General features: G+C 44.5%; 2 protein-coding genes across 2 annotated transcripts in view; one reads left to right on the top strand and one right to left on the bottom strand.

The window, feature by feature from the left end:
* Positions 1-19,824, top strand: part of MKLN1 (muskelin 1) — a 120,679-nt gene extending 100,855 nt beyond the window's left edge. The window contains exons 14-18 of the mRNA XM_075345345.1: positions 2,671-2,785; positions 4,155-4,294; positions 5,795-5,897; positions 13,595-13,649; positions 14,420-19,824. Of these exons, the coding sequence (XP_075201460.1) occupies positions 2,671-2,785; positions 4,155-4,294; positions 5,795-5,897; positions 13,595-13,649; positions 14,420-14,541 (535 nt within the window). The 3' untranslated portion in view covers positions 14,542-19,824. The remainder of the gene's footprint in view (positions 1-2,670; positions 2,786-4,154; positions 4,295-5,794; positions 5,898-13,594; positions 13,650-14,419) is intronic.
* A 31,468-nt stretch (positions 19,825-51,292) lies between these two features.
* On the bottom strand, positions 51,293-196,440 carry PODXL (podocalyxin like). The gene is made up of 8 exons (XM_075342605.1): positions 196,184-196,440; positions 93,261-93,743; positions 82,164-82,438; positions 65,254-65,319; positions 58,852-59,008; positions 57,728-57,777; positions 55,240-55,401; positions 51,293-53,676 (listed from the first exon to the last, which is right to left on the bottom strand). The coding sequence occupies exons 1-8, from the start codon at positions 196,224-196,226 to the stop codon at positions 53,485-53,487; spliced, it is 1,428 nt and encodes a 475-aa protein (XP_075198720.1). The 5' UTR covers positions 196,227-196,440; the 3' UTR covers positions 51,293-53,484.
* Between the last annotated feature and the right edge of the window lie 91,918 nt (positions 196,441-288,358).

The following is a 288,358-nucleotide window of genomic DNA, read 5'->3' on the forward strand; positions in this document are numbered from 1 at the left end:
AACTTCAACCCCCAAGACACATTTCAACATCATTGCATTCCTGCCTTAAAAGGAGCAGCTAACATTGTTTGTGATTGTTCCATTAACACAGGTGTGGGTGTTGATGAGGACAGGGCTGGCGATCAGTCATGATTAAGTAAGAATGACACCACTGGACACTTTAAAAGGAGGCTGGTGCTTGGTATCATTGTTTCTCTTCAGTTAACCATGGTTATCTCTAAAGAAACACGTGCAGCCATCATTGCTCTGCACAAAAATGGCCTAACAGGGAAGAGTATCGCAGCTACAAAGATTGCACCTCAGTCAACAAATCTATCGCATCATCAAGAACTTCAAGGAGAGAGCTTCCATTGTTGCCAAAAAGGCTCCTGGGCGCCTAAGAAGGGCCAGCAAACGCCAGGACCTTATCTTAAAACTGTTTCAGCTGTGGGATCGGACTACCAGCAGCGCCGAGCTAGCTCAGTAATGGCAGCAGGCTGGTGTGAGTGCGTCTGCACGCACTGTGAGGCGGAGACTCTTTGAGCAAGGCCTGGTTTCAAGGTGAGCAGCAAAGAAGCCACTTCTCTCCAGAAAGAACATCAGGGACCGACTGATATTCTGCAAAAGGTAGAGGCAGTGGACTGCTGAGGGCTGGGGTAAAGTCATTTTCTCAGATGAATCCCCTTTTCGATTGTTTGGGACATCTGGAAAACAGCTTATTAGGAGAAGAAGAGGTGAGCGCTACCACTAGTCTTGTTGCATGCCAACTGTTAAGCATCCTGAAACGATTCATGTGTGGGGTTGCTTCTCAGCCAAGGGAATCGGCTCACTCACAGTCTTGCCTAAAAACACAGCCATGAATAAAGAATGGTACCAGAATGTCCTCCAAGAGCAACTTCTCCCAACTGTCTAAGAGCAGTTTGGCGCCCAACAATGCCTTTTCCAGCATGATGGAGCACCTTGCCATAAAGCAAAGGTGATCACTAAATGGCTCATGGAACAAAACATAGAGATTTTGGGTCCATGGCCTGGAAACTCCCCAGATCTTAATCCCATTGAGAACTTGTGGGCAATCGTCAAGAGACGGGTGGACAAACAAAAACCAACAAATTCTGGCAAAATGCAAGCATTGCTTATGCAAGAATGGACAACTATCAGTCAGGATTTGATCCAGAAGTTGATTGAGAGCATGCCAGGGAGAATTGCAGAGGTCCTGAAGAAGGGTCAACATTGCAAATATTGACTTGCTGCATTAACTCATTCTAACTGTCAATATAACCTTTTGGTACTCATAATATGATTGCAATTATATTTCTGTATGTGATGTAAACATCAGACAAACACAATTAAAAACCAGAGGGCAACAGATCATGTGAAAATATAATTTGTCATTCTCAAAACTTTTTGTCCATGACTATACATGCATACATACATGCATACATACATGCATGCATACATGCATACATACATACATACATGCATACATACATACATGCATGCATACATACATACATACATACATACATACATACATACATACATACATACATACACTGAGCGATATAGATATATATATATTATACTGAGCACCTGCAACTATCTGATACTAGTTCTGACTATATTCCGTTAAAAAATACGGTAATAAGACGCCAATTACTATAGTATGTTTTCACTGTCCCTAATCTAGCCCTATCAATTAACACTAAATGATTTTTGATTCTTATTTTACCGCTATTTAAAAAAAACAACCGGATGCCGCTGAGTGATATGCGACACTTATCAGCGGCTGCAGGTTGCATTTATTTATTTTTTACATGGGCAAAAAAAAAACGAAAAAAAATTCCTGGCCAAAAGCGAGCAAAGAGGCTGATCAGCGATCGAACGCATCCTCTCCTGATCTATCTGGCACTTATTTACATTGCAGTAATAGTTTTGGATCCACACTGTTCTAAAAGTGGAAAACCCCTTTAAATGCGTTTCCAGTGTTATACATAACTGACTAATGCCATTCTAGTAGCATAACGCTACCAGCTTTTTCAATGTTTCTCCAGCCAGCTCCACACCATAAGAAATCTATTCTCAGCACTTTATCGCTCTGTGTAAGGCAGGGCTGCAAAACCTTCGACCCGGGTGCTACGTGCGGCATGTGATGCCATTCTGTGTGGCCACAACCTATGTCTCGACTGCTCTGTGTTCAGTAATGCTCATAAGCTATTTGGCAAAAAGGAGTCAGGATGACCATGCAATGAGTGCTGGTATCAATAGTGCTTAATAAGATCGCAGAGGACACTCTTTCTACAATGATGGAAGTTCCAGGATGAACCCCCACCCTGATAGAATGTATCATGTATAGTGGCTCAGTATTTAGCACTGTTGCTTTGCAGCGCTGGGGTCCCACCAAGGAAAACATCTGCAAGGAGTTTGTTCTCCCTATATTTCCCCCCCCCCCCCCCCCCCCCCCCCCCCTCCTGGTTCTCTAGTTTTCTGACTCCAAAGACATACTGATACAGAATCTAGATTGTGAGCCCAATGGGGACAGTGACAATCACGTCTGTAAAGTGCTGTGGAATTAATGGTGCTATGTGAGCAAGTGAACAAGAAATCATTTCACCAAGAACGTGTGTAAAATATATTTTAATGAAAATAAATGGACTTTTTTTTTTTAACCATTAAAAGGACTTCTTTTTATAGGTCTTGTGTCTATAAGAATGATCAGGCATCAAAAGAAAATCCAAACAAAAGCTTGCAGGAGGAAGAACCGTGTCCAAGATTTGCACACCAACTGGTTTATGATGAGCTACACAAGGTAGCCTTCTTTATGGTAAACTGTATAAACTACATTTCTTGTCATCCAGTTTCTTTGATATAGCTGTGTTGTTGGTAGTTAATATTGTCGACACTGCATGTTTCGGCCGGGGCCACACTGGGATTACTGCGATCCCCTCGCATGACACTCTGCTCACAGTACAGCAGAGCCAAGTGTCATGCTAGTGTCCCTGCAACTGAGGTCCGATAATGCGAGCGGACCTCATCTGCAGGGGTCGGGCCGGCACTGAGGAGGGGCGGGCCGGCTCTGCAGAGGGGCGATGGCCGACGCTGAGGAGGAGAGGGAGGGATTTATCTCCCTCTCATCCATTGCTGGCTATTGCCATTCTCGCACTGCACTCACGGTAAATCAGTGTACCACGAGTGCAGTGCAATTTTTTTCCTTCTCTTGCCCCATAGACTTGAATGGGTGCGAGAGAAACAAAGATCGCACTGCACCCGTAGCATGCTGCAACTGTTTTCTCGGTCTGATTAGGGCTGAGAAAATAATAGCTCAAGGGTGCTGGCACAGACTAATATTGGCACGAGTGGAATGCAACTTTTTTTTTTAATCGCACTTTACTCGCACAGATTTTCATGCCGTGTGGCTTAGGCCTTATAAGTATTCACATCCTGAGCGGCAGGCAGTAGCCCTGATCATTCTCCTGCTGACTTTGTGTGTAACAGCTAATGTGCCCATGCCGTCAGCAGCAGGGTAACGGATTCATTTCACAGCCCTCACCTAGCACGGGTTGTCCACCTTTGAGGATGTTGTCTTTTTTTTTTTGCATATAGTTTTGATGCTAAAAATCATTTTCAGTTGGATTTCATGAAGTAATCCTCTACTACTGCTGATTAATAACTAATTTTATCAAAACTACACTAAGTAACCTAGTAAGTGACATTGCTGGAATCTGGGTTTCTGCCCCTACGTTATGCCCCTACGTTATGCCCCTACGTTATGCCCCTACGTTATGCCCCTACGTTATGCCCCTACGTTATGCCCCTACGTTATGCCCCTCTCAGATAAGGTGATAAAAACCTGTTGACCATTCCCTTTTAACTGCACCTTCCCAACTGCTTGTTTTCCATTAGTCTTCCTCCTTCTCTGGCTCTCTGAAGCCAGAGCTGTCAAAGTAGAATAGGAGGGTGGAAATTGAGGGGGGAAGGGAGGAGGTGGGAAGGAGTATATGCATGATTCTTCCCACCATAATGCCCTGAGCACCTGCACTTGGAACGAACAGTCATTCTGTGCTTAGAGTCCCTACAGTACGTTCTACCACGAGGCAATCTCTCCTCTAGGCTTGTTCAGTACTCTATCAAACAGCCTTGACACATTTTGTTTGTACTGTTTTTATTTGCTATCACAGGTTCATTATCTTTTTGGAGGAAATCCAGGAAAATCCTGTTCACCGAAAATGCGATTAGATGACTTCTGGTCCTTGAAGTTATGTCGACCTTCCAAAGAGTACCTGCTAAGGCACTGTAAATACCTCATTAGAAAACACAGGTACTGAAAATCCACTCTTTAAAAGTTTTTTTTTTTTCATTTTTTTTTTTAATCGTTTCAATTGATGTATTTGGGGCTACAAATCATTTTTGTAGTTATGTTTCACTAAATATTTTGCACTGTGTGCATTCTGTTGGTGTTGCACTGTTGCTGGATACAGCATTAGTTGGGGGGGTTGGGTTAGAGACTCTCTGATTCATCCATTTGTTTTCACCAAAATTCTGGCATTGTTCTGACAAGTTGCAATATTTTTATACAACGCAGAGTTGTTAAACAAAAAATAAATGGCGACTTTTGGCATTTTTACTTTACTTTTGTCTTTTTTTTTCAAAAATAAGGGGTAAGACATAAATAGCTGTGGTATTTGTTTCACTAGAGCACGTATTCCAGTCAATGACTGGAATAAGATGTGGCACATCACTCTACTGATCTGTTAAGAGGTGTGTACCTTTTTATGAATCAAGGGCATCTGACTCAGTCACACACCCTCATCAGAACCCTGCTGGGGTTCATGTCGGTATTGTTGAATAGCGTCCTTTATCTTTAACACACAGTGTTGGGGACATGACTTTGTGCACACCTACTATGTCAATATTCGTTTCTCCTCCTACTCTTGTTAGTGCAGTTTTCCTCAGACTGCACAGCTCTCCAGTCCATAAAATGGCAGCTGGCGGAGGAGCATGTAACCTAATCAGTCCGTCAGCCTCCTCCAGTAGAAAAAAAACCCCTTCATATGAGAGCTGATTTTCTAGTGGTGGAGGTGGTGGATTGATCTGGTCAGATGCTCCTCCACCAGCAGCCATTGTATGGGCTGGATAGCTATGCAGTGTGTGATGAAAGCTTAACAATCACAGGAGTAGATATGTAAAACTGTATATAATGACAAAATCATGTCCACAACACCTCTGTTGAAGACCGTAGTCAACACCTTTAGGGCGAAGTACACACTGTCTCTGCACGCAGCGTACAGGACATGTTAGGAGTTTTTCCAACCTACACTGTAACGTTCCAATAGGCCCCCGTTCACTAGATGGAGGCCAAAAGTCTGTTCTTTCAGACTCCATCTGACTGTTCTAACACTTTAACTGTATAGGAAAGTGGGGCAGACTGTGCTTTCCTATACAGAGGGCCACTACAAAGAAACTTATACTGTGCGGCATACAGTGGGTCCCTATAGCAAACTGAAGCCTGTGTATCCATCCTGACACTGCTCATCGTCAACTTCCATGCTTCATTCATATTCCCACTGTCAGTCGGTTGCATTAGAGTTGTTGACCCATGTGTGGTGTGGCACGGCACTGCTGAGCATCTGTGTGAATGGAGGCTAGTGGCATAATTGCAGGAACGGTAGGGACCACCTTAGTGTTGGCTTTAGCCATGTGAGTGGGGAAGGTTCATAGGTAAGTGGGTTTTTTTTCCTAACTTTTTTCTTCTTGAACAAATGTTAGAACATCACACAATTTTATTCAGTTGAATGTTCTAATGAAATAACTGTTATAGGTTTGAAGAACGTGCTCAGACAGAGCCGCTTAGTGCATTAAAATACCTGCAGAATGACCTATTTGTCACTGTGGATCATTCAGACCCTGAAGAGACAAAAGAGGTGAGGAAAACTGATTTTTCTACTTGTTCTCATGTGAAAGCAATATGTCTTCTCTGCACTACGGGTTTCTTTTATGATTTGTTTCTGCCATATGGATGTGTATAATAAGTTTTTTCCACTGTGAAATGTAAAAGGATATTGGCAAAATGTCCACTTCTGTAAAATGCCTTCAATTTTGAGGGTTATCTGATCCATTAGACCAGCAGTCCCCAACCTTTCTTACCTTGAGAGCCACATTGGCTATCCACTTCCAGCTCCCACTCTTTCCTCACAGTAGTGACTCCGAACCCACCATTACAGGTGTGGTAATAGCCAAAGCTTCCCCATAGGAGGCACACTGATGCCTTCTTCCCTTGTCTCATATAGGCAGCATATTTTCATCCTAGGGTTCACATTTTCCATCTGTTCTTCCCATATCGGGCACACTCGCCATACTATTACATCTATTGGTAGCTTCAAGCAATAATGTCCTCTTATCTCTATCTTACAATATTTATTTCCTCTGTTGGCCCTGTATTTGCCCATATGTCTGGAGACCTCTTCATTAGCTTGTAACCCATATGTCTGGAGACCTCTTCATAGCTTGTAAGCATTGGACGCTAGCAATGGAACAGTAGGGTTAGTACCATTTCCAGTCAAACTTGAACTTGCTTTGTAAACTGCACAGTGGCAGTGACCCGGTGAGGAATAAGTGGCCTCATGGAATTTATGTAGGTGGCCTCCTCATGAGCCCCGTGCTCTTGTACTAGGCTGCTGGTAGCCTGAAAGCATTAAGTGCGCGTGAGAGATGGTCACAGATTCTCCTGTGGCACGGAACAGTGGACACCCAGTAGGCCTCCAGCATCATGAAAACCGTGGACTTGATCACTGGCACCATATGCTGTTAACCAATTTAAAGGCATCTAGGACTTACCTCACGAGGGGTTATTTTTTTTCTGCATATTTGATAGAAACTGTGAAGGAGTCTCCAATGCAAGTGTGAGAGAAGGTTAAAGGGATTCTGTCACCAGGTTTTTGCCACCTAATCTGAGAGCAGCATAATGTAGGGTGATCCTGATTCCAGCGATTTATCACTTACCGGGCTGCTTAGTGTAGTTTTGATATAATTACTGATTAATCAACAGTAGATTATCATTAGAGGACTACTTGGTGTGCTGTCAGGTAGTCCAGCATATTCATGAGCTCTGTATAACTGCTTGATTTGCAGCAGAGAAAACCTTGATTTTATCGAAATGACAGCAAACAGCTCAGTAAGTGACACATCGCTGGAATCGGGGTCCCTGTCTCTAATTATGCTGCTCTCAGATGGGGGACCAAAAACCTGGTGACAGATTCCCTTTAAAGTCAATATACATTGTTATTTCTTTTTCGCTCTATTGGGAGACCCAGACAATTGGGTGTATAGGCTATGCCTCCGGAGGCCGCACAAAGTACTACACTTAAAAGTGTTAGGCCCCTCCCCTTCTGCCAATACACCCCCCGTGCTCCCACGGGCTGCTCAGTTTTTGCTTTGTGCGAAGGAGGTCAGACACGCACAGCACAGCTCCACAGATTAGTCAGCAGCAGCTGCTGACTATGTCGGATGGAAGAAAAGTGGGCCCATATAGGGCCCCCAGCATGCTCCCTTCTCACCCCACTTTTGTCGGCGGTGTTGTTAAGGTTGAGGTATCCATTGCGGGTACGGCGGCTGGAGCCCACATGCCTGTTTTTCCTTCCCCATCCCCCTTAGGGCTCTGGGTGAAGTGGGATCTTATCGGTCTCCAGGCACTGAGACCGGGCTTCATCCACAACTCCTGTGGAGCCTGATGGATAGGAGCCGATACCGTTCAGGGACATGGCCCTGCATCTTAAAGGTACTCTGTATCCCTATGGGGACCGCGCACGGCATCACCTCAGCTTTGCTGGGTGTGCTAGTGCACCGGGGACCGCGGCGCTGACCGGGTCTATATGTGCCATTACACACTCAGCGTCGCTGAGTGTGTTTATATGTAAGGGCTACCGCACTGACCGCCGTTGCCACGGGACACTGCGGCGCGGCTGGGACTTGTAGTTCGCCGGGGACTTTCACGCGACCGCACTTTTACGGCGGCCGCGTTTATTACTACAGTCCCCGGCTTCATTGCGGCCTAGTTTCCCTTTTTTTCTCCCGCCCTCAGCCCTGACAGGCAGGGGAAGGGCGGGACGCTGCACGGAGCGAGCAGCAATGAGGGCTGGAGTATGATTTACATGCTCCACTCCCCTCACTGTACAAAGTATGAGCGCCCGTTTCGCGCTCTTTCTAGGCCACGCCCACAGCTTCCTCAGCTCGTCAGGACGCCGCAGCCATTCCTGTCAGCTCCACCGACGCTGCAGAGAGGGACATATTCATGGGAGACCCAGTCACGGTCTCTGGTGGCCTCACAACCGCTTAGGCGGCTGGTAAACAGCACATGTGGTGCTAGCCCCATGGTGCTGTATTGTATGGGTACATTATTTGTGTACTGTATATAATTTACACTGTATGAGCACAGTTCTTTCTGGCTATATACCCTATTGTGTTACTCAGGGAAAACTATAGCATGGCGCCCATAAAAGGCAGGGGTGCCAAAACACAGGCTTATTATGTTGCCTGCGCCGCATGTAAGACCCAGCTACAGGCAGGTTCCACTGACCCTCATTGTGTACAGTGTTCGACCCCTGTGACACTTCCTCAGCCGGATCCTCTGCTAAGAGGGGCCCAGGGGGAGCCACCTGTTGACACTGTCCAGGTGACGGGGACTGAGTTTGCAGCCTTTAAGGATCAACTCTCTGAGACTATGGCTAAGATACTAGAAGCCTTGCAGTCCAGACCGGTATCTCAGCAAAGGGACTCTGTTGAATCATTGTTCCCTGACCCCCCTCAGTTGGACCAACAATGTCCTCACGGGGTATCTCATACATCCCAGACGGAGGGTTCGGACTTAGAACCTAGCCCCAGATCGTCTAAGCGAGCCCGCTTAGAATTTCCCTCGACATCATATTGTTTAGGGTCTCAGCGGGGGGATTCTCTGGTTGATGATGCGGAAACAGCTGATCAGGATTCTGATCCTGGGAGCGCTCTCAATCTTAATTCTCCAGACGGGGACGCCATAGTGAATGATCTTATTGCATCCATTCATCAGTTGCTGGATATTCTTCCCTCAGCCCCTCCGGCGGAGGAGTCTGATTCTCAGCAGGAGAAATTTCGCTTCAGGTTCCCCAAGCGTACACAGAGTATGTTTCTAGACCACTCTGATTTCAGAGAGGCAATCCAGAATCACCATGCTTGTCCGGATAAGCGTTTCTCTAAGCGCCTTAAGGATACACGTTATCCTTTTTCCCCGGAAGTGGTTAAAGGTTGGATTCAATGTCCCAAAGTGGATCCTCCAATCTCCAGACTGGCGGCTAGATCCATACTTGCAGTGGAAGATGGGGCCTCGCTTAAAGATGCCACTGACAGGCAGATGGAGCTCTGGATGAAATCCATCTATGAAGCTATCGGAGCTTCTTTTGCCCCAGCATTCGCAGCCGTATGGGCGCTACAAGCTATATCAGCAGGTCAAGCGAAAATTGAAGCGGCCGCGCCACAAGTGGCTTCCATTACCTCCCAGACCTCGGCAATTGCGTCTTACGCTATGAATGCTGTCCTGGACTCTGTGAGCCGTACGGCAGTTGCGACCGCCAATTCGGTAGTAGTCCGCAGGGCCTTGTGGCTACGGGAGTGGAAGGCAGATTCCGCTTCCAAAAAAGCGTTTAACCGGTTTGCCAATTTCTGGCGACAGGCTCTTTGGCGAGCGCCTGGATGAAATCATCAAACAATCCAAGGGAAAGGATACATCCTTACCCCAGCCCAAGCAGAACCTCTCCCAACAGAGGTGAGGGCAGTCGAGGTTCGGTCCTTTCGGGGCGCGGGCAGGTCCCAATTCTCCTCGTCCAAAAGGTCTCAGAAAGAACAAAGGAACTCTGATGCATGGCTGTCTAAGTCACGTCCTAAAAAGGCCATTGGGAGCACCGCTAACAAAGCGGCTGCCTCATGACTTCTACCTCCTCTAGTAGCATCCTCGGTCGGTGGCAGGCTCTCCCGCTTTTGCGACACCTGGCTGCCACAAATAAAAGACCGCTGGGTGAGAGACATTCTGTCTCACGGTTACAAGATAGAGTTCATCTCTCGTCCCCCGACTCGATTCTTCAGGTCTTCTCCGCCTCCCGAGAGAGCCGAGGCTCTTCTGCAGGCGCTGGGCACTCTGAAGGCAGAAGGAGTGGTGGTCCCTGTTCCTCTTCATCAACAGGGCCAGGGTTTTTACTCCAACTTGTTTGTGGTCCCAAAGAAGGACGGGTCTTTCCGTCCTGTCCTAGACCTGAAACTTCTCAACAAACACGTAAAGACCAGGCGGTTCCGGATGGAATCCCTTCGCTCCGTCATCGCCTCAATGTCCCAAGGAGATTTCCTTGCATCGATCGATATCAAAGATGCTTATCTCCACGTTCCGATTGCCCCAGAGCACCAGCGCTTCTTGCGCTTCGCCATAGGAAACGAACACCTGCAGTTCGTGGCACTGCCATTCGGCCTGGCAACAGCCCCACGGGTTTTCACCAAGGTTATGGCTACTGTAGTAGCGGTCCTCCATTCTCAGGGTCACTCGGTGATCCCGTACTTGGACGATCTGTTGATCAAGGCACCCTCTCTAGAGGCATGCCAACACAACCTCGACGCTACCCTGGAGACTCTCCAGAGTTTCGGGTGGATCATCAATTTTCCAAAGTCAAATCTGACACCGGCCCAATCGCTCACATACCTTGGCATGGAGTTTCATACCCTCTCAGCGATAGTGAAGCTTCCGCTGATCAAGCAGCGGTCACTACAGACAGGGGTACAATCTCTCCTTCAAGGCCAGTCACACCCCTTGAGGCGCCTCATGCACTTCCTGGGGAAGATGGTGGCAGCAATGGAAGCAGTCCCTTTCGCGCAGTTTCACCTGCGTCCTCTTCAATGGGACATCCTACGCAAATGGGACAGGAAGCCGACGTCCCTCGACAGGACCGTCTCCCTCTCTCAGGCGACCAAAGCTTCCCTTCGGTGGTGGCTTCTTCCCACTTCATTGTCGAAGGGGAAATCCTTCCTACCCCCATCCTGGGAAGTAGTCACGACGGACGCAAGTCTGTCAGGGTGGGGAGCGGTTTTTTTCTCCACCACAGGACTCAGGGTACGTGGACCCGGCATGAGTCCTCGCTTCAGATCAATGTTCTGGAAATTCGGGCAGTGTATCTTGCCCTGAAAGCGTTCCAGCAGTGGCTGGAAGGCAAGCAGATCCGAATTCAGTCGGACAATTCTACAGCGGTGGCATACATCAACCACCAAGGCGGCACACGCAGTCGACAAGCCTTCCAGGAAGTCCGGCGGATTTTGATGTGGGTGGAAGCCACGGCCTCCACCATATCCGCAGTTCACATCCCAGGCGTGGAAAACTGGGAAGCAGATTATCTCAGTCGCCAGGGCATGGACGCAGGGGAATGGTCCCTTCACCCGGACGTGTTTCAGGAGATCTGTTGCCGCTGGGGGGTGCCGGACGTCGACCTCATGGCGTCCCGGCACAACAACAAGGTACCAACGTTCATGGCACGGTCTCAAGATCCCAGAGCTCTGGCGGCAGACGCCTTAGTTCAGGATTGGTCGCAGTTTCAGCTCCCTTATGTGTTTCCTCCGCTGGCACTGTTGCCCAGAGTGTTACGCAAGATCAGGGCCGACTGCCGCCGCGCCATCCTCGTCGCTCCAGACTGGCCGAGGAGGTCGTGGTACCCGGATCTGTGGCATCTCACGGTCGGCCAACCGTGGGCACTACCAGACCGACCAGACTTGCTGTCTCAAGGGCCGTTTTTCCATCTGAATTCTGCGGCCCTCAACCTGACTAAGTGGCCATTGAGTCCTGGATCCTAGCGTCTTCAGGGTTATCTCAAGAAGTCATTGCCACTATGAGACAGGCTAGGAAACCAACGTCCGCCAAGATTTATCACAGGACGTGGAAAATTTTCCTGTCGTGGTGCTCTGCTCAGGGTTTTTCTCCCTGGCCATTTGCATTACCTACTTTTCTGTCCTTCCTTCAATCTGGACGGGAAAAGGGTTTGTCGCTCGGTTCCCTTAAGGGACAATTTTCAGCGCTCTGTGTTTTCCCAGAAGCGCCTAGCTAGACTTCCACAGGTACGCACGTTCCTGCAGGGTGTTTGTCACATCGTTCCGCCTTACAAGCGGCCGTTAGAACCCTGGGATCTAAACAGGGTGCTGATGGTTCTTCAGAAACCACCATTCGAGCCAATGAGAGATATTTCTCTCTCACGCCTTTCGCAGAAAGTGGTTTTTCTAGTAGCAGTCACTTCACTTCGGAGAGTGTCTGAGCTAGCAGCGTTGTCGTGCAAAGCCCCTTTTCTGGTTTTTTCACCAGGACAAGGTGGTTCTACGTCCGGTTCCGGAGTTTCTCCCTAAGGTGGTACCCCCCTTTCATCTCAATCAGGATATTTCCTTACCCTCTATTTATCCTCATCCACTTCACCAATGTGAAAAGGATTTGCACTTGTTAGATCTGGTGAAAGCACTCAGACTCTACATTTCTCGTACGGCGCCCCTGCGCCGCTCGGATGCACTCTTTGTCCTTGTCGCTGGCCAGCGTAAAGGGTCACAGGCTTCCAAATCAACCCTGGCTCGGTGGATCAAGGAGCCAATTATCGAAGCTTACCGTTCGGCTGGGCTTCCGGTTCCCTCAGGGCTGAAGGCCCATTCTACCAGAGCCGTGGGAGCGTCCTGGGCTTTGAGGCACCAGGCTGCGGCTCAACAGGTGTGTCAGGCGGCTACCTGGTCGAGCCTGCACACTTTCACGAAGCACTATCAGGTGCATACCTATGCTGCGGCGGATGCCAGCCTAGGTGGACGAGTCCTTCAGGCGGCGGTTGCCCACCTGTAGGAAAGGGCCGTTTTACGGCTCTTACGAGGTATTATTTTACCCACCCAGGGACTGCTTTTGGACGTCCCAATTGTCTGGGTCTCCCAATAGAGCGAAAAAGAAGGGAATTTTGTTTACTTACCGTAAATTCCTTTTCTTCTAGCTCTAATTGGGAGACCCAGCACCCGCCCCTGTTTTTTTGTGTACACATGTTGTTCATGTTGAATGGTTTCAGTTCTCAGAGTTTCCTTCGGATTGAAGTTAAACCAGTTTATAATTATTTTTTTCCTCCTTCTTGCTTTTGCACCAAAACTGAGCAGCCCGTGGGAGCACGGGGGGTGTATTGGCAGAAGGGGAGGGGCCTAACACTTTTAAGTGTAGTACTTTGTGCGGCCTCCGGAGGCATAGCCTATACACCCAATTGTCTGGGTCTCCCAATTAGAGCTAGAAGAAAAGGAATTTACGGTAAGTAAACAAAATTCCCTTCTTATCGGCTTCTTTCATTGAATCTGTATGCACGGATGTTTATTTGCCAATAGCTTATCGCTGTGAATTAGTTGTCAATCTCCTACCGCTGTCCTAAAACCAGCAAGTTTCTTATGATTGTCTGAACACCTTGGCATCAAATTCTGCAAACTTTGGAAAAAATGTTTAATGATTTACATAGATTTAAGCTGTAATGTGAAATTGTTTTACCTGATCACATGCCAGTGAATAACCAATAACCTTTTTTTTTTTTTTTTTTTTTTTTTTTTTTTTTGTATGCAGTTTCAACTTCTTCCATCTGCACTTTTTAGATCCAACAAGGACTTCACCCCATTGGGTAAGTTTTGTTTTTGGGGGCTTGTCTGCTTTTTTTTTTGGGGGATATCTGCTTTCTTTTGTTGGGGGAACCGTCTGCTTTCTTTTGTTTGGGGGGGGGCGTCTGCTTTCTTTTGGGGGGGGGGCGTCTGCTTTCTTTTGTTTTGGGGGGGCGTCTGCTTTATTTTGTTTGGGGGGGGCGTCTGCTTTATTTTGTTTGGGGGGGGCCGTCTGCTTTCTTTTGTTTGGGGGGGGCCGTCTGCTTTCTTTTGTTTGGGGGGGCCGTCTGCTTTCTTTTGTTTGGGGGGGGGGGCGTCTGCTTTCTTTTGTTTGGGGGGGGGCGTCTGCTTTCTTTTGTTTGGGGGGGGCCGTCTGCTTTCTTTTGTTTGGGGGGGGCCGTCTGCTTTCTTTTGTTTGGGGGGGGGCGTCTGCTTTCTTTTGTTGGGGGGCTGTCTGCTTTCTTTTGTTTGGGGGGGGCCGTCTGCTTTCTTTTGGGGGGGCCGTCTGCTTTCTTAACTACTTGGACACTTCCTTCTAGGCCTTATTTTCAGGGTATGTCTTATTTTTTTTCAAGGAAACTGGGTACAAAATATTTTTAAGTCCCTTTAGAGGACTTAAACCTACGATACTTGATCACTTGTCGCTACATACTGTCTTGTATTAGATTGCAGTAACTAATGAAACTGGTGGGATAGACATTGTTGTGTAGTGATTTTTCAGTTTTTTGTTTTTTCTTGGAGTGTGCTGAAATCTTGCCTTCTTTTTTTTTTTTTTTTTTTTTTTTATGCACAGGGTTTTCGGATGTGGATCACACATACGCTCAAAGGACACAACTGTTTGATACACTTGTCAACTTCTTCCCGGACAGCATGACGCCGCCTAAAGGCAATTTGGTTGATCTGATTACACTGTGAAGAACTCTCTAAAGTGGAGATGGACAAATACTGTTATTTGTTATAGAGTTAATTGGAACTGAAGTTGAAAAGCAACATGTGCACATTATGTAATAGCGAATGCTGGTTTCTCTAGGCTTAGGGTCTTCTCGCTGCTTAAGGTTTAATTTGCAGCAATTGGTTTAAATTTTATTTCTCCCCCCTGTTTTTGAGATACCGAAATATAAGGTAGTCTATTTTCCCTCTTTTTATTTAACTACTAAGTTTTTCTCTCCCCAAAAGTTTTCCTCTAATTAGGGGTAAAATGTTAGCCTTTGTTATTTTTGTTAACAATAAGAGGATAGCCCCCAGTGCTATAATTTTCCTGCATTTACTACAGTAAATAAGGGGGCTTTGGTGTATGTTACAGTAACATATGGGAATGAAGCATAAACACAAAAGGATTACAAGGACGACCTCCTGTACAGCTACTGTATTTTCTGTATAAAGAATGTGAATATAAATATACCTTTTTTTTTTTTTTTTTTAAGGTTTCACAGCCTTTACTTTGAATATAAAATTGTAGGTTGTAAGAAACTTGCGTTATATGCCAAATTTAACAATAGTCATTGTGTAATAATTTGAGTTGCAGAACATAGTGCTTATTTATTCATAAAATATGTATATTGAGCACATAACCTTCCGGTACTTGACTTGGCGCAAAAAGTGGAAGGGCAAGCTGTTGTAATTGCCAGTACAGGGCTTGTAGTCTGCACCTTTTACCCAGAATTCACAAAACTCTGAAGTGCATGAAAAGTATTAAATGCGAAAGCTGCAGTGACAGGTTGCGTGTCAAGGATTTGGCCTCTGGATGTGTAATGGTACCGGACTGGTGAGTTGGGTGTGTACAATCGCTGAGGGAAAGGCACTGTTCAAAGAGGCACTCTTCAGGATACAATGCGGAAATGCGAGAGCCCTCTACAACTTCAGGGTGCTCGATCACTGTGACCTCCTTAGTTACGTTGGGTTTAACCTCCATTCACAGATCTACTTTTCTTATTAGCGTGTTGCTCATTTTTAGAGCTGTCAGCACACAGACCCATGGACTCTAATTCATCAAGCAGTTTCCACCACAATTTTGGTGTAAAGTCATGTAAAAGTGTTGGAACTTTTTTTTTTTTTGCGGCAATCCAGTCAACTTTTTGAAAAGTTGGTGGTGCTATGATGGGGCATTGCCAAGCTTATCATAATTTACTTACACACACACACACACACACACACACACACACACACACACACACACACACACACACACACACACACACTGCAAAGGCCATGAAGTTTCATCTTTTACAATCTGTTGCCCCTACTCATCAAGACCCAATTTTCTTCTTGCTGAGGGTGCGAGTTGGCGTCAGATGCTCTGGTGCACCTCTTAACCAATCAGAAACATCTGTCGTATGCACCTCAACACATCTGCGCCACACCAGATATCTTACTCCAGTTCCAAGATCATGTACATTTCAAGCCCAATGTATCAGACATCTTGCACAAATCCTGTACTCCTGGACACCAGTTGTCTGAAGTTTTTGTTTTTGTTTTTTTAAACGGAGGGTCTGGATTTCTTTTTTTTTTTTTTTTTTTTTTTTATCGACTCTTAGAGGTGGTTCAGGCTTGGGTATCAAGTCTGCAGTCACTATGGATGCAGACTTGTGAATCCTTAGTGTGTACTTTCAGGACTCTCTAGTGTCCAGAGTGGGCGGTCATGTGAATGCCAGTATGCGATTTGCATGTTTCCAGATCAATTCCAACTAGACTTGTCCAAACTCAAACAATTCACTGGTATTGATCAAGGCTGTGCACGCCTAGTTGGCACTTGACCGCATGTATACAGATCACATAATTAGTTATACACCCGGCATCGGAAAATGCACACCGCTCGCACGATGTGAAGGTTCCCAAGTGTGCAGTCATATGGGGTTAGTGGCCTTAGTATGTCCAAATTCTGTTTCTTGGCAGTAGTGGGCCATATCAGTTAGGAGCTGGGGCATCTTATTTTTCACTATTCTTAATACATCATTTTCACCTCCTATGCAGATCATTACTAAGCTTTCGTATATTGTTATGCACACCAATGCAAATATCCAAGTTGAATACAATGTAAATATTTCCACAAATTGGCTATGTAATTAGTTCTAAGAAAAGTATGTGAATTACCTTTGGAATAAATAACACTTACAAAGCAGGCTTGATTTTAGAAAAGTGTAAATGCATAAATCTGAAGTGCTGCTGTTCCTGTTGTCCACTTTACCTTTTATTAGGCTGGTGGTGTACGCAGAAGGATTCTCCACAAAGGCACAAAACATTGATAAATATGACACTGCTCATATGATTCTAGAACATTATGCATTTTATATAATATCTATTGTTTAACAAAAATTCTAAAAGTTCAAAGCTATAAGTATATAGATTAAACAGGTCTACAACTGACCCACTAAGATGTATCAGAGCTGTATTCTTCTATTCTGACTTTCCATGAGAATATTCATATAACGTTTGTTGAAATGGTAAAATCTGATGTTAACGCAAAATCCACATCAGAAATCCATGCTTTTTTTTTTTTTCTTGGCAGTTTCTCTGAACAAAGAAATAACATTACTTTTTTTTTTTTCTTTTTTATTCATGCAACATGTTTGAAAACACTTGCATATGAATAGCAGTGGGGATTTCCAATTATAAGGCTACATGCGCACACTGCTTTTTTTTTTTTTTGCTGCGTTTTTGGTGCGTTTTTGGCTGCAGTTTATTTGTCAGAACTTTGACATCTTACTTCCCAGCAAAGTCTATGAGAAGTCAGATTTTCTATGTGCACATTGCAGTTTGTCAACGTTTTATTTATCAAAAGTTTGTGACAAAAAAAATGCAGCATGTTCATTCTTCCTGCGTTTTTGTCAACATTTGTCACAAAAACGCAGGTTGTGAAAAACGCAGCAAAAACGCACCTATAATTAGAAGCATTTTTTGTGACATTTCCAGGCTCTCTGACAAGGTGCAGTTTTGGCTGCAGTTTGTGAACACAAAAAGACGCAGCGTGCGCTTGTAGCCTAAGTATTCAGATTGTGCACATCCCTATAGAAAATGACGATGTAGAGTATTCCAATGTCATAACTGCACAGAGTAGACATGTAATAAGTGCTGTAAACAGCAAACAAACTAAAGAACAATCACACTTAACTATTTGTGTATATTAGAAAACATTCATAGATTGTGGGTGCACACTTTCTCATTTTATGTTGTAAAATTGGGGTATGAACTACAACTACTGATGGAGAGCAAATCATCTTGAGTTTGCTTCATTTTAATGGCCCAAGATGTCTTGACTGTTTTTAATAAAAAGACGCAAATAAAAGTGCCCAGCATTGCATATAAGGCACGCTTAGATGTATTTTGTTGCTGCATTGTAGCTTTCTATCTGCTACTAAAGCCGTTTTCTTTTGGAATTTTGCTCTGCCTTGAACAGGTATGGAATGCAGCACTGACGTACACTTGTGTTAACTACCATGGAAGTGTGCTTTTCTAAATATCTCCATCGTTTCAGAATGCTTCCAGGGTTTAGGCAATGTTCAGTCCAAAACAAATTTTGCCTGGGCGTACAAAACCTGCGTCATTACAAGAGTTCGGGTACCTTCACACTTAGCGATGCAGCAGCGATCCGACCAGCGATCTGACCTGGTCAGGATCGCTGCTGCATCGCTACATGGTCGCTGGTGAGCTGTCAAACAGGCAGATCTCACCAGCGACCAGTGAACAGCCCCCAGCCAGCTGCTGTACACATCGGGTTAATTAACCCGATGTGTACAGCAGCTACATGTGCAGAGAGCCGGAGCCGGCACTGGCAGCGTGAGAGCTGCAGAGGCTGGTAACTAAGGTAAATATCGGGTAACCACCTTGGTTACCCGATGTTTATCTTGGATACAGCTTACCTCAGCTGTCAGACGCCGGCTCCTGCTCCCTGCTCGCTTCATTTGTCGCTCTCTTGCTGTCACACACAGCGATCTGTGTGTCACAGCAGGAGAGCGGCTTTGAAGAAAACGAACCAGGGCTATGTGTAACGAGCAGCGATCTCGCAGCAGGGGCCAGATCGCTGCTCATTGTCACACACAGCGAGATCGCTAATGAGGTCACTGCTGCGTCACAAAAAGCGTGACTCAGCAGCGATCTCGGCAGCGAGCTCGCTGTGTGTGAAGCACCCCTTCCCCCCGATGGGTATGTTTACTGCACTTGTATGCAGGCCTGAGTTGGTGCATTACTGTCCTTATGACTAGAGGTTCAGCATTGATTGTGCTCAAATTAACCATATCCAAAAATGTTCCTTTGAACCACCATTTCAATTCCATATCGAATTACCGTAACCTACATGTAAGGTTGATTGTAACTGATCTTGGACACATCCAGAGTTAAATTTGATATTTAGGCTATAAGCTTGTCAACTTCCCAATCACTATGAATTGTGAATACTGTACAGGTAAAGAGACTATAATGCACTGATAATTACAATGAAGTGTAACTATATAGTAAATCTATAAGCTGTAATATGGTGCTCACAATGAACGCAAACTTTCCAAGAACACCTGTCATCAGGTCCAAAAGGGCCAGTTTTTAGTGGCTTTAAAGATGAACACACAAAAAAAGGAATACTCAGGGCAACAGCAGGAATAAAATAAGTGTTGGCCACTTCTGATTTGGTGACAGGTCGTCTTTAAGTGATATATGGAAACCATTTCATACGCCATGTAGAAGCACATAAGCGTTTTACATGCCTGGAGTGTATGAATTAGTCTGTTCATGTGTTTGTATGCTGATTGAATAGAAACCATCCACCTTATTTAGTGCCACATTTTTTCAGTGATGAAGATGGTTTCTGCAAGTGATATATAATTAGTGTTCATTTTTACTCAGACTGGCTGTTTTGAGGACAGGATATTTTATAGAAGTATAGATTACTTGAAATTTATACAGATGGAGCAGCATGTAAGAAAGTTGAGCACCGGTTCAAGCTGTCCCTGGCCGTGTTGTAGGATGGGCTGGTGCTGATTGCCGATTATGTAAACCATGCTGTTCCATCTTCTATCAATTGTGATGATTTTACATGTAACTCATGAATCTTGTGTGTTTCACCACTTTGTTAAACTGCTTGGCATTGTACCCTGAACAAATTTATAAATCACCAGATTTCCTTCCAGCTTGTACCAAACCTGTGTTCAAAATAAATGTACATAATTTCCAGAATTTCTCAGTGTATTTCTGTTAATAAAGAAATTGGTTCCTCTCATTGATCATGATTTTCCAAATCTGTCAATAACTATATAGTGAGAATACTATTATTCAGCTATGGATGGTCCACAATGTTAAAGGCGGGTCATAAATTTGGTCTTGTGGTATAGAGTAATGCTAAGTGAGCACTAACGTGCTTGAGTGCTCTTTAGGGTATGTGCGCACGTTGCTTTTTACCTGCTTTTTTGCTGCTTTTTCTTCTGCGCTGTTTAATGCCAAAATGGATGTGTTCTTCTATTCAAGCAAAGTCTATGGGAATTTGGGTTTCTAGTTCACACTATGTTGTTCAAAATGCTGCCTTTTTGTGGCAGAACTTTGGTCAAAAACTCAGCTTTTCAAAGAAGCAACATGTCAATTGTTTTTGCCATTTGGGTTTTGCACTGCAAAGCGGAGTTTTTGACCAAAGTTCTGCCACAAAAAGGCAGCATTTTGAACAACATAGTGTGAACAAGAAACCCAAATTCCCATAGACTTTGCTTGAATAAAAGAACACATCCATTTTGGCATTAAACAGCGCAGAAGAAAAAGCAGCAAAAAAGCAGGTAAAAAGCAACGTGCGCACATACCCTTACTCAAGTTGAGCAGGTTGGACGGGCACGAGTAATGGGTATGATGGAAGTTGGGCAGTTCGGCTCTTCAGCCACATACAGCCACACATAAATAGAGCATTTCCGGGGTAGTTTTGGGTAGGGTTTTTTTTTTTTTTTAATTATTATTGTTACAGAAAGAAACCGGACAAGTTGTGAGGAAAATGCTCAAGTTTCCCACTTCCACTATGCTTGTTACTCAAGATGAGCATCAAAGCATTTCAAATTGCTCGACTCAAGTAACGAGCATCTTAGTATTCACCTATTACTAGTTAATAAATCAAACTTCTCAACTCTGAAATTGCAACACCAAGAAGGAAAAGACGTAATGTTACACAAATCGAGTAAGTAGCAGGTGTCACTAAGATTTGCAAATTAACCCATTTTAACCACCTAGCTCCAATCTGTAGCATGTAGGAGGGATATAAATAGTAGTTGGAAGGCAAATTATTTGTTTTTTGTAACATTAGGGCTTTTTGAGAGATCCTGTGCAGATTAGACATCTATGTATGGAATGGCTATGGCTCTTCTGATTCAAGTGTCTAGTCCTCATAGATATATGAAAACGAGTCTGACAGTTGGGTCAGAAAACCTGCAGCCAGTCTGCTTCGTGCTCTGATGAACATGAATGTTTAAATTACACCTCATTCTGAATAAATCTTGGGGAATGATTGTACGATGCTTCCAATTAATCAACATGCCAATTATCACTACTTGCCATCAGATACATAACTAGCGTCAAACATCTGGAAGGCTGGCCTCAAACTTCTTGCTCAAAGCTTCGGATCTCCTGCGACCACTGAAATTAACCCGTGTCAGCATCAACATGATGCCAAAACCGTTCAGTCACGTAATACGGCACGAAGCAAAAGCTACGTGCTATATCGCTGTTTCCTAAGCTGCCAAGATGTTAGAGTGCCCAAGCAGGCAGTGCGATGATGTCATTGCATCACGCCGCGTTTTAAGGTCTGCCGGAGAAGTAAGGGGAGATGGAGGCTGCAGTGCTGTGAATCAAGATTAGGTGATTATAATCTATACTAGAAGGTGGCCCGATTCTACGCATCGGGTATTCTAGAATTTACGTATTGTGTAGTTCATGTATGATTTTTGTTATATATATATATATATATATAGATGTTGTTGTGTGTAGTTACCAAGTGTTTGTGTAGGGCGCTGTACATGTTCTGGATGTTGTCTGGGTGTGATGGGGGGTGAGAGCGGTGTTGTTTGTGTGTTGCGTTGTTTGTGGAGCGCTGTGTGTCTGTAGCGTTGTGTGTGTGTGGTGTGTTTTGGGGGGAGGTATGTTTTGTACAATGTGCGTGTTGTGCGGTATGTGCGTATATTTGTGTGTGCAGCGTTGTCTGTGTGTGTGGGTGTCTGTGTAGGGCAGTTGTTTGTGGTTCCCAGTGTGTGTGTGGTGTGTTGTGCAGTGCGCGCGCGCATGTGTGTGTGTGTGTTGGGGGGAGGTGTGCACTTCCCATCGTGCTCCATCCCCCATGCAGCGCACTCCCCATCGTGCTCCATCCCGTATGCTGCGCACCCCCCATCGTGCTCCATCTCCCATCCTGCGCACTCCCAAACGTGCTCCATCCGCTATGCTGCGCACTCCCCATCGTGCTCCATCTCCCATGCTGCGCACTCCCAAACGTGCTCCATCCGCCATGCTGCGCACTCCCTATCGTGCTCCATCCCCCATGCTGCGCACTCCCAAACGTGCTCCATCCGCCATGCTGCGCACTCCCTATCGTGCTCCATCTCCCATGCTGCGCACTCCCAAACGTGCTCCATCCGCCATGCTGCGCACTCCCAAACGTGGTCCATCCGCCATGCTGCGCACTCCCAAACGTGCTCCATCCGCCATACTCCGCACTCCCCATTGTGCTGCATCCCCCATGCTGCGCACTCCCAATCGTGCTCCATCCGCCATGCTGCGCACTCCCAAACGTGCTCCATCCCCTATGCTGCGCACCCCCCATCGTGCTCCATCTCCCATCCTGCGCACTCCCAAACGTGCTCCATTCGCCATGCTGCGCACTCCCAAACGTGCTCCATCCGCCATGCTGCGCACTCCCAAATGTGCTCCATCCGCCATGCTGCGCACTCCCCATCGTGCTCCATCCCCCATGCTGCGCACTCCCAAACGTGCTCCATCCGCCATGCTGCGCACTCCCCATCGTGCTCCATCTCCCATGCTGCGCACTCCCAAACGTGCTCCATCCGCCATGCTGCGCATTTCCAAACGTGCTCCATCCGCCATGCTGCGCACTCCCAAACGTGCTCCATCCGCCATGCTGCGCACTCCCAAACGTGCTCCATCCGCCATGCTGCGCACTGCCAAACGTGCTCCATCCGCCATGCTGCGCACTGCCAAACGTGCTCCATCCGCCATGCTGCGCACTCCCAAAGGTGCTCCATCCGCCATGCTGCGCCAGCATCAGCCTCTCTACCTGCAGCATCAGCCTCTCTCCTCCCAGCATCAGCCTCTCTCCTCCCAGCATCAGCCTCTCTCCTCCCAGCATCAGCCTCTCTCCTCCCAGCATCAGCCTCTCTCCTCCCAGCATCAGCCTCTCTCCTCCCAGCATCAGCCTCTCTCCTCCCAGCATCAGCCTCTCTCCTCCCAGCATCAGCCTCTCTGTCCCCAGCATCAGCCTCTCTGTCCCCAGCATCAGCCTCTCTGTCCCCAGCATCAGCCTCTCTGTCCCCAGCATCAGCCTCTCTGTCCCCAGCATCAGCCTCTCTGTCCCCAGCATCAGCCTCTCTGTCCCCAGCATCAGCCTCTCTGTCCCCAGCATCAGCCTCTCTGTCCCCAGCATCAGCCTCCCTGTCCCCAGCATCAGCCTCTCTGTCCCCAGCATCAGCCTCTCTGTCCCCAGCATCAGCCTCTCTGTCCCCAGCATCAGCCTCCCTGTCCCCAGCATCAGCCTCTCTGTCCTCAGCATCAGCTTCTGTCCCCAGCATCAGCCTCTCCGTCTCCAGCATCAGCCTCTCTCCTCTCAGCCTCCTCCAGCACGCCGTGCTCCTCTGCCGACACTCACAGATCCGATCGCATACACTCACACACACCCGATCGCATACACTCACACACACCCGATCGCATACACTCACACACACCCGATCGCATACACCCACCCGATCGCATACACTCACACACACACCCACACACACACACACACCCGATCGCATACACTCACACACACCCGATCGCATACACTCACACACAAAGACACACACACTGACGATATTGCACATACGCGCTGATACTCACAACATCCGGGGATATCACATGCTTCTGGCCATGTGATCCCCCGGCAGGTCCTGGAAGCTCACAACAGCACAGTATCGCCGCCGAGAAGCAAGCGATATCCCAGGATGTTGTGAGTATGTGGATGCGATGTGATGTGTGAGGTGTGTGTGAGTGTGATCTGATTTGTGTGTGTGTGTGTGCTGTTATGTGTGTGTATGTTCCGCAGCTGCAGGACCTTGATGTGTGGATGTGATGTGATGTGTGTGTGAGGTGTGTGTGAGAGTGAGTGTGAGCCGGTGTACACTGGTAACTATGATACACATCGGGTAACTAAGGGACCTTAGTTACCCGATGTTTATAATGGTTACCAGCTTTCACGGCCTCCGTCAATATCCCAGCATCGCAAAGTTATGTCTGGCGCTGCTGGGATCCTGACGGAGCCGGTGTAGAAGCAAGCGATATCCCAGGATGTTGTGAGGTGTGTGTGAGAGTGAGAGTGAGTGTGAGTGTGAGAGTGAGTGTGATCTGATGTGTGTACTCACCTGGGAATCGGAGCTCCGTGTCAGTTGGGCCAGAGCGAGCGTGCATTGCGTGAGGGGGGCGGGGCCTGCAGAGAGTCGGGGCGAGAGGGCAATCCGTGTGGGGGGGCGGGGCCATGGCGAGCCCAGCGGCCAATCAGCTTTGTGTCACCGTAAGGACACAATTTCGGAGCAAGACAGACAGACAGACAGACAGACGCAATTATATATATAGATTGCTCTATAAAGTCGTCTCTAAACTACAGAAAATATTCAAAATGATTCTACTTAATGCAAAATTATTGAAGTCACAAATACATTATTAATATATAACATATCAATAACAAAGGAATATAGGACTTAGCACCAGCTATGGCCCAAACACCCATTGCCCAGAATAGACGCTTTTCACTGATATAAAATCGTAAAGTATAAGATCAGCCGCTCAGCACTGATCAGTGAGGCTTGTAGAATGACAACATGATGATAGGAAAACTGCAGCTGCCATGTAAACCCCAACACACAAAACAGGGCACATATGGGACGCGCACAGGGCACGCACAGGGCTCGCACAGGGCACGCACTCTCCTCTCAGCCTCCTCCAGCACGCCGTGCTCCTCTGCCGACACTCACAGATCCGATCGCATACACTCACACACCCACACACACCCACCCGATCGCATACACTCACACACACCCACACACACACACCCGATCGCATACACTCACACACAAAGACACACACACTGACGATATCGCACATACGCGCTGATACTCACAACATCCGGGGATATCACATGCTTCTGGCCATGTGATCCCCCGGCAGGTCCTGGAAGCTCACAACAGCACAGTATCGCCGCCGAGAAGCAAGCGATATCCCAGGATGTTGTGAGTATGTGGATGCGATGTGATGTGTGAGGTGTGTGTGAGTGTGATCTGATTTGTGTGTGTATGTGTGTGTTTGTGTGTGTGCTGTTATGTGTGTGTATGTTCCGCAGCTGCAGGACCTTGATGTGTGGATGCGATGCGATGTGATGTGTGTGTGAGGTGTGTGTGAGAGTGAGTGTGAGCCGGTGTACACTGGTAACTATGATACACATCGGGTAACTAAGGGACCTTAGTTACCCGATGTGTATAATGGTTACCAGCTTTCACGGCCTCCGTCAAGATCCCAGCATCGCAAGGTTATGTCTGGCGCTGCTGGGATCCTGACGGAGCCGGTGTAGAAGCAAGCGATATCCCAGGATGTTGTGATGTGTGAGGTGTGTGTGAGAGTGAGTGTGATGTGTGAGGTGTGTGTGTGTACTCACCTGGGAATCGGGGCTCCGTGTCAGTTGGGCCAGAGCGAGCGTGCATTGCGTGAGGGGGGCGGGGCTTGCAGAGAGCCGGGGCGAGAGGCCAATCCGTGTGGGGGGGCGGGGCCATGGCGAGCCCAGCGGCCAATCAGCTTTGTGTCACCGTAAGGACACAATTTCGGAGCATGACAGACAGACAGAATAAGGCAATTATATATATATAGATTGTGTTATATATACACATACAATTTACACATTACACACACTTTTTTGTGACGGCCATCATACTATATGGAGAGGAATAGAGGCCATAATGAAGTATGTGGGAGCCATCACTCTAGAAATTAGGGGAAGTGGAAGCCATAAAATGTGAGGTTGTGGGGGGCCATCATACCATATATTGGGATAAATGGTGGCCATATTGAAGTATATAAGAGGCTGTAGGACCCATCATAGTGTATACATAGGGAGCTGTGCGTGACATTTACCCCTTTATGACATTTGACATATACTAGGTCAAAAAAAAAAATCACACCCCTGCTTTTGATGCAAGATTGCACTTGGAATCCACATCAATGACAGCTGATTGAATTAGCCATCATGTGCCTTTAACAGCCACAGGTGGATCGGCATTCTGCCTATAGCAGTTAACTGGTTGAATTCGGCTGTCAATCTGACAGTAGCGTTTGACAAGTGCCAGTAGAGGGGGTCAGGCATTGGTGTTCCCATGACGTGATCCCTGATAGGTTGCCATGTTAGTCAAGGGTCTATCGATGATCCCCGTGTCTGTCATTACAAGTCATTCATAGGTGATCGTGATTTCTCCTTTAGGCTGTTTTCACACATCCGGTTTTTGCAGTGCGTCTCAATCTGGCTCAAAAATCTATGATACGGGAAAAACCGGATCCGTTGCATAAGTTTTTTTCCATGCGGCCCGTCCGTTTTTTGACGGATGCGGCTTGATACTGAGCATGCGCAGTGCAAAAAACTGCATCCGGCATCCATAGGCTTGCATTGTAAATTGCGCCAGATCCGGCGCAATGCGTTTTTTTCGCCGCACAAAAAAAATGTGCCAGGCAACGTTTCATCCGACCGCCGCATGGGCTAAATATGCCGCGTACAGCAAAAACCGGACGCAACGCAAGGCCATGCGGCACTATACGGCGCTAATGCAAGTCTATGCGGTAAAAAAATGCAACCGGCGGCAATAAAAAAGGTTGTGTTTTTTCTGCAAAGCGCCGTATTGTGCCGCTCAGCAAAAAAACGGATGTGTGAAAGCAGCCTTACAGGGAAATGCCCATGCACTGCTGTCTATAGTAATTAGATGATCGCAGCTTCTAGATCCTTAGGGGAACTATTAAATACAATAAAATTGGAAACGTTCATATCTCCCCCCTGCCCCTTTTTTTTACACCAATAGAAATAAAGCAATTAAGAAACAACTTAAAAATACGCATTTGGTATTGCTGTTCATAAAAGTCCGATCTATCAAAAAATTTAAAAAATCTAATCTGTAAACTGTGTAGTGAGGGGAAAAAAAAATCAAACCGTTAAATACAAAAAATACAATTTTTTTTTTTTGAGTGCCGCAACATTCCAATAAGAGGTGATCATAACCGCGTATCCACCCAAAAATTATATTGGTAAAAATTTCTGCTCTGGGCACAAAAAATAAGTCCTCGCATAGCTCCATATCCCTAAAAATGTAAATGGTTCAGGTCACAGAAAATGGTGACACAAGCCAAAAACAATTTCAGCACTTAATAGAAACAAAAAAAACCCCCACACCTAAAAACTGTTTGGTGTTTGTATAATTGTACTGACCTGGTGAATTATTTCAACCCACATGGAATATTGTTTCCCTCTTTCCAGTGTATCACATGATAAAATGAATCGTGTCATTCCAAATTACAACTTGTCCTGTAAAAAAAAAAACAAGCTGTCATATATCTGTTGACAGAACACTAAAAAAACAATTTGGCTCTTGGAAGAAGGGGAGGAAAAAACAAAAACTGAAAATCACAAGGTTGAGAAGGGGTTAAAACTATATTAGAAGTGTGGGTAATAAAGTATTAGGGTATGGGGGTAGCATATAGTATATAGTCATAGTATATAGGGAGAAGGAGCTCATAATAAAAGTATATAACAGGCTTTGAGGGCCATCATACTATTTGTAAGAAGTGGGGACATAATACAGTATATGAGAAGTTGTGGGGGACCATATATAATTTATGAAATTTAGGGCTCCTGATAAGTCTTTGGCTTTATGATATTTTTTTTTTTGTTTCTATGGTAGCAAATGTTACATCACATGGAAGCTTTGTGTCAAATATATGATTTAACATTTTGTGTTTGCTTATGGCAATGGTGTTCTATGCACGCGGGAAAACAAAATGGCGGAGTCTAATGCGATATTCACAACAATTGAGCAGAGGAGTAATAAAATTCTTGTTTTTGAAAGGAAAGTCTGCAAAGGATATTCACGATGATATGTCGCAGACATTGGGGGAATCGATGCCCTTCATATTCTGCTGTATAGAACTGGGTTGCCAAATTTTATAACTGGCCACTTCAGCACCAATGATGAACGCCCTGGACGACCAAGAATGGTTGTTGTTCCGGAGATGATCTATACTGTGCACAACCTCATACTGGAGAATTGATGAATTTCATCTAAAGCAATAGCAGACATAATGGTGATTTTCCAGTCGCCACGACAGTGCCACCAGAGAAAGATAGGTCCGCCCCTCATTCTGAAACCCACTAAAATGAAAGGGCGGCACCTCTCCCATGCATCAGTTCGGTTTCCTGTCCCAGGATGGGAGACCCAGAAGTGCTGTGGCGGCGCCACAGTGAAGGGCGGCATTAGGTTGGGGATCCTTTGTGTTTAAATCCGGGGCCTCAGCTTCCTTTTTTTTTTTCTTTTAACTATTATTTTGTTTTTTGGGACCAGGTCTGTGTCCTGCTGGGTGTATAGCCTTAGTGGTTGTATACGCCAGTCATAAGCCAGGTCTGTATCCTGCTCGAGCTATGACTCGGCAGTTGTATACGCTGGCCTCCGGGTCTGTGTCCTTCCGGGGTGGAGGTTCCAGCAGTTGCATGCGCCGGAATCTTGTGCTGGATCTGTGTCCTGTGGGGCTGAGCACCCCTACAGTGGTATACGTCGTCACATGCCAGGTCTGTGTCCTGCTCGGGCGTTTGCCCCTGCAGTTGTATACGCTGGCCTCAGAGTCTGTGTCCTGCCAGGGTGGAGATCCCGGCAGCTGTATACGCTGGTACTGTTTGGTATACACTGGTTGGGTATTCAGTGACATGCTAGGCTGTGTCCTGCTTAAGGCGTATCCCCCTGCAGTTGTATTCACTGGCCTCCAGGTCTGTGTCCTGTAGGGACCATCAGGATTCCGGCTGTTGACCCGCCGGTTTTGCTTTTTTGACTGTCCCGTAGCCGGAGCAGCTGCGGTTGTTTCACTAGCGCCTCTGACGCCAGTAGCTTACCGAGTCAGGGATTCCAAGTATGGAAGCGGCGATCTCTGGCCACGCCGCGGACTTCTGGGTCCTGACAGGAGATGTCGTCGGACCGGAAGCCGCCTCTGCACATGTGCAGGAACGCGCAAGATGGCACTGCCCATTGCCCACCGCTTCTGCATGGTGGTAGCATTCCTTCCCTGTACCAACTCAGGCCTTACCTGGTGGAAAAACTCAGAGCAGCGAATTCATGCAGGTGCTCTCGGCCCATACCTCCCGCCTCAACCTGATGCGGTCTGTCATGGTGGTGAGTGGCGGTTTACTTCCCGGCTTTCTCTCGGTTTGTCCCAAGCATTGCTGGGCCTCTGGGCGGACTCTCACTCAGCGCCTCTGTTGCCTGCACGCCCTTCTACTGATCAGGGGCCTCCTGGCTATCTGGTTTCAGTTCTGGTAGCCAGCCCTTGTAAAGATACGGGTGAATTTCTGCCGCAGGCAACGATGGCTCCTCCAGCTTCAGTTAATGGCGGCATCCCAGACTCTGGCTGGCTGTCTGCCTGCTTCTGGCGTGGGGCAGATATTCGGGATATTTCCATTCTTTGAAAATGGAAGCTGTCCTTCAGTAAGAACCTCCTCAGGGGCCTATTCTGTTTTTCAGTAGTGGATTCTTCGGAGCCCACGGTTGCCCGGCTCTTTGGCAGTCTGAGGCTTCTTCACTTCAGCCTCACGGCCCTCAGAATAGGGCGACTGCTCGCCTCCCGGCTCTGTCCACTTGGCTCTGCTCCCCCGCACCGCTTGCCTCTGGTGGTTCAGTTAAGCCATACCATAAGGGATACGAGGAATGCAGACTCCTTTTTTTTGCCCTTGGGGCTGTGGGGCTTCCTATTCAGGGTGGATTGGTCTTATTGCTTCTCGGCTTTGGCCTCCCTACTCGCCCCCAGCTTCGAAACCTCTGGACCAACTGGTGCTTCTAAGCTTGGGCCTAGTGCCGCAGTTAGATACCTTGTGGCTATAATGTGCCTGATACCTATGATGTTCCTACTGCCTCTGCTGTGCCTCTGCGTGGCCTACTGCGTCTGCTGTGCCTAGTGCTATTACTCTGGCTGGAGCCTCTGCTGTACCTAGTGCCTAGGCTGTGCCTAGAGCACATGAGGTGACTAGTGCCTATGATGAGCCTGGTGCTTATGGTCGGCCTAGTACCAATACGGGGCCTGGTGCTTCTGTAAGGGCCTGTGCCTTTGCTGTACCTAGGTGCCTATGTGGTGCCTAGTGCCTATGGTGTGCCTAGTGCCTGTGATGCACCTTGTGCCTCTGATGTGCCTATCTCCTCTTGTGCTGTGACTAGCCTCAGTTTTGTACCAGTGCCTGTTTCTGAGCTTGTGCCTCGTACTTCAGGCCTATGCCTAGCGCCTCTGTGCCTGGTGCCCCTGTGCCTAGGGCCTCTGTGCCGGTGCCTAGGGTCTCTGTGCCTGTGGCCTTTTGAGTCAGTGCTTGTGGCCTTTTGAGCCTGTGCCTAGCGCCCCTGAGCTGGGGCCTCAAGCCTCTGGACTTGGGCTAGCGCCTTGAGGAGGCCTGATGTCTTAAGCTGAGCCTGTCGCCTTGGGCTGTGGCCTAGGCGGCTCTGGGTTTGTGCTTGACTGCTCTTTGCTGGTGCTTGGTGACTCTGAGATGCCTGGCACATCTGAGGTCTATTCCTAGTGCCTTCTGGGCGTGTTGCCTGACGCCTTCTGGGCGTGTTGCCTGACGCCTTCTGGCCGTGTTGCCTGGCGCCTTCTGGGCTGGTTGCCTGGCGCCTCCTGTGGTTGTTGTCAGGCGCTTCCTGGCCTTGTGCCTGGCACCTTTTGTGATTGTACTCAGCGCCTCTATGTTGGGGCTTAGCGTCACTAATCTTACTTGACGCCTCCCGGCCGGCGCCTTTGGCATTCCTTGCACTGTTGGTAGCCTTATGCCTTACCCATTGGTGGCTTCACGTGTCCAGGCAAAATTTTTACAGACATGTCTTGCAATAAAAAATAAATTTTTTTTGGCCAGAGTTTTGGTTGGTATTTTTGGGGGAGGGATTTTTGGCTCTTCTTGCAACCACTGCCAGCACACTCGCCTGTGGGCCATGTAGATTGGGGGACTGGAGTCCCTTGTACCCGGGGGTTGTTTCACATTCGTGGTACTGTGCCCAAGGGGATCAGCTCTTTTCGCTTTTCCTCGGTTAGCAGGCCCCATGTTGGTTGGATCCATTGGGTGCCGAAGTAGGGTTTCCCCTTCTTTTTCTGGGGGTGTGTGCAGTCATTCACCCTAATGAAGGTCACGGCCATCCACATCAGGGGCACGTCCGAGGGAATGATTCGGGCTATCCTGGTCGCAAGCCCCCCCGACCCGGGCAACCTTGCTTCCCTTTTCGGGGGTCTGTCGGGGCAGCTTCGGGAACACAGTTTCTTCTCTCCAGAAGGCTCTCCTCTGGGTTCAGGCCTCCATCTGATGGCCGGGTATGGTGGAGGGACGGTTGGACATCAAGGTTTTTCCTCACCATGTTCCACTCTTTCGGTGGTGAACATCCTTCTACTCCTGGGTTCTCAGAGTATGGGGAATCTTCTGTCTTCTACGGGTAGGGCCGGTTTCAGGCAGTTCTGGTCTACCTCAGCACAGTCTGCCCTCGGGGTTGTTGGCAGTTCAAGAGGGCAAATCAGCATTGGCAGCACTGTGCAGTGGCTGGTTGGTAGTATTGGATGGGTTTGCAGTGTCCTTCCTGTGGTCACCTCACCAGCTTCCACTTACTCTTTTTTTTTTTTTTTTTTTTTCCCCCTCTTGGGGGTTGGTTTGTGCATTGACTGCTCTTAATGCTCCTTCTGCCCTCTCCTCAGTTCCCTACCCCTCAAGGTGGCTCCTGCTTGTGCTGTCCTGGGGCCCGGGTGTTAGTGTCCTGCGGCTCTCTCTCACCGCCAGGCTCTCGGATTGCTAGGACCAGCCTCATATGGCCATTGTCCCTTGCCGCATGTAGCATGGGACTTCCATGTTGGAGGAATTGTCTTCCCTCCTTCTGTCCCTATCCCCCAGTCCCTGTGGAGGACTCGTTCTTCCTTGGGTTTTAGGAGGGCTCTTTTTTTGCGTCTCTGGTTCTGGATTCCAGGGGATCATGTGTGGCCTTGTTGTTTCCACGTTCTACGGTTGGGCTTTCAGCATCCAGAGGGTCTGTTCCTAGTTGGTTCTGGTGTGGCCCATGGTACATTGGTGTTTCGGGCTTTTATGGGATGCTCTACTGGTTCTGGCACCCTCCTTGGCTGCCCTTGCAGATATGCTTTGGCTCACTTGCGTGGGACCTGGTCTCTTTGACCTCGTTGTTTTACGTTCTACCGGCTGGCTCTTCTGCCACGTCTCCTATGTTCACTAGCAGGGTTCTGCAGGCTCTGGTCCCTCCCTAAAGGTCTTTTCTTTCGACTCTCTGGTGGTGCTGTCGTGGCGATGGGAAAAAAATCTAGATTACTTACTGGTAATTGTTTTTTCCAGAGCCACGACAGCGCCACTGCTTCCCACCCTTTTTTGCCTTGCGCTCTCAGTTTTTGCCTTCACGAGTGGGTGTGACCGTGGGGTTTGGATTAATCTTGCCTTGTCTAGTACTCCCCTCTGTGCTCTGTAACTTAAGTGATGCATGGGAGATGTCACCCTATTATATTAGTGGGTTTCCTGTCCAGAATGAGGAGCGGACCGATCTCTCTCTGGTGGCGCTAGAAAAAACAATTACCAGTAAATAATCCTAGATTTTTCCTTGAATGTGTTTGTGTCAATATCCATGAAAATTTGAAATGAGGAAGCGATCTGGAAAGTGGGTCCCCAAATGTTTGACAAACAGATCAGAGAAACATGCGAGTGAAAACTTCCCGGGCCATTTGTCAGCGTTTCCGGACTGTAAAAAATTTCCTGGATCGACTGGTCACTATAGATGAGACATGGATTTATCTGTATGACCCTGTAAACAAGGAACAGTCAAAAGAGAGGAAGCACAGTGGTTCTCGTCCAAATAAGTTCAGTTTGGAAAAATCTGCCACCAAGGTGATGGTGTCTGTGTTCTGGGATAAGGAGGGATTGCTGCTAGTGGACTACCTTCAAAAGGGTTTCACCATCAATGCAAGTTATTACATTAAACTTTTGGACAAATTGAAGGCAGCTCTAAAGGCCAAAAGGTGCGGCAAGCTGTCCAAAGGAATCTTGTTCCTGCAAGACAACGCCTCTGCTCACACTGCACAAGCGACCTGCAAAATTGGCAGAGGTGGGTTTCTAGCTGGTTGACCACACACCTTATTCACCAGATCTACAGTAGCTCCCGCCAACTATCATCTGTTTCCTTTCCAAACCTGAAGAAACCCCTTAAGGGTACCAAATTTCACACCATTTCTGATGCCATGGCTTCTACAGATGCCTGGTTTGAGGCACAACCGAAATCCTTTTTGCTAGGCTTACAGATCTTTGAATACCAATGTAAGAAGTGTTTGCATCAGTGCAGAGTATGTGGAATAAATGTAAAGTTTCATCATCCTCTCTCGTTTCTTTCTGGGTAAAGCCAAAAACTTATCAGCAGCCCCTCGTGTGTGTGTGTGTGTGTGTGTATGTATGTATGTATGTATGTATGTATGTATGTATAATGAGCGAGGGAGATGGGAGCGTTGAATATAGTATGAAATTGTGTGAGACAGTGTATTGGGAGCTGTGGGGGACATAATACTGTATATAGGAAGTGTAAGGACTATAAAACTGTATATAGACAGCTGTAGGGCTCATTCAGTGTATAGAGAGCTTTGGGGACTTTCAAACAGTGTATAAGGAGCTGTGGGGACCATTATACAGTAAATAGGGAGCTGTAGGGACAATCATACTATACAGTATGTAGGGATCTGTGAGGTCATTATACAGTATATAGAGGTACTCAAGTCATTATATTAAATGGGTGCATTATTAGTTTTGATTCAAAAAAAGGAGGGGAGCCAGCACTGCTTATGAGTGGCATGCAACAATGAGAGAAAAGTGTAATATTCACAAATGCATTCCTACTGTAACAATTCAATGAGATTTTTTTTTTACAAATAATTGATCAATGATTTGAGCCCCCCTGCCCCGTCACGGCAAATCTCTATAGGGGGGTCCCTACACTATATTTATAATTTATATACGTACCATAAGGTCTCGTGTAATGCGCAGGACCATATAAGAACACCACCTACCTGAGAAATGTCAGAACCGCTCCCATGCTGCAAGGACTGACAACTGCGAGTAAAAGGGCAGCTCAGGTGCCAGTGTGTGGAGCAGAACACACACACCAGCACAATGTCAGGACTGGCCCCCACAGTGCCAGACCAGCAAACATGGATGAAGGGCGGAACAGCCCCAGGCAGGTGGTGCTTAAGTAATAAAGCCTATGGAACAGGGGGTTGAGGCTGTATGTGAACAGGCACCAACGTAAATTTTGATGGCAACAGAAGGAATTTGCAAACCACATTGGGCGTGCACGGCAAGGTGGCGGTCAAGCACCGACCAGCTAAACGCAAAAAAGGAGGGGAGCCAGCACTGCTTATGAGTGGCATGCAACAATGAGAAAATAAAAGTGTAATATTCACAAATTCATTCCTACTGTAACAAGTCAATGAGATTTTTTGCAAATAATTGATCAATAACTTGAGCCCCCCTGCCCCGTCACGGCAAATCTCTATAGGGGGGTCCCTGCACTATATTTATAATTTATATACGTACCATAAGGTCTCGTGTAATGCGCAACACCATATCTAGAGATGGACGAATCAGTCGCGGTTCGGCTCGAGGTCGGTTCGCCGAACGGAGCTCCCGTTCGAGTTCGGTTCGTCGAACGTTCGACGAACCGAACTCGAACCAATAGGCTATAATGGGAGGCAATCACAAACACATAAAAATGCATTATAAATGTACACATACAGTTGATAAACATTGCCATAACACTTACCGGTCCCCGCGATCCCTCCTGCACTCTGTCTCCTGCCGCTATTCCAACCAATGATCGCTGAATCCTCCCGGTGACCGGAACTGCCAGCAGAGATGCAGGACCTATCGTGACGTCAAAATAGCCATGTGACCATTCACGTGGCTATTATCTCATTGGCTACAGACTGGTCACATGACTATGACGCGTCATGTAGGACCTGCGAGTGCATCTCTCCGGTACACGGTGCACATTTGTGTATCGCCGTGTACCGGCGACATGCTCTAGCACACGGTCGACTCCCCGTTCCGTTAGGGACCGGCTGACACAGCCGGTCATTAACGGAGATCACCGTTGCCATAGCAACGCAGTTAGCGGTGACGTCACCGCTAACCGCGGCTCCGGGAGCACCGTTGCTATGGTAACGCGTCTGTCAGCGTTACCGCTAGCAGCACTGATCATTCACGGAGTGAAGGCTGCACGCTGCTTCTCGTGCAGCTTTCACGGAGTGAATGCTCCACGGGAGGCAGCGTCTTCCCCCATGCAGCAGTGATGTAGCAGAGCTGCATTTGTTGAATGAGAAAGACAGAAGAGCAGGATCGTGGAGGGCTGACAGGGGGTAATAAAGATGGAGTCTCTAATGTGTCTGTGTATTTATTTCTATTAAAGTATTTTTTCTCTGTGTGGTGTCTTTTTTTTTTTTTTTTAATCCTTTATTGCAGATTCTTAATGGCCGGGTCAAACGTGCCTGACATTAAGAATCTCTGGCTAGTAAAACAAAGCCAGTATTAACTCATGATTACCCAACAAGCCACCCGGCTCCAGGGCTGTTGGAAGAGTTGGATACAGCGCCAGATGATGGCGCTTCTATGAGAGCGCCATTTTCTGGGACGGCTGCGGACTGAAATTCGCAGCAGAGGCGCCCAGAAACCTCGGGCTAACCTGTGCTGCGGATTCCAATCCCCAGCTGCCTAGTTGTACCTGGCTGGACGCAAAAATGGGGCGAAGCCCACGTCATTTGTTTTTTAATTATTTCATGAAATAATTAAAAAAAACGGGCTTCCCTATATTTTTGGTTCCCAGCCGGGTACAAATAGGCAACTGGGGGTTGGAGGCAGCCCGTGGCTGCCTGCTGTACCTGGCTAGCATACAAAAATATGGCGAAGCCCACGTCATTTTTTTGGTGGGCAAAAAACTTCTGCATACAGTTCTGGATGGAGTATGCTGAGCCTTGTAGTTCTGCAGCTGCTGTCTGCTCTTCTCCATACAGACAGACAGCAGCTGCAGAACTACAAGGCTCAGCATACTCCATCCAGGACTGTATGCAGAAGTTTTTTGCACCCTGAAAAAATTATGTGGGCTTCGCCATATTTTTGTATGCTAGCCAGGTACAGCAGGCAGGTACGGCTGCCCCCAACCCCCCGTTGCCTATTTGTACCCGGCTGGGAACCAAAAATAAAGGGAAGCCCTTTTTTTATTATTTCATGAATTTCATGAAATAATTAGAAAACAAATGACGTAGGCTTCGCCCCATTTTTGTGTCCAGCCAGGTACAACTAGGCAGCTGGGGATTGGAATTTGCAGCACAGGTTGGCCTGAGCTTTCTGGGCCCCACTGCTGCGAATTGCAGTCTGCAGCCGCCTCAGAAAATGGCATTTTCATAGAAGCGCCATCTTCTGGCGCTGTATCCAACTCTTCCAGCACCTGCCTGCTATACCTGGCTAGCATACAAAAATATGGCGAAGCTCACGGCCTTTCTTTGTAGTTTTTTGGCAAAAAAAATAAAAAAATACTTCCCTGGATTTTCCATTGCCAGTGAAGGTAACACCAAGCAGTGGGGGTTAGCAGCCAGTAGCTGCTTGGATTACCCTTAGCTAGCAATACAAAAAATGCAGCGGGAGCCCATATATATTTTTTTTAATTATTTATTTAAATAACTAAAAACAAAATGGGCTTCCCTGTATTTTGATTGCTGGACATCACAGTGCTGTAAAAATAAATCTTTAAAAAAATGACGTAGCGCTCCGCGGTATTTTTGATTCTCAGCGCAGATAAAGCAGACAGCTATGGGTTGCCACCCCCATCTGCCTGCCGTTACCTTGGTTGGCAATCAAAATACAGGGAAGCCCATTAATTTTTTCTATTTAAAAAATAGTTAAAAAAACAAATGACGTTGGGTCCCCCCATTTTTGATAGCCAGCTAGGGTAAAGCAGACGGCTGTAGCCTGAAAACCACAGCTGGCAGCTTTACCATGGTTGGGGATCCAATGTGGAGGTCCCCTCAGGCTCTTTTTTATAATTATTTTATAAATATTAATAATTACACAATAAAAGTAGGGTCCCCCCCAAATTGGATCACCAGCCAAGGTAAAGCGGACAGCTGTGGTCTGGTATTCTCAGGGTGGGAAGGTCCATAGTTATTGGGCCTTCACAGCCTAAAAATAGCAGGCCGCAGGCACCCCAGACGTGGCGCATCCACTATATGCGCCAATCCTGGCGCTTCACCCCAGCTCATCCCGTGCCCTGGTGCAGTGGCAAACTGGGTAATAAATCGGGTTGATACTAGCTGTAAAGTCACCTGAGATCAAGCCCAGCAGTTTGTGATATCATGGCGTCTATTAAATACCCAACATCATAAACTGTCAGTACTAACAAAAAAAAAAATCGACAAAAGAAATTTATTTGAAAAAACAGTCCCCAAAACATTTCCTCTTTCACCAATTTATTGTAAGAAAATAAATAAAGGGGTCCCACGACGACTCTGGACTGTCTAGAATATGGGGGGGGGGAGACACTCAGGGAACGTATCCCCCATTTTCTAGGAGTGCGGACCCTTCATGTGAGGAGTGTGGGTGCAATGAATTTGCACTCACTCTCCCCGGGTCCACAGCAGCAGAGTCCATGTCGTAATGGTTGCTACCAAAGCTGCAATGCCCTGCTCATGAGGTAAGGGCATGCCTAATCAGGAGAACTACTGTAGAGGAAGCTCTGCTCACTGGTATATAGGTGCTCAGAGGTAATAATAGATAAAATTAGTGAGTAACCTCGGCACTCTAAATCTCCCAGACTAAGTCAGTAAGTCACAACGGATAGTTATGCAAAATCACTCTTTATTGGTCCGTATTAAGAAAAAAAAATTTTTCATAAGCATATATGTTTTTGTCCAAAACAAGTTACAAATGATGTTTCGGCCTGAGCCTTCGTCAGATTGGACTAATCTGCATGTAATCATGAAAAATGACAATAATCAGTATCACATAAGAGTGAGAGAACAATAACATAAACTCGAACAATGTAGAGGTACAATTGGGATGCAGCAAAAAAATTGCAACACAGCAAGAAATGAAACACATGATACAAATGTCATAATACAGTACAAGGACAATATAGTAATGACAAATATGGGGTCAGAGTAGGCTTAGACAGCTCTGGTACGAAAGAGATGTCAATCATAAAGTAACATGTGCAGTAGGTGTAGAGCTAATGGGTAGACCGACCATAGAAAAAGTGGAGAAAAGGTGGAGAAAAAGTGTTTGTTCATGCCAGATGGGAGATAAATAATTTTTTACCGGCGCTGTCATTTACTGTAACGTCATCATCGGTGTACGGTGTATACCTGTGATCACGTGAGCGGGGACCGGAAAAACCGTCCTGAATCATGATCTCCAGGGTCTCAGCTAGCCCTGAAACCCCGGAGATTTTCTGACGCTGGGGGGCGTTATTCACTTATTTCTGCCTGCTGTTTATAAACGGCAGATCAGAATAAGGCTACATTAACACGACCGATCCATTTTTGCGGTCTGCAAAAAACAGTCCGTTGTTTTTCACAGGTGCATCCGTGTGGCATCCGTTTCCGTTCCGTAGACGGTCCGTATGTAATCTGTTTGTCATCCGTGTGCCTTCCGTTTTTTTTGTGTACTGCAAAAAAACTGAAAGGGGGTAAATGCATAAATTTACCCAGGATCCATAGCTTCATCCTACATGAGGCGGTCACATGTTCACTCCAGTGCCATTTTCTACTGCTTTTCACAGCGTAGAGCGCTCTGGTGATTTTCTTGTGCTTGTGCACTTCATATCAGTCTTTTCTGTCATTATAATGGCAGAAAGACACATAATGTCCCACTCTCCTGCATTTTGTAATTTTGCACCCTTTGGTGCCTTTCATGTGGCACTAAGGGGTGCTTAGCTTTGTATTTAGCCAACAAAATGAAAAAAAAAAATGACGTAGGGTTCCTCCTAGTTTTGTAGCCATCTAGGGTAAAGCAGACGGCTGCAGCTTGCAGACCACAGCTGGCAACCTCACCTTGGCTGGTAATCCAAAACTGAGGACACCCCACGCTGTTATTTTAAATTAAATAAATAATTAAAAAAAAAAACACGTAGGGGTCCCCCCAAAATTGGATCACCAGCCAAGGTAAAGCAGACAGCTGGGGTCTGATATTCTCAGACTAGGGAGGTCCATGGTTATTGGACTCTCCCCAGCCTAAAAATAGCAGGCCGCAGCCGCCCCAGAAGTGGCGCATCCATTAGATGCGCCAATCCTGGTGCTTCGCCCCAGCTCATCCCGCGCCCTGGTGCGGTGGCAAACTGGGTAATATATGGGGTTAATACCAGATGTGTAATGTCACCTGGCACCAAGCCCTGGGGTTGGTGAGGTCAGGCGTCTATCAGATATCCGACATCACCAACCCAGTCAGTAATAAAAAAAAATAGACAACAAACACATTTTTATTTGAAAAAACACTCCCCAAAACATTCCCTCTTTAACCAATTTATTAGAAAGAAAAACAAATCCAGGTCTGGTGTAATCCAAGGGGTTGCCATGACGATCCACACTGTCCCAGTCAATGAAGAGCAGAATGTTCCCCATTGGCTGGGAGAGCAATGCAGTGACCTGAGCTAACATCAATAGGTCAGCCCAGGTCACTGCAGGGCATGACAAGTGCTGCTGTCAGTGAGGTACATTACCTGCGCTGATCTCCTGCACTGCTGACAGCCCCTGTCACTGAGTTCAATGACCGCCGCCTTCACAGCCAAGTATCGCGAGAGGCCCGTGACGTCACCGCTAGTCAGTCTCGGGTCGGAAGCGAGAGAAGGTGATGTGACAAGCGGCGGCCATGGAGGACAGTGACAGCGCTGAGGTCGGGACTTCATCACCGCAGGTAATGTGTGCAGAGTGTGTGTGTGTGTGTGTGTGTGTACGTGTGTACATGCCGCGGGCAGGAGGGGGCGGAGCGAGCTGAGCGGGGAAGTGTGGGCTTCCTGCACGTAACTAGGATAAACATCGGGTTACTAACCAAAGCGCTTTGGTTGGATACCCGATGTTTTTCTTGGTTACCAGCTTGTGTCAGGCTGCAACGATGGCTCCTGCACACTGTAGCTGTAAAAAGCCCTGCTTTTTGCTGCTAGAACCGTTCTCGAACGAATCTAGAACTATCGAGCTGTAGCAAAAAAGTTCTAGTTCGATCTAGAACAGCCCCCAAAATCACTCGAGCTGCGAATTGGACAACCTCGAACTGCGAACCGCGCTCAACTCTAACCATATCATTGCCGTGACTGGGCAGGGGGGCTCAAATCATTGATCAATTATTTGCAAAAAATCTCATTGAAGTGTTACAGTAGGAATGAATTTGTGAATAATACACTTTTTATTTTCTCATTATTGCATGCCGCTCATAAGCAGTGCTGGCCCCCCTCCTTTTTTGCATTAGCTTTGATTGGACCTTTCAGGGAGAATTATTACTTATTTGAGGGGGGTATTGTTACTTAAAGGGGTATTTGTTTCTTGAAGGGGGCATTTGGGAAATTATTACATTCAAAGGAACATATTGGGCATTATTACTTGCTAAGTAGCATAGTTGGGGCTTTACTACTTTCTATGGGACATGATTATTTTTAGAGACCCCCTCTATCTGGCGCACTGTCTGTGTAACATTAATTAGTGGAGGACTAATCATAGTAACAACATAATTTTTGAAGTATTGGGGTTACTATTCCATGCAGGAATAGCAGGCAGGATGGGGAGTTTGCAGGTTGGGAATAGATGAGAAAGGTGCTGAAAATGTGAGAAGTTAGATGTGAGGGTTTTTTGTTTTTCTTTTGTAATCTTTGCAGATGAGTCCTGGCTGGAAGAGGTTGTTGTGTCAATATGAGCAAGATGGAAAAGATGGGAAAAGTGAACTACTCCATCAGAAAAATCGTTAGCTGTAAATCACTATTGTGAGGCAGTGACAGGGGTAATATTTGAAGACCGCTATGTGTCCCCCAGAATGTGTCTGGAAACCCTCTGAGTTTGCTATAGCTATTACTGGGAGTATAGCACAAAGGGTAACAGGGAGACAGATCCCTCCTCCCAGTCCAGGTTTTGTAGCAATCCTCATGTCCGGCATTTTCATTTAAAATCATGCAGAGCACAGCAGGGTGTGTCTCAGTTGAGAGCCAGGCTTGGTGAAGCTAACACATGCGGTGTGAGCTGGGCTGGCTCTGTGTGGAGTGAACACAGGCCAAGAGTGTCAGCCTAGGAGAACCTTATACAGATCCCTGCGGTTATCGGGGTCCTAAGGTAACAAGACTTTTTGATGCAAAGAATTTGTCTATATGCACCGGCTATGATCCGGAAGAGACTTTGACTGTGGGAAATTGGATCTATTTATGCTGCAACAATAAATAGACTGTTGGTGTGAACACGCTGCTGCCTCACTGCCTCACATTTTTGCCCAAACGACGCTGCTACCTCACACTATACTGTATATATCTGTACTGTAATCTCTGTACTGTGGTATCAACCACTATATGGTCACCAAGTGGTGGTAATATCAGTCTTTTTAATATCACTTTTATTTTTCTCACCCTGATTGCTGCAAAGTCAGAGTGACAGAATCCTTGAATTGAGGGATCTTGGTTTATCACTTTTCCAGATTGCTATGTGTTTAGGACAAGATGTCAACACTGTTTAACATTGTGTGACCCTCTGGTTGGAAGAACAGCGGCAAACTGGAAAGACAGCAAGAGGTGAACCTCTGCATGGACGATTTGCCACATTAGAAGAATGGCACATAATGATCCATTCAGTACTGTAAATGAAATGGAACAACACCTTGAAAAGGTTTTCACGAGGGAACGTCACACTGGTCCTGCTGCATTTATGTTTTAGAGGGGAAGATTGTATTGTAGCTAGACCCCTGTAGTCTTCATTCCAGGTATACTTACAGCCCAGCGTTATGGTCTGATAGGGTAATTGTCTACTGATCAGTAGTTGTTCGATAGCCTGAAACAATGTGCACTGAGTGATATGTAACATTGCTTAGTGCTAATACAGTGCAGGAGCAATTCAAAAGTTTTTCGGGTGGTATACAGGGGGATAAGGGATAATATACAACTTTGTGGAATGCAGCACAGGCACTGTTGAAAGCGGTGGTATTTGTTCATACATAGTGATGGATGAACCCAGACTCTTCACGCTTGATGCCTAATATCCATGCACCGACCCCTTGCCCAGAGTCCTCAGGGAACTCCGGATAACTATCCAGATCTGGACACCTGGGTAATTTAAAAAAAAAAAAAAAAAAAGCGTTAATCTTACAGAGTTTGGTGCATGGCTGTAACACTACTTCAGGGGGCTGCTCATTACCCTTCACACACATTTACTGTGCTTCCTCCGCCCACCGCCAGTCCCGGCGTCTGGTTACAGTCAGATCATGCTGTCACCCTGTGTCTTACCACATGTCTGACTGCTTGAAATCACACACAGTCTGTGTCCTTATAGTGGTGTAAAAATATTTTAAAAAATTGGCGTAGTGCTCCCTCCATATTATGATACCCAACACAGATAAAGAATATGGGTACAGGCTCCAGCCCCCAGCCATTTGGTTATCCTGAGTATCAAAATAAGAGGTACCACATGTGGCTTTTTTTTTTTAATTATTTAATTTAAAAAAAAAACGGCGTACAGTCCCCCTCAGTTTTGATACCCAGCCATGATAAAGCTTACACCTGGAGGCTGGTATTCTCAGGCTGGGGAGACCCATGGTTATTGGCCCCCCCAGCCTAATTATAGCAGCCGCTCAGAATTGTCGCATTCATTAAATGCGACAATCCCTGCACCTGGTCCACCCTGATTGCCCTGGTGCGGTTGCAATCTGGGTAATATAAGAGGTTAATCACAGCTCACAGCTGCCACTAAACCCTAGATTAGTAATGGCAGGTGTCTATGAGAACCTACTATTACTAATCTGCAAGGGAAAGAAATAAACACAAACCCCGTAAAAATCCTTTATTTAAATTAAAATACAACCCCCCCCTCTTTCTCCAATTTATTAACCCCCAAAACACTCTTGCAGGTCTGACATAGTCCACATGAGGTCCCACGATGATCCCAGCTCTGTTTCATACTGAAGTCACAGAGCACGTGGGCACATTAGAAAACATGACCGCACGTGCTGTGGCTTCAGGCAGAGACTGACTGAGCCACAGCTGTGACATCACACAGTTCATCAGCACATCAGTTTATGTGCGGTCACGGCTGGAAGTTCCCATGGTACTCCACCTGTGACTGCAGGTAAACTGACCTCAGGTGACCTCATTGAACTTAGTGACCTCACCTTAGGTGAACTGAGTTTACAGATCTGCATCTTCTGCTTGAAAACCGTGTTTTTTTTACAAAGAGATGCAGATTTGGTGCTGAAATTTATATACCATATTCCTGCACCAAATCTGCATCTCGTGGGAAAAAAAATACAGTGTATAAATTTCAGCATCAAATCTGTGGTTTTCTGCCAAGAGATGCAAATTTGGTTTTGGAATGTCTGCACCTAATTTGAATCTCCTGACAGAAAACATAGTTTTCTGCCAGGAGATGCTGGTCTTTGAACTCAATTCATCTGAGGTGAGGTCACTAAGTTCAATGAGATCACTTGAAGTCAGTTTACCTGTGGCCACAGGTGGTGCAACATGGGATCCGTGCCTGGTGTGACCACAGATAAACTGAGTGATGACACCACTCATAGCTGCGGCTCAGTCAGCCTCTGCCTCCCTGTTTTGTTTTTAAATGTGCACTGTGACTTCAGTGTGAAACAGTACCAGGATCGTCGTGGGACCTCGTGTGGATTACTTCGGACCTGCAGGGGTTTCTTGGGGGTTAACAAATTGGAGAAAATATTTTTTTTGTATTTTATTTTAAATAAAGGATTATTTTGGTGTTTTGTGTTTATATTCACTTACAGTATTAGTAATACTATTGTGTTAAATATAATCATAGACCTTTTCCAATACTAATCTAGGGCTTAGTAGCAGCTGTGAGCTGTTACTAACCCCTTATATTACTCCGATTGCTACTCCACCAGGGCAATTGGGATGAGTCAGGTAAAATGCAGGGATCGTCACATCTAATGGATGCGACAATTCTGGGTGGCTACAGGCTACTAGTTTTTATGTGAAAAAGTTCACGGGATATGAATACTTTTAGAAGACATTGTATATAATGGAATGCTTTTATAATCCTTTCTTTTTAACCAGAAGATAAAAGTATCACACAACATAACCTTGTGGAACAAAATTTTATTATACATATTCATAGCTTTCAATATATAAATTTAGAGGAAACTAATATAACATTCCAGTTCAATCATGTCCAGTGTGTAACAGACCCCTGTTCCTATTATAAAACATTCATTATCTAAAAGTAAAAAAAAAAAAAAAAAATTACATAAGACAAAATTGTCATCAATATTTTAAACATGGATAATTTTTTCCCTTTGACCAAATACCTTTCTAGTAATACTGACAATGCAAAGTGAATTTCTCTCACACAGATATTAACAAACCCATGCTATAGATACGGTTTTCAGCATTTAAATACTTGGCAACAGTTTTATACATAAAAAAAAAAAATGTGCGGCGAGTAAGATTCAGTCATTTCTCATTTACATATAAAATCAATTCTTCCCCTGATGAGTCTTGCCCACAGTTTTAAGCAAACCTAAAATGCATATCACTGTACTATAAAGTATTTCCAAAACCTATCCTTTATCCTTTTTTTTTTTTTTGTCAGAGAAAAAGAAAATCAGTGCATTTTTTTTTTAAATGTTTCAGCAAAATACACTATCCTTTGTTTCTAAAAATGTGTTCTTGTATGACCTTTTGGGAGTATGAAAGGGTGTGCAATGATTTCCAAATATATTTTCACTAGCAGAATTGCCCCTTTTAGAAATAAGGATTACTGGGAAGCCATAGAACTCCAGTGAGGTAAGCAAATTCCCTATGGTTGTCCTTGGCACTGTAGCCTGATACAAGGCTGCACTCCTCTAGCTTCCCAACACTCCTGCTTGCAGCAAAAGCAATTCTGTTAGTAGTTTCCCAAATTCCAGTCCTCGAGGCCCCCTAAGAGATCATGTTTTCAGGTTTTCCTTAGAATTGCACATGTGATGGAACTATTATCACAGTATTAGAAATTGTGAGAGGTTCTCCCCTGTACAATACTAAGAAAACCCTGAAAACATGATCTGTTGGGGGGCTGTGAGGACTGGAGCTTAGGAAAAACTTGATATCGAGCATACACAGAATATTACATCTTCTGCAAGAAATGGCTTACATTTTTAAATATGAGATCAAAATATAAAAAATAATTATTATTTACAGTGAAGATTTAACCACTTGCATATTTTAAAGCTCCACTCCAGTGTTTTTGGGGTTTGGGGGCGGGGGGTTCACAGTGGAGTGTTGCTTCTAATCTAAGGTCCCTGCACTTAATCTTATACTCACCCTCTGATAGTTTCACCTTTTTTATTTTTTAATAATTGTAATTAAGATTTATAAATGAATAACAAGCATCACATAATGAAAACATTCACAGATTTGGCAAGGCAGATTAGAGAGTAATACAGAAGTATACAAATCAGACAAAATTTAGTATCCACAAGGCTCATCATTGATATTCATACTATAAAACAAAGGGATGATAGACCCAATAACAGCCAGAGTAGTATACATATGAAAATTACAATTAAAATGATGTCATTCTTGACGTAGATCTCCTTACCAAATTAAGACAAAACAGAAACCAGACTATAGACAAAGTAGTAAGACACATAGGGAAGGAAGTGAGGAGAATGGGTAATAGAGGGACTAACTACTATATTGAGCCCAAAAATAATGCCAGGGGTCCAAATAGTCTAAAATAACTCCACACCAAGTTTTAAGATAGCCATCATGTATTCTATCCTGTGAACATCAGAAATGCTACTAAGCAATTCTTGAAAAGACGGAGATTTGACTTTCCTCCAATGAAGAGCTATGAGACATCTGGCAGCAGTTAACAAATGTGGGAGCAATTTGGAAGAGTTTATTCCCATCTTTTTTGGGGTAACATAATAGATCAAGTTTGTGAGCGGTGAGAATTTGTTTTGAGATTCTATGGACCCGATCATTCCAGATGAATCTCATTATACTAGCTTCGAGGGATTTAAGCCTCACTCATACGGACCTAAACAGGAAGGGTCTCAACGTAGTACATTACTTTAGGGAGGAGGGGCATGTTTACTGCTGCAATGTGACCAAATAGTGAGATCGAAGTAGATTTCAATTTCGCCAGTAAATTCTGATCCTCGATGAAAGAACAAAGTTTTATAGGAAGAGGTTCAGTTTACAATTAATTTGTAATTTTTTTTAAAGATACTCCAAAATATCAAGAGGAATATTTAGTGGAAGCTTCTCAGTCTTTGAGGCATTATTCTTCTACCCGACAATTGCCCAGATTTCCTCAAGTCTACCTTAAGATTGGGTAGTGTGAAATGAAGTTTGGATAGGTTTAAAAGAACATTATCTGCAAATAGGATTTTTAAAATTTCTCTATCTTTTTATTTCCACCCCTGAGATATTGGAGTTTTGATGATTTACAGTTGCCATGGGCTCAGTAAATAAAGCGAATAGCAATGGTGATACTGGGCACCCCTGTCTTGTCCCATTTGATACTTTAAAACTAATTGAAATGTGGAAGGGAAGTTTAATGGAAGCCGAAGAGAATTTATTTAAAGGCTGTAAGAAGAGAGCGCGCTATTCCAAATGTCTTGACTGTCTCAATCATAAAGGACCAGTTGAATTATCAAAAGCCATCACTGAATCCAGACTCAAGGAAACGGCCTGGTTTATATTTCTATTTACCTCATCTATCAGGTCCACAACCCTTCTTGTATTGTCCCCACACTGACGGAAAAGGACAAAGCCCACTGCCTCCTTATGAAATAATTGTTGTAGTCAAGCATTAATAACAGAATAGGCAGTAGGAAAGTGGTTGACTACAAACAAACGTTCCTGTCTTGTCACAGTAGGTCTCTTGTAAAAATTCCAATATCAGACTTTTAAGCCCTCAGCTCCAGGAAAGTAATTCTTCGCTTTCTAGGGAAGTTAAGGCTCCTAGCATTAAGAGATATTTAACGTATCATGGGGACATAGTAGTGAGATATAATTAATAAAGTTTCTATTTATGCTCACACGTTCAATGCGGCACATTTATGTATACCAACAGTTACCCCTGAAAAACGGCTAATCTCCCATCTGTACAAAGGACTCCTCTTTTTTGCTGAGAGGAGTTGATCTGAAGAAGAGTGTACGGAAGGGAACAGGAAAACAATAGGAAGACGAAAACAACAATAAACATGAAATAGAAACATATATATCTTTATATGTTTAACAATATACCAAGGAATAACGGCTGAAATGAGGTTTCTACTGTGGCATCAAGTGAGCCCACCTGATAATTGTAAAGTAATGTGCTAGCAAAATAGCACAAAAAACAAATCACAAGGAAACCCAAAAAATATCTTATATGTGAGAGGAGTCCAGGAAAAGACCTCCTAATGGGAGGAACTACAAAATAATCAGCAGAGCACCCAACAAGCATTGAAAGCAAATGAGTTGAAGAACGGTCAAGTGCTAATTGGGAAAAACTGTGTTAGTACCAGTCTGTACTATTTAGTCAGTCCATATGAGACCCATGCGAGACCTATAGATCCCAATTTCAGTCAGGATTGGGCCTGCAAGCTTTATGATAAGTAGTGTTAACCAAAAGACCAAGATCCCCATGACCTCGCCTTCCTACTATTCTAATCTGGAGCCTCCAAAGGTGAAAATAAGTCCTAAAAGTTTAGGTAATGCTAGACTGAGTGTTAGAGAATGAAGGCAGATCCTCCAAAGATTATAGTGTTGACGATATCCCATCTCGATGAACAATCAAGGTAAAGGGACCCCCCCCCCCATAAGGGATCCTCTGGTCCATCAAGATATTCAGTAATGTTTGAGATATCTTCTCTTCTGAAGGGCAATGTGAGAAAAATCAGGGAATAGTTGTATTTCAGTATTCATGCACATTATGACCTGAGATCTAGTCTTCATCATTATTCTTTCTTTAGTTTCATATTCATACAAGCAACAGATGATGTCTCGGGAATGTGGACCTCTTAGGTTTAAAGACCAAATGGGCTCTATCAAATTTGATAGCTGAGTTCAGAGGATCTCTCAGAATTGAGTTAAAGATCATTTAGAGCATTGCTTTAGGGTCTTCTTGACCATTTGATTCCAGTATACCCTGTACTCTGTTACACCTCCTACCCCTATTGTCCAGGTCCTCAATTTTTATGCAAATCATTCACAGCTCTCTTTTTGGTGTATTATAAACTTCTGAATATCTGCTACATGTGATCTAGTAACATCATGGTCCCCGTCCAGAGTGTCCAAATACAATCTCCAAGTTGTTGTAAATCTTGTCTCACACAGGCAATTTCAGATCTGCATGCATCGTTCACTCCAGTAATTAAAGTCCTTAGATGGCAAGTGGCTTAAATATTTTTTTTACAAACATAAGGAGATGAGGGATGTTCATGGTCCATGCAATCAGCAGTTGATGGTACTGAGGATGAATTATATTCCCCTGTGCACACATTGAGGTCTACATTCAGGGCTTTTTCATACAAGACTGCATCCCCATCCACACCCCAGTCTACATATACCCTCTTAGTGGAAGATCTCCCTGTTCCGGGGAGTAATTGAGTCCTATGTCAACATACTGCTGGGTAAACTCACAGGTTTTCTACTTCAAGGGAAGCAGGAGCCATCTCTGATGTGAGCCAAGAAAGTGCCGAGATGCAGCTCTTTGATGTTGAAGGCATCAAATGTTACCGTGATAATGCTCTTAGGAGCGTGGTGTCATAACACTAAGGAACCCATTTAGAGAGATCAGCTAGCTGGTGCTTTAGTAGAAAAGTTGCTGATTAAGCTGCACCTGCAGGAGCGCCTCTCACATGCGTCCTCTCGAGTCTGCATCCTGGTCACCACATTTTCACCTTTTATCGGTACTGCTCTGATCTGGCGGCGCCATCTTGTGACCTCAACTTCTGACTATTCAGAAGTAAGAAGTTACGTTACAAGCTCTCAATACAAGTCTATAAGAGCCAGAAAGAGGCTCTCATAGGCTTGCATTAAAGAATTACCTCTGGCTCACTACATGAAACACTGGAGCAGCTGGCAGGTCACAAGCTGCAGAAGACTGACCAGAGCAGCGGTGATAGAAGGTGAAGACATCAAAGGATGAGTATAAAAGTAGGGTCAGGGAACTCAGATTAGAAGCCCCACTCCAGCATTGAAAAAATAAATGCTGAAGTGCTGCTTTTAAACCATGAAACCACCCCTGCTATCCAGAATAAAGGTAAATATCGGTGACTAATAAGTTACCACAAAATGGTCATTTAATTAAGTATTAAGGTATGTAATTCTGTATGAAATGAGCTGTGAGGCTGTACTTGTGAGTTTTTTCTTCATTAGCTGATATAGTCTACATATATCATTGTCATCCCGTCAAGTGTTAAAGATATAAGGAGTACAGTAGTAGCTTCAGCTGAGCCTGTAAGAAATCTCTTATTTTACATAAATATCTCACTATATTCAAAGTAAAGCTCCTTTTAATGCTATGAATGTCTAACGGATTTGAACTGTACAAGCAAAAATGCGTTAGCAACTGTTCAGCAGAATTGTCCCTTTGACAAATATTATTTTAGTAGTGAAGAGAAAACAAAGATGGTTGGTCCATGGTAGGGAAACGTCACTGCTGTATACTGTGCTCACTCGAAGGCTTAGCCAATGCTCATAGAAGAGTAAAATATGAAGAAGTATGGAAATGTAACCTTGAAAACTAATTTGAATCATCATCATCCTGCATTAGTTGTGTTGCCAGTGGGGCTTGCAACAAATTCTGTTTTGGATGTTCGTAAAGTAGATTTAATATGGCGGTATTTCTATATGATAGAAAATTTCATGAGCTTACTGAAATGGCTGAATATCTGCAACTATAATGTAGATTAGATCCAGGTAAGAAAATAATTTTCTTAATTTAGAATAAATAGATATAAAGTGAATTGTAATTTACAAGAACAACAGATACCAGGAATCTTAAAGGGAACCTGTCATCAGAAATTTCGCCCAAAAGCTAAAAGATTCCCCCTCTGCAGCTCCTGGGCTGCATTCTAGGAAGGTCCCTGTTATTATTGTGCCCCATGTGAGACCAAAATAAAGCCTTTATAAAGTTCTACCTTTTTGTATGCAGCTTCTGTAAATCCGTCACGGGGGCGGGCTCTCTGCCGTCCGTTATTCTGCCTCCTGGTCCTGTATGCCGCCCCCATCGCTCCTTTCCATATCTGATGCACCGCCCACTGCTCCAGCCATCCCCGCGCATGCCCAGTGCCAGTCTCACAGGACTGAGCAGTGTGACCGCTGGTGACGTGTGCGCAGGCAAGTGATTATGAACAGGACTGTGACTGTTATCAGCAAGTACCCGGCCATAATCTCTTGAGCGCGCAAACCTCTCCAGCATTCACACTGAGCTCAGTGTAGATGCTAGACTGTATGGGCTGCTTCCAGGGATGACGTCCCTTTGTCATGTGATAGTATTTCGAACACGCCCCTATCACATGACAAAGGGACATCATCCCTGGAAGCAGCCCATACAGTCTAGCATCTACACTGAGCTCAGTGTGAATGCTGGAGAGGTTTGCGCGCTCAAGAGATTATGGCCGGGTACTTGCTGATAACAGTCACAGTCCCGTCCATAATCACTTGCCTGCGCACACGTCACCAGCAGTCACAGTGCTCAGTCCTGTGAGACTGGCACTGGGCATGCGCGGGGATGGCTGGAGCAGTGGGCGGTGCATCAGATATGGAAAGGAGCGATGGGGGCGGCATACAGGACCAGGAGGCAGAATAACGGACGGCAGAGAGCCCGCCCCCGTGACGGATTTACAGAAGCTGCATACAAAAAGGTAGAACTTTATAAAGGCTTTATTTTGGTCTCACATGGGGCACAATAATAACAGGGACCTTCCTAGAATGCAGCCCAGGAGCTGCAGAGGGGGAATCTTTTAGCTTTTGGGCGAAATTTCTGATGACAGGTTCCCTTTAACCTATTGGACTGGACAGCTTTAATAAGGCTTATAGATGCATATTCTTTCTACTCTGCTCTGATAAAGCGCTTCCCTGGAGAATTCCACTGTATCCCAAATATTAGGGATGCTTCTACACTGTTTCCTACGTTGCTTTCTCCCCCTGGACTGGGATAAGTGCTGGTTGCAGGAATGGACTATACAGGTACATCTTTGATGATGCGGCCCCCTACATACACAGATTGTCGCTATGCAAGGCAAAACTGTCACTTCACGGCTAGCGCATCACTGCCAATTCTAAAATTGTTCTGCCCCTAACACACAGCCTTGTTTTCGCTACTTGATGTCTCAACATTGCTGCATTATTTTATTGAGGCTGGGTCCTGTTTTGGCTGCTTAATCCACTTTTACTATTCTCAAAGCTAAGGATAATCCTGAATATCCTCTAGTTATAGGCGTAGTAAAAAAAATAAAAAAATTCAAGTTTGGTCAAGATTTGGTCCATCATACAGGAAGCTATGAGGCACAGTATTGAATATAAGATTCTAGTTAAACATAGTCGTTTTTAAAGACGTTGTCCAAGGATTAGAAGTAGGTGACTGCTTCTTTTCAAAAACAGGGCCACTCACACCCACAGGTTATGTGTGGTATTGCAATACCGCTCCACTGAAGTAAACCAACTAAAATACAATACCAAACGGAACCTTTGGACAAGTGCAACACCACTGTTTGTATAAGAAAGTAGTTAATTCTGGATAACCCATTTAAGGCAGATCCTACTACCGTTTTAAGCCTTCTAAAAATCTTCACTCATTATGAAAGAAATAGTTTTCTGTATACAACTATCAATTTAATTCATGTAATAAAATACTTGACCGATGAGAGAAGTATCTAGTTTGTTAATGACTTATTTACTAATATGTGCAGTTAGTAATGTATTGGTGGTTATTGGCTTGAGACATGTTATGAGTTGTGAACCCTTCTAGCTAATGTTTTTCTATTACCATTCTGGTGGATAATGTGTATACATGAAAACAGAGTAAGAAAATGGTTTTATAAAGTTATATGTACATCCATATTCACATTCTATTGGCTTATCCCTTTAAAAGTAACACTTTAGTACAGTATACCCTAATGAAAAAAATCTGCAAATTCATTGAGATAAATCCAGTAACACACTAACTTCGGTTAATAAATGCATCAAATAAATGTCACCTATTGCTTAAAGCAGTGCATCTCAAACTTGTTGGTTGGGTACAGCTGGAGACGCAGTTTTTACCAAAGTGGCAAAATGCTGCAGTTTTTCAGCGGCTGCAGTAAACCCCAGTTTAGCAACATATTTAGTTAAATGGAATCTGTCAGCGGATTTTTGCTATGTAATCTGAAGCCAACATGCTGCAAGGGTTAAAACAGAGAATTCAGGGACACCTAACTTGTCAAAGTACAATCTGTTGTTTTAAGCTGAAGGACACTTATTGCTGGACTACAATGTTATGTGCATGCTAGTCCAACACACCCCTTCCTCTGATTGACACCTCACTGTCAATGTACAATCTCTATGGAGAGCCTGGTGTGGGCAGAGAAGCTCACTCAGCACTGCTAGATGGCTAAAATTAAAAATTCTGATTGTGTCAGAATGGCTGCACCCAGTAATCTAAGTGATACATTGTTTCATTAAAGATCTCTCAGATGAGGTAGCAAAAACCTGCTGACAAGAGTCCCTTTAATTTTCTGCTAAATTTAACGTTCTAAAGAATTTAGGAGACAAGTAAATTGAGCATTATTTTTAATTTTTGTCTAGACTTCAACAGATAGAACAAAGCGATACTAGGGCTTTTCTAAAATGCTTAATCCCCAAAAAGTTTGAGAAGTCCTGGCTTATAGAATACTGTGCTAAAGCCAAAACTATAGCTGGTGAAAACCTTGTGACAAAAATCTTCTAGTTGTGCTGCCAGCAGTAATTCTGAAGATCTGTTCTCTTCGGTAGTCGGAGATCAAGCATCAAATTTATTTCATTGATTGACATTTACCAAACCTTTGGTTATGTATGTGACATGGCTGGAGGCAAGACGTGCCTCTCCTGCGTGGCACCGTCACTGAATGTATAGCTCAAAGTACAGCTTCTTTTGTTGACTAATGCACTTTGTTTTGATGATTTTTCTTTTTAGTTTTATAGGCTTTCACTTGTTTTATAAGTGGGTGTCCTCCTCATCATCTAAATCTTCCCTAGTCAAGTTGTCAAGTGGAACAATCCAGCTATCTCCAAGCTCTCCATTAGGGCCACCCTTTTTCTCCTGCATCTCAGGGGAGGTCTCCATCACTTCAAGGGTTGGATTGTCATGATAACCATTTTCCATAGTCTGCAGCTCTTCAGTGAGTCTCTATGAAAAAAATCATAATGAGAATGAATAAACATAATATTTTTCACACTTAATACTTTAATTTTTTTTTATTAATACGTCAAGCTTTTGTGCGTATCTTTTAAATATTAAAAGCCACAAGTAACAACGAGGTCCTAAAATAAAAAAAAAATCTGTGCAAAATAATAGCAGTGAGTTTAAAACAACTAAGAAAAAGATTAATCTTCATAACATTTATTTCCATATATACAAAGGCACTGAGAGCAATGCACATTTTATTCTAAATTAAAATAGAACCAAAAATCAATTTGAAACTGAAGATAAAAAAAAGAATTATAGTCTGTTCAAAAGAAAATCGCAGTGTCGGCATTTTCATTTACAAAACTCGAATACTTACAGTATAAACTGAAATTTATTTCCCAATTTAGTTTTTCTGTTAGTCACTGAACTAATGTTTAGTTGTATAACCTTTTATTTCTCATAACTGCTTTACATACAGTATGTGAAGTCAATCAACATCTCACATGTGCAATTAGATATTCCAGCCCAAGCTGGCTGGACTACATTCCACATTTCTTTTGCATTCTTAGGTTTTGCATCAAAAATATTCACAAATTCTCAATTGGATTGAGATCTGGAGATTGGGCTGGCCACTCCATAACATCAATCTTGTTGGTGAGGAATAAGGATGTTGGCCGTTTTCTGGTGTGTTTTGGTTCGTTGTCCTGCTGAAACACCCATTTAAAGGGCATTTCTTTAGCATAAACGCAGCATGACCTCTTCCATTATTTTGATATATTCAAACTTCTATTATTTTGCACATATCTATACTCGCCTTCCAAAACCCACTGTTCCTTGGAACTGCTGCACTTTCTCCTCACTTCCTCTTCGACTGGATGACATAATTTGACCGCTGCAGCCAATCAGCAGCCACTGATACAATGCAAGTGACTGCAGCAGCCAGTGTTAGAAGGGGAAAGGAGAAGGAGGGGATGAAGGTAGATGAATATTTGATTTTGTTAGACCATCATTGTCCCATTTTCAAAATAATAAAAAGAAGTGGACAACCCCTTTATGTCATAGTGAGGTCAACTTTTTATTGATTGTAGCTTTGAATTTGTATAGTGAGGTGGAGTATGTCCATTTATTTCCATTTTGTAGATCTGAGCCTGAAATACTTATGTTGGGAACATGATTTTGTGTCAAAATATATATTTGTTAAAATAAAGATACCGTGGGAAAACTGAAATACTGCCATTACCTATTAGGCCTCATTCACACTGCATATCCGTAGTCCGTTTATGGAATTCCACCTTAATCTAAAAGTGTTGACTAAGTTTCTGTGCCTTCCTGGAAAAACAAACCCCCATTTCCTTTCAAAAACCCCCCATACACTTGAACTCCATTTATATCATTGCAGATCATGACCCTTTCTGGGGTTCATCTGAACTCCATTCAGTGCTCGGACAGAAATCTCCAACACACTCTAGAAACAATTGCCACAGAACCCAGTTGGGCATGCAGCTGGCTTAAACCTCATTCCGTACATCTTAACTACACGATTTGTGATTCAGCCACACTTACCTGTTCTCTTTTGCGGATTTGCCTTTGATGCCAACACCCATAAATAGCTGCAATGATCAGTAGTGCCACTGCCAAGGAGACTATGGCACTGATCAGAGGAATGCTCACTACATCTTCTTCTTCAAATTTTGATTCATCAAATTGAAACAAACTGAAACTATCCTGAACATTCAGAAAAAAAAATACTATTAATAATTACCAAAGATGAAGACATAAAGCATCAAGTATGTTAATTATGTGCCGTACATGGAAGTACATAGTGATAATGCATATGATGCTATTTATTTCTCGTTGTTTAGTCCAACATATTCTATCATTTCAGAAATTGTCATCATTCATATCCCGAGTCTAATTTCTCCACTTCAAACACACAAATGGCAAATATTAATGGGGATCCAATTACCCAGTGTGCTCTTGGAGTGCGAGAGAAATCGCAATGAACTTGGAGGAAATCCACACAAATGTAAGGTGAATACACAGGTCCTGATCCATCATTGCTTTTTATCCCTGTCTTTTTTTTGTCTAGGTTTGTGTTTTACGCATTTTTTTTGTTTGCACTAAATTCATTATTCTATTTGCATCTTCTTAAAAGGGAATCTGTCAGGTGCAATCTGCACCCAGAACCACTAGCAGTTCTGGGTGCATATTGCTAATCCCTGCCTAGCAGTCCCAGCCTATAGTAACATACATAAAGGGATCTTTAGAAAAAGTATTTCTAAAGATCACCAAAAAGAAAAACGTTTCAGCTTACCAGGGTGGAAACCTCAGGAATGACATGCAGTGCACGGAACCTCCAGGTCAGCCAACTTGGTACGTAAAGGTAGCAATAAAAGGGGAGGAGAAAGAGGAAAAAGTGGATCCAGCACCCGCAAAAATGTTATATGTATAAAAACAAAATAATTTATTGGTTACATTAAAAACTGAAGCAGGAAGCCACACACGACACAAAAAAATACATGTTACATCCTTACGCGTTTCGGACAGCAAAATAAAAATATATCCTTAGTCATATAACATTTTTGCGGGTGCTGGATCCACTTTTTCCACTTCCTCCTCCCCTTTCATTGCTACCATTTCTAAAGATCACATATGATATGCTAATGAGTGCAGGGACTAGTCACCTGGGCGTTAGTTCCCTTGGCTAGTTGGCCCCCTTAGCATGTAAGTATGCCCCTGTGGGCATACTAACATGCTAATAAATGCACAGTGTTAGAGGATGGTCTCGCTCACCTCTCTGCTGCCATCGTGTCCAAGTTCTGAATTTCGGCTCAGTGCACAAGATCCCAGACTTTCAGTCATGTGCACTATGAAACTGGGTGTACGTGTCCTAGCTTCAAACTCATGTAGTGCGCATGACTGAACATTCGTAATCATTCGCACTGAGCTGATGCCAGCATCGGATATGATGGCAGCAGAGGTGAGAGTGACCATCCTCTGATGCTGCAAATGTATTAGCATGTTAGTACACCCAAAGGGGCATACTTACTTAAAGGGGCCGACTAGCCAGGGGAAGTAACTTCCTTGCGACTAGTCACTGTATTCATTAGCATATTATATGGGATCTTTAGAAATACTTTTTCTAAAGATCTCTTTATCTATGCTACTAGATGCTGAAACAGGCAATATGTACCCAGAACTGCTTATGCATATTGCACCTGACAGGTTCACTTTAATTCTGTTTTATATGTGCTCACCTGCATTTTTTTCATGCTTTGTGGGCAGAGTTAAGCAATTCTAGATGTTATTGACGGAACCACCAATTGTGAATCAAGTATGATGTGGTTCTTATGTGCTGCCGTGAAAAAACAGGCGTGATGAGTCTAAAGGGATTATTAGAATAATTTTTGGCTTTTATCTATCATAAACCATACAGTATTCTAATAATCCCTTTGGACTCATCAAGCCTGGTTTTTCATGGTAGTGCGGAGGAACCACATCATACTTCATGCAGCATTTTTCCCATTTTAACACCCGTGGACCTGCAGCAGCTGTTTCTCTGCTTGTCAGTAGGTGTATCTCATAGCACTTCAGGGCAGGAGATTCCCTCTTTTTTGTCATTTTCATTAACCAGCTAAGACCCTATTGCACTATTTTTTGCCCTAGTTATCTTCTGACTCATACATTGTGACTTCTTAAAAATATCGCCAATTCTATTGCGCTTTCTTTCCAGTTTTCCCCTGGAGTACTTTTGAGTATGCCTTATTTTTGGTTAATTATTTTTACGAATTTGGTCCTAAATTGCAAATTTTGGGGCCAAGAGTCACAAAAAGTAGTTGAAGACAGAAAAAAATGGCTATTTTGATTTTGCACCACTTTCATTTGCATGCGCCATTTTGATTAATTTGGCGTTAAGACGTAAAGGGGGATATAACTGAAGCAACCAATGCGATTTCAGCCACCTTCCCTCGTGTATGTTCTGATGAAGCTCTCACACTACACTCTCATTCACATTTATACTGTAAACTGGAAAAGTTTAGAAACAATTTACCTTTTTTATGTGCTTTAGCGATGCATACAAGTCATCTGGTTGTAAGAAACCTTAAAAAACACAGTTTGGTTATATGTTATTTTATGTGCTAAGATCCATCACATGGCATACATTTATAGACACTATCAAACACAATATTTCCAGTAATGTCCCAGAAATATTAAACATAGAAACATTGTTCTATAAAATAGCAATGTACTGGCATATATTTTTCGGCACATTTTAGTCCCCCGTCTGACATATTTATTGAACAATTTGTATCAACACTTAAAGAGAACCAACCACCAAAATTTTGCAATATGAAGTAAAGGCAGTGCAATACTGGCACTAAGATGCTGAATCCATGTATACTTGTTGTAGAAAGATCTGAAATTTAGTAGCAGAAATATCTTTAAACAAAACTACAGAGAAGCACTGCACTTTGATTGACAGATGTAACGTGGGTGGTGCTTTGTGGGTCGGGTCCTTGCTGTAAAGTCCTCCTCCAGCATCCTCTACGATGTGCCCTCTGTTCTTTATTTGAATTTCACAACGCTATTGCTTTTGGCATTCACATTGACTCAGTGATCTGTCTTCATGAAAATGGCGCCAGAATCTGTGCATACGCGAACCACGGTCCCCGGTGCTATTTTATTGAAGACCCTACTATGACTATGAGACTGTCCATGACTATGAGACTATGATCTACGTACATGCACACATATGAAAAATAAAAAAATCTGCACATGTGCCAATACCTCTCATAGTCTTCACCATAGTGTCTTCAATAAAATGGCGCTGGAGACCGTGGTTCACGCATGCGTGAACTCCAGCACCAGTTTCATGAACACAGAATCTATGTGTCTATGGACAGTCATGAACTGCCAAGTTGGCAATGACTTTCATCAGAGCATCTAAAATAAGTAAAGATAGTAACACACCGACTACTGTATTTTTTTTTCTCTAGTCACAGATTTGGTGGTTACTGGTCCTTTCTTTTTCAAGAGGACTGGACAGTTCCCATTTTTAATCTTATCTAGTTTATCTTTTATAATCTAAAAATATAGAGTCAAATAACTTGGAACTGTATAAATATTACAATACACGTAGACCGCTCCGAACTTTATTACATTTGTCATACTCACTTTGCACATAGGCGTCTACAATCACAAGCTTATCAGAAGCTTCACCCAGATCAATATGGCATTTATCTTTGCTCGGCTGGTATCCAGGTTTTAAAGCTGTGCAGATATGCTTCAATATTTCCTTTGCATCCTCTTCATCTTTATTCGCATTCTCCCCCTGCAAAAACACAGAGGCAGATTTACTAAGGTCATTGGGGCTGTTTTCCATAAGTATTTGCTTGTAATTCATCTGAAAATGGCTAGCTTGCTTAAGTGCTTGTTCAGACAAGAGTATTATATAGACGTGTGCTGTCCGAATAAACATTGGATGGCACACTGACCAATGTAATTCAATAGGGCTGTTCAGACAACAGTTTGGAGTAGCCCCTAATTAAGTTATCTATGTAGCAACTGATTTTTGTGGACATATGGCCATTGTTATCCTACGAAATTGTATTTGATCATGTATATTATAAAATGATGTATAAAAAGATGTCACACACATGTCACATGGATGTATAAAATAGACACACTGAAAGTTCCAGAAGTCGATTCTTCATATGCCTGTCTGACCGTAGCCTACATTTTAGACACATTTACGATCGTTTAAATTCTGTTTTTGCAAATAATGCAAATTCCAATTTTTAAATTTCAATTATAGTTAAAGTAATATAATTTGGTTCAGAAAGTTCAAAACTTTCCTCATATTCTTCTGTAATTAATTGATGACATTTTCTTTACTATATTTTAATCTTAAAACCAAGAAATCTACATTTTTTGTTCCTTTTTTTTCTGGGGACATAAATAGTGCTGTTTAGTGATTCATTTTTGTCAAACAGCCACTAGAGGGCATTGCTGTTGTTTTTGTGTGTTTTTATACTGTGCTTTTTATATAACCACAACTGAGTTCATTTCTACATTGTCTACTGCTTTGATCAAGATAAGGAAGCTACACATGCACATTAGGTTATCCTGTGCTGGATAATTAAAATTGCACAGGAGTATGATGTATATTGCTCTACCTTCCAACATTCAAAATGTATGATCTTGAATGCGCTACAATCACAAAATGTTTCATCTGTGGTATTCACTGATAGAACATATACCCATTATAATCTACAGAGCTATTCACGTGTGCATTTTTTTTTGCAGAACGTGTGTCTGCAATGAAATCATGGAGAGGTCCATTTTTTTTTATCGGAGTCATGGATCAAAATTACACATGTCTAATAGATGGTACAATATTACAAAACGATCTGGATAAGATGTCAGAATGGGCAGATACTTGGCAAATGAGATTGAATGTTGATAAATGTAAAGTAATGCACCTAGGACGGAGTAATCCTATAGCTGCGTATACATTAAATGGAAGTAAACTCGGGACTACAGAACAGGAGAAGGACTTGGGCATTATCATTACAAATAAGCTGAGCAGCAGCACTCAATGTCAGGCAGCAGCTGCAAAAGCAAACAAGATTTTAGGGTGTAGAAAAAGAGAGATTAGATCCCGTGATCCCAACGTATTGTTACCCCTCTATAAATCACTTGTGAAGCCACATCTGGAATATGGGATCCAATTTTGGGCTCCATATTTTACAAAGGACATTCAGAAGTTAAGGCCCTGTCACACACAGATAAATCTGCAGCAGATCTGTGGTTGCAGTGAAATTGTGGACAATCAGTGCCAGGTTTGTGGCTGTGTACAAATGGAACAATATGTCCATGATTTCACTGCAACCACAGATCTGCCAAAGATTTATCTCTGTGTGTGACGGGGCCTTTAGAGTCAGTTCAAAGGTGGGTAACTAGACTAGTACAAGGAATGAAAGGCCTCACATATGATGAAAGGTTGAGAAAGTTAGACTTGTTTAGCTTAGTAAAAAGACATCTCAGGAGATCTCATTTAAATGTATAAATACATGTGTGGTCAATATAAAGGACTGGCACATGACTTATTCATTCGAAAGACAATACTAAAGACCAGGGGGCACTCACTGCGAGTGGAAAAAAGGTCATTTTGGCAGCTAAATAGGAAAGGGTTCTTTACAGTTAGAGCAGTCAGGCTGTGGAATGCCCTACCACAAGAGGTAGTAATGGCAGATACTATAACAGCTTTTAAAAAAGGCTGGATGATTTCCTCAGTACACAAAACATTGTTGGTTATAAGTGACTTAATGAAAAAAAGTATAATTGGTGGAGGAAGGTTGAATTAGATGGACCCATTTCTTTTTATGTAACTCTTTGACTAAAAAACAATGACAGCACACATTGAAATGTATATGCGGTTCATTTATAAGCGGGTTGTCCACTACATAACAATGTTCCCCAAAGATCCCCTTGAGAATCAGTGCAGAGATTGCAAGAACTGCACCGGGGATGAGTATAGGTTATAATTTTACTTGGGGGGGGGGGGACATAGTCATTAAGAAGGTGTCTGAGTAATGGACAACCTTTAAAATTGTCGTGTAAAGTAAAAAATTTGCAATATTATTTTTCAGCTTTTTTTTTCCAATTAGAAAATCACTCCTGGTAAAAACTGATACACTTATGAAAATTGGACTGGAAAAGTCTCTGACGCTCAGACATCATTGATTTTCCTTATCTGTCATAAATGGACCAATTTTCATCAGTGCTTTGGATCAGGTTTTCATCAGTGTTTGGTCAGTGTGATAATTGTTAAAACCATTGTTTTATTATTAATTTTCTCTTGTTTGAAAAAAATTGTAAATCTTCTTCTACCAATTACAATATTAAAAATCGACAGCGTATGGATTGCACATGGACTTGCATTGGCGAGTTTAATCCAAGTCCAGATCAATAACAGATATGGTTTTTTTTCAGGAACACTCAGTTTACAGAAAAACACAAGACCTGTAAACCCCATAGACTATTGGTTAAAACATGGATAGAAAATGTATGTAAAAAATGAATGTCTTATTGATGGAAGAATAGGGGTTGATTCTGCGCTGCTGTCAGATCAATGAGAAGATGAAATATAAAACACTGGTTTATTGGTTGAAATCATTGATTGTTGATTTGATCCAATACACTGTTTTCTATTTAATCTTCTCATTGATGTGACAGCAGCGCAGAATTAGGTACTATTCTTCCATCCATACTGTATGTTACCTGGCTCCTGAGCCCGTGGATCTGCATCAGCTGATATATACGTGCTTTTCTTCAACCCCGGAGGTGAGTATATACAGTATAATTATATTTTTATTCTTTATCCTAGATAAGACCCATTGCGCTGTTTCAATTTAGCTATTCGAAATGGATGTCTGAATGAGGCTTTAGTGTATGTTCACACATTTTTTTTTATGCCAATTTTTCAAAATGATGGTAAAAAGGCAGCAAAATCACATAATTTAAACCCTAAGAGTATTTTCAGATACTCAAAAACGATGAGTTTATTTAATGGAAACCACTCTTTTTGTTTGTTTGTTTTTTGCTTTTTTTTAAGAGTTTTTTTGTTTCCTGAAACCGTTTTGAAGAGTTTTTTTTTCCTGAATTATGTTTTGCAGCCTTTTGGTTAGTTTGAAACATTTTCCTTCAGGAGACGTCTCAAAGAAAAAAATTCGGGCACACAGTCAAGAAAAAAAGGTATACCAGTCAATGGATTGCTTGTGTATGCTTCAGATTTTATTCAAAAGTAAAGGAGTGACAACCAAAATGTGTAACAGTTCTCATAAAGAAATTCTGTCCGACGCTTTGGCTCTATAGAGAGCCTTCATCTGGGACACAATTTTTACCGGTGAAGGGGTATACAAATTTGTTAGAGGTCCTGTATACACGTGTGTGGGTGAAAAATGGTGTGTCACGTTATCTCTAAATAATTATGGATTTAAGAATAATTACACAGATATTAATTCCTCAAAAGAGGGGAAATGCATAAAATACTTTCACAGTATATACCATGCCGTAATAAATGGACAAAATTTATTCTCCAATATGATGGGATGAAGTGACACTGGTATTAACAGACAGTAAAATTGGCGGGAGGACTTTACTGTATAAAGGGTCCGACCTCAATAGTAGCATTAATGTATCCAGGTACATGCAGGAAGTGGATAATCGGATTGATATGAGAGGTATATTTGGATGACGAACTAATGGCTGAGGATAAGGTAGGGAGAATCCCAAGGGGAAGCCTATCGCCTGGGGGATTGTGGATAAAAAACTCTTTCCAAAATAAAATCCAGAAAATCACATTGTATAAACTATAAAAAATTATTTGCATTTTGCAGTGAGAAATAAGTATTTGATCCCTCTGGCACACAAGACAATACTTGGTAGCAAAACCTTTGTTGGCAAGCACAGCACTCAGACATTTTTTGTAGTTGATTTATTTTTACTGTACGATATAGACCCGCAGACAGGGTCTGTGATTGGAAGCATCAGACATGCTGTCACACAGGCTGGGGGAGCGTCTGACTGCAAACAATCAGACACTGACATCGCACCTGTGCTGCCACACTTCACCTCATCACACTGTGGCGTATCTCATCCTTTACGAGTCTCTTTTTACCATCTTAGGCACGCTCCACCAGGAAGATTATACAGAGTCCTCACCCATCCCATCCTCATACAGGGTGTCTCCCATTTGTTGCTTGTTGTTTCTCAGTTTTGTGTCCTTAACAATGTTCTAAATTAGACAATATTTTTATGATATACAATTGTTGTCTTGTTGTTTTTTGTTATATTATTACAGCACACTGTAATGGTCTGTTATGACCGAAAAGTCTGTGCTGGTCCTTCAGTTTTTTCAATAAATCAACCACTTTATTGCCATATCTGAGTGCCAAGTACCGTATTTTCCGGACTATAAGACGCACTGGACCATAAGACGCACCCTGGTTTTAGAGGAGGAAAATAGGAAAATAAAATTTTAAGCAAAAAAATGTGGTCATGACACACTGTTATGGGGCGAGGATCTGCTGCCTACACTGTTATGGGGGTAATGTCACCAAATTCTCTGCTAAGGTACCCCATCCTGGTAATGATCCTCCTGCCTTGTATATGTACCCCATCCTGGTATATGCCCTTATCCTGATATATACTGCCATCCTGCTATATGCCCCCCATCTTGCTATATACTGCCAACCTGGTATATGCCCTTATCCTGCTATATACCCCCATCAATCCTGCTATATACCCCCATCCATCCTGCTATATGGCCCCATCTATCCTGCTATATGGCCCCATCCATCCTGCTATATGCCCTCATCCTACTATATACCCCCATCCTGCTATATACTCCCATCCTGCTATATGGCCCCATCCTGCTATACAGCATGTATCCTGTATCACACAAAAAAAATAAACGTTTATACTCACCTTTCCTCGCTACATGCAGCATCGCTCCTCCCCCTGTCTGTGGCGGCAGCAGCGCCGCTGGAGTGTGAAGCTGTCCCCGTTCCCCAGCAGCATCGCAATCTCCTCCTGTCTGCCTGTCAGCTGACCTGCATGACTAGCAGCGCGCACAGGGATGACGTCATCGCTGTGCTCACCGCTCACTACATAGATCAGCTGGCCAGCAGACAGGAGGAGATCGCGGTGGCAGAGGAACGGTGACGGGTGAGTGTACCGTACTTATTCACTGCCCCCCGCGCTGATGATGATGCGCGGAGGGCAGTGAATACAGCCTCAGATGATCACTCCAGGCTGTAGTTGCCAGGGGTGATCACGGCCGGCTGTTTAATATGCGTGTATTCCCCGCCCACCTGTCAGCGCCGACTTCAGCGCTGAGAGATGATGGGCGGGATGATGGGCGTGCATATGTAATGAGCGGGCCCACGTGGTCACGGCAGGCGCTGCCACAGCCTGCTCGTGCCGCCGATGACCCGCTCCACAGCAGCACCCTCATTCCCGGCCGCAGCCCTATATTCAGACCATAAGACTCACCCCCCACTTTCCCCCAACATTTGGGGGAAAAAAGTGCATCTTATGGTCAGAAAAATACGGTATTATACTCATCTAAGACAGGTCAGGAACCTACTTGTGCACCACCTATAGAAGTCCAGTGATTATCTACTCTAGTAATCTCCACAGGGCTCCACTTACTTGAGAGCTACCAGAGGCCAAGACATGGCAGATATAAATCAGCAGAACTTTTTATTCCTTCATATATTTTTTGCTATTCTATACAGAGGCATCTTAGGAAAATAAAGTATACCATGAAAAATAGATTTTGTTTTAACATAGGAATCTATGGTCGATACCACTGTATCTCTGTACTGTGACAAAACGTAGAAAAATCTTCCACATATGCCAACAGTAGAAGGCCCAATATAATGCAAACAGAGCTTAACCATTGTGATAATTTAATAAAAAGAAAATTATTTCATAGCGATGTCTGTAGTGGAAAAGATAAATGTTATAGAGAATCGTGTGATTTCTTTCCAGTTTTAGTATAGTACTTACACAAATTCTTGAGGATTTTATATTAATCTTCACCAAAGATCCTTTATGCTCTTTTTTGCAACTGACCTACGAAATAAAAAAAAAAGAGAATAAAAATACTAACATATGTTTCATTGGTAATAATTTTCTGAAATGAGCCCAAACAGAAAACCCATCATTTAGTTAATAAACCACGCATTTAATTTACACTAGGAAATACAAAAATACCATAGACCTTTATGTGGTGTAATAAGAATGAGATTGTGGTGAACATGGAATCAAGTGCAGTGGTATAAAAAACTGTCTGCCCCCCTGCCTGATTCCACACTTAAATGTTTCAGATCACCAAACACATTTAAATAGTAGACCAATAACACAAAATGCAGTTTATAAATGAAGTTCTTTATTATTAATCCAAAAAGAAATCCAAACCTAGAGGGTCCTGTGTGGAAAAGAGATTGCCCCCTAAACCTACTAACTGGTTAGGCCACCCTTAGCAGCAACAGCTGTAATCAAACATTTCCAATAACTGGCAATCGATTTTTTACAATGCTCTTGAGAAATTGTGGCCCACTCATCTTTACAGAATTGTTGTAATTCAGCCACTTTGGAGGGTTTCCTAGCATGAACCATCTTTTTAAGGTCATGCCACAGCATCTCAGTCGGATGAAGGTCAGGACTTTGACTAGGCCACTTCAAAGTCTTAATTTAGTTTTTTCTTAAGCATTCAGAGGTGGGCTTATAGGTGTGTTTTGGATCATTGTCCTGCTGCATAACTCAAGTACACTTCAGCTTGAGGTCACAAACAGATGGCCGAACATTCTCCTTCAAGATTTTTGGTAGACTGCAGAAATCATGGTTCCATTAATCACAGCAAGTCGTTCAGGTCCTAAAGCAGCAAAACAGCCCCAGACCATTGCACTAACACCACCATATTTTACTGTTGTATATGCTATATTACGTCTACGCCAGATGTAATGGGACATATACCTTCCAAAAAGGTCAACTTTTGTCTCATCAGTCCACAGAGTATTCTCCAAAAAGTCTTGGGGATCATCAAGATATTTTCTGGTAAAACTGAGACAAGCTTTTATGTTCTTTTTGCTCAGTGTGGTTTTCGTCTTGGAACTCTGCCATGCAGGCCATTTTTACCCAGTCTCTTTCTTGGGGTACACTCACACAAGCATATGAATAGGACGAGTGCAATGAGAGAAAAACTTGCATTGCACTCTGACTAATGTAAGTCAATGAGTTGGAGCAGATGGTCAGTTTTTTTTCTCATCCAGATTCTAGATGAGAAAAAAGTTGCAGCATGCTGCAAGTGGATGCCAAAATTGTGCGAGGCTCTACAATACAAGTCAATGGGTGCAAGGAAAAATCGGACGCCACACGGACAGCACACGAACCATGCTAGTGACATTCATTTTTATGTATACAAAACTATTCTGTAGCACAGAACATTGTAAATGGTTCTGTAAATGAAAAATAGTTGCTGAGAAAAAAAATGGATTACACATGGATGACAAGTGAGAAAAAAGTCGTTTTACTCTCCTGGATGAGAATGGGACCATTTTTTTCATACGCTCGTGTGACTCCAGCCTCATGGTGGAATCATGATCCTTACATGACCTTAACTGAGGCAAGTGAGGTCTGCAGTAATTTGGATGTTGTTGTGATGTATTTTGTGTCCTCTTTGATGAGTTGTTGCTGCGCTTTTGGGGTAACTTTGGTCAGTCGGCCATTCCTGGGAAGGTTCACCACTGTTCCATGTTTTTGCTATTTGTGGATAATAGCTTTCACTGTGGTTTGCTGGAGTCCCTAAACTTTAGAAAAGTAGATTTTGGGTACTCACCGTAAAATCTCTTTCTCGGAGCCTTCATTGGTAGACACAGGAAACCATGGGTGTATGCTGCTGGGACTAGGAGGTGACACTATGCAAATAAGAAAGTTGACTCCTCCCACGCAGTATACACCCACTGACCGGAGCTGAGGAGATCAGTTTGTGTAAAAGCAGTACAAGGAGAAGCTTGAAAACTATAACATTCCGGATCCATTGGAGTCTTAGAAAAGGGCGGGTGCTGTGTCACCCAATGAAGGCTCAGAGAAAGAGATTTTACGGTGAGTACCCAAAATCTACATTTCTCTATCGCTTCATTGGGGGACACAGGAAACCATGGGAGGTCCTAAAGCAGTCCCCAAGGGTGGGAAGAGAAGGACCCAAAAACAGGGTTAGCAAAGACAAGATTCTAAGACCGGAACCTGGTCCTAGACCCCGTAAGGAAACCCTTACCCGGCCAGGGGCCAAAGTACAGGATAAGAGTTAGAGTACTAGGGAGTACTAAGAGCTAGTGTAAAAAGCGTGTGCTGGGGAATAGGATGATCAGGGGGAAGCTGCATCCTCTGAGGTCTGTACCTAAGAAGCTAAGGATCTAAGGCGACTGACAGCAATAGGTCGGGCTAAGAGAGAAAGAACCCGACAGGCCCTGGTACTATGTTTGAGAGTGGAAGAATGAGCGAAGAACTAGGGCACCTGGTAGAGGTAGGTGCCAGGTAAGCAGAGGCCAAAGGAGCCTTGGCCCCTTATTGCCGCAGGAAGACTAAAAGGGAAACCGACTGCCTAAAAGGTTGCAAGGGAGTCGAGATACTTGAGAAGAGTTAAAGGGAATCCCGCCATGGGGGAACTTGACCTGTTGATTCCACAGCACCTGAGGAAGTGATCTGACCCTAGTGGACGAACAGCCTGCAGGCGGGGAAAATAGTACGGGAGATAATTCTCCTGTGCATTGAGGGGGTCCAGAGAACCTGTGAGGTTCGGAGAAAAATGACAAGGTTAAGGAAGCAAGGGAATTCCCAGGACCAATTTCCATTATGACGTGACAGACAGGAGAAGGGAATCCGAGCATCTACAATGACGTGACTGGGAAAAACTCGAACTCTGGAGTCGGGTACTGGGTGACCATTGCGGTGAATTATGGGAAGGAGAACCCCCATGGTGGAGGGCTCCTGAGAATGACAAAAAGGCACAAGACCTGGGAAGTATGACCTGAAGTGGGAGAAGGAAGACCCTTTCGAGGGGGACTTCGAGAAAGGGCTCGGACTATGTCGTCGGCTTAAGCTCTAGCCGACCAGGGGAGGGACGCCTATCCCTGGAAGGTGGCAAGGAAGATTGACGGAAGGATGAATAAAATCTTCTCATTATTATTATAAAACGCGTCATCACGTCACAACTAGAAAGAAATGACGACGAAGGGAAGGGGATGAGCGAGAATATGTGAGTTTTAAGTGGTCTGGCAGGAACTCTGCTTGAAAAGTGCAGGGATGCACAAGCGACTGAGACCGAGCTGTGGAGAGCAGACGTGGAATTTGAGACTACGGAGAGATCTAGCATATCTCCAAGAGCCATCTAGAATGGCTACGAGGGAAGTGAGGCAGACCCGGGACAGGGGAAATGAAGACCCCTCTTAGCCTGAAACTGAAGCAGGTCATGTCTAGGTGTTGGTGAAGACTGGTAGATCAGACGGGGACCACTCGCTGTAGTGTGGAGTGTTCGGGTGGTAACACCCAGTGGCCTGAGTAATCAGGGCTCCCTGGAGGATTCTGTTGCGGAAAGAGGACAGAAGACAATCATTGGAACCTACAACCTGTCCGGAAGAGTGGGCCCAATGACCGGGCCATCAGGATACTAGAAGTCCCTTGGGGAAACTGGTCCTCCGTGGAATCGATGATTGGACGATCCTGTGTCTGGTTCTTAACTTCATCTGTTGACTGAGAAGGGACTGAGGAATCTGAACCCTATCTGAAAGAGAGAGAATGTAAGAAACGACCTATGGTTTTAAACATATACAGTACCTGGCCGGAACCCTAGTGAAGGGCGCAGCCAAGGCTGGTCTAAGCCAAATAATAGGCGGATACCAGAAGTGTTATGAACCACCCGAGAAAGGTGGCAGGAAGTAAAACGGGCAACATACTGGTTAGCAGACAGAGCTGTACCCTGCTTACCTCATTTGGGAACCAAAATGACTGCTGCTTCAAGAAACGACGGAGCCAACGTACGGTCAAGAGAGAAGAAGCCTTACCTCATGGTTAGCCTACATGCATGGTGCGAGGTAGGAGAAGGTCTCGAGTCACTGGGAAGCGACCAAAAGAGAGCTGCTGCTGTGCCGCGTCATTGAGTCCGTGCTAGCTGCCGGGAGTGAAGCACACGACCCTCCAGTTAAACGGTCGCGTGTAGCCTTACCTCAAGGTTACTCCAGACGTATGGATGCAGATCACTGAGAAGTGAGGAAATAGTTGGTGGAGGAAGGAAAGACAATGAACTGGTCCAAAGGACCGTGGCTTACCTCCTGGTCACCTGAATGGGTGGTTTGAAGTAGGAGAGAGTCCTGGGTTACTGGTAAGCAACCTATTGACAGTTGCAACCGTGCCGCATCATGGGGTCCATGCAGAACACAGTCCTCGCCTCAGTCAAAGATGAGGGAGATACATGACCCACTAGGTGACCCAGTCTGTTCGACTCACTGGGTTGTGAGTACCTGTTACGGTATCCAGTCCCTGGTGTGGAGAAACGCTAGCTCATTGGATAGCGGGCAGGATCATTGATCTGGAATACTGGCACTGAATGTGACAGCTGCTGCCGTGCCGCCTCATGGGGCAGTGATGGATGGAGCTCTCGCCTCGGTCAGAGATGAGCGGAAAAGCTGAACAAAGCACTTAAGCCAGTTGCTGTATCTGGCTTCTGGTTGAGATAAGTGCTGGCCCATAGGATAGTGGGCAGGCTCATCAAATCACTGTCACCCTGTAGTATACAGGTGCGTATAGCATACAGGCACACGAGATAGAGGGCCCATTCAAGAAACACTGGCACACCGGATGGGTGGGTAGGTACACAGAGACACTCTGGATAGTGGATACTGGCACCCTGGAAGATGGACTGACATATAGAGACATTGGCACACAAGCAGTGGGCAGGTCTGTGGAACTGTCAATCTGGGTGCTGGACATGATGGTCTATATACAAAAAATTCTTTTGTCCGCAGAAACAGACAGGTGCGAGTAAAGACCTGACACCCCAAACAGTGGGTAGGTTAACGCAACACTGGTACGGTGGTGTAAACATGTGCGTAAAGAAAACACTGGCGCCCTGAATAGTAAGCCAGCTCGAGAAGACATTGGTACACCAGAGTAAACAAATGTGCGTAGTAACGCCGACCCACTGAATAACGGGCAGGGTCCCAAAGGCACCTGGGAATTGGGGCACACTGGCATGGCACAGACACTGGCACACTGGACAGTGGACAGAGACAGGGAAGCGCTCGCACGGAGGTGTAAGAGGCAAACGCTGGCACATTGGATAGTGGACAAGTAAGAGGCAAACGCTGGCACACTGGATAGTGAGCAAGTACATAAAGACACTGGCACACAGGTGAAGACCACGGGCACACTGGTGTATACCGTTGCAAGCGAAACACTGGCACACTGGGTAGTGAACAGGTATATGGGGACACTGGCACACTGTATAGTAGACAGGTAAATGGGCACCCAGGCGCGCTGGTGTAAAGCGGTGCATAGAGAAACACTGTTACACTGGAAAGAGGACAGGTACATGGAGACATTGGCACACTGGATAAGTGGACAGGTCAATGACCCTGTAGCAGATAGGACACGAGGAACATTAACCCACAGATAGTGACCCTACGGTAGATAGGGACATGAGGAACACTGACACACTAGATAGTGGGTACAGGAGAGTAGGCAGGAGCACGAGACACACTGACAGTGGAAGAGGATAGGACCACAGAACACTGGAATACCCCTAGAAATGGAAAAAGGTGACATGCCAGGGAACCGGTGGCCCCTAGCATAGAGTGCGTGTGGGAGAGTGTCATGTCGCACCTGCAGAAGGGGGGAGGTTGTTAATACTCCTGGGCTGAAGTAGCTCTATAGACATGCACTATGTGTTAGAGGGGGGACAGCTCACTAAGTGAACTGCACTCCAGAATCCGGGGTAGGTGCCCATGGAAGTAAAAATAATATGCGAGCCGGTTTTGAGGTATGCTTAAGGCTTTCTTCTTTTTTTTTTTTTTCTACATATCAGTCTAGAAGAGACTGGGAGTGGTGTCTGGGCAGCCCGGGGTGACTGCGGGGGAGCTTGGCTTCAGGTAGTGCAGAGATCTGTCTGCCTGCGGGGGCGCGCTGGGCCCTGAGTCGCACTGGCTGCCTGCGGGGGGGGCGCTGAAGCTACGGCGGCAGAGCTACTTACCAGGCCGGGAGGCTGGAAGTGCGGGCAGAGAAGACGGTCCCCGGGAGTCTCGGCGCCGGGAAGAGTAGGGGGGGCGGCGCTTGCAGCAAATGGGCCAGAGTTTAAAAAGCCCGCGCGGGCAGAAACCCCAGCTGGGGGCGTGGCCAGGAGAACGCGCGGCCCCTGAGAGGGCCGCAATGAAGCCGGGGGCTAAATTTTAAGGTAGGCCGCCGGAGGGGACGCCGGGCCGCAATGGAGCCGGGGCCTAAATTTTAAGGGCAGGCCGCCGGAGGGGCCGCCGGGCTGCAACGGAGTAGGCCACCGGAGGGGACGCCGGGCCGCAACAGAGTCGGGGCCTAAATTTTAAGGGCAGGCCGCCGGAGGGGACGCCGGGCCGCAAAGGAGCCGGGGGCTAAATTTTAAGGGAAGGCCGCCGGAGAGGGTGCCGGGCCGCAATGGAGCCGGGGGCTAAGTTTTTGAGGGTAGGCCGCCGGAGGGGACGTCGGATAGAGGACGCCACGGCAGGGGGGCTGGTTGGGGGAGTGCAGGGAGGTCACGGAACCGGGGAAAAAAGCTACCGAGGGGCCTATGGTGGGGGGTTCTAGGGGAGATATAGGACCCCCTGACCCAGGTGGAAAAGACCGTGGGGATTCTATACCCGGGATCCCTCCCCATGACCCGGGACGGGGAAGAAGGAGGGGGGAGTACTTATCTGAGGTCCCGGGCTTGTCTTGATCCTGGATCCATCCTGGAAGGCGAGCAAAGACATCTCGACGGTCGTCCCGGGCATAGTCGAGGGGAGACCGGAAGGGTACCTCTCCATCCTGGGTACGGTCTTCGTCCTCCTACCGCACAATCAGGCTCGGGAGCGAGAGAGTTTGGGGAGGGGGGCAAGGACCATCCGCCTGTCCCTCTGTGCGGATGCCCCCCAAACAGTCTTGAGAGTGTTAGGGGTGTAGGGTCCTGCCAGACAGACACGGAGGACAACGGAAGTGGCGGACGGACCCCACTTCTGTGCGACCGGTCTCTAGGGGGGAGAGCAGGGTGAGCGATTACACCCTGTCGCCCGACGAGCTGTGTCTGAAAAACAAAGGGAAAACATTAATAAAACACAACAATACAAACCTGAGGGGCTGAGAGCAGCCCCTGCGTGTCCAACCTCCTCGAACACTAAGCAAAAACTGATCTCCTCAGCTCCGGTCAGTGGGTGTATACTGTGTGGGAGGAGTCAACTTTCTTATTTGCATAGTGTCACCTCCTAGTCCCAGCAGCATACACCCATGGTTTCCTGTGTCCCCCAATGAAGCGATAGAGAAATTACTTTATAACCTATTCCAGACTGATACAAATCAATTACCTTGTTTCTGATTTGGAGTAAATAAAATAAATTCCTTTCGGTGCTTCCAGAGGATAAATAGGAGATCAGTGCAAGTTTGCAAAAACTTCAAGAGCAAAGGTTTATTATTAGGTTCGATTAAAAAACGGACAATGCATGCATGAAGGATACAAATTATGAATGAAAATAAAAATAAAAAATGTAATTATTAATAAAGAAATTGTTGGTGTTTAAAATATGTGGTGATGTAAAACACAATAAATTATTCATATTATATCACCGCATATTTTAAACACCAACATTTTCTTTATTAATAATTACAGTTTTTATTTTCATTCATAATTTGTATCCTTCATGCATAGCAGTAATATTATTTGCTTGCCCCTACACACGATCCATATAAGGATTTCAGCACAAGAACCACCATTTACCTCTTGAGGTGGAGTGATAATCTAATTAGAAGCAGACACCCATGTTTCTAATACATGCCTACATGATACACATAGACAGATCAGTCTATAACTAAATACCAGCAATGTAGACTGTACCTGATGAAGGCTTTTGTTAGCTGAAACGCGTTGTCCGTAATTGTCCGTTTTTTAATCGAACCTAATAATAAACCTTTGCTCTTGAAGTTTTTGCAAACTTGCACTGATATCCCATTTATCCCCTGGAAGCGCCGAAAGGGATTTATTTTATTTACTCCATTACCCATGTGGGAGCACCTTTTCAGGACTCCCATTGTTTTTCCCGAGGATTCGTGCTGCATACTGGAGGATTAATAAAAGAGTTGATCCACTACACGGATCACACAAGCGAAAACAGAAGAAATCTGCACGGTGAGTGTAAAATTCGTACGATCATTGCAATCTATGTTTACATACATCTACACTTAGATTCGGCGCCCCGTTGTCTTCCTCTTTTTTTCTTTTCTTTTATTCTTGTTTCTCATTTGTTTCTAAATTTCTTTGAAATAGAAAAAAGATCCTCAAAAGCTAGACATCATGCCGCTATCCACTTTGTCAGGTAGGTCCTATTTAAGTGCTTTCTTCATTGAGAACAAATGTGTCAGTAATCAGGCCTGGGTGTGGCTAGGGAAATTGAAGTCTAGCAAAAAATAGTAAAATTAAAAACGCCAGCTCAGGACACAAAAAACAAGCCATCACAGAGCCCCAGCTCCCGAAAAATGAGAACACTACAGGTCTCGGAAAATGGCAACAAAAGTGCAATTATTTTTTCACAAATTTCTGGAAATAAAAATAAAACTATAGATGTTTGGCAGCTACGTACTCATTCTGACACGGGGAATCATAATGCCAGGTGAGTTTTATCATATAGTGAACATGATAAATAAAAATAAAAACAAAACAATTGTGGAATTTCACTTTTTTGCAATTTCACCGCACTTGGAATTTTTTTCCTGCTTTCCAGTATAATATGTAGCAGAATGAATAGCGTGAATAAAAAGTACAACTCATCCCGTAAAAACAAGTCCTCATATGGCTATCTAATATATAAAGTTGAGTGTATGTGTGTGTGTGTGTGTGTGTGTGTATGTATGTGTGTATGTATGTCCGCTAAAGGAATCTGCATCATTGTATTTACAATCAAGAAATTTTGCACATATACCTCATTTGACTCAGGGAACATCATAAACTATGTTTTGGGGGGATACACAGAGACAAAGACACACAGAGACAGAGACACACACAGAGAGAGACACATATACAGACACAGATGTGCCGCCTCGGCGTCAGCAGCCAGAACTGCTCGGATCCGGATCCGCGGTGGCTCGAGGGGCTCCGGACCCAGGAGGGGTTGTGCGGCCATTCGAAATAAAAAGGGGGGTATTTACAGAGGGATGTGTGTTTAAAGTTTGTGATGCCACTCAAGGTGTGTGGTAAGGTGGAGTACCACCGCTGCTGTTGGGAGCGCCCAGTGGCGATGGGATGGCAGCCAGGTGTTTAACCCCTCCGTGGGTAGGGGGAAATGCCCCGGGGCTCAGTGATGGTAGTAAGGGGATACCGTTGGGGAGGAAAGGGTCACTGCGTACTCACTCAGTCCAATGACGCTGACACCGACAACTTGTAAACCAAAGTTCTGAGCACCGCTGTAGCAGGGAGGAAGCACGCCAGGCATCCAGATACCGTGCCCGTTGGTGTTGCTTGTTAGCCTGTGGCCTTTCCCTTGGCACCTTCTTTACTGGTTAGCCCCTGTAGTATAGAACTAGTCGGGTCCCGCTCACCCGTATGGCTAACGGAGTGACCTTGCTCTCAGGGTTCACGCTTGTGATTTTCTGGACTGTGTATTGGGAAAGTGCTATCCCCCTCATTGTGCTAGTACCCCGATTTTGGAGCAGGTGGAGATTGATTCCTGAAGACTTCGTCCTCGTCGGGTGAATTACCAGGATGCGTGAAGCTACTTCCCGGCCTAGGGTCCACGTACCCCGTCGTGCCCTGGCCCCTGCCCAGAGATGGCACAAGGCCGCCGGCTGCCCTCCTCGGCAGTTCCATGCCCCTTGTCACAATCCCCTGCGACCGGGGTTCCAGCTCCTACCAGGCCCTGACCAACGTCTGCCACGTAGTAGTAACAAGGAGCCCAGCTCCTGACCTCCTCCAACTGACTTGTGACCTCTCCTCACGAGAGTCACCACACAACTGACTGCTCCTGACCCTCCCTAACCAATCCCCCAAGTGGGCGGCCCTATACTCTTCAAGCTACCCATTGGTGTGTCTGGTGGGTGTGGTGCAGAGTGTTTCTAGGATTTTGATTAGCTCGTTCTTAGCAACACCAATGGCCAGGGACCCGTAACCAAGGAGGCAAGGAGGATATGGATACCGTGCAGAAGGGCAGATTGCACAATACCCTGTGACGACCTGATAGGCCAGGGCGTCACAAAGACATATAGAGACTGACACACAGAGACAGAGATACACACACAAAGATACACACACAGAGACAGAGGCACACAGAAACAAACACACACACACAGAGACATACACAGAAAATGATACAGAGACACACCACACACACACACACAAAGACAGAGACACACAGAGACTGATACAGAGACAGAGTTACACCGAGACAGAGACACACAAACAGACACACACGGAATCTAATATAGTGACAGAGACACAGACACACAGAGATACACAAAGACACAGAAGCAGAGACACAAGCAGAGAGACACAGAGAAACATAGAGACAGACACAGAGACAGACACACACAAAGAGACACACACACAGAGACAGAGGGGGAGACAGACAGAGAGAGGGAGACAGACAAAGGAAAGCAGACCGAGAGAGGCAGACTGACAGAGAGGGAGAGTGAGAGAGACAGACACTTAGTTACTATGCCAGGCAACGCCGGGTACTACAGCTAGTATTTATATATAAACGGATACAAAAAAAGGTATGGCTCTTAGAAGAAAAGGAGAAAAAAAACAAAAACGAAAAAGTAGAATATCGGGTGATGAAGAGGTTAAAATTAAATTCCTTTTCCCTGTCATTTTGGATCAGAGCAGGAACTGTACTTGGTTTCGACGCATAGACACCTACACATATGGTCAAAATTGTTGGTACCCCTCGTTTAATGAAAGAAAACCCACAATTGTCACAGAAATAACTTGAATCTGACAAAAGTAATAATAAATAAAAACAAATGAAAGTCAGACATTGCTTTTCAACCAACAATTTTGACGACGTGTGTAGATTCCATTAGAAGAGCAATTGTTTCAATAATTCCATTAAAATCCTTTAATTCAGTGATAATGAAGTGAGCACTGGAGTAAAGGATGCTTTACACGCTGCGACATCGCTAGCGATTGCTAGCGATGTCGCGAGCGATAGCACCCACCCCCGTCGTTGGTGCGATATGTGGTGATCGCTGCCGTAGCGAACATTATCGCTACGGCAGCGTCACACGCACATACCTGTTCTGCGACGTCGCTGTTGCTGCCAAACAATCCCTCCTTCAAGGGGGAGGTGCGTTCAGCGTCACAGCGACGTCACAAAATGGTCGTCCAATAGAAGAGAAGGAGAGGAGATGAGCGGCCGGAACATGCCGCCCACCTCCTTCCTTCCTCATTGCCGGTGGACACAGGTAAGGAGATGTTCGTCGTTCCTGCGGTGTCATACATAGCGATGTGTGATACCGCAGGAACGACCAACAACCAGCAGCATGCACCACCAAATATTATGAAAAGGAGCGACGTGTCAACGATCAACGATTTTTGCCGTTTTGGTGATCATTGATCGTCGCTCCTAGCTGTCACACGCTGCGATGTCGCTAACGACGCCGGATGTGCATCACTAATGACATGACCCCGACGATATATCATTAGCGATGTCGCAGCGTGTAAAGCACCCTTTAGATGCATCAAGTTCATTACAAGACATGCAAATCTAGCATATATTTTTTAAATGCCATGGGTAAGCGTACATTTCTATCTTAAATTATGGCACTTTTGTGGTGTAAATTTTGATGAATTTGTTGGTCCCATTTGATCACATTATTCCCCACCAAAGCTCCACCAAATTTTCAGGACATTATTTGAGCGGTGTGTGCCAAAAGTCACAAAATGTTTGCACAACCAATTTAGGCAAATGTTTTGCTGTTTTTTACGCAGTGTTGCACAATAATTCTGAATTCCAGAAAGTACAATATAACTATTTATTATCTTAAAAATAACCTCTCCTCGCTGATTTTTTGACATTGTAATACACCACTGTATGTACATATACTGGACAAACCATCAAGACATGCATTTCTGATAATAATTAGGTTAGGGTCCTATCAAAGAAAGTGGCTGGAGGGATCACATGAATTTGCCAATTTGTGTGCTAAGTATCTTCATTTTATAAGTATATTCTAAATAACAGTAATGCAGTTTAAACTTTATATATTTATTGTTTGCATATATTTCAGCGAATACAGTGTGCTGCTGCACAATTTGGTTCGTGTTTAAAGGGAACCTGTCACCATGATTGTCCCTTATAAACTGCAGCCACCACCAGTTAGCCCTTGTATACAGCATTTTAGAATACTGTATATAAGAGCTCAGGCCGCACTGTACATCGTGTTCAGAATTATTAGGCAAATGAGTATTTTGATCACATGATAATTTTTATACATGTTGTCCTACTCCAAGCTGTATAGACTTGAGAGCCAACTACCAATTAAGTAAATCAGGTAATATGTATCTCTGTAATGAGGAGGGGTGTGGTGTAATGACATCAACACCCTATATAAGGTGTGCTTAATTATTAGGCAACTTCCTTTCGTTTGGCAAAATGGGTCAGAAGAGAGATTTGACAGGCTCTGAAAAGTCCAAAATTGTAAGATGTCTTGCAGAGGGATGCAGCAGTCTTGAAATTGCCAAACTTTTGAAGCGTCATCACTCAACAATCAAGCGTTTCATGGCAAATAGCCAACAGGGTCGCAAGAAGCGTGTTGGGTAAAAAAAGGCGCAAAATAACTGCCCATGAATTGAGGAAAATCAAGCGTGAAGATGCCATTTGCCACCAGTTTAGCCACATTTCAGAGCTGCAACGTTACTGGAGTATCAAAAAGCACAAGGTGTGCCATACTCAGGGACATGGCCAAGGTAAGGAAGGCTGAAAAACGACCAACTTTGAACAAGAAATATAAGATAAAATGTCAAGACTGGGTCAAGAAATATCTTAAGACTGATTTTTCAAAGGTTTTATGGACTGATGAAATGAGAGTGACTCTTGATGGGCCAGATGGATGGGCCAGAGGCTGGATCAGTAAAGGACAGAGAGCTCCACTCTGACTCAGACGCCAGCAAGGTGGAGGTGGGGTATTGGTATCATCAAAGATGAACTTGTGGGACCTTTTCGGGTGGCGATGGAGTGAAGCTCAACTCCGAGACCTACTGCCAGTTTCTGGAAAACAACTTCTTCAAGCAGTGGTACAGGAAGAAGTCGGTATCGTTCAAGAAAAACTTGATTTTCATGCAGGACAATGCTCCATTACATGCATCCAACTACTCCACAGCGTGGCTGGCCAGTAAAGGTCTAAAGGATGAAAAAATTATAACATGGCCCCCTTATTCACCTGATCTGAACCCCATAGAGAACCCGTGGTCCCTCATAAAATGTGAGATCTACAGGGAGGGAAAAGAGTACACCTCTCGGAACAGTGTCTGGGAGGCTGTGGTGGCTGCTGCACGCAATGTTGATCGTAAACAGATAAAGCAACTAACAGAATCTATGGATGGTAGGCTGTTGAGTGTTATCATAAAGAAAGTTGGCTATATTGGTCACTAATTTTTTGGGTTATGTTTTTGCATGTCAGAAATGTTTATTTCTAAATTTTGTGCAGTTATATTGGTTTACCTGGTGAAAGTAAACAAGTGAGATGGGAATATATTTGGTTTTTATTAAGTTGCCTAATAATTCTGCGCAGTAATAGTTACCTGCACAAACAGATATCCTCCTAAGATAGCCAAATCTAAAAAACCCCACTCCAACTTCCAAAAATATTAAACTTTGATATTTATGAATCTTTTGGGTTGATTGAGAACATAGTTGTTGATCAATAATAACAAAATACAACTTGCCTAATAATTCTGCACACAGTGTATAATGTAAAAAAGACCTTTATTATACTCCCTTAGGGGGCGGTAGGGTCCGATGGGCATCGCTGCTCTTGGGTGCACTGCCTCCTTTGTTCTGTCCATCGCTGTCCTCCTTCTCAGCTCTGCATCCTACGTCATCCACACAGAGGCCTCAATGGCGCTACTGCACAAGCGTACTTTGATCTGCCTTGTTGATGACAGATCCAAGTATTCTAGTGCACAAGCGAGAACAGTCGACCTTTTATTGCTCTTGCATATTATAGTACTTTGCTCTGCCCTCAGCATGGCAGATCAAAGTGCGCCTGCGCAGGAGAGCCATCAAGGCATCTGTGTGGCTGACGTAGAACGCGTCATCCACGCAAGCTGGGAAGGAAGACTGTGATGGATGGAAGAGAGGAGGCGCCAGACCCATTGGACCGCACCCTAGGTGAGTATAATAAAGTTCTTTTTTACATTATACAGCGTGGCCTGGGCACCTATGTACAGTATTCTAGAATGCTGTATATAAGGGTTTAGTGGTGCTGACAACAGCTTATAAGGGAAGATCCTGGTAACAGGTTCCTTTTAATCAAGTCACAGCAGCTTTCACCTGTTTACACTTGCTTCATGTGTTGAATGTGCTGTTCAGTTTTTTATTTCTTTAGTTTTTGACATTGTAATATACCAAATGATATGTACTTACACTGGACAAACCAAATGAAGAGTCAGATTTGCTAAAAATAAGGTTCGGGTCCCATCCAAGAAAGGTATGCGTTTTTGTGGCTGATAGGCACACAGTGATTGGCTATTTTTTTGCGCTAAGTACCTCAGTTTTATAAGTATAGTCTTTTTGGCATTATTATAATTTAAAATAATTTAATATTTTCATATGTCTTGGCACACACAGAGTGCTACATAACGCAGTCACAACAGCTTGTGCCTGCTTTTCTTTTTTCTAGTGTAGAAATTATATACACACATCATAGAATCATAGAGTGGTAGAGTTGGAAAGGACCTCAAGGGCCATCGAGTCCAACCCCCTGCGAGTGCAGGCTTTCCTAAATCATCCCAGCTCTATGTTTATCCAGTTTCCCTTTGAAGATTTCTATTGATGGAGAGCTCACCACCTCCCGTGGCAGCCTGTTCCACTCCCTGACTGCCCTCACTGTCAGAAATTTTTTCTTAATGTCTAATCTGAATCTCCTTCCATTAAGTTTCATCCGACTGCTTCTTGTACTTCCTTGTGCTAATGAGAATAAGATAGTTCCCTCTGTACTGTGACTACCTTTCAGATATTTGTAGACCGCTATTAAGTCTCCTCTCAGCCTTCTCTTTTACAAACTAAACATAGTTCTTTTAGCCGTTCTTCATATGACATGGTTTGCAGCCCTTCTACCATCTTGGTTGTTCTTCTCTGGACTTGGTCCAATATATCGATGTCTTCCTTGAATTGGGGCACCCAGAACTGTACACAGTATTCCAGGTGGGGTCTGACCAGGGAAGAGTATAGGGGAATAATTACCTCTCTTGATCTAGATTCAATGCTTGTTTTGAAACATCCCAGAATTTTGTTGGCCTTTTTAGCTGCAGCTCCGCATTGTTGGCTCATGTTGAATCTGGGATCCACTATTATGCCCAAGTCTTTTTGCCTGGTGCTATATATATGTGTGTATATGTATATATACATATACACAGTCATTGCTGAAAGTGTTGGCACTCTTGACATTGTTTTAGCAAATTATGTATTTCTCCTAGAAAATTATAGCAGTTACACTTAGTTTGCCATACACATGTTTATTTCCATTGTGTGTATTGGAGCAAAATAAAAAAATCTGAGAAAAAAAGGCAAATTGGACAATGACACAAACACGTTCAAGGGAAATCCCCATGATATCTGCTATTGCTTTAGCTGAAATTCGTCGATTCTCCAGTATGAGGTTGTGCACAGCATCGACGATCTCTGGAACAACAACCACTCTCAGTGCTCCAGGATGTTCCTCATCATTGGTGCTGAAGTGGCCCATTTTAAATTTGGTAACCCAGTTCTTAACTGTGGAATATGAAGGGCATTGATCCACCAATGTCTGCGACATATCGCCATGAATATCCTTCGCAGACTTTCCTTGTAGAAACAAGAATTTTATCCCTCCTCTGCTCTCGGTTGCTCTGAATATCACATTAGACTCCGCCATTTTGTTTTCCCGCATGCGTAGAACACTGCTGCCATAAGCAACAAACACAAAATTTTGAAAACATATATAAGACACACATCACATATATAAGACACACATGTGATGTAACATTCGTTACCATAGAAACAAAAAAAGATCACAAAGCCAAAGACTTATCAGCAGCACCTTGTAAATATTAGTAGAATAGAAACCGTAGCAAATATGAAAAAACATAAAGCTCAAAGTGCGCACCCTATTTACGAGTGAAGGATAAAGGGGCCCTCTAATCTGGACAGTTAGTAGAAGTTTAGGACCTTCTGTAATTGAGAATGAAACGGCCACAATGCAGTTTTAGTTCTGCAGTGTTCATCTTCACGCAGCCCATTTAAATTAAATCCCACAACAATTTCTTCAATGGAAAAAAAATACATGTTGCAATATTTATACCCTATTTAGCTCCAAAACTATGGCTGCAGCCCCCGTACATTGTATCAAAGTGTCATATCTTGACAAAAATGTGAGGAGTGTATTCACTGTTGAGATTTACTGCGTATACATACCGTATATAAATTAATATAAAAAAATTCTAAGACACAACTTACCTCAATATTTTCCTGAGTATAGTTCACAGATGGTGTCCTGTTTGGTGATGCATCTTTTATCACTGTGGAAGAATCTGTGGAATCTGCGGTAGAATCTGAAATGATGCCTGCTGTAGTCTTAGACAATGTCATTGGAGATGGCGACACCTCAGAGGATGATGCTTTTGTTGTACTGTAATTTGTAACATTTTTATCAATGGCTGGTCCTGGCGTGAAGGGATGAGATGTTGCAACTGGTTGCATTGCACTTTCCGTAATGTTGGATTGTGATTTCCCTGAAAAAGCCCAAAAAAACCACCAAACAAATGATATGTAATGTAGCTCCGAAGTTTAGTTCTCCTCATTTCATATTATTAGACATATTCATCCTTAAAGGGGTGGTTCACCCATTTTTTTTATTTTCTGTAGGAGTTCTACTTACCTTTCTAGGCGTTTTCTCCATTGGCTTCTGTTTCCAGTTCTGGCACTGAGCGGCGCTATCCTGCACGCTCAGTGCCGGTCACATGACCCCCTGGAGCTGTGGCCGCCAGCATCCTCTGACGTTCCGGCATTTCCGGGCTCTCAAACAAGACGAGTACGTCAGAGGAGGCTGGCACCACTCACACTGAGTGACAGGGCTGTGGGCGGTGACTACCGCACATCACAGCCCAGTATCGAGGGGAGGATCCGGAGGACGTCAGTGTGGAGCCGGCGTCCTGCAGATGGTGAGGCACGGGGCGCCAGTGTGCAGTACGGGGGGGGGGGGGTTCTTCAGCTGAATCCCCCCCTGCACGTAAGTATGTGCTCACACTTCCACCCGCCCGGTCTGCTGCGATGTCAGGAGAGCGGCTGGTGTCGGGCAGTGTGATCATCTGCTCCTCCCAGCAGCAAGACACTGACAGGCATGTCACCGCTGTGCTCTGCCACCTGTCCTGCTGCATGGGACCAACTGTCTGCACTCTGTCACCTGCACCACAAGTCACAAGAGTGGAGACAGTTGGTGACATGTAGCATCCGGTCACCTGCACAACAAGTCCCAGAGTGGAGACAGTGACATGCTCTGCTCTGACACATAGTGTGCTATATGTCACTAACTGTCTCCACTCTGGGACTTGTTGTGCAGGTGACCGGATGATACATGTCACTGTCTCCACTCTGGGACTTGTTGTGCAGGTGACCGGATGATACATGTCACTAACTGTCCCACTCTGTGACTTCTGCTGCATAGTACCAACTGTATACACTCTCACCTGCACAACAAGTCCCAGAGTGGAGACAGTTAGTGACATGTAGCATCCGGTCACCTGCACAACAAGTCCCAGAGTGGAGACAGTGACATGCTCTGCTCTGACACATAGTGTGCTGCATGTCACTATCTGTCTCCACTCTGGGACTTGTTGTGCAGGTGACCGGATGATACATGTCACTAACTGCCCCACTCTGAGACTTGTTCAGGTGAGAGTGTATACAGTTGGAACAATGCAGCAGAAGTCAAAGAGTGGAGCAAGTTAGTGACATCTATCATCCGGTCACCTGCACAACAAGTCCCAGAGTGGATACAGTGACATGCAGCACACTATGTGTCAGAGCAGAGCATGTCACCAACTTGCTCTGCTCTGTCATCTGCGGTGCTGCATGTCATGTTTTTGCCGCGATTTGGTGCGTTTTTTGCTGCGTTTTTGCTCACTGCGTTTTTAATCAGTGCACAATGCCATTAAAGATTGTTGATGAAAAAAAAAAAAAGTCTGATGTCATTTCCTTATTCAAAATGTTCATTGTATGCAGGAGAGCAGACAGCAGCTGCAGAACTACAAGGCTCAGCATCCTCCATTCACTAGTGTATGCAGGAGAGCAGACAGCAGCTGCAGAACTACAAGGCTCAGCATCCTCCATTCACTAGTGTATGCAGGAGAGCAGACAGCAGCTGCAGAACTACAAGGCTCAGAATCCTCCATTCACTAGTGTATGCAGGAGAGCAGACAGAAGCTGCAGAACTACAAGGCTCAGCATCCTCCATCCAGGACTGTATGCAGTTTTTTACCCAAAAAGAAAAAAAAATGACATGGGCTTCGCCATATTTTTGTATGCTAGCCGGGTACAGCAGGCAGGTACGGGCTGCCCCCAACCCCCAGCTGCCTATTTGTACCCGGCTGGGAACCAAAAATATAGAGAAGCCCTTTTTTTTTTTAATTATTTCATGAATTTCCTGAAATAATTTAAAAAAAAAAATGACGTGAGCTTCGCCTTATTTTGGTGTCCAGCCGGGTACAACTAGGCAGCTGGGGATTGGAATCCACAGTGAAGGGTGCCCAAGCTTTCTGGGCACCCCCACTGCGAATTGCAGTCCGCAGCCACCCCAGAAAATGGCGCTTTCATAGAAGCGCCATCTTCTGGCGCTGTATCCAACTCTTCCAGCTGCCCTGATGCTGGGTGGCTAGCTGGGTAATAATGGAGTTAGGGCTAGCTGTATATTATCAGCTAGCCCTAAGCCCGAAATTCATGGTGTCACGCCAATATTAGACATGGCCACCATGAATTTCTAGTAATGATAAAAAAAAAAAACACAACACACAGAAAAATATTTTTATTAGAAATAAAACACAACACAATTAGTGACTCCATCTTTATTGAAATAAACCCCCCTCCGCAGTAATCCTGGGTTAGGGTCCCGCGCCGTCCAATCCGGATCCAATATCATCTGATCGGTTTGCTGGAAGGCAAAGCGATCAGATGATGTGTCAGGTTAAAGGATGTGAATCACAGCATACATCAGCTGATTGTATAAAAGCCGATTATACAATCAGCTGATGCATCAGTAGAAAAAAAAAAAATAAATAAATACATACTCACTTATGTGCTGATTACCGGCAGCTCCTGCAGCGGAGTCTGATCCTGGCCCATCACTGCAGGAGCTGCCGGTAATCAGCTGATGAAGTCCCCTGACGGCAGGATCAGCTGATAGCCGGCCGCCGGCACCACGAGAATCGATCAGCTGATGCGTCAGGTGACTGCATCAGGTGATCCACCGCCAGGTCCTGCAAGCTTCGTACATGCCCCGGGGAGACTGCACACAGCTGAAGTGGCGGTACCGAGACAGGGGCTGGAAGCAGGCATGGCACCGGGACCCTGCAGACAGGTGAGTATGACATACACACACACATACACACTCACTGTATATACGCACACACACTGTATATACGCACACACACTGTATATACACACACACACACACACACACTGTATATACGCGCACACATACACATACACTGTATATACAGTTAGGTCCAGAAATATTTGGACAGTGACACAAGTTTTGTTATTTTAGCTGTTTACAAAAACATGTTCAGAAATACAATTATATATATAATATGGGCTGAAAGTGCACACTCCCAGCTGCAATATGAGAGTTTTCACATCCAAATTGGAGAAAGGGTTTAGGAATCATAGCTCTGTAATGCACAGCCTCCTCTTTTTCAAGGGACCAAAAGTAATTGGACAAGGGACTCTAAGGGCTGCAATTAACTCTGAAGGCGTCTCCCTCATTAACCTGTAATCAATGAAGTAGTTAAAAGGTCTGGGGTTGATTACAGGTGTGTGGTTTTGCATTTGGAAGCTGTTGCTGTGACCAGACAACATGCGGTCTAAGGAACTCTCAATTGAGGTGAAGCAGAACATCCTGAGGCTGAAAAAAAAAGAAAAAATCCATCAGAGAGATAGCAGACATGCTTGGAGTAGCAAAATCAACAGTCGGGTACATTCTGAGAAAAAAGGAATTGACTGGTGAGCTTGGGAACTCAAAAAGGCCTGGGCATCCACGGATGACAACAGTGGTGGATGATCGCCGCATACTTTCTTTGGTGAAGAAGAACCTGTTCACAACATCAACTGAAGTCCAGAACACTCTCAGTGAAGTAGGTGTATCTGTCTCTAAGTCAACAGTAAAGAGAAGACTCCATGAAAGTAAATACAAAGGGTTCACATCTAGATGCAAACCATTCATCAATTCCAAAAATAGACAGGCCAGAGTTAAATTTGCTGAAAAACACCTCATGAAGCCAGCTCAGTTCTGGAAAAGTTATCTATGGACAGATGAGACAAAGATCAACCTGTACCAGAATGATGGGAAGAAAAAAGTTTGGAGAAGAAAGGGAATGGCACATGATCCAAGGCACACCACATCCTCTGTAAAACATGGTGGAGGCAACGTGATGGCATGGGCATGCATGGTTTCAATGGCACTGGGTCACTTGTGTTTATTGATGACATAACAGCAGACAAGAGTAGCCGGATGAATTCTGTAGCCGGATGAATTCTGAAGTGTACCGGGATATACTTTCAGCCCAGATTCAGCCAAATGCCGCAAAGTTGATCAGACGGCGCTTCATAGTATAGATGGACAATGACCCCAAGCATACAGCCAAAGCTACCCAGGAGTTCATGAGTGCAAAAAAGTGGAACATTCTGCACTGGCCAAGTCAATCACCAGATCTTAACCCAATTGAGCATGCATTTCCCTTGCTCAAATCCAGACTTAAGACGGAAAGACCCACAAACAAGTAAGACCTGAAGGCTGCGGCTGTAAAGGCCTGGCAAAGCATTAAGAAGGAGGAAACCCAGCGTTTGGTGATGTCCATGGGTTCCAGACTTAAGGCAGTGATTGCCTCCAAAGGATTCGCAACAAAATATTGAAAATAAAAATATTTTGTTTGGGTTTGGTTTATTTGTCCAATTACTTTTGTTAAACCAATTTCAATTTATAATTTAGAGGATCAATTGAAAACCATTTAACTACTCTCTAAAACATAACATTTATTATATTCATATTAAAATACTATAGCAATCAATACAAGATTGGAAAAATCATAAATTAATGGGTCTAATCAGAATGATGGACTTATGGTCCCGGTACTTATCCTGCCAGGACTAGCTTGACCGCAGCTTGATCCCGACGCGTTTCCCCCCAACGTCTTGGGGTTCATCAGGGGATATCAGTATATCAAATTATTTTTAATAAATTTGGGCCATCAATCTCCTCATCATATCAATCCACGTATTAGGAATTCTGTATAGTCCTCATGTGGTTCAGTTAGAGTTCAATTGGAGTTCTGTAACCCCCCATCATCCGATATTCAATATAGATAGTGTAAGAGCCCCCAGCAGCAATACTCTGGAAGACTCTGCAGCTAGTGAGTGCCTGCAATGGCAGCGTTTCACTGCTGCATCCGATCCATATGCTGCGGTCAAGCTAGTCCTGGCAGGATAAGTACCGGGACCATAAGTCCATCATTCTGATTAGACCCATTAATTTATGTATGTTCTCAGTTATACAGCCTTACAGGTTAATCTCTAGACTGAGAATTGAAATTTCAAGTATTTACATGAAATTTGGATATAACCCTGTGCATTGAATTTTATTATGACATATGACTGAATCTGCACTCCAGCACATTAATTTCTGGTGGTGGGATAAGATTATCATTATAGTGACAGGGGCAATTAGGGCTAGCCGCCGAGGAACGGGGGGCACCCAAAAAATTAAGGTGTTTTTGACCTCCGTTGCCAGGTAGGGTTAACATTAGGGAGTATTTAGACCCCCTTAGTTTATCATAACTATATACCTAACTAAATACAACTGGTGGTGTACACCCTTTGCCCACTGACCTATATTAGGACTTCACTGAACTATCACTAATCACGACTTTGATGTCTCTTGATATATCTGGAAATTTTTCCAATCTTGTATTGATTGCTATAGTATTTTAATATGAATATAATAAATGTTATGTTTTAGAGAGTAGTTAAATGGTTTCCAATTACTTTTGACCTCCTAAAATGTGGAGTGTTTGTAAAGAAATGTGTACAATTCCTACAATTTCTATCAGATATTTTTGTTCAAACCTTCAAATTAAACGTTACAATCTGCACTTGAATTCTGTTGTAGAGGTTTCATTTCAAATCCAATGTGGTGGCATGCAGAGCCCAACTCGCAAAAATTGTGTCACTGTCCAAATATTTCTGGACCTAACTGTACGCGCACACACACTTTCTTCCCCTGGCTGTGTAGAGCTGCTGCTGTCTCTGTGTGATTGCTCTCAGTGCACATCCACTGGGAAGAGGCAGGGAGGAGGGTTTGGGTGGGAGCAGAGTGGGTGTATTAGACACAATTGGTGTGTTAAATAAGCTAGACACCGCCCTAGAGCCACAAAGAATTCTGGGACTTGTAGGAACTGAACACAGGAAGTCAGAGGAGAGATTAACCCCATCAGAGCTGGAGCCAGCAATGAGCATGTGCTGCTAGTGCACAATAAAAGGTAATTTTGCTGAAAAAACATAATAGATGTGTTGAGGGGCACATATTAGCAAGATTTATCAGAAAAAAAAAAATCAGTTTTGGTAACTGGACAACTTCTTTAACCTCTTCCAGACATCCGCCGTACATGTACGGTGCAAGATGGGAACAAGTGTGTGGAACGGGCTCCCTGGCTGAGTGTGCACCTTATCTGGCAGGTAATGTCTATGTGTTAGGCCTGTTTCACACGTCAGTGAAAAACACAGACTTTTTCACTGAAGTGTTAAAAACGCATATGTCCCTCCGGCACACGTGGGTTGTCTATGTGCAATCCGTGATTGCACATGAGATAAACTCACCTGTCCTCACTCCTGCTGTCCGTGGTGCTGAACTCTTCTGCACAGCTGTGTTTCCGCAGCTACTTCCAGGTCGGCTGTGCCTGCATTCATAAATATGCATGCAGTAATTACCCAGCTCTGAAGCAGCAGCCAGCAAAGGCGGGAGACAGCTTCGCTGGAGAAGGTGAGTTAAAATTGCTTTTTATTTTCAATGTCCATGATTTCCTGATATGTGTTTCACGGATTACACCACTGTATGGTCCGTGGGACATCAGTGATGCCAGAAAAAAATGGACATGTCTCCGTGTGGAGCACACGGACACGCATGTATGCCGCACAAAGACACGATCAATGAAAAATCACTGATGTGTGTGTAGCACCCAGGGGGTCGGGGGAAAATACTCGTCAGCAGGCCGGTGAGGATCAGGGGATGTCACGGGAGGCCTTGCCCGGTTTCGTGACCCCGAGGTGTTCACGGAGGGAGATGGGTGGATAAGGGTGATGGTGGAGGTTGATTTTGTGACGCCACCTGCGGTATGCGGCCAGGGAGTTAGCCACCGCTCCTGTCGCTGTCCTCCTTGGCGGAGGATAGTAGCAGCCAAAGTGTTTCTGCTCGCTACTGGTGGAGCGGGCCCCAGGGAGGATGATGAGGGGAGTAGACACAGTCTCTGCATGTTCCAGGTGTTTTACTCACAGTTCTTTAAGTAACCCGGTTGCCGCTCCAGAAGTACTGGCCACCGCTGTGTTGGGCCACAGCCGATCCCGAGCAATTCGAGGTCACCACCGGTGTTCCCACTGTGAGTCCTTTCTGGTCGGGGTTCTTCCTATCCTAGTGTAGGTGGAATATGGAACGGGTCGCGGGTGTTTCCTGCACTCGCCACAGACCCTGGAATCCCGTGTAGCTGTAGAGAACCCGGGTTGAGCTGTATGCTCCCAAGCCACGGGCCCTATGGCGCTCCCAGAAGTGTGAGGTAGAAGAGTGGACTGAGGTCTTCAAATGCGTCTCACCACAAGCTGTGCCCGGGGCTAACTAAATCTGTATGAAGATGCTCCTTCCCTGTTCCCCAAGTGGTGCCCGCCCCCCAAGTGGCTGGCTCCAGTGACCGGGAAAGTCCCATGCTTCGTGATGGCCAACCTCTCTGCCTACCCTAGGCATTCCCCCCAGTGGGAAGGCACCTACCTGTTTGTGGTGTGTGAATGTGAGAATCACCAGCGATTAACCTCTCCTTACCCGGAATGAGTACTACATCTTAAAAGAGATGCAGTACCCTGTGGCGACTGAAGCCTCAGGGGTGCCAAATGTCCATTGATTTTAATGGGTCTGCATATGTCCATGATTATGGTACGTATTAAAACTGTCACTTACGTACCAGAATCACTGACATGTAACATGTTAGAGAATCTGCCTCTAACAACTGTGGGTGGGGCGTAGCTCCACTAGCGACTGTTAATCTGTTAAAAGCTGCTGTCAATATCTGACAGCAGCATTAACAGCGTCCTGGCATGGGGAGCGTCATTCTATGTGGTCATCGATGTCCTGTGATGTGATTGTGGAGAGCCGATGGGCTGCAATGGCGTCAGGGGGTCTGCTAAAGAACTCCATGCCTGCTATCACAAAGCTCCACTGAAACCCAGCCTGTGGTTGGGTTTCAAAAGAGAGTGATTTTTACTACATGACGCAATACGGTGGTATTGCTGCATATAATACAAGCAATCAGAAGATCACAGATTCTAGTCCTCTAAGGTGATTAACAAATACAGTAAAAAGTAAAAGAAATAGCAGTGAAAGGCAAAAGGGTAACTTGTGTGAACTTTTGACTTTAGAGCCTGCTTTACACGCTGCAATGTATCTTACAATGTGTCGGCGGGGTCACGTCGTAAGTGACGCACATCCGGCATTGTAAGGTACACTGCAGTGTGTGACAGGTACGTGCGAATGCGATTGAACATTAAAACGTTCATCGCATACACATCGTACCTTTCTCTAGAATTGCACTTCAGATTGTTCATCGTACCCGGGGTAGCACACATTGCAGTGTGTGACACCCCGGGAACGATGAACAGATCTTACCTGCGTCCTGCGGCTCCCGGCCCACAATGCGGAAGGAAGGAGGTGGGCGGGATGTTTACATCCCGCTCAGCTCCGCCCCTCCGCTTGTATTGGCCGGCTGCCAAGTGACGTCGATGTGACGCCGAACGTCCCTCCCACTCCAGGAAGTGGACGTTCGCCGCCCACATCGAGGTCGTATGGAAGGTAAGTATGTGTGATGGGGGTTAATCGTTTGTGCGGCACGTTCAACAAATTGAACGTGCCACACATACGATGGGGGCGTTACAATTGCAACGTGTAAAGCAACGTGTAAAGCAGCCCTAAGGCTCTATATCTCACCAAAATAACAAATTTTATTCAGGTGTGTGTGTGTTTGGTATAAACTTTTATTTATTAGAATAGAAGAAGAAAAAAAAGATTAGAAGAAAATAATATAGAAAGAAAAAGATAAAATAAAATAAAAAGAATACAAAAAATTTGGTAAAATAAAAACTAAGACAAGTAAAAACAATTACTGAGTGACTGCAGCTAAACTACACTAACCGTAATTCTATGCAGTAGTCAAAACTCTAGAAATACTACAAGATTTTTCCCCTACAAATCTGAACCTACAAGTACTAAACGGACGGCAATAAAAAAAAATGACTGACCTCCCGTAACTGACTCTAATCCTGACTATATTCAGTAAAAACTACTGTAGTAGACGGTGATTACTACAGTATATTTTTACTGTCCCTAATGTAGCTTATTAAATAAAAATATATATTTTTTTATATTTGACCTTTTTTTTTAACATTTGTTGAAAAAAAACCCCAAAAACCCCGACAACTGGATGCCGATTAGTGATGTGCGTCAAAGATCAGCGCTCAACGACTAAAGAACGCAAGCACTGATGTGGTGCAAAATAGAGGGTGAGAATGAACAAGGAAAAAAAAAAAGAAAAAAAGGCGAAAGTCCTGGCGAAAAGCAAACACGGATGCTGATCAGTGATGTGCATCATTGATCCAGTGCTCGGCAGCTTCAGGAAGACCGCACGGAGGTGGTGGAAAAAGAGGGGAGAAAATGGACAAGAAAAAAAAAGTCCTGGCCAAAAGCTGATCAATGATGTGCGTTACTGATCATTGGCTTGGCGGCTGCAGGATGCAGGTATGGAGGTGGTGCAAAAAAGACAAAAAAAAACAAAACTGCCCCAAAAAAATAAGCGATCAAGTACTGATCTATGCTCAGCGGCAGAAGGGGGCGAAGGGGTTGGGAAGAGTGAGGACAGGGGGAAGGGGGAATAGAGAGAGATCAGAGTTAAGAAAAAAGGAAGTGACAGGAACAGGTCAAGAAGAGATCTTCTTTCTTCTTCAAGTCTTCAGACAGTCAGCAGCAGCACAGGCAGTAATGACACAGGCTAAAATAGCTTGTGGTACCACAAATCCCAGGAGATCCATCAGCAAAACGACACAGTGATTGCTCTCCTCATGTCCCCAAGCAGGAATGAGGCGGAGCAGAGCGGTCACTGTGAGGTCAGACTGCGCCTCTGCTCACTGTTGTGATTGTGTGTCATCGTCCGATTGCTCCAGTTAGTGCTGGGGCTGGTGATGCCACTGTTGCTAGGCTCCAGCCTATGATCGGTGTTGTTCTTACACCGATCATAGCTGGGCTTCAACATTTCAGGTAATCTGACTACCTGAAACATTAAATTAGCCAATCACAGTGATTGTCGTTGCGGGGGGCCCGCAAACCCCACCTTGACGATGAGAGCAGGTGCCCTGCTGTCATAAGAAGCCGGAACCTTCATGTGCTTCCTGTCACTGCAGTCTTGATGACTGTATGAAAGCCATGACATACCCTGTACATCCTTGTTCGGTAATGCATTCCCGATCAGGACGTACAGGGTGCGCCCAATGCTGAAAAGGGGTTAATACAGACTTTTGGCTATACAGAAACATTTTAGCATGCCATGTTGCATTAAAATCAGCGTCCATAAGATTACAATGAGTAATTGACATAGCCAAGTGAACTCTTCATAGTTTGATGCTTGATGGAATTGTGCACTAATCAGACATTGTTACTTCAAAGACCAATACGTGTAAAATTGAATCACTAGTGTCATTTATGTTCTTGTCACATGGAGAAAAATGTTATGTGGCTTAAAGGGAATCTGTCTCTAGGATTTAGCCACCTAATTTGAGAGCAGCATAATGTAGAGACAAAGACCCTGATTCCAGCGATGTGTCACTTACTGGGCTGCTTGTTGTAGACCTGATAAAATCAGTGTCTCATGAAACATGAATATGACATAATTCACACACGTACTTTGACCATGAACCTGTTTGACCTTGGGTTGTTTTTTTTTTATATTTCTTTCTTTTGTGATTTCATGTTTGTTAGTACACAGATATCAATAGGTAAAGGAAATACAGCAATAAATGAACACTTAATATATAGCTTACCTTCTGCTTCAGAGCTGCTTTTTAAAACTGGTGTAGAAGCTTTCGGCAGGGTTTCCGGTTGTGTCGGCTTAACAGTAGGATTTACAGATGTTGGCTTATTATTTGTGGTTCTGACAATTGCGGATGTGCTTCTTGCTGCCCCAGCTGTTGTTGGAGCCATCTTGGCAGTTGGCTGTGTGGCATCTTGTGAACCACTTACTGCTGTGGTACTTGGTTTAGGAGTTCCTACAGGTATTTTGGCTAATGTAGGTGTTATCTGGGTTGTTGGTGCTGGAGGGGCAGCGGCAGTACTGGGGACTGCTAATGTGGATTGGGCCACGGTACTGATCTTATTCGTAGTTGTAGTCACTTGAGTAGTTAAAGGAAGCGGAGCTTCAGATGTAGCCACAGTTGTTGGCTTACTTGTTGGCTTACTTGTTGGCGTGCTTGCTGGCATGCTTGCTGGCGTACTTGATGGAGTAGTCGCTGATTGTGCTCTGATTCCTGAAAAAGAAAACCAAAGTGAAATGTACTTTTCATGTGCAGTCTCTTATGATTAAAATTATTTCATTAACAAAAGAAAGTTGTTGGAAACTAGTTAGATGGCAGATAATCTGTTCAGACGCCTTCAGGAAAGTTCTGCCATCTCCATGTTTACTCTCCAAGTGCTATCATAACAGCATGATCCCAAACATGCAAATGTGCTCACAATGGTAGGAAAGCTTGACGGTAAAATTTGGGAAAGACCTTGTTTGCACTTATGTAGCCATGTGGCTGCAATGCTAGAGGGGAAAGGATCCTGTTGTTTTCTCTGGGATTTTTTATCTATAAAATCACTTATTTGCTGGACTGTTAGGGGTACTTCTCACATAGCAAGATCGCTGCTGAGTCACGGTTTTTGTGACGCAGCAGTGACCTCATTAGCGATCTCGCTGTGTGTGACACGGAACAGCGATCTGGCCCCTGCTGTGAAATCGCTGCTCGTTACACACAGTGCTGGGTCATTTTTTGGACGTTGCTCTCCCGCTGTGAAGCACACATCGCTGTGTTTGACAGCGAGAGAGCAACGATCTGAATGTGCAGGAAGCAGGGAACCGGCGTCTGGCAGCCTGCGGTAAGCTGTAACCAAGGTAAATATCGGGTAACCAAGCAAAGTGCTTTGCTTGGTTACCCGATATTTACCTTGGTTACTAGCGTACGCCGCTCTCAGGCTGCCAGTGCCGGCTCCCTGCACACGTAGCCAGAGTACACATTGGGTAAATAAGCAAAGCGGTTTGCTTATTAACCCGATGTGTACTTTGGCTAGTAGTGCAGGGAGCCAGAGCTAAGCGGTGTGCGCTGGTAACCAAGGTAAATATCGGGTAACCAAGCGAAGTGCTTTGCTTGGTTACCTGATATTTACCTTAGTTACCAAGCGCAGCATCGCTTCCACGTGATTGACAGCTCACCAGCGACCATGTAGCGACACACCAGCGATTCTGACCAGGTCAGATCGCTGGTGTGATCGCTGGAGCGTCGCTAAAGTGTGACGGTACCCTTAGGCAATGTTCACACAGTGGACATTTACTGTTTTTTCCTGCAGCAAAACCTGATCTCTTCACAGTAAAAAAGCTGTGTTTTTTGCTGCTTTTTTACTGTCTTTTTCTGTGTTTTTTTGTGTGTGTCATTTGTCTACAGTACGTTTAAATAAAGGGAGTTCCATTCACCAAAAAAACAACAAAAATTTAGCTGAGTTTTTTCACTCATTGCTTTCAATGGTGAAAAAAAGCAGCAAAATCGCTGAAAGAATAGACTTTCTGCTTCTTTTAAAAACAGCAGTTTTAAATTTCAGAGACGAAAAAAAGCAGGTGTGTGCGCATGAGATTTCTGGAATCCCATTGGTTTCTGCTGCTACTGTAAAAAGCAGCTTTTTTATTAGCATGGATTTGCATAAACCTAAACCAATGTAAAAAACTATGCAAATAAACGCAGCAAAAATGCACTGTGTGCACGTTGCGTTTTTCATGCGTTTCCGCAGCGTTTTGACCTGCAGCGTTTTGATGCAAAATTGCATGCGTTTTAATTTCCAGACAAAGTCTATGGAAAATAGGGCTTTCTTGTGCACACGATGCTTTTAAAAACGCAGCGTTTTTGGTGTCAAAAATTGGTCAAAATCTCTGCGTTTGAAGAAGCAACATGTCAATTGTTTTTGCCATTTTGTCAGCGTTTTGCTAACATTGAAGTCTTTGAGAATTATCTAAACGCATCCTAAAAGAAATTTCTAGCGTTTTATATGCTTTTTTGTCATAATCAAAGCATGCGTTTTTGCCATTATAGTGAGGTCAAGAGGTTTCCATTTGCCCTCACATCCAGCCCGACTTTAAAAAAATGAGTCAAACAATAATTTTAGTTTATTTTGAACATAATTATTAAAACTCATTAATCATTTTCGGTAAATTATCATTATAGGGTATGATTTAAAGGTTATTATTATTATTATTATTTATTTATTTTTTTTCAATTTTTTCATACTGTTTAAATGTTCAAACTTTATTTAGTTGTGTATTTGTATTGAAAACACATCTCAATTTAAGCACAGAAAATGCATGTAAAACGTGGTCAAAACACTATAAAAACGCATGCGTATTTCCAGCGTTTTTTTGTTCAAAACCATATTTGACAATGACAATTTCTGCCAGAGGATGCTTTCATTTCTGCAAGTTACTGAACGTAACGTGCGCATAAAGCCTAAAGGGAACCTGTGAGATGCAATATGCATCCAGAGCCATGAGCAGTTCTGGGTGCATATTGTTAATCCCTGCCTAACCGTCCCTGTATACACTAGCATAGATAAAGAGATCTTTAGAAAAAGTATTTCTAAAGATCTTATATCGTATGCTAATGAGTGAGGGCACTAGTCTCAAGGGCGCTATATCTCTGGCCAGTCGCCCCTCATTATCATGTTGCTATTCAATGCAGTGTCACCAGCAGTGACGCATGTACCTGTGTCTACGGTGCACACTGAGCTGAATACTGGGCACTTCCGGTCATGCGCAGTATTAAGCTGGGTGTACGCGTCCCAGCATGAGAGCGGTCTACTGCACATGACTGGAAGTGCCCGGCATTCAGAAGAGCGATCACAGTGGACACAGGTACGCGCGGCACCGCTGGTGATGCTGCATTGAATAACATGTTAGTACACCCCTGTGGGTTTGTTAACATGCTAAGAGAGCTGCTAGTCAGGGGATATAATGTCCTTGGGACTAGTCCCCTCGCTCATTATCATAAGATAAAAGATCTTTAGAAATACTTTTTCTAAAGATCTCTTTATCTATATTACTGTATACAGGGACAATTAGGCAGGAATTAGCAATATGTACCCAGAACTGCTCATGGTTCTGGGTGCATATTGGACTTGACAGGTCCCTTTAACCCCTTCACCCCCGGCCACTAAAACACCCTAATGACCAGGCCATTTTTTGCAATTCTGACCAGTGTCACTTTGACAGGTTATAACTCTGGAACGCTTCAACGGATCCTGGCGATTCTGAGATTGTTTTTTCGTGACATATTGTACTTCATGTCAGTGGTAAATTTAGGCCGATATTTTTTGCATTTATTTGTGAAAATTTAGGAAATTTTGCGAAAATTTTGAAAATTTCGCAATTTTCAAACTTTGAAAATTTATGCCCATAAATCTGAGAGATATGTCACACAAAATAGTTACTAAATAACATTTCCCACTTGTCTACTTCACATCAGCGCAATTTTCGAAACAAATTTTTTTTTTCGTTAGGAAGTTAGAACGGGTCAAAGGTCATCAGCAATTTCTCATTTTTCCAACAAAATTTACAAAATAATTTTTTTTAGGGACCACATCACATTTGAAGTGACTTTGAGAGACCTAGGTGACAGAAAATACCCAAAAGTGACCCAATTCTAAAAACTGCACCCCTCACACTGCTCAAAACCACATCCAATAAGTTTATTAACCCTTTAGGTGCTTCACAGGAACCAAAGCAATGTGGAAGGAAAAAATGAAAATTTTACTTTTTAACACAAAAATGTTACTTTAGCCATAAAATTTTCATTTTTACAAGGGAGAAAAGAGAAAGTGCACAATACAATTTATTGTGCATGTTCTCCTGAGTACGCTAATACCCCATATGTGGTAAAAATCAATTGTTTGGGCGCACGGCAGAGCTCGGAAGGGAAGGAGCGCCATTTGAATTTTTGAACGCAAAATTAGCTGCACTCATTAGCGGACGCCATGTCGGGTTTGAAGACCCCCTGAGGTGCCTAAACAGTGGAGCTCCCCCACAAGTGACCCCATTTTGGAAACTAGAGCCCTCAAATAATTTTTCTAGATGTTTGGTGAGCACTTTGAACACCTGGGGGCTTCACAGAAGTTTATAGCGTTGAGCCGTGAAAAGAAAAAATTGTTTTTTTACCACAAAACGGTTGCTTCAACTAGGTAGCTTTTTTTCACAAGGCTATCAGGAAAAAATGCACCATAAAATGTATTGTGCATTTTCTCCTGGGTACGCAGATACCTCATATGTGGTGGAAAGTAATTGTTTGGGCGCATGGCGGGGCTCAGAAGAGAAGGAGCGCCATTTGACAGCAAAATTGGTTGGAATCATTAGCGGACACCATGTCACGTTTGGAGACCCCCTGTGGTGCCTAAACAGTAGAGCTCCCCCACAAGTGACCCCATTTTGGAAACTAGAGCCCTCAAATAATTTTTCTAGATGTTTGGTGAGCACTTTGAATACCTGGGGGCTTCACAGAAGTTTATAGCGTTGAGCCGTGAAAAGAAAAAATTGTTTTTTACCACAAAACGGTTGCTTCAACTAGGTAGCTTTTTTTTTCACAAGGCTATCAGGAAAAAATGCACCATAAAACGTATTGTGCAATTTTTCCTGAGTACGTAGATACCTCACATGTGGTGGAAAGTAATTGTTTGGGCAAATGGCGGGGCTCAGAAGAGAAGGAGCGCCATTTGACTTTTCAAATGCACAGACGCAGTGCACTGATCGGCCGCTGCAGGACGCACGGTCGGATGCGATACAAAAAGCGTCGGGGATACGTAAAAAAAAAAGTCACGCCAAAAATTGACCATGGATGCAGATCCGTTATGTGCATCCCTGATCAGCGCTTGGCGGGATGCACGGACGGATGCGATACAAAAAGCGTCACAGATACGGAAAAAAGTCACGCCAAAAATTGAGCAGGGATGCCGATCCGTTATGTGCATCCCTGATTAGCGCTCGGCGGGACGCACGGACGGATGGGATACAAAAAGCGTTGCAGATACGGAAAAAAGTCACGCCAAAAATTGAGCAGGGATGCAGATACGTTATCTGCATCCCTGATCAGCGCTTAGCGGGACACACGGACAGATGAGGTGTAAAAATGGACAGGGGATACGGAGAAAAAAAAAAAAGTTATACTCACAGTACCCAGAGGATCACTGACCAGAAGAGCTGCACCGGAACAGATGGCAGAGAGATGGACAGCTTTACATGAGCAGCAGGCAGATCAGCAGAATGCCCAGGAAGGACCCAGCGATGGAGGCAGATGTGATCAGGCCAGTGAAGACAGGTAAGAGGACGTCGGGGGCAGAGCAGAGGGGGGGAGAGCAGAGGGGGAGAGGGGGGGTGAGAGCAGGGGGGGAGAGCAGAGGGGGAGGGGGGAGAGCAGAGGGGGAGACCGGAGAGGGAGCTGCAGAAGCAGAATAGAGATAATGGGGGAGGCAGTCAGATCGCGGGGGGAGCAGATCGGGATGTCGGGGAAAGGGTGGGGGGGGGAGCAGATCGGGATGTCGGGGGGGCAGATCGCACGGGGCACAGGCAGGGGCTAACACGGGAGCGCGCAGGGGCACCACGGGAGCACGCACGGGCTGCAAGGTGAGCACAGTACTCACGTGCAGCAGGAGCGGTGACCTCAGCTACAGCGGCGGCAGCAGCAGCGGTGGCGTGGTACCACAAGTACCAGCCACTGCACGCTGCAGACATGTTGGGGGAGGGCTCGCAGGCCAGCACAGGCCTGGGGAGGGCGGCCACCGGCAGATCAGACCACCCCACTGCACACTGATTGGAGCGATTGCGCGTCATAGCACAATCGCTCCAATCAGTGCTGCAGGGGCTGGGGGCGACATGTTTGAGGTCCACCTATGATATGCTGCAGCAGCTGCGGCATCTCATAGCTGGATCTCACAGTATCGCACTATTTCCGGCATTATTTTTGCCGAAATTAGTGCGAACGATGTGGTTGGCGGTTCAGATTTGAACAGCCAATCACATCGATCGTCGATAGGGGGTGGCGATGCCGCCCCCCCTGGGGTCAAGCAAAGGTCCCCTGCTGTAAGAAACAGCAGGGGACATCATTTGAAAGCCGTTGCTATGGCCACGGCAATCAAATGAAGTTTAGGCAGTAAAATTACGTCCCTGGTCGTTAAGTCACGTTAAAATAGGACGTAATTTTACTGCCCGCGGTCGTGAATTAAAATTAATCTGTCACCAGGATTTTACCACCCCATCTTAGAGCAGTATAATGTAGAGACAGAGACCCGGAATCCACCGATGTGTCATTTACTGAGCTGCTTGCTGCAGTTTTGATAAAATTAATGTTTTCTCTGCTGTATATCTAGCAGTTATCTGAATGTTGAGGCCTATATGACCCCATCATCACCACTGATTGGCAGCTTTCTACCCACGTACAGTCAACACAGAAAGCAGCCAATCAGTGGTGGGGGCAGGGTTATACAGAGCTCATGAATATGCTCAGCTACCTGACAGCAGGTTTACTAGTCCTCTAATGATAATGTCCTGCTGATAAAACAGTGATTTTATCAAAACTACACTAAGCAGCCCAGTAAGTGACACATCGCTGGAAAAAGGGTATTTGCTACTACATTATGCTGCTCTCAGATTAGGTTGCAAAATCCTGGTGTCAGATTCTGTTTACAGAAGAATGGTTAGAAAACACTATGGCCCCGATTAATCAAGATGGGTATTTTTCATGCTGGTCTTGAAGAGGGGGTGAGGTGGAGTGTGAGAGGCACACCTCTTAAAAGGATTCTGTCACCAGGTTTTTGCCCCCTAATCTGAAAGCAGCATAACGTAGGGACAGAGATTCTGATTCCAGTGATGTGTCACTTATTGGGCTACTTAGTTTAGTTTTGATAAAATCACTGATTTATCAGCAGTTGATTATCATTAGATGACTACTTGGCGTACTGCTAGTTAGTCCAGCCTATTGATAAGTTCTGCCTGTCCCGGCCACAGCCATGATTCAGTCATGGGTACGGGATTGAAAAGCACCAGGTAAGTTCTGCTAAGAACAGTTCTACTTTTTTCATATGTGAGGCCGTATGGCACATTTAAATAAAAATAATTTAGAGTGGGACTGCTCCAAAGAGATTTGCCGTGACATGGCGTGTAGCTCAAGAAATTGCAATTTTTTGCCAAAAAATCTCAAATTTTAATAAGTACCGTTTGGAATTTTTAGTGCAGTAGTGCACATTTAGTGCTGGCTATCTTATTTTTTCTTCATTGAATTGTTCGGTGGCTGACCCCCACCTTGCTATGCACCCCAATTTGGGCTGTATTCCACCTGTCTAGATTTTGGCGGTTGGTGGCTGTTCACATTCAGTCATCAAGCCCTGTCCAAAGGCCATTTACTTTAAGCAGCATTTGCTTGGGCCTGTCCCGCCCACAGCCATGATTCAGTCATGGGTACGGGATTGAAAAGCACCAGGTAAGTGCTGCTATAATCAGTTCTACTTTTTTTATATGTGAGGCCGTATGGCATATTTAAGTAAAAATATTTTAGAGTAGGACTGTCCCAAAGAGATTTGCCGTGACGTGGCGGGGTGGCTCAAGAAATTGCAATCTTTTGCCAAAAATCTCAAATTTTAGTAAGTACAGTTTGGAATTTTTAGTGCTGTAGTGCACATTTAGTGCTCTCTTTCTTGTTTTTTCTATATTGATGAGTTCTGTATAACTGCTAGATTTCCAGCAGAGAAAACATTGATTTTTTCAAAATGACAGCAAAAAGCTCAGTAAGTGACACATCGCTGGAATCAGGGTCTATGTCTCTACATTATCCTGCTTTCAGATGGGGGAGCAAAACCTTGTGACAAATTGCCTTTAATGAATTAGGTGAGGTGTAGAGTGGCTTGCGCATGCATGTACCCCCATCACAAATCTTACTCCAATCAAGGACAGGAGTAAGATTTATGATGTAGGTTATGCCACCACTCATCATGAATTTAACGAGCCAGGATTGCCATGCCACAATCCCACCCATCTACACTACAAAATGCCATAAAAACGCCATTAGTCACAAAATGCTTGTCGAGCCTCATGTCGCATAAACGTTTAGTGACTTTTCAAAGATTTTAAACACCAATTTTTTGCCGCAATTTTTTTTTGCCAGTTTTGCTGTAGAAACTAGTAAAAAAAAAAGCTCAGTGACACCTGATGCGGTCATAACATTAGTTGTGATCAGTTGCGGCATAGAAAAATTGATTCTTAAGGATAAATGGAAACCCAGCCTTATTAATACATTATTTTTTTTTAGTTTATTTTATGTAATGTTGTTTATAGCGTTATATGGAAAGACATGAAAAAAACTGCTTCTTAAAAAGAAGTCTATTAGCAAATGATAACCTAAAAGTCATTTATACAATAACCACATAAAATAAAATAAATCAACAGCTTTTAACATTACACCAACATGGCCAATTTTGAGTAATTTGTATAAGTGGAGTCTATAAATAGTTGAAGGGGAAATGACAATAAGTTTGCTGGGAAATTATGTGAACACACCCCATACAGACAGGCAGGCAGACACATTTTTATGCACAATGCTGGCAAACATTTCACTTTCTTCCACAGTTTGAAACATGGGAAAATCACGAATGGTCAGGTTGCGCTTCCCAACAAAATGAACACAAGTGTGCACAGACAGTGTCCTTAGAAGCTGCAGCCCCCAACGGTTCAGTGTGATGAATGCCAAAGCTTCCCCACAAAAAGCACACTAACGCTATGTGCGCACGTTGCGTAATTTCATGCAGTTATGCTGCATATTGCACTGCAATGTAAACGCATGCGTCCTGCGTCCCCAGCACAATCTATGAAGATTGTGCATAATCCAGCCGCACGTTGCATTTGAGAGCGCAGCGATTTGCATGCTGAAATTTTGATCCAAATCGCTCAAAAAAGCAACATGTCACTTCTTTTGTGCACTTTGGATGCTGCTCCCGCTCTGTCTATGGGAGAGGCAGCATCCAGAGCGCATGAGATTGGCATCTATTCTGCAGACACACTGCATCCGTTATGCAGTGTTTCTGCAGCGATTTGAAGTGCACATGCGCTGCCACATCGCTGTAGAATTTTCAGCATGGACACTACACAACGTGCGCACATAGCCTAAGACCTTCTGCCCCTTCCCTTATGGGTGGTGTACCACTTTAACCCTATTCAGTATACTTATATCAGTCACACAGCTTCAAGCCCCTCTTTGTACCATTCTACCTCCAGGACCAGCTTACTATATTTATTTCTTTCCTCCGTCCCCCTTGCCAGTATATGCACATTCAGATCTGCTTTTCTGTACAAAGATACTTACAAAAGCTGGAACTAGAGACCTTTTCATCATAGCTGGTTATTAGACCTAGTGCTAAAGCACCAATCTTACAGACAGCTGTGAGCAATACATCATGGGCCTGCAAGCCACGTGGGCTGGGGACCCTTGCTTTAAAGGGTTTGATTGGCCTCAGGGCTCAATTCTGCTGTCACTCTATGTGACAGCAGACTTGTGAATCCTCAACATGCACACGCAGTCAGGAGTCTCCGGACCCAGGAGCCGGCGGGTGAAAGGAAATGTAGTGAAAATAATTAAATAAATAAATATATATCCCCATCCCGATTGTGATAGGCCAAGACAAAACGGCACGGTGGAAAACACCTGTAAAGGTTAAAGCCCAGAAAGGAAAGTAAAGGTAATAAGAACCATCAGCATTAAGATTAAGATAGAAGTAAAGGACCATAGCTTAGCAGACAGGGAAAATGACCACGGAACAAGAAGTCACCAGATCGAATCACTAAATTAAGCCATGACAGCTAGAACCTGCATCTTTCAGATATGTCTCTTCCTCTGAATATGCCATAATTATTTGAAATGTGAATAATAATTTAACCCCTACCGTATTGGACATTTTTTTGTTTTTGCGCTTTCGTTTTCTCCTCCACTTCTTCTAAGATGCAAAACTGTTATTTTTTTTTCATCCACACAGACGCATGAAGGCTTTTTTTGAGGGATGAATTATAGTTTTGAACAACACTATTTATTTTTACTATACAATGTACTGAATAATGGGGAAAAAATTCCAGGTGAGATGAAAAATATACAATTCTGCCATGATTTTTAGGGTTTTGTTTTTACTGAGTTCATTATAACCATGTATGATTTACTTTACGTGTCACAAAAACTTGCTACTTAGTGTTGCCATATCACATAAAATCCCATTAAAGTACATTTAAGGCCTTCTTCACACATCTGTCTTAAGCATGTACATGGAAAAGCATTATCGGTATGATCAGTGTTTTGGATCAGTTTATTATCAGTTTGTCACCCGTGTGTCCGTTTTTACCATCAGTGTTTTTCCAGTATAGATAAAGAAAGTATTAAAGGGTATTTTCACTACTTGTACAACCCCTGCTCATTCCACTTGTTCGCCCTCATAAAATAAATTAAGCTTATATTCGCCTTCGATGTGGCCGTGGTTTCAGCAATGTCTGAAGCCACGTTCCCAGGGCCCATGTGACATTGTTATGACACGTGAGCCCTGTGGCCAATCAGTTCCCGGCATCTGTCGCCCCACCTTTGGACATGTGTTCGCTGCGCTGACTTCCTGCTCAAATGTCCTAAGGCGGGGAGAAGGAAGCCGGCGCTGATTGGTTGTGGGGCTCGCGTGTCATAACAATGTCATGTAGGCCCTGGGAATGTTGTTTCAGACATCGCTTGGACCGTGGCCAAACTGGAGTTGAGTATAGGCTTATTCTGGGGCGAATAAGGGGAATGAGAAGGCGTTTTTCAGGTAGTGGACAATCCCTTTAAACTACAAAGCTTTTCCGATACTTTGCAATGTTAAACACGGACAGCACACGGATGGCAAACAGATGCGATCTGTGTGCTGTACGTGTTTTTCATTGACCTATAGACTAGTATTGGTCCTTGTCATCCGTGCTGCTGGAAAACAGCAGACATGGACACACAGACCTTATAACAACATGGATATGTGAGCAGCCTCGTAGGTTATAGTGAGTACGTGTGGTATCCATGAAAAAAAGATGACACATGTACTGGAGATACGGACATGGAAAGGAGGCCTAAGTTTCTGGGTGTAACATGGAAAAAGTTCACGAGGTATGAATACTATTTCAAGACACCATACCTCTGATGGAAAGTTCCTGAGTAAAGATGTGTGGACTCGTAGATGACTGGGACCGACGGGTCCCTGCTAAATATTTTTAAAAATACGGTTCTGGTCTGGAATCCGGTACCCATATAAGTCTATGAGGAACAGAATCCGGCAATTAAAAATGTTGGTGGAAGGGATGGGGGGATAGGAGCGCGCGAGGTGTACTCATCAAGGTTCTGTCTTGGCGGCAAGCTTCTTCCAGGTAATGCATTGGTTTTCAGCGCTGTGTGCATCTAGATCGTGCACGAAAAGTAAAGGTAGATGCTAGAATGTATGGGCTCCTTCCAGGTATGACATAATTTGTCACATGATGGGCGGGTGTTCAAAATGCAGCCCAATGTTTTCCAGACAGAATAAACATTCTTTTTCTAAGTCCACGTGGGCATGGAGTTGTTTATAATAGAAGCGGAGGTCTGCGGTTACGACCCCTAGATGGGGGGGTTGCAGAAGAGTGTAAAGCCCCCCCTTGCATAATTATAGTGGACAGGAGGAAACATCGCGGGCGCAGAGATATGCTCATCCTGAAACCCCCGGGTTCATGACTAGATGTACAGCACTCCTCTTTGTGTGCCAGCATGGAGGAGTTTATAATAGAAGCGAGGGTCTGGGGGTAAGACCCCTAGATAGGGGGCTGCAGAAGGGTGTGAAGTCCCCCCTTGCATGATTATAGTGGACAGGAGGAAAGATGTCGGGTGCAGAGATCTGTTCATCCTGAGCCTCCTAGTTCATAACTAGATGTGCAGCACTCCTCTGTGTGAGCGGGCGCAGAGATCTGGTCATCCTGAGCATCCTGGTTCATGAATAGATGTGAAACACTCCTGTATGTGAGAGGGTGCAGAGATCTGTTCATCGTGACCCTCCTGGTTCATGAGATATGCAGCACTCCTCTGTGAGTGGGTGCAAAGATCTGCTTATCCTAGGTCTCCTGGTTCATGACTAGATGTGCAGCACTCCTCTTTTTCTAAGTCCACGTGGGCATAGAGTTGTTTATAATAGAAGCGGGGATCTGGTCATGCCCACTAACCAACTAACTGTCATTGTTAATAAGTGCTGGTGGGGTGCGGGACACGGCCCGGCACTTTAACAGTGACCGTGCTGGCAGAGCGCACCGGCCTGCATGCCCCAACCCCCGGCCGGCACTGTCAATGTTAAAGAGCTGGTGGGGTGTGAGGCACGGCCCCATACTTTAAGCCAGAGTGCTTCAGGTCACCAGAGGTCATACCATGGGAAACCGGGTATGACCTCCGGTGAACTGAGTGACGTCACTGGTGCTAGCTGGGTCCTTCTTGTTAGTGTTTCCTGGGACCTGGGGAGATCAGACATGTTTTCAGTCTATTCAGGCTCGGATGTAGCAGATAAAGGACCGTCGTAGGACCTCATGTTGTTTACATGGGACCTGCAGGCGTGTTTTGGGGAGTTAATAAAGTGGTGAAAAAGGGTGATATTTTGTATTTTATTCCAAGTAAAGGATTTTAAGGATTTTTCTCGGTGTTTGTGTATTTCTTTTTACTTATAGGATCAGTGATGGGGGGGGGTTTCATAGACCTCTTCCCATCACTAATTTTGGGCGTGATAACAGTTGTGCACTATTATTGACCCCTCACTACCCCGATTGCCACCATATCAGGGCAATTGGGAAGAGCCGGCTAAAGCGTCGAGCTTGCCGCACCTAATGGATGCAACAAGCTTGGGCATCTACAGGTTGCTATTTTTAGGCTGGGGTCTAATAACCATAGGCCTCTCCAGCCTGAGAATACCAACTCCCAGCTGTTGGGCTTTATCATGGCTGGGTATTAAAATTGAGGGGGGGAGACCACATGTCGTTTTTTTAAATTATACACCGCCCAGATAAGCGCATGGCTGGGGGCTGCACCCTGTAGCCATATGCTTTATCTGTGATTTGTATCATAATATGGGGGGACCCTATGCCAAATGTTTTATTTATTTATTTCTTTTTATACCATGATGCTGACCCACAGACAGTGCCTGTGATTGGTTGCAGTCAGACACGGTCACATAAGCTGGGGGCACATCTGACTGCAACCAATTACAGATGCCAGGATGGCCGTTGGGCGGGGAAAGCAATGCATAGGGATGAGCGATGATGAGCAGCCCAGGAATTGAAGAAGAGACCACGGAGCCTTGGTAAGTTTGAAGCGCTCGCTTCATTCTTATTTTCTTTGTTTTTCCTTTTGTTGTTTTTTTTTTTTTTAAATTTCTTGAGTGCTGGATCTGGATCAAACACCCAAAATCCGGGTCCAGGTCCGGCACCTGGGTATCTTTGAAACCGGGTGAATCCAGACTTTTTCAGTCTGGGTCCATTCATCCTTACTCCTAAAGCAGACCTATCACAGATTTCACAACACAAATTGCAATTAATACTAAATAGATCTCTTAGACCTGATAAAGATGTAATATAAATATTTATTAACATTTAATTTATCAAACTTTAACTCAATCTTCACACATCTAGACTGATTCACAGCTCCTCGGTGACCCTCCTGCCGCTAAGATCTCACAATTTACAGTACAGTAAGATGTCAATTACAATTATATAGTGAATATAGTGAAATAATGTGCATTGCAGCATATAGGACAAGCAATGAAATGATCACAAGTTTAGCCCCTGTATCTTGGCATCATAGAAGACAGCGATTTTTATCATTTAGAGCAATATATTGTATTCAGCTGTCACGGTCGTCTCTCTGTTGTAGACTAGTGACAGGTTCTGGGCCAGAGTCTCTTTACCTTGAGACTTTGCAGTTTAAATGTATTCCCTTTCCTTTGGGGATGAGAGAGTTAATTTTATTATTTCTTGCCAGTAAGCATTCTCATCACCTTCTCAGGTGTTTCTAGTTTGAACCACTCCCAGACCCTATATATACCCGCTGCTCCCAATAGAGGGTGCTGGTTATTCTCTGTTTCCATTTGGATGCTTGGCCTGGAGGTAGAAGGAGCTGGTGGAGCCCTCTGTGCAAGTTGCTGTGTAGGCTGCCGTCTTGGTGCTGACTGCAGCAGTTTATGTTGTGCTTATTGTGCAGTGTGGAAGTTTACCGGTTGTCTGTTTACTACCCCCTTTTATGTTGTTTCCCCCGTGCACATTTAGTTGCTCCTTTGTGTTTGATTGCCATGTGTATGAGTTTTGGCTTTTCCCCTGTCCGTGTTTAGTTGTGGGGTTTATACTAATGTCCCGACTCACCCCTTTGGTGAAGGAGAGGGAGGGGAGTTACAAAAGGGCTTGGACAGGCGTTAGGGTCACGCTGGCGACGCAGACCTCGCTACCGTCAAGCTTACCTCTGAGCTAAAGGACATTGCAGGGTCCCTAGTCTAAGAGTCCCGTTACACGTAGCGACGTTCCAGTGATCCCGACAACGATACGACCTGGTGAGCTGGTACGTCGCTACATGGTCGCTACATGGTCGCTAATGAGCTGGCAAACAGGCAGATCTAATTAACGACGCAGCGACGATACGGCGATCCGTATAACGACCTCGGCGGTCGTTGGAACCCTGTCACACAGCAGCTATTCTGACGACTCAGACCTCGATAGAGGCGAAGTGTTTCCACCCAGGCGAGTCACCAACGAGGTCGCTCATCATTGTTATGGTGTCAAACACAGCGATGCATGCTGCCAAGCGGGACACCAACGATCAAAAAATGAACCAGGACATTCAGGTACGATCGGCGATATCGCAGCGAGGGGCCGGTCGCTGCTATGTGTCACACATAGCGAGATCGCTAGCGAGATCGCCAGCGAGGTCGCTGTTGCGTCACAAAATCTGTGACGTTTCAGCGATCTCGCTAACGACAACGCTATGTGTAATGAGGCCTTAAGGGTCAGCCTAGGTGTCCCGGCTGAGTCATCAGTACACTGTGACATCAGTAGAAGTGATTAGATGATAACAGGTTCAAGTCTCCTAAGGCAACTAACAAAGTAAGAATAAAAGTTTTTAAAAGCGTAAAAAAAATAAAGATATAAAAATTTTAACTCTTTCTCCCAGTTAACAATAAAGACATGTAAAAAAAATACTTGTGCTCTATCGTTGTGTCTAGAAAAGTCTAATCTATCTAATTATAAAATTAATTAACCCAATCTGTAAAAATTGTAATGAGAAAAAAGTTTGAAAAGTCAGAATTGCAAGTTTTTGCTTGCCGAAACTCTACAAAAATGGCAATAAGAAGCAAAGTGTCATCAAGTTACCACACAAAAAAACAAGCCCTCACATGACTTGACATAGATTGAAAAATAAACTTTTGGGGGGAAATTGTATGCAATATATATATAAGATTCACAAAGTTGTAGATGAGATGTGAATGAGTCAAATACACAAGTGAAGTGGGATTTGAAAAGTAGAGAAAAAAATCCTTTAGGCTATGTTCACACAGGGATTTTTTGGTAAGTTTTTTTCCTCACCAAAACCTGATTTTGTGGCAGGAAATCTCCTTTGAGTCATCTGCGTTTTTGGTGCGTTTTTTAGTGGTGTTTTTGCTGCAGGTTTGGTGCGGTTTTGCTGCTTTGTTTCTACAAAATGGGTTGTATCAATAAAAAAAAATGCAGCAAATCTGCAGCAAAGAATTGACATACTCATTCTTTAAAAACCTGACCAAAAACGCATGTATTTGACAAAACAGTCAGGGAAAAAACCGATGTGTTTGTGTTAAGGCTATGTGCACACACTGCGTTTTTTTGACGCTGCGATTTTGTGCGTTTTTTAGGCTAGGTTTGCACACTGCGTCTTTTTGACGCTGTGTTTTTGTGCGTTTTTGTCCGCTAAAAATGCACAAAAACGCACCTGCGTCGAAAAAACGCATCAAAAACGCATGCGTTTTTGCCGCGATTTGGTGCGTTTTTGGCTGCGTTTTGCTGCGTTTTTGATCTCTGCGTTTTGCTGCGTTTTTCCAATGCATTGCATGGGGGGAAAACGCAGAAAAACGCAGGAAAGAACTGACATGTAGGGCTATGTGCGCACAGTGCGTTTTTCGCGGCGTTTTTGCGCGTTTTTCGGGTGCGTTTTTGGCCTCAAAACTGCAGGACTTTGCTTCCCCAGCAAAGTCTATGAGTTTTCATTTTTGCTGTCCGCACACATCTGTTTTTTTTACCTGCGTTTTTGAGTTAAAAAATAAAAATGCACATGTCAGTTCTTTCCTGCGTTTTTCTGCGTTTTCCCCCCATGCAATGCATTGGAAAAACGCAGCAAAACGCAGAGATCAAAAACGCAGCAAAACGCAGCCAAAAACGCACCAAATCGCGGCAAAAACGCATGCGTTTATTGATGCGTTTTTTCGACGCAGGTGCGTTTTTAGCGGCCAAAAACGCACAAAAACGCAGCATCAAAAAGACGCAGTGTGCGAACCTAGCCTAGATTTTTTTTTTTTAACTCAAAAACGCAGGTAAAAAAAACAGATGTGTGCGGACAGCAAAAATAAAAACTCATAGACTTTGCTGGGGAAGCAAAGTCCTGCAGTTTTGAGGCCAAAAACGCACCCGAAAAACGCGCAAAAACGCCGCGAAAAACGCACTGTGCGCACATAGCCTTTGTGCTAAAACCGCACAGAAACGCAGCGTCTTTAAAAAACGCATTTTACCGCGTTTTGGTGCGTTTTTGGCTGCATTTTGCTGCGTTTTTGCTCACTGCGTTTTTCTGCGTTTTTTTTATCAGTGAACATTGCCATTAAAGATTGTTGAAAAGAAAAAAAAAAAGGTCTGATGTCATTTCCTTCTTCCATATGTTCTTCATTCTCCACTAGTGTATGCAGGGGAGCAGACAACTGCAGAACTACAAGGCTCAGCATGCTCCATCCAGGACTGTATGCTGAGGGGAGAGTCAGGGGGAGCAGACCTACAAGGCTCAGCATACTCCATCCACTAGTGCAGGGGTGGGGAACCTTTTTACTGCCGGGGGCCATTTGGAATTTCCTACTAACCTTTGGGGGCCGCACAACATTACCAACTTGAAAAATAACCCAGCTATATTTGGTCAAACGATTAATTAACTCACCCCTACTGTGGAGGCAGGAGCTGCTTCTGTTTGGTGTGACTGTGATGTTCGGTGATATTGATCATCTTGTTTCTCACAGCTGCTTTTCCAGGTTTGTCTCGGTCTGGAGATGCTGGGGGCATATAGATCACAGGAGGGGCTGGGGCATATACATCACAGGAGGGGCTGGGGCATATACATCACAGGAGGGGCTGGGGCATATACATCACAGGAGGGGCTGGGGCATATACATCACAGGAGGGGCTGGGGTGCATAAATTACAGGAGACACTGGGAGTACACATCACAGGAGGGGCTGGGGCATATACATCACAGGAGGGGGCTGGGGCATATACATCAGTAGGGGGGCATGGACAGCCTTGGCTGTGGCACAGACAGCACTAGGTGGCTGCACGGACTGCACTAGGTGGCTGCACGGACTGCACTAGGTGGCTGCACGGACTGCACTAGGTGGCTGCACGGACAGCACTAAGTGGCAGCACGGACTGCACTAGGTGGCAGCACGGACAGCACTAGGTGGCAGCACGGACAGCACTAGGTGGCATCACTAGGGAGACACAGAGAAGTCTGGGGGAGCATAGACATCAACAGGAGGGCACAGACTGGGGGCATAGAAAGCAGTGGGAGGGTACAGACAGCAGTAGCAAGTTCAGAGCACTGGGGGGTACATAGTGCTGAGGGGTGGCACACAGCACTGGGGAGCACGGACAGCATAAGGGGGCACAGACAGCACTGACCGTGGCATGGACAGCACTGGTGGCAGCATGGACAGCATTAGGTGGTGCAGACAGCACTGGGGGGCATAGACATCACCCAAGGGGTACAGACAGCACTAGGGGAGCACACACAGTACTAGGGGGTACACACTGTACTAGGGGTGTACTCAACATTAGGGGGTAGACACTGCATTAGGGGGTACACACAGCATTAGGGGGTACACACAGCATTAGGGGGTACACACAGCACTGGGGGGTACACACAGCATTAGGGGATACACACAGCATTAGGGGGTACACAGCACTGGGAGGTACACACAGCACGAGGGGGTACACAGCACTGGGGGGTACACACAGCATTAGGGGTACACAGCATTGAGGGGTACACACAGCACGAGGGAGTACACAGCACTTAGCGGGGGGAGGGGGGGGGCGGCAGCGATAGGTTGCGTACTCACAGTGAGGGGGAGGAGGAGTCACACACACAGCAGGTCCGGGAGGCTGGTAAATCTGCTGCAGCTCTTCTGTGACATGTCGCAGCGTGCTGCTTACCCCGCCCACCAGAGCACACTAGCACAGGCCGGGGTTAAGCCTAGAATGTATGTGCTGCAGTCAGGTCCTGGAAGTCAGGATCTGGATAGAGCCCGTACATTCTAGCATCTACCCTCAAGGCATCAGGCAGTGAGATTTAAAGGGCCGGCAGCCGGGAAAAGCGCGGCTGCTGCCAGAGCACAACGGTCCCTGGGAATGTGCCTGGGGGCCGCATAAAAAGTCGTCGCGGGCCGTATACGGCCCACGGGCCGGAGGTTCCCCACCCCTGCACTAGTGGATGCAGGAGAGCAGACAACAGCTGCAGAACTACAAGGCTCAGCATCCTCCATCCAATAGTGTATGCAGGAGAGCAGACAGCAGCTGTCGAACTATAAGGCTCAGCATCCTCCTGCTCAGCATCCTCCTTCCAAGACTGTATGCAGGATTTCTTTGCCCCCCCAAACAAAAAAAATTACGTGGGCTTCGCCATATTTTTGTATGCTAGCCGGGTACAGCAGGAAGGTATGGGCTGCCCCCAACCCCCAGCTGCCTATTTGTACCCGGCTGGGAACCAAAAATATAGGGAAGCCCTTTTTTTTTTTAATTTCATGAATTTCATGAAATAATTAAAAAAAATAAATGATATGGGCTTCGCCTAATTTTTGTGTCCAGCCAGGTACAACTAGGCAGCTGGGGATTGGAATCCGCAATGCAGGGTGCCCAGGCTTTCTGGGCACCCCCGCTGCGAATTGCAGTCCGCAGCCGCCCCAGAAAATGGCGCTTTCATAGAAGAGCCATCTTCTGGCGCTGTATCCAACTCTTCCAGCTGCCCTGATGCCGGGTGGCTCGCTGGGTAATAATGGGGTTAGGGCTAGCTGTGTATTATCTGCTGGCCCTAAGCCCCAAATTCATGGTGTCACGCCAATATTAGACATGGCCACCATGAATTTCTAGTAAAGATAAAAAAAAACAAAACACAAGTTTTAGAAATAAAACAAAACACAATTAGTGACTCCATCTTTATTGAAATAAAGAACCCCCCTCGGCAGTAATCCTGGGTCAAGGGTCCCGCACCATCCAATCCGGATCCAATATCATCTGATCGGTTTGCTGGAAGGCAAAGCAATCAGATGATGTGTCAGGTTCAAGGGCCTGAATCACATGACACAGCAGCTGATTGTATAAACGGCTTTTATACGATCAGCTGATGCATCAGTGCAAAAAAAAAAAACAACACTTCTGTGCAGCGTTGGACTGGCTACTGGAGGAATCTCCAGTAATGCCAGGTCTGGATTCAGGTACCTGCACTGCACTCCGGAGCTCTCACCTGAGCTCCAGACTGCAGCCGAGACTGTACAGCGCGCGCCGAGTGACTGATTCCCTGGCACTTGCGATTCAGTTCATGACAGCTGCAGACATGCCGGGCTAATCTCCGGTGCTCTCACCTGAACTCCGTAGATCACCCTGGCCTGTCTGCAGCTGTCATGAACTGACTGCAAGCGCCCGGTGAATCAGTCACTCGGCGGTAAAATCCGGCGTCACCGCGAGACTTACGATCTGCTGATACGTCAGGTGACTGCATCAGGTGATCACTGCCAGGTCCTCACGGCCAGGTCATGCAGCTATCGTACGTGCCTGGGAGCTGGCACACAGCCAGAGCGGGGGTGGCGGGACCGGGAGAGGAGCTGGGAGCGGACATGGCACCGGGAGTCTGCAGACAGGTGAGTATGACATTTTTCTACTGTTCACTTTTGATTTAGCAGCCGCTTCCACCTCCTGCACGGGAGCTGACATGGCACCGGGCGAGAAATGGAAGCAGCGGTGACAGTTCCGGGAGGATTCACGCTTCTATATTTACTGACAGAAGGAATCCTCTTCCTGTACATGTCACTTTACTACCCACCCCTTGCGTTTATAGCTGCGTTTTTAGTAATAAAAATGCACTAAAACGCAGCTATATTTGCAATTGCAGTTTTCATTGCGTTTTTGAACATCTCATTGAACTCAATGGGTGGAAAACGCAGTGAAAAACGCAAAAATAATTAACATGCTGCGTTTTTGTGGGCACCACAAAAACGCAGCTAAAAAAAACCGCTGTGTGCAGACAGCAAAAATGAAAACTCATAGACTTTGCTGGGGAAGCAAAGTCATGCAGTTTTCTGAGCAAAAACGCACCCGAAAACGCGCAAAAACGCCGTGAAAAACGGACTGTGTGAACTTACCCTTTGTGTGTATATGCATGAGATTTCAGAAATCTCATAGACTTTGCTGGGACTGTAAAAAGCCTCTTTTTATTAGCATGGATTTGCATAAAACCAAGGCAAATCTGCAGCTAAAAAACACAGCAAAAACTTACCAAAAAATCCTTGTGTGAGCATAGCCTTAGGGTACGGGGAAGTGGACTAAGCAGGTGTGTAGAAAGGTTGTGGGGACTGGAGGTTTAAACTTTCTGTCAAATATATTGAATTGAAACTGAATCTATAATTCAATCTAAGATGAGAAATGTAGATTGAAGGCACCAGGGTTGACAGACAGTGAAAATAAGACATTAGCAAAGCAGTCCTGTTTTACAAAAATTTGTACAGCATTGAAATACATTAAATATACTTGTCTTCTACAAACCTCACTGTCTTCATTCAGGTTGGGAATGGGATACACAAGACAAAGACTTATTGTTGTCAGTTTTGCCTCCCACCATACAGATAAAGTCACCAAGCTATGCTCTCCTATAAAGATAAGTGACACTGACTCCTCACTTGTTGAATGGATCTGCCCTTATCATCCTAGCACACATTTACTAAAAAACACTGCTTTGTTGTTCAGTGTACATTACTGAGAATTCAACTAAGTCGCTATATTTTCATGCAGAACATGCTATACATGAATTAAATTTAGCAGCAAAATAACAAAAACTCCTAATTCTAGACGAACACAATACACAATCTCAGTATATTTTTCTATCTCTGATTATGAAACCTTAAGTCATACTCAGCTGTAGCATACTCTCAAAAATCCACACCTCTGTTCCAATGTGTGTGAGCTGTATATTGAAAATCCCACTTAGGCCGGCTTCACATCAACGGTATTCTGCCGCAATGCCGGATCCGGCACAAATGTGTTTAATTTCAATGCATTTTTTATGGACTTGCAGCAAGTTCTGGTCACATGCGGTTATGTATGACGCACGCAACCGCATGTGACTGGAACTTGCGGCGAGTCCATAGGATTGAAGTAAAACTTATTTGTGCCGGATCCGGCATTGCGGTAGAATACAGCTTATGTGAAGTCCGCATTACAAAAGTATAACATACAGAAAAAATCCCAAGTAAAACCTAAATTTTCTTCTACTTACTTAACAGGGAAATTTACATAACTGACAGGATCTATTGGTGTTTTGGTTTAAGACTTAGGGGTACTTTGCACACTACGACATCGCAGGTGCGATGTTGGTGGGGTCAAATTGAAAGTGATGCACATCCGGCATCGCAGGCGACATCGTAGTGTGTAAAGCCTAGATGATACGATTAACGAGCGTAAAAGCATCGTAATCGTATCATCGGTGTAGCGTCGGCGTAATCCATAATTACGCTGACGCGATGGTCCGATGTAGTTCCTCGTTCCTGCGGCCGCACACATCGCTGTATGTGAAGTCGCAGGAGCGAGGAACATCTCCTACCGGCGTCACCGCGGCTCCCGTAGGATATGCGGAAGGGAGAAGGTGGGCAGGATGTTTACATCCCACTCATCTCCGCCCCTCCGCTCCTATTGGCCGCCTGCCGTGTGACATCGCAGTGACACCGTACGACCCACCCCCTTAATAAGGAGGCGGGTCGCCGGCCAGAGCGATGTCCCAGGACAGGTGAGTCCATGTGAAGCTGCCGTAGCGATAATGTTCACTACGGCAGCTATCACAAGGATATCGCAGCTGCGACGGGAGCGGGGACTATCGCGCTCGGCATCACAGCATCGGCTTGCGATGTCGCAGCGTGCAAAGTACCCCTTAGGCCCCAATTCATCATTATTGTTTTTTTCGTTTTCTGGAACAACATGCTCCATTTTAGTGAATTTAGTAAATGCACCTCATCATCTTTCATATTTGCATCATATGTTTTTAAACCTTTTTATTCTTTTTACTGTATTTACTAGTTCCCTTAGGGGACTTGAAGGAGCGGTTGTCCAGTCGCCTGTTCTATATAGAGCAGTGCACCAGCACTTCTCTGTATAGCAGAAATCACAATAATAATAATTTTAATTTATATAGAGCCAACATATTTCGTAGCACTTTACAATTAGGAGTAGACTGACAATATGAGACATTACTGAGTAACACAATTCAACAGTTACCAAGGGGACTGAGGGTCCTGCTTGCAAGCTTACAATCTCTGAAGAAATTTGGGAGGCACCAAAGGTAAATGATAAAAAGTGCTTGTATTGTATGGTTCAGCCATCAATATAATAACTAAGATATTCAAATAACGCTACATTAACCAGTCACCAGCCAGTATGTGCACAAGTACAGATACAGAGTGATATTATATGGATGGCAGGTGTGTAAACAGATGATACAAAGGACCAGATTTGTAAGAAAATTTTGTAAGGGCAATACAAGAATAGTTATATATGGGAGATGAGGTAAGGCTAACTCTGGCTTTTCTGAATTAATCAAATTATTCTGGTTAGTGCTTTCCAGAGAATTGGCGCAGCTCAAGAGAAGTCTTGGAGACGAGAGTGGGATGTTTGGCTTATTGAGGATGTTAGTCTTAGGTCATTAGGATAATGGAGGGCACTGGTAGGGTGAAAGACAGAGATGAGGGAGGAGATGTACGGTCAACAAATCGAAGAAATTCAGTGGAACCAGCAGGTAAGGATGTATAAAAACTTATTCTTTATTGAAACATGAGAATAAAAGTCCAAACAAACACAATTTGCCCAAAGGGCAACTAGAGGTAACCTAACTAAAGATTAATAAAACTTAAGTTTTATTCTCAAATGTACATACTAAATTATGTATCCGACCGCGGACCAGATACTATAGACAAGAGGACAGACGTTTTACAATGTTATCAGATTGATATTGCCCTACTCTGCCTATAAAAAGCTAATAGCCTCCCCCACATGTTTCACCATGTCTGGCTGCATCAGGGGGATGAGGCTATAAAAATCCACACAGGTACTGGCACCGACCGATATGAAGCAGCAGGAAGATTATATTACCCAATGCATTTCGACATTCTGAATGTCTTAATCATGGATTATCTCAAGCCAGCAAACCTACAGTACTTCTGTAAAAACGTTTATAATTCTGTGTCATCAGTATATAGATAGTATTGAAAAGTGAATCTACTGATGTTTTCTCCAATAAGGGCAGTGTTTAAAGAAAAGAGAGGGGGCATTGGATTGTACCCTGAGGAACCCCGACAGTAAGAGGAAGGAGAGAAAAAGAGAAGCCAGCAAAAGCTAAACTGAAGGAGCAGTCCGAGAACCAGGAGAGCGGTTTCCTTGAGCTCGATAGAGTGGATCATAGCGAGGAACAACTGGTAATCCACAGTTTGGAATGCAGCAGCGATATCCAGGAGAAGAAGCATGGAGCAGTGACCATTAGATTTAGCTGTTAGTAGATCATTAAAGACTTTAGTAAGGATAGGTTCAGTAGAGTGTAAAGGTCCAGTCACACTAAGCAACTTACCAGCGATCCCAACAACGATAGGGATCGCTGGTAAGTTGCTAGGAGGTTGCTGGTGAGATGTCACACTGCGACGCTCCAGCGATCCCACCAGCAACCTGACCTGGCAGGGATCGCTGGAGCGTGGCTACACGAGTTGCTGGTGAGCTCACCAGCAACCAGTGACCAGCCCCCAGCGCCGCGTGGAAGATGCTGCGCTTGGTAACTAAGGTAAATATCGGGTAAGCAACCCGATATTTACCTTGGTTACCAGGCACGCAGCTACACGTGCAGAGAGCAGGGAGCAGCGCACACCGCTTAGCGCTGGCTCCCTGCTCTCCTAGTTACAGCGACGGAAGAAGCAGTGCGGACAGCTGGATTTCCGGCTTCACTGGGTTTGGTTCTGGGAGTCCGAAGAAGGAAACGGAGGGAGATCGGGGATTGTCAGTGAGCGGAGGCGGCGGGGACACTCCTCACCATGGCAGTGTCAGAGGCCCAGCTCAAAAAGATGCTGAGCAAGTACAAATACAGAGATCTGTCAGTTCAGGAGATCATGAACATCATCGGGCTTTACAGAGACCTCAAACCATTACCTGACCATTATGTTTTCAATGATGGCACCTCCAGAGAACTCCTCAGCCTCTCGGGGACCATTCCTGTACCGTATAAAGGTAACACATACAATATCCCCATATGTCTGTGGCTGCTGGACACTTACCCTTACAACCCCTCAATCTGCTTTGTAAAACCCACCAGTACGATGACCATAAAAACCGGAAAACACGTGGACGCAGCTACACGTGCAGAGAGCAGGGAGCAGCGCACACCGCTTAGCGCTGGCTCCCTGCTCTCCTAGTTACAGCACACATCGGGTTAATTACCCGATGTGTGCTGCAGCTACATGTGCACAGAGCAGGGAGCAGCGCACAATGCTTAGCGCTGGCTCCCTGCTCTCCTAGCTACAGCACACATCGGGTTAATTAACCCGATGTGTCCTGCAGCTACATGTGCAAGGAGCAGGAGCCGGCACTGACAGTGAGAGCGGCGGAGGCTGGTAACAAAGGTAAATATCGGGTAACCAAGGACAGGGCTTCTTGGTTACCCGATGTTTACATTGGTTACCAGCCTCCGCAGAAGCCGGCTCCTGCTGCCTGCACATTTAGTTGTTGCTGTCTCGCTGTCACACACAGCGATTTGTGCTTCACAGCGGGACAGCAACAACTAAAAAATGGCCCAGGACATTCAGCAACAACCAACGACCTCACAGCAGGGGCCAGGTTGTTGCTGGATGTCACACACAGCAACCTCGCTAGCAACGTCACAAAAGTTGTTCGTTAGCAGCGATGTTGCTAGCGATGTTGCTTAGTGTGACGGGGCCTTAAGAAGCAGATACCAGATTGTAAAGGGTGAAGAAGAGTTATCAGAGAGATAGCGGATCTGACAGGAGTGGATTTGTTCCATGAGTTGAGAGATGAAGGGGAGATTAGAGACCGATCTGCAGTTAGTAGCGCAGTTCTGGTCGATGGATATTTTTTTAACGAATGGATGTATGATAGCGTATTTGAAGGAGGAGGGAAAGATATACCGTAAAAAAGAGAGAGGTTAAATATTATAGTTAGGTGAGTGGTGACAGCCGGGGAAAGAGACTGAAAAATGTGCAACAATAGGGTCACTGGTGCAGGTAGTTGGGCAAAAATATGTGAGGTACCTAGTGAATTCTTTTGTGACTGCTTCGAAGAAAGAAAATGAGCAAGATTAATTGCAGGAGGGAAAAGACTGCATGATATTAGGAGACTGGGAGAAAATTTCCTGACTGATATGGTACATTTTTTCTTTGAAATAATTGTCCAGATCATCAGGACTGAGGTTGTTAATAGGGGCTTGCACTGTAGGGGCTTACACTTATTGGTAGGGTCATGTACTTGGATCAACCCACAGCTGTTAGAGGCAGGAAAAGATGCGGGCTTGGTGTGTGAGCCCACAACAAGGGCAGAGACATGGTCAATGACGTAAGTATACGTGATCAGTGGTGAAGGGGTTAAAAAAATTCATGGAAAACGACTTACTAAATGTTGTAGTTTTTAATTTAGCACATTATAAAATATGCACATTTTTTAGGCATTTGTGATGTTTTGCACTAAAACAGCACTTTTGTTTTTGCATCAAATTCTTAAACCACTAGCGTCATAGCCTTGAGAACTGACAAGTAGCTCTCATGGCTTAGTAATATTTGTAAGTTTTTATTTAATTGCCTGATATTACGCCCATTAAACCACCACTGACTGGCAATATAAACACCAATCGGTTGTCATTTACTGTTTAACTAGTTAACTAGAATTTTACATAAACAGAATGATTGTTAATACAATAATGTCACAGATGTGTCACGGCATGTGCTATCATGGCTGGCTGACAATCTGGTGGCAGCGAGTACTAGAAAATCACAGAGATTGGCGGCACATGTTATTATCTGACAGTTCCCTGTTTCTGCAGCCAGTGGACCCTATGACCCTGGAGAACTGTAAGTCCTTCCTCTCAGTTGCTATCCTCTGTCTTTCTTTATTAACCTCACTCTGGGGTGGTTTGGGAGCGGTTTATAGTTTGCTCCTTGTTGTGGTCTGCAGTGGTCGTCTACTCTTGCTCCAGAGACTTCTGTGGTTGCTGCTCCTCAGATAAGTGTTGACTTTTGCTATCTACCAGGGCTCCGGTGATAGCATTCGTGTTTCCCCAGTATTGTTTCCTTGTGTCTTCCTTTAGTGTTAGTGATGTTGACTAGTGCTCATACCTGCCATACTTAAAATAGGCCCTTTTGCCAGGGGAAGACTTAGCCAGCAGTTTGCCATCATGTTTATACGGGTCATCATGTTTACAAAGTACTCAGCTAAATAAAGGTCTTATTGAAGACCCTGTCCTCCTGCTTCTGGCTTGTTGGATGCTCATGCCGAGGACAGTGCATTCAATAAGATGGAGCCGGAGATAGATATGCGCAGGTGTTGACTCCAATGCCATTTTATTGAAGGGTTCATAAAATACTTCTAGATTCTACTGCGCACGTGCCGGCTATAAGTATAATGGCAGCGACAGGGGGAAGAAATTTACATAGAGGCCAGCAAAGCACACAGGGCCGTATATGGGTTTATTTTTTGCGGGATGAGTTGTACTTTTAAATGAAACCATAAGTTTTACCATATAGTGTACTGCAAAAAAATGCAAAAAAAATTCCAAGTCCGGAAAAATTGCAAAAAAATTGCAATTGCACGATTGTTTGTGGGGTATTTTATTCACTGTGTTCACTATATGGTAAAACTGATCTGTCGACGTGATGACTCAGGTCGGTATGGGTTTGTAGAGCCAAACATGTATAGGTTTACTTTTATCTAAGGGGTTAAAACAAATTCAGAGGTTTGTTCAAAAAAAGTGGTGCACTTTTGTGCACCATTTTCCGAAACCAGTAGCGTTCTCATTTTTCGTGATATGAGGCTCAGTGACGGCTTATTTTTTGTGTTTTGAGCTGATGTTTGTAACGGTACTATTTTGGCTATGTTTTTAGGCAAAATTTGCTGTGACCAAAAAACGTAATTTTGGTGTTTGGAATTTTTTGCTGGTACACCATTCACTGATTAGGTTAACTGATTTTATATTTTGATAGATCAGGCATTTCTGAACTCAGCGATACCAAATATGTATATATGTTAATTTTTTTTTTCCCTTTAATTTTCAATGAAGCTTATGGAGGCGATTTGAACTTTTATGTTTTTTTATTACTTTTTTTATTTTTTATTCTACTAGTCCCGCTAAGGATCAGCAGTCTGATCGCTTGTTCATGTCTCCTGATCATAGCTGCACAGCTCAGACCAGGAGAAATGCTCCTCTCCTCTTCCCCACCACGGCCATTTACATCGCGCTTCCACATTTTGACAGCGCAATCTAATGGGTTAACAGGCACGAGTGAATTGTGGATCCACCCATACCTGATAGCCACACATGTCAGCTGTTCAAATCAGCTGACATGTGCAGGGATCGCTGCTGGCTCACCCCAGCAGCTGGCGGTGATTACACTGACATTACACTGACATTATCTTGGACGTACAGTGACTACAAGTAGTATTCAACCCCCTGCAGATTTAGCAGGTTTGATAAGATGCAAATAAGTTAGAGCCTGCAAACTTCAAACAAGAGCAGGATTTATTAACAGATGCATAAATCTTACAAACCAACAAGTTATGTTGCTCAGTTAAATTTTAATACATTTTCAACATAAAAGTGTGGGTCAATTATTATTCAACCCCTAGGTTTAATATTTTGTGGAATAACCCTTGTTTGCAATTACAGCTAATAAGGTCTTTTATAAGACCTGATCAGGCCGGCACAGGTCTCTGGAGTTATCTTGGCCCACTCCTCCATGCAGATCTTCTCCAAGTTATCTAGGTTCTTTGGGTGTCTCATGTGGACTTTAATCTTGAGCTCCTTCCACAAGTTTTCAATTGGGTTAAGGTCAGGAGACTGACTAGGCCACTGCAACACCTTGATTTTTTCCCTCTTGAACCAGGCCTTGGTTTTCTTGGCTGTGTGCTTTGGGTCATTGTCTTGTTGGAAGATGAAATGATGACCCATCTTAAGATCCTTGATGGAGGAGCGGAGGTTGTTGGCCAAAATCTCCAGGTAGGCCGTGCTATCCATCTTCCCATGGATGCGGACCAGATGGCCAGGCCCCTTGGTTGAGAAACAGCCCCACAGCATGATGCTGCCACCACCATGCTTGACTGTAGGGATGGTATTCTTGGGGTCGCATGCAGTGCCATCCAGTCTCCAAACGTCACGTATGTGGTTGGCACCAAAGATCTCGATCTTGGTCTCATCAGACCAGAGAACCTTGAACCAGTCTGTCTCAGAGTCCTCCAAGTGATCATGAGCAAACTGTAGACGAGCCTTGACATGACGCTTTGAAAGTAAAGGTACCTTACGGGCTCGTCTGGAACGGAGACCATTGCGGTGGAGCACGTTACTTATGGTATTGACTGAAACCAATGTTCCCACTGCCATGAGATCTTCCCGGAGCTCCTTCGTTGTTGTCCTTGGGTTAGCCTTGACTCTTCGGACAAGCCTGGCTTTGGCACGGGTGGAAACTTTCAAAGGCTGTCCAGGCCGTGGAAGGTTAACAGTAGTTCCATAAGCCTTCCACTTCCGGATGATGCTCCCAACAGTGGAGACAGGTAGGCCCAACTCCTTGGAAAGGGTTTTGTACCCCTTGCCAGCCTTGTGACCCTCCACGATCTTGTCTCTGATGGCCTTGGAATGCTCCTTTGTCTTTCCCATGTTGACCAAGTATGAGTGCTGTTCACAAGTTTGGGGAGGGTCTTAATTAGTCAGAAAAGGCTGGAAAAAGAGATAATTAATCCAAACATGTGAAGCTCATTGTTCTTTGTGCCTGAAATACTTCTTAATACTTTAGGGGAACCAAACAGAATTCTTGTGGTTTGAGGGGTTGAATAATAAATGACCCTCTGAATAAACTTTTCACAATTTAAAAAAAATAAAATAAAAAAAGAAATAACATTCTTTTTTGCTGCAGTGCATTTCACACTTCCAGGCTGATCTACAGTCCAAATGTCACAATGCCAAGTTAATTCCGAATGTGTAAACCTGCTAAATCTGCAGGAGGTTGAATACTACTTGTAGGCACTGTACCTAGTACGTCCAATGTTGTTAAGAGGTTAACACAAGACCCGACCCACATAGTCATGCCCCGATGTGCATGCCACTCAACCAGTGCACTCATTTCTGGACCTTTTGATAATGTTTTTTTCTGTTTTTTCTTCAAACATCCAATCTTTAAACTGAATATATGATTTGATTCACCATCCTAGAGCCAATATATCTTATATGTAAAAATCCTGCTGGTTGGTTCCCTTTAACCCCTTCCTGACCTGCCAATTTTGTGCTTTCCGGGTTTTTTTGCCATTCTTCCGAGAGACGTAACTTTTTTATTTGTCAGTCAATATGGTCATGTGAGGGCTCGTTTTTTTCCGGAACGAGATGTACTTTTAATTGAAGTAATGAGTTTTACCATACATTGTACTGAAAATTGGCAACGAAATTCCAAATGCGGAAAAATTGCAAAAAAAGTGTTATTGCACGATTGTTTTTGAGATGTTTTATTCTGTGTTCCCTATATGGTAAAACTAATGTATCAGTGTGATGCCAGAGATCGCTGCGAGTTTGCAGACAACAAACATGTAGTATAGGTTTACTTTTATCTAAGGGGTTAAAAAAAATCAGAATTTGTCTGAAAAAAGTGGCGGATATTTTGCGCCATTTTCCGTGACCATAGCGTTCTCATTTTTCGGGATCTATGGCTTAGTGACAGCTTATTTTTTGCATCTCAAGCTGACGTTTTTAATGGTATCATTTTTCTGCAGATTCTTCATTTTAAACTCTTTATTGCATTTAGCGCAAAATTTGTGGCAACAAAAAAACGTAATTTTGGAGTTTGGAATTTCTTTTGCCACTATGCAGTCTACCAACCAGGTTTATTAATTTTATATTTTGATAGATCAGGCATTTCTGAACGCGGCGATACCAAATGTGTGTATATTTTTTATTTTTTTACGCCTTTAATTTTCAATGGGGCGAAAGGGGAGGTAATTTGAACTTTTAAGTTTTTTTTAATTTTTTAAAACTTTTTTTAAAGTTTTTTTTTTAATTTCACTAGGTCCCCTAGGGGACTATAACGATCAGTTGTCTGATCGCTCTTCCCTTTCTCCCGATCAGAGCAGCACCGCTCAGAATGGGAGAAATGATCATCTCTTGTAACAAGCAGCACTCAGCTGTTTCTTACAGGACCTGAGTCATGTGAGCACAGGAGTCATCACATGACCCTATGCTACTCTGACAACCACCAAATCAACGTGATCTCGTCACGTGACTTCCGGTATCGGCCTGTGAGTAAAGTTATAGCGCTATCACTATTATAATGGTGCTGTCACATATTGACAGCACCATTTAAGGGGTTAAAAGGCATGGGCGGATAGCGATTCCGCTCGTGCCTAGCAGGCACACATGTCAGCTGTATAAATCAGTTTTCATTACACAGCTGCCATTATTTAAAGTGATTCTGATTAACTCCATATAAACTTTAGTTGATCTAGGGGGGTTTAACAGGCATTTTCTTAGTTGCATTTGACAGGAAAAGCCATGGTCCATGAACAGCTTAAAAACACAGCATAGGGATTTCATTGTTGAAAGTTATCAGTCAGAAGGGTACAAAAAAAATTTACGACCCATTAGATATACCATGAAACACCATAAAGACAGTCATTAAGAAGTTGCTTAAATGTCATGCAACAGTGAAACAGTGACATTACCTAAAACTGGACATACCTAAAAAGAATTGATGAAAATACAAAAAAAAAATGTTTTAAAAAGGGGCTAATACGCCTACAGCATATTAAAGTAGCTGCAGGAATATCTGGTAAGTACTGGTTGTGTACTGCATGTGACAACAACCTTCTCTATTCTTCATATGTCTGGCCTGTGAAATAGTGTGGCAAGGCGGAAGGCCTTTTCTTTAAAAAAAAACAAAAACATCCAAGCCCAGCTAAGTTTTGCCAAACCCTACAAGTGTGCTAAAAGCTTGTGGGACAACGTGTCGTTTGTTTGGCTCAAAGTTAAAACCGATCATCATCAAAAGAACATCATACCAACAATGAAACATGCTGTAGGCAGTATCATGTGGAACTGGGATTATAATCAAGGTAAAGGCAATTGTTAAAGGTTCCAAATATCAGTCAATTTTGCATCAAAACTTTCAGACTTTTGCTAAAAAGCTGAAGATGAAGAGGAATTTTACAATTCAGCATGACACCGACCATAAACATACCTCCAAATCAACAAAAGAATGGTTTTGCTATAAGAAGATCAAAGGTTTGGGATGGACCAACCAGAACCCACACCTGAATCCAATTGAAAGTCTGTGGGCTGAGGAGGACTGTACACATTAGATGTCTTCACAATCTGACACATATAGAGCACTACTATAAGGAAGAGTAGGGAAAGATTGGTGATTTTATATGTACGATGCTGAAAAACTCCTGAAAAAACTGAATGATTTCATAAACTGAAAAAGTATTTCAACAAAATATTAATGTAAGGATGTGAATGTTTGTAGAACCACATTATTTTATTCTTTATTTTTCTTTTTTCACCTAAAATGATTTCAGTATGTTTTACAATCAAATTGTAAAGACTGAGTTACATTAAGGCTATGTGCCCACGGAAGCTTGCATCTGCGGATTTTGCCGCGGAAAACATGCGGATTTATCTGTATTTTCCAGATAAATCCGCAGGTTTTAGCATGTACAGTCACTCCCCATGTTATCCTATGGGAAATGGGGAGTGCTGTGTCCACGCTGCGGAAAGTGCGGCTGCCGAACATGCTGCAGATGTCCGCATCCGCAGCTATAATTGCATGTCAATTATTCATGCAGAATTACCTGCGGATGTCCCGGCCCTCCGCTATGGAGATAGAGGCCGGGACGTCCGCAGGTAATTCGCATGAATGTCCGTATGTTTCCCGCAGCTATTCCGCTGTAATCTTGCAGCTAAAAATAGTTGCGGACGCCGGCGGGCAGCTGCGGGAAACATGCGCTCGTACCTGCGGATACATCCGCAGGTACGAGCGCCCGTGGGCACATAGCCTAAAAGTGGAAAAAGTTTTCTAAAAATTCTTCTTGGTATGAATTCTTTTACATGGCAAAAACCTGCAATCTTAAAAGGGGTGTGTAGACTTTTATTTCCACAACATGTTAGTTGGTAAGAAATAGGAGACAGATGGAAGAAAGAATGATTGATGAATCAGACATCAGATTTGCATGCTCTTGCTAGCTATTTTAAGCGCTCAAATAGAAGTAAATCCTGACTGTGTGCTTATGGGTACCCATTTTAGAGATAGATGTGGGTCCCAGCTTTGGGACATGCATCTTTATGACAGTTATGGCATATACTGTTAATACAGTCATATGAAAAAGTTTGGGCACCCCTATTAATGTTAACCTTTTTTCTTTATAACAATTTGGGTTTTTGCAACAGCTATTTCAGATTTATATATCTAATAACTGATGTACTGAGTATTATTTCTGGATTGAAATGAGGTTTATTGTACTAACAGAAAATGTGCAATCCGCATTTAAACAAAATTTGACCAGTGCAAAAGTATGGGCATCTGAACATAAAAGTGACATTAATATTTTGTAGATCTTCCTTTTGCGAAAATAACAGCCTATAGTCGCTTCCTGTAGCTTTTAATGAGTCCTGGATCCTGGATGAAGGTATATTTGACCATTCCTGTTTACAAAACAATTCCAGTTCAGTTAAGTTTGGTGGTCGCCGAGCATGGACAGCACGCTTCAAATCATCCCACAGATTTTCAATGATATTCAGGTCTGGGGACTGGGATGGCCATTCCAGAACATTGTAATTGTTCCTCTGCATGAATGCCTGAGTAGATTTGGAGCAGTGTTTTGGATCATTGTCTTGCTGAAATATCCATCCCCTGCGTAACTTCAACTTCGTCACTGATTCTTGCACATTATTGTCAAGAATCTGCTGATACTGAGTTGAATCCATGCGACCCTCAACTTTACCAAGATTCCCGGTGCCGGCACTGGCCACACAGCCCCAAAGCATGATGGAACCGTCACCAAATTTTACTGTGGGTAGCAAGTGCTTTTCTTGGAATGCCGTGTTTTTTTGCCTCCATGTATAACGCCTTTTTGTATGACCAAACAACTCAATCTTTGTTTCATCAGTCCACAGGACCTTCTTCCAAAATGTAACTGGCTTGTTCAAATGTGCTTTTGCATACCTCAAGCGACTCTGTTTGTGGTGTACTTGCAGAAACGGCTTCTTTCGCATCACTCTCTCATACAGCCTCTCCTTGTGCAAAGTGCACTGTATTGTTGACCGATGCACATTGACACCATCTGCAGCAAGATGATGCTGCAGGTCTTTGGAGGTGGTCTGTGGATTGTCCTTGACTGTTCTCACCATTCTTCTTATCTGCCTTTCTGATATTTTTCTTGGCCTGCCACTTCTGGGCATAACAAGAACTGTACCTGTGTTCTTCCATTTCCTTACTATGTTCCTCACAGTGGAAACTGACAGTTTAAATCTCTGAGACAACTTTTTGTATCCTTCCCCTGAACAACTATGTTGAATAATCTTTGTTTTCAGATCATTTGAGAGTTGTTTTGAGGAGCCCATGATGCCACTCTTCATAGGAGATTCAAATAGAACTACTTCTAGAAGTGGCCACCTTAAATACCTTTTCTCATGATTGAAGACACCTGCCTATGAAGTTCAAAGCTTATTGAGGTTACAAAACCAATTTAGTGGTTTAGTAAGTCAGAAAAAAGTAGTTAGGAGTGTTCAAATCAAGAATTTGATAAGGGTGCCAATACTTTTGCACCAGTCAAATTTTGTTTAAATGCGGATTGCACATTTTCTGTTAGTACAATAAACCTCATTTCAATCCAGAAATATTACTGAGTCCATCAGTTATTAGATATATGAAACTGAAATAGCTGTTGCAAAAACCCAAATTGTTATAAAGAAAAAAGGTTAACCTTAATAGGGGTGCCCAAACTTTTTCATATGACTGTATGTAGAAATGAGCAAACCCATGGAAGTTCGGGTTCTGCGGGACTTTAGGTAAAGTTCAGTTCAGGACCCGGACTTGACGTGAACTTGATCCCGGAGCCCAAACCCCATTAAAAGTCACAGATTAGGCAGTTTGGCTCTCTGCCCACATACAGCTAGCCATACACAGAACATTTCTGGCGGAGAGAGGGTCTTTTTTTTTATTTTAGTTTTTTTTAACACACTACATTCAGAGACTGTTAGCAGCACCCACTGGGCTGAGCACTGAGCGTTCCCGAGCCCCAAATTCTGAACTTGGACACTGATTTTTTTGTAAAGTCCATGTTCGGTACGAAACCTGAACTTTACAGTTCAGTTTCGCTAATCTCTATTATTATGTAATAAATGTCGCAGATGGTAACAGCTCTTTGAACACTGATATCCAAAGGCATATTATACTCAAACTTCTAATTCTACTAAAAGCCCATATCTTTGACTACAATGAGTTGAACAATAAATACTTTGACTATGGACATATATGTCCATATAATGCATGCTACATATCACTTTAAAAATAAGTTTCATTTTGGGAAGTTCCATAACTCTCACAAATGTTTCTTTAAATGAGGATATCCGTATCCCCCTAAGAACTTGGCAAAAATCCAGGTCTCAAGAAAAATGTATTGTGACTGAGACTCCAAATATTTATACGAGCCATTCTCAGGTTCCATGTTCATGATATTGCTACCTTCAACTCCTCTGGGTCAACAATAAAAAAAATTGGCATGTCATTGTTAGCTCCTAAATCAGTTGTAGTAGAATTTAATTATTGTACATAAACATGATGCCTATAAGGTTTAGTTTCTTTTAAAGTTATCCCAGGTTACAAAGTTGATACTTGCTGAATAGGCTGATGATCACTTTTAACCTGTTTAACCTGTGTGAGAAATACACCAGAAAAGTCCTTGAGGGGAGATATGTATCACTGAGGTTGATATCCTCGGTTATGTAAGCCTTGAAGCAGGCTCCATCATCGTTAATGCTCATGGAGTTAATAGGAAGTTTCAGGGCTGGGTTTCCAAGGTGGAGTCAGACAGATGGGTGGCAATGACTGCTCACAGATCCCAACCCTAGAGTGTGATACAAAAGCTAAAATATAGACCATTAGTCTCACTGAATTGTTTGTGTATGGAGGTGTGCAGGTCTCCAGCATTGTTGCTCTTCCTAAAAGCTGGACACTATCTTGAGTGGGCGGACCCCGCAGCTATAAATAGACTTGTTACTTTAAGTTTGTATCCTTTTGCCGGAAGAAGGCTGTTTTGAGTTTGTTTAACTGCATGATTTATGAGGACTGAATAAACCATTCAGACATGTAAACAGAATTGGTTCCTGTATTTATCTTCAACACGCAAGAAAGCGAGTCAGAATCTTACACCTCATATATTCTACTTACCCTTTCATATCCATATTTCAATGGACACATATTTCTAGTTGACATTGAATACATGAAAATTTCAAAACCCTTTTAAAATTCATGTTCTTTAATAATAAAAAGACACAATAAATCCAACATATCAAGAAATTAAAAGGTGAACAGGTTAGAGGAGGAGGAATTGAGGCAGGGGTTCTTATGCTAATCATTGGAACGTTAAGTATCATAATTTCATGACTTCCTTGATTTTTCTGCCTTATTGGTTAGCACATTTTTCACTTTATTAGGCATGGGCACCTTTTCTCACAGTATCCCATAGGGTGAGTAAATAGCAGATAAGGTACAGTCGATGGAGACTGGGGGCTCCATATCGCATTCCTTGGCTGCCAACCTCCGCTGTTAGGTAGTTCACAGGAAGGAGGTTATATTATAGGGTAGTATCAAAAATTCTTCCTCCACTAACCTGTGCACTAACAATTCCTTGACATGTTGGATTTATTGTTTGCATTTTAAAATTTGGAATAATAAAGTATATATATATTTTTAAAGTGTAGGTTAGATTGTCTTTGCGACCCTAATTTCCATGTTTTTGGTTCTTTAAAAATAAAAATACGGTTTCAAGAAGACCTGTCACCAAATTTTTCATGTTAACCTGGACACGATGTAAAAGTGGCTGCAGAGCAAAATGAAGCTTTGTTTTATTTTTTATTATTCTATTTTTTAATTTTTCCTCTCCATTGCATAGATATTATCAATCAAAGTGTTTGGCACCTAATGAGTTATCGTTTCTTAAAGAGGAATTTTAATACTTTTGCGTATGTGGCTAAGGACTAAATGTCAGGAAATTGCTAACTACCTGACTGTTCTGCCCAATGCCAGTCTCTGCCATGTCAAAGTGGTCTTGTAATGCCCTTGCTCTTAATTTTATCACTTCAGCTGACATCAGATCGACAGATTAGCGTTTTCTTTTCCACTCTGCAATGTTTTTGAAGTAAACAGAAAAAGGAGCGGTGATCCCTGGACGCTGCCAAAAAGTACTGACACTGGAAGGGCATTCCAGGGGTCTTTTTCATACAATTCATTTCAGAATCAGATTGACTCCTTCTTCAGGTATAGTATAACAAAAAGACCTCCTCCCTTTAATAGGGAATGGAGGTAAAATATATACCCAGCTTAAAACAATGATAATGGTATAATTACATGCACTAAATAAATAAATAATAAATAAATCAATGGCTGGACCATATATGACAAGCTTTTCTCCCCCCATTCACCTTTTGTGCCTCCCCTATTTCCTCATAGACTGTAAGCTTACGAGCAGGGCCCTCACTCCTCTTGGTAACTTAATTTTATTTTTTTGTATTGTCTCAAATTGTCTGTACATGTCCCCTCTGAATTGTAAAGCGCTGCGGAATATGTTGGTGATAAAACTTTATTATTATTATTATTATTATTATTATTATTAGTTCAAACAAACCAAGAAATGACAATTATTAAGCGGAAATTGCTTCCATATAAACCTGTCTGGATATATTTTACTTAACATGTGTTTCAAAATGGTTTCAATTAACTCTTCCTGCACCAGTGTAGATAACTTAAAGATCCAATACGATTTTCAGTCTCTGTTTTGGAATATATTCTGGTATGTGTTCTAGTAAGGTGAAAATGAAGATTCTTCTTAAGCTTCTTTCTTGTGTTCTCATAAAAAATGTTTAACTCTCTCCTCCTGTACCAGTCTGTTATGTACTGTTAATGATTGTTGTACGTATACCCTTTCACTTGTAAAGCGCCATGGAATAAATGGCGCTATAATAATAAATAATAATAATAAATAATAATAATAACTAGGCCGTGATTCAGATTTTTTTTTTAATATTGTATCAATGGCCATTTATTCTACACCGTAAGGGTTGTGTGGTTCCCCCCACATACTGTAAATTACAGTCACACTTAAGTAAATTACCTACAAATGGAGTTACACTATAACCCTAGAACGCATATCTGGGGCCTCACAGGCCTGATAGGTTACTTGTTTTCTATTGTAGATTTCTATGGTTGCGCGTTCTAGGGTTAAAAATGGTTTATATAAAAAATCTCCTTCATTGTTGCTGATTTAAATACTTCATAATCAAACAACATTTGCATATGACAGCGCCACATCGATAACACCATTCTAAATCTGGAAACAACAACAGTCTCCCAGATCGAGCTTTGGAGGTGTTGTTCACAGGCTGGATTTAGCTGTATGCTATACGCTATATGATTTTTAAGTGTCATATTCCACCTGTAGACGACACCAGAATCTTAGTTTTACTGTATTATGTAGAAGGTTATATCAGGAGATGAGAGCTGTATCCTTACATCTTACATCCCTACATCTGGCACACTGAGAAATATAAGGTATAGTGGGGACGTGTTCTTTTTCTGCTGTGTTGTTAACTGCTTATGATTGGACAAATCATACAAGAGGTAGAAGTACACGCCTACCCCAGTAAATACCATCTGGTAACATTCACTTGGCTCTAACAATAGTTAACTCATTAGGTGCCAAATAATTTGATTGCCAATATTTCCGCAACGCAAAGGCAAAATTAAAAAACAAAAATGTTTTATTCTGCTCTGCAGCCACTATTATATCCTGTGTCCTGTTCAACATAAAAAAATTAGCAAAAGATACAAATTAAAAAATGGAATATCCATAAGACTATAGGATTGAAAAGGTATTTTTTTTTATAATTAGCTGCAGAAGAATTGCAAATTCTATTTTAAGCTTTATTTTGTACCCCATAGCTATGATCTTCTGGGATTGTCAATAAAAATTCAAAAGACATGCTCTGTTTTCTCACATTTATGTACCATTCATCCCACTGAAAAACAGATAACTATAGTCATACCATCAGTTACTTCCACTGACTAAGCTATTGATTGATACATTTTGTTTCTGCCAAAAAAGACAATTGAGATTCCTGTAAATGAGATTACATCATTTTCTATGGTGCTCTAAAAACATGGGAAATTATGATTAATTTACAATTTTTTTTTTTCCCTAGACATATGAAATATTTGTGTAAGGAAATGTGAAAAAATAGGTAACACTCTTCCTTACCTAGTACATTTAGTAATTAAATCGGTAATCAAATTTTAATTATATATTTGTGTTTTGTAATGGCATTCTTATATATTTACAGCAGATTTCTAAAGCCCCTAGCTGCTAGTGTGTATTAATAGGTTGAGTTTTCATCTTCTACATTTTAGTCAAACGAGATGTGCAACATAAAATTGGCAGAAACTGAGAGACTCGACAGAAACTGGGGGGAAAACAAAAAGAAAAAAAGAAAACAAGTGGTTGATTAATCCAGCTTAAAGGGAATTTGTCAGCATGTTGTTGTTACTCATCTGAGAGCAGCATGTTTTAGGCAAACAGACCCTGCATCCAATGATGTATCACTTCGGCTATGTGCCCACGGGAGCTCGTACCTGCGGATACATCCACAGGTACGGCCGCAGGTTTTCCGCAGCTGCCCACCGGCATCCGCAGCTATTTTTAGCTGCGGTAGTACAGCAAAATAGCTGCGGACTTTCATGCGATTTACCTGCGGACGTCCCGGCCTCTATCTCTATAGTGGAGGGCCGGGATTTCCGCAGGTAATTCCGCAGGAATAGTTGACATGCAGTTATGTGCGGCTGTGGGATATCTGCAGCATATTCCGCAGCTGCACATTCCGCAGCGTGGACACAGACACTCCCCATGTCCCATAAGATAACATGGGGAGTGTCTGTACATGCTGAAACCTGCGGATTTATCTGGAAAATCCAGAAAAATCTGCAGGTTTTCCGCGGAAAAATCCGCAGAAGCAAGCTCCCGTGGGCACATAGCCTTAGATTACTGGGTGCAGCTGTTCTGACACAATCAGAGGTTTTCGATTTAGAGCTCAAAAAGCTGTCCACACCCACACCAAGGTCTCTATAGATAGTGATCTACTATTCACAGTAGGGAGTATGTCAGAGTAGCTGACCTAGTCCAGTAATTATAATCTTATGAAGCTAAAACAAACATTCCAGGTATAGTACAGCTTGGGAAAAAAAAGTGCAAATTAGCTTTTATGGCTGACCACCTCAACATTAGTCTATGTAGACTGATGTTTGTCTAATTTGTTTTGATACCTTGTTTATATTAACACTCTTTTTCAGCTCATGCTGTATATGTACAAGTATTGGGACATCATTCCTATTATTCAATTCAGGTTATTAATTCAGTTATATTAACACAAGTGTATAAATTCGATCCTCTTGTCATGCGGGCTACATTTACAACCATTTCTTAAGGAATTCCATAGCGTTCTCTGAATTTAGCCTACGTACTGTAATATGACAAACCGGTGTAACAAGTCAGTTCATCAAATTTCTTCCCTGCTAAATATTCTATGATCAATTGTGATTATTGAAAAGTGAAAGCATTTAAAAAACTTAGAATCTCAGCCACAAAGTAACCAACCATGTAAAGTTACAGAGCGGGGTAGCTGAGTGCTCAGGCAGGTGCATAGCGCATCAAAATATCCAGTTATCTGCTAATTCCATAACTGCAGAGCTCAAAAGCTTCTCTGACAGTAACATGAGTAAAAAAAATTGTACACTGAACCTTCATAACTTGGGTCATCATGGTTGTTCAGCTACATGCTGTCACGGCCAGGTGTACGGGCAGGCCCAGGAGGTGGATCCACTGGACCGAACTCCTAGATGGTAGCAAAGAGTCCGGCAGCTGGAGCACTAGAAACAGCAGAGCAGTCCTTGCACACAGGTATAGCGGAGAAGTCCCTGGGACTACGGAGTTACGGGTGGTAGTCCGGGTGACGCAGCTCAGGTTCGGAAGCCGAGATGATGTCAGGCGGGGTCCGGAACCTTGGGAGCAAGAAGACGGGTCACCGCAGGGATCCGAGGTGGTGCGGACTGTCAGGATGGCAGATGGACAGCGTTCGGGTTTCAGGATACGGCAGACTGGATGGCGAAGCAGGCACGGCTCTACAAAGAGAGATAGGTGAGTACGAGCACAGTAACACCAGGAGACCTGACTCCTAGCTCAGGGAACACGAAGATCAGGCCCCGCCCCCTTGGACAATACACCCCTTTATACCCTGTACCTGTTCAGCCTCATTTCCTGTTAATGGACGCTGGCCCTTTAAGAAAGGGTCAGTGACCGCGCGCGCGCCCTAATGCGCATGCGCGCAGCCCGGGTGCCAGAAGCCAGGAAGGGAGGCTGAGAAGAGGACGCAGGGGAGCCAGCCAGGGCCTGGGAAGCCGTCGGGCGCCGCGATCGGAGGCCAGGGGGCCTGGGAAGGACGGGGACCGAAGGCTGGAGATCGGGGAGCGTGGCAGGTGAGCCGGGGAGCGGGGCTGAGGACCCGGGGAGCGGGGCAGGAGACCCGGGGAGAGGGGCCACGGACCCGGGGAGCGTGACAGTACCCCCCCCCCCCCACGCCCCCCTCCCCGCAACCGGGACAGGAAGGCACGGATCAGAGGAGTGCCTACGTTCTCCCTGGGCTCCCAGGACCTATCCTCAGGACCATACCCCTCCCAGTCCACCAGGAAGAACTGTCGACCTCGTACGGTCTTCATGGCCACGATATCCCTTACCGCATAGATGTCGTCATCGGCAATAGGTGGAGGAGCCGGACTGGCAGCAGCGGAGAAGGGACCAAGGATAACCGGCTTGAGCAGGGAGACGTGGAATGAGTTGGGTATCCTCATCGTGGCCGGGAGCTGTAGCTTGTAGGAGACCTCATTGATCTTGCTGAGGACCTTAAACGGCCCGATGTAGCGAGGACCCAGCTTGTATGATGGTATCTTCAATCGGATGTACTGGGAAGCAAGCCAGACAAGATCTCCAGGAGAAAAACGCGGAGGGTCCAAACGCCTCTTGTCGGCGTGTTTCTTCATCCGCTGGGAAGCGCGTCCAAGGGACGCCTTGACAGAGTCCCAAATAGTAGCGAAGTCACGGGCTACAGTATCAGCCGCAGGGACATCCGAAGAAGGGGATATAGGCAACGGGACGGAGGGTTGAAGTCCGTAAACTACATGGAAGGGAGATTTGGAGGACGACTCACTGATGTGGTGGTTATGTGAGAATTCAGCCCAAGGTAGAAGCGTGGACCAGTCGTCGTGATGGGCGTTGACGTAGTGACGTAAGAAGGAGGTCAAGATTTGATTGACCCTCTCCACTTGGCCATTAGACTGAGGATGGTAAGCAGAAGAAAAGTCCAGAGTCACACCCAGATGTTTGCAGAGCGCCCTCCAGAAGCGGGAGGTAAACTGAGTTCCTCGGTCGGACACGATGTGGGATGGGAAACCATGCAAGCGGAAGATGTGATGTATATAGGCTTCCGCGAGTTCCTGAGCAGAGGGCAGTCCAGCCATAGGGACGAAGTGAGCCATTTTGGAGAACCGGTCCACCACGACCCATATGACCGTGTGTCCAGAGGATAATGGCAAGTCCGTAATAAAATCCATCGCTATGTGTTGCCACGGAATTGTGGGTATCGGCAGAGGCAGAAGACGGCCATAGGGCAGGTGTTTGGGCGTCTTGTTCCTGGCACAAGAGGAGCAGGCAGAGACAAAAGCAGCGACGTCCGTGCGAAGGGATGGCCACCAATAATGGCGTACAATCGCACCCCATGTTCTCTTCTGGCCTGCATGACCGGCTGTTTTCGAGGCATGACCCCAGTGTAACACCTTTTGCCTGTCAGTCTCAGAGACATAGGTCTTTCCGGGCGGTATCTGGGCCAGGGTGACAGGGGCCACCGGAATAATCTTGCTAGGAGGGATGATAGGCTGGGTAGTCTCTTCCTCCTGCTCCATGGGCATGAAAGACCTAGACAAGGCATCCGCACGTACATTCTTGTCTGCGGGTCGGAAATGGAGCTGGAAGTCGAACCTGGCAAAGAATAAGGACCACCTGGCTTGCCGTGGGTTCAGTCGCTGAGCGGACCGTAGGTATTCCAGGTTCTTGTGGTCCGTGTAGATAATCACGGGGTACACTGCTCCTTCCAGGAGGTAGCGCCATTCCTCCAGAGCCAGTTTGACCGCCAATAGTTCTCGGTCACCGATGGTGTAATTACGTTCAGGTGCAGAGAAGCTCTTGGAGAAGAAACCGCATGTAACCATCTTCCCGGAGGAGGACTTTTGCATGAGCACTGCTCCGGCTCCCGAGGAGGAGGCATCCACCTCCAAGGTGAACTGGCGGTTTAACTCCGGACGGTGGAGTACAGGAGCGGAGGCAAATGCTCGCTTCAGTGAGCAAAACGCGGCGTCGGCCGCAGGTGACCAGTCCTTTGGATTAGCCTCCTTTTTGGTCAAAGCGGAGAGAGGAGCAGTCAGGGCAGAGAAGTGAGGGATGAACTGGCGGTAGTAGTTGGCAAATCCCAGGAACCGTTGGATTGCCTTTAGTCCAGAAGGGGGAGGCCAGTTGAGTATGGAGGACACCTTCTTAGGATCCATTTGCAGTCCAGTACCCGAGATGATGTATCCCAGGAAAGGGAGAGAAGACTGCTCAAAGACACACTTCTCATATTTGGCGTATAGACGATTCTCTCTCAGTCGTTGTAGGACCAGCTGGACGTTCTCTCTGTGGGTCTGGAGGTCCGGAGAGTAGATAAGGATGTCATCCAGATACACTACTACACAGACGTAGAGGAGGTCCCGGAAGATGTCGTTCACCAATTCTTGGAAGACTGCTGGTGCATTACATAGGCCGAAGGGCATCACGCAGTATTCATAGTGCCCATCGCGAGTATTAAACGCGGTCTTCCATTCGTCCCCAGAGCGGATACGAACTAGGTTGTAAGCACCCCGAAGATCCAGTTTGGTGAACACACGGGCTCCTCTGAGCCGGTCGAACAATTCGGGGATGAGCGGCAGAGGGTACTTGTTCTTTACGGTGATCTGATTCAGACCCCGGTAGTCGATGCAGGGGCGTAGGTCACCCTCTTTCTTCTTAACGAAGAAGAAGCCCGCTCCCGCAGGAGAGGAGGATCTCCGGATGAATCCCTTAGCCAGGCTCTCTGTGATGTAGGTAGACATGGCCCTGGTTTCGGCTGGGGACAACGGATATATCCGTCCTCGAGGTGGTGTTGTTCCTGGGAGCAGGTCGATGGCACAATCGTAGGGACGGTGTGGCGGAAGTACCTCAGACTCCTTCTTGTCGAAAACGTCTGCGAAGGACCAATAGGCCGAGGGCAGTTCCGGTAGGTTCTCTGGAACCAGAGGTCGTCGGGTGTGTGGTATGGACTTCAGACACTTCTCATGACAAGAAGGACCCCATCGGGTGATTTCGCCAGTACCCCAGCTGACTGAGGGTTCGTGTGTCCGCAACCAGGGAAGTCCCAGCAGGATTTGATGGGACATGTGTGGAAGGACGTAGAGAGAGATGTTCTCGGTGTGCAGGGCACCGATACGTAGTTCGACCGGTCTGGTGACCCAGGAGATGGTATCAGAGAGGGGTCTCCCATCCACAGAGGCTATCACGAGGGGTTTGTCAAGTGGAGTAACAGGCAGCTGGTACTTGTCCACCGTGGCCTGCTGAATGAAATTGCCTGCTGCCCCGGAATCGAGGTATGCCTCAGCCGTGAACCGCGTCTCTCCCGTTGACACTTGCACAGTCCACATAACCGGGTCTGAGAGAGTCCCAGCACCTAGGGTGGCCTCTCCTACCAACCCTAGGCTTTGGAGTTTCCCGGCCTCTCTGGACAGGCGCGTAGCAGGTGTGTGCCCTCTCCGCAGTAAAAGCAGAGGCCCTTGGCGAGCCGCTCTGCTCGACGCTGTTCAGACTGTCGTACTCGGTCAATCTGCATGGGCTCGTGGACGGGAATCCCAGCTGTTGATGACTGAGGTGCGGAGGGCTTCTGGGGAGGTGAGGAATGCCGTACCGGTCGTCTCTCACGAGACAGCTCTTTAGAGCGCTCCTGAAAACGAATGTCCACTCGAGTAGCCAGGGCAATCAGGGCATCTAGGGTGGAGGGCAAGTCACGACCCGCCAACTCATCTTTGATGCGACTCGAGAGTCCCTCCCAGAAGGCGGCTGTCAGGGCCTCATTATTCCACCCGAGTTCAGAAGCCAAAGTGCGGAAACGGATGGCGTATTGGCCCACCGTCAGTGTTCCTTGACGTAGGCGGAGAAGTGATGAAGCAGACGCAGAGGCGCGTCCCGGCTCGTCAAAGGTACTGCGAAAGGCCTGCAGGAACTCTCGAAGGTTCTTGGTCACGGGGTCCTCCTTCTCCCACAAGGGGTTCATCCACGCCAGTGCCTCGCCCTCTAGGTGGGACATTATAAAGGCGACCTTGGCTTGGTCGGAGGCGAATAGATGTGGCAGCTGCGTGAAATGAAGGGAACATTGGTTGATGAAGCCCCTGCAGGTCTTGGGATCTCCAGAATAACGAGGTGGTGAAGCCAACCGGAGTTGGGAAGCACCCGACGAGGCTGCCACTGGTGCGGGAGCCGTGGATTGTCCATTGGAGGACCTGGGTGCCGCAGGCGTCATGGATGCTTGTAACGTGTACAGGCGGGTGTCCACGGAGGTCATAAATTGCAGCATGCGGGTCTGGACTTCACGCTGGCGTTGGAGTTCCTCTTGCAGGGCCAATAGTGCTGCAGCGGGATCCATGGCCTGATCTTACTGTCACGGCCAGGTGTACGGGCAGGCCCAGGAGGTGGATCCACTGGACCGAACTCCTAGATGGTAGCAAAGAGTCCGGCAGCTGGAGCACTAGAAACAGCAGAGCAGTCCTTGCACACAGGTATAGCGGAGAAGTCCCTGGGACTACGGAGTTACGGGTGGTAGTCCGGGTGACGCAGCTCAGGTTCGGAAGCCGAGATGATGTCAGGCGGGGTCCGGAACCTTGGGAGCAAGAAGACGGGTCACCGCAGGGATCCGAGGTGGTGCGGACTGTCAGGATGGCAGATGGACAGCGTTCGGGTTTCAGGATACGGCAGACTGGATGGCGAAGCAGGCACGGCTCTACAAAGAGAGATAGGTGAGTACGAGCACAGTAACACCAGGAGACCTGACTCCTAGCTCAGGGAACACGAAGATCAGGCCCCGCCCCCTTGGACAATACACCCCTTTATACCCTGTACCTGTTCAGCCTCATTTCCTGTTAATGGACGCTGGCCCTTTAAGAAAGGGTCAGTGACCGCGCGCGCGCCCTAATGCGCATGCGCGCAGCCCGGGTGCCAGAAGCCAGGAAGGGAGGCTGAGAAGAGGACGCAGGGGAGCCAGCCAGGGCCTGGGAAGCCGTCGGGCGCCGCGATCGGAGGCCAGGGGGCCTGGGAAGGACGGGGACCGAAGGCTGGAGATCGGGGAGCGTGGCAGGTGAGCCGGGGAGCGGGGCTGAGGACCCGGGGAGCGGGGCAGGAGACCCGGGGAGAGGGGCCACGGACCCGGGGAGCGTGACACATGCCAGCCTTCCAATACCAAGTACCATAATGCTAAGTACCCAGAGGCTGACTGGACTATTTGGTACCCACGATACAGCTATATAGAAACAATGCAAGACAGAACAAAGACTGCAACAGAAAAAGAAAATGTTGTGGCTCTTGGAAGAAGTGATAGGAGAGATGTAAATGTCAAAAGAAAATTGGCTTTGAAAGCAAGGGATTAAGACTACTACAGTGTTTAATAATGATGAGGTTTGACAGACACCTTTCTTTTACTATCCCTGTGGGTTGAAGTCAGCCACCCTTGTTTTTGATCACTTCAAGACTGACACAAACACCCTGTCATATTTCAGTATACAGTGCCTTGCGAAAGTATTCGGCCCCCTTGAATTTTTCAACCTTCTCCCACATTTCAGACTTCAAACATAAAGATAAAAAGTTTTAATGTTATGGTGAAGAATCAACAACAAGTGGGACACAATTGTGAAGTTGAACGAAATTTATTGCTTATTTTAAACTTTTATAAAAAATAAATAACTGAAAATTGAAGAGTGCAATGTTATTTGGCCTCTTTTAGTTAATACTTTGTAGCGCCACCTTTTGCTGCGATTACAACTGCAAGTCGCTTGGGGTATGTCTCTATCAGTTTTGCACATCGAGAGACTGACATTCTTGCCCATTCTTCCTTTGCAAACAGCTCGAGCTAAGTGAGGTTGGATGAAAAGCGTTTGTGAACAGCAGTTTTCAGCTCTTCCCACAGATTCTCGATTGGATTCAGGTCTGGACTTTGACTTGGCCATTCTAACAACTGGATACGTTTATTTATGAACCATTCCATTGTAGATTTTGCTTTATGTTTTGGATCATTGTATTGTTGAAACACAAATCTCCGTCCCAGTCTCAGGTTTTTTGCAGACTCCAACAGATTTTCTTCAAGAATGGTCCTGTATTTGGCTCCATCCATCTTCCCATCAATTTTAACCATCTTCCCTGTCCCCGCTGAAAAAAAGCAGGCCCAAGCTATGATGCTGCCACCACCATGTTTGACAGTGGGGATGGTGTGTTCAGGGTGATTAGCTGTGTTGCTTTTACGCCAAACTATCGTTTGGCATTGTGCCCAAAAAGTTTGATTTTGGTTTCATCTGACCAGAGCACTTTCTTCCACATGTTTGGTGTGTCTCCCAGGTGGCTTGTGGCAAACTTTAAACAACACTTTTTATGGATATCTTTGAGAAATGGCTTTCTGCTTGCCACTCTTCCATAAAGGCAGATTTGTGCAGTGTACAACTGATTGTTGTCCTATGGACAGACTCTTCCCACCTCAGCTGTAGATCTCTGTAGTTCATCCAGAGTGATCATGGGTCTCTTGGCTGCATCTCTGATCAGTCTTCTCCTTGTTTGATATGAAATTTTTGAAGGACAGCCGGGTCTTGGTAGATTTGCAGTGGTATGATACTCCTTCCATTTCAATATGATCGCTTGCACAGTGCTTCTTGAGATGTTTAAAGTTGTGGAAATCTTTTTGTAACCAAATCCAGCTTTAAACTTCTCCACAACAGTATCACAGACCTAGCTGTTGTGTTCCTTGGTCGTCATGATGCTCTCTGTGCTTTAAACAGAACACTGAGACTATCACAGAGCAGGTGCATTTATACGGAGACTTGATTACAAACAGGTGGCTTATATTTATCATCATCAGTCATTTAGGACAACATTAGATCATTCAGAGATCCTCAATGAACTTCTGGAGTGAGTTTGCTGCACTGAAAGTAAAGGGGTCGAATAATATTGCACGCCCCAATTTTCAGTTTATTCTTTTTTAGAAAAGTTTAAAATAAGCAATAAATTTCGTTCAACTTCACAATTGTGTCCCACTTGTTGTTGATTCTTCACCAGAACATTAAAATTTTTATCTTTATGTTTGAAGCCTGAAATGTGGGAGAAGGTTGAAAAATTCAAGGGGGCCGAATACTTTCGCAAGGCAGTGTACATTGCACCAGGCATACTGGGAAGAACCAGGTTACTTACTTTAAAGAGGATTAACTTACTTGAACAAATTAACTTAGTTTAAACATAGCCAAATACAAAAAAAAGAGAGAGAGAGAGAGAGAGAATGAAAAGGATGAAACGTGAGGCCATCAGTCGCAATCCGTCGTTAAAACAAGTCTATGAGAAAAAACCGGGTCCAGCGCTGGATCCATTTTTTCCACAATTTGACAGATTGTGACTGAAGGCAAAAAATAGATGAGTGAAAGGGGCCTAAGGAGGGACTGAGGACATAGAGTAGCTCTAGTGCCACCTTATCATGCTGTAGTCTGATGTGTTTCGACCCTTTAAGAGGATCCTCCGATCCACCACTAGGCCATTCTGAGACAGCAATTGTCAGATGGAGTGGTGTAAAGCATGTCGCCACAGGACTCTAGAGCAGTAGGAACATGTTCTCTGGGGTTACAAACCATTTGTATTTTATCTGGTTATCTGAGTTTAATAAATTCCAGGAGAACGTTGCCTATGTTATATCATAGTGCCAAATACAAAGTTTGAAAGAGGAGGGACAATCCTATGGTGTTGTTTTTCAGAGGTTGGCCTAGACTTCTTGGTTCCAGTTATGGAAATCTAAATGTTTCAGCATCCCAAAATATTGTGGACAATTGTATACTTACAACTTTGTGGGAACAGTTTTGGAAAGACCTTTTCCGTTCCTATAGATCTGTTCCCCAAAGCACCAAGCAAGTTACATAATGGCATGGTTGAGTGAGTTTGGTGTGCAAGAACTTGACTGCCTGCATAGAGCCTTTATCTCACCCCATCAAATACTTTTCGGATTAGCTAAAATTAAGAATGGCGACAGGGAGCTAGGCTCTCTCATCCAACTTTCATTGTCTGACAGCATAAATGCTTTTCTGAATAAATAGGGAAAAAATCCCACAAACACATTGCATCTAAGGGCGCAGTCAGACTGCCATATTATTCGGGCGATAATCACATTGCAATGCTCAGACTGTCAGGCAGTTCTCCTGACCTGATCGTGATTGCTGAATAGAAATACATGCTTTCGTGCTCGGGTCAGGAGAGACGCCTATCCGAGCATTGCAATGTAATCGTGGTCGGAGTTATACGGAGGTCTAACTGCGCCATAAGTCTAAAAATTCTCACAAACTAAACTATATCTTTTAGAAAACTTTTCCAAAAGACTGGAAGCTGTTATAGCTACAGAGAGCCAATCAACTCCATACTAATTTTTATGGGTTTAGAATGGGATGTCATAAAAACTCCTTTAGGTGTAATGTATAGGTATCCCAATACTTTTGTCCATATAGTATAACCTATCTATAGTAAAGGAAAGAATTATTTGATCCCTTGCTGATTTTGTAAGTTTGCCCACTGACAAAGACATGAACAGTCTATAATTTAAAGGGTAGGTTAATTTTAACAGTGAGAGATAGAATATCCAAAATAAAATCCAGAAAATCATATTGTATAAATTATAGAAATGTATTTATATTTTGCAGGGAGAAATAAGTATTTGATCCATCATTTGATACCAACAATTAAGAGTTCTGGCTCTTACAGACCACTTACAAGCTCTTAATCAACCTGTTACCTGCATTAAAGACAGCTGTCTTAAATTGTCACCTGTATAAAAGACTCCTGTCCAAAGACTCAAACAGTCAGACTCTGACCTCTACAACATGGGCAAGACCAAAGAGCTTTCTATGGATGTCAGGAACAAGATCATAGACCTGCACAAGGCTGGAATGGGCTACAAAACCATAAGACGCTAGGTGAGAAGGAGACAACTGTTGGTGCAATAGTAAGGAAATGGAAGAAATACAAAATGAGTGTCAATCGACATCAATCTGGAGCACCAAGCAAAATCTCTCCCCGTGGAGTATCCAGGACCATGAGGACGGTGAGAGGTCCGCCTAAAACTACACGGGGGGAACTTGTTAATGATCTCAAGGCAGCTAGGACCACTGTCACTAAAAAAACATTTGTAACACATTATGTTTTGGAGGTGTTTCTCAGAAAAGGGCACAGGACTACTTCACCACATCAGTGGGACAGTGAATGGAGCCATGTACCATAAAATACTGAGTGACAACCTCCTTCCTTCTGCAAGGACATTAAAAATGGGTCGTGGCTGGGTCTTCCAGCATGACAATGACCCAAAACATACAACCAAGGCAACAAAGGAGTGGCTCAAAAAAAAAGAACTTTAAGGTCATGGAGTGGCCTACTCAGTCTCCAGGCCTTGATTCCATAGAAAATGTTTGAAGGGAGCTGAAGATCTGGGTTGCCAAGCGACAGCCTCAAAATCTTAATGATTTAGAGATAATCTGCAAAGAGGACTGGACCAAAATTCCTCTTGGCATGTGCGCAAACCTCATCAAAAAACGTCTGACTGCTGTGCTTGCCAACAAGGGTTTTGCCACCAAGTATTAAGTCTTCTTTGCCAGAGGGATCAAATACTTATTTCTTCAACAGAAAGGAAAAAACGGAACCAGCACTCACCGATATTTGCTGTGTGGCACTTAGGTTTATTTCACAATCGGAGGGTACATGCTTCTGCGTTACAGGGAGGGAAAAAGGATGGTCAGCACACAAAGACGACGGCCGTTTCGCCCCTAAGGGTGGGGCTTCGACGGGTCCCGTCGAAGCCCCACCCTTAGGGGCGAAACGGCCGTCGTCTTTGTGTGCTGACCATCCTTTTTCCCTCCCTGTAACGCCGAAGCATGTACCCTCCGATTGTGAAATAAACCTTAGTGCCACACAGCAAATATCGGTGAGTGCTGGTTCCGTTTTTTCCTTTCTTTTGAAGTCACATCTTCTGATGCTTTTGGAATAAGCACCCCGTAGCTGTCACTCTTTACAGTCTTCCCTGGAAGTTTTTACATGTTATTGCAGAGACTAACAGCACCGTGTGTGCCTTATGTGATCAGCTGTCAAATGTTAAAACTAGATAGTCCTCATTGGAAGTAGTGCCCTGCTCTTCTTCTTTGTGAAATACTTATTTCTCTCTGCAAATCGCAAGTAAATTTATACAATTTATACAAAGTTATTTTCTGGATTTTATTTTGGATATTTTATCTCTTACTGTTAAAATTAACCGACTCTTAAAATTATAGACTGTTCATGTCTTTGTCAGTGGGCAAACTTACAAAATCAGCAAGATATCAAATAATTATTTCCCTCACTGTACCATGCTGATTATGCTCTTCAACAGCAATATAAGCAAAGCTTTACTCTTTATGCTAATGAACTTTTGGTTGATTCAGTCTTGTCTCCTTTATGTAGCATACATAAACAGATACCTAAATCCTCAAAAAGAAAAATCCCCTTACCCAGAAATGGTTCTAGTTGCTAAATCCTTTCATTCCCCATATGACTCACAATTAAGCTCTTAGAAAGCTTTTGTCGTGTCTGCTAACAGTACTGTAATGGTAAAAGGAATATTACAACCATTGATAAACATCTAGAAATGAATTAAAAAAAAAAACAACAGCAAGCTAATTAAAATTTACCATACACATGGAAATAGTGAAACAGATTTTTTTTGTCAAATTGTATTCAGTTGCATAATATCTGGATGCTGCAGTTTTTCAATAAAGTACAAGTTTGAATTTGACAATATAGTTGTTATGGTTCGAGGTTCTCCCGAGCCTCGAACCGCTCCTGCTCTGTCTTAATCCCCTGCTGTGGTGCCACCTGGCTCTTCTGCGCCACCTGTACACAGCTCCAAGTGCCTGGCTGCTAGGTGTCAGGTGTCCAGAATCTTTCTGAGTTCTGAGGTTAAAGGGGGCTTTACATGCAGTGACATCGCTAGGGATGTTGCTGGTGAAAACACCTGCCCCTGTCGGTTGTGCGTCACGGGCAAATCCATGCCCGTGGTTCACAACATCGTTAGGACCCGTCACACGTACTTACCTGCCTAGTGCCGTCGCTGTGGCTGGCAAACCGCCTCCTTTCTAAGGGGTTGGTTCGTGCAGTGTCACAGCGATGTCACACGGCAGGTGGCCAATATAAGCGGAAGGGCGGAGAGCAGCCGCAGGAAAGTTACACCCACCTCGATGCCGGAGGACGCAGGTAAGCTGTTGTTCGTCGTTCCCGGGGTGTCAGACGTAGCGATGTGTGCTGTCTCAGAAACGACGAACAACCTACGTCCACAACGACCAACGAGATTTTAAAAATGGTTTACAAAGCATGCTTTACCATCTGCTCAGAGGACCTTGGAAGACGTTAGAGCTTTTATTATGTTTTGGCTATAAGGGGTACTTCTCACATAGCGAGATCGCTGGACAGTCACAGGTTTTGTGACGTACCAGTGACCTCATCAGCGATCTCGCTGTGTGTGACACTAAGCAGCGACCTTGTCCCTGCTGTGAAATCGCTGATCGCTACACACTGTTCTGGTTCATTTTTTGCTCGTTAGTCTCCCGCTGCGCAGCACACATTGGCGTGTTTGACGGCGGGAGACCAACGAGCACCGACTCTGTGTAAGCAGCGTACGCTGGTAAACAGGGTAAATATCGGGTAACTAAGCAAAGTGCTTTGCTTGGTTACCCGATATTTACCCTGGTTACCAGCGTACACTGCTTAGCGCTGGCCCCCTGCCCACGTAGCCAGGGTAAAAATCGGGTAACTAAGCAAAGCACTTTGCTTAGTAACCCGATGTGTACCCTGGCTACGTGGGCAGGAAGCCAGCGCTAAGCGGTGTACGCTGGTAACCAGGGTAAATATCGGGTAACTAAGCAAAGCGCTTTGCTTGGTTACCCGATATTTACCCTGGTTACCAGCGTACACTGCTTAGCGCTGGCCCCCTGCCCACGTAGCCAGGGTAAATATCGGGTAACTAAGCAAAGCACTTTGCTTAGTAACCCGATGTGTACCCTGGCTACGTGGGCAGGAAGCCAGCGCTAAGCGGTGTACACTGGTAACCAGGGTAAATATCGGGTAGCCAAGCAAAGCACTTTGCTTAGTTACCTGATATTTTCCCTGGTTACCAAGCGCAGCACGAGTCACTGGTGGCTGGTGAGATCTGCCTGATTGACAGCTCACCAGCGACCATGTAGCAATGCACCAGCAATCCTGACCAGGTCGTACCATGGTCGGAATCGTTGGTACGTCGTTTAGTGAGACGGTACCCTAACCATCCTCCCACGTAACAATAGATTTTATTATCAGTGCAATATAATCTAGTCTATCCTTATCATGTATAGAAACCCTCAGCAGAGATATGTAACTGAACTAGAAATATATAGTGTTTTATTTACGCCCCATTGTTTCAGAGGAAAAGTTACTCTTCCATGCTGGATGGTCAGTGATGTCAGGACAGAAACATCTATAAATGACTTATACTAATGGAAAGCTGGCTGGGTATTATCTGAACGGATATTGTTTCACTAAAAAAGGTAACATGTCCCATAGAAATTAACTCCCTGAAGTCACCAAACGGCTTCCTGACTCAGAGAGCAGAGAGGAAGGGAATTCCACTGGGCTTCAGCAGAACAAAAGCTGTTTCACTAGTAAAATATATCACACTTATCGATTGTACTTTTAAGATATATTTGATAAACTGAAGTTTAACCCCTTCACCTCCGAGCTTGTTTTCACCTTCATGACCAGGCCATTTTTTTCACTTTTGACCAGTATCACTTTATGACTTAATAACTCTGGAACACTTCAACAGATCCCAGTGAGTCTCAGATTGTTTTTTTGTGACATTTTGTACTTCATGATAGTGCTAAATTTAGGACAATATTTATTGCATTTATTTGTGAAAATATCAGAAATTTGGCGAAAATGTTGAAAGTTTTGCAATTTTCAAATTTTGACTTTTTATGCCCTTAAACCAGAGAGTTATGTCACACAAAATAGTTATTAAATAACATTTCCCACATGTCTACTTTACATCAGCGCAATTTTTAAAACATCATTTTTTTTTTGTTAGGAAGTTAGAACGGTTCAAAGTTTATCCACAATTTCTCATTTTTCCAACAAAATTTACGAAACCATTTTTTTAGGGACCAAATGACATTTGAAGTGACTTTGAGAGGCCTAGCTGACAGAAAATACCCCAAAGTGACATTATTCTAAAAACTGCACACCTCACACTGCTCAAAACCACATCCAAGAAATGTATTAACTCTTTAGATGCTTCACAGGAACTAAAACAATGTGGAAGGAAAACACAAAAATGTAACTTTTCCCACAAAAATGTTTCTTTAACCCCAAATATTTCATTTTATCAAGGGTAACAGGTGAAAATGCATTGTACAATTTGTTGTGCAAGTTCTCCTGAGTACGCCAGTAGCCCATATATGGTGGAAATCTACTGTTTGGGTGCATAATAAGGCTTTGAAGGGCAGGAGTGCCATTTGACATTTTTAACCTAAAATTGTCTGGAAATTTTAGCAGACACCATGTAGCGTTTGGAGAGCCCCTGATGTCCCTAAACATTGGAGCTCGCCCACAAGTGACCCAATTTGGAAACAAGACCCATCAAAGAATTTATCTACATGTTTGGTGAGCACCTTGATCCCTCAGGTGCTTCACAAAACTTTTTAATATTGAGCCATGAAAATAAAAAAAATACATTTTTATCACAAAAATGTTGCTTTAACTCCAAATCTTTCAATTTCACAAGAGTAATAGGAATAAATGCACCTTAGAAATTGTTGAGCAATTTTTCCTGAGTACACCAATACCCTATATGTGGTGGAAATCGTCTGTTAGGGCGCACAGCAGGCCTTGGTAGGGAAAGAGCGAAATGTGACTTTTTGAACGCAAAATTGGCTGGAATCATTAGCATACGGCTAGTTGTGTTTGGAGAACTGATGATCTGCTGAAACAGTGGAGTTCCCCCATAAGTTACCCCATTTTGGAAACTATACCCAAGGAATTTATCTGTATGTTTGGTGAGCACCTTGAACACCCAGATGCTTCACATCACAACATTTTATAACTTTGAGCCGTAAAAATGAAAAAAAAATATTTTTTACCGCAAAAATAAAGGTTTTATTGTATCACGGAATTTTGAAGGCTTTTTTATTTTTCTGCTGACAGAGTCATGTGAGGGCTTGTTTTTTACAGGATGAGTTTTTATTGCTATTATTTTGGGCAGCATAATAATTTTTTATATCTTTCTATTCCGCTTCTTGTGAGGCAGAATCTAGAAGAAATAGCAACTGAAGAATTATTTATTTATTTATTTATTTCTACGCCATTCACCTTGCAGTAAAAGTCAGAAGACTTTAAAGCTTTATCCTTCAGGTCGGTACGATTATAGTGATAACACATTTATATAGTTTTTTTTATGTTTTGCCGCTTTTACAGCATAAAAACTGTTTTATCCAAAACAACAATAGTTTTTGCATTGCTGTATTCTGAGAGCTATGACTTTTCTTTTTTTGCTGATGGAGCTGTATGGTGGCTTGTTTTTTACGGGGCAAGATGACTTTTTCAGCAGTACCATTTTTATTTACATATGACTATTTGATCACATTTTATTACACTTTTTTGTCAGTTTTTCCTTTTTTTTTTGTGTTCACTAAAGAGGTTAACTAGTGTGACGGATAAAGATTGAGTTGTTACTTACGTGGCGATTATAAATATGTGTACTTTTTTGTTTATTTTTTTTATTTTCTGATTTTTTTTAACTTTTTTTTAAACTTTTTTACTTAGTCCCTATAAAACACCTTTCACTGCTCTGATTGCAGCTGCACTGTATTGCAATTATCGATCACTGCAATACAGTACAGCTGTCAGAGCTGAACTCTGAGAAGCTTCAGTGATCATTCTGCAAGCATACTCCCCGAGACTTTCTGTAGTCTGGTGACTTCCAAGGGTGCACATCCAAATGAAATGCACTGTAATACAAGCTGCCAGCTGAATAGTGGCTGGCAGCTAATATCGGCATCGCAGTGACTGAGGGCAGCGCATGGCAGTGACATCATGCGGCGCTATAGTACAGACGTTAATATTAGCTGCCGGTTACTGTTTTCTGGCTAGAGGAGGATGTTGTGCGATGGGGAGGGTGATTACAATGGGGGTTTTTTCTTGCGCTAGAGACAAAACGGAAACATATATACCAGGAAGGAGACATATTTACCAGAATGGGGACATATACACCAGGACAGGCCCAGGATAGAGAAAATATATACCAGGATGGCCCCAGGATGAGGGGTATATACACCAGGAGAGGCCCAGGATGGTGACATATATACCATAATAGAGACATATATACTAGGATGGTGATATGTATACCAGGATTGGGCCATATATACCAAGGAAGTGGCCTGGGATAAGGACATAATTATCAGGATGGAGACATATATAACAGGAAGGGGCCCAGGGTAAGGACATGTATACCAGGAAAAGGACATATTTACCAGGATGGGGGACATATTTATCAGAATAGGGCATACATACCAGGATAGGGGACATATTTTCCAGGATTAGGGGCATATATACCAGGATTGGGGGCATATACAAGGTGGCCATAAAATAAACTAAGGTGTTTGGTGCTGTGTGCAGACTGACCAAATGGACAGAATTGTCTGACAATTGGTATGTATGCTATTCAAGGCATTGTATACCAGGATGGGCGACATATATACCATGATTGAGGACAATATTTACCAGGATGGGGGTATATTTACCAGGATGAGGGTCATATATACCAGGATGAGAGACATATTTACCAGGAAGGAGCCCAGGATGGGGTACATTAGAACTGGAAAGGGCACATTACTACATAATGGGAGGGGAACTGAAAATTTATAGGACGCCACAAGGTCCCGTATAACGGACCAACATGTGGGGGAAGGGGACAGGTCCAAATTTGCATCGGGACCCCTCGAACTCTAGTTGCACCACTGTGGAATGGTGTTAATTTTATTATTCCTATCCTTGTAAGCTTGGGATTTCAGGTTGTCATGTGAGTAAAGGGGGCTTTACACGCAATGACATAGTTAACGAGATGTCGTTGGGGTCACGGAATTCGTGACGCACATCCGGCCTCGTTAGCGACGTCATTGCGTGTGAAACACACGAACGACTGCTAACAATTAAAAATACTCACCTAATCGTTGATCGTTGACACGTCGTTCTAATCCCAAATATCGTTGCTGTTGCAGGATGCAGGTTGTTCGTCGTTCCTGAGGCAGCACACATCGCTACGTGTGACACCCCAGGAACGATGAACAACACCGTACCTGCGTCCTCCGGCAACGAAGTGGGCGTCACTTTCTTTCGGCTGCTCTCCGCCCCTCCGCTTCTATTGGACGGCTGCCGTGTGACGTCACTGTGACGCTGCACGAACCGCCCCCTTAGAAAGGAGGCGGTTCGCCGGCCACAGCGGCGTCGCTAGGCAAGTAAGTACGTGTGACGGGTCCTAACGATGTTGTGCGCCATGGGCAGCGATTTGCCCGTGACGCACAACCGACGGGGGCGGGTGCTTTGACCAGCGACATCGCTAGCAATGTCGCTGCGTGTAAAGCAGCCATTAGATTTTTACACTGCATAAAAAAAAAATCTGTAAAGCATTGACTTTCTTGTACAACTCACCACAAGTTCCACCGCAAATCTATAATGGATTTTTCCCACTGCCATTTACTTCTCGTGTGGATGTAAAGACTCAGAACATACTGTCCACATCTTACTTATTTAACATACAGTATTTAACTTAATTTTCTTTTTGTAGGGATAATTCTAAGTGATGTTAAATTTTCCCTTTAGTTTGCTGGAGACTAATGAGGTTAAAAGGTGCAGCCAGGATAGAGGGATTTGTTTGTTCATTGTAGGAAGGTCCTCCGTCTTATTTTGTGCATGGCTAACTCTTTGTACAATTGAAAAAAGTCTGCCAAAGGGAGGTAACGAACAGAATTCATTTCCTGAATGTGTTGTAAAAATAATCTTTTAAAAAGGGAAGGGGCAAAAGGTGAATAAAGGCACAGGAGTAACTGGAATGTACAGTGGAATTCGCTAGAGTCCACCAATCTCCAGGGACAATCTACTCTTTACCAAACAAAGAAGTAACTAGTGAAAATACGAAGCACAACTTACTCCGTAGACCCATTATAACCAGAATAAAGCAACAAAAAAGAAACAAAGATAGTCAGAAAGTTTGGTGAAGAGCGCAGATTTTGTAAATAGCTCTCAACTCTGTAAACTACCGTATTTTTCGCTTTATAAGACGCACCGGAATATAAGACGCACCCCAAACTTAGACATAAAAAAGGTAAAAAAAAGAAAAATGGGGTCCGTCTTATACTCCGGTGTTCTCTTACCGGAGGGGGGCAGCAGTGGTGGTGAAGCGGGGTCACAGGAGGCACAGGTTGTGCTGGCAGGCGCGGCAGGTCAGTGGCAGCGGGGTCCGTGGTTGCAGGTGCCGTGGTTGCAGGCGCGGTGGCGTCCGCGGTGGCAGGATCCGTGGGGTCCGTGGTGGCGGCAGCAGCCGTGGCGTGTGAGCCGTGCAGCAGGCCGGTGCAGTGAGTGTCCGCGGTCCCGGTTCAGTGGTGGCAGCGGCGGCGGCAACTGCTCAGTGGTGGCAGCGGCAGGGACTGCTCAGTGGTGGCAGCGGCAGGGACTGCTCAGTGGTGGCAGCGGCAGGGACTGCTCAGTGGTGGCAGCGGCAGGGACTGCTCAGTGGTGGCGTGTGTCCGCGGTCCCGGTTCAGTGGTGGCAGCGGCGGCGGCGGCTCAGTGGTGGGAGCGGCGGCAACTGCTCAGTGGTGGCAGCGGCAGGGACTGCTCAGTGGTGGCGTGTGTCCGCGGTCCCGGTTCAGTGGTGGCAGCGGCGGCTCAGTAGTGGGAGCGGCGGCGACGGCTCAGTGGTGGAGTGTGTCCGCGGTCCCGATTCAAGTAATGGCGCCCGGAGCGACGCATGCGCAGATGGAGCTCTCATCCAAGGGCTCCATCTGCGCACGCGCTGACTCCCGGAGCAGCGCGTGCGCAGATGGAGCTCTCATCCAAGAGCTCCACCGGCGCCATCATTTGAAAGTGGGACCGCGGACAACTGGTAAGCTGCACAGCCGCCCGCCCCGCATGCACAGAGTGGCAGCCAGCAGGCTGCCCGCCCACCCCGCGTACAAGCCGCCGGGTACCTGTGCTTGCGTGCGGTGGCAGCCGGGTACCCATGGCTGTGTGCGGGCGGCAGATGGGTGACTGTGTGAGGGCGGCAGCCGAGTACCTGCACGGGCACCCGACTGCCGCTCGCACACAGCACCCGGCTGCCGCCCGCACACAGCCATGGGTACCCGTCTGCCACCGCATGCAAGCACAGGTACCTGGCTGCCGACCCCACACAGCACCCGCTGCCGCCCGTACACAGCCACGGGTACCCGGCTGCCGCTGCATGCAAGTACAGGTACCCGGGCGCTTGCATGCAGCCACAGGCACCCGCCCGATCGCCTCAGACAGGACCCCCCCCCCCCGCTACCGCTTTATAAGACGCACCCCCCATTTTCCTCCCAAAATTTGGGGAGGAAAAGTGCGTCTTATAAAGCGAAAAATACGGTACCTAAACAGTGGTCTAGTGCACAGGCAGACACTAGAGGAGTCAGGAAAGAGCCAGGATGGGTGTGGATGAGTAGTGAGACAACAATGAAGAAAATATAGACATTCACTTTTGGGGTACAATCTACAAACATTGTCACATGCTACACAATCATATCAGATAGAAATCAAGTGATAAGATTTTACCCTTACTCCATGAGATCTATACATCTTCTGTTTATATTATGCTGTACAGAATTCTATATGTCAGAAAAAACCCTATTGTTTAAATTAAGTTTTAATGTAAACATATTTTTTAAGACTTTTTTAATGATTTTTATCTAATTTTATCTAATTTTCCTTGATATTAAAATATCAAACTGACACTTTCTGTTTTGTTGAGATCACTCTTCAGTAGATATCTCATTATCATCACAGTCAGGATTACAATGAAAGGTCATTTCTATACAAAGATAACACAGAATAACACTAATCACATTAGGTCATGGTCATAGCTCACCTCCTCTGCACAATAATATCCTCATGGCACACAGACGATGCCTAAAAAATCTAGATAAGTCAATAAAACGTCTACATACTGTTATGTTTAGAACAAACTTCCCCGTAACAGACAACGACAGTAGCGGCTCTTGGGTACCAGGATGAAAAATAAAACATTGCCAAAAATTGAAATAAAGTACATATAACACAAAAACTTGATATAAACAGTAGGGTATTAGGTCATTTTCTGAAGATTATTTCCTTTTAAGTGAAAACTGTACAGTACAGAATTAGAAGTAATCCATCAGGTCCTGTCACAAGGTCAGAGTGGGCAGATTTTTCCCTCAGTATATCTTTATAAAAAAAAAATCCACCATACTCTACAAAATATTAAGCTTTTAGTTTACTCTGCCCGTTGTGCCAATTTTATGGTCTTTATCAAGAGGGCATGGCTCACAGGGTAAGAATGCAGAGCAGTCTAAAGACATGGCTCCAGAGAATCCTGTGAGCAATGCACCATTAGTAAAGACCATAAAAATTAGAATATTAGGTTCAGTAAATTATAGGACATTATTAATATAGCATATTGGGTTCATTATTATACGACATTCAAAATTCTGCAGACTTCAGTGTTAAAGGGAACCAATCACCAGGATTTTCGTATATAACCTAAAGCCAGTGCTATACTGGCCCTATCAGGCGCAGTCTATACATACCTGTATTGGTTAGCTCGGATGTTTAGGTTTTGAAATCCAAGAAAGTAAAGTTTATAAAATTATCAACTTCTTGAGTGACCTCAGCTGAGGATCAGATAATATCTGGGGGGTATTCATAGTTATTCCCTCTCCCGGTTAGAATTAGCATAAGTATTACACAAACCATTTAATTTTTGACTTGCAGGACCTGTGTGAGGTCATACCCATGTGACCAGAAGGGACGGGGCCTCAGCCAACAAAGCTGATACCAGGAAGCAACATTTTTCTGTTGGGGGCCAGAAAGTTTGGGGGCCCCTGCCGACCTTCAGAAAAACTTACTGCTGTCCATTAAAATTACATGAAAGGATTAAACTAAAGAATTTCATGACTCACATTTACTAGGGAATTTGTAGTGATACATAAATGGTGGACAGCAAAGGAGACATGGGTCCATATTCGGGTCTTGCTCATGAACCCCTGGTTTCTGTGTCTTTTCAGAATGTTAGAGAACATATCTAGGTTAATGTAGTCTATAGCAGATGAAGATATGTGGTCATGTCCTCGTTTGCTTTCTGTCGGCTCCTAGACAACGCTTCTAACATTCCTCACTAGCGTACATTTTACCCTGAAATCTGAGCCAAAATACCTAGCTGGTGTCAGGCTGTACCAGGAAAGACATGGCCATATATTACTTGAGAACACTGGCTTCATGCTCATAACAACCTGCAAATGATCTCATAAAATTCAGTTTCATATTCTTTTTTTTCAGAAACATTTCATTTGTCAAACTGGACATATCTTTGCCTGACAGTGCACCAGACGCATCTGCGATAGCACAGGCATGTTTTTTTATTATTATTCCCACCATTATTCATAGATAATGAGCTACATTTTCCAGTCTCTATTTCCAAAGTGCTCTAGTTCAAAAGGCTACGGGGATTATCCAGAACAGACTGCTTAGTGATCGCCAGTCTCACTTGTTTACAAACTGACCCTTTGTTTGCTGTGCTGATCATTGGTAGTATTGTTATTTGCTGTTTATATTTATCACTTGAACAGTAATGCTAAAAATTCCTTGTAATGTTTTTGGTTATCAAGTTCTATCACTGAACTAATTCTTTAACTGAATGCTTGATGCGTTAGATTAATGTAGTGAAGCAGGAGAGAGTGGCTGTAATGCCGCACTGCCGGATAGACTCTGAGTATATTTCATTAAAATCAGCAGGTTTTTATTGTTCATAGTTTTACGCGTTTCGACGCTAGCATGCTCCTTCTTCAGGAACCAACAATAACAATGTACCAGGTTTGCGCCTTTTTGTTTTTTTCAGCTCCTTTGTTCTGGTGCATTAGATTACACAGAGGTGGTACAAACATCACTTTCCAATGCCTACAAGGCCACATTTACACTTTGCGTCAGCAGTGTTTTGGATCAGTGCGACATTCATATGTCCATTTTTTACGTCAGTGTCAGTAGTGTTTTTCAAGGATGGATCATTAATAGGGATGATCGAATACCCGAATATTCATTTCGACGGCTATCCGACGAATAGGTCGCCGCTATTCGACTATTCGTGAATATTCGACGCGCAATGTACAGTTCCTACAAGTAGTAATCAACCCCCTGCAGATTTAGCAGGTTTACACATTCGGAATTAACTTGGCATTGTGACATTTGGACTGTAGATCAGCCTGGAAGTGTGAAATGCACTGCAGCAAAAAAGAATGTTATTTTTTTTTTTTTTTTTTAAATTGTGAAAAGTTTATTCAGAGGGTCATTTATTATTCAACCCCTCAAACCACAAGAATTCTGTTTAGTTCCCCTAAAGTATTAAGAAGTATTTCAGGCACAAAGAACATGTTTGGATTAATTATCTCTTTTTCCAGCCTTTTCTGACTAATTAAGACCCTCCCCAAACTTGTGAACAGCACTCATACTTGGTCAACATGGGAAAGACAAAGGAGCATTCCAAGGCCATCAGAGACAAGATCGTGGGGGGTCACAAGGCTGGCAAGGGGTACAAAACCCTTTCCAAGGAGTTGGCCTTACCTGTCTCCACTGTTGGGAGCATCATCCGAAAGTGGAAGGCTTATGGAACTACTGTTAGCCTTCCACGGCCTGGACAGCCTTTGAAAGTTTCCACCCGTGCCAAAGCCAGGCTTGTCCGAAGAGTCAAGGCTAACCCAAGGACAACAACGAAGGAGCTCCTGGAAGATCTCATGGCAGTGGGGACATTGGTTTCAGTCAATACCATAAGTAACGTACTCCACCGCAATGGTCTCCATTCCAGACGAGCCCGTAAGGTATCTTTACTTTCAAAGCGTCATGTCAAGGCTCGTCTACAGTTTGCTCATGATCACTTGGAGGACTCTGAGACAGACTGGTTCAAGGTTCTCTGGTCTGATGAGACCAAGATCGAGATCTTTGGTGCCAACCACACACGTGACGTTTGGAGACTGGATGGCACTGCATACGACCCCAAGAATACCATCCCTACAGTCAAGCATGGTGGTGGCAGCATCATGCTGTGGGGCTGTTTCTCAGCCAAGGGGCCTGGCCATCTGGTCCGCATCCATGGGAAGATGGATAGCACGGCTTACCTGGAGATTTTGGCCAAGAACCTCCGCTCCTCCATCAAGGTTCTTAAGATGGGTCGTCATTTCATCTTCCAACAAGACAACGACCCAAAGCACACAGCCAAGAAAACCAAGGCCTGGTTCAAGAGGGAAAAAATCAAGGTGTTGCAGTGGCCTAGTCAGTCTCCTGACCTTAACCCAATTGAAAACTTGTAGAAGGAGCTCAAGATTAAAGTCCACATGAGACACCCAAAGAACCTAGATAACTTGGAGAAGATCTGCATGGAGGAGTGGGCCAAGATAACTCCAGAGACCTGTGCCGGCCTGATCAGGTCTTATAAAAGACGATTATTAGCTGTAATTGCAAACAAGGGTTATTCCACAAAATATTAAACCTAGGGGTTGAATAATAATTGACCCACACTTTTATGTTGAAAATTTATTAAAATTTAACTGAGCAACATAACTTGTTGGTTTGTAAGATTTATGCATCTGTTAATAAATCCTGCTCTTGTTTGAAGTTTGCAGGCTCTAACTTATTTGCATCTTATCAAACCTGCTAAATCTGCAGGGGGTTGAATACTACTTGTAGGCACTGTAAAGGCCCCGTCACACTAAGCAACATCGCTAGCAACATCGCTGGTAACGAACAACTTTTGTGACGTTGCTAGCGATGTTGCTGTGTGTGACATCCAGCAACAACCTGGCCCCTGCTGTGAGGTCGTTGGTTGTTGCTGAATGTCCTGGGCCATTTTTTAGTTGTTGCTGTCCTGCTGTGAAGCACAGATCGCTGTGTGTGACAGCGAGACAGCAACAACTAATGTGCAGTGAGCAGGAGCCGGCTTCTGCTGAGGCTGGTAACTAATGTAAACATCGGGTAACCAAGAAGCCCTGTCCTTGGTTACCCGATATTTACCTTTGATACCAGACTCCTCCGCTCTCACTGCCTGTGCTGCCGGCTCCTGCTCTGTGCACAGATAGCTGCAGCACACATCAGGCAATTAACCCGATGTGTGCTGTAACTAGGAGAGCAAGGAGCCAGCACTAAGCAGTGTGCGCTGCTCCCTGCTCTGTGCACATTTAGCTGCAGCACACATCGGGTTAATTAACCTGATGTGTGCTGTAACTAGGAGACTGGGGGCTGGTCACTGGTTGCTGGTGAGCTCACCAGCAACTCGTGTAGCCACGCTCCAGCGATCCCTGCCAGGTCAGGTTGCTGGTGGGATCGCTGGAGCGTCGCAGTGTGACAGCTCACCAGCAACCTCCTAGCAACTTACCAGCGATCCCTATCGTTGTTGGGATCGCTGGTAAGTTGCTTAGTGTGACTGGACCTTTAGTCTTTCGGAAACCCGAATAATTTCACATTGGACCTAACAGTGAGCTGTGGTGACTAAGGAAAAGACCGAAATGGATGGGAAAAGGCAGAATCTCTCTCTCTGTCTCTCTTTCTCTCCCTCTCTCTCCTCTGTGGAGTGCTGTGCGGCCAAGCCAATCACAATAACACCACAACAAAGATGGCTGCAGCGTTACTGTGAGAGAAACCAACATCAGATGCTGGAAAACAGGCACCAGGAAGTCAGAAATGAAAATGAAAGTATCGGAGCAGATGTTGTTTTATCCGTTGGATACCGAACAGTGGCGAATACTTTCGCTCATCCCTAATCAATAACTTAATAAATTTCAAAGCTTCTCCTATACTTTGCAATGTTAAACACGTACAGCACATGGGTGGTAAATGGATGCCATACGTGTGCTCTACGTGTTTTTCACAACCTCCTAGACCTGTATTGGCCCTTCTCATCTGGGCTGCTGAAAAAAAGGACATATCTCAGTGTATTTTGCATGGACACACAGTATGTGTAAACAAATGGACATGTGAATAGCACCATACATTATAGTGGGTACGTTCTGTATTTGGGGGAAAAAAAAAATCAGGATACAACACGTACTTGCAAAATGGATGTGTGAATAAGCAAAAGATAGTAGAAAACTATTTTCATGTAGAATTGCAACTTTTCTCACTGTTAGATTAAACAACTGCTTTGAAAACACATTTAATACATATTTTTGATTCTAACTTTTTTTTTATTTGTAAAATTGTGAAATTTGTGAATTGTGAAATAAAAGGGGTTTTCTAAGAGTCAAATATTGATTCTCTACTCTTTAAAAGGCCATCAAAGGTTGACTGGTGGGCATCTTATTTCCACAACTATGGCCACTTCACTTTTTACCTAAGTAATGGTGACTGTGTCTGTTACTACACCATGGTTGCCCGTTCATTCTGCTGATCAATAAAGTCCCGCTAATAGAGCATTAATAGTCTGTTCTAATGAAGAGAAATATTCATAGCTGCCTGAAACATCACATAGTGAATGTCTTCTGAAGAAAGATCTCTTATGGTTAGAAAGCAGAGTCTGAAATAATGCAGGAAAGATAAGAAATGATGGGCATATATTAATTATTACCATGATCATAGCAGGAATGTATTTTTGAAGATGGGGTCACTTACAAGTTATTTCATGATGCATTAGGATTTTTGGTAAAATTTGAATGAGTTGTCATGAGGTCTCTAGTATTGATGACTATTAAGGAGTATATCAATATTATACTGATTATATTAGTCGGATCAGTATACATGTTTAGGCTGGACTCACATGAGCGTATAACTCGGATGAGTACCATATCGGAACGCATCACCCGGCGCGGATGACTTCTCTGCTAACAGGAGCTGGTCTGCTGCATGTATTTCTATGCGGCTGACATGCTTCTGTCCGGAGAGTGAGCAGCCGCACCGAGTGATGCGTTCCGATACTGATGCGAGTTATACACTCATGTGAGGGCACCCTTACGATGGAGTTGGGAGAGATAGTAGTCAGTCGGAGTAAGCATTGGGATAAATGTATGTACCCTCATTAAAAAGGTATTCTCACCTGGCTCATTTTATGGCATAGTCACACTCCACAATGCCTACGTTTGGCAGAAAGGAATGAACACCATATGGTGCCCCTGCACATCATAGACTTTGCTCTTCTGTCTTTGCTTTTCCTTCTTCAATTTAACAATGCCCACAATGTGCTATAAAATGAGTATTCTTAAAAGCAGAGCCCAATAGCAGCTGCTGAATCTGTCACCCTTTTCAGTTACCTTGAGATGAAAAATATAAAGGGATTGTGTCATCAGAAAATTGTTCCATTTTTGTTTTTTTTTTAATTTTCCATGCTTCAATACTAAAAAAGAAAAATATTGAACTATGACCATTCAGCCTTCTAGTAAACTGATGCTTATGCGGGCGTCACACGAGACGAGCTATCGCGCGATGCATCATCGGGGTCACAGTTTTCGTGACGCACATCCGGCATCGCTTTTGACGTCGTTTCGTGTGACACCTCCGAGCGACGCAGAATCGTTCACAAATCGTGAGTCGTGTACTCGTCGCTTATTTTTAAAAAAATGTTTATTTTTAATGGCGCCGGTTGTTCATCGTACCCGGGGCAGCACACATCGCTCCGTGTGACACCCTGGGAATGATGAACACAGTTTACCTGCATCCCGCGGCTCCCGCCGGCTATGCGCAAGGAAGGAGGTGGGCGGGATGTTTACGTCCCGCTCATCTCCGCCCCTTCACTTCTATTGGCCGGCCGCGCTGTGATGCCGAACGTTCCTCCCCCTTCAGGAAGTGGATGTTCGCCGCCCACAGCGAGGTCGCTCGGCAGGTAAGTACATGTGACGGGGGAAAACGACTTTGTGCGCCACGGGCAACTAATTGCCCGTGACGCTCAAACGACGGGGGAGGGTACGATCGCTCATGCAATCGCAGGATAGATCGTACCGTGTGAATCCGGCATTACTGTTCTGTAAAGCAAACTTTTCCTGATAGGCAACATCTTTATAAGAAAGGATCTATTATTCACAATAGGTGATGGTCACAGCTCACCTCCTCACCCTCTCTGCATAATGACCTCTGCACAAAATACAGAACATGTTTGAATGGCTTTCCCATATGTGTCAATGAATATTTTCTGTAGAGATAATATATGCTCTATGTGGCTCTTGTAAATCTTATTTCAGCTGCTAACAAAGTCATAGCTAGATACTTGCCCTCATAATCATGTACAGATAACAGAATAAAAGATGTATTTTCAGAAAGTAAAAGTTATTAAAACGTATGAGTATATGGCTTTAATTCTTACAAACAAACATATGTGATATATCCCCTTAAAGAGAATCTGTCACAAGGTTTTTGCTTTCTAATCTGAGAGCACCATAATGTAGGGACATTCCAGTGAAGTATTATTTACTGGGCTGCTTGCTGTAGTCTTTATAAAATCAGTGTTTTATTAGCAGGAGATTATCACTAGGTGACAATTTATAAACCAGTTACTATGTACTACAACTGCCACCACCAATTGGCAGTTTTCTGCCTATGTAAAGTACATATAGAAAGCTATCAATAACTGGAATCAGGGTTATAAAGAGCTCAGTGTTCATAACAATGGTAGATCATCAGCAGATAAAACAAAGCTTTTATGAAAATGACCAAACTTAGACCAGTCAGTGATACACCACTGAAATCAGGGTTTCTGTCCGTAGCTAAAGTTGCTCTCATATGCAGTAAAAAAAAAAATTGGTGAGAGATTTTCTTTAAAAGCGATTTAGAGAACTGTATTTATGTACAAAATTAAAGAGGTTGTCTTACTTTTACATTGATGGCCTATCCTTAGGATAGGCCATCAATGTATGATCGACTGGGGTCCAACACCCTGCACCTCGCCGATCAGCTGTTCTTAGTGCTCTTGGACATAGCAGGTGGCCAGAAATGCTCAGTTCCAGAGCTGCCTCATCAACTTCTAGCAGCCGCGGCCGGTACTGTACATCCGCCTCCCATTCAAATCAATATGAGGTGGATATACGGTATATAGCCGCCACAATCAGAAGACAAGGCAGTTCCGAAACTATCAGAAAAACACCAAAACCAGAACCAAAAACAAATGATTGGCGGGTATTGAACCCAGGCTGATCAGACATTGATGACATATCCTAAAGATTGGCCATCAATATAAAAGTAGTGGATAACCTCTATGAAGGAATTTTTAGTTATGGTCCTCCATTCATGACCCAATTTGTAAGATAGGACAGATAGGCTATGTGCGCACGTTGCGTAGTGTCCATGCTGAAAAATCTGCAGCGATTTGGCAGTGCATGTGCGCTTCAAATCGCTGCAGAAACACTGTGTAATGGATGCAGTGTGTCTGCAGAATAGATGCAGATTTCACCGATCTCATGCGCTCGGGATGCTGCCTCTCCCATAGACAGAGTGGGAGCAGCATCCAAAGCGCACCAAATAAGTGACATGTTGCTTTTTTGAGTGCAGCGATTTGGATCAAAATTTCAGCATGCAAATCGCTGCGCTCTCAAACGCAACGTGCGGATGGATTATGCACAATCTTCATAGATTGTGCTGGGGACGCAGGATGCATGCGTTTACTTTGCAGTGCAATATGCAGCGTAAACGCATGAAATTACGCAACGTGCGCACATAGCCAGTCTTTTGCTCTAAATAACTTTTGTGCATTACAATGCCATATGGGTCGCACTGAGGTACATATACTTTTTGTAGCCCAACAACTTAATGCTTAGTGAATATGATCTCTGCTGCTGTAGAATATTCTCTCTCAATAAATACAATGACCACTGGTTTGTAACTAAAGAAAGTACCTATATTCTCCTAATGGGACTCAGATAGGACACTGTCAGCGAGCGGGGCATAGGGAGACGGTCAGCGAGCGGGGCATAGGGAGACGGTCAGCGAGCGGGGCATAGAGAGATGGTTAGTGAGTGGGGCATAGGGAGACTGTCAGCAAGCGTGGCATAGGGAGACTGTCAGCGAGCGGGGCATAGGGAGATGGTCAGCGAGCGGGGCATAGGGAGATGGTTAGCAAGCGGGACATAGGGAGTCTGTCAGTAAGCGTGGCATAGGGAGACTGTCAGTGAGAGGGGCATAGGGAGACAGTGGAGCACTATGCAGCTGGCCTTAGTGACACTTTAGACATATTAGGATTAGTTTGACTGGAAGTGCCGGGCATTCAGAAGTGCGGTCACAGTGAACACAGGTACGCACGGCATCGCTGGTGACGCTTAATTGAATAGCATGTTAGTACACCCCTTTGGTCATGCTAACATGCTAAGAGGGCGGACTAGTCAAAGGATATAACGCCCTTGGGACTAGTCCCCACGCTCATTAGCATGCGATTAAAGATCTTTAGAAACTTTTTCTAAAGATCTCTTTATATATGCTACTAGATGTTGGGACAATTAGGCAGGGATTAGCAATATGTGATGCAGCCCAGGGCTTTGGGGTCCTTGGTCCCGGGCGGTGTATTGCTGGGATATGTCACTGGGTGGCCGTCGCCCGGTTCCGTGATCCGGGGGGTTGCTTAAAAGGGGTTAAGTACAAGGGAATAATAATAAAGATTTTGTCGTGACGTCACTTGCGGGTTGCGGGTATTTAGATGGAGCCGCCGCTGCACAATCTCACCGCTGGGGCGGATGTTAATAGTAGCCTGGATGTTAGGCCCTCTGCAAGTAGGGCCAGACCCCAGGGGGTAGGTAATTGAGTTAGGCGCGGAAAGAAGGTATGCCACACAAGGGATTGTAGTGTAACTGGTTTCTTTACTCACAGCATTGTTATGGCTTGCAAGAAGGCTGGTCCTCACCACTGGTCCCCTTAGTCCCAGTGCCGGTGTGGTAACCTGGTGGCTTCTTTCCCCTGCATCTGTCTTTGGTTGGTGTATCCCCATGGCTTGGAGTGTCTGCGGGTCCCCTGCTGGTAGTCTTTCACTCTAAGACCGTACTACGGGCAGTTTGAACCCTGTAGGGTCGGTGCTCTGTTCCGGTCCCCGATTCTACCGTCACTGCTGGTGCCCTGGACTTTATGGTTGGTGAGGTCCTGGATGGTCCCCTCATCATGCAGATTTTCTCAGGTCTGCCTGGAGCGTTTGCCTGGCCTAGGACTCTGTACCCCGTCGGTGCTATGGTTCCGAGAGTACTCCACTGTACTCCTTCGGCAACCACACGCCTGCGCCTGATAGGTCACTGTTACACACTCCCGTCAGTACGGTTAGGTCCGTCTCCTCTCACTTCCACTTACTGAAGGCACACATATTATGCTCACCTTACCTTCCGTTGCCGGCCTCCTGGGTCTTGTAGTTCACCGCGAGGACGTCGCGATGTCCCGGCGGACTACAAGAACCATGAGGCTGGTGGTGGAATGGAAGGTAAGGTGAGCATAAGGGTAGGGCCCCACTTTGCATTCTCCTACTTGCAGTTCTGAACGCACGTTTTGGGCTTAATTGATTTGACCAAAGTTGCCTTTTTCTGTAATTTAGCGCTGAAAACGCATGCGTATTTACCGCGTTTTAGATGCGTTTTCAGCGCTTTTTACATGCTTTTCCACTTGCGTTTTGACAAATGCGTTTTGAACATCAAGACACAGCTAAATAAAGTTTAAACAGTCAAACAGAATGAAAAAAAGGAAAAAAATGAAACAAATTTATATTTCAAAGTAAAATAATGGAAATAGATTTATAGAATTAGCGCAATAATTTTCATAAAATTATTGCGCTAATTCGATATTTAACGAAAAAAATAGCAATAAATTATTATTTTTAATTTATTGGTCGGACTATGTGTGTGTGTAAAGGGACATATGAAATCATTATTTTGATGTCCAAAAAGCATGCGTTTTTGAAGTCCAAAACGCATGTTTTCTGCACCAAAAAAGCAGGTAAAACGCTGGAATTTGGAGGATTATTGGTTTTTGCCATTTCTCATAGACTTCAATGTTAACAAAGAGCACCCAAAATGGCAAAAACAATTGACATGTTGCTTCTTTGAACGCATGGTAAATGCCACAAAATATGTAAATTCGCAGATGCGTTTACAAGCGCAAAGTGGGGTCGGAAAAATCACATTTGCGATTGATTTTGATGGGAAATGGAAACGCAAGCATTTTGGCAGGAAAAAGGTGCTTCTCAAAACGGACCAAAAAAGCACCTGAAACGCAGGTGGGGCCCTAGCCTAATACTGTATGTGTGTGCGTGCGTGTGTGTGTTTGTGTGGACTGCAAGTGCTGGATAGAGCGCGGTGGATGTACGGAACCGGAAGTGTGTGCGGTGAGTATTTTGCTCATACAGCAAAGCTTTCTCGTAAACCGAGTTACAAATTTACAGAAAGCTTTGCTTGTTAAGCGAAATTCTCGTTAAGTGGGTTACTCGTTAAGCGAGGTTCCACTGTATATGTGTTTTGGTGTTACCGGCACTGGTCTTCTGGCTCCCTGGGGGTAGGCCCTGCATCTTTGACAGGATGCAATTCCTTGTAGCTCCTCATGGCTTCAGGGGCGCTACATATGCACCCAGAACTGCTCATGGTTCTAGGGGCATATTGCACCTGGCAGGTTCCCTTTAATGCTTTGGTGCAGTTGTCGCGGGTGGAGGAGGGGACGCTGCGCTCTCCCACTGCTCGGGTCCGGCTGCCGCGGCCTGCTGCTGCTGCGGCCTGCTGCTGCTCGGTGGCTCGAGCGATGGGCCGGATCCCGGGGACTCGAGTGGCGCTCCTCGCCCGTGAGTGAAAAGGGATTTTTTTTGGGATTGTTTATTGTCCGTGACGCCACCCACGGTTGTGGTGATTGAGTGGACACCACCGCTGCTCTGTATGGGGATCCCGGGAGCGGTGACAGGGAGCAGCAAAGTTGTTGGTTCTCCCCTCCGTGGGTAGGGGGTAGTTGTCCCGGGGCCCAGTGATGAGGTGGGTGATGAGGGATGGCGGGGCCGGTGCAGAGCTTGGTGGGGTGCAGGGACGCGGGGGCAGCGCTGTGCCTCACGGCACTGTGGTACTCACTAAGCCTGAGACAGGGACACAGTTCTCGGTAAAACACATGGCTGGAAAGACGGTTCCCACGGACGGCTGCTGTTGCTTTTCCCCAGTAGTTGACGGTGACGGTCCCTTTTCCTGCACCTAAGTCTATGTTGGTAGCGATGGGTTCCCACCGGTAACCCGCTCCCCGGCTTGGATATGGGCCGGAGGAGCCCCTTCTTGCCCGCAGGCGCTGGCCCTGAGAAACTGGTGCCTTGGCGGTGTCTCTCTCTAACGGTTGGACTGTTGCCTTCAATCGGGACTTGGTTGTTGGGAGACCCAAAGGTCCCTTTCACTGACGGATTTGGCAAATTCACGGCGACTCCTAGCCTTGCCAGGATCCGAAAGGCCCCTGCCAATGGTGCTGGCTTCTCTTTGTATACCGCTCCGGTACCGCCGGGCCACCACCCGTCCACGGTCCTTTCGGCAACCTCCAAGCAGCCTCTCCTGCAGACGGTCACCGCCGTCTGCTAACCTTGCTGTTCTCAGTCCGGGGCACACACCCGGACCAACTTCAGGCTTCCTCAACTGTCCCTTTCTCTTCCACTTTTACTCCTTCTCAGACTCTAGTCTGACTTCAACTGCCTGGTTTTCCCGCCTCCAGGGCTGTGAACTCCTCGGTGGGTGGAGCCAACTGCCTGGCCCACCCCCTGGTGTGGACATCAGCCCCTGGAGGAAGGCAACAAGGATTTTTGGTGTAGCTTTGGTGTACCTATCTGGGGTGTAGGGTGTGGTGGTGTCATGACCTGTGACCCCTGGCTTGCCCAGGTCGTCACACAGTGAGACAAACAGGTAACCTTTATTTTAAGAGAATTGGGTGTCTACCTATCAACTGAATTCTGTAATTCTGCCTAAATTGTACAGTATGACTGGATGGACGCATTACTTGCCTCAAATCATGTCTTTAGATATTTGGTTTAGCCAGTGTACAATCTAATCATATGATGCAGAATCATGCCATTAAATTATTATTACTGATTCAAATCAACTTATCAGAATTTTAGATAAGCACTGTAGCCATAACAAGACTCTATATTTAGCTGTTTGTCCATATCCTTTTTTCCTAGCTGTGTGACAATGCTATGAGGAGATATCCGTGTTTCTGAGCACAGGTTTCCTGTCAGGGGGTGCTTCATTTCATCTTAGAATGGCTCTATTGGAAACTGCACTTAAGGCTACGTGCGCACTTTGCGTCGAGGTAGTTGCAGTTCTAAATGCATCCTCTGGCAGAAATTGTCTTTGTCAAATTTGGTGTTGACCACAAAAATGCTATAAATACACTTGCGTTTTTACCACGATTTACATGCTTTTTCATTGCTTTAAGGCCCGTTTCACACGTCAGGGTGGAAACACATCTATGCGAGTAAAATCGGTCCGACTGGGCTGAAAAAAACTCGGCTGATTTTAGTTCACGTTAGGTCCGAGTGCAACGCTAGTGCGATGCTTTTTCTGAATAAATTAATGATTTTACTAGCGTGTGTAATGCGTGTGTAATGCGTGTGTAATGCGTATTTTTTACTATGTCATCTGCCATTCAGCTCTGCTACATGGCCGCTGACAGCAGACACAGACAGCCATGTAGCAGAGCTGAATGGCAGATGACAGCAGACACAGACATAGCCACACGATCAGAATGAACTCGGGTGAACTTCACCCGACTTCATGGTCATGCTGCGGCTCTGTCTGTGTCGCGTCCTGATTAGCGGTCATCTGTGAATGGCTCATCGGTGACCGCTAATCCCCTGAGTGACTGAAGTGAGAAGCCCTCTCTCATACTCACCGATCCCCGATCCCCGGCGCGGCGCTGCACGCCATTCACACTGCTGCGGCGGCTTTTACTATTTTGAAAAAGCCGGCCGCTCATTAAACAATTTCGCATTCCCTGCTTTCCCCGCCCACAGGCGCCTATGATTGGTTGCAGTGAGACACACCACCACGCTGAGTGACAGGTGTCACACTGCACCCAATCACAGCAGCCGGTGGGCGGGTCTATACTGTGCAGTGAAATAAATAATTAAATAATTTAAAAAAAACGGCGTGCGGTCCCCCCCAATTTTAATACCAGCCAGATAAAGCCATATGGCTGAAGGCTGGTATTCTCAGGATGGGGAGCTCCACGTTATGGGGAGCCCCCCAGCCTAACAATATCAGTCAGCAGCCGCCCAGAATTGCCGCATACATTATATGCGACAGTTCTGGGACTGTACCCGGCTCTTCCCGATTTGCCCTGGTGCGTTGGTAAATCGGGGTAATAAGGAGTTATTGGCAGCCCATAGCTGCCAATAAGTCCTAGATTAATCATGTCAGGCGTCCCCCCGAGAAACCTTCCATGATTAATCTGTAAATTACAGTAAATAAACACACACACACGAAAAACCTTTATTAGAAATAAAAAACACAAACCAATTCCCTCATCACCAATTTAATCAGCCCCAAAAAGCCCTCCATGTCAGGCGTCATCCAGGATGGTCCAGCGTCGCTTCCAGCGCTGCTGCATGGAGGTGCCCGGAGCTGCAGCAGACACCGCCGCTCCTGTCACCTCCACACAGCAACTGAAGACAGCCGCGCGGTCAGCTGAGCTGTCACTGAGGTTATCCGCTGTCACTGGATACAGCGGTGGCCGCGGGTAACCTCAGTGACAGCTCAGCTGATCGCGCTACTCACCTCAGTTGCTGCGTGGAGGTGACAGGAGCGGCGGTGAGTAGCGCGATCAGCTGAGATGTCACTGAGGTTACCCGCGGCCACCGCTGGATCCACCGCTGGATCCAGTGACAGCGGGTAACCTCAGTGACAGCTCAGCTGATCGCGCGGCTGTCTTCAGTTGCTGTGTGGAAGTGACAGGAGCGGCGGTGTCTGCTGCAGCTCCGGTCACCTCCATGCAACAGCGCTGGAAGCGACGCTGGACCATCCTGGATAACGCCGGACATGGAGGGCTTTTTGGGGCTGATTAAATTGGTGATGAGGGAATTGGTTTGTGTTTTTTATTTCTAATAAACGATTTTTTCAGATGTGTGTGTTTATTTAATGTCACTTACAGATTAATCATGGAAGGTATCTCGGGGAGACGCCTGACATGATTAATCTAGGATTTAGTGGCAGCTATGGGCTGCCAATAACTCCTTATTACCCCGATTTGCCAACGCACCAGGGCAAATCGGGAAGAGCCGGGTACAGTCCCAGAACTGTCGCATCTAATGTATGCGGCAATTCTGGGCGGCTGCTGACTGATATTGTTAGGCTGGGGGGCTCCCCATAACGTGGAGCTCCCCATCCTGAGAATACCAGCCTTCAGCCGTATGGCTTTATCTGGCTGGTATTAAAATTGGGGGGGGACCGCACGCCATTTTTTTTATTTATTTAATTATTTATTTCACTGCACAGTATAGACCCGCCCACCGGCTGCTGTGATTGGTTGCAGTGAGACACCTGTCACTCAGCGTGGGGGCGTGTCTCACTGCAACCAATCATAGGCGCGTGTGGGCGGGGAAAGTAGGGAATACGAAATTGTTTAATGAGCGGCCGCCTTTTTCAAAATAGTAAAAGCCGCCGCAGCAGTGTGAATGCCGTGCAGCGCCGTGCCGGGGATCGGGGATCGGTGAGTATGAGAGACGAGGGAAAATGACTGACAGACTGTGAGAGAGGGACAGAGATAGTGACGGACCAACAGAGAGACAATAGAGACCGAGAGGGAGAGACCGACTGACAGAGAATAGTGATTGACAGATATTGTGACACATCACTCGTTTCCAGTGTTTTAGGAAACATGCGAGAAATGTATTTAGAAAATCGGATGTCACTAGGATGGTGTGAGTGCCGTCCCGTGACATCCGATTTTTTACACGCTCCCATAGACTTGCATTGGAGAGACTTGCAGTAGAAACTCGCAAAAAAGCAGCATGCTGCGATTTTTTTCTCAGTCCGATTTGGAGTGAGAAAAAAATAGCAGATGAGAGCTGAATCATTCACTAACATGTGTCCGATTCCAATGCGAGATTTTCTCGCATTGCTCTACTGCGAGAAACTCGCAAGTGAGAAGCAGCCCTCAGTGAAAAACACTGACGTTTTTCACTGGCGTGTAAAACACGCACATGTCCCTCCGTGTGCCGTGAATCACGGCACACATGGGTTGCCCAAGTGCAATCCGGGCTCCGTTCTCCGTGGCCCGTGATTGCACTTAGAGATTAACTCACCTGTGCGCGCTCCCGCTCTTCATGGTGCTGATAGCTCCCGCGGTGCAGCATCCGGCCGGCGGTGACCCCCGCAGCAGCTGCTTCCGGGTCGGCTGTGTCGTGCATCATGAATATGCGCGACAGTAATGAGCCGGCTCAGAAGCAGCAAGCTGCACGGGCTGCAGAGGACATCGCTGGAGCCGGGTGAGTAAAAATGTTTTTTATTTTAAAAGCACGTTTTTTTCTGGCACGTGTTTCACGGACCACACCACTGCCTGGTCCGTGGGACATCAGTGATGCCAGAAAAAAATGGACATGTCTCTGTGCGGCAATCACGGACACGCGGGTACGCCGCACGGAGACACGTGCAGTGAAAAATCACTGATGTGTGAGCAGACCCATTCATTATAATGGGTCTGCGTATGTCAGTGATTCTGGTACGTTTAAAAAAAAGCACAAACGTCCCAGAATCACTGACGTGTGAAACAGGCCTAAGGCCGGTTTCACACATCTGGCTTTTCGCCGGTTTGCCGGATCCGGCGCTCTCCCATACAGTGACTACAGTACAGTGACAGCGCAACAAGCGCCGGTCATGTGCTGTCATGTGACCAGCGCATGTGACCCAGAAGTTACAGCGCTGTCACTGTACTGTATTATCTGTACGGGAGAATGCCGGATCCGGCAAACCGGCGAAAAGCCGGATGTGTGAAACCGGCCTAAGTCAGATGCGTTTTGAACACAAACACACTACTAAATACATTTTTAACATTCAAACACTTTGAAAAAAACGGAAAAAAATTATAACAAATATCATGATTAAAATTATGGAAAAAAAAATAATTTTATTAAATCTATATATTTTAACATTTATGCATAAAATAACGTAAAATTATGGATTTTCATTAATTTAATTGTCGGACTCTGTGTGTGTGAAAAGGGACATATTAATTCCATATTAAAAAGTAAAAAAACGCATGCATTTATTTTGTCAAAAAAGCATGTTTTCTGCATCAAAAAAGCATGTAAAACGCTAGGATTTTGATTTAGGATGCGTTTTGAAAGTTCTTATTGACTCTAATGTTAGCAAAATGGCAAAAACAATTGACATGCTGCTTCTTTAAATGCTGAGTTTTTGCCAAATTTTCTGCAACTGAAACGCTGCATTTTTAACAGCATTGTGCGCACAAGAAATCCCAATTTCCCATAGACTTTGCTGGAAAATCTACACGCATGCATTTTGGCATTAAAACGCTGCAGTTCAAAAAGCTGCCGAAACGCATGAAAAAACGCAAAGTGCGCACATAGCCTAAGGGTGTGCGCACACGCCGACTTTTTGGTGCGGAAATTTTCTGCACCAACATCTGTACCTTGTGGCAGAAAAATGCACCAAAAAACACATGCTATTTTTGGTGCGTTTTTGTACCATGAGGGTTTTTTTAGTGAAATCAATGGCTAGAAGGGCTACAAAACACAGTTAAAGGCTAAGTTCGCACACTACGGTTTTTTTTACGCTGCGTTTTTGGCCGCTAAAAACGCACAAAAACGCACCTGCGTCGACAAACGCGTCAAAAACCGCATGCGTTTTTACCGCGATTTGGTGCGTTTTTGGCTGCGTTTTTGATCTCTGCGTTTTGCTGCGTTTTTCCAATGCATTGCATGGGGGGAAAACGCAGAAAAACGCAGGAAAGAATTGACATGTCCATTTTTTTTTTTCAAGCTCAAAAACGCAGCTTAAAAAAAAGTTGTGTGCGGACAGCAAAAATGAAAACTCATAGACTTTGCTGGGGAAGCAAAGTCATGCAGTTTTGAGGCCAAAAACGCACCCGAAAAACGCGCAAAAACGCCGCGAAAAACGCACTGTGCGCACATTGAGCATTTGGTGAGCTTTTTACCTCAGTATTTGTAAGGCCACATGCAGACATTGAGTAGATGGTGAGGGGTTTTTTACCTCAGTATTTGTAAGGCCACATGCACACATTGAGCATTTGATGAGGTTTTTACCTCAGTATTTGTAAGGCCATGTGCACATGTTGAGCATTTGGTGAGTTTTTACCTCAGTATTTGTTAGGCTATGTGCGCACAGTGCGTTTTTCGCGGCGTTTTTGCGCGTTTTCGGGTGCGTTTTTGGCCTCAAAACTGCAGGACTTTGCTTCCCCAGCAAAGTCTATGAGTTTTCATTTTTGCTGTCCGCACACATCTGTTTTTTTTACCTGCGTTTTTGAGTTAAAAAAAAAATGGACATGTCAGTTCTTTCCTGCGTTTTTCTGCGTTTTCCGCCCATGCAATGCATTTGAAAAATGCAGCAAAACGCAGAGATCAAAAACGCAGCAAAACGCAGCCAAAAACGCACCAAATCGCGGCAAAAATGCATGTGTTTTTTGATGCGTTTTTTCGACGCAGGTGCGTTTTTGTACGTTTTTAGCGGCCAAAAACACACAAAAACGCAGCGTCAAAAAGATGTAGTGTGCGCACATAGCCTAACGCTGGTTTCACATCAGCGTTTTTCTGCCGCACTGCTAGATCCGGCACAAGCACAGCACAGTTCAATACAGTTCACAGACAGTGCGGCAAGCCCCGGTCACATGCTGTCACATGCTCCAGTCACATGACCGCATGTGCCCGGAGGTTGCCAGTGAACTGTATTAAACTGTACTACACTTATGCTGGATCTGGCAGTGCGGCAGGAAAACGCTGATGTGAAACCAGCATAAGTCAAAACCAGAAATGGGTAAAAAATGTTTGTTCCACTCCTGATTTTGGCTTTACAAATACTGAGGTAAAAAACTCACCAAATACTCAACGTGTGCACGTGGTCTTATTCATCATTCTGTTAAACAATTACTCGTAGTCCGGAGGAAGATTGCACAAATAAGGCTCTGTTCACACTAGTCTTAGGATTTTTCTCTAGAAATTTCTTAAGAGTCTGAAAGATTAGCGCACTTGCGGTCAAAAAACGCACCAATAACGCACCGAAAACCGCATGCGTTTTTAATGCATTTTTGGTGTGGTTTTTCCGCAGGTTGGTCCCTGCATTTTTTTACCAATATTTACGGCAAAAAACGCAGGTACCTGCAGAAAAAAAGTGACATGCTATTTCTTTTTCTCAAGAAATTCTGCAGAAAGAATGTTCTTGAGAAAAAAATGCAGTGTGCGCACAGCTATTTTTTTTTGCCATAGGTTTTTTGCTGGGGAATGTCTGCAGAAAAATTACAACCATTTTCTCACAAAATTTCTGCAGCAAAAACGCAAAAAAAAAACGCGGGTAAAAACGCAGTGTGTGAACAAGGCCTAAGGCTATGTGCGCACTTTGCGTTTTTACAAGCGTTTCCGTAGCGTTTTGAACTGCATCGTTTTCATGCCAAAAGGCATGCGTGTTGATTTTCAAGCAAAGTCTATGGGAAATGGGAATTTCTTGTGCGCACTATGCTGTTCAAAACGCTGCGTTTAATTTGCATAATTTTGGGCAAAAACTCAGCGTTCAAAGAAGCAGCATATCAATTGTTTTTGCCATTTGGGCTGCGTTTTGCTATCATTAAAGTCGTCAATGAGAAGTTGTAAAACGCAGCCTCTCTCAAAATCCAAGCGTTTTACATGCTTTTTTTGATGCAGATAACATGCGTTTTGGACTACATAAACGCATGCGTTTATGAGATCAAAATAATGGAATAATATGTCCCTTTACACACACACATAGTCCAACAATTAAATTCATGAAAATTACTATTTTATTGTTAATTTAGACATAAATTTAATCAAATCGCTATAATGTGGGGCATCGCAGCCATGTTTGTGATGCTGCCCCCTGACTGCCGGCCCTAATATGGTCAATAAAGTGATGTCCCCTTTAAGAAGGAAACATCTCATTAGTTATGCAGTGATGCGCAGGTGATGTCACTGGCCCCACCCCCTGTAGAGTATATATACCTCAGCACGTCCCGGGGGCGGCCTCTCTCTAAAGGACCCGGACCTGTCTGGTCAGCCGGAACGATGGACCTGCTTCAGGAAGCGGTAAGAGAGCGTATCGGCAGGGAAGGGAGCAACTGGCTCACGGCGCTTTTAGCCGCGGGTGACTCCGTTCCTGCCGAGGTTCAAACAACAAAGACCGGGGGGCGGAGATCTAAAAGGATTGCCCGCCCTCCGGTGCGTTTGAGCCCACATTTACAGTCAAAAAAGAGTGGGAGGAAATTTACCTCAGGCTCTGTCCAGGAAGCCACGCCCACTCGGGTCTCTGAGGTAACCACTGCAGCTGTGCGAATCCCAGTGGGAGTTTATCAACACAGGCCAGTCATTCAGGGGGACAGGGGTTTTATCGAGTCTGGGCGCTGTTTCACCTCAGAAGGGGCTATTCAAGTGCAGCCGAGTTTGGAATTTTTGGCTCCCATCACTGGTGGCTGCAATTTAAGGGAGGGTATAAATGCTCAGCAGGGTAATTTAGTTATTGTTCCCACATACACTGACCTGGGGAGACCCATAATGTGAAATAACCAGAGTGTGAGTCAGGGTTCCTCAGAATCCACTGGTGACCCTGCGCCAAGGAGAGATAGCCGAGGCACTATGACAGAATCTCAGAGGGAGGTAGGGAGAGGGAGTGGGAGGACCCCTACCATATTACAATATGCAGCAAGCCAGCAAACAGAGTGAGTTCCTGGAATTGTAACTCCCCCTATATCTCAGGCCACTGTGCCTATGCTTCCCGCCCCTGTAGGGTCTGCGACGGTGCCTCAGGGCAATAATACCCATGCCCAGGTACTTGTTCAACAGGGTCCTCAAGCATTAGGGGAAATAATTAACCCATCTTTAATGGTACAGAGCAGGGTACAGCAGGTCGCAGCAGCGGCGGTTCACAGTACAGAACGGCAGTCGCAGCGGTCATGCGCAGGAACCCTGGCCGGTGCTATGTCACACGGTGCAGGCAGCCGCCATGATTTCTCGTCATCCTCATCATCAAGTGAACGGTACGGGCATCGTCATTCAGGGCATTACGGGCATCGTCGGCATAGTAGACGTAATAGGAGGTCGAGATCCAGACGGCGTAGTAGACGATCAAGATCGTCGCGCTGGCGTTCTCCCTCTTCTTCGGAAGATTCACTAGCTGAGTCAAGGATCAGCAGAAGATCAACAAGGGAGCAATCGGTCAGGATGGTCGCCCAACCTCCAACACAGAGCGAACCTTTGCAAGCTGGTTTCAATGACATCGCCACATGGTGAGTACCCTTATGTGGGTGTATGGAAAGGTGGTTCGTCACAGGGGATGGGGAGTATAGAGCCTTCTGGTCATAAAGTTTTTATAAATCCTAAATTGCTTCATACTGATGGAGTCCCTCCATTGCCCACCCCTTTACGCCCGAATTTATATAAAGAGGGCTTATTTTGTGGAGTCCCTCCATTGGGAGCCCATTTGGACGAACAAGTAAAAGAAGCTATATGGGCTAATAAATATGTGGACATTTGGTCTTTTATATCTACCGAACAGAATGCGGTAGATAGAGAACGGCGTTTCGGGGAGACGTCTTACGATCGTAAACCTAAGGTCGCTAAGACTATAAACAATTGGTTACAGGCTTTCGCAGTAATGGGTTGTGTTATGGGCCAACGTCATCCGGAACGGTGTTCAGAACTCTTTATTTATATGGATGTTATCTACAATTCATATAAGTCACATGGTAGTTCAGCTTGGTGGAAATACGATGAGGATTTCCGCTGGCGCTTGGATATTCAGCCGCACTTAGGTTGGGGTGTAAAAGCCACGGATTCATGGCTGAGGCTGATGATGGCGCAAAAAACCTTGCAGCCCTTTCCAGGTTCGTCCGCTGGACACGGGAACCAACATACAGGTCCAGTGGCCGTCCGCCGTCCCGGAACATGTTGGGCTTTTAACGAGGGGTTCTGCAAATTTTATGGGCTGTGTAAGTTCAAACATGAATGTTCAGAATGTGGAGCCCTCCACCCGGTTTCAAAGTGCCCAAAACCGGGACACAAAGTTCCAGGACAAAAGCCAAATACCCATAGTGAACACCGCGACCCCGGTGAGCGTAATCAGGATGGGACCGTGGCTAGACAGGTACCCCAATAAACCGGCAGCTGCACAGCTTAGGTTTAGTTTTTCTTGTTATTTTCATCCCTTTTGTTTACTCTAGGTCTCCATCTTCTTCCCCCAATTTGAAATCTGCGGAGGAACATCCGGAGGTTATTCGGAAAAAACTGGATAAGGAAGTTGCGCTTGGTCGTTTTAAAGGCCCTTTTAGAGTACGGCCTTTTCGCAATTTAAGGGTATCCCCATTGGGGGTTGTGCCCAAAAAAGACCAAGGCCAATTTCGTTTAATCCATCATCTGTCTTATCCAAGGGGCACTTCGGTGAACGATGGTATTCCGGAAGAGGAATCTGCGGTAAAATACGTGTCTTTCGATAAGGCAGTGGAATTAGTTAGGGAGGCAGGTCCAGGTGCCCTTTTAGCAAAATCTGATATTGAATCCGCTTTTCGGTTGCTACCAGTACATCCTGATTGTTATCACCTTTTGGGTGCTATGCTAGAAGGTGCATATTATTTCGACACCTGTCTTCCGATGGGTTGCTCCATTTCTTGTCAGTATTTTGAAACTTTTAGTACATTCCTGGAATGGGTAGTGCGGAAGGAAACAGGATGTTCTTCAATAACCCATTATTTAGATGATTTTTTATTTGTTGGCCCCGGGAATTCGCCTATATGCGCAAATATTTTGGTTCAATTTAAACAACTCATGAAAGATTTTGGGATTCCACTGTCACAAGAAAAGACCATAGGCCCAGTGACAGAATTGGCATTTTTAGGGATAGTGATCGACTCCAAGGCAATGGAATTCAGGCTCCCACAGGACAAAATATCTGGTTTACTGCACCTTATTCTGTTTTTTTTGTCCATTAACAAGGTCACGTTAGTTCAAATGCAATCGTTATTGGGATCCTTGAATTTTGCGTGCAAAGTTATGCCTATGGGTAGAATATTTTCAAGGCGCCTTTCTTTGGCCACCCGCGGGGTAAGATTGTCTCACCATAAAATCAGGTTAACTGTTCCTTTGAAGGAGGATTTATTGGTATGGCGGTCCTTCTTGGAAAATTATAATGGCCGCACATGTTTCCAGGAAAATATGCAATCAAATGACGAGGCGGAACTGTATTCCGATGCGGCCGGGTCAGCTGGATTTGGAGTAATTTTTGGTAACCAATGGTGTTCAGAGAAATGGCCTCAAGATTGGGAAGAGCGGGCATGGACGAAGAACCTGACTTTGCTTGAGCTGTTCCCTATAGTGGTCGCTACGGAATTGTGGGGTGAGGCTTTGAAAAACAGGCGTATAACTTTTTGGTGCGATAACGCCAGCGTCGTCCACGCTATTAATCATTTGTCCGCTTCCTCTCCTCCGGTCATCAAGTTAATTAGGTTCATGGTTTTAAAATGCTTAAATTTAAATGCGTGGTTTAGAGCAAAATTTGTACCTGGTTATAGTAATAAGATGGCTGATGCCCTCTCATGTTTCAATTTCCAGAGATTTCGAGAGCTCCATCCTTCGGCACAGGAGGAAGGTCTGGTATGCTCGGCATGGTTGTGGGATGTCCCCATGCACTAACATCCATGGTTCAAGGATCGGTGGCCCCATCAACCTGGCGTGCTTATGGTAAAGCATGGAGTGAGTGGTGTGACTCGGGAGGTGTGGCTGAGGGCAAGCCCTCAAGTGATGTTTTATTACAGCAAACATTGCATTATTTAACATATCTGAATAACCGGAACACATCTGGGACTGTCGCTCATAACCGATTATCGGGCCTGGCTTTTCATTTTAAATTGCGGAACTGGCCGGATGTGACAAAGGCTTTTTTAGTGACCCAGGTATTAAAGGGCTGGTTAAAGAGTGCCAAGCGAAAGGATCCTAGAAGGCCCATTTCATTCCTTTTGCTGGCAGAGTTAATAAAGGGCGTGGGAACGATTTGTTACTCACAATATGAGTCCATTTTGTTTTTGGCCGTTTTTGCAATTGCGTTTTTTGGTGCCTTGCGAATTTCGGAGCTTATTCCAAGGACACTGGGGTCAGATGGGGGCTTGCGCCAAGATGACGTGCTGATATGTGGAAATGGGTTACGTATCAGGCTGCGTAAGTCAAAAACAGATCAGTCAGGTAGAGGCACATGGTTCCCATTGTTTTCTATGGACGGCCCAGTATGCCCGAAGGCATGCGTTACGGCCTTCTTAGGGGTTAGGAGCAATGGCGAACAATTTTTCATTCATGAGGATGGTTCACCTCTTTTGTCGGGACAATTTTTGGCGGTAATGCGAAAAATTTTAAGCTCATTGGGTTTACCCGCGTCGGAATTCGGCACCCATTCCTTTAGGATCGGGGCGGCTACGGAGGCATCGCGGGCTGGCATGCAAGAACTGGAAATCCAGAGGGTAGGAAGGTGGCAATCGAAATGTTTCATGAGATATATAAGACCTGATTTGATTCTAAGTCCAGTTTTCTCTACAAATGTTGTTTAGTTCCCCGGAAAACGATGTATATACGGATATACAAAAAAAAAAAAGTGGATTGTCGGACAGATATGACATTCGGTGGTGGGTTTGTAGTTCTGGTATTAACACAGTTTTTATTACAGGTGAAAACCGGCCTAGCGTTTGGATTTTGGGACATTCGTTTGTATATTGGGCCGCAAGGAGAGCCGATTCCTGTCCCGGTGGTCGAAGTCTAGGATTTCTGGAAGAGGACATCAATTGGAGGGGTTATAGGGGCCTGTCATGGCCACAGGTCCTACCGGAAGTTGTGAAGATTGCAAATACTGTGGCAGCGCCAGTTGTCTTGGTCATTCATGCAGGGGGAAATGACTTAGCCTCTTTTCCCTTGGCAGAACTTTTAACGTTAATGAGGTCAGACATGGATAAGTTTCCATGTTTCTTCCCAGTTTTCAAGCTAGTCTGGTCTGAGGTGATCCCAAGGCTTACGTGGCACGGGGCTAGAGAGGGTAGCGCCATGGAGAGAACCAGGCGCACGCTTAATCAGCGAATTTCGAGGTTTGTCCGTTTCAAGAACGGTGTAGTGGTTCGCCACCATCGCCTAGAAGGGGACAACTCCTTTTTCTTGCGTCCGGATGGAGTTCATTTAAATGATTCTGGTTTGGATATTTTTCTGGAAGGGATTCGTGAAGGTATTGCCCAGGCTCTTATGGGCTTGGGGGGGGTCACAGCTCATCAGGATTTCGCTGTTCCTTGGCGGAAGGGGTTGTTAGAGGTGGCTGGAGACACCCGCACCGGACGGCCAGTTTAGGCGGTAAATATCCCAAAAACCCCATTTTTTGTGTGTTGGCCTTGTTAAGGCCTCCTGTTGAGTTTATAAGCTGTGACCTTTAAATTTTTGCCACTGGAGAAAAAGATGAGAGCTTCTAATTATCAGTCTCTCCTTTATATAATAAAATGATATTTAATAAAAAAGTTGGATTTAAAGGAAAAAAGACTTGTTATGGTGTTTTCTTTTTGAAGGGGACGGTTTGGTGGTGGGTCTGGGCAGTCTGTGGGGCATCGCAGCCATGTTTGTGATGCTGCCCCCTGACTGCCGGCCCTAATATGGTCAATAAAGTGATGTCCCCTTTAAGAAGGAAACATCTCATTAGTTATGCAGTGATGCGCAGGTGATGTCACTGGCCCCGCCCCCTGTAGAGTATATATACCTCAGCACGTCCCGGGGGCGGCCTCTCTCTAAAGGACCCGGACCTGTCTCCCGCCCTCCCTCCCTGGTTATAAAAATGTTTTATTTTGTTCGGTTGTTTTTCTTTGACAAGTCGCAGCAGCGGAAGGGGTTGTTAGAGGTGGCTGGAGACACCCGCACCGGACGGCCGGTTTAGGCGGTAAATATCCCAAAAACCCCATTTTTTGTGTGTTGGCCTTGTTAAGGCCTCCTGTTGAGTTTATAAGCTGTGACCTTTAAATTTTTGCCACTGGAGAAAAAGATGAGAGCTTCTAATTATCAGTCTCTCCTTTATATAATAAAATGATATTTAATAAAAAAGTTGGATTTAAAAGAAAAAGACTTGTTGTGGTGTTTTCTTTTTGAAGGGGACGGTTTGGTGGTGGGTCTGGGCAGTCTTATATTAAATATAACTATTTTCATTATGATTTTAAACATATTTCTTTTCATTTCTTTTTCCTTTTTTCATAGTGTTTGTATGTTTAAACTTTATTTAGTAGTGTCTTTGTAATCAAAACGCATCTGACTTTAAGCAATGAAAAAGCAGGTAAATCGCGCTAAAAACGCGGCTAAAACGCGGTAAATACGCACGCGTATTTATCGTGTTTCTGTGGAAAACCAACTTTGGCAAAAAACATTTCTGCCAGAGGATGCGTTTAGAACTGCAAATACCTTGACGCAAAGTGCGCATATAGCCTTAGTTTCATGAGAATGTCTGTAGGAGATTTCATGAAAAGTGCCTGGTGGGGATCTGACCTCCCCTTCATCTCCAGAATTTGCGAGTTCTTCTTCCAGGCTGACATACTGTACAAGGAAAGTTGCTTTCCATTAATAAATTATTCAGAGCTGTGGTAAGTGCAGCAGTGACAGCAAATAACACAGAGACACACCCGAGATAAGTGGGAGTTCTGGTACCGGACTTGGAATCTAAATACCAATTTTATGAGGCTTCTAAGCAGTGTGAGATGGGGCAAAACCATTATGTAACTAAGTATACAATGTGTAACATAGTAAAAAAAACATGAGAAGCCAGCAAAGCATGAAATTTAAGGGCAGGGAATCTATCAAGCAAAATACTTTTTAGGCTAAGTTCACATGTCCGTTAGATCTAGCAGCAAACACAACTTTCTTGTCCGTCTGTTTTTTTTAACATAGGAGTCTATGGAAAACAGATCTATTAACTGACTTCTATTTAGAATTCCGTTTTTTTTCTTGCTTTTGTATAGGATCTGTTTTTTTCTTAATGGATCAGTTCCAAATGGAAGATAAATAGCAATCCGTTCACAAATCCGTTTTCCATAGACTCCCATGTTAAAAAAAATATGGATACTGCAAAAATCTATTTTTTCAAAACGGACATCTTAGGCTCCTTTCACATTGCGTTTTACCTTCCGCTCACAGGTCCCTTCGGAGCATCCGTCCGAACCGCCCCTCCCCCACTCTGCAAATCGTGTTCCGGACGCATGCGCCCGACAGGGCCTTTCACTGTAATGGAGCGCACTGCGTTAGCGTGTGCTCTTTTTTGTGCCATTTTTTGCATATATACGTTTCTGCAGACGGACACCTGAACGGCAAAAAAACTGATGCAACGGATCCGGTGAAAAAACACAGTTTTTTCCATGCGTCCCTTCCGTTTTTTGACGGATCCGTTGTGCTACTGATAATGAGCAGGTCAAAAAACGGATCCGTCATTGGATTCCGTCATATGCTGGATGATGACGGATCTAGCGCCCATAGGCTTTCCTTGTAACTCACGCCGCACGACACCAGATCCGGTGCCATACGGTTTTTCGCCAGAGACAAAAAATGCTGCAAGCAGCGTTCCATCCGGCCGCCGGATCAGCTATTTACGCTGGATCCGGCAAAAGCCGGATGCAACGCAAGGCCATGCGGCACAATCCAGCGTTAATACAAGTCTACGGGGGAAAGAACGGATACGGCAGCAACACACGCCGGATCCGTTCTTTCCGGTTTTTACCAGATTTTGCCGCACGGCAAAAAGCAGAGGCGTGAAAGCAGCCTAAGTTGTGTCTGCACAACTTTTAGCCAAACGGATTGCTGCTGGATCCGTTCTAACTGATGATTACTGGACTTGTGATCTCAGCCTAAATTTAGTTTTGCTCAAGGCAACATTGCGATTATTTGTGACAAATTTATCAAAATGTCCCTTTAAAGTTAAAATTGTCTCTCCAATAAAGGAGACAAACTCTAGCACAGCGCCACCTATTGGAAGTAGCGATCCTAAAAGTCACAAGTGGATTTTCGACAATCCTTTGCAATATGACTCAGGATATATAAGCCAGATCAGAATCCCAATTTGCAGACACGGTGTTTCGGGGTGCTTGCCCCTCGTCAGTGCAAAGTATGGGGGTGTCTGATCTGGCTCATGAGAAAGCTATGTGGGGACCACGGGGGAACACTATTCTCCTTAAGGAGACTTTGCAAGCCAGTCTGGCTGCCAGGTAAGGGGACTTATAGCTGCAATGCCCCTAAAATTCCACGGGGGAACACTATTCTCCTTAAGGAGACTTTAAAGTTAATTTGTTTTAACCTTTAGTGTGTCTAAAACCATTTTCTTTTCTTCAATTTTTCCTTCATCCACGTACTGGAGTGAGATTGAAAAAAATATATTTATTTATTTTTTTAATTTGCATCTCTAATTGTGTCCAAATCATGGCCAATCTGGTAGTAATGAACACTTTTTAATCCAGTTTTGCAACTAATGTGCTTAGGTAAATGCCATTAAATTCTAGTGAAATTGGTGTAAAAATGTGTCACAGGGCAGGTTAGACATTATTTGAGTAATTTCTTTTTACAGACAATGTAGCTTTGCCACGTTTCCTTAAGGCCGCTTTACACGCTGCAATATCGTGACCGATATCGCTAGCGTGGGTACCCGCCCCCATCGGTTGTGCGACACGGGCAAATCGCTGCCCGTGGCACACAACATCGCGTGGACCTGTCACACTACTTACCTGCCCTGCGACGTCGCTGTGACCGGCGATCCGCCTCCTTTCTAAGGGGGCGGTTAGTTCAGTGTCACAGCGACGTCACAGCAGCGTTACTGAACCGCCGCCCAATAGAAGCGGAGGGGCAGAGATGAGCGGGACGAACATCCCGCCCACCTCCTTCCTACCGCATTGTGGGTGGGAGGCAGGTAAGGAGAGGTTCCTCGGTCCTGCGGTGTCACATGGAGCGATGTGTGCTGCCGCAGGAACGACGAACTACATCATTACTGCAGCAGTAACGATATTCGAGAATGGAACCCCATGTCACCGATGAGCGATTTTGCACGTTTTTGCGACGATGCAAAATCGCTCATAGGTGTCACACGCAACGGCATCGCTAAAGCGACCAGATGTGCGTCACAAATTCCGTGACCCCAACAAGATCGCTTCAGCAATGTCGCAGCGTGTAAAGCTCCCTTTACATTTGTCCCTACCTTTTTTGGTCCCAATTTTAACTCAATCCTATTTATTGAGTATTTTTCCCCAGAAAATGGGGTAGGCAGTATGGACAGCCACCTAGGATGCAACTGCCTCTTCTATCTATCAAAAACAAGGTACTGCCACATCATCTTGATCAACAGTAGTATTGTTCTCTATGAGCTGAATGTTGATAGCTGTGAGCAGCATGTGAGAATTGAGCCACTCTATTTAATATTTATTTAAAGAGGTTGTCCGGTCTAGAAAGAAAAGTCTGCAGTCACTCTGTGTGTCACTCTATGTGACTGCAGATATGTGAATCGTCCCAACGGACACACTGTGGGCTGCAAGGCTTTCGCTAGTGTCTGTGATATGAATGATCCTAGCCAGAACCCAAATAGTGTATACATACTCCTGTCCAGAATCCAACTAGTGGGCGTGGCCTCACTCAGTACACTTGTCAGGTTCTGGCTAATAGTACGCACATTGCATACTTGACCGCTGTTCCCAGCGCAGACACCGACGAATCCCTGCAGCCCACAGTGTCTGTGATGTTAGGATTCACAAGTCTGCAGTCACATAGAGTAGACCACGTAATAAATGGGATCCAGCTTACCAGGTTACTGTTTGGGACACTGATGGGGCACTATAATATACTCATGGGACACTTTGGCATTCTTGGAGAGGTACTATGTCTGAATGATCAATTTGGTAAATTAACAAGACATAGGGGACAAATGGAAGTGATGGTGGGATCAAACTACAGTCATACAGCTTTTAGTTAAGACAACAAAAAGGTGGCAAAGCTTGACATAGTCTTTAAAACTATAAAAGATTATGGGAAAGATAAGTTCAGTCATCATTTGGCTGTATGCTATCTAATGCACATGAAGGGCTTTATGAAAAGGTACTGTATTTGTGAAATAACCCTTTAACTATACCCTCTCACTTTCACATGCCTAAAAGAACATTTACAATAGTCATCGAATAAGTTTAATCGGCCCATGTAAACATGTCGGGATCAGCCAATGAATACAGAACATAACTGTTCTACTGACAGGGTGATTCATACAAACCAATAAATCATCCTTTTTAGCAGCCCATCATTTCATTTAAACAGAGGATGAGTTGCTTAAAGGGAATCTGTCATGTCTAACAACGCTATTAACCTGAAGGTATGGGTTTACTGTACAGGTTAATAGCATTCTAAAGCCGTGGGGCTGCTGCAGTGAAAGCCAAACTACCAGGAGGAAAAACCACTGGCTTTCAGTCCTAAAGGCGCAAGCAGCGTGGCTTCAGTCACCTCTCATTACATAGTGAGTTGCAGCTGTAACCACACCCCAGTACATACTGACCGCTGGCTCAGCACTTATGCACTTTTAAGACAGAAGTCAGTCCGTGCCTGGGCGTGGTTATGTACTGAATGGTCTCGGTGACTGAAACTGCGTCTCTATGATGGAAAGACAGAGGCTGCCAGAAGGAAAAAGTTCACTTCTTCCCGGTAGTTGGGCTTTCATTCTGGCAGCCACGTGGCTTTAGAAACCTCTTAACCTCCATATTGACTTCATATTTGTAGGTAAATAGTGTTGTTTGATATGACAGGGTCCCTTTAAAACAAGCAAGCAGTATGGGGACAGAATGATCCTATCAATAGTTTGCTTTCGACAGTGTGACGTGAACAGACCATTAAATGACCTTCTTTTGACATGTATATAGTCAATCGGTCCTTAATTAATGGCCTTAAATCAGCTTGTGTAAATGGGCCTTAAAACTTCATGAGCCCAACAAAGGGTGTATCAAAGAAGTAGCAAAATACTGTCAAGAATAAAACCATTGGCAGCAAAGGAAAGGCTGACAAAGTAATGTATAGGCTGCCTGGACTAAAGCCACTATTAGGCCCTGCATTAGCTTCCAATTTATGTAAAAATAAGAAAAAGTTTAGGACGTACACTACAGTTTGAAAGTTTAGGGTCACTTAGATATTTCCTAAATTTTGAAAGAAAAGCACATTTTTTTTTCAATGAAGCTAACACTAAATTAAACAGAAATACAATCTATACATTGTTAATGTTGTAAATGACTATTCTAGCTGCAAAAGTCTAGTTTTTAATGCAATATCTACATAGGTGTACAGAGGTCCATTTCCAACAACCACCACTCCAGTGTTCTAATGGTACATTGTGTTTGCTAACTGTGTTAGAAGGCTAATGGGTGTTTAGAAATCTCTGGAAAACCCTTGTGCAAGTATGTTAGCACAGTTGAAAAAAGTTTTGCTGAATAGAGAAGCTATAAAACTGACCTTACTTTGAACTAGTTGAGAATCTGGAGCATTACATTTGTTAAAGGGAACCTGTCAGCAGAAATTTCGCCCAAAACCTAAAAGATTCCCCCTCTGCAGCTCCTGGGCTGTATTCTAGAAAGGTCCCTGTTATTATTGTGCCCCCTGTGAGACCAAAATAAAGACTTTATAAAGTGGTACCTTTTTGTATGCAGACTCTGTAAATGTGACACGGGGGCGGGCTGCCTGATGGCCGTTATGCTGCCTCCTGCCGCTTTAGGCCGTCCCCCATCACCGATTTCCATAGCTGTGGATGCCGCCCAGTGCTCCACAGGTCCCCACGCATGCCCAGTGCTCATCTCTCGTGGATGAGCACTGTGCCCAGTGTCACCGCTGGTGACGTGCGCGCAGGCTTTAGATTATGGGCGGTGCTGTGATGTTTATTACCAAGCAACCGCCCATAATCGCGAGACCACGCTTTCCGCCTCGGCGTCCTTCGTTCTGCGCAAGCGCGGTGCTGCTGACCCCACGTCAGCTCCTATCTATTTCCTGCCTCAGGGCAAGATGGGATTCTATCTGTAATGGAGTGGCCAGCCCAGTCACCAGATCTCAACCCTATTAAGCTGTTGTGGGAGCAGCTTGACCGTATGGTACGCAAAAGTGCTCATCAAGCCAATGCAACTTGTAGGAGGGGCTTCTGGAAGCATGGGGTGAAATATCTCCAGATTACGCTGCTTTCACACTTCTGTCTTTTTCTCTCAGTCACAATCTGTCGCTTTGTGAAAAAAGTGAATCCTGTAAAATAATTAGCAGGATTCAGTTTTTTCCCATAGACTTGTATTAACGACGGATTGCGACTGATAGCCTGGTGTTGGATCCGTTTTGCGATGGATCAGTCGTGAAGTGACTGACCGTCGGGCGGAATCAATGCAGAATGTAACGTTTATTGAGTGCGGCAAAAAAACGGACAGCAACGGTTCTGTTGGGGTCTGTCGTCTGCTATAATGGAAGCCTATGGGCGTTGGAATCTGTCGGAGTCCGTCAATTGACGGATTCCGATGACGATCTGTTTTTTAGCACCCGAGCATGCGCAGATGTGTAAATTCCTTTCTGGTTACAAAAAAATTCTCTCTCTCTCTCGCTTCATATAGGTTTTCACTACTAAATGACCTTTCACACAGAAAAAAACACATACAACGGATCCGTTCTTTAACAGATCCGTTGCATCAGTTTTACAACAAAGTGCGACACATCCGTCCCATCAGTCACAAAGATTGTGACTGATGCAAAAAAACGAAAGTGTGTAAGTAGCCTTACCTCATCAAATTAACAGCTAGAATGCCAAAGCTCTGCAAAGCTGTAATTGCTGCAAAGGGAGCATTCTTTGATGAAAGCAAAGCTTGAAGAAGAAAATTATTATTTCTTATTTCTAACTTAGTCAATGTCTGGACTATATTTTCTATTCATTATGCAACTCATTTGATAAATAAAAGTATGATTTTACATGGAAAAGACAAAATTGTCTGGGTGACGCCAAACTTTTGAACAGTTGTGTATACCTCTGACAGAAAGCTGCAACATAAATCATTGTACAAGATTTCTGTGGATACATTGCTCATAGAGTCCTATCGTAAAAAAAAATAAAATCATTTTTAACTGTGTATCATTTTACGAATCATTGCGTAAACATGGATTTTTACCAACTCCCTCTTTATCCTCCACAGACCCAAAGAGGGTACATGGGCTGGGGAAGTCATTGTGTGACGACCCCTTTATGTACCAGTTGTTTCCTCCAGTGAAATGACTTTACTTCTTCCTTCTATTAAATATTTCCATATCCTCTTTAGAAACAATTCTAATATTTAATAACATATCTTTTGATGAAATGCTTGCAGCTGGCCGAACCTGGTATAATAATAACTATTATACAGCAAAAAGCATTGTGGCGCAGTCATTATGATAAACATAGCACAAGACAATGGGGAAGGAAATCCCTGCCCTCCATTTTTTACAACCCACATGGGAAACAGGGACACGTAGACATAGCAGGTGAAAGAATACAACGGTTGGCATATACTGCACATTTGCTGACATTTAGAAAACATTAGCTTCTCATTGCATCCCATCAAATTTATTTTACGTTATTAGTGAATGGGTCTCACTAAAAAATTCTTTGGACATAGTTAAAATAGCTTTCATGGAGTTAGAAATACATATAAATTCATGTTCTATATGCATATATAATTCTGTGTATTGTGGGCTTTTTTCTTACTAATCTAACAATAGTGAAGATATGTATACAGACATAATATACTGAAATGCTTCCTACATCATCGAGGACACAATGGAGACCATTTAGAACTGGCCTTATAACTTCTTTGATGTGGTCTGATACAGCAAGCACTTATAACTTTTCAGTGGTTGGACTAGGGTTACACGACAGACTTTTTTCTCGTTATTGTGATGGTACACAGAGTCATTCACTATTATTTTCAGTAAAAAGCATTAAATAGATGTAATGTTGAATAGTTGTAAGATACAGCAAAGTCTGCTATGAGTGTGGGCAACAGTAAAGATCTTTTTTTACACAGGAAAGCTCTTTGGTTCACATCACAGTCACATTTTCAGGCTCATAACTTTTTATTCCATGTTGGGACTCAACAGCAGAAACGACACCATGTACTACTTTACTAGCTGAACTCCAACAGCATTCGATCCTGGATACAGTGACCATTTATGCTATAACGAAGAACAGAACTATAATGAACTTATAAGGAATAAAGTTCAATAACATGTCTCTACCTCAAACTAGGGTGTTCATCAGGTCAAAATATAATTGAAACCTAAAGTGATCAGCGTAATGTGATAAGGAAAGCTGCACACGCAACACAGAAAATTGTTGTCCCAACACTTGTTCAACCAATGACTATCTCTCCCTATTAGGCCTAAGCCACACGGCGAGAAAAATGGTGCGAGTGGAGTGCGATAAAACATCGCATTCCACTCGGACCAATATTGCCTGTGTGTCAGCGCACATGAGTGATTATTTTCTCAGCCCTAATCGGACCGAGAAAACAATCGCAGCATGCTGCGACTGTAATGCGATTCCTCTTTCTCTCGCACCCATTCAAGTGTATGGGGCGAGAGAAAAATCGCACTGCACTTGCGGTACACCGGTGAAATGCAAGTGCAGGGCGAGAATGGCAATAGCCGGCTACGGAGGAGAGAGGGAGCTAAATCCCTCCCTCCCCTTCGCAGTGCCGGCCTGCCCCTCTTAAGAGCCAGCCCGCCCCCACAGCTGAGGTCCGCTCGCACGGTCGGACCTCAGTAGCAGGGACACTCGCATGACACTCGGATATGCTGTACTGCCAGCGTCAGCCGAGTGTCATGCGAGGGGATCGCAGTAATCCCCGTGTGGACCCAGCCTTATTTCCACATTAACATGATCACTTGGTCAAACTTTCATGTGTTTTCTATGGGGGTGAGCAGAGTAATTCACTGCTAGACTCCTCTGGCAGTAGCCTATCTCCCATGCAAACAAAAAAATCAGATGTTAGAATTGAAATAGCTTGACTTAACTCTCCCCAAATTACCTACAAGTACTATAATATACCATATGCTTTATTTTTGCCTGAGCCATTTATAAAGTAGATATAAGCTTCCTCTGCTATTCAAGTGAAAAAGAGGAAGACTAAATTTACATTTGAGTTTGATAATCTGTTCAGAGCCCCTATCTAAGATTCTACAGAAAATACAAGTTAAAATATTACAGCAGGCTGTGCCATTTTTTCCGGTAAACTGATAGACCCTGTTAGTCAATGTGATACGTCAGGTGCTGGCTTTGTTGGTAAGTGGTCCTGAACTTCCATAAAGAGTAAGCTCACATGAGTGTATGAATCGGACAAGTGCAATGTGAGAAAATCTCGCATTGCACAGCTTTTTTCTCACGCAGCTTCTGGAGGAGAGAAAAGTTGCAGCATGCTGTGATTGTCAGCGAGAGCCATGTCACCCACACCCATACAAGTCTATGGGTGCAAGTGAAACATCGGACTGAACTCGCATCAGCTAACAATGGAGGAGATGGGGAGATTAATTCCCCCCTCTCCTCCGCAGCTGTGATCCGATCGCAGGATCGGATCACAGTTGCATTACACTTGGCTCACACTTGCAGCACAGCGGGAGCTGAGGGTCATTAGGATACCGCATTCAATGCACTTGCATTGGATGCCATACCATCATGTGATTCCAGCCTAAATTTAGTTATTCAGCTCCTATGATGACCAGAACTAAATAATGCTTGATGCGAACAAAGCCTAGCACATACAGCTTTCACAGCATTTCCAAGCAGTGGTTCTCAACTCAAGCTCTCCCACCCTTTTCATCCATTTATTTGAAGAAACCTTTAGAACATTTATAAAAATGGTTTTCCTTTCAAGTAATCATTACATGTATGTGTAATGATAGGTCACAGGAAAGACTGGTTATTATGGAACAAGATAAGCAATTCTGCATTTTTTTGTTCACACCTCTAATAGAAGGTTCCAATTTGCAGGGCTGTGTAGAAGTATCAGGCAGGTTTGGAAAATCATTATAAAGTAGAAATGCTTTAAAAAATAGAAGTGCTATTAGTTTTTTTTTACCAATGAACAAAATGTAAAGTGAAAGAACAAAATGTTATTCTAAATTAAATCAATCTTTGAGGTGACCTCCCTTTGCCTCCAAACAGCATCACCATATTAGTTTTCCTATGTACACTTGTACAAGATTTTTGAAGGTACTCGGCAGGGACATTGTTCCAAACTTCTGGGAGAACTAACCGCAGATCTGCTCTGGTTGTAGACCACCACAAATCATTATGTGCCTTCATTTCATACAAAAGATTGAATAATGTTGATCTCCGGGCTCTATGGAGCCATACCATCACTTCCAGGACTCCTTGCTTGGGTTTATGGTAAAAATAATTCTTAATGATATTGGCTGTATGGTTGGGGACATTGTCCTGCTGCAGAATACATTTGGAGCCAATCTAACATCTTCCTGATGGTATTGTATGATGAATAAATATTTGTCAGTATTTCTCAGCATTGAGGACACCAAGAAATGGGCATTGTTGAGGACCATAGACACATTTTATTATCTATTTTCCTTTGAAAAGAAGATGTCCAGTAGTGCCACCAACTCAGACCTGGCAGCAGCCAGTGGACCCAACTATATCCATCCACTGTTCAGAGAAGTCTGGCCAAAAGCAGTCTGTATTAAAGAATTGAAGTTGGGAATTTGGTCAAGATTGTGTCCTTGACGCCGAGAAATGTAGGCAGATTCATCATGCAATACAATTGGGGGGGACCTAATTGACTCCAAATGTATTCTGAAGCAGAATAACCACCCCAAGCATACTGCCAATGTCATTAAGAATTATCTTAAGATCGTAAGAAGAAGAAGTCTTGAAAGTGATAATTTGGCCCCCACATATCTTTGATCTGAACATCTACAAGTCTGTGTGGGATTTCATGAAGAGACAGAATGACAAAAGGATTTGTGCAAGCTTACATCCACATGTGGTTAGTTCTGCAAGATTTTTGGAACAACCTATCTGCTGAATTCCTTTAAAAACTACCTAGAAAAATTGATAATGAGATGCTGTTTTGAATGCTAAGGGTGGGCACACCAAATTTTGATGTGATGTAAAATAATTTTTTATTTAGTCACTTTGTAATTAGATACTAACAAACTATTATCACTTCTATGTTTGAAAGCATTCCTATTTTGCATTATTTTTCCACAGCTACCTAAAACTTTACACAGTACTGTATATACATACATCCTCTACTGACTAAATCTGAAAAAAAAATATAAACCCCAAATTAAACATTGTCTTATGGCAACATATTGCATAGTCTTTTACATTAGAAAGAAAAGAATAATTAAAAGAAAGATATGCCATCAAATACCATCCCAACAGAGGCCATGAGTACATTATTCTGGTGTCCATTCTGTGTACGGTGCCCTATGTATAAGGCTCAGATGCCAATGAGCAAATATCTGCATTTTTACATGCTAAGACTACAGCAAGCTAGGTTATGTGTGGTGGACTCTGGCTGTCGTGTTCCTGCTCCTAAAGACACCAACCCCATCAACATATTGTTGTGCATTGTAATGGGAATAATATCCTGGATCTTTTGTGAATATTGCGACATGTGAATTGTAATGCGTTCCTGTGTAATATATAATGTTAGGTATAGTGAATATTGAGTATTATATATGGTAATATGTTGCATAGTACTTGTTTAGGAAGTTGCTAGATTGTAGGGTCAGTAACAGTTAACCGTTGGGACTAGCCCACCATGGGAGGAGTTAGTTCATAGTGTAAGAGATGGTTCACTTTGGAAGAGTCAGTAAAGACCTAGTGAGAGAAAGTGACGGACATATAGTTGGTCGGTCATGAAGGTTGCATACAGTGGGTGATTTGTCACAACCAAAAGGAGACGTAAGACGACATAGCATGAAACTTGAGTGCTGTCGGAAACATGATGTGTGAACAACACTGAAACAAGAAATTGATTCTTGAACATAGTGGCCCCAGACAATTGGAGCCGGAACATAGGACTCTAGTGGCCAGGGCGTTCAATCATCAAGGTAACGGGTTAATCTTTACTGGCGTGTGAATATAGTCAACTTCCCAAGTGGTTTCCCTCTAGATGTCCGAGAGTTTTAGTCAGTCATCAAGGGATCTTTAAGAAGACTGGAAGTGGGACTGCAGAGAGGGAAGATGACCATCACAAACAGTACTGTAACACTGGGCTGGGTTGCACTGGAACTCAAAAGACCAGTTAAACCTGAAGCAACCCAGCGGGAACTAAGACTGTATCTGAACATGCCTTGCAAGACTGTAATGTTCTGTAAGATATGTGCCTGCTATTTTGGAGCATGAAGTTGTAACCGAGAATGAACTGAACAGTAAAGTGTTGTTGTTTAAAGTGAACTGTTGGTCTCCTTGTGAGTGTGAGTTGTCATCCATTCCTCGCCGGCCGACATCAGTGGCAGTAAGCGGCCTACATGGGTTTCCAGCCTGCACAACACAAGTCTGCACAAACAGCCAGGACCAGTGATTTCATGTACCGTGTCGGGGCATCTGAAGTCAATCTCTTGCTAATGACTACCGCCCTGCGACACCCCACACGTATATAGATAGAATTAATAGAGCAGTACTTTTCAGTAGCATAAATATCAGCCATGGCAATATATTATGGTCTATTATAGGGTTTTTACATACTGTAACAATATTCTATCTCATGTATATAAGGGGCTGCTTATAAGTCTTTTGCTTTACCCAGAAAAAAACCAGATAGGATGAAGAAGCTTTACATTTATTCCACATACGCTGCACTGATGTCAACACACTTCTTACATCGGTATTCCAAGTTCTGTAAGCCCAGCAAAAAGAAGGACTTTGGTTGTGCTTCAAACCAGGCATCAATAGCAGCCATGGCATCAGAAATAGTGTGAAATTTGGTACCCTTGAGGTATTTCTTCAGGTTTGGAAACAGATGATAGTCGGAGGGAGGTAGATCTGGTGAATAAGGTGGGTGGTCAAGCAGGTGGAAGCCCACCTCTGCCAGTTTTGCCGTGGTCACTTGTGCAGTGTGAGCAGAGGCGTTATCTTGCAGGAACAAGATTCCTTTGGACAGCTTGCCGTGCCTTTTGGCCTCCAGAGCTGCCTTCAATTGGTGCAAAGTTCAATGTAATAGCTTGCATTGATGGTGGAACCCTTTTGAAGGTAGTCCACTAGCAGCACGCCCTACTTATCCCAAAACATAGTTCACCTCAGTGGCTGATTTTTGCATCCTAGACTTTTTAGATGAGGAGTACCCCTGTGCCTCCACTCTTTTGAGCACTCCTTGTTTTCAGAGTCATCCATAGTGTCCAGTTGATCCAGGAAGTTCTTATCAGTTCGAAAACGCTGACAAATGGACCGGGATGTTTTCACCCGCATGCTTCTCTCATCTGTTGTCAAACATTTGGGGACCCACTTTGCAGATAGATTCCTCATGTCCAAATGTTCATGGATAATGACACAAACACGATCACGGGAAATCCCCATGATGTCTGCAATTGCTTTGGCTGAAATTGGTCGATTTTTCAGTATAAGGTTGTGCACAACATCGATGATCTCCAGAAAAACAACCACTCTCAGTCGTCCATGACGTTCCTCATCATTGGTGCTGAAGGGGCCCGTTTTAAATTTCGCAACCCAGTTCTTAACTGTGGAATATGAGAAGGACATTGATCCCCCAATGTCTGCGATATATTACTGTGAATATCCTTCTAGGACTTTCCTTGCAGAAAAAATAATTTTATTACTCCTCTGGTCTTAGTTGCTATGAATATCGCATTAGACTCTGCCATTTTATTTTCCCACATGCATAGAACACTGTTGCCATAAGCAGAAAACACAAAATTTTGAAAACATAATTAGATACATAAAGCTTTCATGTGATGTACCATTCGTTACCATACAAACAAAAAAAAATCACAAAGCCAAAGACTTATCAGCAGCCCCTTGTAAATGTTAGTAGAATAGAAACCGTAGCAAACATGGAAAAACATAAAACTCAAAGTGTGCATCCTATTTACCAGTGAAGACTAAACGGGCCCTCTAATCTGGACATTTAGTATAAGTTTAGGACCTTCTCTAATCGAGAATTAAAGGGCCACAATGCAGTTTTAGCTCTGCAGTGTTCATTTTCACGCAGCCCCATTTAAATGAAATCCTGCAACAATTTCTTCTTCAATGAGAAAAAAAATAAATGTTGCAATATTTGTACTCTATTTAGCTGCAAAACTACTTCTTTGCAAACCTGCCCAGAACTACAAGTTGCAAGATTATGAGTTTGTACCTAACAGCTGTGGTCCACTGGCCTTGGAGATTGTGACTCCACAGCATGCATGTGGACAGCACATGAGAATTCATCTTGCTCACATCATCTGTTTTAACATGTTCGCTGGGAAAGCTACTGACACGTACACGTGTCCATATGGCATGACTGTCAGTTGGAGGTCAAAAGAGTATCTTATTGGTGTCCGTCTGGCTGGTTTGTAAGTTTTTTCCTGGAGTCTAGTTACAAAAACAAACATTATATGTATATGTTTATTTAAACATGGATACCTATGGGAGACAAATACCACTGTATGGTATCCATCAGTTGAAATGATATGTCATGAGCATTTCATGACATATGTTATAAAGAATGCCATTACAGCCTATGGATGCTGTCTAGAACGCCATCCAAATTTCAGAAAAGCTCATGAGATGGATTGTAGTCTATGAGTAAAGTATGCCACTTGTAGGCATATGTGACATGAAAGAAGTGAATGAAAACATTAAGTGAGTGAATGAATAAATTAATGAATGGAGTAACTTAATGAATTTACTCCTGCTATATTTGCAGGTATAAATGTGCTCAACTATCAATATTATATATATAGAAATATAACAAACATTTATACTATGTACTCGGAGATTTTTAAAATATACATGTATAAAATACAACAAATGTTTGAAAGTAAGTGAATTTTAGAACTTGCCTGTACTTGAAAATATCACTAAATGTTTTAAGTATATGCAAAAAGATAGATTTATAAGGACAAAAGCCCGAGAACTCCTAATAGGAGAACAAAGAAAACTGCAATACAGTGGTCTTCATTGTAATAGCGTAAAAGCCAAGTTCCAAATATTGTTTCATTGACAAACAGAGGGTTTGATTTATTTATCTATGCCCAAATGCAATCAGAGCTGCAATAGTAAATCTCTGCCAGTGAGAACAGAGATACCCACAGTGATACTCCCGGTATTTCATTCAAAAAGAACAAAAACTGCATATGTGAAAAAAGTCACAACCGAAATAAAAACTTTCATACATCTACTGTGTATATATATATATATATATATATATATATATATATATATATTCACGGTGTGTGTATATCTATATATACAGTATATATACACACGTATATATGCATACATAGATATACACACACCGTTTTATATATATATATAGATATATATAGATATATATATATATATATATATATATATATATATATATATAGATATATGGGTATATATATATATATATATATATATATACACACACAGACACACACACACACACTTTGGAAGTGCTTCTTTCCCACACCCATTGCCTATTGTCATCCAGCCTGTCCCAGCACTGTGACTGATCTGCCTCATCTTGAGGGGAGGGGTGGCTCCAACCAAGCGGGAAGTTTTAATGAATTCAGGGGACATAAGTGCACTTACCCAGAGCACAGAGGAAGAGCAGCAGATAGCCCAGCTTGGTCATGTCTGCTGTGCTGAGGTGTTCTTGTCTTATGGCACACTGACACTGCAGGCTCTGGAGCAGCCCCTCTTGCTATCACTTCTCCCCAGGGTCGGTCTGGTAGCTGCAGTCTGTGGACCTCCTAAGTATGGGATTCCCTGTATGTCCAATGATGCTCTGGCACTTGCTGCTACTGCTCTAACCCCCACTGGTGCCTGGGGAGGTATCAGGGGGATCTGACAAGTACAAATCCACTGTGCTCTCTCCAATAGAAAAGTTGGGTGGACCTGCCCCAAAAACAATAACATAGGAAACTCCTCCTTCAGCAGAGCACACCAAGATATGTCCAGGATGCCAGTTCAATGGAAATGACTCCATGAAAGGAATGGCTGAGGAAGTCCTGTGCTAAAACAATCATTCTACTCTGCTGCCTGTGAAGAGTGCAGGGTGGAGAACAATAAGGAGCCTTCTCTGCCCCCTGTTACCATGGCGTCTATGAGGGATCGCTACCCTTCATAATCTGCACCAGACAGCTGGATCCTCCTAGTTATGGGGACAGGGATTAGCTACAGCCCATTTGTCTACTAATTCCTCAAGTGCAGCAACAACTGACATCACAGAACACATTACAGGCTGGAAGTCCTATATGGTCTGTAGACGTGATCATCTACTACGTCAGTGGGCTGACATGTTTTTTTATATATATATATATATATATATATATATATATATATATATATATATAAAATATATATATACTGTATATATATATTAAAATATATATACTGTATATATACATATATATTTATATTTATACACACACACACATATATTGTTATACAAACACAGCTGTGTACCCTGGAATGTTATACAGCCTCTAATATCTGTTTCCACTTTTAATCATCTTTAAGATTACTCCTTGCTGTCAGTGAATGAGGATATTTCTGTTAAAGGTCTTGTAAGGAAATATTGATATGTTATTACTTTATAATTGGTGGGGTCCAACATCTGGGACCACTCTGATCCTCAGAATGAAGGAAACATGGGCTCGACTTAGCGATGTCTTCCCTTCTGGGCAGCCAGAAGCACATTCTAAACTGTGATCTTTAAACCAAACCAGTTATATTTGTAAATTACAAGCCTCGCACAGTTACCAGCCATATATCATGCACCAAACACAAAGTCGTTTTTTTGTGTAAAGTGACGCACCTACACACTGCGACCTCATATTATTCATGCCACAACGAAGGTGCCTAAACCGCCTATTTGTGCCTGGCAAGACATATCCCATGATGTTGAAAGTTTCATTTCGGCAAAGAGACACAACATTTAAAGGGATTACACTACAAAGCAACATATTGTTAATGCTGTAGAAATCTTGTGAATAAATATTTTTGGCATTTAAATATATTAAAAATGATGCCCCCTTTAAAATGTAAGCAACCTAGGTGTTTAATATGGTGCCCCCTGGTGTTAGTATAACTGGCCGCTCTGTCCGTCCATCTAACCCTCTCCACTGGTTGAGTATGCGTGGTTTATTCTCTTTGAAATGGATGCATCAGTTATGTACGAAGATCCCTCTCTGCACATTTTGGCCAGCCGGACCTTATACTGAGCATCTGAGGAACAGCAGCTATGATGAACAATATTACATCTTCCACGCTGCTTCTTTGCACAGGGAGGTGAATCAGAGAAGCAGGCAACAGCTTCCTTTTAGTACCAGTTGCTGCTGGCAGTACACATCCATGTATACACACACATAGCACACACATGTGTATACACTGAGCACACACCTACGTATGTATACACATATAGCGCGCACACACACACACATGTATACACTGAGCATACATGTATGTATATGTGACACCCCTGAACTAGTCAGGGTGCCACAGGGTACTACACTCCTATTTCTTTTGGTGCAGAGCTCAACCCCCCATGGTTCTGGGATCCTAACCTTTGATATTGCACCATCAGCATTCAAATCCTAACCACACCACACACCACAACCTGCCAGGCACACCAGTGGGTGGTCTAGCTGGAAAAGGGCCACCCACCTAGGGGTCAGACAGACTGGTGGGAGGGGCTGAGTCAGTTGAGTGGTAGCCCTCACAGAGTGAGGAGCTAGAGGGAGTTGGAGCTCCCTGGGAGACATTGGCTAGGTCGCAGACGGTGGTCTGGGACCAGAGGAGTCGGATACTCGGTCGCAGGGTATTAGAAAGGGGTGCCAGACTTGGTTTGGGAGAATGGTCGGCATCGGAAAAATCTAGTAACCGAACCAGTACCAAGCACGGCGGGGTACTGGACCCTAGATCAGGAAGTAGCTTCATGCAACCTGATAATTAACCTGTGGAGGATAGTCTCTTTATGAACTTTCCCCAAGAGCTTAGAGATCGAAGGCATCAACACAACGAGGGGGATAGGGCTTTCCAGCTTATGTAGCCAACTGAGATCCCAAGTGTTAGTCATCGAGAGCACAGCTCCTCTATTTAATTATAGGGAGCATGACCTCAACAGCTTCAGGCCAAGGGATCACTCAGAACAACTAAATTCTAGTGCATGGAGGCAGGTTACAGACCATCAGCAATACCAACGGCAGCGTACTCCCGGACGAGCTCCCCTGAAGTGGCAGCGGCACCAAGAGACTTGGTTTACTACTGTGTCGGAGTCTGCTTTATGGTCGCATCAACACCAACACGGCATGAGTGAGTACGCTGCCTTCCCCTACATCCAACCTGCACTACACTCCCCTACATTCCACCATCCAGAGTCCCGGGGCCTCCCCTACCCATGGAGGGAACGTCATCTGGCTGCGCCGCTTCATCTCACCCGGGTACTCCCATTTTCAGCGGTGGTACTCCCCTTACCGTGAACCACGGTTGGCGTCACGAACATTACTCCCCTGTAATAGCCCCCTTTCATTTTTCGGTGACCCCGAGCCCCCGGGTCCGGAGACGCTCGAGCCACGACAACACTGGAACCCAAGCAGTTTGACTGCTTCAGGGGCAGTACATACTGTATATACACACACAGCACATACACATGTATGCACACATAGCACACACATATGACAACACACACATAGCAGATGTATACAGAGCACATACATATACATATTCCCATATCACCACCAAGAGTCCATACATTCTAATCTGAACCACACACACATACACGTGTCCATTCACATCATTGGGCTTCTGTGCCTCCTCTATCCTTGTGATCGCTGTTCTTCTTGCTTCGTGTGGATGACGCATTCTACATCATCCAAACAGGCCGGCATTGTGCTCCTGCACACTCGCACTTTGCTCTGCCCTGCTGAAAATATGAAATATGGCTCACATGAGAAAACCAAGTTACAAACGTAATCGCCAAGTGTTGTGTAAAATCAGCTCTTTTGCGTAAAATAAGTTTGTGGCCATTGTCCCTTTAACACTTGGACATAAATAAACATGTAAGGTAACATTACCTATTCTACAACATCCTACTACATCCTTTGAAGCTATTTAGCAGAGCTGAGTTAGCTAGATGAAGTGCCTTTTTTTAATAAATAATAAATTGCAATACATTTTCTTGGCTTAAAATACGTGTAAGGACTTGTAAGTTGTCTGAGTGTATTAAGATACTCTCACTCCATATTACTTACACATACAAACACATATAACACCTTGTAACTTTGCTGCGAGTGGTTACCTAAAGACAACTACAAGAATCATGGAATTCCTTTTTAGGCTAAGGATTTGTTAAACCATGCGCCCTCAACATTCCCCAGTTTTTAAGTTAGTTGTTTTAACCCAACAATGTAACAAAAATAAAAAAAAAAATACCTCAGGGTAAGCAAAAGATGCTTCTTGGCAGAAATACAACACCATATGTTCGTAGTTTGGAGTCTGTGTTCCACCAAAAGACGACCAAGAGTGTGCAGGCTCATCTGACAATATGCAAAGAACTTGTCTGGATTTCTGCGGTACTCCCCAAATAGATTCTGTAAATGACCTTTTGTGGTCCAGTGTGTGAAGCGTGGATGGACTGAGAATCGTCGCTGCCTCCTCAGATCCACATCAACTGGGTAGCGCTCGCCAAACTGGCAAGACAACACCCAGTGGAGAGGGACGCACTCAGTTTGATTCAATGTGAGGTGGAAAGACATGATTTTTTAACTACAAACCAAAGGTAACAGGGTTTGGGGTATTACTGAAAGGGATATCCAAACAACATGGCTGTGCTACCAATGTGGGGCCTTGTGGAATGTGCTTTTATAGGTTTCCAAACAATGAGGAAAAAAATTACAGCGTATGCCGTGTATATCGGCCGAGACTCGCCAATGCAAGTATATGGGTGCAAGAAAAAAAGTGGACATCACAAGGAACATCTATATGTCGTCCGTTTTTTATAGATATGTGGTGCCCCTGTGGTTAGGCACTACAGGGGAATACAGCACTTTAACATCAAGGTGCAGTGCTCTTTGGTCACAGGTGAAAGAGAGAGGAAATGCAAAATCTTATATTAGATTGAGTAACATTGACTCAGCAGTCCCAACCTTCATATTCCTGGGACTGTTTATATAGTAGGTCCATAGGGGGTGAAGCCTAGCTGACCGTGAGACGCGACGTGATTGACAGGACGACTGGGTGACAGTTAGTCAGTTAGCAGTCAGTCATTAAGGAGCGACAAGAAGAGACGAGAGTAAATTGATGACTGAAAGAAGGGCTAGAAATAACATAGGCCCGACGTCCTGAGCGAGGGTACCCCAAAAGAAAAGAAAGACACAGGAAAAGGGGTAACCCAGACGGAAAGGGGATGCTTTAGGTCTGGCGAGAGCCGGCTAAAGAGTTCAGGTCAACACCGGTATAACAGAACCGAGGAGGTTTGTCAGGTTTATCCCCAAACCCTTGACCGTTAACCTGAGATCGTAAATAAAAGGAGTCCCGGTACTGAGAGTCTGAGTACTAACCCCAAGCCGAGTTCACGACGCTGTTGCGGGATAGATAAAGAAATCGTGCAGCATCAGACCCCTGGGAAAATCAGTGATGAGACTAATGAGTGGGTTAAAGAGGGAGTCACGGAGCCCTCAGAGCAGGGACCGAGAAAGAGACAAAGAAAGGTTACCTCAGAGAGAGACCCTGTCATCAAATCTCCTCCGAAACTTGTGAACTTGTGACCATTGGCCTTCTGGTAACCGAACTGTTTCTGCTGTGTACTGTGTGAAACAAACCAGATGCTAGTAAAAAGGACTTGTTTGAGCTGATGAGGACTCGGTGTGTCGTGTCTCCGCCGTTCGACAGGACCCTGCGATGTCAGAGAAGAAGACAGCCATCACCGCTCAGTCGCTTCCCTCCTGGTCAGCGACCCGCCGCCCTGAGGTAAAATAGCTCTACATGTAGGGAGCTGAGAGGTCTTAAGCTGCCGTCACCATCGCCTCAGAGGTCGGCCGTGGGCAGCGCTGGTATATCCCGCTTACCAGACACCACAGGTGGCATCACGTATATCCCCAAAATCATCCCTGTACCCCATTCCCCAGCCGCAGAGCGCCCAGGGCACGAAGCCGGGACCGACCACCTGTGATAACCCCATCAAGAGTAAAGTAGCCGTAGTCCCGGCGCCAGAGTACCCCCTACCGAAAACCTTGATGGTCGACTCAATTACATTACCATTCTGTTGCATAGGACACTGTAAATGGTCCTAAAAATGATTGTACAATAAAAGCTGCTGACAAAAAAAATGCATGTCATACTGATGCTAGGTGAGATAACAACCACAAATTTGCATAGCATTCATCACATAGCACTCACATAACATACAGAAGGGCATACACATGATACTCCTTCCACTTTTCTAGATGAGAATGGGACCAATTTTTTGTACGAAGCTGTGAGCGAACCCTTATGAAGGCTACTACAGCATGGTCTTATTCACTCGAATGGAGCAACAGTGCAATTCCCTTTCACATCCAAGTATGTCTGCGGACCACTGTGCATGGTTAGAAAACAGTGAATGTGGATCAAGCAGGTTATCTGCACTGCATTCCCTTCTTTATTAGGGTTTGTAGGAGTGGCAAAGGTCAGATCCCCACCTATCATATATTATTAGCCTATCCTAATGTAATGTGATAAGTTCAAAAGATTGATATTTATTGGATGTCCCGCAAGAGTAGTCAAATTAAATTGGTTGTCCGAAGCCAAAGTAATTTTCATTCTAAATCTCTATCTATTTAGTGCCATAATCTAAACTATTTTCTAATACACTTGCATTAATTCAACAATGCAGGTCCTGTCATTTTGCACATTGTACGGTGTACAGGGACCAGCCCAACCTCTGAAACGAGCATCTCTGATGTCGCTTTGTTCAGGAGTGGTGGGGCGGTTGTAGAATCTGTGGCAGTGACCCCCTGATGGTGCTTTGTTTATGTATCTCAGCATGCACTGGTATTCTCGAACGAAGCATCATCAAAAAGGAAGTAGGGAAAAAAGATGGAATAGTAGCTAGATAGTATAGTTAGGGAAGGCTAGGGAATTTTTAATACAAGTATATTAGAAAGTAGCTTCGATTATAGCATCAAATAGCTAAGGATTTAGAATGAAAATTATTTTGCCTTCAGATCAACCTTAATAATAGTGTTGGTAAATGTTAAATTAAGTTCATAAATATGCTTCCAAAACTGATTATTTACTGAAGAATGAACCAGTGATTAAACATACATGGTAACATTAAGGCAGAAAGACATGTACCGATTTAATGCTTCTTACAGCTAAAGGTTTACACTATTTGTAAAAACTACATGCAGGTTTTACTCAATAAATGCTATTCTTTGTATAAGATACTTTCTGTATCAATCGCCTTTGTTTCTCAAGATCTCTGCTTGCAGTCATTTAATAGGAACCTCTATTGTTTACTTCTAATGGATTAAAACCTAAAATAGGTCACACGTAAATGCTTGTTTTCCTCTTATTTTTAAACCTATTTTCTCTCTGCAGCCTTTTCCCAGATATATAAACTACTTATTGCTAAAACGCTCATACAGTAGGAAGTGAAGGGTGACATATTTATTTTTTGGGGGGTGGGGGGGGGTTCTTCAAAGTAACAGTTATAAAATATGGTTCTCTGAGAAATCACCATCAAGTTTTAAATATAATACATCACATTTTGGACATTTAATTTCCAGTTTAGCTGCTTTTTATTACCACAAAAATGGGGGTGGGGCAAACCGTAGCCTAAATATGCAGCCTGACCTACAAAACTCTTGGCTTTGTGCCAATCTGTGAAGATAATGCAAATGGACGAGACTTATTAAAAGAACGATGGAAAACAATAACAATTGAATATCCTATATCCAACTTGTTAAAGTGAATGTCACCTATCAATGATCTTTTGTTGCCTCTCTTTTACCTCTTGGACGCCCTCTAATATTTTCCAGGGTATATTTTGTCATGTTGTTGGTATACTAAGAGCTTGATTTGGAACTAATCCCACCAAATGCAAATGATTGAAGACAAAGGACACTTGCCCTCTTGAATCCAACCTCCAGCCCATCCAGAATTTGTCTAGAAAAGCTTTCTCACTGCCATGGCAACAGTTTAAATCCTCCCCAAGTGGATCATTGTTTAATTGTTTAATTCCTGCAGCAGTCCTAAGGAATTCTCTATTTGTTTTTAGGATAAAAGCCGTAAGCGTCCACACATTCTTCTCCAATTTCACTCTCTATTAACCGTCCATGACAGAATGCAAAGCTCTGCTGTTCCCTTTAATAGTAAGAAAGTATACATTTTATGACTTTTATTGCAGCCATCATCTCCAATGCTGAGGCCTCTAGTACTGTGTCCTAACTCTCTCCCGCAGAATGACAGAAGGCATTGTGACTTTGAATTTGGGGACTGCTCTCTTTATAATGCACCTTTATTATTACATGCTAATTTATGACTATATAATTCAAAATCTATTTCCTTCAGCTAAATTTTAGAATTTGTACAATGTAATTTTTTTATATTTTATATAAAATGCGGAAGAGTTAGAAATGCACAACACTATGGAAGCATATACACTATTCACAAACAGTTAGAGATATTTGGTTTTCGGGTGAAATTTTAGTATGATTCTATAATGACCTCTAACCTTTTCAGGTGAACTTAATATGGCCTTCTCTAATCTTTTCATGCCCAACTGTTCAATGTCTAGTTACTTTTTGCACAACTCTCTGCTCTCCAATGAAGAGATTAATGGCAAAATTCACAACAAGAGTTTGATACATGAATTGCTCAATGAAGTTTGAGGTTCAATTAGAAATGGCATTTAAAAACTCTTTCTCAGACAACTGTTCACATTTTGACATCATGAGAACAAGACAACACTTAACAATTGATAAACAGTACCTCAGCAATGCGAGGCTTCAAGCAGGATGTTTTCAGACAGAAGTGGCCACTGTGCTTAGAGTGTCATCCATGGGCGTACCCAGTGAGGGGTAGGGGCTGCCACCCCCCTAGAAGCAGGGGCACAGTGTAGTGGGCCGGTGCCTGTATTGGGCCGCTGTATCTGCAGCCACCGGCGCGCTGCTCAGCACTGTGTGCATGCCGGGAACACTAGCTGCAGCAGGAGGCAGCGCGCTGTGCTGTGCCGGCCTTGCTGTGTGCTGTGTGCCCGGCATGCACACAGTGCAGAGGAGCGCGCTGGTGAGTGCAGCTTCCTCCTTCTTCCTATTCAAATGTATTTGCGTCTTTCAGACTTAAATACATTTGAACAGCGCGCTGGGTCGGGGCCCCGCCCCTGACGTGCAGCAACGTGATGAGATCAGCACATTGCTGACGTCATCACAGTGCTGCGGGTGCCGGGACACAGGAGACATCAGGAAGCGGTAAGAGCTCCATGGAGGAGCCGAAGAGACAGGTGTAATTAATGGAGATGTGTGGGGAGGGGCTGAGGACACATAATGGGGAACATTTGTGAAGGAGACACAGCTTTGTGACAGGCAGAGGAGGAGCACTGTATTCCGAGGGAGGGGGGGAGGCAGGAGTGTAGTGATGGGGTAATGTAATTTGTGTCTGCAGGGGGTGATGGGGGGTGCAATGTATTATGTCTGGGGAGGCGTAATGGAGGGTGCATTGTATTATGTGTGGGGGGAGGGGTAATGGAGGGTGCACTGTATTGTGTGTGTGTGTGGGGAGGGGTACTGGGGGTAAATTGTAGTGTGTGTGTGTGTGTGTGTGTGTGTAGGGGGTGATGGGGGGTGCATTGTGTGTGTGTAGGGGGTGATGGGGGGGTGCATTGTGTGTGGTGTGTGTGTGTGTGGGGGGGGGTGATGTAGGGGGTGCATTGTGTGTGTCTGTGTGTGTGTAGGGGGTGATGGGGGTGCATTGTGTGTGTGTGTAGGGGGAGATGGGGGGGTGCATTGTATTGTGTGTGTTTGGGGAGGATGATGGGGGGGTGCATTGTATTGTGTGCATGGGGAGATGGTAATGGGGGGGTGCATGGTATTTGTGTGTGTGTGTATGTAGTGGGTGATGGGGGGATGTATTGTATTGTGTGTGTGTGTGTGTGTGTGTGTGTGGGGAGGGGTAATGGAGCGTGCATAGTATTGTGTGTGTCTCTGTGTGTGTGTGTGTGTGTGTGTGTGTGTGTGTGTGAGGGTAATGGGGGTGCATATGTGTGTCTGTGTGTGTGTGGAGAGGGGCGCGGAGTCATTAATCGAGCTATAATTACATTTAATTCTCTTAAAATCTTCGTTTCATTCACCTTTTCCATTCTAATATTTTACAACCTGAACGACCATGGCTTGCCCCCCTAGTTTTGATCCTGGGTACGCCCATGGTGTCATCAGCTGGTTGCAAAGAGATACAGACAGACTGGAAGAGTCACAGAAAAGCATAGAAGTGGACATACTTTGGCAACATCCCACACTGATAACAGCTTTATTTGAACAATGCCTTTCGAAACCGGATTATGAAAGCCACACAACTAGATACATACTTAAAGAAGGTGAGAGCAACCCAAGTGTCATGTTAGATCATTCAAAACCATTTACATCAACATGGTCTGCATGCTAGATAACCTGCAAGGGTACCTGACCATACCACCAGGCACTGGTGTCATTGTCTTGCTAGACAAGAGACCAGTGACCCTCAGTGCTGTTCATTGATGAAAGTCGATTCATGTTGAATAAAAATGATGGCCACTAATGATGTCAGAGATGACAAGGAGAGCACTATTGATCAGCCACTGTTGTCACCAGATGAGCCTTTGGTGGTGTTACAGTGTGGGCAGGTGTGTCTAGTCAATACAGAACTGCCCTACACTTTGTGAATGGTACAGTGACATGCCCCTATTACTACCGTAGAATAACAACATAAATCCAGTCATTTTACCTCTGCATGATCAACATAAGCCTAATTTCATCTTCATGGGCAAAAGAAAAAAAAGGAAACAAACGGGTTAAGCACTACATACTTACCAAGTCTCCCCGAGGCTGCAGTGCTAACTTCCGGGACCGATAATTATCCCTAATGCATATTCACTGCTTTCTCCAGCCACCAACGTGTCTGATTGGCTGCTTTTGGAATCACAAACCCTGTCTGTGTAGAGCGCTGCCACACTCCCAGGCCCTTGGGATACTCGGTTCCGGGTGGTGGATAATGGGGATCACCGTCACAGGTGGCCGTGCCCGGTTCCGTTACCTGGGGGGCGCTCGGTAACAGGGTTATTTTATATGTCACTTGTGACACCACTGGCGGGTTGCGGTAATAAGATGTCCCGCCGCTGCTGTGGTTTTAGGGACAGACGGTACAGCAGCAAGTGTGTTTGTACCCTCCGCCAGTAGGGGCTTAAGTCCCATGTAGGTGTTCTGCGCCTTGTGGTTCACCAGTAATAGACACGACACAGTTCTTGCAGATTAACTGATATTTACTCACTGGATGTTGCAAGTGCAATTTGGCACGGCTGGTTAACCGACTTTCCTTTGTCCCGCTGCTAACGTGAGTCCCAGTTGAGCCCTCCGTGCACATGCAGAGCTGATGGTCCCCTTGCCGAAAGCTGTTGATGATCTGCGGCGCTCCTCTCCTTTGTCTTTCCGGGCCCAGTATGACAGGCCTCGCGGTCCCTTGTGGGGTAGGCTACTTCTCTGTGCCCTCTCCCGGGTCCTATATATGAGGCTGTGTCCCTGAGCCTATGGGTGGTGTGGTACCCTGGAAGTCACCACACATGGCTGGATCAGCAGACCGCCTGCAGCTGTCGTCTACTCTGGGGTCCAGTACCCCCTCGTGCGTAGTGCCTGGGATCTGTCTACCCTCAGGCTATTACCTCCTAGTCACCTTTTGGGGGTCTCCTCACATTCATCACACCCCTCTCACTCTCTGGCTCCTTTCAACTGTCCTTCCTTCAACTGTCATTTTTCCTCTCTGCCAACTCTGCCTAGCAACACCTGTTGCTTCCCACAAGCCACACCCCTTTCCCAGGCTAACAGCTAAGGGATTGGTTTTCACATCTGACCACTGTTAACCGTCTACATGCTGTGCCCAGGTCTCAGGGAATGTGCCCCTACCTGTGTGTGAGGTGTGGTTTGTCAGCAGAGGGTGTTCCAGAAAGCCTTAGGATCCTGCAGATCACTGGGGTAGCATATCCCAGGGTTCTGCATCTGTATCCTTAAATCTGGTGATAAAATAAATTTTAAAAATGACTTAGGGATCCCCCCTGTATTGATACTAGCACAGATAAAGCCCCTGGCTACAGGTTGCAACCTCCAGCCATGCACTTATCTTGGCTGTGTGTCAAAATAAGAGGAACCACATTCGGCTATTCTTTTGTTGTTTTTTTTTAAATCTTTAAATAATTAAAAAAAAAAGCCTGTGGTCCCCCCCCAATTATGATACCCAGCCATAATAAAGTTGACACCTGGGGGTTGGTATTCTCAGGCTGAGGAGACTTATGCTTATTGGGGGCCCCCCATCCTAAAATTAGCAGCCTTCAGCCACCCAGGATTGCCGCATTCATTAGATGTGACAATCCCAGCACTTTACCCGGCTCTTCCCAATTGCCCTGTTGCGGTGGCAATTAGGCTAATAAGGGGTTAATGTTAGTTCACAGCTGCCACTAAGCCCTAGATTACGGATGGGAAGTATCTATGAGACCCCCCATTACTAACACTGTAAGTGAAAAGAGATAAACACAAACACTGAAAAAAATCATGTGGATTACGTCGGACATGGGTGTTTTGGGGGTTAATAAATTGGTGAAAGAGGAGGCGATTTTTTTTTAAATAAAGGATTTTTCTGTGTGTTTGTGTTTATTTCTTTTTACTTATAGGATTAGTGGTGGGGTGTCTCATAGACCCTTACCCATCACTAATCCAGGGCTTAGTGGCAGCTGCAGACTGCCATTAACTTCTTATTACCATGGTTGCATCTGCACCAGGGCAATCGGGAGGAGCCAGGTAAAGTGTTGGGATTGTCGCATCTAATGGATGCGCCAATCCTGGATGACTGCAGGTTGCTGTTTTTAAAGACTAGGTGCTCTGTTGTGAATGTCGTCTGTGTGGGTGCTGTTTTGGAGCTCCCTCTGGTGGCTAGGAATGGTAGTGGAGCTGAGTCTGAGCCTGTGACTCAGACAGGTGTCGGTGTTAATTGGGAATTTGGGAAGTGCCATTGCAGACAAGTCTGGTCTATATAGGAGATCACTTTTTGCCTTGCTGGTGTCGGTTATAATTGTAGTTTCCTCGGTCTCTGTTCCTGGCTTGGAGTTCTGTCATTCCCTGTTTTCCTGAGCAGGACTTCTGCAGATAAGTTGTCATTTTTTTCCTTGCTTCCTGATTTACACCTTAGGGTGTTTGTTTGTCTTTGCCTTGTTTTGTATCTGTTTTCTTGCAGGTGGAGTTTGGTTTCTCTTGTGTGTGAGCATGGGGTTTCCCTCTTTGCTAGCTCCCCTGCAGGATAAGTTCATCTGCGCACGTGTACGTTTTGCATGTGTTTACGCAGCGCTTTGCACTGCAGCGTAAACGCATGCGTTCTGAGTCCCCAGCAAAGTCTATGTAACTTGTGCAAATTCCATGCACACGTTGCGTTTTAGAATGCAGCAATTTGCATGCTGAAATTTGTAGCCAAATCGCTGCATTCAAAAAAGCAACATGTTACTTCCTTTGTGCGCTTTGGATGCTTTTTCCACTCTGTCTATGGCCATGTGCGCACGTGTGCGTTTTGCATGCGTTTACACAGCGCTTTGGACTGCAGCGTAAATCCATGCGTTCTGCGTCCCCAGCAAAGTCTATGTAACTTGTGCAAATTCCATGGGCACGTTGCGTTTTAGAATGCAGCGATTTGCATGCTGAAATTTGTGGCCGAATCAATGCGTTCAAAAAAGCAACATATCACTTCTTTTGTGCAATTTGGATGCTTTTCTCACTCTGTCTATGGCAGATCAAGCATCCAGAACGCATGAATTCTGCATCCATTCTGCACTCAAAATACGTCCAAAACGCAGCTTTTTGGCTGCGTTTTGAAACGCACATGCAGTGACAAAACGCTGCAGAATATTTGTCACGGCAGAACGCAGACATGCGCACATAGCCTAAGGGAGTTTCTCCCTGTCTAACTTGATTATTTGCAGTTTTGTATTTTTATGTTCTTTTTGGTATTTTGTTCTCCCATTACTTACAAAAGTGGTATATAGTGATATAGTGGTGGTGAGGTCGTTCGACCTCCAGGGCCATTTTTACTATCAGGAGATTGGTATTTTCTACAGGGATTTTGCACTGACCACAATGAGTTTCCTTTCCTTTGTAACAAGTTAGTTGGCCCTCACCTTTGCTAAATCTATTTTTCCTGAGTATTGTGCTTTCCTACATCACCGTAATCTTTATATGTCAGGCGCTATCTACTCCTTTGGGGACTTGTCTGAGGCAAGGTAGATTTTCTCATTTCTTTCTGTGAGGCGTAGCTAGTTTCTCAGGCTGTGATGAGGTATCTAGGTTTTTAGGAACACTCCACGGCTACTTCTAGTATGGTCTGATAGTTAGGGGATTGCGGTCAGACCAGGTTCCAACTACTCCTGTTTCTTGGTGTTTTTTCACCAATAGGAGTGTTTTTGTAGTCTTCCTTGGGTACTGGATCATAACAGTATAATTGGCCCACAAAAAAGAAAGGTACTTAAAAGAAGGGAAAATATTTTTTTTAATCTCTATTTATTTTTCCTCTTATTCTTTAAAAATTTTTTGTTGACATGGATATAGAACAGTTGGTTGAGCGTGTTGAGAATCTCTACTCTAAGGTTCAGGCAATTTCGACTTATCTTAGACAGACTCCTGTTTTTGAACCTAAAATCCCTGTTCCTGATTTGTTCTCGGGGGAATAGGTCTAAATTTTTGAATTTTAAAAATAATTTAAAATTGTTTTTTGCTTTAAAACTTAAGTCCTCAGGGTGCCCTATGCAGCAGGTTAAATTTGTCATCTCTTTGTTGCGCGGTGACCCTCAGGACTGGGCCTTTTCATTGACTCCTGATGATCCGATTCTTGCTACTGTTGATTCCTTTTTTCAAGCCCTGGGATTGTTGTATGAGAAACCCAATGTTATTAACCAAACAGAGAAAGCCTTGCTTTCTTTGATCCAAGGTCAGGATTCCGCTGAAAGTTTTTGTCAGAAATTCAGAAAGTGGGCGGTCCTTACCAAATGGAATGATGATGCTCTTGCGGCACTGTTTCATAAGGGTCTTGCAGATGCAGTGAAGGATGTTGTGGTGGGATTTCCTATTCCTTCTGGTCTCGATGCCTCTATGACTTTAGCCATTCAGATTGATAGGCTTTTACATGAGCGCAAAATGATGTGTGCTGATGTATTGCTTGCGGAACAGTTTTCAGAGCCTATGCAGTATGATAGGGTTCTCTCTAGTGCTAAGTGGCAGGGGTTTAGACAGAACAATTAGTTATGTTTCTATTGTGGTGACGCGTCTCACGCTATTTCTGTCTGCCCTAAACGGGAAAAGAGATTTGCTCGTTCTTTTACTGTGGGTACTGTGCAACCTAAATTTCTTTTGTCAGTCTCTTTGATTTGCTCCTTATCCTCATTTTCGGCTATGGCCTTTCTTAATTCAGGGGCTGCCCTGAACTTGATGGATTTTGGTTTTGCTAAAAATTGTGGTTTTCCCATGGTACCTTTACAAACTCCTATTCCTTTGATGCTACTCCCCTAGCTGAAAACAATCCCCAGTTTTGGACCCAGGTAACTCTGAAGGTCACGCCAGCTCATCAGGAGGATTGTAAATTTTTAGTATTACACAACTTGAACAATGTTTTGGTACTGGGATTCCCTTGATTGAAAACCTATAATCCAGTTCTTGATTGGAAATCCTTTTCTGTGGTCAGTTGGGGTTGTCAATGTGTGCATAATGATCTTTCTGTGTTGACTTTTCCCCTCTTTCACATGATGTACCTGAATATTTGTCAGATTTTGTTGCTTTGTTGACATGTTTAATGAGACTGGTTCTAATCCTTTGCCCCCCCACAGGGAATGTGATTGCGCCATTTAGTGCCAGGTTGCAAATTTCCTAAAGGCCCCGTCACACTAAGCAACATCGCTAGCAACATCGCTGCTAACGAACAACTTTTGTGACGTAACAGCGATGTTGCTAGTGATGTTGCTTAGTGTGACATCCAGCAACAACCCGGCCCCTGCTGTGAGGTCGTTGGTTGTTGTTGAATGTCCTGGGCCATTTTTTAGTTGTTGCTGTCCCGCTGTGAAGCACAGATCGCTGTGTGTGACAGCAACAACTAAATGTGCAGGCAGCAGGAGCCGGCTTCGGCGGACACTGGTAACCACGGTAAACATCGGGTAACCAAGAAGTCCTGTCCTTGGTTACCCGATATTTACCTTCGTTACCAGCCTCCTCCGCTCTCACTGTCAGTGCCGGCTCCTGCTCTGTGCAAATGTAGCTACAGCACACATCGGGTAATTAACCCGATGTGTGCTGTAGCTAGGAGAGCAAGGAGCCAGCGCTAAGCGGTGTGCGCTGCTCCCTGCTCTGTGCACATGTAGCTGCAGCACACATCGGGTAATTAACCCGATGTGTGCTGTAACTAGGAGAGCAGGGAGCCAGCGCTAAGCGGTGTGCGCTGCTCCCTGCACGTGTAGCTGGGTGCGCTGGTAACCAAGGTAAATATCGGGTTGGTTACCCGATATTTACCTTAGTTACCAAGCGCAGCATCTTCCACGCGGCGCTGCTGGCTGGGGGCTGGGACACTGGTTGCTGGTGAGCTCACCAGCAGCTCGTGTAGCCACGCTCCAGCGATCCCTGCCAGGTCAGGTTGCTGGTGGGATCGCTGGAGCGCCGCAGTGTGACATCTCACCAGCAACCTCCTAGCAACTTACCAGCGATCCCTATCAGGTTGAATCGTTGTTGGGATCGCTGGTAAGTTGTTTAGTGTGACTGGGCCTTAAGGGACGGATGGGTCGTTGAGACCTTGTATTGACTATCGTCTGCTTAATAAAATCACTATTAAATATCCGTATCCATTGCCCTTGATGTCAGAAATGTTTTCCAGAGTAAAGGGAGCTAAGTGGTTTACGAAACTGGATCTTAGGGGAGTGTACAATCTCATTCGAATTAAGGAGGGTAATGAATGGAAGATGGCTTTTAATACCCCTGAGAGGCATTTTGAGTACCTAGTGATGCCTTTTGGGCTCACTAATGTCCCCTCTGTCTTTCAATCATTCATGAATGATATTTTTCAGGAACTAATTGGCAAATTTCTGATTGTCTATTTGGATGATATCTTGATTTTTTTTGATGATTGGGATACTCATGTACAGCAGGTTTGGAAAGTTTTTCAGATACTTAGGGAACATTCATTGTACGTTAAAGGATCAAAATGTCTCTCTGGCGTGCAGAGGGTTTCCTTTTTGGGGTTTATTTTGTCCCGGCTTCTATTGAAATGGATCCGGTCAAGGTTCAGGCCATTCATGACTGGGTTCAGCCAACCTCTTCGAAATCCCTTCAAAAAGTTTTGGGTTTTGCCAATTTATACCGTATATTTTGTAGGCAATTTTTCTAGTATGGTGAAGCCTTTGATTGATTTGACCAAAAAGGGAGCTGATGTTGAGAATTGGATTTCAGAAGCAATTATGGCCTTCCAGGAACTTAAAAAGTGGTTTGCTTCTGCCCCAATCCTGCACCAACCTGATGTTTCTCTTCCATTTCAAGTTGAGATAGATGCTTCAGAGATTGAAGCAGGTGCAGTTTTGTCTCAAAGAGATCCTAGTGCCTCAAAGTTTAAGCCTTGTGTCTTCTTCTCTTGGACGTTTTCTCCATCTGAACAAAATTATGATGCTGAATCCTAGGCAGCCTAGGTGGGCTCTATTTTTTACTTGTTTCAATATTGTGGTCTCTTTTCTTCTGGGCACTAAGAATATTAAAGCCTTTGCTCTTTCTAGGAGTTTCTTTGCTGATTCTCTGGATATTGCAGAGCCATCTAACATCCTGAATAAAGGTGGAGTCCTCTCTGCTGTTTCACCCGATTTGAGGTTAGCATTTGAGTGATTTCAGGGGGACAAACCTGACAGATGTCCTGTGGGGAGGCTTTATGTTTCTGATCAATGGAGGACTAGAGTTATGTCCGAGATTCATTGTTCTGTATTGGCTGGTCTTCCTGGGATTTTTGGTACTAGGAATCTTGTGGGTAGGTCTTTTTGGTGGCCTTCTTTGTCTCGGAATGTCAGGAGTTTCGTGCAACCTTATGGGAATTGTTCCAGAACCAAGCCTGGTTGCACACGTTCTAGTGGTTTGTTTCAGTCCCAGGAGAATGCTCAAAGGTTTGCCAACCGACGTAGGAAAGCTGGTCCCTGGTTTAAAGTGGGGGACATGGTTTGGTTGTCCTCCAGGAATGTACCTATGAGAGTTTCCTTGCCTAAATTTAAGCGTAGATTTGTTGGGCCCTATAAGATTTCAGAGATTATTAATCCCGTATTTTTTCGTTTAGCTCTTCCTGAGTCATTTGGAATTCACAATGTTTTTCATAAATCCTTGTTGAAGAAACATGTGGAGCCAGTAGTTCCCATGGCAGCGCCCCCGAATCCTGTGTTGGTAGAGGGGGATCTGGAGTATGAGGTAGAGAAAATTCTGGATTCTCGTCTTGATAGGCGAAAACTCCAGTATCTTATTAAGTGGAAGGGTTATGGTCAGGAGGACAGTTCTTGGGTCTTTGCTTCTGACATTCACGCTGACAGATTGGTTCGTGCCTTCCATCATGCCCATCCTGGCAGACCCGTTGGTGCTGGTGAGGGTTCGGTGACCCCTCCTCAAGGGGGGGAACTGTTGTGAATGTCGTCTGTGTGGGTGCTGTTTTAGAGCCCCCTCTGGTAGCCAGGAATGTTAGTGGAGCTGCACAGGTGTATTTTAGACTGGTCAGAATAAAAGGCCACTCTAAAATGTGCAGTTTTACAGTATTGGGTGGGTCCGGGGGGTTTAGAAAACCAGTCAGTATCTGGTGTGTCCACTATTTTCTTCACGCAGTGCAACACATCTCAAGTAGAGTTGATCAGGTTGTTCATTGTGGCCTGTGCAATGTTGGGCCACTCCTCTTCAATGGTTATGCAAAGTTGCTGGATATTGGCAGCAACTTGAACATACTGTCGTATATGTGTGCGTTACAGTGCCTTGTGAAAGTATTCGGCCCCCTTGAATTTTTCAACCTTTTCCCACATTTCAGGCTTCAAATATAAAGATAAAAATTTAAACCCCTTAAGTCTCCGGGGCGTTTTGCGTTTTTCCATTTTTTTCCCTCTCTTTCTTCCGAGAGCCGTAACTTTTTTATTTTTCTGTCAATCTTGCCATATAAAGGTTTGTATTTTTTGTGGGACGAGTTGTAGTTTTAAATGAAACTATAAGTTACTGGAAACAGCAAAAAAATTTCAAGTGTGGAAAAACTGCAAAGAAAAGTGTTATCGAACAATAGTTTTTGGGTTATTTTATTCACCATGTCCATTACATGGTTAAACTGATGTGTCACTATGATGCCTGAGGTCAGTGCAAGTTTGTAGACACCAAACATGAAAAGTGGGGCGTGCAATATTTTTCGTCCCCCTTACTTTCAGCATGGCAAACTCACTCCAGAAGTTCATTGAGGATCTCTGAATGATCTAATGTTGTCCTAAATGACTGATGATGATGATGATAAGTATAAGCCACCTGTGTGTAATCATAATCAAGTCTCTGTATAAATGCACCTGCTCTGTGATAGTCTCAGTGTTCTGCCTAAAGCGCAGATAGCATCATGAAGACCAAGGAACACAACAGGCAGGTCCGTGATACTGTTGTGAAGAAGTTTAAAGCTGGATTTGGTTACAAAAAGATTTCCAAAACTTTAAACATCCCAAGGAGCACTGTGCAAGCGGTCATATTGAAATGGAAGGAGTATCATACCACTGAAAATCTACCAAGACCCGGCCGTTCTTCAAAAATTTCATCTCAAACAAGGAGAAGACTGATCAGAGATGCAGCCAAAAAGCCCATGATCACTATGGATGAACTGCAGAGATCTACAGCTGAGGTGGGAGAGTCTGTCCATAGGACAACAATCAGTTGTACACTGCACAAATCAGGCCTTTATGGAAGAGTAGCAAGAAGAAAGCCATTTCTCAAAGATATCCATAAAAAATGTCATTTAAAGTTTGCCACAAGCCACCTGGGAGACACACCAAACATGTGGAAGAAGGTGCTCTGGTGAGATGAAACCAAAATTGAACTATTTGGGCACAGTGCCAAACGATATGTTTGGCGTAAAAGCAACACAGCTCATCAGCCTGAACACGCCATCCCCACTGTCAAAAATGGTGGTGGCAGCATCATGGTTTGGGCCTGCTTTCTTCAGCAGGGACAGGGAAGATGGTTAAAATTGATGGGAAGATGGATGGAACCAAATATAGGACCATTCTTGAAGAAAACCTGTTAAGGCCGCTTTACACGCTGCTACATCACTAGCGATGTCGCTAGCGATCGCACCCGCCCCTGTCGTGTGTGCGTAATGGGCAAATCGCAGCCCGTGGTGAACAATATCGCTAGTACGCGTCACAAGCACATACCTTCCTAACGACGTTGCTGTGGCTGACGAACAAACTCTTTTTTAAGGGGGCGGTTCATACGGCGTCACAGCAACGTTACACAGCGGGCCACCAATAGAAGCGGAGGGGCGGAGAGCAGCCACATTAACGTCACTCCCACCTCGTTGCCGGAGGGCGCAGGAACACTATTGTTCGTCGTTCCCGGGGTGTCACACGTAGCGATGTGTGCTGCCTCAGGAACGACGAACAACCCGCGTCACAAATGAGCAACGATATTTGGGAAAGGAACGACGTGCAATTTGTGCCGCTTTTTGGATCATTAGCAGTCGCTCGTAGGTGTCACACGCAACAATGTCGCTAACAACGCCGGATGTGCGTCACGAATTCCATGACCCCAACGATATCTCGTTAGCGATGTCATTGCATGTAACGGGGCTTTTAGAGTCTGCAAAACACCTGAAACTGGGACAGAGATTTGTCTTCCAACAAGGCAGTACTCCCAAACATAAAGCAAAATCTACAATGGAATGGTTCACAAATAAACGTATCCAGGTGTTAGAATGGCCAAGTCAAAGTCCAGACATGAATTCAATCAAGAATCTGTGGAAAGAGCTGAAAACTGCTGTTCACAAACGCTCTCCATCCAACCTCACTCAGCTCGAGATATTTGCAAAGGAAGAATGGGCAAAACTCTCTATGTGCAAAACTGATAGACACATACCCAAAGCGACTTGCAGCTGTATTCGCTGCAAAAGGTGGCGCTACAAAGTATTAACTTAAAGGGAATGAATAATATTGCATGCCCCACTTTTCAGTTATTTATTTTTTAAAAAAGTTTAAAATAAGCAATACATTTTGTTCAACTTCACAATTGTCTTCCACTTGTTGTTGATTCTTCACCATAACATTACAATTTTTATCTTTCTGTTTGAAGCCTGAAATGTGGGAAAAGGTTGAAAAATTCAAGGGGGCCAAATACTTTCACAAGGCACTGTATAATGCTATTTTTTGCCAGTAGATACAGATTTAGTCCAGTAATATGGTGTATAAATTTCAGCACCAAATCTGCATCTTTGGCAAAAAACACACAAAAACAGTTTTGATGTCTTTTTTTGTGCGGTTTTCATCAAGAAGATGCAAATTTGGTGCTGAAATGTCTTCACCAGATTTCTGCACCAAATTTGCATCTCCTGGCAAAAAAAAGCAGTTTTCTACCAAGAGATGCATGTCTGTGAACTTAGTGATCTCACCTGAGGGGAGGTCACTGATTTGACTGAAGTTACTTTAGGTCAGTTTACCTGCAGTCACAGGTGGGATACTGTGGGAACCTCCAGCTGTGACCGCAAATAAACTAAGTGATGTCAGTGCTCATTGCTGTGGCTCAGTCAGTCTCTGCCTAAAGTCACAGCGTGCAGACATGTTCTGTGCCTGCACGCTTTGATGGCTTCAGTATGTAGCAGATCCGCAATCGGAATCTTCATGGGACCTTGTGTCGACTACGTCAGAACTGGCTGTTTGGAGTTAATAAAGAGGTGAAAATAGGTGTTTTTTTTTTTGTTTTAAATAAAGTTTTTTTGGTGTTTGTGTTTATTTTTTTCACTTAAAGATTATTAATTGAAGGGGTCTTATAGGTGCCACGCCTTACTAATCTAGGGCTTAGTGGCAGCTGTGAGCTGTCATTAATCCCTTTATATCCCAATTGCCACATCACCAGGGCAATCGGGATGAGGCGGATAAAGGGATTGTCACATTTAATTGATGTGAAATTCTGGGGTGGCTGCAGGCTATTTTTAGGCTCAGGGGGGCCCAATGACCATTGGTATCCCCACCCTGAGGATACCAGCCCTCAGCTGTCTCCTTTATCATGGCTAGGTATCAAAATTGGGGAGGACACATGCTGTTTTTTTAAAAGTAAATAATCTTTAAAAAGCCACATGCGGTTCCTCTTATTTTGATACACAGCCAAGATAAGCACTCGGCTAGGGACTGCAGCCTGTAACCATATGCTTTATCTGTGCTGGGTATCATGATATGAGGGGACCTTACACCAATTTTTTTTATTTATTTTTACACCACCATATATACACAGACAGTGTTTGCGATTGCAAGCAGTCAGACACGCTGTGACACAGGGTGGGGACATGATCTGACTGCAACCAATCACAGATGCTGGGACTGCCAGTAGACAGGGGAAGCAGTCCATGTGCATGAGGTTAATAAGCGGCCCTGGAAGTAGTGTTACAATCGCGTGGAGACTGGTAAATATAACACGCATGCTTTATTCATATTTTCTTGTTTTTTCCTTTTTTTTTTTAATTACCTGGGTGGACGGATCTGAATAGTTACCCGGAGTTCCCTGAAACTCTGGGCCCGGGATCAGTGCATGGGTACTAGGTTACCCGCACAGATCCAGACTTTTACAGTCCGAGTTCGTTCTTCACTGTTAATGAGTTATTTTCGTTTAAAATAAATGTTTTTTTTGGAGGAAGTCCATAATAAAGAATATAATGGAACATGTCAAATACTGAGGTTACTAAGGTAAAAAACTCACCAAATACTCAACGTGTGCACATGGCCTTATGGCTCAGACCAATTCTCTTTCATGAGATTCTTCTGCAGATCTAACCAAAGCCTACACATAAGGCTGGACTCACACGAGCGTATGGCATCCGATGCGAGAGCATCGGATGCGATATGCTAATGTCCCCCGGCTCAGGCTCTGCTGCGAGCGTGAGCCGGGTGTCATGCGACTGTAACCCGATCTTGCGATCGGGTCACAGCTGTGAAGCTGAGTGCAGGCGCTGAGGAGGAGAGGGAGGGGTTAATCCTCCCATCTCCTCCACTGTCAGCCTGTGCGTAGATCGCACTGCACTGGGATAACATCCGAGTGCAGTCCGATGTATCTCTCGCATCCATTCACTTGAATGGGTGCGAGAGATACGGCGGTAGCAGCAAAACGCAGCATGCTGCCGCTTTTCTCGCATCCAGAATCTGGATGCGAGAAAAGCTGACCAACAGCTCAACCTCATTGCCTAACATTGGTCAGAGTGCAATGCGAGAATTTCTCGCATTGCACTCGTCCGATTTTCACGCTCGTGTGAGCGTACCCTAAGAGACGTGCTATGTCTACTAAATAAAGAGAACAGACTTAATTTTCTGATCTTCATCTTAACCTCCATTGCTTCTTAGGCTGCTTTCACACTACGTCTTTTTAACATGCGTCCTGAACGTTTTTTTAACGCAAAAACGGATCCAGTGCAAATGCGTTTTCATTTCAATGCATTTGCAATGGACTCGCGTTAACATGCGTTCACCTGCGTTTGCGTGCATTATAGGGAGGATCCAGCGACTTGCAGTTTTTTATCATCTTTCAAAAATGCTACATGTAGCGTTTTTGAGCTGCGTCCAAATACTGCAAATCGCTGGATCCTGACTAAACAGCATGCAAACGCATGTGAACGCTGGCATGCTGATAAACAGGATCCTGCTTGCTCTACTGAGCATGCCCAGAACCAGTCTCGCGTGATCAGTCCCTCTCTCTCCTACCTCTCTGTCTCTCCCCCTCCCGCTCCTCCACCTGAGAGCTGCAGACACTCGTAACCAAGGTAAATATCGGGTAACCACTTATCTTAGTTACCCGATGTTTACGTTGGTTACGTGTGCAGGGAGCCCGGCTCCTAGCAGCTGCAGACGCTCGTAACCAAAGTAAATATCGGGTATCCAAGCAAGTATACCCGATGTTTACCTTGGTTACGAACCTCCGCAGTTGTAAGAAGCCGGCTCCCAGTCTGGCACGTTTAGTTCCCATCACTCCCGATCACATGACTCCAATGCCCGCCCCTAAACATCCAGTGACAGGATCCTGCAAAGTAACACATACGTTTGCATGCGTTTTTTGCTGTAAAAGCAGGATCCGCTTTTGCAGCAAAAAAACGTTCAGGACGCATGTTAAAAAGATGTAATGTGAAAGCAGCCTTAGGCTGCTTTCACACTACTTTTTTTAACATCCGTCATGAACGTTTTTTTAACGCAAAAACGGATCCAGTGAAAATGCGTTTTCATTTCAATGCATTTGCAATGGACTCGCGTCAACATGCGTTCATCTGCGTTTGCATGCGTTATAGTAAGGATCCAGCGACTTGCAGTTTTTTATCTTTTTTCAAAAACGCTACTTGTAGCGTTTTTAAGCTGCGTCCAAATACTGCAAATTGCTGGATCCTGACTAAACAGCACGCAAACGCATGTGAACACTGGCATGCTGATAGACAGGATCCTGCTTGCTCTACTGAGCATGCACAGAAACCAGCCTCGGGTGATCAGTCTCTATCTCCACCTCCCTCCCTCCCTCCCCCTCCCTCTCTCTCTCCTTCCCCCTCTCTCCCTCTCTCTCCACCTCCCTCCCTCACCCTCCTTCTCTCCACCTCCCTCCCTCCCTCTCTCTCCCCCGCCTGAGAGCTGCAGACACTCGTAACCAAGGTAAACATCGGGTAACCGCTGTCTTAGTTACCCGATGTTTCGATGTTTACGTTGGTTACGTGTGCAGGCAGCCGGCTCCTAGCAGCTGCAGACGCTCGTAACCAATGTAAATATCGGGTATCCAAGCAAGTTACCCGATGTTTACCTTGGTTACGAGCCTCCACAGCTGTTAGATGTCGGCTCCCAGTCTTTCACGTTCAGTTCCCCTCACTCCCGATCACATGACTCCAATGCCCGCCCATAAACTTAAAGTGACAGGATCCTGCAAAATAACACATGCGTTTGCATGCGTTTTTTTGCTGTAAAAGCAGGATCCGCTTTTGCAGCAAAAAAACATTCATGACGCATGTTAAAAAAACGTAGTGTGAAAGCAGCCTTAAGATAAAGTTCTGTGTTTGCAAATCAATCTTAACATGTCTATCAGAAGTAGTAAGTTGCAGTAAAGATTTTCATTCTCATTTTTGAGCATCTTTCTCATAAATCTACTTGGCTCATTCATTCCTACCAAAAATTTATGAATAAATTAATACCACTCTTCTGGAAAAAATGTGAAACTGGTATTTTCCATAATCACTGTTTAACATGAAAATCAGTTTAGAGCTGCTTAAAAGGATGTGGAATTGCTTTATTCAGGGATATAAAAGTCATATAAGAGCTTTCTATCTGGAGTGCTCAGCACAATTCTCTATTTCATAGTCACCCTTTTATTTAATGAGCACCAAATAATATTGATAGGGTTTCCTCATATACAGTTGAAACCAGACGTTTATATACACTATATAAAAAGACACATATGCATGTTTTTCTGACTATCTGACATGAAATTAGAATAAACTTTTTTCCGTTTTAGGTCAATTAGGAACCAAAATTATTTGTTTGCCAAATGCCAGAATAATGAAAGAGAGAGAGAAAATGTTTTAAGGCATTTTTATTACTTTCTGCAAGGTCAAAAGATTACATAAACTAAGAATGTTATGCCTTTAACACTAGAAGTCTCAGAGAGGGGTCATTTAACATTTCTACCTTTGGAACCCAGAGACGGGTCGAATGACCTGAAGGATTTTAGCTAACATCCTATAATCACCGTCTTTCTTTGTCGCTCCATTGGGAGACCCAGACAATTGGGTGTATAGGCTATGCCTCCGGAGGCCGCACAAAGTATTACACTAAAAGTGTAAAGCCCCTCCCCTTCTGCCTATACACCCCCCGTGCTCCCACGGGCTCCTCAGTTTTTTGCTTTGTGCGAAGGAGGCAGACATGCACGCATAAGCTCCACAGCTTAGTCAGCAGCAGCTGCTGACTATGTCGGATGGAAGAAAAGAGGGCCCTTAACAGGGCCCCCAGCATGCTCCCTTCTCACCCCACTCTTGTCGGCGGTGTTGTTAAGGTTGAGGTATCCATTGCGGGTATGGAGGCTGGAGCCCACATGCTGTTTTCCTTCCCCATCCCCCTTAGGGCTCTGGGTGAAGTGGGATCCTAATCGGTCTCAAGGCACTGAGACCGTGCTCCATCCACAGCTCCTGAGGACTCTGCTGGATAGGAGCCGAGTATCGTTCAGGGACATGGCCCTGCTACTTTGAGGTACTCTGTGTCCCCGTGGGGACCACGCACAGCAACACTCCAGCATTGCTGGGTGTGCTAGTGCACCGGGGACCGCGGCGCTGACCGCGTTTGTGCCATTACACACTGCAGCGTCGCTGAGTGTGTTAGTGTATGGGGACCACCGCGCTGACCGCCGCTACCACTGTTATTACTGTGGCGCGGCTGGGACTGTTAGTGCGCCGGGGACTTCCGCGCCGACCGCGCTTTTACGGCGGCTGCGCTTATAACTCAAGTCCCCGGCTTTTGCGGCCTGGTCTCTTTTTCTTCCCGCCCCTAGGCCTGCCAGTCAGGGGAAGGGCGGGACGCTGTGCAGGACGGCAGCACTGAGGGCTGGAGCATGCTTTGCATACTCCACCCCCCTCACTGTGCACAGTGGGGCACCAGTTCCCGCACTTTCTGGGTCACGCCCACGGCTCCCTCCTCTCCTCAGGACGCCGGCAGCCATTCCTGTCAGCTACTCTGACGCTGCAGAGGGGGGACAAGCTCTGGGAGACCCAGGCAGGGATTCTGGTGGCCACACAACCGCTTTAAGCGGCCGGTAAGCAGCACCTGAGGTGCTGGCCCCACTTGTGCAGTAGTGTAATTATAGGTTATATGTTTATAGGCTATTCTTTACACTGTATGGTGCACGGTTTAGTTCTGGCTATATACCCTATTGTGTTGCTCAGGGGAGACAACAGCATGGCGCCCACAAGAAGCAGGGGTGCCAAAACATACTATGCTGCCTGCGCCGCATGTACGACCCCGCTACCGGCAGGTTCCACTGACCCTCATTGTGTACAGTGCTCGGCCCCTGTGGCACTTGCTCAGCCGGAGCCTCTGCTAAGGGGGGCCCAGGGGGATCCACCTGCTAACACTGTCCAGGTGACAGGGACGGAGTTTACAGTTTTTACTGAAAGACTGTCTGAGACTATGGCTAAGATTCTAGAAGCTTTGCAGTCCAGACCGGTATCTCAGACCATGGGCACTGTGGAATCATTGCCCCCTGGTTCCCCTCAGTTGGGACAACAATGTTCCCCCGGGGTGTCTCATAGATCCCGGGGTGAGGTCTGTGACACGGACCGCAGCCCCAGACCGCCTAAGCGAGCTCGCTGGGAAATCCCCTCGACCTCATCACATTGTTCAGGGTCTCAGAGGGAGGACTCTCTGTATGATGACCCGGAGGTAGCTGATCAGGATTCTGATCCTGAGGCCGCTCTCAACCTTGATACTCCTGATGGTGACGCCATAGTGAATGATCTTATCGCGTCCATAAATCAAATGTTGGATATTTCTCCCTCGGCTCCTCCAGTGGAGGAGTCAGCCTCTCAGCAGGAGAAATTCCGTTTCAGGTTCCCCAAGCGTACAACGAGTATGTTTCTGGACCACTCCGACTTCAGAGAAGCAGTTCAGAAACACCGAGTTTGTCCAGATAAGCGTTTTTCCAAGCGCCTTAAGGATACACGTTATCCCTTCCCTCCTGACGTGGTCAAGGGCTGGACTCAGTGTCCCAAGGTGGATCCTCCAATCTCCAGACTGGCGGCTAGATCCATAGTTGCAGTGGAAGATGGGGCTTCGCTCAAGGATGCCACTGACAGACAGATGGAGCTCTGGTTGAAATCCATCTATGAAGCTATCGGCGCGTCTTTTGCTCCATCATTCGCAGCCGTATGGGCACTCCAAGCTATTTCAGCGGGTCAGGCGCAAATTGACGCACTCACACGTATGTCTGCGCCGCAAGTGGCGTCCATAACCTCTCTAACGTCGGCATTTGCGTCCTACGCTATTAATGCTGTCCTGGACTCTGCGAGCCGTACGGCGGTTGCAGCCGACAATTCGGTGGCAATACGCAGGGCCTTGTGGCTACGGGAATGGAAGGCAGATTCTGCTTCCAAAAAGTGCTTAACCGGTTTGCCAATTTCTGGCGACCGTTTGTTTGGTGAGAGGCTGGATGAAATCATCAAACAATCCAAGGGAAAGGAAACATCCTTACCCCAGGCCAAACCAAAATTACCCCAACAGAGGAGGGGACAGTCGAGGTTTCGGTCCTTTCGGGGTGCGGGCAGGTCCCAATTCTCCTCGTCCAAAAGGCCTCAGAAGGATCAGAGGAACTCCGATCCATGGCGGTCTAAGTCACGCCCTAAAAAGACCGCCGGAGGTGCCGCTACCAAGGCGGCTTCCTCATGACTTGTGGCCTCCTCACATCGCATCCGCGGTCGGTGGCAGGCTCTCCCGCTTTTCCGACACCTGGCTGCCACAGGTAAAAGACCGTTGGGTGAGAGACATTCTGTCTCACGGTTACAGGATAGAGTTCAACTCTCGTCCTCCGACTCGATTTTTCAGAACATCTCCGCCTCCCGAGCGAGCCGATGCTCTTCTGCAGGCGCTGGGCACTCTGAAGGCAGAAGGAGTGGTGGTCCCTGTTCCTCTTCAGCAGCAGGGTCACGGTTTTTACTCCAACTTGTTTGTGGTTCCAAAGAAGGACGGGTCTTTCCGTCCTGTCCTGGACCTAAAACTGCTCAACAAACACGTAAAGACCAGGCGGTTCCGGATGGAATCCCTCCGCTCCGTCATCGCCTCAATGTCCCAAGGAGATTTTCTTGCATCGATCGATATCAAAGACGCTTATCTCCACGTACCGATTGCTCCAGAGCATCAGCGCTTCCTGCGCTTCGCCATAGGAGACGAACACCTTCAGTTCGTGGCACTGCCGTTCGGCCTGGCGACAGCCCCACGGGTTTTCACCAAGGTCATGGCTGCAGTAGTTGCGGTCCTCCACTCTCAGGGTCACTCGGTGATCCCTTACTTAGACGACCTGCTGGTCAAGGCACCCTCTCAAGAGGCATGCCAGCACAGCCTCACCGCTACTCTGGAGACTCTCCAGAGTTTCGGGTGGATCATCAATTTTCCAAAGTCAAATCTGACACCGGCCCAATCGCTGACATATCTTGGCATGGAGTTTCATACCCTCTCATGAAGCTTCCGCTGAACAAGCAGCGTTCACTACAAACGGGGGTGCAATCTCTCCTTCAAGGTCAGTCACACCCCTTGAGGCGCCTCATGCACTTCCTGGGGAAGATGGTGGCAGCAATGGAGGCAGTCCCTTTCGCGCAGTTTCACCTGCGTCCTCTTCAATGGGACATCCTACGCAAATGGGACAGGAAGCCGACGTCCCTCGACAGGAACGTCTCCCTCTCTCAGGCAACCAAAGCTTCCCTTCGGTGGTGGCTTCTTCCCACTTCATTATCGAAGGGGAAATCCTTCCTACCCCCATCCTGGGCGGTGGTCACGACGGACGCGAGTCTGTCAGGGTGGGGAGCAGTCTTTCTCCACCACAGGGCTCAGGGTACGTGGACCCAGCAAGAGTCCTCACTTCAGATCAATGTTCTGGAGATCAGGGCAGTGTACCTTGCCCTGAAAGCGTTCCAGCAGTGGCTGGAAGGCAAGCAGATCCGAATTCAGTCGGACAACTCCACAGCGGTGGCTTACATCAACCACCAAGGAGGAACACGCAGTCGGCAAGCCTTCCAGGAAGTCCGGCGGATTTTGATGTGGGTGGAAGCCACGGCCTCCACCATCTCCGCAGTTCACATCCCAGGCGTGGAAAACTGGGAAGCAGATTTTCTCAGTCGCCAGGGCATGGACGCAGGGGAATGGTCCCTTCACCCGGACGTGTGTCAGGAGATCTGTCGCCGCTGGGGGATGCCGGACGTCGACCTAATGGCGTCCCGGCTCAACAACAAGGTCACGGCATTCATGGCACGTTCTCACGATCACAGAGCTCTGGCGGCAGACGCCTTAGTTCAAGATTGGTCGCAGTTTCAACTCCCTTATGTGTTTCCTCCGCTGGCACTGTTGCCCAGAGTGTTACGCAAGATCAGGGCCGACTGCCGCCGCGCCATCCTCGTCGCTCCAGACTGGCCGAGGAGGTCGTGGTACCCGGATCTGTGGCATCTCACGGTCGGCCAACCGTGGGCACTACCAGACCGACCAGACTTGCTGTCTCAAGGGCCGTTTTTCCATCTGAATTCTGCGGCCCTCAACCTGACTGTGTGGCCATTGAGTCCTGGATCTTAGCGTCTTCAGGATTATCCCAGGAGGTCATTGCCACTATGAGACAGGCTAGGAAACCAACGTCCGCCAAGATCTACCACAGGACGTGGAAAATATTCCTGTCGTGGTGCTCTGCTGGGGGTTTTTCTCCCTGGCCATTTGCCTTGCCCACTTTCCTGTCCTTTCTTCAGTCCGGATTGGAAAAGGGTTTGTCACTCGGCTCCCTTAAGGGACAAGTCTCTGCGCTCTCTGTGTTTTTTCAGAAGCGCCTGGCCAGACTTCCACAGGTACGCACGTTCCTGCAGGGGGTTTGTCACATCGTTCCTTCTTACAAACGTCCGTTGGAACCCTGGGATCTGAACAGGGTGCTGATGGTTCTTCAGAAACCACCGTTCGAGCCAATGAGGGATATTTCTCTCGCACGCCTTTCACAGAAAGTGGTTTTCCTAGTAGCAGTCACTTCACTTCGGAGAGTGTCTGAGCTAGCAGCATTGTCATGCAAAGCCCCTTTCCTGGTGTTTCACCAGGACAAGGTGGTTCTGCGTCCGGTTCCGGAATTTCTACCTAAGGTGGTATCCCCTTTTCATCTCAATCAGGATATCTCCTTACCCTCTTTTTGCCCTCATCCAATTCACCAATGTGAAAAGGATTTGCACTTGTTAGATCTGGTGAGAGCACTCAGACTCTACATTTCTCGTACGGCGCCCCTGCGCCGCTCGGATGCACTCTTTGTCCTTGTCGCTGGCCAGCGTAAAGGGTCACAGGCTTCCAAATCAACCCTGGCTCGGTGGATCAAGGAACCAATTCTCGAAGCTTACCGTTCTGCTGGGCTTCCGGTTCCCTCAGGGCTGAAGGCCCATTCTACCAGAGCCGTGGGTGCGTCCTGGGCTTTGAGGCACCAGGCTACGGCTCAGCAGGTGTGTCAGGCGGCTACCTGGTCGAGCCTGCACACTTTCACGAAACACTATCAGGTGCATACCTATGCTTCGGCGGATGCCAGCCTAGGTAGGCGAGTCCTTCAGGCGGCGGTTGCCCACCTGTAGGACGGAGCCGTTACGGCTCTATTATGAGGTATTATTTACCCACCCAGGGACTGCTTTTGGACATCCCAATTGTCTGGGTCTCCCAATGGAGCGACAAAGAAGAAGGGAATTTTGTTTACTTACCGTAAATTCCTTTTCTTCTAGCTCCAATTGGGAGACCCAGCACCCGCCCCTGTTTTTTTGTGTACACATGTTGTTCATGTTGAATGGTTTCAGTTCTCCGATATTCCTCCGGATTGAATTTACTTTAAACCAGTTTATAATTTTTTTCCTCCTTCTTGCTTTTGCACCAAAACTGAGGAGCCCGTGGGAGCACGGGGAGTGTATAGGCAGAAGGGGAGGGGCTTTACACTTTTAGTGTAATACTTTGTGCGGCCTCCGGAGGCATAGCCTATACACCCAATTGTCTGGGTCTCCCAATTGGAGCTAGAAGAAAAGGAATTTACGGTAAGTAAACAAAATTCCCTTCTTTGTTCTGTAATTAAGGCCATTACTGTCGCACCACAGGAGGTTGTTGTTTTCCATTGAGTTTAGCCATTTAGTTTCTAGTTAGTTCTATTCAGTTTATTGTATTTGTCATTTGACCCTCTTTCGGGACTTCAGGGGGGAGCTCGAAATTTCTGGGACTTCTAGTGTTAAACAATATGGGACAGTCCATATGATGATTTAATGTCTTTGGAAGCTTCTGATAGGTTTATTGGCAACAATTGAGTTAATTAGAGACACAACTATTGATGTATTTTAATGCACATCTGAAACACACTGCTTCTTTGTGTAGCATCATGGGAAAGTCAAATGAAACCAGCCAAAATCTCAGGAAGAGAATAGAAGACTTGCACAAGTCTGGTTCATCCTTGGGTGCAATTTCGAGATACCTGAAGGTGCTTTGTTCATCTGTACAAACAATTATATGGAAGTACAAACAAGATTGGAATGTCCAGCCACCATACCACTCAGGAAGGAGATGGATTCTGTTTACCAGAGATGAACTTGCTTTGATCAGACATCTGCATATTAATCCAAGAACAAAAACTAAAAACCTTGTGAAAATCCTGGCGGAAGCTGGTAAGTTTGTGTTATTATCCACAGTGAAACAATTACTGTATCAACATGGGCTGAAAAGCCAGTCTGTCAAAAAGAAGCCATTACTCAAAAAGAAAAAACCAATAAAATGCCAGATTACTGTTTGCAAAGGCACACAAGAACAAAGATCTCAATTTTTGAAGACATGTACTGTGTTCTGACAAAACAAAAATTGAACTGTTTGGCCCTAATTACGTATGGAAGAAAAAGGGAGAAGCTTTGATGCCTAAGAACACCATCCCAACTATGAAACACGGCGATGGCAGCATCATGTTGTGGGTTTGTTTTGCTGCAGAAGGGACTGGGGCACTTCACAAAATAGGTGGATCATGAGGAAAGAAGATTATGTAGCAATACTGACATCTCAAGACATCAGTCAGGAACTTAATGCTTAGACGAAAATGATTCTTCCAAATCGACAATGACCCGAAGCATACTGCCAAACTGGTTACAAAGTGGCTTAAGTATAACAAAGTCAATGCTTTGGAGTGGCCATCTCAAAGCCCTGATTTCAATCCTAATGAAAATTTATGCGTAAAGCTGAAAAGGTAGGTGCAAGCAAGATGACCTACAAATATGGCTCAGTTACACCAGTTCTGTCAGGAGGAATGGTCCCAAATTTCTACCAACTATTGTGAGAAGCTTGTAGAAGGATATCCAAAACGTTTGACCCAAGTCATACAGTTTAAGGGCAATGGTACCAAATACTATGAAATACTTGCGATCAGATCACAGCTGCAGAACAGAGGGATTAATCTCGCCATCTACTCCATTGTCAGCTGATGCATATATCGCACTGCACTTGGATGTCATCCGAGTGCATTTTGATGTTTGCATCAAGCCCATAGACTTGTATGTGTGTAAGTGACATGTCTCTCACTGACACTCGCAGCATGCTGCAATTGTTTTCTCAGTCCGATTAGGGCTGAACAAAAAATTGCAAATCAGAACAACTTGATAGAGTAAAGGCTGCTTTACACGTGGCGATTTATCGTGCAATTTGTTGCCTGTGTCACACAAAGTCGGTAACCCCCTTCACACTACTTACCTTCCAAACGACCTCGCCGTGGGCAGCGAACATCCTCTTCCTGAAGGGGGTGGGATGTTCTGCGTCACTGCGACGTCACATAGCAGCCGCCCAATAGAAGCGGAGGGGCGGAGATGAGCGGGACGTAACATCTCGCTCACCTCCTTCCTTGCGCATTGCCGGCAACCGCAGGTAAGCTGCAGTTAATCATTCCCGGGGTGTCACACGGAGCGATGTGTGCTGCCTCGGGGCCAATGAACAACCAGAGCACAGAAGGACGATCGATTTTTTGAAAATGAGCTACGTGTCAATGAGCAACGATAAGGTGAGTATTTTTGCTCGTTCACAGTCTCTCGCAGCTGTCACACGCTACGATATGTCAAACGATGCCGGATATGCGTCACTAACGACGTGACCCCGACGACATATCGTTTGATATATCGTAGCGTGTAACGGGCCCTTAACATTGGTCCTAGTGGAATACAATAAAAAATCAATTTTACTCGCAGTGTGTGCTAGGCCTTCCAGTGTACATTTGTTGTGCCCTCTAAGTAACACAACGCACAGTCATTAATGTCTAAACTACTGGCAACAAAGATAAGTAGACCCTTCATATTTTTGACATTTTTTTTATTATATCTTTTCCTTGGACAACACTGAAGATATGACACTTTGATTCAATGTAAAGTAATCAGTGTACAGCTTGTATAACAGTGTAAATTTGGAGTACCCTCTAAATAACTCAGCACACGGCCATTAATGTGTAAACTGCTGTCAATAAAAGTGAGTATACCCTTAAGTGAAAATGGCCAAATTGTGCCCAAAGTGTCAATATTTTGTGTGACCACTATTATTTTCAAGCACTGTCTTATCTTGGGCATGGAGTTCGCTAGAGTTTCATAGGAGACACTGGAAACCTCTTCCACTCCTCCATGATGACATCACGGGGCTGGCGGATGGTAAAGACCTGGCGCTCCTCCATCTACTGTTGAAGGATGCTCCACAGATTCTCAATAGGGTTTAGGTTTAGCACCTTTACCTGCAGTTTCTCTAGCAAGTCAGTAGTCATCTTAAATGTGCATGTGGGGTCGTTATCATGTTGGAATACTACACTGTGGCCCAGTTTCTGAAGGGCGGGGATCATTCTCTGCTTCAGTATGTCACAGTACATATTGGCATTCATGGTTCCTTCAATGAACTGTAGCTCTCCACAGTCAGTAGCACTCCTGAAGCCCCAAATCATGACACTTCCACCACCATGCTTGATTGTAAGCAAGACACACTTGTCTCCTCACCTAGTTGCCGCACACACACTTGACACCATCTGAACTAAATAAGTTTATCTTGATCTTATTAGATGACAGGATATGGATCCAGGATTCAATACACTAAGGCTATGTGCGCACAGTGCGTTTTTCGCGGCGTTTTTGCGCGTTTTTTGAGTGCGTTTTTGGCCTCAAAACTGCATGACTTTGCTTCCCCAGCAAAGTCTATGAGTTTTCATTTTTGCTGTCCGCACACAACTGTTTTTTTAAGCTGCATTTTTGAGCTTAAAAAAAAAATGGACATGTCAATTCTTTCCTGCGTTTTTCTGCGGTTTCCCCCCATGCAATGCATTGGAAAACCGCAGAAAAACGCAGAGATCAAAAACACAGCAAAACGCAACCAAAAACGCACCAAATCGCGGTAAAAACGCATGCGTTTTTTGCCGCGTTTTTTTGACGCGGGTGCGTTTTTGTGTGTTTTTAGCGGCCAAAAACGCAGCGTCAAAAAAACGCAGTGTGTGAACTTAGCCTTAAGGCCCCTTTACACACTGAGACTTTCTAGCAATCCCACCAGCGATCCCGGCCAAGTCGAGATCGCTGGTGGGATCGCTAGAAAGTCTCAGTCGCTTGGTGAGCTGTCAAACAGGCAGATCTGGCCAACGACGCAGCAGCAATAGGGACCTGCAAAACGACCTCGCTGGAAAGGGAACGCTAGCACACCTATGGGCTGGGTCGTTAACAATGTCGTTGTAATGGTGTGAAACACACCGATACACGCTGCGCAGTGGGAAAAAAAGGACCAAAGAATGGTCCTGAATGACTTGTAGCGATCAGCAACCTCACAGCGGGAGCTAGGTCGCTGATGTGTGTCACACACTGCAATGGGGAGGTCACTTTTACGTCACAAAACCGGTGACGTTACAGCGATATCGCTAGCGATGTTGCAGTGTCTAAAGGGGCCTTTACACACCTTGCCTTGAGCAAAATGTTTGCAGACTTTCGTGTGCATAAAGAGGCTTCCTCCTTGGATGACAGCAAAGCAGGCCAATTTGATGCAGTGTGTGGAGTATGCTCTGAGCACTGACAGGCTGACCCTCCACCCCTTTAACCTCTGCAGTAATGCTGGCAGCATTTATACATCTATTTTGAAAAGACAACCTCTGGATATGACGCTGAGCATGTGCACTCAACTTTTTCAGTTGACCATGGCGAGGAATCTTCTAAGTGAAACATGTCTTGTTAAATCGCTGTATCTCCTTGGCCACTGTAGTGTAGCTCAGTTTCAGGGTGTTGGCAGTCTTCTTATAGCCTAGGCCATCTTTATGTAGAGCAACAATTCTTTTTTTCAAATCCTCAAAGAATTCTTTGCCATGAGGAGCCATGGTGAACTTCCAGTGACCAGTATGAGAGAGTGTGTGAGTGATAACACCAAATTAAACACACCTGCTCCCATTTCACACCTGAGAACTTGTGATACTGGGGAGGAAGAATGGATAATTGGGCAAAATTAGGCCATTTTCACTTAGAGGTGTACTCTCTTTTGTTACCAGCAGTTTAGACATTAATACCTGTGTGTTGCAGTTATTTAGGGTTACACAAAATTTACACTATTATGTAAGATGTACACTGACTACTTTACATTGTATCAAAGTGTCATATCTTCAGTGTTGTCCCATGAAATGATATAACAAAATAGTTATAAAAATGTGAGGGGTGTACTCACTTTTGTGATATATTGTAGATGCAGAAACTCCACAGGTGAATGCACTAAAAACCCATGCAATTTTCACATGACTGTCAATAAAATTTCGTTTAAGCTAACAACCATAAGTCTAAAAAAGCAGCTTTATTTAAAGAATGATATAAAAAAAATTAAAAAAACAAAACAACAATGGCAGCTTTAAAAAAAATGCAATAAAAGTGCATGTAAAGCAACAAACGCAAATCACACAATGAAACCCCCCCCACAAATTACCTATTTTAATTTAATCTGCAACATTAAAAACTCACCAAATACGCATTGTGGGACCATAGCTAAGGAATCTGGTCTTTAGATATCATTTATGGTATATCAGTCTTATGAGCGGCGGAGAATCACTTTTGTAATTATGTCAAGAGAATGCACAATTTATATGAATGATTGGTTCTTTGACACTCAAGCATCTGTTTTCTTTTACTATCAGTCACTTAAAATAACTTTTGGGTAAAACTGAACAGATACGGAGAGACAGTCTATTAGTCTCTATCCCAATGGTCTGAAATGACACCATAGATTTTTTTTTTTAGCTCTTTCTTTTTTGCCCCTCATTCCTGGTGCATTGCACAGTTTGCTTATTTTTCAGACGACATCTCACATCATCAGACCTTATCTCATGCGTTCTCTTGAAATATTCTCCTAATGACTTTGATAAAAAAAATACAACAAAAATGTAGTTTTTACCAGAACGAAATGAAAACAGAGGAAAGCAAAAGCCTGCATACATTGTTGCAGCAAAACCTCTTTTATTTCCAAATATTTATTGTTCCAAAGCAGATTTAAAGGTTTTAAGAGGCTCTCCCACTGACGTTTTTATTGATTAAATGAGAATGAGTGTGTTAACATACTCACCTACCAGCGCTCTCTCCAGTGTCCATTGGTATTTTTCTATCAGTGATGTCACCCTCTCTGCAGACTCTCCTGGTCACACTGTGCTCTGTGTGACGCGAATATGTGACTTTTATCATGAAATCCATGGAGTCTCCATAGGCATAATAATAATAATAATTTTTATTTCTATAGCGCCAACATATTCCCATATTCCGCAACACTTTATAATTCAGAGGGCACTTGGACAGAGTATAAAGACATTACAGAGTAACACATTATTCAACAGTTAGGAGTCTCAACACAGAAAATAGCCAGATATCCCTCCGGGAAGGACCTAGCCATGGAGTGGCTCTTTTTAAGGAGCCCACCATAACCACCATATTAAGTGGCCCTTTTAGTCAATATCCAGCTCTTGACGAGTTTAGAGATATGACAAGGGAAATAACAAGGCCAGGTATCCATCCACAGACAGCTGTTTTGGGGTATTGCCCCTCATCAGTGTGGAGTAGGATTCTGGCTAGGTGGGAGCAATGCCTAGCAAACCAGCAAGACAAAATAATCACTGATCTCGGGGAGACCAGCCAGAGAAAACACTGCCGGCAGCCAACAAAGGCGCTCAACACAGTGAAATCCTTGGTGCATTGCCGCCTGGGAAGTATGCAAATCAAAAATGGTCCATGAAGCCTCTGTTAGGAGTCTCGACACAGAAAAGTGTAGAGCCCCAAAGCACGAAGTCATCAGTTCCTAAGTAAGATTTCTTGTGTAATGTATTTTTCCTCTTTCAATTAATTTGATTGGCAAACATAGCTATCCCCCATTCCTCCCCAGCTTCTCTCTAGCTCCACCAATCTTAGCAGATCTTCTTGAAACCGTTATGGAAAAGCCAAACATTTTAGCATTGTGCGACCTTTCAAAGTGCTTTGATGATTTATTTATACCAGATAAAACCTAACAGACAAATGAATGCCACCTAGTTTATCCAAGGTGTTAGAAATGTGTTTGTCGACAATTCCCAAAACTAGAAGTTCCATGAATATAACTATGGTCTTCAATTCAGGCCTTAAACACGTGAAACAGTAGTTCAGTCAACATCTTTTCATCCTCTCCTTCCCATACACATGAGCTATCCATTTTCCTAGGCTTGGACGTGTTCTCAATAGGTTAGAGCAGACCTGGGCAGACTACAGCCCATGGGCCACTTCCAAGAATTTGGCTGTTCCTATCCGGCCCTCAGACTGGGACAGCAAGGAAGATGGAAGCACTAGCCTACATGCAGAATGTCTCCCCTCACTCGATTTCACCTATATACTGTATGCATTCTCGGGATGCAGATACTGGTAAGTTTTAATGGTGAAGATGTAAGTCGTTGACTCAATTTTCCACCATTCAGCCTGTGTAAGTGAGTGTCACAGCCCACCAGGTGTAATAACGTCACTAGTGTGGGCCTACTGTGGAGCTTCAATGTACATAGAAAAAGGGAAGGGGGTAAGCTTTTTTAGTAGCTTCTTTTTTGTTTTTTTTTGTCATTCACTTGTAGAGGAGAATATGTGGGGCCATCATTATATGATCATTATTCTGTGTTTTAGCGGCTGTGAATGAGCGTAATGTGGGGGGTCTTCAGTTTATGCTGGTGGGCTGTTAGGGATTAGAATGTGGGATTCGTCATTGTAGTTTGGGGGACTATGGGGCTCATCATTCTATGTTGGGGTACTATGAAGGATCATACTGTTGGGGGCTCTGTTGGGGGGCTGTGAGGATGTGAGGAATCATACTGTGATTGTCATAATTTTGTGTTTGGGAGCTGTGTGGTGTCATCAGTCTGTATTTAAGAGTGGTGAAGGATCATGCTTTGTGGAGGTCTGTGGTGACCATAGTACTGTGTATAGGTAGATGTGTGGGCAATCATACTGTTTGGCGGCTGTTTTGGGCATCATATTGTGTTGGGGGGGCCATGGAGGATCATACTGCAAGGGTCATCATTCTATATATATATGGAGCTATAAGGAATCACAGTGCATGGATGTCATCAGTCTGTGTGTGGAATGATATTTTTTTGGAGGCTGTGGGGGCCATTGTACTTTATGGGGAGGTGTGGGATTATCATACTGTGTGTGGGGGCTTTGGGGACATCATACTGTTTTTGAAGGAGTTATTGATCTTAGTACAAATGTTGAATAATAGGAGTAGTATGATTTAATGCTTTTTTATAAACTTTATAAAATCAACAAATGATATGGTTTTGATCTACTCAATCACGAACAATCAAATTAATATGACTATAAATTAATACTAATAATAAGATGTAATTGTTAATATTGAACATAATTAATTTAAAAATATTGTTTTGGTAAAGATAGGTAAGCCACTAACCTAGTTGTTCAATTGTTGTGACACTTTCCAAATGCCTCCATGGATATTTCATGTTTTCAAAGTTCACAAAGGTAACATTGAAGCTATGATATGTGAGAATCTCAACTTTCTATGATGTCTTAGATAATATTATTTAACCAAGCACGTTTGTTGTAAACGCTCCTTTTCCCTTCTATAACGTCTAAATGGAACATCAAATTATGAATTCAGGCTGTCACCAACATGCAATACGAGTAAAAACATTATTACCACTATAACATTGTAAAGATATAATTAGACAAACAAAAAAGCAGGAACCGGTTTTAAATGGGTTGTCCAGGATTAGGACTTTGATTACTTATCCTTAGGTAATCAAAATCAGTTTAATGGGGGTGCCTGCTGATCAGATGTAAGCAGGTCCCTTGGTCTCTGTAAGTACACTGTGTGCAGAATTATTAGGCAAATGAGTATTTTGATCACATGATACTTTTTATACATGTTGTCCTACTCTAAGCTGTATAGGCTTGAGAGCCAACTACCAATTAAGTAAATCAGGAGATGTGCATCTCTGTAATGAGGGGGGTGTGGTGTAATGACATCAACACCCTATATAAGGTGTGCTTAATTATTAGGCAACTTTCTTTCCTTTGACAAAATGGGTCAGAAGAGAGATTTGACGGGCTCTGAAAAGTCCAAAATTGTGAGATGTCTTGCAGAGGGATGCAGCAGTCTTGAAATTGCCAAACTTTTGAAGCGTGATTACCGAACAATCAAGCGTTTCATGGCAAATAGCCACCAGGGTTGCAAGAAGCGTGTTGGGCAAAAAAGGCGCAAAATAACTTCCCGTGAATTGAGGAAAATCAAGTGTAAAGCTGCCAAGATGCCATTTTCCACCAGTTTGGACATATTTCAGAGCTGCAATGTTACTGGAGTATCAAAACGCACAAGGTGTGCCATACTCAGGGACATGGCCAAGGTAAGGAAGGCTGAAAAATGACCACCTTTGAACAAGAAACATAAGATAAAATGTCAAGACTGGGCCAACAAATATCTTAAGACTGATTTTTCAAAGGTTTTATGGACTGATGAAATGAGAGTGACTCTTGATGGGTTAGATGGACGGGCCAGAGGCTGGATCAGTAAAGGGCAGAGAGCTCCACTCCGACTCAGATGTCAGCAAGGTGGAGGTGGGGTACTGGTATGGGCTTGTATCATCAAAGATAAACTTATGGGACCTTTTCAAGTTGAGAATGGAGTGAAGCTCAACTCCCAGACCTACTGCCAGTTTCTGGAAGACAACTTCTTCAAGCAGTGGTACAGGAAGAAGTCGGTATCGTTAAAGAAAAACATGATTTTTATGAAGGACAATGCTCCATCACATGCATCCAACTACTCCACAGCGTGACTGGCCATTAAAGGTCTAAAAGATGAAAAAATAATGACATGGCCCCCATGTTCACCTGATCTAAACTCCATAGAGAACCTGTGGTCCCTCATAAAATGTGAGATCTACAGGGAGGGAAAACAGTACACCTCTCGGAACAGTGTCTGGGAGGCTGTGGTGGCTGCTGCATGCAATGTTGATCATAAACAGATCAAGAAACTGACAGAATCTATGGATGGTAGGCTGTTGAGTGTCATCATAAAGAAAGGTGGCTATATTGGTCACTAATTTTTGGGATTTTGTTTTTGCATGTCAGAAATGTTTATTTCTAAATTTTGTGCAGTTATATTGGTTTACCTGGTGAAAATAGACAAGTGGGATGGGAATATATTTGGTTTTTATTAAGTTGCCTAATAATTCTGAACAGTAATAGTTACCTGCAAAAACAGATATCCTCCTAAGATAGCCAAATCTAAAATAAACCCCATTCCAACTTCCAAAAATATTAAGCTTTGATATTTATGAGTCTTTTGGGTTGATTAAGAACATAGTTGTTCATCAATAATAAAAAAATCCTTTAAAATACAAGTTGCCTAATAATTCTGCACACGGTGTACATGGTGTATTGATCCAGAAAAGCACAGCTCCCGTACACTGCGGAATGACCATTTTTGTGTACTGCTGCTCAGCTACCAGTCACTTTTATGAGAACTGAGTTGCAACGCCACTACACAGTGTCAACCAATCTTTGTCCTCAACTCCTTAACATATTCCATAAAGTAGGGGACATTAGAATTTCCAATGTATTATGAATAGTGATGAGCAAGCATTACCAACTTGGGTGCACGGTACTCGTAATGAGCATTCGGAAGCTTGAAGAGGCAGGACTCATGTACCAAGTGTAATGGAAGTCTATGGGGAACTCGAGCATTTTTCTGGAAGATCTTCCAAAAAAATGCTTGAGTCACCCATTGACTTCCATTATATGTGGCACATGAGTCAAGCCCGTCTGAGTGTCTGACTGCTCGTTATGAGTACCATGCACCTGAGCATGGTAGTACTCGCTCATCACTAATCTTTAATAGATCTTTTAACACAAATTCCAGTCTTAACCTCATTTACTTAAAAAGGGAATACTGTGTCACTTTCTAAGGCCCCCTTCACACGTCCATGTCTCCGGTACGTGTTTGGTCCATTTCCTCACATGCCGGAGACACGAGCACACGTAGACCCATTAAAATCAATGGGTCTGCACACATGTGCGTGTTTTGCTATGGACCGTGTGTACGTGTGGAGCATATGTGTGCCCGTTTGCTCCACACGTAGACATGTCAGTTTTTCTCCGGCATCATGGGTGTCACACGGCCCGCACACAGACCGCACTGATATGATCCGTGTGACACGCACCGGAGAAAACACATGTGTTTGTAAAAAAAATAAAAATCTATACTCACCTTTTCCAGCACTGCCATCTCTGCCGCTGCTGTCACTTGCTTCCGACCCCCGCTCATTATGATAATTGAATATTCACTCCACTGCGGGCCGGAAGCAGCAGCAGCGGGGAGTCAGCAGGACCGGAGACCGAAGATCAGCACCATGTATAGCAAAACCAGGGACAGGTGAGCAGAGAGTTCCCCTTCTCCGTGTGTTATCACGGCTAACACACGGAGAACATACGTTGTGCCATAAACACGGCACATGGAGGACAATACGCACCTTTGATAGGGGGCCTAAAGCGGGCTTTACACGAGACGACTGATCGTGCGATGCATCGTCGGGGTCACGGTTTTCGTGACGCACATCCGACATCGTACACGACGTCGTCTCGTGTAACACCTCCTAGCGACGCAGTAGCGCTCACAAATCGCGAGTCGTGTACTCGTCACTAGGTTCCATAAAATTGTTTAATTAAAATGGCGGCGGTTGTTCATCGTTTCCGTGGCATCACACGTTGCTCCGTGTGACACCACGGGAACGATGAATAGCAGCTTTACCTGCCTCCCGCGGCACCCGACAGCTTAATGTAAGGAAGGAGGTGGGCGGGATGTTTACATCCCGCTCATCTCCGCCCCTCCGCTTCTATTGGCCGGCTGCCGTGTGACGTCACTGTGACGCTGAACGTCCCTCCCACTCCAGGAAGTGGACGTTCGTCGCCCACAGCGAGGTCGTCCGGAAGGTAAGTACGTGTGACGGGGGTTAATCAAGTTTGTGCGCCACGGGCAACTAATTGCCCGTGACGCAAAAACGATGGGGGCGGGTACGATCGATCGTGCTATTGCACAATCGGTCGTCTCGTGTAAAGCAGCCTTTAGTGATACTTGTCTATGAATACCTTGCGACTGGCGCACAAAAGAACCTCCCTTCAAATTGAAATGTGATATCTCATGAAAGTAAAGAAACTAATTAAGACTCTTAACACTCTACTGAATTCATCACAAAATGTAATTCTTACCCTGTGTAAACAATTAAAGAGGTCTAAGTAAGACACTATTTTAGTGAAGAAAATGTAATCCAGACAGCTCTGAATGAAGTAACGCCTGCTAGATTAGTCCAAGGTGATCTGAATCCGCAAAGGATGAGAATACAGTTGTTTTAGTGCACATAACATTTAGTGTATAGGATTACAAGAACATAATTGCTATGCAGGTTTCAAGGGGTTGTCCACTATTGGATAACCTTTTCATGATATCTTTGCGCCATAATATAAAATAAAAGAAAACTGTATACTCAAATGCCAGACCGCTGCCATTCCCCCAAAGATTATGTGGCAAACACAATGTTACATGAGCGCTGTGGCCAATCATCGGCTGCTGATCCGCTACAGCCTTTTCTATTGTATCATAGTGGAAAATAGAAAGATTTAAGCTCACTGTATTAACGATTAATCCATCTTTGGCCTCATCCAGACTTCCGTTTTTCATATACCTGTTATAGTATACAAACAAGGAGAGTCAGATCTGTTTTTGAACCGCATAATGTATGAAAATTACTCATATAAGCCTCAAGTCCATGAAAAGCACGGATGGCACATGGATGCCGTCAGCATGTAATCTGTGATTAACAGTGCAATGAATAGAAGCTTTGTAATTTATTTATTTTTTCACCAGTGAAGATCATTAATGAAACACTGATGGTAAAAACTGACACTGACCAAACACTGATGACACTCAGATCCAAAACACGGATGTTTTTATATATCAGAAAAGTCACAAATGTCTGAATGAAGCCTTCATTATAAATTCATAATTCTCTTTGCTGCTCAACAGTACTGCATCATGTACGTTATAATCATTAGTAAGGAAAATAGTTGAAGGCGATTGCTACTAATACAATAATGATCACTCATGGATTCACTGGGAAGACAGGTGTTAACAGAAATTTAGTTAATGTCACTTTAAGCACAGAAATTTGTGGAATTCTTAAAGTGTTTCTCCCATTGCATCATGTTCTGTGACCAGGAATACTAATATGGAAATCACTTTGTCCTAATTCCAAGCTGCCGACATGGCCCTGCTGTTAATGAAGTAAAGACAAATGTGAAAATGCTTACACAACGTTCTCTCAGGTTTTACTACTACATTTCTATTCATAATTCATCTATCCAATCTTCTCAAGGTTTTCCTGCAGAGATGCCATCAGAGACGTAGGGGCCCTATACAGTTAAATGGTAATTATCTTAGGCATACTCCTATGTCTTTCTGGTTGTTGGCCCTAAAATATGCAGGTTATATAGAAATGATCTAAAATAAAAGAGCACTGGCATAGAGTGCACACTTCTATGTTTTTTTGTCCAGCAGTCACTATCGATCAACAATGGAGAACGAGGCAGCACATCAAGGGAAATGAACCTTTTATTCACCAATGTGACGGTTCAGCTCCAATGGTCTTCTCTCAATCATGACAAAAAAGCATTATTGACCAGCATTAATCCAGGATACATTGTGTCATTAAACAGTAAACGGGTCTAATAAAGTGAATTAATCATTATTTCATACATACCTACTGCGCTGTCAAACTCTGATAGTGCGATCCAGAGGTGTATCTAAGCTTTCCAGCACCCGGTACAAGAGGGCACAAACTGCCCTCTCCTTTCCATACTGAGCCTACTCTTCACACTGTCCTTTACACTGTATCATCCTATACTGCCCAGTCTTTATACTGTGCTCTCTCATCACACATCCCTCCTCGCAAGTGACTCGCCCGCCCCAGGGCCTTAGGTGACTCGGTGTCGGGCCGGACTAGTCCGGGATAGTCAGCGGTGGCGGGGCCCGACTCCGTGACCCTGGCGGAGTCAATTAAAATGGCAAATGGGGGAGATAATGATGGGAGTTGTAGTTAAGTAAAATTCGTGACACCACCTGTGGTATTTTGCGGCTATGGAACCGCAGCTGCTGGATGGGACCTCCGGGGCTGGTATTGTGGCAGCTGAGGTGTTTCTTGCTCCCCACAGGTAGAGCGGATACCCTGGGGCAACCATGGAGAAGGTCTATGGTGGATGTTGATGAGGTGCAGAGCAAAGCAGACGACACAGGGCTTGCAGTCAAGATGTTTTACTCACTGTTCGTTATGCCCTCAGGGTGCCAGTTTCCACCATGATGGGCTCCAGGTGATCCCGAACTCCTCGGATCCTAGTGCCGGTTGTGACCCGGTGAAGTCTTTTCTCATGCACCTCTCTGTTACTAGAGGGTCCCCATAGCCTGTAGCTTTCGAAGGCCCCTGCTTGGCTTTTCGTATAAAAAAGTCGCGGTCCGTTCACTGGCAGCGCAAACCTTTCAATGGGCTATACCTCTGTACCAATTCCCAGGCTCTGAGTTAACTGCTGTGCTTCGGACACTATGGTGGGTCGAGAAACGTATAATAATCTCTCCCTGTAGATTTATTAGGTGAGCCTGAAGCGTCCCCTAATCTAGGGCTCTATACCCTGACGGTGCTTGGTCCTGGGAGTAATCACACTTCACTCCCCAGCGACCGCACTCCTCTTTTCACCAAAGTCACTAGTGAGCTCTGACTGGAACTGAATGGGGACTGTCAGCTGTCCCCCTACTTCTCCTCAGACCGACTGACTGGACTCCCTCCCTGGACTCAACTGGTCTCAACTGTCAACTCTCCACTTTTTAAAACTAGCTCCGTCCACTTTACCTACTGACTCCTCCCACACTCCCTCTGCCAGGCCCCACCCCTACAGGACAGTGAATGGGACTTAAGGCTCCATAACCAGTTATACTGGTTGCTGCTTCCCAGCATCAATGGAGTACCTGCCTTAAACCCTGACCCGAGGTGCGTCCCGACAACTGGAGTGTGTTGAGATGTGATGTTCTCTAGAACCAACACTGATCACCCAGGAATCCAGAATGAGCACAGCACCTAAAATCAGGCGCTGTGCCCTGTGGCATCTGAAGACTCAGGGGCGCCACACTATGACTTGACACTGTTCTCCCATTCTGCCCCCTCTCCATAATGCCCCCCCTCCACTACCCAGTCTCTATTCTGTGCCTCCTTACATTTTTCTCATCCCTTACTGTCTCCTTACTACCTTCTGTATGTCTATATATTTTTCCCCCTCACTCCCCATCCTGCCCACTTGCTCCTCCTACCATGTCACTCTTTATTCTGTGTCCTCAAAATTCCCCCAATCGCTCCACATACTATGTTTGTATACATTCCCCCCTCACCCTCGCTCTCTATACTATTTCTGTATACATAACCTCTCACTCTCTGTCCCCATACATCACCACTCACCCTCACTCCATATACTATGTCTGTAGACATGACCCCTCACCCAAACTCCCTATACTATGTCTGTATACATCACCCCTCACCCTCACTCCCTTACTATGTCTGTATACATCACCCCTCACCCCTATACTATGTCTGTATACATCACCCCTCACTCCCTATACTATGTCTGTATACATCCCCCTCACCCTCACTTCCTATACTATGTCTGAATACATCACCCCTCACCCTCTCTCCCCATACATCACCTCTCATCCTCTCCCCATACATCACCCCTCATCCTCTGTCTCCCCATACTGTGTCCAAAGATACTTCCCCCTCCCCATCCTATCTTCTCACGATAGTGTGTCCACAGATAGTTCCCTCTCCCTACCCTCTCTCCCCTACAGTGTCTATAGATACTGCCCCCTCACAACCCTCTGTCCCCCCATACTGTGTCCACAGATAGTTCTCTCTCCCCCATATTGTGTCTATAGATACTGACCCAACCCCATCCTCTGTCCAACCATTTTGTATCTATAGATACCTCCCCCCTCACCTCATGCTGTTCCTGTTCGGTGTCACTGTCTTCAGCTTCATTGGAGCACTTATCATCAGCGTTCTCTGCCGCCTCTGTGCTGCGGCCCTGACTTCCAGGTCAGCAGTGTGATCAGCTGTCTTGATCACACTACAGACATCCCTCTGACCCGGAAGTCAGTGCCAGCTGTCACAGCTTCAATTGTCCTCGTGTCTGAAAGATACAAGGACAATTGATCAGTGGGAACCATGCGCTAAACTTTCTCTGAGACTCGTCTGTCAGCTTGACAGCTGGGCTCAGAGAATGGTTGGCTCCCACTACGGGTCAGCAAACGCAACCCCCAGGGAGACTTTCACAGCGCCACATCAGGCAGCCTGACAGCGCCCCCTGACGGTTTTTCCCGGGGAAGATGCTCCGGCAGCCCACCTAGATACGCCTCTGGTGCGACCTAACACACGCCGTTAGAGATCGCACCATTCCCTGTCACCATTGGCAGCCCAGTGATGTGATGATGAAGCGCCGATGGGTGGTCATGACAGCAGGGGGGGTCAGGTGATGACCCTTGTTGCTGTCATGGTGAAGTTCCTGTGACTGCCAACAGAGCGCCTTGACTCACAGGAACACAACATTTCTGCTGTTCAGAGGGAAGCTGAAGAGATCGGATAGTGCAGGCTTCAATTCCCCTAAAAGGACTAATAGAATCAAATGTAAAAAAAAGATCAAATCACCTCCCTTGTGCCCCATTGAAAATAAAACAATAATACAAAAATACACATATTTGGTATCGCCGAGTTCAGAAATGCCCAATCTACGAAAGTATAAATCAATTAATCTGAACATTAAAGTGTGTAGATAGGAAAAAAAATCAAAACTACAGACTTACTTTTTTTGGTCTGCGTATGAAATATGGCTGTGTTGTTGCTCCTGAAACCATCTTGCAGTGAGATGTGAGTGAAATGCGAGTGTCATTCCGTATGTTATGCAAGTGCATTTTTCCCCCTCGCCTAGCCTTGATGTGAACTCTCTGTGATGTCCGTGTGACATCCGTTTTTAACATAATCTTTTACATTAGACAATACTCTATCTACTTTTTAGATGTAGCACCAATAACAAAGGAAATATATAAAGGTTGGAGCTAGATAGATAGAAAGGTAAATACTGTATATAATCAAGCATAAGAAACCCGAGTATAACCCAAGGCCCCTAATTTTACCACAAAAAAACTGGGAAAACGTATTGACTCGAATATAAGCTTAGGGTGGGAAATGCAGCAGCTAATGGTAAATTTCAAAAATGAAAACATATCAATAAAAGGTAATGTGCCTATCCTTGTACCCTGTAGTAATGTGTTCCATCCTTGTGCCCCATCCAGTAATAATGTGCCCATTCTTGGGCCCTGTTCTGTAGCATTGTGCCCATCCTGTAGTATTGTGCCCATCCTGTAGTAATGTGCCCCATCCTGTAGCAGTGTGGCCATTCTATAATAATGTGCCCATTCTTGTGCCCCATTCTGTAGCATTGTGTCCATCCTGCAGTATTGTGCCCATCCTATAGTAATGTGCTCCATCCTGTAGCAATGTGGCCATTCTGGTGCCCCATCCTGTAGTAATATGCCCATTCTTGTGCCCCATTCTGTAGTATTGTGCCCATCCTGTAATAATGTGCCCCATCCTGTAGTAATGTGGCTATTCTTTTGCCCCATCCTGTAGTAATGTGCCCATTCTTGTGCCCCATCCTGTAGTTATGTGCCCATCCTTGTGCCCAATCCTGTAGTAATGTACCCCATGCTTGTGCCCTGTATAATGTGCCCATCATTTAGTAATGTCATCATTCCAGTCCCCATCTTGTCCCCTATTATGCCATTGTTAACATACACACACAAAAAAATATTCTTAACTGCCCTCCATTCCTGCGGTGTCCCCTTATCTGCTTCTTGCAGACCGCACATAGACCCCTCGATGATCATGGCCGGTGCACGAGGCCACTGCTGCTGTCATCAATTTACTTCAGTTGAATGCTTTGCGGCGGTTGCACCGCAGGAATAGAGAATAATGTTTTGTGGGAACCTCACTCGAGTACAAGTCAAGGGGGCGTTTTCAGCATACAAAAATGGGCTTAAAACCTCGGCTTATACTCGAGTATATACAGTAGATGTCAAACACCTATATAAATATGGGCCCTCTACATATTCTAAGATGGCATCCTTTAGTGCCTTTCATGTGGTACTAAAGGTCATTTAATGAAAAAACAAATCAAGTTCAACTCACCCCTACTGATGTGGATCATGGATCTCCTGCTGCTCGGACATGCAAGCAAAGGCTACAATATGTAGCCGAAACATGTTGTGACTGTCATCCCTTACTACATTTTGAAGCTGTGCATGAATAATGCTGTATATGCTTTATATTTTTACCACTACACGTGAATAAACTAGCTGGAAATTTATCCTGAGTGGCTGCCATTATACTCCACATGCGCCGGATTATTCCTCCTTACTAAAGGGCATTTAGCCTTTTATTTAGCCTCAAAATAAATAAATGAAAAAAAAAAACCAACGTGGAGTCCCTCCTATTTTTGGTAGCCAGTTGAGGTAAAGCAGATAGCTGCAGCTCGCAGCTGGAAGCTTTACCTTGGCTGGTAATCAAAAACAGATGTCACCCTATGCTGTTTTTTTAAAATATTTATTTAACCCCTTTACAACCTTGGATGTATATATGCATCCTAGAATGGGAGTAGTACATCCTGACAATCGCAAGGTCACCGGCGCTATGCCCAGCGAAATCGTTACCTGGGACTTGGCTTTTTTGACAGCCAAGCCTTGGCTCTCACAACCAAGGATGGTGCCCGAACCATCCCTGGCTGTTTAAACCCCTAATTGCTGCAGTTGATATCGATTGGGGCACTTAGTGGATTGGAAGAGGGATTGCACTCCCTCTCCCCTCCGATCAGGGCCCATGTGATGTAATTGCGATGTCCCGGTCATTGCCATCGTGACCCGAGGTCATCATGATGACCTCTGGGTCACCTGACAATGGGAAGCCTCAGTGAGCATGCCTGCAGCATGATCACTGAAGCTTCACACATTGCAGCTCTGTCAGCTATATTGTAATGATCGAGCATTGCAGCAGAGTGGAGCTGCAATCAGAGCAGTAAAAGTTAGTGTTCCATATAGGAACTAAGTAGAAAAGTATTTATTTTCACAGCACAATATTAAAAAATTCTGTGAAGCACCTGGGTGTTCAAGGTACTCATCAAACATCTAGATAAATTACTTGATGGGGCTAGTTTCAAAAATAGAGTCACTTATGGGGGAGCTCCACTCCTTAGGCACCTCTGGGGCTCTCGAAACGCGACATGGTATCTGCTATCTATTCAAAACAATTAGGGGTTTAGGCACATTGTGGTGCTTAGAGGGGGGGGTGCATTTGGATATTGGAGTGCAGATTATGCTTGATTTCTTTTTTGAGGGGGAGCTATAGTGTTTTTCCAGAGCCTTTGTGCTACTGGTAACATGGAAGCCCAATATATTTCCATTAACAGATGTACCTGAGTGGGAACTTGAGAGGGTTGAGTTAAATGCTATTTGGTGGCAATTGGTTAAGCACTTACATTGTGGTTTCCATCTACATCTCTGAAATACGTGATTCAGGTGAAACCCCTGATGGATCCATTCACTGTAAAGAGGCAGGAGAGCTACTCTGGACTCCGTTTGTCCTCTGTTCAGCAATATCCATCTTTTTAAAGGTGAACAAAACTGTTGATGACCGCACTTTTGGGCACGCCCAATAAGATGGACACAACCGGACCACAGTTCAAAGTTACTCCCTCTGCTTCATGACAGTGAATTTTCCATTGGTAATTTTGTCTGAATCATGTTTTTCAGAGATTTACATATAATCCCCGATATAAGCACTCACTGTAGACTGCAGGCTAAATGTGAGCCATTCCGTTCTGCAATCTTTGGAAGACCGAATGAACAAATCAACAGCAGTTGAAGATTTGGCTTTATTTTTTATTTTTTGCTCTACACCACGCAGTATAAGTAATTAAGTGACTTTATTTCTCAGATCATTACTGTTACAGCGATAATAGGTTTATATAGTTTTTTCAGGTTTGGCGACTATCAGGCTAAAAAATTGCTAGCTACAAAATAAATGTTTTTTGCATTGCTGAATTTTGAAGGCTATAGTTTTTTTTATTGTTCTGCTGACAGTCATGTAAGGGCTTGATTTTTGCAAGATGAGTTGGTGTTTTTGGTACAATTTTGTGTCACAATATTATTTGATCGCTTTCTATTCCGCTTTTTGTAAAGTACAATCAAGAAGAAACAGCAATTCAGCAATTTCTTTTTTTTATAAATGATAAGACAGCTTTATTCTTCAGGTCAGTACGATTACAACTATACCACATTTATCTATTTTTAATATTAAGTCGCTTTAAACCACAAAAACGATTTTTATAGAAAAAAATAGTTTTTGCATTGCTGTATTCTGAGGGCTATAGTTTTTTTTGTTCACAAACCTGAAACATTTAAGTGGAGAAATAAAAAGGCTAAACATGTGCATAGCCATGTGGTTTTTAGCTTGCTGTGCATTTTGTTCCAAGTGCACATTACCTAGCAATTACTGAAATGTAGGAATTATGGAGGATTAAAAACCATGCTAAGTGATATGATTGTTATGTTTTCAGTAAAAGGAACATGTCATGTGTATGCCATGCTATTAACATGCAGACACAGTGTTAGGCCCCCTTCACATGCACGTGTCTCCGGTACGTGTTAGGTGCGTGCCCGCATGTACCGGAGACACGGGCACACGTAAACCCATTAAAATCATTGGGTTTATGCGTACGCACGTGTGCAGCCATTGGCCCGTGCCTCCGTGTGGAGCAGACGTGAGCGCGTGTGCTCCACACGGATGCATGTCCATGTTTCTCTGGCAGCACGGGTGTCATACGGCCCGCACACGTACCACACGGATGTAGTGTGGATGCGGTCCCTTATGACACGCGCTGGAGAAAACTCATGTGTCAGAGAAAAAAACCCCCAAACTTTACTCACCTTATCCAGCCCTCCTTTCTCTGCCGCTGCTGTCACTTGCTGCCGACAGCTGCGCATTATGCTCATTTAATATTCACCTCACTGCGGCCGGAAGCTGCAGCAGCGGGTAGTTCAGCACCATGGACAGCGACGCCAGGGACAGGTGAGTTGAAAGTTCTCGTTCTCCGAGTGTTATCATGAATAACACACGGAGAACACACGTAGTGCCATAAACACGGCACACGGAGGGGAAAACGCACCTTTGACACGTCCGTGAAACACGTGCGTGATTTTCTCGGACGTGTGAAGGGGGCCTTAGGCTGTGTGCACACTTTGCTTTTTTATCGGGTTTTTGATGTGCTTTTGAGTGAAGATTTGTCACAAAACCTGAAGGAAATCCTAGGAGGAATAAAGTCAATTCTATTCCAGTGGCCGAGCTTTTAATACGGAACAATATATATGCTGATTAATCGCTTCCTATAACCATCAACAAGCTTCTTACATATAAACTGGAATTTTGGACCACTCTTCTTTTGAAAACTGCTCCAGGTCTCTAATATTTGGAGAGTGCCTTCTCTTAACAGCAATATTAAGATCTCTCCACAGGAGTTCAATGGAATTTAGTTCTGAATTCATTGCTTGCCCCTTCAAAGATCTTCAGCACTTTGTTTCCATCCGTTTCTGGGGGCATCCTGAAGTATGTTTGGGGTCATTCTGCTGCTGGATGACCCATGATCTAGGAGTCGGACGCAAACCCAGCTTTCTGGGCACTAGATTGTGATCCAAAATCTTCAGATTTCATAATGCCTTGCATACAGTCAAGAGTCAAGACACCAAATGCCAGAGGCAGCAAAACAGCCCCAAAACATCTTAGAACCTCCACCATATTTGATACTTTTGGCCATGACTGTACATACAGTTTAGCTTATGTATAACTTTGCTATAATTATATAGACAAAAAAAGCAGTTTCAGACTATTTTTCTATTTGGATGATCTCTTTTTTTTACAGTAGCTATCTCATTTCAAAGTAAGTTTGCAGAAATTAACCCACATCTTCAATGTAGGTTTCTTTCAGTTCACATCTAAAACACTTGTTATTTTCCATTGTATTCTGGTAACCTGAACATAACTGAGCTCAAAGTTTTTTTACTTTTTTTCTCCCAACTTAGCAATCACCGGATGCCTGCTTAAGGGATTGTCTCCATACTCCCAGCTACCGGTGAGGATCGTGGGAGTCATTCTTAGCATTCTTGAAGGCTAGCACAGGATGTCTCTCTTTTATAATTTAGCACTGATGACTTCATGTACAATATGTTCAAAAGAAAGTGTGTTTGGCAAAAAAAGTACCCATAAACATATTTACATAGCTTTAAATTTTCAGAATTTTTCTTGTGGAATGGATAAGACTAATTATGAATGGAAAAGGGTTATCTTCATTTCATGAAGTAATGCTAAGATTAGACTGGTGAGGATAAAACCTATGAGAGCTCATGCTGACCTTTCATTGTCAGGGTCGATTGAGGCGCTAGAGGCCAGATCTCCTCTGTTCAGAAAGTGATAACAACTGGGACATGGTATTAATGAGATGGGAATAGTCCTTTCACACTGGGCTTACACAACTTCTTCTCTAATTTTATATAAACTTTAAAGATAAAGTATTTCCTTATTTGAACTTTAATGGCTTTTGTACCTCATAGCAGAGGTCTTCAGTGTTTTTTGTTAACCAGAGATGTGAAATGCTAACACAGAGTGGCTTGCTGTGGCGGACCTGATGGTCAGGCTTTCATGTGTGATGTAGTGTTTTACCGATTTGATTAATCTATTTTAGATTTTAATAGATTTGACTTGTACAAATGCAGTGTAATTTTTTTAGTTGCTTTCTTTTTAATTGGGCAAAAGAGGTGATTTGAACTTTTATATTTTTTTATTTTAGTCATTTCAGAACATTTTTTTTCCACTCTTCACTGAATTTATTAATCTTCTCAGGAGACTTCAACCTGTGATCATCTGAATGCTTATGTAGCACCCCGTGAACCCCTCAGGGAACTACTATGTACTGCATCCTGAAAAGGATGCAGGGCCTACCCCCAGGGACCTGGAAGCCCAGTGCCAGTACCAACAAAACACATAACATCCCCAGTTTCCCACTCCCCATTAGGGATGACTGACTAGTTCTGGACCCAATGGATGGCCGCCCAGAGGTGGAGCCAGTCTAGTCCACTAGACAACAGCCCGGTGGGAGGGGACAAACAAACACAGACACACAGTCAGACAGTAGAGTCCGGTAGTGACAGTTGAAGGGGACGGATGTGTCTTCAGACAGGGTCATGTAACGATGACCCAGGTGGCAAGGAGAGTGGTTGCCAGAGACGATACATCCAGGTACCTCTGGAACCAGAGCACCGATGGGGCACAATACCCTAGGTCAGGCGACAGCTTCAGGCAACCTGACAAATACCTGCACAGTGAGGGGACCTTCACGGACCTCACTGACCCAAGAATCCGGGGGCACCATCAGTAAAGATTGAGCCAGGGACCGGAACAGAACACTGACCCTACAGGGTTCACACTGCCCGCCGTACGGATGAGAGACTGCCAAAAGACAGTAAGGCACAAACTCTCCAGGCTACGGGATCCCACCAACCAGTGAGAGGAGCCTGGGAAAGAGACTACCAGGTCACCACACCGGCAAAAGGGACCAGGGGTCTGAACCAGCCATCTTCAGGGCCACAGCTCCACCTTACAGTGAGTAAACAGAAGTTGCACTGCATCCCCGCCGTGTGGTCTCCTTTCTTTCTGCGACGTACCCCTCCATTTACTCCCTGGGGCCCAGCCCTACTTGCAGAGGGTCTACCATCCAGGCTGCCAGCACCATCAGTCCTAGAGGTAACAGACTGTGCAAGCGGCAGTTCCATCACTATAACCGCAACCCGCAAGTGGCGTCACAATACAAACTCTTTTACTCTCCTGTATATATACCCCTTTTAAAAAAGCGTCCCCAGGGTCACGGAACCGGGCATCGGCCATTATACAACCGTGACACAGCATCCCCGTACATATACAGCCCAGGACCGAGTACACCATAGCCCTGGGCTACACACTTATACTATTCATAGTAATGCATCAGCACTGCTATGTATACCGGAAATCATGGTCTCCTATGAATGCCAGCTATGGGCTGGCTTTCACAGGAGTACTGAATTACAGGCATGGGGATCGTTAGCAGACCCCTGGCTATCATAACAACCCATCGGCACCGTACATTCACGTCAAGGGCGCATCGATGGGCACATAGAATGATGCACCCATCTGCCAGCATGCATTAATTGCTGGCAGACTCTGCTCCACCTGTGGTTCTTAGAGGCAGATGATGGTTGAATAACACAGCAATCATTTGCCAGGAAAGATGTGGGCTTGGTTTATGAGCCCAAATCAAAGTCAGAGACCTGAGATATGATGTAACTGTACCTCATATGTCAGGAAGGGGTTGGCAAAAAGTAGTGTGGCCATAAACATCAGCAATTCATTACAGCATGTCTACATACCCTTGCCGTTTAGTAAGTTACATTGATCAGCTGCTGAAAATAGCAAGTTAGGCTGTACACAATTTCAGTGTAAATCGAGGTTGTTTAGTGTACCGCCCCGCGGCCTCGGCTGCGTCCGCCAAGCCGCTCGGGTCCGAGATCGTGTGTCGGTGGCTCGAGCGCCACCGGGGGTCACGTTGCTCTGGAAGGGTGTAGTGGCGGTGCACGCAGGGGTTGTGGGGTGGTTGTGTTGTACAGATTGTGACGCCACCCACGGGTTGTGGTGATGGTGGACACCACCGCTGCGGTGAAGGTACGGGGACTCCCGGGAGCGGTGTAGTGGCGCACCTAGGTGTTGACCCCTCCATGGGTAGGGGATGTTGGTCCTGGGGCCCGTTTGGTGAGGGGCCGGGGTGCAGGGCGCATTGTGGTGGTGCAGTGCGGTGCGATGCCTGAGGGCACTGGTGTACTCACTCTGATACAAGACACTGGAGGCGCTGGTAAACCAAACGGGGTGACGAACGGGGCCCGCAGCCGGCTGCAGTTTCTCTAGATAGGTTGGTAATGTCCGCCTTTCTCCTGCACCTGTATGTGATCTTGGCTACCATGCCTGGGCACTGGTAGCCTGCTCCCCGGTGTATATGTGTCGTAGGAGCCCGTTTGCCCGCAGACGCTGGCCCCTTGGATCTCTGGCCTCTGGCGGTTTCTCCTATCCGGACTGGTTGGGCTGTTGCCTTCAATCGGGACTTAGGTGGGAATGAACCCCTGAGGTCCAGACCGCAATCAGTTGATTTGACTATGGTGGTGGCTTATAGCCTAGTTCGGGGTCTGAGTACCCTGCCTGCTGCTCCGGTATCCAGTTGGCTCCCCGGTTTGGTTCCGGCGGGCCACTACCCTGTCCCGGTCCCTTACTGTTCCACCGGTCGTATTCCCAGCCTCCTGCAGGCGGCCACTACCGTCTGCCTGCCTGACTTATCTGGGGTCCTAGGCTCCAACCCAGGCCCCAAGCAGAACTGTGCTCTTCTCTCTTTCTCTACTTCTCCACTTCTCTTTCTGATCTACTTGTGTTTTCCTGCCTCAGGCCAGCAGACTCCTTGGAGGGCGTGTCTATCCACCTGACTCCGCCCACCTGGTGTGCCTGTCTGACTCTGAGGGAGGCAATCAGGTCTTTTGGTTGACTGATGGTACTTTACTGGGGTGGGGGTGTATGTGGTGTGTGTAATGACCTGTGACCCCTGGGGTGTCCAGGGCGTCACATTAGCAGCACATCATTTTGACATACTGCACTTGGCAACTCTTCCAAAATGTCTGTGAGTTGGCAAACCTCTTGGGTGCAGCCAAATACAGCCAAATCTTTCAGTGGTGTTTTTAAGGGCCATGGTAGCAGCATTGAGGAGTGTGGCCTGAGCAAGGGGGTGCAGCTATAAGACAGGGAGGTACAACCTGCAGCCCGAGGGCCACATACAGATAACAATGCCATTCTGGGTGACCTCAACCATCTGGTCACATACTTGCTTACCTATGTGTGGGTGTGGCTGCCTAAATGTAGTATCCATATCAAAGAATAAAAAAGTAGTACATAGCCATACCTGTGTCTTCCATAATTATTAGGAGGATGATTGATCCCTTTTTGACCCTCTAGAAAAGTATATATGAGTTACAGGTGGCTATCATTGTATATGGCTCTTTCCATTTTTAGTTTATGGCAGTTGAGATTACAGTCCAGAGCCACATGTGCCACTGGCTTTCCGCTCCCTGGTATCTAACTAGATGAAAATAGAACTCCAATTATTGTCGTAAGGGCAGGCAGGGGTGGAATAAAAGTACCCAGGGCAGTTTAGAAGGCGTGGGCCCCCAGCACCCAATGTATCACGTGTCATGTGAAATTATCTCCTTGATAGATCATGTGATAGGTCATGTGATTAACACACAGGTGCACATCTGCAGACATAAAATGAGAAAGACAGCGGACTGCACAATTTCTTTTCCCTAAGTACAGTGCTATACATAACATAGTACTATACATAATAGAGCAGGGGTGGGAAATTAATTTTCCTGCGGGGCCACATGAGAGACTGTGACTGTTGGGGAGGGCTGAGCAACAAGGCTGAAATTAATCCTGCTCAATATTAATATCAACATATTAATTACAATTATTATTTTATATTAATTGTATCACTTAATATTGAGGAGAATTAAGTATGCTGACAACCTCCCTACATACAATATGGGCCCAAACACAGCCCCTCTATATACAGTATAAGTCCTCACACAGCCCCCCATATACAGTATGAGCCCTCACAATGCCCCCATACACAGCATGAGCTCCCACGTAGCCCCTAATTACAGTATGAGCCACCATACAACCCACTACATACAATATAAGCCCCCACATAGCCCCTGTGCATGAACCCCTACAAAGCCCCCAATATACAGCATGAATCCCCATATAGCCTACTTTAAACAGCAGGAGCCACAACATAGCCTTTAAAATACAGCATGAGCCTCCACATAACCACATACAGTATATGCAGTATATACATATAAAAAAACCACATACTCACGTTGCATACGTTGCCTACGCTTATATCATACCAGGGACGGGAGCTCCTCTGGCGCTGCACTGCCGTTCTGTATTGCCAGCAGTGTAGGTCCAGGTAAGTTCCCTGCTCAGAGATGTGTGCCAAGGGAATGAGAGAGAGGTGAGTACGTTGTAAGGAAATAGACGGCATTATAAGAAGGTGTCACGCATAATTTTTGGCCATGTAATAAAATACCGAACGATGTCTTATTGCTGATCATTTGACCATCTGATGGGCCTGGGGTCTCCTGAATCCCTCCAGACAGATAATGTTAGGAATAGAAGCAGACTGTTGGAATGTAAACTCACAATCCTTTTATTTTCAGTAGAGATAAGCTTTTGCTGAAGATATTGAGCAGTGACTTTCCCCACACTCCACACATTCATGTGTATGGGGCATTCCACAGAGATAGCTGATAACTAGATTAGTCACGTTATTATATATATATATATATATATATATATATATATATATATATATATATATATATATATTATGGGCATCTTTAATGTAATATTTCTCTCTCCTGTTAATATGAGACTTTCTGCACAGTAGTATACATACACTACATGGTTGACCTAAAGGGGAAGTCTAAAGAGAGACAACAGTTTAGGATATGTATAAACCATTCGGTCCCAACTGAATTTTACACTCTAGTATTTATACAGTGTAAGCATTTCAAGAAAGCTTTCCCATAACTACTGTTGTTGTTATTCCCAATTGGTTCACATACAGTGAGAGCAACACACAAAATCTAAGACTCTGGGTTTTCTGCCAAATTACATGAGCTCAGTTCAATGTGTTTCCTCACTAAGAAGATAAAGCAGCTCATGCTACCAATAGTGATATTCCTAATTGTAGATTTCATGTCTTAAGGATCAAGTAAAGCCTCTCAGAATTGTAAAGAGGGGAAAGTGAGAACGTGTCCATTAAAGTTTGTATTTTACAAACATTAATCTGAAACATGATATAAGGTTTATTGTTTACTGCACATTACTGTTTACTATGATATGTGTATATTGGAAAAATAATTGTCTTCATCTTGTCATATTCTTATATTTATTTGTTTAAATCAAAAATAAATTGTAATAATTTAATAATAACTTCCCCTAAAGCATCGGCATACTGATAGCACTCTGAAATGCATGCAAACCATGAATGTAGGAATATACACATGCATTACTGCCGAAGAAAATCTAAGAGAATATTGAGATATTTAGCTTACAAAAACGGCCAGTTCTGTATCTGTCCAGTAGCCACATCAAGGCAATCTCATATTACTGAACTGAAGCCTCTCTCTAAAGGGGGCTTTACACGCTACGACATCGCTAATGCAAAGTCGTTGGGGTCACGGAATTGGTGACGCACATCCGGCCGCATTAGCGATGCCGTTGCGTGTGACACCTATGAGCGATTTTGCATCGTCGCAAAAACGTGCAAAATCGCTCATCGGTGACATGGGGGTCCATTCTCAAATATCGTTACTGCAGCAGTAATGAAGTTGTTCCTCATTCCTGCAGCAGCACACATCGCTCCGTGTGACACCGCAGGAACGAGGAAGCTCGCCTTACATGCCTCCCGGCCGCTATGCGGAAGGAAGGAGGTGGGCGGGATGTTACATCCCGCTCATCTCCGCCCCTCCGCTTCTATTGGGCGGCGGTTCAGTGACGCAGCTGTGATTTCGCTGTGACGCTGAATGAACCGTCCCCTTAGAAAGGAGGTGATTCGCCGTTCACAGCGACGTCGCCGGGCAGGTAAGTAGTGTGACGGGTCTGGGCGATGTTGTGCGGCACGGGCAGCGATTTGCCCGTGTCGCACAACAGATGGGGGCGGGTACCCACGCTACACAACAGGACTGACGGCACTGCCTAACATAGTGTTGTTAAGTTTTAATATAAACACTACGGTGCTTTAAAAAAAGATAGTAAAAATAGAAAATAAGGCAACATGCAAAAAAGTCTAAAATAAATGGGAATACAAATAACAGAATAACAGAAAATGCCTAAAAATGTCAGTCTATAGATGCTTATTTCTTTCCCTGATGGTAGGGTGAGTTATGGCGTCACACCCTGTTCACCTGACCCTGAGCATGTGGACATCTTTACATTGTTTAAACCATCTTTTTCTATACCTAGTCCAGGGCTCCAGTATTTTGAATGGAGAAACTGCAGGTCTACTCTTGAATTGTACTGAAAACTAAGAAGGAGCAAGTACCTTGAATTTTAAATAGTGCACTTCTTGCATCACCTCTTATGATGGGAGATGGGGAATGTCCAGTTTGGATAACATAGGACTTTTTGTCCAACCTTCAACACTCAGGCTAATAAAGTAACGGTGTAAGGAACGATATTCTATACTGCAAGAGATAAACTTCCCCCTTGGCTTTGGTTTCCTTTTACCCTTATGGCCTGCAATAGAGGTACACATATTTTATAGCCCTGTCTGCAAAGTGAGCCCATGAGGATGACCGGCTAATTCTATTATATTTGAGCTTACACCTCCCCTTTGTTGCGCCTGATAGACTGACGTACTTTAAAGCTACTTACTTACACACATCAGTTTTTTCCCATCAGTCACAATCCATTTTGTGACTGATGCAACAGATCAGTCGCAGATTATGGTACAACTGATGTGACAGATCCCTGTAAAAAAATGGATCCATCGTACCAGCTTTGTAACCTTGCAATGTGATTGTGTACATACTGGGCATGCTCAGTAGAAAATGACGGAATCCAGCACTGGATTTAGGGTGCGAAATCCTGCACCATAGACAACCATTATACCTCTTGACGGATTGTGACGGAATCCTGCGCAGTGCATCATTTTGGCGCTCGGAAAAACATTACATTGTGCGTCGCTTCCGCCCGACTGATCAGTCGCGCGACGGATGCAACGCAAGGCCACCAGTCACAATCCGTCGTTAATACAGTCTATGGGAAAAAACTGAATCCTGCAAATTATTTTGCAGGATTCAGTTTTTTCTCAAAGCGACGGATTGTAACTGAGAGAAAATGACGGAAATGTGAAAGTAGCCTAACCTTGCAAGCACATCTCTACATACGGCTCCACTTGTAAAATAAATATCCCCATTCCCAGGATCAATTCTTTTTTTATGTTGTATTGTGAAACCATACTGCTATAAAATCTCAATCTGAGCAATTTCCCATTATCACCAATGACTTTGATGAGCATGATCAGTGATCACTGTGAATTTGTCGCCCATAGAGGTATGGCTGTAAGTTTTGTAGAACCCACACAATTACACACCCAAAGCTAATCTATGCAGAATCATCTAGCAAAAATACCATATACCATTTGCTATATATATTTTTACAACATGGGTCAACATTTGCCACTGAATTCCTGTACAATAGCCTACATGGTAGACTTCTGTTGGAGTTATATATCCGACAATAGTTCTGATGTAGACATCTGACAGAAGGATCAGACATTATGTCAACAGAGCCTAAAAGTGGCAATATATGTTAGATAAAAGTAGATCGAACAAACAATCAGCTCGTGAAACATTGTTACACTGATGACGCCATACACATTTTAGTCAATATTGGCCATTACAGTTGTTTAAACTAACCACATATGTCCAATGTCACCCAAAGATTATTCAAATTATCTCTCCAAGAATGGAGACAAACTCTAGCGCAGCGGAAGACCCAAAGATTAACAATTTTTCTAAGATTCTTTCTTGAAAAAATATTATTTCTGGACTAGCAACTGATGTATAAAAATTAAGACCACGGCTGACTTATTTCTAGACGATTACAGTCTGTTATCCATTGACTAAGAACTGTTTGTTAAATTCAATCTGACGAGCAGGGACATTCCTATAGTGGGTACAGAGTAGGTCATGGCACCTAGGTCATAGAGCCTAGGGAGCTCAAAAAGTCCCTTAGGCCTACATGGGAAAGTGCATATTATTAAAGGAAATCTATCAGTAGGAATAACCCTCCTAAGCTTTGTAAATGGGCATGCAGATCATAAGAATTTAAATAAAATGATAGCTTGATATCTTCAATCCAATGTCTTATTTCAGAAACATCTGCATTTTTCTTATTTTTTTTAAATGAGCTGTTAAGATCTATGGGCCGGACACGGATCTAACTGAGAATCTTAAATGAAAGGGGGTGTTACTGTGACGCCCTGGACTAGCCAGGTAGTCACTGACATAACACACACTCACCCCCTCCCCTGGATAGTTCATACCAGTCAGACAAAAACCCTTGTTGCCTCCCTCCAGGGTCTGATGTCCACACAAAGTGGGGTGGAGCCAGGTGGTTGGCCCCACCCACCAAGGAGTTCACCGGCCTGGAGGCGGGAAAAGTGACAGAGATTAAGTTTGGAGGTGAAAGTGAAACTGTCGGTGCCTGGGTGGAGACACAGACACAAACAGCAAGGTTGGCAGACTGTGGTGGCCGTCTGCAGGAGTTAGTGGATCTCTGTGGAACCGTAGGACCGGGGTCGGGCGGTGGCCCGCCGGTACCGAACCGGGGAATGGAGTGAAGCTAAGCACAAAGGCAGGGCCATCGGACCCCGACTAGGCTTGGAGCCGCCGACAACGGTCAAATCCGAGAGTGACCGGAACCCCAGGGGTTTCCTAACAACCAAGACCCGACAGAAGGCAACAGTCCACACCATGAGGATACACAGCCACCACCATAGGCTAGAGATCCAAGGGCCAGCGCCTGCGGGCAAAACGGGCTCCTTCGGCATCTATACGCCGGGGAGCGGACTACCGGTGGGCAACCACAGGAGTCAGGACATTCTAACAAGGTGCAGGGAAAGACAGCCACCATCACCCTGTCCGGGGAGAACACCAACACTGCAGCCGGCTGCGGGACCCGTCCATCCGGCCGTGTGGTTTACACAGAGACTCTGTGCATCTGTGTCTGAGTACAACAGTGCCATCCGGCACCGCGCCGCGCTGCCCCTGCAACCCTGCACCCCAGCCATCCAGCCCCCCCATTACACCACCGGGCCCCGGGATCACCAACCCCTACCCATGGAGGAGACAACATCTTAGCTGCTCCCTACCATCGCTCCCGAGATCCCCGTCATCAGCAGCGGTGGTGCCCATTATCACCACGACCCGTGGGTGGCGTCACGAACTATCTCCCAAAACAAACCACCCCCTTTTCACTCGTGGGTGAGGAGCGCTGCTCGAGTCCCCGGGTCCAGCCCACCGCTCAAGCCACCGAGCAGCAGCATTAGCCGCGGACCCGAGCGTAACGAGCGCGGCCCCTCCGCCCGCGACATTACCAGTGTGAGACATGGAATGACTGACAGTCTGCTTTCTCTCTCATGAACTACATGTCTTACACTGGTAACTCCCCCTTTCATTTATAATAATCTCTGGAGGCAGATTCTCAGGGTATCCAGCCCATAGGTCTTAGCAGCTCATTTACATAATAAGAAAATTGTGGATTTCTCTGGAATAAGAAATCAGATTGCAGATATCAGGTATCATTTTATTCAGCTTCCTATTACTTATATACCTACACAAATGGCTTAATGTTAGTAATTCTACTGTCAGATCCTCTTTAAAGACCATGATAATTTGGGGCACTGTTGAAGATTTTGCAATAAGGCCTTCATGCTTCAAATTAGACCAATGCCAATACATAAGTGATCTAACTTAAATCATTTTTTTTGGTCAAATCTCTATATCCATCTTTGGTCTTTCTTACTCTCTATTATAATTTGGGGATTTAGCTACCAACCAAAGAGAAAACAGCCTTTTCTATTTACATAATTCTGGTGGAGGAGATAACTAGGGCATCTCAAGGATGACTTTGTATTTTTTTTTAATGTATTTGCTTTTACACAAGAAGTTCATCAGTTCCTCGCCAACCTCCTTTTTTGTTTGTGGTTGGAAAAATTATAATGTGTAATGTCACCTTAGCAAATATATTATCATACAAAAGAGCAATTTGCTGCCTACGTATCCCTATTCTGCTGTAAATCTAGTACTAGTTATCTACTTGTACAGAACCTCAGCCTTTTTTTATTTATTTTGCTCTCCTGAAATACCGGCCATAGCTTTTGTGCGGAGATCAAAGTGTTGAAATAAGTTCTTTAGATGTATGCAGCTTTAGATGTTTGATCCAAAATATTTCCAGCACACCCTGATAAAGGAAGATTTATCCAACTTTATTCAATTAATCAAAAGTGTGTAAGAAACTTTCTCTGTAGTTTCCCTGCTGTGGCTTTATTTCTTCTTTTAAATAATGTCACATGTTACTCACCCCAGATGTATCCATGCAAATCTTTAATTGAATTTCTCTTTAATCTCATAAGATTTCACCATTTCACTGCCATAAGTAATGTCAGGAACATTCTTTCCTGCTTAATAATGTAACTATTACATCCTACAGTAAAGTCAGTTTATACCTAAAATCACTAAATCCTAAATACAGTGACAAGCAAAAGGGTAACAATGTTCTGAATTTTTTACTTTACAGTAGATTAATCATGCAGATTCTTGTCATTTTTACTGTTTTGCTCCTAGTGTTTGACTTTTTTTTCTTCTTGTATACTACAAATTACAACCTGTTCTCACATTCCCTAATAGCTCAGTGTGTTATTAGGTTGATTCCCAAGCGAAAGGTCACTGGTTTGAACTGAGGAGCAGAAGAAGATTTCCAAAGAAAAGAGCAATAGCATCATCCAGCTCATTGATAGCGCTTAGCTAGGCTAAGAAAATTGCCAAACTGCATCATGTGAGTGCTGTGACAGGTGGAAAAATATGGAATGAAGTCCGTCCATCTATTCAAAAGTTAAGCTGTGGATGTCCAGTCAAAATATCAGAGTCAACAAGACAGCGCATCACAAGGTCTATTAGTTCTGGCGCTACAAACACAACAGTGGAGGTGGCTTGTATGCTTTGTAATAGTGAGATCACAGACATCCTTGCAAGCACCATGTGATGCACATTACACAAGTCTGGAATAGTGGCCAGAAAAAAAGTGAAGAAGCCTAAACTTTAATATCATAATAAAAACCAGAGAATGTGGAGTCTTTAGATTTGCCAAGTAGCAGAAACACCCAGACAAGCCATAGTTGAAATGTATAAAACATTTTATTAAATAGATGCTGTGGGGTATAACATGAACATATAAGTAAAATTGAAAAACCAGGAAATAAGAAGTGCTGAAGGGGAAGAACCCCACGTGTCCCGGATAGAAATAGAGGAGAACCAATCTCCAAGGAGATCTGAGAAAAGATTCAGGGGCAAATGCCCAAAAGGTAACCAAGAGCCTATAAGCCAGTGCAAAGTTGCTAACTATAAGGCAAAAAAGTCTCTATATATAGCGTAAAAAAGGCAATTACCTACTAATGGTCAGATCACCAAGATGAGGCCAGGATAACACGTGGGGACCGACGTCCCAACACGTGTTTCACTTAGTGTGCTTCGTCGGGGGACAGATTCAGGGGCATTTGCCCCTGAATCTTTTCTCAGATCTCCTTGGAGATTGGTTCTCCTCTATTTCACGTGGGGTTCTTCCCCTTCAGCACTTCTTATTTCCTGGTTTTTCAATTTTACTTATATGTTCATGTTATAGCCCACAGCATCTATTTAATAAAATGTTTTATACATTTCAACTATGGCTTGTCGGAGTGTTTCTGCTACTTGGCAAATCTAAAGACTCCACATTCTCTGGTTTTCATTAAATCTGAGTTGTTGCCTGCATTATATGCTAACTTCTGTGGTCTTTCTATGTCTACTATCATAATAAGAAGCATCTGCTCGAGTTTGCAAAGGAGTACGAAAAGTGGACAATAGAAGACTGGAAACGGGTGATTTAAATGTAATGAGATAAAAGTCAATAGACCAGGCTCTGGTAGGTGCAAAGGATTCTGAAAAAAACAAGGTGAAAAGGGATTGAGAAATTGAAGCAACTGTCAAGTTCAGTGGAAGAAGCCTAATGATATTGGGTTGTTTCAAAGCCAAAGACGTTGAATAATTGCCCAGGATCAATGATGGTCTCAATGCTGAGCTATATGTGAGTAACCTACAAGACGAGTTACTTCATACACTCGAGTACTATGGGTTTGAAAAGAATAGTATTGTGTTGCAGCAGGACAGCGATCCAAAGCATAAGTTGAAATTGGCAAAGAAATGGTTCAATGACAATAAGGTAGAGGTGCTGAATTGGCCCCCACACTCCCCAGATCTCAATGCAGTTAAACAGCTATAGGTAGAGTTGAAGACAAAGCTCTATACATATCCAATGAATCGATCAGTATGCACCAATTTTGGGAATGTGTAGAAGAGATCAGATTTGGTTGAGACATGCTTGAATCCGATTGAGAACATGCCCAGAAGGATTTAGGTGGTGTTGAAAGCCAAAGGTGGATTTACAAAATACTAACAAAAGAATAAAAAATAAACTTTTGATTGTTAGAAGCAAAACAGTAACAATGCAGTGACATTACAAGAATCTGCATAACAAATCATAGGCTAAGTATTTGCAAGTCAGATTTATGTATGAGATAGCCAAGATGATTGTCTATAAAATTAAGGTAATCTCATGCTATGCTCATAGCAGTAGTGGATGGTGAGATATGGAGCCTGAATGTCAAAAGTTCAAAACATTGTTACCCTTTTGCTAGTCACTGTAACAATAATTGGGAAGACACTGTAGAGATGAGTGGATCGAATTCAAGTTAACTATCCTGAAATCTGCGGAGTCACATGAATTTGAACAATTTGCGAGAATATTTGTGGCTCACAATTAAAAAAAAAAAAAGTCAGCACCATTATACACATGCTCCACACTCAGTGAGTGGACTAATTGCATTGGTGGGGCATTGTGAGATTCTCCATAATATCCTGCAGCAATCTGATCACATGGGGTAGCATAGTTAATCAGAGGGATTATCAAGGCAGTTTAAAGGGAACCTATCAACAGTTTAAGAGCCAAAGAACAAATTCCACCACCTTCATCTGTTTCCTGCTGTATTCCATAAATGTGTCTTATCATCTCCTTCCTTTCCCCATATATCCCATAAAATATCAAATCATCCACCTTTTGCCTCATTGAAAATTAAACAATAATGATAAAAATACACATATTTGGTATCTATGTTTTCAGAAATGCCTGCTCTATCAGAATATAAAATCAATCAACTTGATCAGTAAAGGGCGTAGCAAGAAAAAAAAAAAATCAAAACTCCAGAAATACGTTTTTTTTTGTCACCGCAACCTTGCACTAAAATGCAATAACAGGTGATCAAAATTTCGCATCTACCCAAAAATGTTGTAATTCAAAATGTCAGCTCAAGACGCAAAAAATAAACCATCACTGAGCCCCAGATCCTGAAAAATTGGAATGGTATGGTTCTCTGAAAATAGTGACAAAAGCGTAATTCTTTTTTTTTTTACAAACTTATGAATTTTTTTTCATCACTTAAAGTAAAAGTAAAACTATACATGTTTGGTATTTGCGAACCCTTCCTGACCTGGGGAATAATACTGCCAGGTCAGTTTTTCAACATAGTGAACACGGTAAATAATAATAATAATAATAATAATAATAATAATAATAATAAAAAAACAATTGAGCAATTGCCCTTTTTTTTTGCAATTTCACTGCACTTGGAATTTTTTCCCCTGTTTTCCAGTACAATATGGGACAGAATAAATGGATTTGTTCAAAAGGGCAACTTGTCCTGCAAAAAACAAGCCCTCATATGGCTATATTGATGGAAAAATATAAAAGTTATGGCTCTTGGAAGAAGGGAGGAAAAAACTAAAACGAAAATGGAACAGAGAAAATCGCTGGGGGTGAAAGAGTTAAAACATAACTGGATAGCCTCTTGGTTAATGGATTTGAGAACCACATTATCAGAAAAAAAAATGATGTAGGTACTAATCACTGATCATACTGTTGTTCATTTTTTTTGTATGTTTCCAAAAGTACATAAACATCTATGTAATTTCTCCCGGTAAACCCATTGTGGCAGATATACTGGGTCTTTGTGAAATAATCTGTTGATTTCGAGATTTTTATTTGCAAAATTTTGTTTAAATTTTATTTTCATTTCTTAAAGACACCAAGGACGTCTGGTCTGAATGGTGTGCAAATGAAGGATGATATACTCTTAGTCACATGCGATGTTGAGTCCCTGTACCCTTCCATAGGCTATACAGATGTGATTTGTGCATCTGATATATCTCTGTATTAGATTTTTCCCTTACGCATAATTTCTTCATGTTTAAGGACCTGTTCTTCCTACAGCTCTAGGGTATAGCTATGGGAGCGACTTGTGCGCCCTTGTATGCAAATTTATTTCAGGGGCTGTGGGAGAGACACAAAGGTTTAGAATTGGCTCTAAAATGGTCTAGATTTATAGAAAATATTTTTTTTATTTGGCAGGGCTCAACATCACAATTTATACTTTCTGAATGACTAAACAGTAAAGGGTAATTCCCATCTCCAAGAGTCTATCCCAATACAGTTATATGAAAAAGTTTGGGCACCCCTATTAATGTTAACCTTTTGTCTTTATAACAATTTGGGTTTTTGCAACAGCTATTTCAGTTTCATATATCTAATAACTGATGGACTGAGTAATAATTCTGGATTGAAATGAGGTTTATTGTACTAACAGAAAATGTGCAATCCGCATTGAAACAAAATTTGACCAGTGCAAAAGTATGGGCACCCTTATCAATTTCTTTATTTGAACACTCATAACTACTTTTTACTGACTTACTAAAGCACTAAATTGGTTTAGTAACCTCATTGAGTTTTGAACTTCATAGGCAGGTGTATCCAATCATGAGAAAAGGTATTTAAGGTGGCCACTTGCAAGTTGTTCTCCTATTTGAATTTCCTATGAAGAGTGGCATCATGGGCTCCTCAAAACAACTCTCAAATGATCTGAAAACAAAGATTATTCAACATAGTTGTTCAGGGGAAGGATACAAAAAATTGTCTCCTAGATTTAAACTGTCAGTTTCCACTGTGAGGAACAAAGTAAGGAAAGTAAGGAAATGGAAGAACACAGGTACAGTTCTTGTTAAGCCCAGAAGTGGCAGGCCAAGAAAAATATCAGAAAGGCAGAGAAGAAGAATTCTGAAAACAGTCAAGGACAATCTACAGACCACCTCCAAAGACCTGCAGCATCATCTTACTGCAGATGGTGTCAATGTGCATCGGTCAACAATACAGCGCACGTTGCACAAGGAGAAGCTGTATGGGAGAGTGATGCGAAAGAAGCCGTTTCAGCAAGCACGCCACAAACAGTCGCCTGAGGTATGCAAAAGCACATTTGGACAAGCCAGTTATATTTTGGAAGAAGGTCCTGTGGACTGATGAAACAAAGATTGAGTTGTTTGGTCATACAAAAAGGCATTATGCATGGAGGCAAAAAAACACGGCATTCCAAGAAAAGCACTTGCTACCCACAGTAAAATTTGGTGGAGGTTCCATCATGCTTTGGGGCTGTGTGGCCAATGCTGGCACCGGGAATCTTGTTAAAGTTGTGGGTCGCATGGATTCAACTCAGTATCAGCAGATTCTTGATAATAATGTGCAAGAATCAGTGACGAAGTTGAAGTTATGCAGGATATGGATATTTCAGCAAGACAATGATCCAACACACCGCTCCAAATCTACTCAGGCATTTATGCAGAGGAACAATTACAATGTTCTGGAATGGCCATCCCAGTCCCCAGACCTGAATATCATTGAAAATCTGGTGGATAATTTGAATCGTGCTGTCCATGCTCGGTGACCATCAAACTTAACTGAACTGGAATTGTTTTGTAAACAGGAATGGTCAAATATACCTTCATCCAGGATCCAGAAACTCATTAAAAGCTACAGGAAGCGACTAGAAGCTGTTATTTTTGCAAAAGGAGGATCTACAAAATATTAATGTCACTTTTATGTTGAGGTGCCCATACTTTTGCATCGGTCAAATTTTGTTTAATGCAGATTGCACATTTTCTGTTAGTACAATAAACCTCATTTCAATCCAGAAATATTACTCAGTCCATCAGTTATTAGATGTATGAAACTGAAATAGCTGTTGCAAAAAACCAAATTGTTATAAAGAAAAAGGTTAACATTAATAGGGGTGCCCAAACTTTTTCATATGACTGTATGTAGTAGGCAGTGGCGTAACTACCGCGGTCGCAGCGGTCGCGATCGCGACCGGGCCTGGGCGGTTTGGGGCCCGCGGGGACCCGGCAGATCAGCAGCCAGCTCCTCTCAGTGAGAGAGAAGCTGCGCTGATCTATCACAGTGCACGCGCCCACTATATGACCCGCTGCCGCCCCCGACACCGGGCCCTCCTGCCCGATGTCAGCGGCGGCACCGGGGCCCCCCTCCCCCGTCACCGCGCACAGTAATAATGAAGCAAAGAGCGGCCAGCGCCGCTCTGCATCATCATTCTCCCCCTGTGCCTGTGCGGTGACGTCACTCCTGTGCGACTGCTGTGCTGAGTGCACAGAGCGCAGGGAGGGAGGACGCCGACCGCAGCACCGGGAGGACGAGCAGCAGTGGAAGGAGGAGAGCAGGGAGTACAGCATCAGTGGAACAAGGAGACGTCAGGACAGAGCAGCAGTGGAAGGAGGAGAGCGGTGAGTACTTGGTTTTTTTTTTTATATATATATGAGTACACGGTGGTCAGAGGCCTGGAGTGGGGAGGCTGCATTATACTGTACATGGAGGCCTGGGGTGGGAAGGCTGGATGATACTGTACATGGAGGCCTGGGGTGGGGAGGCTGCATCTGTACATGGAGGCCTGGGGTGGGGAGGCTGCCTGATACTGTACATGGAGGCCTGGGGTGGGGAGGCTGCATCTGTACATGGAGGCCTGGGGTGGGGAGGCTGCCTGATACTGTACAAGGAGGCCTGGGGTGGGGAGGCTGCATGATACTGTACATGGAGGCCTGGGGTGGGGAGACTGCATCTGTACGAGGCCTGGGGTGGGGAGGCTGCCTGATACTGTACAAGGAGGCCTGGGGTGGGGAGGCTGCATGATACTGTACATGGAGGCCTGGGGTGGGGAGGCTGCCTGATACTGTACATGGAGGCCTGGGGTGGGGAGGCTGCATCTGTACATGGAGGCCTGGGGTGGGGAGGCTGCCTGATACTGTACAAGGAGGCCTGGGGTGGGGAGGCTGCCTGATACTGTACATGGAGGCCTGGGGTGGGGAGGCTGCATCTGTACATGGAGGCCTGGGGTGGGGAGGCTGCCTGATACTGTACAAGGAGGCCTGGGGTGGGGAGGCTGCATGATACTGTACATGGAGGCCTGGGGTGGGGAGGCTGCATCTGTACGAGGCCTGGGGTGGGGAGGCTGCCTGATACTGTACAAGGAGGCCTGGGGTGGGGAGGCTGCATGATACTGTACATGGAGGCCTGGGGTGGGGAGGCTGCCTGATACTGTACATGGAGGCCTGGGGTGGGGAGGCTGCATCTGTACATGGAGGCCTGGGGTGGGGAGGCTGCCTGATACTGTACATGGAGGCCTGGGGTGGGGAGGCTGCATGATACTGTACATGGAGGCCTGGGGTGGGGAGGCTGCATGATACTGTACATGGAGGCCTGGGGTGGGGAGGCTGCATGATACTGTACATGGAGGCCTGGGGTGGGGAGGCTGCATGATACTGTGCATGGAGGCCTGGGGAGGCTGCATTATACTGTACATGGAGGCCTGGGGAGACTCCATTATACTGTACATGGAGGCCTGGGGAGGCTGGCAGCATTATTATACATGGAGGCCTGGGGAGGCTGGCTGCATTATTATACATGGAGGCCTGGGGAGGCTGGCTGCATTATTATACATGGAGGTCTGGGGAGGCTGGCTGCATTATTATACATGGAGGCCTGGGGAGGCTGGCTGCATTATTATACATGGAGGCTTGGGGAGGCTGGCTGCATTATTATACATGGAGGCCTGGGGAGGCTGGCTGCATTATTATACATGGAGGCCTGGGGAGGCTGGCTGCATTATTATACATGGAGGCCTGGTGAGGCTGGCTGCTATATTATACATGGAGGCCTGGGAGGCTGGTTGCTATATTATACATGGAGGCCTGGAGAGGTTGGCTGCATTATTATATATGGAGGCCTGGTGAGGCTGCATAATAAACATGAAGGACACCTTATACATTGAATATAGAGGTGTAATATACATAGAGGTCTATGAGGCTGCATTATACTGGAGGTCTATAGGGCTGCATTAAAATGGAGGTCGGGGGGGGCTGTATAATACAAAATGAAGGGACACCTTATACATGGAATATAGGGGTGAATTATACATGGAGGAGTATGGGCTGCATAATACCATCTGAAGTTTTATGGGGTTGTGTTATAATACATATAGGACTATGGGGGCTGCATTATAATATATGGAGGACTATGGAGGCTACCTTATACATGGACTATGGAAGTGCATTATAAAACATGGAGGACTATGTGGTGCAGTATAATACATGGAGAACTATGGGAAATGCATTATAATTGAAGGGCTACTTTATACATGGAGGATTATGGGGGTGCATTATAATATATGGAGGGCTATGTATCTGCATTCTAATATATGAAGGGTTATGTGAGACCCTTTATACAATTATTTGGAAGGCTATGTGGGGGCTGTTATAGTATTTTGAGAACTTTATACAGGGGGGACAAAGATACAAGTATGGGATGGAAATGTTTTGTGCTGAGGGAAAAAGGCTCTTTCCCTCAGCAGCCAACTTTCCCATGCTCTGCTATACATCTCTCAGCACCCAGCTTTCCCATGTTCTGATATACATCTCTCAGCACCCAGCTTTCCCATGTTCTGATATACATCTCTCAGCACCCAGCTTTCTCATGCTCTGATATGGGAAAGCTGGGTGCTGAGGACAAGATAAATATCAGAACATAGGAAAGCTGGGTGCTGATAGAGGGATTTCAGGGTGCTGTGGGTGAGAGCCAAGTGTCAGCGTCATTATCCTGTACCCCGAGTGTCAGTGTCATTATCCCTTACCCCATACCTCCCAACCGTCCCGGATACAGCGGGACTTTCACGCTTTACGTTGTTTGTCCCGTTGCCACGATCGGGACGGCCGGCTCCCGGGCTCTGCCCACCCACTCTCTCTCCGCCTCCCTGCTTTTCCCTCCTACCATCCCAGTAGACGTGGCATAACAGAGAGGAGCGCTGCCTGTGCTGCTGCTGGTACAGTAAAATCTCCCCAGCGCTGATTTCCCTCCCTCCCCCCCCTCACCCCCGGCCGGAGCCTCTCTGTGCGGTCGGCCGGCCGCCTGTCTGTGCGGTCGGCCGGCCGCCTTTCTGTGCGGGCGCCCCCCGGCCGCCTGTCTGTGCGGGCGCCCCCCGGCCGCCTGTCTGTGCGGGTGCCCCCCGGCCGCCTGTCTGTGCGGGCGCCCCCCTGCCGCCTGTCTGTGCGGGCACCCCCCTGCCGCCTGTCTGTGCGGGCGCCCCCCTGCCGCCTGTCTGTGAAGGCGACCGGCCACCTCACTGTGTGGGCGACCGGCCGCCTCACTGTGGCTCCCTGCGTGTCCATGCTGGAGGCCCGCCGGCTGCCTGCGTGTCCATGCTGGAGGCCCGCCGGCTGCCTGCGTGTCCATGCTGGAGGCCCGCCGGCTGCCTGCGTGTCCATGCTGGAGGCCCGCCGGCTGCCTGCGTGTCCATGCTGAATGGGTGTGGATGGGGAGTGGATATGGGCGTGACTGTGAAATGGGTGTGGTTAGGGGGCGTGGCCTAAAAATTTGCCGCGGCGCGCTACGCGCGCCGCAAACTTTGTCCTTCTTTTCCTTCTTTAAAAGTTGGGAGGTATGCCTTACCCCAAGTGTCTGTGTATGTGGAGGGGGGGCCCAGGTCTAAACTTTGCACCGAGGCCCATCCAACTCTAGTTACGCCACTGGTAGTAGGTGTAATAATATTAGCAAATACCTCCAATTTGAAATGTAGTAGCGTTCTCCTTACTCACTATGTCGCTTACTTCATGTTCAGGGCATTGCAGGACCTTAGGTATCCATGGTTACAACCACAAGCAACTAACTGCCACTATATGTGTGTTCATAACCATGGATACCTAAGGTCCTGCAATGCCCTGAACATAAGATAAGCGACGTAGTGAATCAGGAGTGCTATATTACATTTCTACATATTAGGAGAGGATCTTAGAGACGGGAATACCCCTTTAATGATTTGAAGATTAAGTTAACTTGGTCCTTTAGCGATAACTGATCTGAATTCCTAGATATTCTGTTCCAGTAGGATATAATTTTTTTTCTAACTACTGACGTTTTAGTAAGTTAATGGAAACAAATACTTTACTGCATGCTTTTTCTCTCACTTTCCCAAGGTTAAGATGGCAATACCTGTTTGTCAGTTTCTGAGACTGCATAGATTTTGTGCAGATGCTACGTCTTGACAACCACAAAATGTAATTTTGACATTTGGAATTTTTTTTCCGCTTCGCCGTTTACTGATCAGATTAATTGATTTTATACTTTGATAGATCGGGCATTTCTGAACACAGTGATACCAAATTGTGTATATTTTTTAACCCTTTAATTTTCAATGGGGGCCAAAAAGGGGTGACTTGAACTTTTAGGTTTTTTAATTTTTCAAAACTTTTTTTAAACTTTTTTTTTATTTTCCTAGTCCCCCTAGGGGCTATAGGGATCAGCTGTCTGATCACTCATTCATTTCTCCGGATCAGAGCAGCACCACTCAGACCAGGAGAAATTATCATCTCCTGTAACAGCCAGTACTTGGCTGTTTCTTACAGGACCTGAGTCATGTGAGCTACAGGGGTCATTACATGACCCTGTGCTACCATGACAACCACCAAATCCACGTGATCACGTCATGTGACTTCCAGTATTGGCCTGTAAGTAAAGTTTTAGCGTGATCGCAATTATAATGGCGCTGTCACATATTGACAGCGCCATTTAAGGGGTTAAAAGGCACTGGCGGAACGCGATTCCACTCGTGCCTAGCAGGCACACATGTCAGCTGTATAAATCAGCTGACATATGTGCTGATCGCCACAGGCTGCAGGGATTAACACTATGACTGCTAAGATGTAATTTTAATGCCTGCAGTTGATAAGGGGTTAAAGAGGCTATAACAATAATAAAATAATCTTATGTCTGTCGAAAATTTATAACAACACTTAAAGGGAATGTGTCAATTGGAAAAATGCTATTAAACTGCAGATTTGAGGTTAATCTGCAGGTTATTAATGCTTGAATCTTACCCGGCACCTACACACTGAACCCCAGTGCCTGAAGGAAAAAACTTTAATCCTCCTGGCAGCGTTTGGGTTTCAATCAAGGAGGTGGTACTGGTGCAGGTTCAGTTACCGCTCTATGTATGGAGAATGGCAACTGTAACCGCGCCTCTCACACTGACTGACAGCTTCCTCCAACGCAGAGCAGCTGTCAGTCTATGCTTGTTGCTACCAATGTTGTATCATCTGCATATTTAAGATTGTTGATGACTCGTCCAGCAATTTTGATTCCTTCTTCTTTTTTAGCAAGTACAGCCTTCCTGAAGATGTCTTCTGCATATAAATTGATGAGAAATGGTCACAGGATGCAGCCTAGTATGACGCTTCGCTATGCCTTGTTCCATGCCATGTCACCGTGTTCTGTTCGGACTATTGCTTCTTGGTTGATGTAAAGATTCCTGATGAAGCTGATCAGATGGTTTGGCACACCTATATACTTCATGGTATTCCAAAGATTCTGGTGATCAACACAGTCAAACTCTTTTCTGTAGTCGACGAAACAAAAATAGATCTCCTTGTTCTATTCTTTGGCCTTTTTGATCATCCAGCTAATGATAACAATTACAACTCTTAATCTTTTGCATTTTCTGAATCCTGCTTGTTTCTTTGACAGCCCTTGTCAAAGTAAGGCTGTAGCCGTCTTTACAGGACCTTCAGTAGTATTTTGCTGGCATGAGGTATGAGCGCTATAGTCTGATAGTTTCCACAGTCTGTAGCATCTCCCTTCTTCAGAATAGGAATAAACACTTATTTTGTCCAGTCCTTGGGTTGGGTTACCTGTTATCCATATGTGTTGACACAATCATGTGCTGATATCATCTGCTGCTTCAGAAGACTTTATTAGTTCTATTGGAATATTGTCACATCCAGGTGCTTTGTTTTTTGACAGCAGCTTTATCGCAGCCACGACGTCTTCTTTTGAGATGTTTGGTTCGCTAATATTTTCAGTCTCTGTTTCTTCCCGTATCACAGAGAGTTGTTCTTGTAGAGGTGCTCTGTGTATTCTTTCCATCTTTCCTTGATCTTTTCTGGCTCAATTTGCTGGTTCGCATTAGCATCTTTTAACATTCACAATCTTGGTTGAAACTTTCGTCTTATCTCTTTGATCTTTTTGTATGCCTTCCTGGTTTTCCCCTTCAGATGTACGTTTTCTATCTATGTACATATCTTTTGAAAATAAATTTCTTTATCTGCTCAAATGTCTTTAGTTTTTTAGTGATGTACTTGTTACCTTTTGCTTTGGCCATTCATTGTTCTTCAATGATCTTTAGAGTCTCTTCTGTTAACCATGGCTGTGGGGATCTCTTCTGCCTGTTGTTTATTTTCTTTCTGGCTTCTTCAGTAATAATAGTCTTTATATGTGTCCATAATTTCTCAGGATGTCTTTAATCCATGTTCAAAGATATTAATCGGTTGTACAGACCGTTCCAAAAAACCTCAGATATGTTGGTCAACTCGAAGTTGGAAATTAGCTGTTGTCTAGTCCTTTGGCACAACTTGACTCTAATCTTTGTTGTCAAAAGTTCATGATCCATTCCACAGTCCATTCCTGGCCTTGTTTTCGATGTAATGATCTACAACCTCCATCTTTGCCAAACTCATATGCAGTCAATCTGATTCTTATACGCCCCATTTGGTGATGTCCATGTGTAAGGTGTTCATAATGAATGATAATGATGATTTGTTGTGCAAAAGTGAATGACTCTTCCTCCAGGCTCGTTTCGTTCACAGTCCAAAGTTAACATTTTTCATCATACATTACTCAGTCATAGCGCTTTATAAATTCATACACTATGAATGTAAATATTACTATAAGCAGCAATTTTGTTCATCAATTTCTATTCTGAACAGTGAACTTCATCAGTTGCCATTAATTCTCCACATGATTTACAGTATATAAACCCCTTAAGGATGCAGCTAATTTTCTTTTTTACACATGCATTTTAATTCCCCTTCTTAAATAGCCATAATTTTAACACTTTTCCATCAATATTGCTGTTTGATCTTGTTTTTTGCAGCTTTTTAATGATTCTATCAATTTTTACTGGAGAATGGGAAAAATTCAAAATGGTATAAAATGGTGAAAAAAAATGCAAATCCACAATGATATTTGGGTTTTTGTTTTTACAGTATTCATTTTGTGGTAAAATTAACCTTTAAACATTATCATCCATGTCATTACAATTATGGCGATAATAAACTTTGTGAAAAAAGGAATGTTTAGGTTGTGTCGCCATTTTCCGAGACCCATAAGGTTTTTCAGCTGTTTGAGGTTTTGATTTTTGTATATTTTTTTTCTCAGTTTAGCTTCTACTTAGTGGGTGACTTATTTTTATATTTGGTTAGACTAGACTTTTAAATATGCTTTAGTATCAATAATATTTATTTTATTATTTTTTTTGACTGAAAAAAAAGGTGCGAAAATGTTTATTTTAATTTTTGGCTATATATTTTAGTCTCCATAGGGGACTATATACTGCAATAGCATATAACTGCAGTATATACTGAAAATCAAGAACTCTTATGAAGCTCCAACTGTGGTTTACCTTCACATGAGTACAAAGATGTCAGCGACAGGGACTTTGTGCAAGCTGGCCCCAGCTGCCATCACGTCGCAGGGGTCTGATGAAAGATATGCACATGAGCACTTAGCTTAGCATTTAGCTACTTAATAGTTGTGATCCGAGCTCAGCTCCATCTGCTGCTGTTCGATACATATGCCAGCTATTCAACATAGCCGGCATCTACCACGCGAGGAGACACTTGAGCTCCTGAGCCTCCTCCAAACACCGGCACCCAAGAAATGACATCATTTTGCATTAAGGGGTTAAAGCCGATAAATTTCCAGTGGGATTACAGAATTGACTATACGTCTGTTGCAGTCCTTTCATACAAAACCTATAGAAAAGTCTAGTCTTTTAGTTAAAGTTGATTTGGTGAATATACTAAGAAAATGATGGAAACTTGAACATGGGACTGGTACTCAATACAAAAAAGAGAAATATATTGACTACAGAAAGCTACGACATGGACACATTTGAGATGGATGATGACAAACTAGAAGTTGGAGAGGACTTTAACCTACTAGGATCAATGATCACTCTAGATGCAACAACGACATCGGAAGTCAATAGGAAAATAGCTATGGGCAAATCAACAATGAAGTCACTGGAGAAGGTCCTTAAATCGAGGCACATTTCACTGGTGACATAGACACAACTCGTACATAGTCTGGTCTTTTCTGTAATAATATATGGATGCGAAATTTGAAGAAGGAAGAAACAAGAAGAATCAACACATTTAAAATGTAGTGCTTTAGAGAGGCATATTGCGCATGTTCAGAAGAACAGAACTTCCGATCATGCACAGTCGGCCTCTTTGAAGCCAGGACACAGACACCTGGCTTCAGAAGCGCACTGACGCTACCAAAATGAGCCAAGCACATGCGCAAGATTTCCAGTAGATGATGATGTGTCAGTCACAAGGGTAAAGGGGTGTGATAACATGGAAAGTGGGCTGACGAGTCTAGGGAACTAATGCCCTATCGACTAGTCAAAGGCCTTATTAGCATAAGGAAAGCGAAGGTTATAAATACCTTTTTAAACATTGATTTTTAGTAAATAACATTATACAGGGCTGGTTAGGCAGGGAATTTAGCCATGCAGATATGAATGAATGTGGCTGGGTTGGAGGTAATGGAGGACCCAACAGGTTCACTTTACGCCTGAGATAGATTTTCATAATATATAGCTTTTCCCTGCCTAGCAATTTAAAAAATTACAATTAATGTGAAATTTTTTTAACTTTCAATTACAAAAGAGGAAATTCACAAAAATATTTTCAGTTCTTGAGAAGTCACGAGGACATGTACAGAAAAAGGTACTAAGTATGGTGAAAAGCAACAGGTCATGGGAAAAGTGGACTATGCTATTGAAAGACTGGGAATGAAAATGTGTAGAGTACTGTACAATTGATGAAGGATTTGTAGTTTAAGCCTGTTTTTTTTTAGTTCATGTTGAATAATAGGAGGTGATCCTAATAATGTGTTTATCTGCTGAGATAAAGGTATGTGGCAGCAGAATGTGTGATGTGATAAGTTCAATTAAAGGAAAAAAAATAGAAATCAAACTAACTAAAATTAACTAAGGAAAAAACACCAAATTTGGTCACTGACACAGAGTACATGCATATGAAATATATTCAGATAGTGTATACCTATATACATATATTTAAATAGAACCTGTCAGGCAATTTATGCTTCTCAAATCATGAGCAATATGAATCAGCCAGATATATTATACTTTGACTCACTATTGCTGATCCAGGTGACTGTCAGGATTCTCCTTTGCGTGTTCATAGAGACCTGTAAACCACCTCCTGCACTGCTGGGAAAGCTAACCATGGATCATAATCAGTGACAAAAGTAATCAGGCACCACCCCTGACCAGCTTCACCCAGCTCACCTCTTCAAAGTATATACTCTCTGAAATACCTAAAAGCAATTGAGCAGCCAGGCTCTCATTCAAGTGGCCCACGGTTTGGTCACCAATGTGAATTGTTTTGACAGTTTCTCTTTAACCTTTATGCACAGACTAGTTAGCTGTGTATGGTTATCAACATAGAAAGAAAAATAAACAACAAAGAGTTGAAATTTTGATGGCAATCAGGAGGACCTTGATTTCTTTTGAATAGGTTTAAAATTTGTTAAAAGGATAGCTATCTGTTATAGTGTTACCGCATAACATATGTGTAACCTGTATAGCTACACTGGAGACCTGCAGACACGGAGGGCCCACTGTAGGCAAGGAGGGCCCAATGTAGACAAGGAATGGCCACTGTAGGCAAGGAAGGCGCAGTGAAGGCAAGGAGGGCCTACTGTAGGTACGGATTGCCCAGTGTAGGCAAGAAGGACCCACCGTAGGCAAGGAAGGCCCACTGTGGGCAAGGGGGGCCTACTGTAGGTACGGACAGGGCCGCCATCAGGGCATTACTACTGTGCCTGGTGTAGGGGGCCCGGTGAAGAGAGGGGGCCCGGACAGGCCCGGGGTAAATACTTATCTTTATTAAGCCCCGGGCAGGACGGGCCCCTCCTCTTCACCCGGCCCCAGTCACAGCAGCAGCAGAGGGGCCCGGCGGTGTCGCTTCACCTCCTTACATGACTAATTTGCATGCGACGGGGCGGAGCATGCAAATTAGCCATGTGGTGGAGTGGAGGCAGAGTCATTGGAGCAGAGCAGGGCACCGGCGAATCATCGCTGGGCCTTGCAGCAGTGTGGTGAGGTCATCACTCTGCGACCTCATTACACTCCTGCAAGTAACAGCGGCAGAGGTGGCGAGGACGCGGCAGCCAGTGGGACAGGTAAGCACTAGGAGCTGAAGACATTCGCCAGGGGGGTGTGAGGTGGTGAGGTGGACCGCCCGCTAATCTCAGACCGGGGGTGTGTGAGGTGGCCCGCCCGCTCATCTCAACCCGGGGAGGCCCGCTTATCTCAGACCAGGGGGGTGAGGTGGCCCGCCCTCTAATCTCAGCCTGGGGGGGCCCGCTTATCTCAGACCGGGGGGTTGAGGTGGCCCGCCCGCTCATCTCAGACCAGGGGGGCCCGCTTCTCTCAGACCGGGGGGAGTGGTCAGGTGGTGAGGTGGCCCGCCTGCTCATCTCAGACCGGGAAGGGGGGGTGAGGTGGTGCACCCGGCCGCCCGCCCACTGCTCTCAGCCCGGGGAAGGGGCGCTGATCCCAGCCAGGTTCAGCTGACCTCAGACTGGGGGGGCCTGCCGACCCCAACCCCTGCCGTTACCTCAGCTAGATGAGCGGGAGGACGCAGAATTGCATCACGGGCAGGTGAGTATAATGTGAATCATGTGTAATGTGCTGTCTGTGAAATGTGCTGTTTGTGTCTGTGTAATGTGCTGTCTGTGTCTGTTAATTGTGCTGTCTGTGTCTGTGTAATGTGCTGCCTGTGTCTGTGTAATGTGCTGCCTGTGTCTGTGTAATGTGCTGCCTGTGTCTGTGTAATGCGCTGCCTGTGTCTGTGTAATGTGCTGTCTGTGTCTGTGTAATGTGCTGCCTGTGTCTGTGTAATGTGCTGCCTGTGTCTATGTTATGTGCTGCCTGTCTGTGTTATGTGCTGCCTGTCTGTGTTATGTGCTGCCTGTCTGTGTTATGTATAAGATGTGTGTCCTGTATAGTGTGCAATATGTAGCTGTCTGTCTATGTACACTATCTGTGTATACTGTCTGTCTGTCTATGTATACTATCTGTGTATACTGTCTGTCTATGTATACTATCTCTCTCTATATACTGTCTGTCTTAAAAAACTGTCTGTCTGTGTATACAGTCTGTCTGTGTATACAGTCTGTCTATGTATACAGTCTGTCTGTGTATACAGTCTGTGTATACAGTCTGTCTGTGTATACAGTCTGTCTGTGTATACTGTGTATGTCTGTGTATACTGTGTATGTCTGTGTATACTATCTGTATGTATATACTGTCTGTCTGTGTATTCAGTCTGTCTGTGTATAGTCTGTCTGTGTATCTGTCTGTGTATACTATCTGTCTGTGTATACAGTCTGTCTCTGTATACAGTCTGTCTGTGTATACAGTCTGTTTGTCTGTGTATTCAAATCAAATAGGTCCGTGGAGCCTCTGTTAGGAGTCTCAACACAGAAACCAGCCAGATATCCCTACGGGAAGGGCCCAGCTAAGGGGTGACTCTTTTTAGGAGACCACCATAACCACCATATTAAGTGGCCCTTATAGTCAATATCCAACTTTTTGACAAGTTTAAAGATATGACAAGGGAAATACCAAGGCCAGGTATCCATCCACAGACAGCTGTTTCGGGGTATTGCCCCTCATCAGTGTGGAGTAGGATTCTGGCTGGGTGGGAGCAATGCCTAGTAGACCAACAAAACAAAACAATCACTGATCTCGGGGAGACCAGCCAGAGAAAACACTGCCGGCAGCCAGCGAGAGCGCTCAAGACAGTGAAATCCTAGGTACATTGCCCCCTGGGAAATATGCAAATCAAAAAGGTCCGTGGAGCCTCTGTTAGAAGTCTCAACACAGAAACCAGCCAGATATCCCTCCGGGAAGGGCCCAGCCAAGGGGTGACTCTTTTTAGGAGACCACCATAACCACCATATTAAGTGGCCCTTATAGTCAATATCCAACTTTTTGACAAGTTTAAAGATATGACAAGGGAAATACCAAGGCCAGGTATCCATCCACAGACAGCTGTTTCGGGGTATTGCCCCTCATCAGTGTGGAGTAGGATTCTGGCTGGGTGGGAGCAATGCCTAGTAGACCAACAAAACAAAACAATCACTGATCTCGGGGAGACCAGCCAGAGAAAACACTGCCGGCAGCCAGCGAGAGCGCTCAAGACAGTGAAATCCTAGGTACATTGCCCCCTGGGAAATATGCAAATCAAAAAGGTCCGTGGAGTCTCTGTTAGGAGTCTCAACACAGAAACCAGCCAGATATCCCTCCGGGAAGGGCCCAGCCAAGGGGTGACTCTTTTTAGGAGTCCACCATAACCACCATATTAAGTGGCCCTTATAGTCAATTAACCACTGAATATGGTGGTTATGGTGGTCTCCTAAAAAGAGTCACCCCTTGGCTGGGCCCTTCCCGGAGGGATATCTGGCTGGTTTCTGTGTTGAGACTCCTAACAGAGGCTCCACGGACCTTTTTGATTTGCATATTTCCCAGGGGGCAATGTACCTAGGATTTCACTGTCTTGAACGCCCTCGCTGGCTGCCGGCAGTGTTTTCTCTGGCTGGTCTCCCCGAGATCAGTGGTTGTTTTGTTTTGTCTGTGTATTCAGTCTGTCTGTGTATACAGTCTGTCTGTCTGTATTCAGTCTGTCTGTCTGTGTATTCAGTCTGTCTGTCTGTGTATTCAGTCTGTCTGTGTGTACAGTCTGTCTGCCTGTGTATTCAGTCTGTCTGTCTGTGTATTCAGTCTGTCTGTGTATACTGTCTGTCTGTGTAATTTTCTGAGGAAAACAACTTCAAGGGTGCTAACATTTTTGGCCATGACTGTATATATGTATAGGTGTGTGTGTGTGTGTGTGTGTGTGTGTGTGTGTATGTATGTATGTATATATATATATATATATAATTATACTGTACATACATATATGTTTTTGCAAGAGTGGCAGTGAGACTGTAGGAAGTTTGTGTGGTGGAGGCGGAGCTGGGGGGTAGAGCATGGGCGGAGTCCCAAGGGGGCCCGAAAATTTTGCCAGTATGGGGCCCTGAAATTCCTAGTGGCGGCCCTGGGTACGGACTGCCCAGTGTAGGCAAGGAGGGCCCACCATTGGCAGAGGGCCCACACTGTAGGCAAGGATTGCCCAGTGTAGGCAGGGAGGACTGACTGTAGGCAAGGAGGGCCCACTGCAGGCAAGAAAGGCCCACTGTAGACAAGGATGGCCACTATAGGCAAGGATTCCCCAGTGTAGGCAAGGAGGGCCCACCGGAGGCAAAGAGGGCCCACTGTAAGCAAGGATTACTTAATGTAGGCAGGGAGGCCAGTCTGTAGGCAAGGAGGGCCCACTGTAGGCAAGGAGGGCCCACTGTAGGCAAGAAGGACCCACTGTAGGCAAGGAGGGCCCACTGTAGGCAAGAAGAACCCACTGTAAGCAAGGAGAGCACACTCTAGGCAAAGAGGGCCCACAGTGGGCAAGGAGAGCCAACTGTAGGTAAGGAGGACCCACTTTGTCAGCACACCACCTGAGTTTTCAGTTCAGCCCCCTCACTGCTACCATGTTCCAGAACTCTGCTATCTTTGTGTCATCAGACACAACAAGAAAGAACTGGAGATTAAATGGCTAGAGTAAAAATGATTGTTTTATTAGTTATTATATTAAATATAAGTAAATGTATATAGAAAAAACACACAATTAAAAAACAAGGTGCTGTGGATGTTCAAAGACAATGGGGGGAAAAAAAGGGGGATAGGGAATGGAAAACCAACCCTATCTTAATCCCACAAGCGGCAGACACATCAGTATGAATTTAGGGGGTATATGGGGAGTACCATATATAGCAATCCAATTCAATAATTAGATATAAATAGAGGGCAATCAATAAAAGGGAACAGGGCTATTGCACAGGTTGGCTTATTAAATCCATTATATTGCCCTAGGTCCCAGCCATACATTAAGCAGCATGTGAAAATACTATTGCCGATTAAGGCAAAGTTAGTAATATAGTCTCACCCATAAGATAGTAGCCCCACCACCGTGTCTCTTACTGCCTGAGAGCCTCCGACGCGCGTTTCGCGATGTTAAAGTAAACCGCTTCGTCCGGGAGAAGCGGTTTACTTTAACATCGCGAAACGCGCGTCGGAGGCTCTCAGGCAGTAAGAGACACGTCGGTGGGGCTACTATCTTATGGGTGAGACTATATTACTAACTTTGCCTTAATCGGCAATAGTATTTTCACATGCTGCTTAATGTATGGCTGGGACCTAGGGTAATATAATGGATTTAATAAGCCAACCTGTGCAATAGCCCTGTTCCCTTTTATTGATTGCCCTCTATTTATAGCTAATTATTGAATTGGATTGCTATATATGGTACTCCCCATATACCCCCTAAATTCATACTGATGTGTCTGCCGCTTGTGGGATTAAGATAGGGTTGGTTTTCCATTCCCTATCCCCCTTTTTTTCCCCCCATTGTCTTTGAACATCCACAGCACCTTGTTTTTTAATTGTGTGTTTTTTCTATATACATTTACTTATATTTAATATAATAACTAATAAAACAATCATTTTTACTCTAGCCATTTAATCTCCAGTTCTTTTTTGTTGTGTCTGATATTCCTTTAAGGAGAGGCTTTATGACTAATGAGTTAATTTTCTGAGATGTTGTGCACTTTGGTAATTTTGCTATCTTTGTGTCATATGTGAAACCCAGTTCTGCTTTACCACTGGACTCTGTGCATATTCACCATTGTGAGTTTCCTAACAAACGTATTAGTGGTGTACCAAATTAACATACAACATAATCAGCTCAGCCATTTCACGTTCAAGGTGCTATTCAGCATACTTAACTCAGTTAGTTCTTGTCATGAGGTGTCATCAAGCCCTGTGTCATACAGTGTAGGGGCACTTTAGGTGCATTATATTGTGGGAGGCACTGTATTCTGTTGGTGGGTTCTGTTGGGTCACTGGGTAACATTATAATATGTCTTGGCACTGTAGTAGCATAAGACTTTGCTGGAGGCACTATGACGTCATCATCATATTGTGTGGGGCCTGTGAGGTGAACTTGTGGGGAAAATTTCTTATGGAGGTATTGTGTTGTGTGTATGGGGGTTATTTTTGAGAGCATCATTCAATTTTACGGCCATGAAAGGTTTGTACAGGTGGGTGAGAACAGTAAGAGGCTTCAGGAGTGGCATAATTACTGGGTTGTTTTACAAATTTACTACACTCCTAGCACCATGATTTATTGGACATGATGCACTGCAAGAGGCACAAATGCCATCTATTATCTAGTAGCCGTTTGCAATGTGCCGCATATCTAATTTCAGTACATGACTACATACTATTCTACCAAAATTAAACCTGGGGGATAATTTTTGCATTGATATTCCAGAGCTTCTCATTATCCCCTTAGGGATTTCCGCAACAGTGATACCTGTCTGAAAACAGTTATTGTTTTTTCTTTTTTTTATTGCTTCAACCATAGTTTCTATTATACCAGTTGCACACCAAATCATATACAGTGGGGGAAATAAGTATTTGATCACTTGCTGATTTTATAAGTTTGCCCACTGACAAAGACATGACCAGTCTATAATTTAAGGGTAGGTTAATTTTAACAGTGAGAGATAGAATATCCACAATAAAATCCAGAAAATCACATTGCAAAAAATATATAAATTTATTTGTATTTTGTAGAGAGAAATAAATATTAGATCAAACAAGACAATAATTGGTGGCAAAAACCTTGTCTGCAACCACAACAGTCAGATATTTTTTGTAGTTGATGATGTGGTTTGCGCACATGTCAGGAGGAGTTTTGGTCCACTCCTCTTTGCAGATCATCTCTAAAACATTAAGATTTTGAGGCTGTCACTTGGCAACTCAGAGTTTCAGCTCCTTCCATAGGTTTTCTATGGGTTTAAGGTCTGGAGACAGGCTAGGCGTCTCCGTGACCTTAATGTGCTTCTTTTTGAGCCACTCCTTTGTTGCTTTGGCTGTACGTTTTGGGTCATTATTGTGCTGGAAGACACAGCTTCGTCCCATTTTTAATGTCCTGGTGGAGAGGAGGTTATCACTCAAGATTTTACTGTCCATCCAATGTCCCATTGATGTGGTGAAATAGTCCTTTTCCCTTAGCAGAGAAACACCCCAAAACATAATGTTTCCACCTCTATCCGTAAGAGTGGGGGACAGTGTTCTTCGGGTCATAGGTTTCTCTTCCTCCATACACAGCGAGTTGAGTTAAGGCCAAAGAGCTCAATTTTTGCCTCAGAATCACCCAGGTGTTCATTGTCAAAATTCACACTGGCCTGCACAGGTGCTTTCTTGAGCAGTGGGACTTTGCAGGCCCTGCAGGATTTTAATCCATTACTGCGTAATGTGTTACCAATGGTTTTCTTGGTGACAGTGGTCCCAGTTGCCTTGAGATCATTAACAATTTCCCTGTGTGTAGTTTTAGACTGATCTTTCACCTTCCTCATGATCCTGGATACCCCACGAGGTGAGGTTTTGCATGGTGCCCCAGATCGATGTCGATAGTCAGTCATTTTGTATTTCTTTCATTTTCTTTCTATTGCACCAACAGTTGTCTCCTTCCCATCCAGTGTCTTACTTATTCTTTGGTAGCCCATTCCAGCCTTGTGCAGGTCTATGATCTTATCCTTGACATCCTTAGGGTAAGTTTACACACTGCGTTTTTTTGACGCTGTGTTTTTCTCCGTTTTTTGACGCAAAAAAACGAACAAAAACGCACCTGCGGCAAAAAAAACGTGGCATGCGTTTTTGTGAGTTTTTTGCTGCATTTTGCTGCATTTTTGCTCACTGCGTTTTTATGCGGTTTTTTTTATAAGTGAACAATGCCATTAAAGATTGTTGAAAAAAAAATGTCTGATGTAATTTCCTTCTTCAATATGTTCTTCATTTTACACTAGTGTATGCAGGAGAGCTGACAGCAGGTGCAAAACTACAAGGCTCAGCATGCTCCATCCACTAGTATATACAGGAAAGCAGACAGCAGCTGCAGAACTACAAGGCTCAGCATACTCCATCCACTAGTGTATGCAGGAGAGCAGACAGCAGCTACAGAACTACAAGGCTCAGCATGCTCCATCCACTAGTGTATGCAGGAGAGCAGACAGCAGCTACAGAACTACAAGGCTCAGCATGCTCCATCCACTAGTGTATGCAGGAGAGCAGACAGCAGCTGCAGAACTACAAGGCTCAGCATCCTACATCCTGCACTGTATACAGGAGTTTTTTGCCCCCAAAAAAATTGACGTGGGCTTCGCCATATTTTTGCATGCTAGCCAGGTACAGCAGGCAGGTACGGGCTGCCCCCAACCCCCAGCTGCCTATTTGTACCCGACTGGGAACCAAAAATATAGGGAAGGCCTTTTTTTAAAATATTTCATGAATTTCATGAAATAGTTAAAAAAAAATGACGTGGGCTTCGCCCAATTTTTGAGTCCGGCCAGGTACAACTAGGCAGCTGGTGATTGGAAACCGCAGTACAGGGTGCCCAAGCTTTCTGGGCACCCCCGCTGCGAATTGCAGTCCGCAGCTGCCACAGAAAATGGCGCTTTCATAGAAGCGCCATCTTCTGGCGCTGTATCCAACTCTTGCAGCTGCCCTGATGCCGGGTGGCTCGCTGGGTAATAATGGGGTTAAGGTGGCTTTACACGCTACGAGATCGCTAAAGCGATCTCGTTGGGGTCACGGAATTTGTGACGCACATCCGGCTGCTTTAGCGATGTTGTTGCGTGTGACACCTATTAGCGATTTTGAATCGTTGCAAAAATGTTCAAAATCGCTAATCGGTGACATGCCCCCCTCTTCCTAAATATCGTTGCTGCTGCAGTAATGATATTCCTCATTTCTGCGGCAGCACACATCGCTCCGTGTGACACAGCAGGAACGAGGAACCTCACCTTACCTGCGTCCCACCAGCAATGAGGAAGGAGGTTGGCGGGATGTTCGTCACGCTCATCTCCGCCCCTCCGCTTTGATTGGTCGGCTGTTTAGTGACGCTGCTGTGATGTCACTGTGACGCTAAATGAACCGCCCCCTTAGAAAGGAGGCGGTTCGCTGGTTACAACGACGTCGCAGAGCAGGTATGTGCGTGTGACGCTGCCGTAGCGATAATGTTCGCTACGGCAGTGATCACCACATATCGGCTGTACGATGGGGGCGGGTGCTATCATGCTCGACATCGCTAGCAATGTCGCAGCATGTAAAGCGGCCTTTAGGGCTAGTTGTATATTATCAACTGGCCCTAAGCCCGAAATTCATGGGGTCACGCCAATATTAGACATGGCCACCATGAATTTCTAGTAAAGATAAAAAAAAAAAACACAGCACACAGAAAATATTTTTATTAGAAATAAAACACAACACAATTAGTGACTCCATGTTTATTGAGATAAAGAACTCCTTTCCCTCCACAGTAATCCTGGGTCAAGGGTCCCGCGCCGTCCAATCTGGATCCAGTATCATCTGATCAGTTTGCTGGAAGGCAAACGATCAGATGGTGTGTCAGGTTCAAGGATGTGAATCACATCACACATTAGCTGATTGTATAAATGCTGTTTATACAATCAGCTAATGCATCAGTGCAAAAAAAACCCCAAACTACTCACTTCTGTGCAGACTCCCGTCCGATCTCTGCAGGATCTGGCGGTAATCAGCTGATGAAGTCTTCTGACGGCATCAGCTGATAGTTTAAAAGCCGTCTGGGCGGTAAAAAGCCGGCCTTACCGCTGCACTTATACGATCAGCCGATACGTCAGGTGACCGCATCAGCTGATCATCGGCAGGTCCCGCAGCTATCGGACATGCTCGGGAGTCTGCACACAGCCGGAGCAGAGGTTGCAGTACCAGGAGAGGAGCTGGGAGCGGACATGTCGGGAGTCTGCAGACAGGTGAGTATGACATTTTTTTTTCTACTGTTCACTTTTGATTTCGCAGCTGCTCCCACTGCCCGGCCATGGGGCAGGACAGGAGTGGACATGGCGCCGGCGGACGGGAGGAAGCAGCGGTGGCGGTACCGGGAGGATTCACGCTTCTTACCAACAGACGGAATCCTATTCCTTTACATGTCACTCTACTACCCACCCCTTGCGTTTATAGCTGCGTTTTTAGTCATAGAAACGCACTAAAATGCAGCTATATTTGCAATTTGCATTTTTCATTGCGTTTTTGAACATCTCATTGAACTCAATGGGTGGAAAACGCAGTGAAAAATGCATAAATAATTGACATGCTGCGTTTTTGTGGGCACCACAAAAACGCAGCTAAAAAAATACGCTGTGTGTAGACAACAAAAATGAAAACTCGTAGAATTTGCTGGTGAAGCAAAGTCATGCAGTTTTCTGAACAAAAACGCACCCGAAAAACGCACAAAAACGCACTGTGTGCACATAGCCTAAGAAAGCTCTTTGGTCTTGCCCATGTTGTAGAGGTTAGAGTCTGACTGATTAATTGAGTCTGTAGGCAGGAGTCTTTTATACAGGTGACAAATTAAGACAGCCGTCTTTAATAAAGGGTAACGAGTTGATTAAAGAGCATTTAACTGGTCTGTAGGATCCAGAACTCTTAATGGTTTGTAGGGGATCAAATACTTATTTCTCTCTGCAAAATGCAAATACATTTATACCATTTATACAATGTGATTTTCCTGGATTTTATTTTGGATATTTCATCTCTCACTGTTAAAATTAACCTACCCTTAAAATTATAGAATGACCATGTCTTTGTCAGTGGGCAAACTTACAAAATCAGCAAGGGATGAAATACTTATTTCCTCCACTGTATACCCTTTTTGCCAGAGCAAGAAGCTATGGATAATGACCATTATAACAGTCCAAATTTTCTATGACTCAGCCGGTGTGTGCAAAGTCCACCATTATCACAATCCTAAATTGAATGGAATACAGTATGTTGGACACAGTCATGAATCTGTCATTTATTTATCTGATAAAAGGAAAGCTGAGCTTTGACTAGTTGCTAAAAACATCATTTTGATGTAAGATAATTTTAATAAGTAAGACTCAAGAAACTTTATCCTTTACAAACCACACAAGGGATGGGTCTGTTTTTGTGGCCCATTGTGTTCTCCAGAGATAAATCATCCATCAGATTTGGTACATTCAGTAATTTTATTTTGAAGAATTTTGGATAACATTCGGTTGGAAATACTGAGATGATAAGCAGCATGTGGTGGTAGCTATTTGTCAAGTTGCACAGGGTTCCAAGCAGAAGCAGTGACAGAGAACCAGTGACAATAAAATCTAACTGTCCTAGCTAGTTGTGAGATAAGATTATAGTGTAGGGAGAACGATTCCGCTTAGCAGATGGATATTCAGCAGACACTTGAAGATACAAAGAGAAGGTGTCTGCAAAACAGTGATAGGGTAAAGGCTAGTTGTTCCATTAATAGATGACTCAGATATCTATGCAGTTATTCTTCTGCCTGACATTATGAGAAATGGGAACGGTCACATCACAAAGTAGTCTTGTTTCCATTCAATGATGGAATGATTTCCTGTAATCACATACAGTCATATGAAAAAGTTTGGGCACCCCTATTAAGGTAAACCTTTTTTCTTTATAACAATTTGGGTTTTTGCAACAGCTATTTCAGTTTCATATATCTAATAACTGATGGACTGAGTAATATTTCAGGATTGAAATGAGGTTTATTGTACTAACAGAAAATGTGCAATCCGCATGTAAACAAAATTTGACAGGTGCATTCTTTCCGAAATTATGGAAATAACCGACGCTACACCGATGATACGATTTTGACGCTTTTGTGCATGTTAATCGTATCAAAAACGATTCACACACTCCGATGTCGACAGCGATGCCGGATGTGCATCACTTTCGATTTGATCCCACCAACATCGCACCTGCGATGTCGTAGTGTGCAAAGTACCCCTAAGGCTATGTGCCCACGGGAGCTCGCACCTGCATATATCTGCAAATATAAATTCAAAATGTCCATGTACATAGAAATACAGTGAGGTGGGTCATATATAAATCGCCACACCACTGTAGAGCTACTCCAATAGCATGATCAGAACAGAGAACAAAGAGTAGAAATGCTTCAGATTCATAATTTATTTGTACAAAAATTCATACATATAGAAAATACAAGGTCAAAAGACCAGGATAAATAAGGCACAAGGGGTGACAAGAGATGAAATAGGCAAAAAAACCCGGAAATCTGCACTTCCATGAAGCTCTGACACAATCAAATACCCAGTAGGCCACATGGGAGTAAGACAATACAATAGCGTATCTGAAATCAGCATATAAAATTTATCAGAACCATGTGGATCATGCCAGAAAGAGTAACAGAATAAACAGGCAGTAATGTCAAGACACATGCATCATGTT

This window comes from Anomaloglossus baeobatrachus, chromosome 4 (genome assembly GCF_048569485.1).
Source record: "Anomaloglossus baeobatrachus isolate aAnoBae1 chromosome 4, aAnoBae1.hap1, whole genome shotgun sequence".
NCBI classification, from domain to species: Eukaryota; Metazoa; Chordata; class Amphibia; order Anura; family Aromobatidae; genus Anomaloglossus; species Anomaloglossus baeobatrachus.

Excerpts from the sequence above, each read along its gene's own strand:
- PODXL (XM_075342605.1), bottom strand. The coding sequence starts at position 196,226 with ATGACCAAGCTGGGCTATCTGCTGCTCTTCCTCTGTGCTCTGG. Across the intron at positions 65,320-82,163 it reads ATACTCAGGAAAATATTGAG|GTCAGTTGCAAAAAAGAGCA; the intron begins GTAAGTTGTGTC and ends TTTATTTCGTAG. Across the intron at positions 59,009-65,253 it reads TAAAATCCTCAAGAATTTGT|GGGGAGAATGCGAATAAAGA; the intron begins GTAAGTACTATA and ends GTGTTTTTGCAG.